General features: G+C 39.8%; 2 long non-coding RNA genes and 1 other non-coding gene across 3 annotated transcripts; 2 read left to right on the top strand and 1 right to left on the bottom strand.

The window, feature by feature from the left end:
• Positions 1 to 56,381: 56,381 nt before the first annotated feature.
• LOC135362041 (uncharacterized) lies at positions 56,382 to 276,744 on the bottom strand. The gene is made up of 3 exons (XR_010406329.1): positions 276,526 to 276,744; positions 198,461 to 198,592; positions 56,382 to 56,455 (listed from the first exon to the last, which is right to left on the bottom strand). It is a non-coding gene; the product is annotated as an uncharacterized LOC135362041 (long non-coding RNA).
• LOC123851685 (small nucleolar RNA SNORD49) lies at positions 141,279 to 141,322 on the top strand. The gene has a single exon (XR_006792674.1). It is a non-coding gene; the product is annotated as a small nucleolar RNA SNORD49 (small nucleolar RNA).
• Positions 174,657 to 180,398, top strand: LOC135362040 (uncharacterized). Its single transcript, XR_010406328.1, has 3 exons — positions 174,657 to 174,894; positions 178,949 to 179,069; positions 179,558 to 180,398. It is a non-coding gene; the product is annotated as an uncharacterized LOC135362040 (long non-coding RNA).
• Positions 276,745 to 288,358: the final 11,614 nt, after the last annotated feature.

Genomic DNA, 288,358 nt, shown 5'->3' with positions numbered 1-288,358 from the left:
TAAACCAGATGACTTTTTGATTCTCACAAACATGACATTTTTATGAACATAATAACATAAAAATATGTATCAGTGCCAACCTATCTTAAATATTTTCTATCAAACTGTGACCTTTTCTACCCAAAGTAATATCTAAATCCTTTTTCCTTGTGTTTACATAACCTGTTGAGAAATTCAAACAATGTAATCTGAAATGTAAAGGTATGTTTAGTAAAATTGGTTAAACCCAGATGTTTATTCAAGGATGTAACAGAGCTTAATAGGGCTGCTGATTGAAAAGGAAGCAGCAGGCTCATAGGTTAGCTTGAATCACCTTTCAGAGGAGTGAGGCCATAGGACAGATCAGCTGTGTTCATAAAGAGGACTATCAAGAGGAATTGGAAGAATTCCCACGAGAGGCTAGATTATAGTTCACAGGATATTTAGAGAACATTGGCTCCCTCTCATGGGAGTGGGCACTAAGTGCTAAAGGTGTCTGTAATGTCCACTCCATCCTTTTCTCTAAATCCTATAAAAGGTCTGAGCATACCTAATTCAAGCCACCGTCCCTCCCATATTTGCCCCAACTGTGGCATGAGTAGCTGCAAAATAGGAATGCTCTATCAGGACATGTGTGTCTTTCCCTCTTGCTCGCTGCAGAATCCACAGAAGTCAGATACAAAGGGACTAAATGATGCTGTTATAGTTAAGTAACTCAAGAGAAATGCCCAAGGGGTAGAAGTAAGTGGTTTCTTCCCTTAATAGGATAAGAGCTCTTCTTCCTTCTTTCTTAGCAAACTCATCCTCGTCTATGAGGGCCTCATATAGCTCAAATATTTTCCACTGTGAAAGTCTTGCTAACCTCTGGTAACAGTCATATGCTCCTCTAGGGTGCCCTCTATATGCCGGGCACTCTGTGAAGCAGAGATGGAAAAACAAGACCTTTGCTCTCAAGTATCTTACAGTACAGAAGGGAGGATAGACACATGAACATAAAGCCCAGAGTATTACCGTGAGTTGCTGCTCTAATGGAAATATCTACGTAATGTAATAATAAAAAAAGTGTCTCAGTCAGCCTGGGAAAATTATGGAAGACTTTTCGGAAGCGGTGATAGAACTAACTCTTGATCTTACTTAAGCAAACACAAATATTTTTTAAAAGATTTCAAAAGTTGTCTCAAGGACTCCAAGAACAAGAAATTGAAACCAGAAGTTAAAATACCAGAAGGATTCTTTTTTTAAAAGATTTATTTATTTTAGAGAGAGAGAGAACTCATGCAGGCAGGGGGAGGGGCTGAGGGAGAGGTAGAGAGAGAATCCCAAGCAGATTCCTCACTGAACACAGAGCCCGATGTAGAGCTCGATCTCATGACCCTGAGATCATGACCTGAGCTGAAACCAAGAGTCAGAGGCTTAACCAACTGAGCCACCCAGGTGCCCCTAGATGGATTCTTGCTTTGTGCTTCTTACCTCTATTATTTTTGAAAGGGTTGACTTCAGTCTCTCTCTCTCTCTCTCTCCCTCCTTCTCACTCAACCAGCTATCAATACTTCAACATACCCATAGTGAAATATGGCCATTTGAATTCGCGGCCTCCCTTAGAGAGTGCTTCCTGGGAAAAGAGAATCTTTAAAAAATTTTTTTTTATTTAAAGATTTTATTTATTTATTTGAGGGGAGGAGAGAGAGTGCAAGGAGGGGGAGGGGCAGAGGGCCAGGGGGAAGCAGGCTCCCCGCTGAGCAGGGAGCCCGATGCATGGTTGGATCCCAGGACGCTGAGATCATGACCTGAGCCGAAGGCACTTAACCCACTGAGCCACCCAGGCAGTCTGGGGAAAAGAGAATCTGGCCCTACTAAGGTCAGTGTGTAACCCTAAAACAAATACGCTATACCTAGGGGTCAGGGTCATGCAGCAGAAACGTAACTGCTGGGTCACCATCCCCTGGGTAGTGAGAGGGGTTCCCAGTGAAAAGTGCCGGGACTCATACCACTTGGTATTCATTATAAATACCATAAGCAAAGAAATTCCCTTAGTTCTGTGTGACTGAAACATAGGTGTTATGTGGGGAGAGGGGCAAAGAGATGAGGTAAAATGCTAGGCAGAGGCAAAAGTTTAAGGACTTTGAATTTGAACTTTGTCTTGTAAAGTGGCATGGTAAACTCTGCAAGGGGACAATAATAAATGGCACTACTACTGGTTGAGATAGAGCAAGCTGGAGAAGCTGCAGTTTGGAGCCTATTATTATATATTATTCTATCTCCAACTGTATATTATACGTCATAATACTGTATACACTGATGATAATATATATGACATCACCTATGATAGACTGTTATCTATTGTGTATTATTAGTATTACATATTATTAGTGCTATTTTTGAGCTTGAGGTATTTATTTATTTATTTTTTTTAAAGATTTTATTTATTTATTCATGAGAGACAGAGAGAGAGGCAGAGGGAGAAGCAGGCTTCCCGCGGAGCAGGGAGCCGGATGCGGGACTCGATCCCAGGACGCTGGGGTCATGACCTGAGCCCAAGGCAGACGCTTAACCATCTGAGCCACCCAGGCGCCCGAGCTTGAGGTATTTATATCAAAGTGGAGATGCTGCATAAAAGCCATAACTTATTGGGCGCCCGCTGTGTGCCAACCACTCCATTTTACATAGATTATTTTACACAACCCACACGGGGCCCCAGGAGGTAGGGTTAACTTCTGTCGCCCTTTTACAGATGGGGACTCTGAGGCACACGGGGATTGACTTGCCCAGGGTCACACACACAGTAGAGCCAGGGTGTGTCTCCACAGGGTGTGAACGCAGTCTGTCCACTTGCCCTCATCGTCTCCGGCCTCTCCGTGCTGCTGCTGACATGTGCTGGTCGGCAGCTCGGGGCCAGAAGCCATCTTTGTTCTCACACGCATTACTTTAGATGTCCCGTCCGTCTTCTCCCCTAGGCTCTGCGTTCCTTAAGATTAGGGATTGAGTCTTTCTCGTTTCTGAGCCTAATGCCTATCATGGGATTTGGCACAGAAAATGAGATGATGCATTTCGTGGGCGTAGTAGTCACACCAACATTTCTGGTTCCAGTCTCTTCCCTGCCTCTTGGAGTTAGTCATGGCCACGTGACTCTCTTTGGCCCGTAAAAAGCGAGCAGAAATTATTCGATTTATCTTCCTGTAGAAGCCTTTCAGAGTCACGGTGTGATTCTCCATGCCTTCTTCCTCTGCTGTGGCAAAGCTTGCACTCTCCTATTGAGAGGGAAGGATTAGAAGATGGCGGAGCCTCTGTCAGCTGGCTCTCTGAGTGACTACACGGAGCAAAGATGTAGTCCCTGACCCCTGCAGAAATATATTGGGCAGAGAGCTTGAAGGAGAAATCAGCTTTTATTGATCGAAGCCAGCGAGTTTCGGAGGTTGTTACTCTAGCAAAGCTTAGTCCTTTCTGCCTAGTAGACTGAGCAGTTGCTGTTGGTTGAGTACTAATATCTCTCCCTGATTTCTTCTTCCTTTTCCTCTCATTTGCCAATCTCTCCTCTTCTTACCACTCACCCCTCTGCCTCACGGGACTGGTGGGGTGAATTTCCTCAACTACTGTCCACGGCCACCTACCCCAGCTTGAAGGGTTGCCATCAACTAAAATCGGTACTTCCATTGAACCATAAAAATGCATTCGCCACTGACTGAGGCCTGAGAAGGGTTGCCTCAGAACAGTGCCTTTCAAATATGCCCAATGGCAGAAGAGAGAGATCGGAGCTGAGCCGGGAGCAACTTAAGGCAAGCATAAAATGTTTTTAAAGTCTCCTAGTTTATCTAAAAATGCTATGCAAATTTTGCATTCTTATTCATTATATATCTTTATTTTAACCTAAAATAAGGTTTTCCCTCAAGTCCTCAAGGGATATTGACTTTTTTCTCAAGAAATGTGTCATGTAGTTTGTTTACTACATATCTTAGCTAATCAGAAGAAAAAAGTATCTGGACTCTATTATCTTAGCTCCCCAAAGAAATGCCTTCACTATGATTGAATGTTATTTTGTGTATCTTTATAGAGGTCTGGCTGAGGAAAACCTATGTGAAGAAAGCACCTGTGTCTTTTATCAAAGTGTACTCACAAATACTGTCGAAAATAGTATACAGTATCCTTTATACAAGGAGCCATGCCGTACATTTTTTGTCAAGTTTTCCCTGTGTCCTCAGCGACCCCCCAGGTAGCCATATGTCTCTGTTTGAGGAGTAAGACTTCGGCACAGTGGTTCCCAAAGTGTCCGGCCTGTACCAGCATCATCAACATCACGGGGGAACTTGTTAGGAATGCATATTTTCGGACTGCACCCCAGACCTACGGAATCAAAGACTGGGGGTGGGGCACAGCACACTGTGTTTTGACAAGGCCTCCAGGGCCATCTGATGTATGCTAACGTTTAAGAACCACTGCCTTAGCAGAGGCCTCAGGCCCTAGGTAAAATGATTGAAGTGGGCACGGTCAGCATTTTGTCCTGTTCCCATTCCCTTTTCAGCTTCCTGGTGTTCTTGTGTTTACCTCTTCCCACCCCAACCCCACCGCCTCATACCACTTTCTCCTCTGCCCGACTGGTCTCTTTTCCTTTTCTAGAACACACCAAACTCCTTCCTGCCCTAGAGTCTTTACACTCGCTGTTCAGTTCTCTCTGCTTGCAGCACCCACTATGGCTCTCAAGTGACTGACATCATCTTCTCATTCATACTTCAGCGGAACGTGACACTTGCTCAGAGACACTGTGGTGAAAAGCTAATTTAAAGAAGCCAACCAGGGGGCGCCCGGGTGGCTCAGTCGTTAAGCGGCTGCCTTCGGCTCAGGTCGTGGTCCCAGGGTCCTGGGATCGAGTCCCACATCGGGCTCCAGTCTCCCTGCTCAGCGGAGAGCCTGCTTCTCCCTCTCCCTCTCTCTGCTGCTCTGCCTACTTGTGCTCTCTCTCTCTGTGTTAAACAAATAAATAAAAATCTTTAAAAAAAAATAAATAAAGTAGCCAACCAGGGGTACCTGGGTGGCTCAGTCTGTTAAGTGTCTGCCTTCAGCTCAGGTCATGATCCCAGGGTCCTGGGATCGAGCCTTGGGTCGGGCTCCCTGCTCAGCGGGGAGTCTGCTTCTCCCTCTCCCTCTGTCCCTCACCCCTGCTTGTTCCCTCTCTCTTGCTTTTGCTCGCACTCTCTCTCAAATAAATAAATAAATAAATAAATAAATAAATAAATAAATCTTAAAAAAAAATAAAGTAGCCAACCAATTACTCAATAATGTCACCATTATTTCTCTCCAGAGCCTCTCTCACCATCTTCCACACTGTAAATTTGTTTGCTTATTGTCTGTCTCCTCCACTGGAATGAAAGCTCCATGTGAATAGGGACTTTTGTCGGTTTTGTTTACATTTGTATCCCCCAAACCTAGAATACTGCCTGGCACATAGTAAACAATCAAATGTTTGGTAAATGAATAATTAGTTAAAAGAACCATAATTATGAGTCAGGAGAACTGGGTTTGATAAAGAAAAAATGTGGGGCGCCTGGGTGGCTCAGTCCTTAAGCATCTGCCTTCGGCTCAGGTCATGATCCCAGAGTCCTGGGATCGAGCCCCGCATCGGGCTCTCTGCTCTGCGGGAGGCCTGCTTCTGCCTCTCCCACTCCCCCTGCTGGTGTTCCCTGCTTGTGTTCCCTCTCTCGCTGTGTCTCTGTCAAATAAATAAATAAAATCTTTAAAAAAATAAAAAAATAAAAAAAAAATAAAGAAAAAATGTGAATGGGGCTGCCTGGGTGGCTCAGCTGGTTAAGCAGTGGACTCTCAGTTTCGGCTCAGGTCATGATCTTGGCGTCCTGATGTAGAGCCCAGCCTTGGGCTCTGCGCTCAGTGGGGAGTCTGCTGGAGGATTCTCTCTTTCCCTTCCCCCCCACTCACGCTCTCAATCTCTCTCCCTCTCTAAAGTAGATAAACAAATCTTTTTAAAAAATGTGAATAGTTTAAACAATTGTGTCCACAATTTCCAACTAATGAGGTTTTTTTTAAAAAAGATTTTATTTATTTGACAGAGAGAGAGACAGAGAGAGACCACAAGCAGGGGGAGCAGCAGGGAGAGGGAGAAGCAGGCTCTCCGCTGAGCAAGGAGCCCAATGTGGGGCTTGATCCCAGGACCCTGAGATCATGACCTGAGCTGAAGGCAGACACTTAACCAACTGAGCCACCCAGGCAACCCCTCCACCTAATGCATTTGTGCCCAGAAGTAAGTGCGAACTGGCACTCTGGACTCTTAGTTGGTCTCAGTTCCTATTCGCTGCACATGGATTGAGGATATGGCCATTCTGTATGTTAATTTTAGGCAACAAAGCCCTTACAGTCAAGCCAAACTACTGATTCTGGTGCTCAACCAAAGAAACACAGCTATGTTCCAACACTGGAGGAAGAAATTGTTGTGCTGGACTTATTGAGAGATGATGTATGTAGGTCTCCAAGATGATGCCATCTTAAAAGATTTTCAAGGGTAATTTTGACTATACTTGATTTTCACCTTAGACTGGCTTTGTAACTTTGTCCTTGAGTGATATGTGATTTCATTGTAACTGTGCTTTGTGATTCTTTCAAGGAACCTTAAAATTACATTTGTGAAATCCCTCTTTCTTCCTTCCTTTCTTTTTTTTCCACCTTCCTTCTTTGCCAAAAAGCAATTAGACAGATGTGCATGTAATGGAAAGGAGGTCTAGTGGTAGCATGAAAGCCTGTTCAGGGAGGATGTGTAAGCTGTGCAGCAGCCTGGCAGGGTTGGCAGATTTCATATGTATAAGGAGATCAAGCAAATGAGTAAATAAACTAAGTAAATATTTTGAGAAAATAAGTAAATATATTGAGAACAGTGGGAGCCAGTTGGTTTTAACTATTCAAGAAGGGATTTACAAATATGTAAAGGGATAAAGCAAGACTGAACCCTGAGATGTTGGGTAGAGATTAAAGGTATTGATGTGAACTCAGCATTCAGTAAATACAATGTAGAAATAAATATCCATGTTAATGTGTGTAATATATATTTATATGGGAGTGTGTATACATATGTGTAGACATAATTCCCTACACACATACACACATGTGTTTCCTAACTCCGTTCATTGAGCAATCCTAGAAGAGTGATACCGCGGTAGCAACAAGCACCCTTACTGTCCAGCTATTGGTTTCTAAACACTGCTCACTGTCCAATGAAAAAAACCAGAGCACCTTTGAGAAATGACTGCATCAAGGATTAGGGCAAGAAAAGAACCAGATGGACCTGGAACGTTTTATTGTTCCCACAATAAGGATGTTCCCTAAGAATGATGGGCATATGTAAAAAGGATACAAATGCCAGCTTAAAGAGGATCGCACTGGCCAAATCTAGGACAATTTGAGCATCAATATATATAATCATAGTGATGGATTATATCCCACTAAAAAAATCAGCATCTGGAAACCATCATAGAAATAATTAATTCAGGTAAGATGGGGCCCCTGGCTGGCCCAATCGGTGGAGCACGTGACTCTTGATCTTGGGGTTGTGAGTTCGAACCCCCTGTTGGGTGTAAAGTTTACTTAAAAATAAAAATTAAAAAGAAAACTTAAAAAAAGAAATAATTCGGGTAAGAAACAACAACAGATGCTAAAACTAGTGGGTGAAAATGGGGTGAAGGATGGGATTTTACATAGTTCCAAAATGTCTCCCCCCAAAACATTTATTACTTATGAAGAAAAAAAAAGTTACTGCACAGTAGAAAAACAGGGCAGATACCATATTAATTAAGTGACCAAATTTAACAACACCGTAGGCTGACAAATCAACATCATCTACTACCCGATAGGACAGAATGAGAACATAGCATCACTCTTGTGGTATTTCAGTCAAAAATTCAGAGTTTGGGTCTAATCGTGAAGAAACCTTAGACAAACTCATAATGAAGGACATTCTACAAAATTACACCTGCAATCTTTAAAAAGTCAAGGTCATGAAAATCAAGGAAAGACTGAGGAACGAGTCCAGATTAAGAGACTGGAAGGATATATCAACAGGGTGCAACTTGTGGTCCTGAATTGTATTCTCTTGTTAGAAAAGATATTGAGACAACTGGCGAAATTTGAATGGGGTCTCTGGAGAAAGGGTACATGGGAGTTCCTTGCAACTTTTTCTTGCTACTTTTATGTAGGTTTGGCATTGTTCAAAATGCAGATTTTAAAAAATATTTATTTATTTATTTATTTAGAGAAAGAGCACAAGTGGGAGGAGGGGCAGAGTGAGAGGGGGAGAGAACCTAAGGCAGACTCCCCACTGAGTGTGGAGCCTGATGCCAGGCTCGATCTCACGACCCTGAGATCGTGATCTGAGCCGAAACCAAGAGTCGGATGCTTAACCGACTGAGCCACCCAGGCACCCCCAAAATGCAGCTTTTTTTTAAAGGCACTAAAGTAATAAAGTAAATCCTTATAAGAAACTGCTTAATTTTGATTTAGATTCTGGTATTGTTTTTTGAGCATCTACTGCAGGCAAGCCATCATGCTAGCTATAATGATGACTAACATATAATGATGTTAATATTCCAGAAATATCTACCCAAGGGCTAATATGTGCCACATCAGAGTGATCATAAGGCTAAACTCCTCTGTTATCCCTTGGGATAACTCAGTTCTGGTGTTGCCTGATGTCCAATATCTGAAAACAGTTGTTTCACTTATTTGTCTAATTTACTAGTTTTTCACTGTGTGAAGACAAATATGGTACCATTTATTCCATCATGGCCACAAACAGAAATCCTGTGTAATTTTATTTTCTACAGTCATTTTGGAGAAATATTTTACAGTTTCTCATAAAGTTAAACATACACTTAACATAAGATCCAGTCATTCCACTTCTAGATTTTTAGCTTAGTGACATTAAGGCATATGCCTATACTAAGATTTGCACACAAATGTTTACAGCAGCTCTATTATAATAGCCCAAACCCGGAAACTCCCAAAGCATCCATCAACAGAGGAATGCATAAAGAAATTGTGGTATATCCATACAACGGAACTAAAAAGAATGAAGTACTGATATATGCAACAACATAGATGGATCTCAAAACTATTATCCTTGGTGAAAGAAGCCAGGCACAAAAGAGTATATATGAAATTTATATGGAATTTGAACACAGGCAAAACCAACTTACAGTGACCAAAAGCAGATCCGTAGTTGCCTGGCGCCTGGGTGGGGAATTGCAGTCCAAAGTGGAAGGAGGGAACTTTTTGGGATAATATTACGTATCTTCATTGGGGGTAAGCATATGTATGTATATATTTATCAAAACACATTGAACTGGTCACTTAGAATGAGTGTAGTTTATTTTCTGTAAATTAAACCTCAATAAAGTTGATTTAAAAAGAAAAAAAATAGCAGAGGTGCCCTTCTAATAAGATCAAATAAAATCATTCCACATAGGGAACCATCTAATTTAGAATTTAAGATTCAACTATTATTTGTTCCGCTGTTACTAAACACAAGGCACTATGATCATCACAATAGTGGCTAACAGTTCCTGACCGTTTACTGCATGCAGGTACTGTGCTAAATACTGTCCGTGGATTTGTTCTTTTAACAAATATTTATCAAGGCGCTTCTACAGGCGAGGTCCTGTTCTAGGCACTTGAGTATACAGCGGGCTCCTGCTTTGACAGAGCTTACAATCTAATGGCAAGAAACAACTCGTCGATGAAAAGACAAGATGGGAAAACTTTAGTCTGCGCTCTCAGCTTAGGACACTTTTATAGTTAATACACATGCTTGAGCATATGTCAGTACACACGTGCACACCCCCCCCCCACGCACATATACATGTGCACCAATCTGGGCAAGTTGCTTTGGTTGCACGCCCCCGTCTTCCCCGCCTGCCCCGCAGTTGCTGGCCTAAGAGGCACCTGGTTACCCCTGCCCATGCGCATGCACACTTGGCCACGCCGTCTCAATCACTAGCACATGCGCTCTCCAAAGTGTTCAGGCCAAGTATATGGTGCACGCATAGCCATTGCGCCCATCTCTTTCACTCACTTCTTTCCCTGCCTCCTGCACGAAATTGTTTTTGCTACATGGAGCCAAAGCCTGCAGGCGTTCTGTAGGACGAATATAGCCTGGCTCTTCTGACATTTGGGAAGACTCTTGATCGAATTCTATCAACATTTTATAGAGTGTCCACTGTGGCAGGCTTCAGAAGTGAATGAGACTAGGTCCTTATCCTGAAGGAGCTTGTCAAGTGGCTAGTATTTAAATGTGTACATCACAACCCTTCCCAGCTTAATTTCCAGCACACTTTTGGCATCCTTGGAGAAACACTGTTGGGCCTCCTGGTCTTCAGATTTGAATTGTCTGTGGAGGAACAGACTATTCTTACGAAGTGATGGGAGTCCGTTCGGCATTAGTATGTCCAAATCAAAAGAGCCCTCAGAGATCACGTGGGCCAGGGCTACTCAATATGTGGTCCCTGGACTGGGGCTGGGTCTCAGACGGCTATCTGTCCACAGTGTGCCCAGCGCAGAGCCTGAGAGGAAGCATTTACAGACTTTTAAAGCAATTTGGCATTGCGGTGATGTCCAAGGGCATGATTTTGTATTTTAGGGAAGCATTGGTCTATGATATATTGGGATAAAAAGGTCTCTCACTGTATAGAGTTGGAGAAACTCTCATGTTAACTCCCTCATGTCACTCCTGTGGAAACTGAAATCCAGAGCAGGAAGTGACTTTCCCAAGGGCTCCTGGCTCTCCCTTCAGGTCTGTTGCCTATCATGCTCCAAAGTTTATTTCCAACTCGTTAAACAGAATGCTGAATTGATACCCAAAAAAGGATTAATGATGGCTACCACTTGGAGAGTATGGCCTGAGTGTCAGGCCTTGAGCAAGGCAGTGTTCACACTGGATCTGTATTCCTCATGACATCTCCTGTTTGTATGTGTTATTATCATCACTTTGCAGGTGCTGAAAATGAGCCCTAGCAAGGTAAATCAACATGTCCCATCGTCACCCAGGAGTCTGTGGTCGAACACAGGTCTCTTATCCACCATACCAGACACACCTTATCTCAGGGAATCCTCCAACCATCCTAGGAGGTAGAGACGATCACGAACCCCATTTCACAGTTGGAGAAACTAAAGTTTGACAAGATGAAGTGACTTGCCTAAGACCATAGTGAGGGAGGGATAGGGCTGGATTTCATTTGTCTGCCGGCTCGAAAGCCCACACACTTTCCCACAATGCTACGCTGCCTTACAATGTTCAAATGAGAAATGTGAGCAAGAGAATAGAATATTGTTCTCTTGGTATTGAAGCATATTGGTTTCATGGGAAAGGTCACAAGGCTGGGGAAGTTCGGAAGTGTAATCTGGGACTCCTGCCAAGGTCTGAGTCCTGTCTGGTTGGCACATACTTCGACTGTGTCACCAGTGTGGGCTATAGCTCATGTTGACTGTTTAACTCCTTTTCTGTAGCCAAGTCTCAGTGGAATTCTCTAAGATTCCTCTGGACTCTCTCCGTCCAGGCAGATGCCAGTGATCTTCCCTTTGCCTGGAATGATCTTTTCTAGCTCTTTGCTTGCTCACACCTATTCATCATTCAAATACCAGCTTAGGTTTTATTTCCTCACGTAAGATTTCAGGCACCCCTAAGGGAGTCAGGTCTCCCCAGCATCCACCTTCGCAGCATACTAAAACACCCAGTGGCATTCCACATAATTGTAAAGAATTGATTATATAATTCTTATTTTCACTTTCTCTTAGTAGGATGTAAATTTTGAGAGAGCAGGGGCTTTGTCTTGCTCACTCTTGTATCTCCTAGTGCAGTGCCAGGCATGTAAGAAAGTCAATGAAAATTTGGTTTTTTGAAATGAAAGAACAGAGGCACGGATGCAAATGTGGGGTTATGTAACCATACCTGTTGTCTTCTCTGGGTTCAGTTTGACTGGTGTTTCCTAAGCTTGCCTGATCATAAAAATCACCTGGAGTGCTTGCTAAAAATATAGATAATTAGGCAGAGAAGCCCGGGGGTGGTCCACAAATCTCAGTTTTTTTTTAATTGGCAGATGGTGGTTTTTGTGGGCAGGCAAGTTTGGGAAAGACTGACTTTAAATATCTATGTCTTACTTCTGAGAGTTTTTTGACAGTTGGACCTATAGACTCTCAGGGTCTGACCCAGAACTCCTTTCCTTTTGCCCCTCTTCACATGCCCTCTGCTTTATGTGGGCTCAGCTAGTTACTACTCCTCATACGCATTCCACAGCCCAAACATTTTCACTTTAGTTGCGCTATTTCTCTGGTTCAAATGTCTTTTTCTCCATTTGTGTTATTTTCAAATGACACTTTTTGGATCCAGTTCAATGGTGCTTCCTCCATGCAGCCTTCCATGGCTTCCTCTTCTTCTGACCTCTCCTCCAATTGCATGTGTTCCTCTTTGATGGCTCTTGTCATATTCAACTTTGTATCATAGCTTCTTATGTCTCTATTCCTTTTAGCCTGTGAGCAACCTGAGGGCCAGATCCATGCCCAGGCCCAAGTTTGGGTCCCTCCTGAAGCACACAGGGAAGCTTGTACCCCAGTAGGAACCAGGTATTAGTTTAAGACTTTTCCCCACCAGCTCTCTAGCACCGTTACGAAAATGGAGATCATCAGGCAGATGCTTCCTCAACTACGCTCTTCTCTCCATCTCCAAACTTATCCAGGTCCTCATCCATTTTTTCCTTTTGTCTGAGAACAGGCATGCTTACTCTTTTCTAAGGTGATCCTCTCCACAAAACCATTTAAGGTTTTACTTATTGGCTTGAGAGCGAGAGCGAGAGAGCACAGACGGAGAGGGAGAAGCAGACTCCCGGCTGAGCAGAGAGCCCGATGCGGGGCTCGATCCCAGGACCCTGGGATCGTGACCTGAGCCGAAGGCAGACGCTTAACAACTGAGCCACCCAGGCGCCCCGAGAGAGAGAGAATCTTAAGCAGACTCCCCATTGAGCACAGAGCCCCATGTGGAGCTCGATCTCACAACCCTGAGATCATGACCTGAACTGAAATCAGGAGTCAGACGCTTAACTGACTGAGCCACACAGGTGCCCCATTTCTTGCTTTATTTTTAATTACTTTGCCCAGCTCTCTCCTGGATAGAGGGTACCTCTGTCTTTCCTTTCTTTGGCTCACTGACTATGCATACGTTTGAAAAAAGTGGGGTCCTTTATGACCCCACTTAGATGCAAGAAATTTAATTACAGACTGACTCTTGCTTTGGTAGGAATTCCAGGAAAGTTCTTCGGAGTTAAGAGACTGAGAGTCAGAGCAAGACAAGTTTGGGAAATTGTCAAACTCTGTTACTTTCGAGGACACTTAATTACCCTTAATAATTTGCAATTTACTGCTTGATGTTCCATGCTGATAACATCTGCTTCCTTGTAAAGGATATATGGGAAACAATAGCCCCAAAGATGCTTTTTGGAAGGAGGTTTTAAAGAGCATCAAGGTGTGTAGATAACTAGCCCTCCTGTTGGGGCAAGCATTTAGGTTTTGTCCTTGACTCAAGCCTGACTTATTTTTGCATGTTTGGCAACCACTTAACCTTTCTCCACATCAGCCTCCACCCCCTGCCTATAGAAAGGAGATAATAGTTGCTTAGCAACTTTGGGGCAATTTCAGAGGAAGGGTCCAGGTAGTCAGCACAGCAGTGGGAAAGAGGGTCTCTGTGGATGGTGGGCTTCAGCTAATGTATATTAACATAATCTTCACTTATGTCATTCAAAAGGGTTCATTATATAAAAGAGAGAGCACCCATTTGGAATCAGAAAGACATCGTTTTGAGTCTCATCTCTGTCACTTTCTAGCTCTGTAAACTTGGAAAAGGCATAGTCACCCCTAAAAAATGGGACGACCCTTACCTCATGGCACTGTTGTGATGAGGAAATGAGAGAAAATATACACCCCACCTACCACGGAGCCAGCATATAGTAAATTATAAATAAAATACAACTGTTAAAATGAAAGATCCATTTTTGGGAATTGAGCACTCCCCAAACATCCTTTAGCCCAGCATGCTTTTATATTAAATATGCTGTGTTAAAACATTTTACTTGTATAACTTCTTCTAAAAATCTTTTTTATAAAGATTTTATTTATTTATTTGACAGAGAGAGAGACACAGCGAAAGAGGGAACACAAGCAGGGGGAGTAGGAGAGGGAGAAGCAGGCTTCCCGCTGAGCAGGGAGCCCGATGCGGGGCTCCATCCCAGGATCCTGGGACCATGACCTGAGCCGAAGGCAGACGCTTAATGACTGAGCCACCCAGGCGCCCTAGAAATCTTTTTTTTTTTTTAAAGTAACCTCTACTCCCAACATGGGGCTTGAACTCATGACCCCAAGATCAAGAGTCACATGCCTTACCGACTGAAACAGCCAGGCGCCCCTGTATAACTTTTACTCATAATTATAATGTGCACAGATACTGAATTTCTCCCCTCTTTCTGAATTAATCATGCTTAGTTATATTGTTCTCTGAGTCAATAAAACACTTGGCTTCCAGAAGGGATATTAAGATCTTCCAGAGTTACATACATTCTAATAGAGGGAAATTATCATGTCCTTATCTTTTAATGATCAAAATCAGGACTCAATTACTCTCTGCTGTGGTATTCATTATTAATGTGTGACAGTAGATTTGGAGTTAAAGTATGAATGTGTGAGTTGCTATGGTATCACAAATTAGGGTTTTGTGTATTGAATCATCTCCTATGTTAAATATGAACTGTAGGTAGACAGATACATTTGTATGGTAAGTGTGGCAGGAAGCAAAAAATATTGATTTAGCAACCATCATGAGGCTAAAATACTTTCTCTTAAAGTGTCTTTTTTTTTAGTATCTACCATTTTATTTCCACATATTTTTCTGCTACTTCAATAATGATGAACGGTCTCAAATGAATATTTACACTAACTGCTTTTGCAGTTTTGCTTACTCAATCTGTATAGGGCATCTAATGTTTGAAATGGGTTAGTTTATTCTTTCAAAGATTTTTTTTATTTATTAGAGAGAGAGAGAGAAAGGGAACACGAGTGGTGGCAGAGGGAGAGGGAGAAGCAGACTCCCTGCTAAGCAGGGAGCCCGATGTGGGGCTGGATCCCAGGACCCCAGGATCATGACCTGAGCCAAAAGCAGACACATAACTGACCGAACCACCCAGGCGCCCCTGAAATGGGTTAGTTTAAAATGCACCTTCAAATACTTGATTGGGGAGAATTCATTTATCTATTTATTTTATTTTTTTCACGATCTTTATTTATTTGAGTGAGAGAGCACAGAGGGAGAGGGAGAGGGAGAAGCAGACTCTCCGCTGAGCATAGAGCCCGATGACATGGGGCCGTTGGGGGCTGATCCTACGACTCTGAGATCATGATCCGAGCAGAAAACAGATGCTTAACTGACTGAGCCACCTAGGCGCCCCACCCCTCTTGGTTTTTCTATTTAAATTCTCCCCAATTGGGTGCCTGGGTGGCTCAGTCAGTTAAGCATTTGCTTTCTGCTTGGGTCATGATCCCAGGGTCCTGGGATCCAGACCTGTGTGGGCCCTGTGTTGGGCTCTCTGCTCAGTGGGGAGCCTGTTTCTTCCTCTCCCTCCCCCCGCACGTTCTCTCTCTCTTTCTTTTGCTCACTCTCCCTCTCAAATAAGTAAATGAAATCTTAAGAAAAGAAAGAAAGAAAGAAAGAAAGAAAGAAAGAAAGAAAGAAAGAAAGAAAGAAAAGAAAGAAAGAACCAAGAAAAGTATACGTTCCTGCAAGATTAGAGCTGGGAGGGGCATTAAAAATAATTCCTAATCCAGTGCTGTCATCTGGCAAACTGGAGTAACTTCTATCCAGAGAGATCAAATGCCTTGTCTGGGAATAATTTCTTGAGGCAGAAGCAGGATTAGAACTCAGGCCACCAGCTGCCTCCTGTGTTCTGTTAAAAACAGGACTGCCAAGTTGGAAAAAGACAATGCTACATCTCCATAAAAGACTCTAAACCCAGTGCTTTTGACCTTCCTTGGGACACGAAGTGTAAGAGAGCTATCGTCTGTATTTTCTGTGTTTTCCTTTGAGAGGACAGGATGAGCACTCAGCTATTCCAAAGGGAACGAGTATACAGTGAGCCCTCCACAGGCAGGATGCCCCCAGCCCCTAGCAGCAGGTATGACCTGTTAAGTCCAAAGAGCAAACCATTGAGATAGGAAAGAGGATGTGGCCAGTTTAGCCCTGCCTCTCCTTCCTTCACACTTAGGTAAAACATACCTGATCTAGTCTTTGCGGCTAAGCTGAGACTCAATTTAAATCTCAGCCGTTAGGGGCGCCTAGGTGGCTCAGTCAGTTAAGGGTCTGCCTTCGGCTCAGGTCATGATCCCAGGGTCCTGGGATGGAGCCCCACGGCGGGCTCCCTGCTCAGCGGGAAGCCTGCTTCTCCCTCTCCCTGTGCTTGCTCTCTGTCTCTCTCTCAGATAAATAAATAAATCTAAGCCGTTATTGTGATTTTGTTTGACTCAAACTCCTGTGATGGTGAGTAAAGACACAGTTACAGTGTGAACACATGCATTTTCTGTCCTCAGATATACAGGGCTTTGCAAAGTGGAATTCAGTGAACATTTATGGCTGCGTTTTCCATTGGTCCTCTTACTAAAGCTCATCACTCTTTGCCGTGGCATTAAGTGATAAGCGACATGAAATAATATGAAACTTGGAAGCAGTCGTTCCAATTTATGTTATTAGCCAATGCCTTTGCCTAAACAAAGAAAAACATTACTAAAAATCAGTATGGTTATCTTGTGATCATGCTTCAATATTTTTTGAAGTTGAAAGATGAAATCTAAAGGAAAAAAGATAAATATATCCGTGTGATTTGACCAAGAGAATGACGGAAATTTAATCCCGATTCTAAGTTCACGGGGAGTTCTCGCGGGACAAGGAAGGTGACCAACACAATAGAAGTTTCTCAGACATCTGGATTTCTAGACAGTAAGGACTGTTTAATAGTGGAATGGCTGGACCACCTGCTGTCTGTGGTTCCCCCCCCCCATGTTCAGCCAAATCTTTTTTTTTTTTTTAAAGATTTTATTTATTTATTTGACACAGAGAGAGAGTGAGAGCAGGAACACAAGCAGGGGGAGTGGGAGAGGGAGAAGCAGGCTCCCCTTCGAGCACGGAGCCCGATGGGGGGCTCGATCCCAGGACCCTGGGATCATGACCTGAGCCGAAGGCAGACGCTTAACCACTGAGCCACCCAGGCGCCCCAACCAAATCTTTATTATTAGCCAATTTCCTGTATGAAAAGGACTGGTGAGGGCATCGATAACAAAGGATCTTTTATTTAGTAAAAATCCAATATGAAAGATTATCAGAGTACCAATTACAGGCTGTGTTGCTGGACTTCAAAGTAGTTTCATCTGTGGAACAAGGACTTGGTGGTAAGTACGGAACTAGGATTCCCTGAGGAGTGGGTATGCAGAAGTAAGACACAGAGGAGGACGCTGAACTCCTGCTTGCCGCAGCTGTGTTCTCCTCAGTGCGCGTGAGGCCAGGGCACCCCAAGCGTGATCCATGCCTGAGTTACACCACTTCCTCCTCGTGGTTTCGGCATCCTGGGATCCATTCATGCAGTCATCCATTCATGCAGATTTCAAGCTTTGCAAATCATCGCAGAGAGCTCTGTCCACAATGTTTGGACAAAGAATAAGAATGAACATTTTTTGAGGACTTGTGTGGACCTGGTACTCTACCAGGCTCTTTGTATACATCAGATCCTCACGTCAACCCGAGAAGGTAGATGTTGCTATGATCCTCGTTATCCTTGTGAAGAAAACTGGTGCAGGGAGTGGCCACTAAATGCCAATGTTATTATGTTTGCTTGAAAATAAATGTTTTTGGGGCGCCTGCGTGGCTCAGTTGGTTAAACGTCTGCCTTTAGCTCAGGTCTTGATCTCAGGATTCTGAGATCAAGCCCAACGTCGGGGTCCCTGCTTAGTGGGGAGTTAGCTTCTCCCTCTCCCTCTGCCTCTCCCTCTCCCTGCTTGTTCTCCCTCTCTTTCTCTGTCAAATCAATCAATCAATCAATCAGTCTTGAAAAAAAATAAAAGAAGTGTTTTTAACGAAAGGCAAAAGGGCAAGAATTTAGTTGAATTACCTTGGGTGAGTTTTAAAGAGATTTTTTTTATATGTGCTATTACAGTTCTGAGTTTCCTGGCTAGCATTCTTAATATCCAGCTCCATAGTCAGGTACTGAGGTATGCCCGGGGATTAATTATTTTTGTGCAATGATGACTATTTTCCAAATTGAACTGTTTTCATAGCTAAATTCAGGCATGCACATATGCGTGTGTGTGCACTCACACAGAGAACAGATCAAGGGACCTAATGCTATTGCAGGAAGCATCAATATTTCTGCTTGGTGAAGTGTATAAACAGAAGTTTTCAATTAAGTAAACAGAATAAAATAGGGAAACTAGAGTTGAATCTAAACTAGCTTGAGCATTTTAACAATCAATGGAGTTAACATTATAGTTAACTGAAGGGTAGAGATAAAAATCCTCTCTGCTTCACCCTGATGGGAAAACCCATCAATCCCCTTTTCTACCTTATCGAGCTGCATTTTGAGAATGGCATTACTGTGCCAGCCCGTCAGGTTCCCGTTTGTGTCTTGAAGACATGCATGCATGTAACTCGTTTAAAGCAAACTGAAGTGAAAAAGCACAGTTTGGTGGTCTTGGTTGGGCCCTTCTCACCACTGTTTCCATGTTTCTGTCTCTTATTGCCTTGAATCCCTATTTTTTTGTGATTGACTGGATCATTCCACCAAAGTCATGCTAGTAGCAGGTAACAAATCTACCACCATCCAAAGTCCATTTGTAGACAAATAGGACTTCCAAGTAGGAATCCAGGCCACCTGTCTGCATCTTGTTTTCATTACGCTTTCTCGATTATCATTCTTTGTGGACCTTCTCATCTTGACTTTTGGTATTATTGCCTGCTCTCCGCTTTGTCCCAGGGATAAGCAACGTAATTTTGAATTCTTGTAACCTGATATCGAAACCATGTTGGAGCAAGAATTTCAGTATCTGAACCTAGCTAGACTCCTGGATGCCCTGGGTGAGAGGTAATTCGTACCCCATTTAAAGCTCTGTTGGATGGACCAGCCAAACCTACCTTTTGCCGAGCCCATCTAGGAGAGGAGGTGAACAGGATCAGTTCGGACGCCTGTCTCTCACCCGATCACCTGGACCGTGGACTGTGTGTACTATTTCCTCCTTGATTACAGCAGTGACCTTGTGTGTGTCTCATGCCTTCCAGTCACTCAGGGTAATCTCAGTTAACACAATTTTCATTGTTTACCTCTATGAATGAAGAAGTCACAGATTCGCATTTATATCTCTATTCATCTCAACACATGCATACGAAGCTGCTTTTTTTTTAAAGATTTTATTTATTTATTTGACAGAGAGAGAGAGTGAGAGCAGGAACACAAGCAGGAGGAGTGGGAGAGGGAGAAGCAGGCTCCCCTTCGAGCAGGGAGCCCGATGGGGGGCTCAATCCCAGGACCCCGGGATCACGACCTGAGCCGAAGGCAGACGCTTAACCACTGAACCACCCAGGTGCCCCTGAAGCTGCTTTTTCAGATAAGTACTTCTTGTTCACTTACTTTCTCCTAAAAGCAAGACGTTAGAAAATTCTAGGGAGGTAAGGGTGTGACTCAGGCAGCTGCAGTGGAAGTGTGTACTACGGTACATTTGTAAGGGGTCCAAATGCAGTTACTCGAGAACTAGAATGAAGAAGAGGTAAAAGAAAAGGAAATAATCATTGTGGGAAATGAGTTATAATTGTTGTTAGCATTTTCTTTGTTTTCAGCTTTAAGGAAGTATCCGAAAGTTTTCTAAAATAAGATTTTGCTTCTCTTGTTTTCTCCATGTTAACTGAATCTTTAGTGTTAAGATGGAAATATATAGAAGTGGAAACCCACTAGAAATTATATCCTTGGTTGTTTTATTATCAATCACTAAGAGGATTAAAAAGGCTTAGTATCAATTACCTGACTAGACAACCAATGGAAAAAATAAAATTACATCCAAAAGTAATGGTGATAATTGGCTTGTTCAGGCTGCTGGAGACCTTATTCACATGCCCTATGATTATGCTTTCATTAGACCCCACTGAAGAGATGGCTCTCTGGGGCGCCATGATTCATAGGCTAAAGCTCAATGCAGTGGCAATATTACACAAAGGTGGAATGTGACAGGTGAAATTAGGCCAATTAAACACATACAATTCTGGGACTAGTTAAATTTGTCCATACCAGATTGCTTGGTTGGCGTAAACCATATTTTCCTAGCTCATCTGATTATGATTTCATCTTGTGTTTACTCTTACCCAAATGAAAGGAAGTTAGGCTATGGACAGAGAAATACCCACCTTATTGTCTTAGTTATTCCTGGCACTGGTTTTAAGGACTTGTTCATTAACAAGGCCATAAGTTTTACCCTTTTTCCCTGATCCAAAAATGCATCCATTTAAGCTAATGTGGCACAGACTGTCCTCCTCTGTCTTCCCTGGCTCCCTCCTACTCATCTTTTAAGGCAGAGGGGAAGGTTTCTTGTTCTGCTCCTTCCCTGCCCCACCTCAAGGTGAGGTGGCTCTCTTAGGTACACCTTTCTCATAGCCTATAAGAGACAATGATCAGATTGCACCCCAAGGACCAGAGATGTCATTCGGAGGACAACATGCTGACTTGTAAGGCATGCAGGACAACCGACAGTAGTTTAGCATGGTTCCTGTGGTCTGTCCATCCCACAGAGGTGCTCTGACTGATGGACCCAGTACATGGGTCTCACTTATCAAGACTAAAGGAACACCAGGGCGCCTGGGTGTTTCAGTCAGTTAAGCGCCTGACTCTTGATCTTGGCTTAGCTCATGACCTCAGGGTCGTGAGATTGATTTCCGTGTCAGACTCCTCGCTGGGCATGGAGCCTGCTTAAGATTCTCTCTCTCCCTCTTCTTCTGCCCCCCAATCCTCCCCCACCCGTGCACACACTCTCTCTCAAAAAAAAAAAAAAAATTAACAAAGACTAAAGAAACACCTACCAACTTTTAAAACTCTTTGTATCTACTTTTTGGTGGTGTTTTTGGTAGCTGAAACTTTGCTGTTATCTTGATCTTTAATTTATCAGGATTTATCTGTGTATACCACATTTACATAACTTGTTTAAATCCTTGGGCAGCTGCCCATATGAGTACATGGTCCAGGTATCTCTTCCACATGAACACCCCCATATTGTGTCTCTCATGGAGTCATGCGCCAGTGTGTTTACTTGTATGTTATCTACACCCGACTGTAAACTTCTCGAGGCCAGCCAAGATGTTTTGTTCCTCACTAAATCCCTCATATCTAATATGAGGCCTGGCATAGAGTAGGTGTTTAGTGTCATGAGCTTATTGAATGCATAATAGCTAGCATGTATTGGACACTTTTTGTATGTGGCAACTTTCTAGGCATTATCCCATCCAGTTATGAGGTGGTTACTCTCGTTCTTCTCATTTTACAGATTAGAAAACAGAGTCATAGAGGTAAAAATGCCTGAGGTCACAGAGCAAGTAGGTGGCTGACTGGGGATATGACCCAGGTTGGTCTGACCTCAAAGTCCTTGCCCGTAACTATTATGGCTAATGCTTTAGGATCTGAGTCACCCTTCCAAGGAAAGCAGGCACCCGGGGCGCTGTACAAAGCTTGGACCTGTTCCCACTGGAGTCTGGGAGGGGCTATCCTTTGTCCTCAGGCTATGAAATCAGGGAGGCAGGTTTCTTGGCTAAGAAACTCTACTCCCCCGGGGAGAAATGATAGCGACTGGCAGACAGTCCTACTGAACCATCAAACCGAAGGGGCTAGGCAGATGGAGACTCTAAATACAACACCATGCCAAGGGAACTGGCAAAGAGCAAGAAGGTTTCAAGTGGAGGGTTGAAGCCAGAGTCTCGAGGGATTATTGAACTGGAAAGAGGAGCTGCGGTATTGCATGGATTTTTAAGAATGCCCCTCAGCTCAGACTGCTGACTAAGCATCCGTCCATGCCAACAGTCCTCGGTTTTTGAGAACTTTCTCTGGGTCAGCCACTGAGCAAAAGATACAGAGATAAGCTGGCCATATCACCTGGAGCAAGAGAAAAGAAGATTCTACACGCTTGCACAAACTTTGGCACACAGTGGGTGTTCACATTGCCCTCCATCCGTGACTGCCTAACAAGAATTACTGTGAAGAGCATTCTTGAGTGCTCACTATAAGTCAGGCGCTGTTCTCAGTGTTTTCTATGCTTTCAAACATTCTATCCTCACAACTCTTTAACGTAGGTATGATTAACGTCATTATATTACAGATGAGGGAATAGTTAGTGGGCTTGCCCAAAGGCAAGGGTAGAGCCAGGATTGGAACCTAGGAAGTCTGGCTCCAGAGTTTGAGCTCCTAACTTCTATGCGCACTAGCTCTCTAAGCGTTAACTCATTCTCTAGGTTTCCTTTCACTCAGTAGCATTTATTCATTTACCACACCTTACCTAGAACCTTTTAGGTGTTTAGCATTGGAGTGGTTGCTGGGGATGGAACAGTAACGAAGCTAGGCGAGGTTCTAACACGGTCTGAGATAGAAGGGCTGTTGAGCGGCTCATCAGCTTAGAGAAAGCAATGACACTCCACCTGTCCCCCTCAGGACTCCAGCCATGTCCCTCCTCTATGGCTGCAAGCTGCACGTGCTTCCCAGGAAAGACAGAATCAAGACAGACTCCACTCACTCTCGTGAATCAGAACTGCTAGGATTTGGGTTTGAGTCCTTCCTGTGTTGGAATTGGCCAGTTCCTGGGGGTGATAGCAGATAATTCAGCCTTTATGTGAGAGGGAATTCTTACTGGAAATATTGCATTCCTGGAATCAAGGAATCTAATTTGACAGCAAGCATATTAATTGAGACTCCGGGGCTGCACTACTCCCCTTAGGAGAAAAACGGCCTTGCTTGTGTAAATTTGAGAGCATCCGCCTGCCCCGCCCCCAGCAGCGTGCCCCAGAGTCCACAGAGAATCAGAAGGGGCATTTTTAAATGAAAAGACATGTCCAGCTGTATTTGTCTGTTGCTACATTATTATGACAACTACTTCGTATTCGCGCATAACGTTATTAGTTAAAATAAAAGCAGAGCTGACGATAAACTTACAGAGAGAACAAGGTAGATGGATGTTTAAAATGTTCTTGCTTTCAAGCTCAATAGTGAATAACTGAAAAATCAATTTTTAAAGATCGCTACAGGAGGGAAGAAAACACTATCTTTTGAAAAACAGATTTCATCAGGACCGTGTGGGAAGCCCTTGTGCAGCGCAGGCTGTTATCTGGAAACTGTATCGTACTTATCTCGGAGTCTGGCAGACGATTCCATATTGTACCTCTACTCTGAGTCATTTTAATCCCCATCCTGCTTTTTCTAGTCTGGTTTCGATATCAATTTGGTTTTATTGGCACGGGGCTTAAGAACCACAAAGGCTAGGAAGCAGTACTTTGGATGAGCCAAAGTGAAGCACCTTTGAATTCCAATGTATAGACTTGGACAGAGAGGGCAGGACAGGGGCCCCGAGAAATTTTATGTGATCCATTCAACACACACTTACTATAGGCCAGGCTGTGTGCTCTGGGCTGGGGTATAAAGCTCAAGAAGTCTATTCCCTGGCTCAACAAGCCTGCAATCTGATGGGAGAGTGAGACATAGACAGATGAGTGCAGGACAGGGAGGGAATTCTGTGAGATCTCTGGAGCTGGGTTAATGCCAGCAGGAGGGTACATCTGCGGCCGGGGTCCCCAGAAGAGGACAAAAAACACCACCCAGGTGGGAGCCAGGGTGGCAGTTGTAGGTAAAAGCAGCGGTGGTTAAGGGGACCAGCTCTTGCATCAGCCCGATCTGGGCCAAGGCTCTATTTCAGGACCCAGGAGCCATGAGCCTTGGGCAAGTTAATCACCATCTTGAACTACCAAAGGGTTTTGCACAGAGGAAAGATAGAGTCAGCTATGTGCTTCGGGAAGATCTCTGGAACATCTGCGTGGAGAGCAGGTTGGAGGAGGCAAGGCCAGAGGCGGGAATGGAGAGGAGAGAGCTGAGCTCTGTTGAGGAAATCAATGTCTCCAAATGCAGGCTCTTTTATATGCACTGCCCAGCATCTGGCAATGCCAGGACTGACAATGATTCACCATATATAGTACTTACTTCGGGTTTGGCAAGTGGCCGGAGACCAGTGAGGAGAGCTGCCCCTCCTCTTTGCTCAGCACACAGGACCCATTCAGTATCATCCCTTTAGACCACGGCTGGGCTTCTTGCCCTCCAATCCCTGGGTTCCCCTGGTCCTGGGGAAGTGACAGGCCTTGGGAATCAGAGAGACAGTGCCCTTCCTCATCACGCTCAGCTGCCCTACTGTCTAGGAGGTCACGGATTGTCCCGGAGGTAGCAAAGCCTTTAGTGCATTTGCTGGGAGGATCTCGTGGATGTAAACTCTGCTACCTCTGCCCCCCCACCCCGCCCCCGACAGGACGTGGGCAGACAGCATCTCCGCGGGACCGGGGCCAAGATGCAAACAAGCACAGCATCTTCATGCTTCCTGGCCACAGAAGGACCTGCTCCCCGGCTCGCTGGGACGGTGCTTGCTGGCGAGGGAGATTTTAAAACGGTTTGAGGTTTTTCCCAGGGCATGGTTTACCCGCTCTGGGCGTGGTGGTACTCTTCAAGAATGGCAACGACAAAAATAAGGCCTGTGTCTTTCTGTCTATGAATGGCCCTAAGAAATGCTGTTGTAAAGAAACCCGTTTAGCTTTCTCGAAATCAGTTTTCTCAACGTGTTTGGCTTCAAACCCCTTTTCCATCCATCTGTTATCAGCTGTGTGGAAACGATGTGGGGACATGCCAGTGTCCTGAGTCTGGGAAGGGGTAGGGGGGATGCAGGGAGTGGGGTGTCACGGCGAGTGGCCATTTTGGAGTTTATTATCCATGTGACCAGGCAGGTTAGTTAGCCCCGCCCCCCAGGCCTCTGTTTCCTCATCTGTAAAACTGAGATAACACTGAACTTGGGGATTGTCCCGAGGATTACCTGAGACAAAATAGGTAAAGCTGCAGTTATTTTTTTCCGCAGTGTGGGCAATCATGAGTCGAGACTTCCAAGGACTAGTTCTCCCAGTAGAATTGTGTTAGCTCATTAAGGTATTAGCTGCGAAACCCGAAAGTGAGACACACATGATTTATCTGAAACGGAGTAACATTAGGTTGATTTTAGGACTGAGGATAGAGGCGGACTATGGAGCGACCCGCGTTTCCTTCACGAACGCCGGGGCCGTGCAAACACTCGCATCAAGGCTTCCAAACCAAATACTGACCAAGGCAGGCACGTCTTGTAAAAATGATCCCCCCCCCCCGCCCCCGCCGCCCCGCTTCAAGTCTGTGACATAAAAAGGTAACAAGCTAACAAGTTTGGTCTGTTCAGTGTTGTTTATGGTGTTTCACTCGCTTGGGAAAATCAGGTACTAGACTTGGGGTGTGAGGAGGTTCTGAATAACGGGGAAAGCAGTGTGATTTCTGGGGTTCTTTGCTGGCCTAAAACATTTCCGCACCTGCCAGCTGTTGTTTGGAATAGCTATCACAGAGCACGTGTTTCCAGAGTTGGCTGGGACAACTGCCACGCGGACGATGGGCGCATGGACGTTTGGGTGGCTAGATACAGCACAACCTTCCGCCGCTGCTACATTAATATATTGTCCTTTCGTACACGACAACCCTTTCCTTATCTGAAGACATGTATTCTGTGGCCTCCAACTTGGATCTTCTCCCAGCCACACCTCCTCAGTTTCTTCTGCTGTTGTCCATAGGTCAGTCTCAGAATCCCCACCCGCTGACCCCTGCCCGGCTCAACCAATTTAAGCAGGTCCCTTATCCCAAACAGCTCTGCCAGAGGGAAGTCTTCTCAGATGGGCTCTGCAGACGCGGGACTCTTGGCAGCCCCTGCCCCCATCGGGCCTGCCCTGTTTTTGGAGTTCAGAGCTCAGAGCACAGGAATATTCCTAGTTCTGTGAGTGGGAGGGGAGCCACAGTGGGAATGAACGTCAGCAGATGACACCCCCCTGACATTGCTTCCCCTTTCTCAGAAGTGGTGTTTTGTTGGTTGCTTTCCCACAGCTGAGCTTGTCATAAAAGGAGCTCTGTTCTCCCAGGGTTTGTTAATTGCAGCATCACTGGGTTTAAAAAAAAAAAAAAGAAGCTTCAAGAATGTAGGGAATCTTGTCTTAATTCATTTTGATATCTAGTCCCTTACTGCAGTGTCAGTTTCCAATCTTATTTTTGATACACCAAAAATTAACAATTCAAAGTCGTACTGACATACTCAAATTTCCGATATTTAAATAACCCTCTATGCTAATTAAGTGTGAATTATATTAGACGTATCAGGTTACAGTGCTGCATATCACCCAACAGTTGCATAATCTTTTGAATTCTGTCAAAACCTACCGATTTCAAATAGCGTTAGCTTTTTTAGGAGGAATCTCTGTTAATATCTAGTGAATATCTAGGCCCCTTGGTGAAATTTTTTTGACAACTAATTTTCTGGCGCAGCAAATACTGGTGATACTTGGGAGTTGGCTTTGATCCTTTGATCTGGTGATGATGTGGGTGTGAGTGTGGAGGAGGGACAAGGCTGAGTATAGTTCACTTGGTGATTTATATAGCTCCTTTCACAGGATTAGAGTGAGAATCCTAAAGGAAACAGCATTGTTGGAAGCCATGATAATTAGGAGCTCTCTCTCTGTCTAGCTGGACTAAATTCCAAAGCAATCCTAGGGGCTTGGAAGTCAGAGAGTCCATTTCATTCTGTGCTTCAGAAGCTTTCCCCTGAAGGAGTCCTGCTGATTCTGGAGATTAAGGAAGAACTTCCTGGTGGCAATTAATTAATTGAATGCAACACTTTAATTTAAAACGGGTCACTGCAGTTTGGAAATAAATAAAACCCTCTAAACTGTGAAAGCAAAATGAAAATCAATGTTGATGGCCATACTGTCAACCTTGTGTGTGCACTTGAGTGTGTTCCTTTTGGAATCTTAGCGCCGATATGCTGCGAGGACCACAGCCTGTAGAGCTGAGAAGATCATTCAGCTCAGTCTCAGGGCCCACGCCCATCTCCTTAAACCAGGCTTCCTGCCCACCATGTGGATCGCGGGGGAACCAAGTTAGAGCTGGGGTGCGGTAGTTCCATTGCCAATACTAGGGCTCATTCCGCGCCCTCTTTTTCTAAACCCGAAGACCCGGCAGCAGCATTTGCTTCTCCATCGGGTGAATTTCTTCAGGCACCTCAGGGGCTCTGAAGCCAAGAGAATCTGTGAGGAACGGACGGCACCCCAGGGAAGCTGAGAGCGCATTTTCATTCTGTTGAATCTTACCCATTCGGTATGCGAGTGCATTTGCACATTCCTATTATCTCTGTTAACTGGATGCTCCTAGAAAGCAAAACTTGTCTGGTCTATTTTCAGGCCTGCACCCGTGCGGCTTCCAAGGGGGCTTTTCCACGGACTGGCTCCGAGCCACGCGGCAGCTCGGGAAGCTTCCCCGAACCTCTCTCTCGGGGCAGAATCCAGGCCTCCATCTGAATTCGCTCACCTTTCAGTGGGGGCCAGGGGCGAACGTCACGCTCTGATTTATCTGCCCCGATCTCGGCCCGCGTTCCAGACTTGTCATCTGGGCTTTCGGCCCGTGTTAGCTGGGGACGCTTCAGTTCTGCTCGTCCACGGCGCTGTGAGCCCTCCCACACAACCTTGCTCGCACCCACAGGAGTCTTAAAAAAAGCCTCAGCAGCTGGGTACTGGTCAAGGAAGGAAATCACTTCAAGCCTCGCCTTCCTTCCTGCCGCTCGCGCTTCCCTAAGGTTTCAGAGTCAGCAGCTGCCCTGGCTTGCTTTCCCTGTTTAGACCTGACGACTGCACCTCCAGCCCCTCCTCCATGGCGACCTTGGAAAGGCCACAGGCTGTGGTGGCTCTGCAGGTGCGTCCCCACGACCCCCAAGCACCCGCTCCAGAACCCTGGTCCGCTGCACTACTATCTACGGAGAAAAGACTGGACGCTCCGTCCAACCCCCAGCGCGCCTTGGGGGTGTCTTGCGCAGGGGCCATGGGACCCTCGGTCACACTACACCCGATCCTGGGCTGAGCGGCAGCTGGCAATGGCTCGTTCCTCCTCAGCACACACAGCCCGCGCTTTGTTGGTCCTCAGGGCTGTAATTCCTGCCTGTGTCCGCGTTACAAGGCTCAATAGCTACCGCTCTCGGCAGCGCGGCCGACTCCTCAAGGGTCACCGAAGCCTTCCGCCCAGCCTCTTTTATTTATTTATTTATTTATTTATTTATTTATTTATTTATTTATTTATTTATTTATTTATTCTTATGTTAATCCCCATACATTACATCATTAGTTTTTGATGCAGTGTTCCATGATTCATTGTTTGCGTATAACACCCCGTGCTCCATGCAGAATGTGCCCTCCTCAATACCCACCACCAGGCTAACCCATCCTCCCACCCCCCTCCCCTCTAGAACCCTCAGTTTGTTTTTCAGAGTCCATCATCTCTCATGGTTCTTCTCCCCCTCCGATTTCCCCCCCTTCATTCTTCCCCTCCTGCTATCTTCTTCTTCTTCTTTTTTTTTTTCTTAACATATATTGCATTATTTGTTTCAGAGGTACAGATCTGAGATTCAACAGTCCTGCACAATTCACAGCGCTTACCAGAGCACATACCCTCCCCAGTGTCTATCACCCAGTCACCCCATCCCTCCCACCCCACCCCCCACTCCAGCAACCCTCAGTTTGTTTCCTGCGATTAAGAATTCCTCATATCAGTGAGGTCATATGATACATGTCTTTCTCTGTTTGACTTATTTCGCTCAGCATAATACCCTCCAGTTCCATCCACGTCGTTGCAAATGGCAAGATCTCATTCCTTTTGATCCGCCCAGCCTCTTAACGGATTTCGACAAACACTTTCCAGAAGGAACAGCTCGATGTGGCAGAACTCTCAGAGAGATTGAACAGCAGAGGCCAAAGGGAGAATCGATGTGGGTAGCAGGCTTAAGTTCCTGAGAGTCCATGTGTGGAAACAGCACCTTCAAATGGTCCCGGGACACGTGGCGTTTGGATTTAACATCATCTAAAGCCTCTCCTTCGAAGTCTGCCTTGGTTCACATGAGCCGCTTTGCGGAGGAGCACAATTTGCCACCACAAAATATGTCTCTTTGGCATGAGGATTATTTTAGGCTGATTATTTTTAAGAAACAAAATGCAAGAGGTTTTTCTTTTTACCTCCCCCCTAACTGCCCCTGCAAATTTAGTTGGGGGAGCTCGTGAGCACCAGGAAAAGAGCCCTCACTGAGGATGACTTTGTTTTGCATTAGAAAGAATTCTCTGCTTGGCATAGCAAACATTGGATTACCGAACCCGTTGCTCTTTCCATCTTCCTGTGAATTGTCTTCCTCCCCTTTCAAGTCCCACACCCCTACCTTCTTCTTATTTCAGGAGGGCACACAAGCCTCCCTTGCCTGACTGCTTGTGGGTGGGCCTCATAGTCTTAGGGGGCCCCTGTACGTACATAATTACCTATAGTTTTCTCCTGGTAATCTGTCTCATATCAATTTGATGATTACACCAGCCAGAAGAACCTAGCAGGGGACATGAAACTTTTTTTTTCCTTCCTGACATCTTCATTCATATTTAAAAATCTCATCCTTTTGTAGAGTGACCATTAACAAAAACTATTCTGAAACTTCCAACTTTATAAAGACATTAAGCCAGGTTTTTAAGCAGGGGACGGAGGTGAGGCATTCTTAGGGACCTAGTAGGAATTCAGATTCTGTCTGGGTACATTATCTTTTCCTCTTCAATCAAACCGCTCTCCTTAGTTGCTACACAACACTGTAGGTTTTGTTACGACACTCACTAATAACCAAATAAAGGCAACCAGCATAGTTTCATTTTCCTTGTTATTTTAAATGGAACTCTGCTCTGTGCAGATGAGAGTAACCATCAGCGGGCTCAGAGCCAGTCCTTTGGTGGAAATTCAGGACTAAAAATGTGCTCAATTATTACCTGTTCTTAGTTCATCAATAGAATTTTTTTTTTTTTCCTAAACTGAGCTCTCCATAATATCCTCAAAGAAAAACTTTTATTGGTCAGGTTAGACTGTGGTAACAAAAACCTCCCAAATTTAAGTGGCTTATATTAGCTCATTCGCTGATTGATTTCTTGCTCACGCCTCATGCCCACTGTGGGTTGGCTCCTTGACTTTCTCACCCATGCTAATAGAACAGCCCCTAGCCTGGACATTGCTCATTGCTCATCTCATGGCAGAAAGAAAAGAAAGGCAGCAGTAAAGAGCATGACGGCTCTCGAGGCTTCTGTCCTGATGGGGTATGGATCATTTTCTCTTGGCCAAACTAAGTTGCATGGCTCAGCCTGCCAGGGCAGGAATGTGTAACCTTCCCTAAGGGATGAGCAGCGAATATTTGGACCATAACATAATCTTCCACAGGCTTCCTCCTCCAGGATCTCTCTCACCACATTTCTCCCAAAAGGGCCAAGTTGATTTTGCATTTGAAACATGGTTTTTTAATTGTAAGCCATCCTCTGGTACCCAGATGGCAATTTCAGGACAAGCCCTCTGGCCTCTTGTGTCAAAGAGATTTCCTGACCTGTATCAAAAGTGCCCTGGGGATCTGTGGCATCCATGAAAGAGAAGTTGTTCAGAAGATGCCTTCTCTCCATAATAAAGCCTTTCTTTGCCTGTAGCAGAGCAAGCCAGAACAGAGTTGTTGCCTTCCAGAGGTTTCCTGAATTTATGTAGTGAGCCTGGGCATCAGCAAACTTGACATATATTTTAAACCATAGGCATTAGCATTATTATTTCTCCTCCTCCTCCTCCTCCTCCTCCTCCTCCTCCTTCTTCGTCTTCTTTCTAAGATTTGTATGCTTGATGTTGCACACACCATGTGGTATTACCCTGTTTGGTTTCTCTGTTTTATGTTCACATAACATTCTCCATTCTCCATCTCAACCATAATCTGCCTTATAATTACCTTTACAATATCTGTCTCCCCTGACTTACTCACATGCACCCACCTTGAGGCTAGTCCCTTCTATACCTACCTGTGATCATCCTACTCGTTTGCTTCAGCCCAGGTCTTGAGACATCCTTGGCCATTCCTCTTGGAGCTGGAATGTTGAGTCCCTGCTTTAGGAAACATTTCTGGGGTCCATTCTATTGTGCATTCTGCATACCAACTTCCTAGGATCCCCCTTTTTGCTCCTTTATCCTCTCTCTTATTCCTGTGGACTTCTAAATCTCTCTCTTTATGGAAGCTTGGCACACAATCTTTGGTCTCATGAAACATGGAGCCAAAGCTCAAGTGGGGGTGAGGTTGGAGAGAACCTGGAACCTCCTTCTGGACTTGACAGACCTGGTATCCCTAGAGAGTTAGATACTGCTCAACCTTCCTGGTCCCAGGGAGGGAGCTCTGTGTGTAACAAAAGAATGCCTGTTGGTCGCTGACCGGCGCCATGCCCGGTGATACCACTCATTGCCACCCCATGATGGGTTTGCCCTTTGGGGAAATAGTACTGACCTCAACCAGCCAGGCACTTTGCTGGCATGCTAATATTAAAGTCAAGCCAGGAGAAAATGCGATGATGTTTTATGTAAGAAAATGGTTATAGCACAGTGGGTGTAATGTACTCACTGATCTGTTTTTCTTACCTGTCAAAACTCCAGTTTGAGGATTCATATCAAACTTATTTTAGTTCACAAAGAAAGGCTGTTTCCATGGGGGCTGGGGGAAAAAGCATCAGTGGGTTGCTGAAGACAGACCTTTCATACACAAGACCAAATTCACAAACTAAAGGAGGGCCCAGTCAGGGACTCTTCATAAGATAATGACTAGATTTCTAGCCCACATGTGTGCTTGGAAGGCAGCTTGTTTGGTATGGAATTTCTAGGAATGGAGCTGGCAACAGAGAGACCAAAAAGCACCCTCCCTTCAGACAAGACTGCAGTTTTTTTTTCATGTGTTACTTAAGGATAATCACAGTACCTATTTGAAAGGGTTACTTTTGAGGAGACAATGTGAGAATACATGTACAGTGCAGGGCACAGAGGAAGTCATCAAAAATGCGAATTTGCATTGTTATTGTAAAGGTGTTACCTGATCAGATTTTGAAAGTGCAGTCATTGCTGAGCTTTGTATTGCCAAGGTGATGGTCTGGAGGATCCCCAGGAAAGGGTGCAATTAGCAGTGCTTTTCCAGAACTGGGACTGAGGTCCCTCACCCCAGTTCCGGATGCCTTCTTCAGGCCACTGCATACGCTAATCACTGAGCTGGCTGCCCAAGGCCAGGAAACAGAGTCAAGTTAGACTCCCATATGGCCCAAATTATAATTCTAGAACATCTTCTATGTGCTGAGTGCACTTCTATGCACCAAGTGTCATTCCTGTTTCCTGATGGACATGATCTTATGTCAGCCACAGAACAATCTAAAGGTGGGCACTGTCATGAGCACCACTGTATATGGATTAGGAAAATGAGGTGCAGAGAGAGTAAGCACTGGCCTACGGCTAGCTGGGAATCTAGTAAGTGGCAGGGCTGGGAATCGAACTTCAGTCTTGCTGGGCTCAAAGCACGAGCTCTCCAGATCTGAGACTATTGTAATATTAGCAATAACTGTAAAAGATACCCTTCTAGTCCTTATTTTATATTTCCTTAGGGGTCTTATGTCTATTATGACTTCAAAGAAAAGACTATGAAAATCTCTTTTAAAGTAAAATGATTGTAAGTAACTTTTCCTTATACACTTAAAGATTTATTAAGGCACATAATATTATTAAAATTTCTTGTTCAGGATTAAACTGTTCAATTTATAGTCCTTGATAAATTACTTTGATACACTTAGCTACCTCTTCTTTAGCATCTCTTGAAATTAAATTTTTAGTTTAAGAGCAGAGAACACTGACAAAAATGAGATTTCAAAATAAAATGACTGCATACAGAAATCTGTATTTAGCTCTAGGATTTCTGAATGTCTCAACATTTTAATTCCTATCACATGGATATAAGCTTGGACTTAAAATATCTATAATTTCACTTTGAATCATACATTTAATGATTATTTTTTATGCCTTGCTGAATTTGTTGCTACTTCCTCTCTTCATCAGAGCCCTAGTTTTGCCGATGCTGAAGTGACACTAATCTCAAGACCAGGTCTGAATTTATTTTAGTAATTTGTGAGGAAGTATTAGCTATGTACCCACGTACTCGATTTAGCAATTTTGGAAGAAAGACTGGCAGAGCTCAAATAGCATGAGATTTTCGGGTAGATAATGCTGAATATGATTACTGACCCTGCCACATACTAGCTGTGTGATTCTGAATATATCATTTAAGCTGAGTGACCCTTCATTTCCCCATCTGTAAAATGGGGCTCATAATACCTTCTTCCCGGGAGAGATGGTATGATGTACATCAAGGACATAGACCAATGCATACCACAAAATAAGCTCCCGCTTTTGTTGAAAACAGGAAAAAATGTTGATTCCAAACGATCTAGTCATCCTTTATATCAAGAGAAGTGAGAAAAATCTGGGGCTCCTGGGTGGCTCAAGTTAAGCGTCTGACTCTTGGTTTTGGCTCAGGTCATGATCTTGCGGTCGTGGGATTGACCCCGCCTCGGGCTCTGTGCTCGGTGTGGAGTCGGCTTCAGATTCTTTCTCCTTCTCTCTTTCCCTCTGCCCGTCCCTCTGCTCGTGCTCACTATCTCTCTCTCTCTAAAATAAATAAATAAATAAAATCTTAAAAAAAAAGAAGTGAGAAAAGTGGATCATTTCTAATGCATAATGTAGAAAGAACTTTTTGGCAGTTCCTAAATATATATATATATATATTTATTTTTTCTCTATACTATATATACAGACTCTGTATACTATATATATAGTATAAATATGTAGAGAAGCTGTATATATATATATATTCTATATATATTCTGCATATATATACTATATATATATACACCCAATATACTCTCTCTCTCTCTATATATAAACTTATAATCTCTCTCTCTCTCCCCCCTCCCTCTCCAGACACACACACACACACACTTGCACAGTGGGTTACTTCGTTAGCTCACCATTACGGCACATATGGAGGGAGAGTAAAATTAGGCTGCTGTAATGGCTTAAATGAGATTCTCACCCAGAACAAACAATGGCTCTCCATCCTTTAAAATGAAGTTAGAACTCCTATTTTCTTCAGTGTTGTTTGTATGTTAAAATTTTTATGTTAGTTTCTTTTAATTATTTTGTAAGGCATAACCGTGGAAGGCACAGTGCATGGCACTTTCACAAAAATGATCTTTTTAAGCCTCATAACAACCCTAGGGTGTAGGTAGCATTATCCCCATTTTTTAAAAAGTAAGTTCTTGAGACATAAGAGACATATAAACGAAGTGTAAATTTTAAGGCTTATGGTTGATACATTTTGACATACGTATACACCCGTGAAACCATGACCATAATCAATATCTTGATTGATAGTGAACCTTTCCTGGGAGCCTGGGTGGCTCAGTCGGTTGAGAGTCCGAATCTCGATTTCAGCTCAGGTCATGATCTCAGGGTGGTGGGATCGAACCCCACATCGGGCTCCGCACCCTGCAGGGAGTCTGCTTGAGATTCTCTCTCTCCCTCTGCCCCCCCCTCCTCTCTGTCCCTCAACTAAATAAATAAATCTTAAGGAAAAAAAAGATGGTGAACATTTCCATCATCCAGAGAAGTTTCCTCACATTATGCATCCCTCGGTCCCTCCTTGCCCTTGCTCCATTGCAGAATAATATTCCATTGTATGGATGTTGATGAACATTTGGGTTGTTTCCACTTTTAGCTATCATTAGTAAAATGATGTTGCTGGAAACATGAGTGTACATGTTTTTGTGTGGACATATATTTTCATTTCCGTTGAGTATATGTTCAGGCGTAGAATTTCTGGGTTATATGGTAACTTTGCGGTTAACTTTTGAGGAGCTGCCACACTGTTTTCTAATGTGGCTGCAAACTTGTCCATTCTCCAGTATGTTTAAATATATGAATATATGGAATTAGAGAATGTTAAGGATTTGCTTAAGGCCACAGCACTTGGTGTCCAGTGCAAATTTCCCAGAGTCTGCCATTTCAAAAATCCAAGCAAGGTGATGGCAAGCTCCTTCAGGATAGAGACGTTTCTCAACTTCCTTTATAGCATGGGCAGGCTCTGAACCAGGCTGCTCAGATCAAAGCTCAGTTCCACCACTTACCGGTTGGTAACACGAAGAAAGATTGTTAATCTCCGTTCTTCATCTTCTCTCTTGGGAAAACGGAGATGCTAATAATGATGGCTACCTCATAGGATCGGTGATTAAATAAATTAATGGTTATCGGTTACTTTGCTCAATCCCGGAACACCTAGAGTTCCATAAAGATTGATCGTTATTATTCACACTATTATTATTATTATTATTGCTGCCGTTACTATAATTTGCACCCAGAACAGCTCATAATAGTGGCAAAAATCAACCCTCCTAAATAAGCACACCCACAGGCTGCTCTACAATTGACATCTGGTTTCGGAAGGGATACTCGATTCATGTCTCAAAATAAGGTGGCCCTGTGCATATGGAAATGATTAAGGGCTTTTCTACTCTGGGGATTCAGTCTAACGTGGAGGGTCTTAACCTTTTGGAGCTTTGAGCATTGGATGAAAGTCACAGGCTTTCTCTCTAGGAAAGCTCACATGTATAATGCCCTTTATAACGTTCCGATCATGGCCGGTCTTTCAGAGGCAGGCATCAGAAGTAATGTTCAGTACATACCTCATCAATGACAGGCTTTCTGCTAGGCGCTGTACGTCCAGCGGCTCATTTATTTTTTTAAAAAAAGATTTTATTTATTTATTGAGAGAGAGAGAGACAGAGGGAGAGCACAAGCAGGGGGAGTGGCAGGCAGAGGGAGAAGCAGGCTCCCTGCTCAGCAGGGAGCCCGATGCGGGACTCGATGCCAGGACCTCGGGATCAGGAACTGAGATGAAGGCAGATGCTTCACTGAAGGCAGACGCTTCACCGACTGAGCCACCCAGGTGCCCCAGGGTTGTCCAGGGGCTCATTTAATCCTCATAATCGCCTTCAAGCAGAGGATCGATCACTTCCATTCGTAGAGGAGAAAACTGAAGTTCACAGACTGAAGTGCTTTCTCAAGGTCACATAGTTGGGGTGATTCCTGCAGTGTTTCCAGAGTAGTTTCTCCTCTGCCACCTTTTCCACTTCTTCCGCTTTAACTATCAACTTAAGCACCCTTCAAGGTGCAATTTCTTCACAGCCCCTTCCATGATTTGACAGTCTCCATTCAAGCATTTTAGCATAATTGGGGAAGTCAGTGGGCGGGTGATTCTAGCTTGCTGTGGTAGAAGCCAGTAAGCCATCTACTTATCATTCTGTTGGTGCGCTTTCTCTGCTTTCTTTCCTCTTGATAACACAGCAGGATGTCATTTTAAAGGATGCCAATCCCAACATGGTTCTTGCACCTAACTTGCAACATCAATTATTGACTGGTTGTGAGAAATGCCTCCATTGTGTAAATGAGCCCGTTCACTTTGACACCTAAATTGTCTTCACGTCACATCAGGCCCAAGTCACTCAACTTGAATACGAGGCAGTTTCATAATGTGCCTGTTATACAAGTTGGAGGGTGAAGAGAGTGTTTTCCAATTTCACACCCCTAATCCAATTTACTAGACACTTCGATGCATAACTTTGAAAGCAGAGGAGGATGTAGTCTAGTCTCCCACTCTCCGGAGCGGACTTTTGATCCTGCCGCTAAGTACACCTCATTGGGCGGGTTTCCTCAAAGGGGATTCTGGTGTCAAGGCACGGAGTCCAGAAAGAAAAGGGGATCTCATCAGCGGCTGTTGTTTCTCAAAGTGCCGTGGAGAGGTCTCTGGTGCCAATCTCGGTGTGATGATGTGGCAGGTGGGAAAGGAGAGCGAGGTTGGTGGGGAAGCGTGAAATCCCACCCCAACCTCCTGGACTCAGACATGACTTTCCCGTGACTCGGATGCCAAATCACTTCTTTCCGCATCCTCTAAGGTATGTGTGAATTGCGGGAGGTGGGGGTTGGGCGGGGAGATGGGAGACAGCCTATGCTTTTATTCGCTAATTATATTAAGTACAAGAGAAAATGTATTCTCAGTCCTATCTCACTGTGTTTTTAATTCTCCTTCCCAGTGTGCCACAGACATCCCATTTTTGGGACCAGCCATCCTCCTTCCTCTTCACACACAGTAAGTAAAAGGGGTAATTATCCCCCAGGAGCACCTTAATTGTTCCAATTAACCTGACCGCTTTTTGCAATCAAAGCCAGGCAGAGAAGAGGATTTAAAGTGATCAAACACCATTTTATGGGCTGTAGGTAAGTAATAGACAAGGCAGGGCATTTTCTATAAAGGATGGGCTCTGAAATGACATGGGCTTGCACTCAGGGATTTTTCTCCCACCGTTACTGAAAAGAAAAATGACATTTTAGCAGCTTTTAATTCTACCATCACCGCGCCTTTCTTTAATAACATGGCACATGACCACAGTTATCCATGCTTGTTTAAGCTGTCTGTGGAAGCATTCTGTGAGTGGGACTGTTTGACTGCTTTCTCAGGCAGGCAAGCCTAGGTTTGAGCCCCCCTTCTAAAACCAATGTGCACTACAGTATTGGACAAACCACTGAAGCTTGCTGAACCCCTCTCCCATGTCAGACCGTCCAGGTCAACTCTCCCCAGCTCTAGGAGGCGGGCACTGTCCCCATAGTTTCGATGATGGAATTGAGTTTCAGTGAACTAAAGTGACCTTCCCAAGTTCATGATTTAGCTTCGTAGTGAGCTAGAGTTCATTTTTCCTCCTCCTCCTCCTCCTTTTAATGTCCTAGCATTCACTGAGAATCTACTATGTGCCAGGTACTCCACTAAATATCAGCGACACAGTGGTGAATATAATGGACACAATCTCTGTTGTCATGGAACTTAAATAGAATTCAGCTCTGTCTGTTTGCAAAGCTCACATCCTAATCACAAGAACATAGGATTTTGCTTTCCCTGCAATATTGTTAGTCTCAGATTAGTGAACGAATGCAAAAGTGCTATATTCTTTAAGGAAGTTGGGTTATGTATGTGATACACACACACACACACACACACATCTTACAACAGACTGAGTCTCTACGAACCTGTTCAAAGCTCATTGAGGCAAGACCGAAGGAAGTAACTATAACTAAAACTGGGTCATTTGCTCAAAATCAGTTAATTTTCTAAATAAAATGTAATAGAAAATATACACGCAAATCTATAGGGACAGAAAGTAGATTAGTGGTTGCCTGGGGCTAGGAGAAGGAACAAGGTGTGACTGCAAATGGGCATGAGTTTCTTTCTGGAATGTTCTGAAATTGGATCCTGGAGATGGTTACGTGATGCTGAACATTTACTAACAATCTTGAATTGTACACTTAAAATGAGTGAATTTTCTGGTATGTAAATTAGACCTCAGAAAAGCCATTAAAAACACAAAAGAAATTAATAAAGGCTTATGAGTTAGTCCTGATGGGAAGTGTGAGTTCAAGTCTTTCTGGGCTGATCAAGGAAGAGAGAGGATCATGAGAGGCAGTAACACATGAGCTTTACTGGGCAGTACACGACAGGATCGAGTGAAAGGAGAGGTCCTTCCCAGCAGGAGACCTTCCAGAGACAGCAGCATGGGGCTATCACCCTGAAGAGGAATAGAGCAAGGGACCCCCTGGGGGAGAGGGAACCGGAGACAGGGCTTACGTGTCCAGGCAGCGTTGCTCAGCACCAAGGTGGAGAGTCTGTGGTCAGAGAGCTCTGAAGGGCAACAGTTGTGGGGTCTTCTATGGACACTGGGTTTGCCTTATCTCTGGCAAGCAGATGTTCAGTGTAGCTTCACAGAATCTATAAAGTAGGTAGCTTCTATATAGTAAAAATATGTTTATTTGGACCATGTTTAAAGCAACTGGATGTGTAAAAATTTGAGTTTGGAGCCTGCTGTGAATAAATAAATAAATAAATAAATGACCCGGGGACCATTTTAGGCCAAAGCACAGGGGCCCTCTCTGGACCATTTATATAATAGGAAGGTATCGTGGATTTGCCACATCACTTAGCTAATAGTCAGCCTCCAAAACTGTAGTGGTTATGAGCAAGAGCTCTCTAGTCTGCCTAGATGGGTCACATACCTGTTATATAACGATCCTGGGCAACTTTGTCTAGTTTCCTCATCTATAAAACGGGACAGGATGAACATTTACTACACGAGATGGTGACGATTGCCCATATTTGTACCTATACAGTAAAAACACTCATCACGGCGCCCTGCACATAGGGAGCACTCAACACTTGGTAGCTCTCATTATCTGAGAAACGTGAGTAGCAATCCGTTTTAGAAACCTCAGGAAGAAGAGTACTTTTAATTAATAAAGTCTAGTCTGGTACAGGGGGCAGGTTGGCACTGACCCACTCCCACCTGGGAGCCTTGGCCCCAACACCCAGGGAGGATTTACTCCTGGGCACACCGCCTCACTGCTCTCACCATCAGTGTCTACATCTGGTGCTCGAACATGCTCTGTTGGATCATTTTGAGGATTAGATGAACTAACACATGCCAAAGAACCCAGGTCACTTACTATGATTAGGAAACTGAGGCTCGGAGACATTCAGTAGCTTGTCCCAAATCACAAGGATAGTAAGGACTAGAGCTAAGATTTGAACCCAATCGACCCGAATCTTGGGGTTGTACTCCTGACCATTATGCTCCACAACTGACCCGCTGTGGCCCCTGGGGCGAGATGAACCTCTCATCCTCAGTATCTTCAATCTTTTAAAATGTGAGAGTTAATAGTACCTCTGCCTAGGATTGTCCTGAGAATTAGATGAGATACGTAAGGCATTGAGGATTGTAGAAGGTAGGTGCTCAGTAAGTGTTAGTGAGTGTTGAATCACTATGATTATTTTTGCCTGAGGCACTTTCACTTTAAAATTTATCTCCTGGAGTAAGGTCACAACTCATGAGAGGGAGATTGGGGCCAGGCCATGGTGGACTCCAGCCCTGGGGTCACTTGATTGTCCATCTCAGCAAATGTCAGTCCCATTCTTTTGTTGCTGTTTAAAAACCTTGGAGTCATCCTGGACTCCTTCCTTTCTCTGATACCCCACTTCCAATCAGTCAGGAAGTTCTTCTGCCTCTGCTTTCAAAACAAATCCAGCATCTGACCCTTTTCCATCACCTCCAACTCCGCCCTCCGGGCCCAGGTCACCATCACCTGTGACCTGGACTCCTGAGAGAGCCGGCTAGTTCGTCTCCCCGCTCAACGGCCCTTGCCAGCTTCGGTCTATTCTCAACACGAATGTCACGGTGACCCTGTTAAAACCCACGTCAGGTCAGGTAACTCTTCTGCTCGGCTACCATTTTTCTCCTTTTCTCCCCACGTAGCTGCATGGCTGCCTCTTTCAACTCCTGTATCAAGTCATCCACTGGTGTGTAGCAAACGACTGCCGACCCAGCAGCTTAGCCAACAGTCATGTATTATTTCACAACTTCAGTGAGTGAGAAATCAGGCCACTGCTTCGCTCTGTTCACTGCTCAGGGCCTCACCCGGCTACAGTCAAGATGTCGACCGGGCTGCGCTCTTATCTGGAGGCTCCAATAGAGAAGGGTTCACCTCCAAACCCCTCAGATCATGGGCAGAATTTGTCTCCTTGCAGCGGCAGAATTCAGGACAGTTTGCTTCCTCAAAGCCCGTAACTGAGACCCAGAGTCTCTGCCACTGCAAGTCTCTGACTTCTAGATACTTTTTGAAAAAGCTCACCTGATTAGGTCAGGGCCACCAAGGCTGATGTCCCTTTTAATTACCTCAAAGTAAACCTGATCAGGGACCTTAATTCCCTCTACAGGAGTCCCTTCTCCTTTTCCACGTTACCTAACCTGATTATAGGAGTGATGCCCATCGTGTTCGTGTGCTCTGACCCCACTCAAGAGAGTCGGTGGGAACAGTGGGCACTATCTCAGAATTCTGACTTCCATACCTCCTTTAAGCCTCTGATCACATGATGCCTATTCTGGTCACACCATGTAATATTGTAATCCACCCCTCCCCCACCCCCGCCCATGCTCCAGTGACTCTTATTTGATTCTACTCTTTAAAAAAATAAATTATATTTATTATAATTATTAACATATAATTTATTATATTATTAACATCTTATATTTTTATGGTGCATTTGTTATGATTAATGAGCCAATATGGATATAATATTATTATTAACCAAACTCCATACTTTATTCACATTTCTGTGGTTTTCCCCTCAGTCTTTTTACAGTCCAGGATCCTATCCAGAATAGTGGATTCTATTTACTGCTCAGACTGACTTAGGCTCCTCTTGGCTGTGCCCATTTCTCACACTTAAATGAGAATTGTGGCGAATTGTTGGAGGCTGAGAGTGGATGGGCTTGAGCGTCAGACCCTCACAGGGCAGCAGTCTTATCACATAAAAGAGCCAAGAAAGATTCCTTCTGGATCTGGCAGGGGAAGAGTAATCATTGAGAGATCCTCAAGACCATTCTCTACAAGAAGGCCAACTCTACAGGGAAAGACTGCCAGAACCTTATTCCATCTGTGCAAGGACATTCACTTGACTCCATCTGCCTCTAGCCTTCCTGGCTAACCTAAGAGTAGAAAATAAATGATTTAAAAAAAATTGTGAAGACCACAGTCCATGAGAGGCCAAAGCAACTGGGAGAAAAGAAAGAGAGACAGAAACATGAGGTTGGACCTACCCTTCAGCTTTCTCAGATAGTGTTAAGAAAGCACCAGAAAAAAATCAAGGTGGAGGCCTGTTTTCTGACTCAACCTGTTTCAAAGAGGCAGGAAGCAGAAGAGAGAGCTCTGCACGTGGGTATGGCTTTTCAGTTCACAGTGACCCCACACAATGGTGAACATGGCCAGATTGGTATTGTTGAAATGGACGCATTCTGGTTAGTACTCTCTCCTTTTCAGTAAGAGTAGAAAGGGATTGAAGAGAGTAACAGTAATAGAGTCCTACTTGGACACTGACTGCCATGGTAGATGTAATCTCAATATGCAGGAGGAGGGGGCACATGGGAGGATGGGCAGGCTGGGAAAGACCCACAAAAAGAAGTAATGCACCCCTGAAACAAAGAAACCATTATATGTTAATAAAAAGTAAAAAAGCGGGGCGCCTGGGTGGCTCAGTCGGTTAAGCGACTGCCTTCAGCTCAGGTCATGATCCTGGAGTCCCGGGATCGAGTCCCACATCGGGCTCCCTGCTGAGCAGGGGGTCTGCTTCTCCCTCTGCCCTCTTTCCTCTCGTGCTCTCTGTCTCTCATTCTCTCTCTCTCAAATAAATAAGTAAAATCTTTAAAAAATAAATAAATAAATAAATAAAAAGAAAAAAAGAAAGAAGTAACACCTTAGCATAATCTTCAAGCCTGAGGAGGAACTAGAAAAGAAGGGGAAGGAGGAGGAAGCCATTCTGTGCCAAGCAAGAATCGTAAGTGTAAGCCTAGAGCCAAAAGAGAAAAGGGCCTACTGGGGGGTTGTAAGAAACTGAACATGACTGGCATATTGAGTGTTATGAAGGAAGTGGAGCATGGTCAGAAAATGAAGCTGGAGAGGGAGGCGGGGGTCAGATCATACAGAGTATTGTGTGCAGGGCTGGGGAACTCATTTTTTATTCTAAGAGCAGTTAAAACCATTGAATGGTAATGGTGCCATCAGATTTTTAGGAAGATGATTCTGGTTGCTGTGTGGAGAATGAATTGTAGGTGGTGGTGGTGGGGGGGTAACAAGGAATATCAAGGACATCAAATGGGAGTCCCAGCCCCTAGCATTAATGTAGATGATAAATGGACATAAGGGTGGTAGTGAGGATGTTCAAGACTAGAGAAACATTAGAGAAATAATTAAGAGGGACAATCTGCTGGTATTGGTGGTTGATTGGATGGCACATGGAAAGGGGAGAAGAAGGACTTAAAGATGATCCCGGGAATCTGGTGGGGATATACTTTTTGTCCAGTACCAACAATGCCTTCGGAAAATACTGTCTATGTAGTTAGCGATCCTTTCAGTAGCTTCTCAAAGGTTTTATACAATGAAGGTAATTGTTTAAGGATACCATCTGTCTTAATTAGAGCATGCAGAATTTGGGTAAGCCTAAATTTCTGGTGAGGAATACCAAACACATACAATTGTAACAACTTGTGGAAATAAAAAAAAAAAAAGGAAAGCAATTTTACTAATGTCCAGTCCTGTTGTTAATCAGGAAGTTTTTAGTTGTAGCGGTAACTAGTTATAAGACTTTAACTGTAGACAGAATGATAAGCTGAGGATTCATTAATTGTCCCTTGCCAGGTTCTGGCCTTGTTATTGACAATCAATCACAGACAAACTGAGTCTGTAACTTTTCAGTTGGACAAATTTAAAAAAAAAATAGGAAGCATTTGCTGCCCTGAACTATTTACCGGATTGAGTTATTTTTAAATTGCACTGTGAGAGTATTGCCAAGGACTGAAAGCTGACACATCATCTTAGAAGGGGTGAAGTTTGATTGTGAAATTGGACATGAACTTATCTGGCAAAAACACAACTTCTGAAGTGTTCTTGCCTAAAACATTTCTTCTCATATAAACTTATGAAAATGTCAGAGATGACATTTTAAAGGTCAACCAATCCAGCCCTCTTTTAGACATAGATGAAACTAAGACCTACAGAGAAGTGGTTAAGGAACCTGCCTATGGTTACATGGCACCTTTGGAACCGAGCCGAGACTCAAAGTCATTAACTTTGAGATCACTGGGTCCAATGCTCATCAGACTGTCTTGCACTTCTATGTATGACTAGCTTCCAAATGCAGATAGGTACTGTTATTAATAAAAAATGATAAAATACAAATGCATTTGAAAGCATTACTAAACTGAGAGAAAGTTTATAAAAATCAATGTATTTTTCCCCCAATTAACAAAAACTAAGATTACAACTCCTCTCATGTAGAGATCAATATAACCGAGGAGGAAGCTGTTGATAAGGTGTTCTCACACTAAAAAAAAAAAATTGGAAACTTCTTGTTGTGGGTTGAATACTGTCCCCTAAAAAGATATGTTGATGTCCTAATCCCCAATACCCGTTAATGTGACCTTATTTGGAAATGGGGCTTTACAGGTGCAGTCAGGTGAAGATGAGCTCATACTGTATTAGGGTAGGTCCTAATCCACTAAGACTGGTGGCCTTACAGGAAGAGGAGAGAAGATACACAGGGAGAAGCTTGTGTGATGACAGAGGCAGAGCTTGGATCCATGCATCTCTCAGCCAAGAAATGCCAAGGATTGCTGGCAACACCAGAAACGAAGAGAAAGGCATGGAACAGATTCTTCCCTAAAGATTTCAGAGAAAGCATGGCCCTTCTGACACCTTGATTCCAGACCTTCAGCTTCTGGAACCATGGGACAATGAATTTCTGTTGGTTTAAGCCGCCCAGTTTGTGGTGATTTGTTACAACAGCCCTAGCAAGCTAATACACTTCTTTTCAGTTGAGGGCTGCCAACAGGCTATGGAAGACCACTGTTCAGATGGCAGGTTGTCGTTGTGGGCTATTTATTTGCCCGACTTACCTCCCTTCATCTAGATGCTACTGCTTTCAGCACAGTGTTTCTCCATCAGCTGTACTAGGCAGTGAATGGATTTGAACTCAGGTCATCTCTCCATCTGTCCTCTCCCACTCTCAACTCCTTCCCTGCTTCTGTCTGCAGGAATGAAGGTCTTCCACACGACCCTTGTAGATCAGATTTGTTGTAGAGGATGACAAGAGATGGGGTAAAGCAATGATTACTTTTATGAGCTTTTTCATTTCATCTTACTTTCATTTAAGAAAAAAACCTGGGCGCCTGGGTGGCTCAGTTGGTTAAGCGACTGCCTTCAGCTCAGGTCATGATCCTGGAGTCCCTGGATCGAGTCCCGAGTTGGGCTCCCTGCTCGGCGGGGAGTCTGCTTTGCCCTCTGACCCTATCCCCTCTCATGTGTTCTCTCTCATTCTCTCTCTCTCAAATAAATAATAAATAAAATCTTAAAAAAAAAAAAAAACAAAAAAACCCACCTCAGTTTGCTTTTATTGAAAACATTAAGGATTATTTCCTCACTGGTCCTCTGCCTCCAAATTGAGACCTACATGTATATCCTTTTATCTGCATCCTAGCTAGAAATTTGGGTCTTTTTTGCTGTACCAGGCAAGGATCAAAGCAGAAGTCAATAGCTAGGGAAGATAACAGAGAACCATGAAGTATAGTACTTCAGTGGCATGAAATAAATACAATCGTTGCCCCTGGCAATTCTGTTCCAATTAGACACACAAGTGACCTTCATACTTTCCTGTTCACTGTACTCAGGTGCAGAGCTTCTTAGGTATTAATGTGACACCAGCTTTAAATCTTGCTCTTTCAACAACATCATCCTCTGATTAAACTTTGGAGTTGGGAGGGATGTCAGAAGTCAGTGAGCTCAGTAGGGTCTGGGGAAGAGCTGAGACTTGCACAAGTTCACAAAACTAATTGATGGTAGAGTCAAGCCTGGAACACAGGCCTCCTGTGCCCCAGCCTGGTATTATTTCAGCCAAATCTCTGTTCTTTTTACATGAGATTTAGTTTTCTTTCAGGAAGTGTTATTGCCCTTCCTTTTCCAAGCAAAGGTAGTGTAGTTCAAGGTCTGACCTTTGAATGCAAAAGACAGAACTTTCCTGCAGGGCCGTCTACTTCAACGCTCTCTTATTTCAACTAGAGCTGCAACACTTTGCCCTCCTACCAACAGAATAGAATAGAGTAGAAACTTCAGATAATGAGATAGCTAATTCAAGATATAATTTCTTTTTTAAAAAAAGATTTTATTTATTTATTTGACAGAGAGAGACACAGCGAGAGAGGGAACACAAGCAAGGGGAGTGAGAGAGGGAGAAGTAGGCTTCCTGCTAGCAGGCTTCCTGCTAGCAAGAAGCCCGATGCAGGGCTCCATCCCAGGACCCTGGGATCATGACCTGAGCCAAAGGCAGATGCTTAATGACTGAGGCACCCAGGCGCCCCTCAAGATATAATTTCAAAATTAAACAACGGTAATTCCTCAGTTTTGATCATTGTACAATGGCTATGTAAGATGTTAACATGGAAATCTGGGTAAGGGATATAAAGGAACTCTATACTATTTTTGCAACTTTCCTGCGTGTCTAAATTTAGTTCAGATTAAAAAGGTTTAAAAAATTGAATAAGCGGGATTTGAAATATACTGATGGCTTTCCTACCTAACCTTATTCCTGAAAGAAAATGTGCGTGTATATTTCTCGGAAGGTTCTTTACTGCTGCAACACTGTAAGTTTGATAAGTCCCTCTTATCATCTTGTGAAAATTACATTTTGTTAATAGCCATTAACCATTATATGATAGACTATGCACTCAGTAGCTATAGCCTGCACATAGTAGAGCTTTGGGAGAGAAACAAAGAGTACTCTTGAGGGCAATGCAATGATTGGATAATCCTCTACTGGAAAAGCTATAGTGCTCCACTTCTCCCAGGGGAGAAAATGCAGTTATTATCAACTGGAATCTGAAACTGATAGCTACTTCTCTCCAAGCTCATTTCTACATTTAAAATCCATGTAATTGTTTCAGACGAAGCCTAGATGTATTTAATGTTATCTCCCGCAATTGCCCCAAATGGAACCTGCAATGCATTTATATTCATCAATTAACTGTTGAGTGCCTACTATTTGGAAAGCATCATTCTAGTTGGAAAGACAGGCAAGTAAGGAGATTATCATTATATAGTTTGATAAGTGCTATGGTAGTAGAGGGAGTCACCTGGTTCTATCAATGCACAGAAGATTGGTACTTCTAATTTGGCCTTCGGAGTGGAGGTGCCAGGGAGGACTTCCTGAAGGAGGGACTACCTGGGGCTGAATCTTTAAGGAGAGCATGAGGTAGCCAAGCACAGAAGGCAAGGTCTTTAGAGAGGCATTCTAAGCAGAGTGATGAATGGGAGCACAGTTCTAAGAAAAATTTGGCATGTTTGGGCAAATAGTCCATCACAGTTGGGTCATGAGGTGTACATGTATGTGGGAAGGGTACTGGGGCAAAGGCCTTTTGCCCTGAACCCTCTGGAGAGAGGGCAGTGGCATGGACTAGCTTTTGTTTCAGAAAAATGGCAAGTGGGTTGCAGGTAAACTCGAATGGAAACAGAATCAGGTGAGAGGGGATAGTGACTTGGAGAGGGATGGCGGCAGTGGGGGGTGAAATATACTCGTTAAAATTATATTTAGGGGGTAAATTTAAAGTTATATTTAGGGGGTAAATTTAAAAGTACTTGGTGCTTTGTTGGATGTGGGGGTTTAATGAGAGTAAAAGATGATATCCAGATTTTTGCTTTTCCATAATTAGTTAGCTACAGCTACAGCTTCAACTTCTTACCGAGCACTTCCTCCACCTCCTTGTCTTAACTGAAACCTGGCTTTCCTAAGGACACTGCTTTCCTTGGGCCCTCTCAAATGAAAAGGGCAGAATAAAGGAACACCATATGTTCCCAGATACAGTTTATGGGAATGGCAAAAAGACATAGGTCAAATAATTTTTTTTTTTTTTACCATTTTGCACTCAGTTAAAATCAATAAAATTAAAAAACTAATTCCAGTATAGTTAACATGCAATGTTATATTAGTGTCAGGGGTACAATAGAGTAATTCAACAATTCTATACATTACTCAGTGCACATCAGGGTAAGTGTACTCTCAATCCCCTTTATCTATGTCACTCATCTCCACCCCCCGACATCCCCTCTACTAACTATCAGTTTGTTCTCTATAGTCAAGAGCCTGTTTTTTTTTTTTAAATTTCAAAATTTTATTTTTCCTGCTTACACAAAGCTAATATAGAATACTGATGTGTTGCATTAACAAATATCAAACAACTTACATATTTCCTGGTCCTTTTGATGTGAAACATTTTTCATTTGGCCATATTGAGCGGACTAGTTTATATAAAATTTTTTTTAAAATTTTTTTATTGTTATGTTAATCACCATACATCACATCATTAGCTTTTGATGTAGTGTGCCATGATTCATTGTTTGCGTATAACACCCAGTGCTCCATGCAGAACGTGCCCTCTTTATTTTTTTATTTTTTTTAAAGATTTTATTTATTTATTCATGAGAGACAGAGAGAGAGGCAGAGGGAGAAGCAGGCTCCCAAGGAGCAGGGAGCCCGATGCGGCACTCGATCCCAGGACCCTGGGATCATGACCTGAGCTGAAGGCAGACGCTTAACCATCTGAGCCACCCAGGCACCCAGAACGTGCCCTCTTGAATACCCATCACCAGGCTAACCCATCCTCCCAGCCCCTCCCCTCTAGAACCCTCAGTTTGTTTTTTTTTTTTTTGTCTGTCTTTTTTTCTTTGCTCAGTTTTTCAGGTTTTTTAAAACAAATTCCAGTTAGTTAACATACAGTGTAATATCAGTTTTAGATGTAGAATTTAGTTATTCATGTTGTATATAAATACAACGCCCAGTGCTCATCACAATAAGTCATTTGTTTTGTTTCTTGTATTTCACATATGAGTGAAATCATATGGTATTTGTCTTTGACTGACTTATTTCACTTAGCGTTATACCCTCTAGATCCATCTATGTTGTTCTAAATGCCAAGATTTCATTCTTTTTTATGGCTGAATGATATTCTATTCTCTCTCTCCCTATATATATATACACATATATACACATTATACATATATATGTATATACATGTATATATATATATGTATATATATACACACAGGTGAATTCTAATAAGAATTCATGATCATGAACTTCCTGTGGGCCCTTGATTCTTCCTGAAAGAAACCTATTGTATTTCTATGGTCAATCTATCCCCTCTCTCTTCACAAAGACTATTTCAAAACTTTTCTTCAAACATGAGCCCTGTTTCAAGTCATTCTTTGTAGATGACCTTTTATCCTGTCTTACTAAGAAAAACAAAGATAGAAGAAGGGAACGTCTGCATTCCTCTTATCAAACATAGAAGGCGATCTATATCAGAATTGCACCCATTTCATCTTCCTTCCATTTTGTCATAGTATAGGACCTGTCTGTCCTTCAGTCTGAGGCTGGGCAGTCAACTAGACCTTCAGATCTCATCAGTGCCCATTTTCCCAGGACCTTTATGTTCAGGAACTTTAAATTATTGTTTACTCCTTTCTCTTTATTATTTTCAACCTCTCAAATAGACTATTTTTTTAAAAAAGATTTTATTTATTTATTTGACAGAGAGAGACACAGCGAGAGAGGGAACACAAGTAGGGGGAGTGGGAGAGGGAGAAGCAGGCCTCCCATGGAGCAGGGAGCCCGATGCGGGGCTCGATCCCAGGACCCTGGGATCATGACTTGAGCTGAAGGCAGATGCTCAACCGACTGAGCCACCCAGGCGCCCCTCAAATAGACTATTTGTATCAGCTTTTATACATGCTCAATTCTTTTTCATTGAAAACAAAATAAGCACTCATTTACTTATCACTCTTCTCCCCTGTACAACCACACTTCTAAATAGGTTGTTTATACACATTGCCTCCACTTCCTCCCCTCCTGTTCACTCCTCAGCCCAATACAATCCAACTGCCATCCCATTGTGCCACAAACTAGCTTTTGCTAAAGTCATTTGCTAAAGTCACCTCTTCTGTTGAATCACTGTTTTTGCAGGGCTCAACTGCCTTTTGGCACAATCAGAGAAGGTGGACAGTTGGATTGATACAAGGTTGGGTTTTTTTCAGGTTGACTCAATAAAAAGAAATAACGTAAAGTGTTTGGGGTATTGACAAAGATGTTATTGAAGTGATTAATCATAAAACTAGGCTGTCACCAAATCCAAAAAAACATTTTAAAATCCTTGTTTTACTTGACTTCTCAGTAACATTCAACCTGTTGACCAATTCCTCTTTTTTTTGAGAAAAAGTAAAAGCTTTTATGATACAACACTTTTTTTCTTTCTTTCTTTTTCTTTCTTTTTTTCTTTCTTTCTTCTTTCTTTCTTTCTTTCTTTCTTTCTTTCTTTCTTTCTTTCTTTCTTTCTTTCTTTCTTTCTTTCTTTCTTTCTTTCTTCTTTCCTTCCTTCTGATACAACACTTTCTTTGTTTTCCTTCTTCATCTCTTACCTCCCCCTTTGTCCACCTCCACGGAAGGTGCATCCTTTTCCTCCACCTTCATCCCAAACCTCAAGATTCCCCTGTCCTTTGCAGTTTGGGTGCTTTACATGGTAAGAGAGGATGCCATAAATAGATGGAGCATCTTGCAACACTGTAGTCTGAATTCCTTGGTGCTTTCATTGTAGGAGTCCAGCAAAAAAAAAAAAAAAAATTCTACCTCAGATTCCTTATAATCCATCCTCTAAGGTCAATAGCTTTCAAACTGTCTGCAAAGTCCTTGGCTTCTGTGAAAGTGCTGCAGGGGCCACTGTGGGGTGGATCAAGGAGAAAGCTGTGCTGATGGGATTCCAGGTCCTATGCTGGGTTTCAGTTAAGGCCAGCTCCATTATCTGATTTACATTATTAGAGTTTCATGTAATATTTCATTGGTAAAAGATGTTTTCTGCACATACCCACATTTATATGTACACACACACACACACACACACACACCTGCACACGTGTACACACAGACCTGGTCCAATGGCTGCACTGAGCCTGAGACTAAGAAACAAAGTTGGTATCATTTTGAGTTTTAGATATCTGACTGCTTCTAGTGCACAAGTCCTCTGTAGAGACAAATTAAGCGTTGTATGTAAGGCCTCAGATGGCATGCAGTAAGCTAGTTTCAGTGGTGTCTCGTTCTCACTCACAGGAAAAATATGTTCCTTTACCCCATTGCCTGAACTTGATGCATCTTGGAGTTTCCAACCCCACATCTATTTAATCTGTCATGGCATCTAAAGCCTTTTGCTGATGCCCTAAAATGAAAATTGTCAACCAGGGATGGCAACATCTAAATAAGACTAATGAGTATACTAATTATTTCAGGGGATAGATGCTCTATAAAGAGGACCGATGGGAAACGCTATCAATGTTAGCTACCAAGAAAAGGAAAGACAGCATTTTAGTAAATAGGATGCTTAATCAGCAAAAGAAGGTCTTCTAAAGATCAGTTTAAATCTTAAGCATGGAAAGCATGTTAGTGAATGTCAAGTTGAATATTCAGTCTGCTCGTTCCAATTTAAGTTTGATTCAGAGCACATTTATTGGGGCTTGGTATATGTCAAGCACTCTGTCCCATGCCATGGGGCATCCAGATGAATGAGTCATGGCTCCTACCCTTAAGGAGCTTGCAGTATATCATCTACAGATCACGTGTCTTTTGCACCAAATGATTAAACCTTAAAGTCCCTGAGCTGCTCAAGGTGAGTTGAGAATGCAGAGTACAATGGAGGCCAAACAAACAAACAATACTAGGACACTGCTCAGTATCCAGTTTCCAGAAAGACCCAGATAGGAAGTGTAGCTTTTTCCAAGGAAGGTTTAAGATACCCTCTATGTTGCCACAGTGGCTCAGAGAATACAGATAACATAGAAAGAATGTATCTGGCTGAGGAAGCATATATCATTTGGGCTAAAAAGAAAACATAACAGCATTATGAAGCCATTCTTATAAATCAGTAAAGCTGGAAACCAGTATTTTGTGTGGTTAACTGAGTCAAAGGGGCTGAGTGGTCACATGGGAGGAGAAGTAATGATGGCTTATTGGATTTATTAGTATCACGACCACCGCCATCGCTACTCCTGCTGTTGTTTATGGAGTTTTTATTCCCTGCTCCAGGCATTTTTTCTAAAAATTCTATTCATATTATACCATTCCATCTCTCCAAGCACTCTAAGTGATACACATTCATATTTTCATTTTATCATTGAAATAGCTAAAGCTTACAGGTTAACTAATTCATCCAGACTAAGTGGTGTCACCAGGACTTTACTGGCTGGATATTGGTGATTGGGACAGAAATTATTTCAGTGGATAATAGGAATGGGGGGCAGGTTGGAAGGGGTTAAGGAGTAAATCTACGTGAGAAAGGACAGCTAAGGAGGAGAGGAAACACATTTGGAGATAAGTTTTTGCATGAATTTTTTTTTAACTAAAGAAAGAAGGAGATCTCTCCTTTAACAAGAAGGAAGGAGGCAAAGACTAGTGCAGAGATAGGTCAGCTTGTGACATTTGATAGGCAAAAACTGAAGCACTTTTTGTCTGATGGCATCTATTTCCTTTGTGAAGGAAGAGGCAAGATCATCTTCTAGAAAGAAAAGAGGAGGTGGGGTCAGAGTTTTGGAAGAGGGTGATCAGGCTCGAAATAGACCTTGGAGAGAGTGGAAGAGTCAGTTGAGAAGGGAAATATAATAGAACTGCTTGGCAGTGTTGAAGATTGATTTATTTAAGGTTTGTGATCATATATTTATAGTAATATGAGCCCGCACTATTTTAGAATTTTCTCTTGCAGCCCTGGGATTCTTCATTGCAGGGAGAGAAAAGGTGGTTGTTTGAATTTTAGCTCTTGTTGGGATTTGCTAGATAAGTGCAATGAAAGACAGATGGGCGAGGGAGATTAGGATAATGACAGTAGTGTTATTGATGTGATAGAATGTGGAATCTAAGCTGGATAAAGAGGGCAGTGAAGAACGTCAAGGACTGATCAATAGGTAGAAAGTAGAGAACTTGATGGACTGAATGTCATTAGGAGTGGGGGCTAATTTAAAACTCACAACGGGGATGCTTTAAGCCAGCTTAGAGTTAGAGATAGTGTTCAAGAATGATATGTTTGAATCAATGCTTTCAGGAGCAGCATAATTTCAGGTCATAACAGAATCCATGCTATGAATGTGGAAATGGGTAGATAAGCTGGAGGAGAGAAGGCTGCTTAGTTCTTTCCGGATATGCTAAACTTGACATAAAGCCTGGGTGTTTGCATTGTTGCATTCATTATTTCTATAACCTGTATAATGAGATAATCTATGGTGTGTTGAGATACTAATTTTTGTCTTGTTCTTGCTGTAGGAAATTTGAAAAATCAAAAGGCAGAATTCCCCCCCCCGACTCAAGCCTTGTGTTCTAAGATGTAGGCCACTCGTTCTAAGCTACAGTGGTACATCATTCCCGCCCCCCCACCCCCCACGCACATGCACACCACCAGGAGGCACTTTGGAAGTGGGTTGGAGTGTTTCTGGTTGGAGATTAGGAAACACTACTGGCACTCATCTTCTTTATCCATTCATCATTTGATGGGCATTTGGGCTCTTTCTATAATTTGGCTATTGTTGATAGTGCTGCTATAAACATCGGGATGCACGTATCCCTTCGAATCACTATGTTTGTATCCTTTGGGTAAATACCCAGTCGTGCAATTGCTGGATCATAGGGTAGTTCTGTTTTTAACTTTTTGAGGAAACTCCATACTGTTTTCCAGAGTGGCTGCATCAGTTTGCATTCCTACTATTAGCTTCCTTTTCAAATATTGTCTTTCCCCCCATTGTTTACTGAAACACATGCTCTCTAAGGTCTCTTCATGTATGAGAGACTACAATATAGACCTTGGAATGTGATGGGATTTCAAATTAGGTGATGTATTTTCAATGATACTTCATCCATACCCTGTAGGGATGTACCATCTTATAATCCTTAAAAATGAGGACCAATTCATTTGTGAGAATAGCATCCTTGCTCTTTTTCTCATTGGAGTGTGTAATTTGTTTGGCATATTATTCCCATTACAATAAAAGTTGTTTCTCTTTTTTCCCTTATTGTACATGACTCTGTCTAGATCGCTATTACTTATCCTAACACGTTTTCACTCATTAATGTCTTTTATTTAATTTCCCCTTTATGATTCAGTTTTAGCATTATATTTTTTTATCTTAAGTATGTGAGTATGTAGATTTGATTATGTGTGACTTTCTTTTCAGGATAGTAAAATGGGCAATATAAAATATTTGTTAGAAAATGGAACACAAATTTGATATGGTTGATGTCTGATGTCTGGGCTTCCCTTACTACTCCCCTCCTCTGGGTTAAGATTTTGTAGGTTTCAATGTTAGATCCTTCAAAGGATCATGCTGGACTGGACCAAAAGTGAGTGACCTGCCCTGGGATACTCAGTGGATTCCCCTAGGGATGGCAAGTGGGTTTGGGGTTTAGTTTTGGTAGTGAATTCCTTGAGTGGAAGATACTTGTTCCCGGCTTCTGCGCACATCTCCAGTGGGGAGATGGCTATGTGGAATAAAGAGGGAAGCCAGGCAATAATAGATGCTTCAGTTTGGAAGCACTGTCAAGTTTCCATGCTTAGGCTTGACGTAAAGGGATTAGAGCCACTTGTGTTTGAATGAAGTAGGCTGGTCGTGAGCAAGGACCACGATGGATTGAAGACCAGAGGCTCATCATCACATTTTTTCTGGACCGAATAGCCCTTTTGTCTCCTGTTTAAACCCAAAGGGAAAAGGAGTCCCCCAAAGCACTGCTGAGATTGAATTTCCTATCAGTTGTAGCAGATGGGGGCTAAATTAGATTTATTTGGTTTAAAAAAGAAAAAAGAAAGAGTCACTAGCCCTGAAGTGCCCTGGTGAAAACTCATGCCAATTACACTTGAGCTTGATAATATTATTTTAGACATATTCTCATCAGAGACACATTGAAAAACCTTTAGTGAGGGGCGACTAGTTGCATGACTCTATTCCTGCATATTCCAAAGAACTAGTAGCTTCTGGTTGACCTTTTGTCCTGTTCCTCTGGCACCTCTGGAATGAATATCTTTTTATTTTTAAATTTCCTCATCCACTAGCATCTCTGTGTGAAGGCTCCAGGGAGTAAGTGAATGTGAGGTTCCACTCTCTGGAAAGATTCACACATCTTGCTCTGGTTTGTTACATTGCAGAGGGAATGGTAATACTTTGGCTAAAAGAAGAACTTCAAATTGTCAAATCCCAGTGCTTTTGTGAGGCCAGTGTTTGTAAGAAAGTAGACTGAATTCATCAGGGTCAGACAGTAGTTGGAATAAATCACCAGGGAAGACCGTGAGTGGCAGGGGGAGGCTATTGGGGTGCATACACTTGGGAAATGAGAAGACAGATCTTTGAGCTGTGCTTACTAAACAGAATTCTCTGGACATATCGCTTAGGAGTGATTGGATGGTGAATTAAAACGTCTGCATTCGTGTTGGCCCCTTGAATGACGGTAGCACAATGAATGCTTTTGAGGAGCGATCTATATGGCTTATTTTTTACACTCAACTGAAAGCTCTGGAGCTCAAGACAAGATATTTCTATTTTGTGGCTTCATTGTGTGAGTAGTCACAAAATGAGGTGGGGAAGAAATATTGCTCTTTAAAAGTTAGTGAACCGTGGGGATCTTACGTGGAATTGTAAAGAGTTCAAACTAGTCAAGGAAAGAAATGGCAGATAGACAACTCGAAGAGGGTTCAGGCGCTGCTTGAAAGACATGGGCATTGATTTCAAAGCCCAGGCCTTGGGGACTTCAATAGATGGTCAAAAAAAAAAAAAAAATCCATGTTATTGCTTTGGGCTTTCTGCTGAACACAGTTTCTACATCCATCCTCAAGACAAGTTTATAGCTAGCTCCACACAGCACATAAACTGCTTTGTAAAGGCCCCCAAATGGTTAAATTTCATCAAACAAGTGGTTACTTTGAAACAACTCATTAGCATCCTGTCACCAAGCAGGGCCTTGACTGAATTAAGTTGCTTGTTTTCAAACACCTGTTAGAAAATACACCCTATGCAGAGCACTCGAATCGAAGAGAATTCTCAGAAACAAAATCTTGGACATCTTTTAAAAACAAACAAGAGTTACCAAAGCATTTTGTGTCTATTTGGGGAGGACAGGCTTCTGGGTATCTTTTAGTACCCGCTTTACAACTATTGCAAGAGTAAATCATGGTCCTTATAAAACCTTCAAGCTGCCCGGCCTCTCAGCAGCATTTGACATTGTTGGCTTCCCTGTTTTGCAACTCTATCCTTCATTGTCTATTGACTTCCTGTGTTCCCACTTTAGCTCTGTGGCTATCCCCCATTGGGGTCCCTTTCTCCACACATCCCCGAAATGCTTACTTATTCCCCTGTTGTATTGTGGGCTCTCCTCTCTCCTCTGCACGAACTCTCATCTTCCACTGGCCTTCACTTTTCCTCTGCGTTTGTGCTGTCCACTCTCATAGCCACGAGCCAGGCATGGCTCTTGAAGTCTAAATTAATTACAATGAGATAAAAGAAAATTCAGTCACACTAACCATGTTTCCAAGGCTCACCAGCTACACATGGCCATAGCCAATGCAAATACAGAACATTTCTATCATTACAGAGAGCTCTATTAGAAAATGTTGCTTTGTATGCTAATGACTCGCAGACAGGTCTCTAGTCCAGGCATCTCTCTGGGGTCTTGGACTCATAAGAGCCTACCAGACATCTCCATTTGGATGTTCCATAGGCCTCACAGACAAAATATTTCCCTCAAACTGCTCCTTTCCTGGAAGTTTGATTGGGGCCTTGAATGCAGAGATAAGGAATTTCATCTATATTCTTTATGAAGAGGAGAGCCATCAAGAATTTTGACTGTTTCCAGATAATTAATTTCAAAATTGACAATTCTTTAAAATAAAGAAGACTTCCAATTTTCAAGGGTGGCGTTTGACAGTTTCTAAGTTGAATCATCCCTTTCAATGACCCTGTAATTGGCACCTGTCCCCAAATTAATTTCACATACTTTATGCAGAATGAAGCTAACAAAGCAAACTTTGTGATAGGACTTCCACAGATTGCTTAATTAACACTTCCAAATCTCTCATTTATTTGGATTTCTAAGTCAACAGAATTAGACTACAAATTAATTCATTAGTGCAAACAATAGCAAATGGGGTCAGGATTATTAGGAGAAGAATAGACAAGGAGATGAATTGATCCACAGTCAGATGTACAGGTTGATCCCTGAGACTCAGAAAAAGTAGGTCAACTTTTCCCCCTTTCTCTTAATTACATGCCCACAAGCTTTCTTCTTGTCAGGTCTGGAAATCTGTGTAATTATGTTTCCATATCTGATCGCGTCCAATTTTGAAATGAAATAAACAGTAGGAACTGGTCACATTAGCAAGTGGAGCCACGAAATTACATTCATTAAGGCATTGTTCAACTATGGAGTGCAATCCTCCAGTGACCCCAGGAAAGCAAAAATTCAGTTTACAATTAAGGACCTGTGATACTCAATAAATATATGTATTATTTTGGAAAGAATGCATTCTTTCCCCTTCTATCAAAGGGACTCTAGACCTGGAAAGGGCTTGGATAAAGAATAATTACACTTTGATGAAAAGAAGCTGAATTCACCTTGATCCAAATCAGGTCAGTAATTATCCACCCTAATGCAGTATAATGATCCTTCGGATTTATAATTATAAACCTTCAGGAGAGTCTCAGTGTAATTCTGAAGTAACAGCAAGGTAACAAGCAATGTTTCCCATTTAATTTTCCACAACACACAACGTGATTCTATACTGAATTGCCAGTATGCTTTTATTACAGTCATTTCTCATGCTTTAAAAAAAATTCCCTCCTCTCTAGGGGCGCCTGGGTGGCTCAGTCATTAAGCGTCTACCTTCAGCTCAGGTCATGATCCCAGGGTCCTGGGATCGAGCCCCGCATCGGGCTCCTTGCTCCTCGGGGAGCCTGCTTCTCCCTCTCCCACTCCCCCTGCTTGTGTTCCCTCTCTTCCTGTGTCTCTCTCTGTCAAATAAATAAATAAAATCTTTAAAAAAATAAAAAATTCCCTCCTCTCTAGACAAATATATAGCTCCCATTGTCAATCTTAGCTTGCCTTCCCAACTTTGAATATTGTTCTCCGCTGCGCTGAAGCAAGCTGCCTTTTATCAGGCAGACAAAAATGCCTCCTCCCAACGTTTTATTTTCTTCAAGACCTTTATCAGAACTTCCAGGAGTGAGGAAGGAAAGATGATTTCAGCTCAGTAACTAAAATGGCCAAAGTGGACACCGTTACCTTTGCTTGTCCTATGTTTGCCTGTCTGTCTACTACATCCCACTACATATACATGTGATATTTTATTAGATAACAGAGTGAAATTGCACACCATACAGCCTACGTGGCAATGAGAGCAAGGCACACATACTTGGACAGAAAGAGGGACAAAGAGGAAGGGAGAAAAGGAGAGAGGGAGAGAAATGAGGCACTTTTCTTTCTTTTTTTTTTTTTTAAAGATTTTATTTATTTATTTTAGAGAGAGAGAATGAGAGAGAGAGAGCACATGAGAGGGGGGAGGGCCAGAGGGAGAAGCAGACTCCCTGCCGAGCAGGGAGCCCGATGCGGGACTCGATCCAGGGACTCCAGGATCATGACCTGAGCCGAAGGCAGTCGCTTAACCAACTGAGCCACCCAGGTGCCCCGAGGCACTTTTCTATAAATAGAAAGGGCAGACTTCCACATTCATTATGTGTCCTTGAACCAAATATTTAATCTTCTGAGACTCAGAATACATATCTCATAGAGTTGTTGAGGATTCAATAAAATAAAGCTCTAAAATACCTAATATAGTGCCTGCCACAAAGTAACCATTCAATAAAGAATGGCAAGCATTCCATTAATCACCCAATAGTCACATAGACGTTTCAGTCACTTTGACAAAAATAAATAGTATAAGCATTACGTATGTATTATTAATAAATAGTATAATTACATATTTGGGCCGATGTGAAATATGGAGTAATTGAAAGAGGGCCTGGTTGGGAATCAGGAAATCAGTGTTTGAATCTTGACTACGATTGTTGTCAGCTGGATGATCTTGGGAAAGTCTCGTAACCTTTGGAGCTGGGGCTTCCATGAGTGTAGGACAGAGGCTGCAGGATCCACCCCGGACATTTGGTGTGCTAATCCATGCATAGGGGCTGTTGTATGTCAAGCTCTTTGCGTGTATGTAAACCATGAAGGGGTGAGACCCTGTTAAGGTCCTTTGCCTTTGGGGAAGCAGGCCCAGAGGCAGGCCCTCACTGTGTGTGGCTGAGAAGTCTTAGACTTGGAAGTCTGACAACAGCCTGTAGCCCTGTGTGCATGAAGCTTCTCCGTTCTGTTTTTTCGAGGGGCGACTGCCACGGTGACAGGCTGTGTCCAGGCCTATCTCACCCAGGAGTCTGGGAAAGGAGCCCCTGGGCACTGGAGATGGTGATGGGAAGGTGGTGGGGCAGACTTCTCGGGGCCTGTTAGAGGCAGCTGGGCTGAACACACCGATTTTCAGAGAAAGCAGACACAATCTCGAAATCCTGTTCTAATCATCACCATCTAGCAACCAAGTCCTCGCACACAGCAGGTGACCAGTAAATATCTGTTGAAGAAGTCCAGGCAATCTCAAGTTTCATGAGCCCAATACATCGAATGACTAAGAGTCTATTGGCTTGCCATTCGGTCACTACACACAGCGTTCAAGGGAGAGTTTATGCCTCATTCCTGGGGAAATGGTTTTTCTCATTTGTCTTTTCTCCTCCCTCAGAGACAGCCTTCCTTTGTACGCTCTTGCAACCTCACTTTCAAGTCTCTGGTGAAATCAGGTAGGAAGCATCTTGGGGATTTTTCTTTCTTTACCAACTCTCAGTTGCTGATCAGGTTGCCATTTTGGATTGCTAAATGGCCTTCTAATTCCCATTTCATGCCTGGTGCTTTGTCTCTTGTTGGCTCTACAGGACTGTCAGAACCTATTTACTAACCTTGCCCATCTCCTTCTTCAGAACTCTTCAGCCGAGCTCTTTTTCCTGCTCTGTATTCTGTTCACTGCTCAGCCACCCTCACAGGCCGCCGCTGCCACTGAAGAGCCCATGTGAAATAGGCGACTGAGCTCCATGACACATTTCGAAGAGAAATATCCACTCTTTCCCGAATCAGTGAAGTTTTAAATACCAGAAACCTGTGTCTCTATGAAAGAGTTGCCAGAAAATTACAAATGGACTTCTTTTTTTAACAGAATCTCTGTGTAACTTCAAGCTATGCAAGTCACATTTAGGTAAACCTGCTTGGGGGGAGGGGGCGGCGAACTGCCAGTCACTCTTACGTACACTTGGTTCTCTGGGGGGAAGAAAAGGTTTTTTTCAGACCAAGTAGAAAACAAAATCTATCATCTGATACAACTTTGGATCCTCCTTTTTTTTTTGGCTGAAGATTTTGCACTGAAAACATTTTTACAGCCATGTATAAATGGCCAAAAAAATACAGTGATTTCCTAAATGCTAATAAAGTTTTAACATAAAAAAACAGATTTTCTCAGATAGCAACTGGCAGTTTGGGGATAGAAATAATGTATTCAGTAAATAAATTTCACACAGCCCAGCTAAGCACTCCTACAGACTATTCAGATCAATATTTGATGAGATTGTATCAAAGCAAACTTATTGCTATGAGGGGCCACTGCTGTCTTTTGACTGAAGTTAATGAAGCAGACATATTAGTGTAAAGCACTTGCTGGATGCATTTGGAAATTTGTCCTAACCACCACTGGTGCTGCTAATGGAAGGTGGTAATTACTGTCCACATAATTCTGAAATAATTAGGAAAATGGGCACTTTTTGGAATCATCCTATTTAAAATGCAGGCCCAATAACAGAAAAGTTTCTAGATGTGTGCTGACTTGAATCAGTGAAGATAAAAGGGACAGACCTTTTTACTTTACAATTGAAATCTCTCTGCTTTCGCCCTATAGCTTTAGAAGGAATGAGGGAGCGGGAAACCTTGTTAATGCCAAGGCGTAGAGAAGAGCTCAGGAAGTCAAGGGTGGTAGCAACAGGATGGCTCACCTCCCCTTACAGTTAAAGATGCTCTAGCTGTCCTGTAACTTGAGACCCCTCCTGCCTCATTCATGTAAAAGGAAGCTCCCTGATTTGGCTGAGTCTCCAGGATGCTTCCCGAAGGCATAGATAGATCACAGCGCGGACAAGGACTCCCTAGGACTGAAGATGTTCAGAGCATTCAGCTCCGTGTCTGAATAAATCGTGGCAGAAGTGGCAGCAGCGGACAGGTGTGCCCCGCTCCCAGGATCGGGCCCGGGCCCGGCGGATTTGCAGTTGGGGCGCCCTCCTGCCTGCAACAGGAGGAATGCTAAATGCTGGGCACGGGAAAGAAAAGACAAATGGTTCCCGGAAGCATATTGTCAATTGCGAGGCAGCACTCCCCCCCCCCCCCGTGAAAGAGAAGGAGCTGCTTCGAGAAGGGAACCTGGGACACCATCAATAAAGAGGAGACAACCTGATAAGCAAATGTGGTCTCCGCAGGCCGGGGCAGGTGCATACTTTCCCAGTCGATGTAAAATGCCTTGAAAGCAATTTGTAATTGCAAACAGAAGAGCCTTACAAAGATGGAGCCGCGCAGAGCATGCAGGGGAAAGCGGTCCGCAAAGCACACCGCTGGTGATGATTCAGGAAAGCACAGATTTCCCCACGAACGATGAAATCTTAAATCACGCAGCCATCCTCACAAGCCCTCCAACAATCCTCTGCATGTGTTTGATCTCAATTCTCTGCATTGCCACCGGGTGAGGAAGGCAAGGCGGGGAAGTCGCACCCCCATTTGAGAGGGGTGCACCCTGCTGCCCATCCCCGGGCCTCAGCAGCCCTCCCCTAGGGCTCTGCTGTGTGCTTTGTGCGGGCTGGCGATTAGCATCCCCCACAAGAAAACCTGGTCTCAGAGAGAAAAAGAAAGAGAGAAGGGGGGCGGGGGAAGGAGAAAAATCTGTCACCAGAAAAAGAAAAGAAAATATGGCAAGAGACTAAGGCTCTTAAAAAATGCCACTTCCTCCGGTTGTTTTCCCAGTGGTTCTCCAGGACGTCCAGTGGCACGTCCACACCTGTGACCCTGACATCCGAGCCCCTCCATATTTGACGCAACGTTCTCCTATGCTGTTCCCTCCATTGGCTAGGCCTCTCTTCCCTCACCTGTGACTAAATCCTGCCCGGGTGTGCTGATGGCGGCTCAGCCCGCAGGCCCCGCGCAGTGACTCCTGCAGGCCCGGCCTGTGGCCCTCAGGCCCACGCGGTGTCTAATTCGCGAGAGGGATCCTGAGGGGTTGCTGACCATAGCAGTCACCGCTGATCCCATGGCAAGTGACTGACGGAAGTTCAACTTGATCTTGCTAAGGCAAAAAGAGAAATTTACTATAAGGCTCTTGAGGAATTTCATATACCAACGAAAGGTGGGAAGATCAAGGGCTGCTGGGCCTTAGGGGCATTTGGAATCAGAGGTTCAAATGCTGCCAGAACTGTGTCCCTCTCTCATCTTTGATTCCCTTGGCATGACACCTTCTTTCTCTCAGCTTCTTCCACATTCTGGAACATTCCACATTCTGGGGAACATGGGGACCAACAGTTCCTGTGCTGCACGTCTCATAGGCTTTCCACCAGAGGGCAACTTTTGTTCTCTCCTCAATTTCATTTCAAGTAATTCTAGGGGACTGCTTGAATGGGCCTGCTTGCTCCAGACACCTATTTCCAGACAAATCTGGTACGGACTGGGGCAGAAGCACTTAACAGAGATCCTGCCACAGGGGACCTTGGGCTGTGTGTCCTGTCCAGAGGAGGCAGGAAATCACTGTGATCTGGGTGGCCTCACTGGTTGGTGTCCATACATTGACCTGCGCTCTCTCAGGAATTGCCTCTTCACTCTACATGCATCACATCTCCTCTCCCAAACAATTTCCACAGCACTCTGAGGGCAGAGCCTAGGACCACATATTACCCTTCTAGAGTCCCCATGGTACTTAGTATAGTTCTACGCAATTCGATTTACTTACACAACCATTTTTTTTCCTCCAAGTTTTTATTTAAATTCCAGCTAGTTTATATACAGGGCAATACTAGTTTTGGGTGTAGAATCCAGTGATTCATCACCTACATAAAATACAACCGGTGCTCATCACAAGTGCCCTCCCCAATACCCATCCCCCATCCAACACATCCCCCTACCCACCTCCCCTCCAGCAACCATCAGTTTGTTCTCCATAGCTAAGAGTCTGCCTCATGGTTTGCCACTCTTCCCCCCTTCCATGTTCACCTGTTTTGTTTCTTCAGTTCCACATATAAGTGAAATCCCATATGATCTTTGTCTTTCTCTGACTGACTTCACTTAGCATTATACTCTCTAGCTCCATCCATGTCTTGCAAGTGGCAAGATTTCATTCTTTTTGATGGCTGAGTAATATTTCATTATATATATGATATATGGTAGGTATGATATATATATATAGTTATATATAGTTATATATATAGTTATATATATCTCTCACCTCTCACCTCTGCCTTCACACACGGTATTTCCTCCATCCATAATACCTTTCCAATTCTTCTTCCCCTGACAGAAAAGCCTGTTGGGACTCCAAGACTCAATTTTATGTTACCACTTCTGGAAAGCCTTTCCTGACCACATCCCCTTGTCCCTTCATTCCAAGGCTAGATGAAGTGTCCCTCTTATGTGCCCCTGCAGCATCCTTCATGGCACTTACTGCTTATCACTGTGCAGTGTAATCATTTACTTGTTGGTCTTATGTACTAAGTGGGTGGTTCTCAAAATGTGGTCCCCGGGGGTGCCTGGGTGGCTCAGTTGTTAAGCGTCTGCCTTCGGCTCAGGTCATGATCCCAGGGTCCTGGGATTGAGCCCCGCATCGGGCTCCCTGTTCGGCAGGAAGCCTGCTTCTCCTTCTCCCTCTGCCACTCCCCCTGCTTGTGTTCCCTCTCTCGCTGTGTCTCTCTCTGTCAAATAAATCAATAAAATCTTAAAAAAAAAAAAATGTGGTCCCTGGACCACCAGCATTACCTGGGAACTTGTAAGAAATGCATATTCCTGGGCCTCATTCCAGGCCTAAGGAACCAGGGATTCTGAGAGTATACCCAGCAATCTCTGTTTATTTTTTTAAAGATTTAATTTATTTATTTTGAGAGGGAGAGAGAGAGAGAGCACGAGCAGGGGATAGAGGCAGAGGAAGAGGGAGAGCAGACTCCCTGCTGAGCAGGGAACCCGACACGGGGCTTGATCCCAGGACCCTGAGATCATGACCTGAGCCTAAGGCAGATGCTTAACCGACTGAGCCACCCAGGCGTCCCTCAGTAAAGTTTTGCTGAATGAATGAATGAGTGAATCACTATTTCCTACTTTATGTGAGGATTTTGGGATGTGTTGTTTCTTCTTGCTTGCTTTTCAGACATTATCAACAGGTAGATGACTGATTTCCGCTCATTTGTTAGACCATCCACTTATTTATTCATGTGTTAGACTATCTAGAAAATTTGACATCCAGAGTAGAATTCATACTCTTGGCCACAACCGTGGTACATATCTCTTCCAACCACCAGGAGTCTTTTAGGAGCCTTCTTCCATGGCTATGTGCCAAAACTTATAAACGTGATCTCTTCCATTGGTACCCTTTTTAAAATAAACAAGAGTTCCAGAGAAAAGAATGTTCTTGCAGCTGCTGATGTCCTTTGAGCCTTGCATGATTCAAAAAAAAAAAAAAATGCCCTTACTTAATCCTGATGTTTTCGCATCATCTTAGCTGATAAACCCTGGGCTTCAGTTGTAAACAAATTAAAGGCTGAAAACTTCTTTGGCACATTCTTTCCCGAACTTTATTGCTGTCCGTGAGTTACTTGGTTCCTTTCAGAGGGAGCAATCTCTGTGCACTGGGCCGAGTAGGGCCGCCCTGCACCTTGGCAGAGCCTAGTGGGAGTGTGTGTGAGAGACTGAGCTGTCTCAATAGCCCAATGTTATGCTTTCAGCAAGCTTTTGAGAACAAAGTCTCTGTTTTTGTTGCTCCCCCTGCCAGTGATTGCGACTGGCTTCTTTCAGTGGGAATGCCAAAGCAGGGCATCCCCTGAGTGCTCCAAGCTCCTCACGGAGCCCTGAAATGAGGCCATTCTGGAGGCCACCTCCTCTCCCATTCTGCACGCACAAATGCACACACAATTTTCTGATAATCCTTTCCTGCATCCCAAAGAAGACAGTGAATATAAAGCCCCCAAGAGCAAAGGTACTCTTTATTATACCAACTTGTTACATTACAAAAACTATAAGTAATTAGTTTCTGGAAACTTGTTCTACATTGTAATGTCCAAAACTTATGCCACACACATACACATAAAACTGACTTAAGGGAATGAACTGCTTAAAGCTTGGAGGTTAAGGTTAAAGTCATAAAGGATAAAAGCATAAATTATGTAGAGAGGTTTCATACACGTGATGTCAGATTGAGCTATATAAAGCAATTCCAGAAGGCCAGTCTGTGGTTGCATCCCAACACCCAGAGATTCATATTTAACGTGCAGATTTGCCTGGAGTGTCTCATTCAGTAGGTTCAGTAGGTTTCCTCATCCACGAAATTGTTATTTTTATCAGCAGCCCCAAGTATTTTTGATGTTCAGCTACTGTTGGGAGTTACTGGATTAGGTGGTGTTTAACTCTCCTTCCAATGTTGTCTATCATGTTTTGTATTACCACCGCACAATTTGTGATTCTTTCTGTCTCTCACACACACAGACACACACACACACACATCCAAATAAGGGAGGTAATATCAGTTTCAACATGATATCGAGGGTCAGAAAACCTGGGTTATGGTCCCATCTCTGCCACACACTCGCTGTTGCTTTAGATAAGTTATTAGCCTCCTCTTGCTTTCAGGTTCCTTATACACAAAACAAATAGTCTGTACTACTAGATCCAACAGTGTGCTGGTGAAAAGAAAAAATAATGAAGAAGCCTTGATTTGTAGTGTTTGTAGCATTTGCCAATTTGCATGGTGTAAATAATCCCACCCGCCATGGCCATTTTCAAGCTATCAACGTGATATCACTGAACATGGAGTTGAGAGGAGATGCACACACTCTACTGTCCCAAATTAGTACAAACTGGCTCCAGCTCAGCACTGACCAGATCCCTCCCAACTTTAAATGTCTATATTCCATTTTATGCAATTAATGAATTAATAATGGTAACACCTTCTCTTTAAAAAAAAATGAAAGTCAGTCATCTGTGCTAAGGAGAGAGCCTGAACTTTGTAGTTGGACAGATTGTTAAATTCCAGCTCCACCATTTGGACCTTTGAAAGGACAATTAACTTATGGGTCCTGGCTTTCTCATTTGTAAACAAGACAAAACACCCCTTTTTAGTGAGGAGTAATGAGTGGAGGTATGTAGAGTATCCAGCAGAGTGTCTAGTATCTGTAACATGCAAATGAATTAAATAAGAAATGAAAGAGAAAAACAATAACAGTCATAGCATTAGAAACACCAGCGCTAGGCTGAGTAATATCCCATTGTATGTGTATACTGCATTTTCTTAATCCATGGAAGGGCCTGGAAGATGTTAAGTGAAGTGAGTCACAGAAGGACAAATACTGTATGATTCCACTTACATGAGATATCCAAAACAGTCAAATATATAGAAGCAAAGAATAGAATGGTGGTTGCCAGAGGCTGGGGGAGAGGAAATGAGGAATTGCTAATCAATGGGTATGACATTACACTTATACAAGGAGAATAAGTTCTAGAGATCTGTTATATAACATTGAGCCTACGGTTAACAATACTGTATTCTATGCTTAAAAAATTGTTCAGAGGATAGATCTCATGCCATGTTCTTGCCACACAAAAAAGAGCAAGGAGACACATGAAGTCTTCTAGAGGTGATGGATATGTTTATTACCTTGTTTATGGCAATGGTATGACAGGTGTACACATACGTCCAAACTCTTCAAAATGTATACGTTAAATATGGTAACTTTTTAAATATCAAATATACCCCAATTAAAAAAACACCAGCACCAGGCAGGAAAAATGTCCCAAGGGAGAATATGAAAGAGAGCTCACAATAAAACTCAAGTTTAATGATAACATTACTTACTGTTTTATTGAGAACTTTCCATGTTCTAGGCACTGTGCTAAGAGCTTTACATGGTTATCTGATTTTAAAGACACAGCTCCAAGTATTATAAACCAAACTGTCACTTTAAAAAAGTCTTTTAGATGTCTTAAAAGCTAGTTTTAGATTTGAGCTTCTGCACAGGACAATTTTTAGGAGGATGAATCTAGAGAGGAACAGAGATACGAAACCAATTTACCACAGTCCCGAGCTTTGTACTTTGTATTCAAACCAATTCATTTGTGAAGTCATTCAGTGGACATCCACTATATGCAAGATACTGAACAAGTCACTGGGGGAGGAGGAAATGTAAATGTGAATAATACAGGGTCTCTGTATTAGTGAGAGAGATAGCCTCAGGCATAAATCACATTGATTTAAAGCTGACTCAAACCCACTTTTCTCATGGTCCCTTAGATTGTCTTCGAAGTCATTCACCTGGGCCTCTTTTTTGCAGCCTTTTGTTCTAAACACAATGTGCTCTCTTTTGAAACTCCAGGAGGCATGTTTCAGTGGGTGGGTAGTGAAAAGACATCAGGGGTTGAAACCCTATCCCTATCCTATTTACTAGCTGTAGCAGCCAGGACAATTTCCATGACCAATTTTTATTTATTTTATTTTTATTTTTTAAAATTTATTTTCATTATTTAACTTTTATTTTATTTTATACTCAGGGCTCAATAAATATTAACTATTGTTTTTGGTAACTTTATGAAGTAAATTGATACTAGTTCTTGTACTATATGCCAAAATACATGATGGCTCAAACCTGCTAGAAGCTTACTCACATAAATTCTAAAACAGGTCTTTCTGATTAGCAAGCGGTTCTTTTTCATGGAGTGATTCAGGGACCTAGGATTCTTCTATCGCATGGATCCACCATATTTAATAAATGACTTTCAAGGTCATCAGGCTTGGCTACTTCCACCAGGAAAGAAAAAACCCAAAGAAACCACTGTGAAAGATTTTATGGACCAGTCCTGGAAGGAGTGCATGTGACTTCCTCTGATAATCCACTGGTTAGAACTCAGTCATATCACTACACTTAACTCCATGAGAAGCTGAGAAATGTAGAAATAAGAAAAAATGTTTTGGTGAGTAGCTGGCTAGTCTCTACCACAGAAACCAAGTAACTCTTATTCTATTCTAAAGATCTCACCCCACATAACACCATGTGATGTCAAGCTATATATTTAGTTTTTTTTTAAATTTTTTATTGAGTAAAGTCTGACATGGGGCTTGAACTCATGACCCAGAGATCAAGAGTTGCATGCTCTACTGACTGAGCCAGATGGGTGCCCCTATATATTCATTTTTCAATCAATATTAACAGTATCAGAAAATTTCTAGGTGCCATAGTTGCATATTTGGATAAAGTTGGCTTTGCCAACTTTACTCTTGTCTTTGCCCTTGGAGATTTTCTAACATTTTGTTGCTGCCTTATCTGCTGTTCATCAGCTTCTACATCATGGTACTCTAGTTTGTCTAGTCTATTGTGTGGAGCTGAAATGATAATAATAAAACAAAACTTGAGGAAAAAACCAGGCATCAAGAGCCAGAAAGAAGTCATAAATCAGTACTGCACTGGTAGAAGTACAAAGAGGGCAGGAGAAATGTCAGAAGCCTAGCTAGAAAGGGAAAATGAAGAATTTGCATGTACTGAGGGTAGAGAAAACCAGGTTCCATAACTCACAACAATTATTAGAAGTCAGGGTACTTCTGGAAACTACCCCAGTGTCTCAGAGCCAGAGCCAGAATAGAGAGTTATTTTTGTAATGCCAAAAGCAAAATGCACTAACAGAACAATTAACAGATTAGGTAGTATTCTATCTTCTTGGGGAAGATTCTTATAGCACTTTGTACATTATATGAATCAGCACAATTTGTAATTATATATATATTTTTATTATTTGTTTAATGCATATCTTTCCAACCAGACTGAAGACCATATGAGGGAAAGAACTTTATATTCATCAACGCTGAGCACAGTGCTTGACACACAGTAGTAACTGCTCAATAAATACATGTTGAATGGAAGAATGGATGGCTGGATGGATCACCATATTATTATCTTAGTTCAACTAAAAATTGGGTGACCTCCTAAAGATATCCTGCAATCTTAACATTTTTTTTCTATTTAAAACTACTGCTTTTGTTTCCTAACTTTCCTATTTCCTTTCCTATATCTGATAATTTCTATTTAGTCCCCTTCATAGGCTTCTCTTTCTCTGCTCATCTCCTAAGTATTGAGTCTCCCAGAGTTCTGCTCCTAGGCCACTCTTCTTTTGTTCTGTATACCTTCCAGAGATGGTCTCTTCCAACCCAGTCAGCTTCTTGTTGATGGCTCTGATGACCCCATACAGCTACCCAAGACCTCACCTTCAAATTTCAGATGATGTGAACTGCTGGGTGTCTTCATTTTGAGTGTCAAGTTCATCTTCATTAAAACCAAACTCATCATATCTTCTTGCGAACCTGCTTCTGTTTCTGTGCTTTCTATCTGCGTTTTTGTGTGTGGAAGTGTGTTGCCCCCCTGTGCAAATATCTATCATAGCACTTAGCACGTTCTTTAAGCAACTAACAACTTTTAGAACAGGGTCTATGTCTGATCTGTCTTTGTGCTCCCAAGACTTAGCATAGTATATGACACAGAGCTCATATTTGCTGAAATGAGTTCATATATGTATATGACACAGAGCTCGTATTTGCTGAAATGAGTTCATATATGTATATCATAATTACCCTTCCAGGTTCTTTAACTTGACCCCTTGAACTGTATTTGATTTCTCCCTGTTGTGTGATTATAACATTCAATAAACCACAAAATTCCATGGATTCTACCTTAAAATGTCTCACAGTCCCCTCCTTTCTGATCATTCTTCCCTTACCCAGAGTCCTTCACCCAAACTATTGTAATGCTTTTAGATGTTGTGATTAAATATGATTTCTTCTCGCTAATACATCCTACAAAAGCCCCCTTCCTTCCCTCATATTCAACAGATGTTCATTGAGTGACTACTATTTGCCATGCAGTTTTTTAGAGGCTGGAAATATGACAATGAACAAGACAAAACAATTTCCCGAGGAGTCTTCATTTTATTGGGAGAGACCTAAAATTAATCAACAGTCAAAAATATACTATTTTTCCAGCCTTGTTGAGATATAATTGACATATAACATTGGATAAGTTTAAGGTATACAGCATGATGATTTGACATATATATATCTATATATATATATAGTAAAATTATTACCACAAAAAGGTTAGTTAGTACAACATTCACATAGTTACCAAATATGTTCTTGTTGTTAACTATAGTCACTATGCTGCACATTAGATCCCTAGAACTTATTCATCTTATAACTGGAAGTTCATACCATTTAACCACCCTTATCCATTTCTCCTACTCTTCCACCCCTGGCGACCACCATTCTGCTTTGTTTCCACAACTACTTTTTTTCTTAGATCCACATATAAGTGAGATCATACAGTATTTATCTTTCTGTCTGACTTATTTCATTTGGCATAATGCCCCCCAGTTTCATCCATGTTGTTGCAAATGGAAGAATTTCCTTATTTTTTATGTTTGAATAAAATACCACATTTTTAGTCTATCCATCTGTCAGTGGACACTTAGATTGTTTCCATGCCTTGGCTAGTGTAAATAATGCTGCAATAACATGGGGGTGCTCATATCGCTTCAAAATAGTGATTTCATTTCCTTTGAATATATACCCAGAAGTAGGATTGCAGGATCATATGGTAGTTCTATCTTTAATTTTTTGATGAATCTCCATATTTTAAAAAATATTTTATTTATTTATTTAATTGAGGGAGAAAGAGAGAGGAGTGTGCTCATGCAGGGGGCAGGGCAGAGGGAGAGGGAGAATTGGGCTCCCTGCTGAGCAGGGAGCCCCATGCGGGACTCCATCCCAGGACCCTGGGATCATAGCTTGAGCCTAAGGCAGACGCTTAACCAACTGAGCCACCCAGGTGCCCTGAGGAACCTCCATATTGATTTTTATAGTAGCTATACCAATTTACTCTCCCACCAACAGTGCACAAGGGTTCCCTTTTCTCCACATCTTCACCAGCACTTGTTATCTCTTGTCTTTTTGACCATAGCCATTCTAACAGGTATGAGGTGATATATCATTGTAATATTGATTTATATTTCCCTGATGATTAGTGATGTTGCACACCTTCCCATGTACTTGTTGGCTGTTTGTATGTCTTTGGAAAAATTTTTATTCAGTTCTTCTGCCCAATTTTTAATCAGATTATTTGGGTTTTGCTATTGAGCCTTATATATTTTGGATACTAACCCCTTATCAGATATATGATTTGCAAATATTTTCTCCCATTCCTTAGGTTGCCTTTTTTGTTTTATTGATCATTTCCTTTGCTATGCAAAAGTTCGCTTTAGTTTTGTGTAGTCCCGTTTATTTAGTTTTGCTTTTGTTGCTTGCGTTATATATTTTATTTTATTTTATTTTATTTTTTATTTTTTTAAAGATTTTATTTATTTATTTGACAGAGAGAGAGATAGCGAGAGCAGGAACACAAGCAAGGGGAGTGGGAGAGGGAGAAGCAGGCTTCCTGCCGAGCAGGGAGCCCGATGTGGGACTCGACCCCAGGACCCTGGGATCATGACCTGAGCTGAAGGCAGACGCTTAATGACTGAGCCACCCAGGCGCCCGCGTTATATATTTAAAACAGTATTAAATGCTAGGAAGAAAAAAAAAATGAAGCAGTTTAAATGGATAGATGAATGGTTCCTTGAAGTGTGAGTTAGGAGATACTTAGATTGGGTAGTCAGATAAAGTGTGTTTGAAGAGGCAACATTTGAATAAAGTAAAAGAGTAAACCATGCAAATGTCTCTGGAAAAAGAGATCAACACTGAGGAAACTGTAACTCCTTTAGGTGGGAGCCTACTTTGTGTAAGCCATGTACCTGCCATGTAGTAAGCAAGAGGTCATCAGGAACCAGAGTCATGTAGGAGGTTGGAGATGGTGTTATTCAATGCCTATTGAATTTTATTCTAAGCATGATTGCAGTTATTATAAAATTGAGGGCAGTGGAGTGCCATAATTTGATCTAAGCATTAAAAGATGGCTATGCAGTTAACAGACTGTAAGGATGTATATCAATCAGCCACTGACACAATAATACTGTTTCTTCAGCAATAGGAAAGTAATAGAGAAGTTAATTCAACAGTATTCCTGTATATTTATTTAGAGATGGCATGTTGACTCAGAGCAAAATATGTAATCTTAAATTATTCTAAATCCATGGAAAGAAATGAATTTGTTATACCCAATAATAAAAATGTCAATAGTTATAATTTATTCACTTACTTAACAAATAACTATTAAATCATTGAACCTACTCTGTGCTAGGAACCAAGCTAGCCATTGGGGGAAACAACATTAAATTGGGGGTGCAAAATAGGCACCAGGGAGATAGCACTAAAACCTCATCACATCATAAACAACCTCTAGGTCAGCCCAGAGACACAAGAAATCTATTGCATACACACTCATATTCAATGGGATAAAGTTTATGTGCTTTCCCTAAATGAGTGCAAACGCCACAGGACTAAGCTCCAATCATGTTCCTATACATTCAAATGTCCATCTGTGGTTCACTATTGCAAGAGAGAATTCAATTTATTCTACCTTCTTCTCTGGGTGACATTTCACCATGGCAGTAAAATCTTTATCCTCAAATGTTCTGTTAATTAAAATAGCATGAACGATGTGGAGAATTTTAAATTGCCATTAAGTATATAATTTCTGAAGTCCTTTCCAGTGTCTATAAATTCCCTCTTAAATGTGCATCCATTTGTGGAGCTTTATTACTACAGAATTAAAAAATAAACAAAAAACAACAGTTACATGCAAAGCTCAAATAGACTCGGGGATTTTTTAAATCCTAAGATTTTGATGAGGAGAAGTTCATGTTTGCACGCATCAATCAGCCTATCACATCTACTTATTTCCTACAGCAAAACGTTTTCAACAAAGAAAATCTATGAAAACATAAAAGTTAAGATGTAGCTGAAAATCATGATCCGGTCAATTCATGCCCCTCTCCACATTGGACTTTGTCTTTCCGTGAGAACTCCCTATTAAATATGTCTTTTACAGAGAGCTTGAGCGATGCACATTTAGACAGGCTTCTATTGTGATGTCAGCTTCCCAAACCCCTTCCAGATAGTTCTGGGCTGTTGATGGGTCTTATGCATTCGGGCTCACTTCTGCTCCAGAGCTCCTGCCTGCAGATTTGCTGTTGCATCCAGTATGACACTGACCTAGTGATGACCACAACCTCTTGCCCAATTGCCAGAGATACCCACATACAAACTTTACTCACAGAAAATACATACTAGTATGTTAGATTTCACAAATTTGATTGGATTGGGAGGGCACAGAGGAATGGTGTACCTTTCAGCAACACAAAGGAGGTCAAATTCAATATTTAAGCATCCCTGGTTATATTAATTTCCTGTTGCTGCTGTAACAAATTGCCACAAACTTGGTGGATTTAAGAAATGATTTTCTTATCTTATACTCCTGGAGGTCAGAAATCTGAAAGCAGTCTCACTGGGCTAAAGTCAAGGTGTCAGCAGGCCTGGTCCCCTCTAGAAGCTCTAAGGGACAATCTGTTCTTTTTTTTTTTTTTTTTTTTAAGATTGTATTTATTTGCGAGAGAGAGAATGAGAGACAGAGAGCATGAGAGGGAGGAGGGTCAGAGGGAGAAGCAGACTCCCTGCCAAGCAGGGAGCCCGATGTGGGACTCAATCCCGGGACTCCAGGATCACGACCTGAGCCGAAGGCAGTAGCTTAACCAACTGAGCCACCCAGGCGCCCGGGGACAATCTGTTCTTGCCTTTTCAGCTTCTGGAGGCTGCCTGCTTTCCTTGACTCATGATCCCTTTCCCCATCTTTAAAGTGCTTCACTTCAACCTCTGCTTCCTTTGTTCCATCTCCTTTTTCTGAAGATGAATCTCTTGCCTCCCTCTTATAAGGACCCCTATGATGATATTGGGTCCACTGGATAATTCAGGATAATCTTCCATCTCAAGATCCTTGACTTAATCACAACTAAAAAGTCTCTTTTGCCATGTAAGGTAATATATTCACAGATTCCGTGGATTAGGATGTCAACATCTTTGGGTAGCCATTGTTTGCTTGACTGCAGTGATGAAATATTTTTTTAAAAAGTTCTTTTACCTTCCTATTACCAGGAAATTTTGACTGCCTGATTCAATTTATGTAGCCCCTCAGGCTCATACATCTTAATAGTTCCCCTCTCTCTTCTTCCTCCCTCCAGTCTTCCTCTTCACCCCATCTCTCCACCCAAATTTCCCTAGATAACTTCAAAATTATCTTGCTTTATTATATGTAACCATTCAACTCTGTGTTGCTATTATAAGCTAACTCCAATTCAGGCCTACCTCTGCCATCTGAAATTGTCAAAGTGTTAAGTAGAACAGTAGGGTTTTTCATTTAACTGGAACCACCCTCTAGAAACAATGATGACTGCGATGACTGTTAAAGGAAGAAAATACCCTTATATTATGTCTGAGCTCCTCTCAATTATAGTCAGCGCAGCTGGTCAGTATATGAGTTGTAAACAATTTGCCTTTTCCTTGATATCAAAAATGTTTCTTGGTCTCTTACCCTTGAGCTTAGCAAAAATGGGTTTTTCTTCCTATAGCCCAGGGAATAGCCTGCCAAAGCCAATCTGCCAGGCAACCCAGTATGTTAGAGCTTACCTTCTACTTCAAGGTCTTCCCAGAGTAGGAACAGCATCTTTCTGATGCAGAGGCTTCCCCAAGTCTATTTCACCACTTTGACTGGATAGGAAGGAAGATAGAGAGGAGAATCCAAATGGAGCTCATGGGTTGAACTGTGTCCTCAAAAATTCATATGTGTCCTAATCCCCAGTATCTCAGAATGTGCCCTTATTTGGCAATAAGAACTTTGCAGATGTAATCAAGTTTAAATGAGGTCATCAGGGGTAGACCTTAATCCAATATGACTGATGTATAAAAAGAGAAAATGGCCACGTGAAGACATGGACAGAAAGGGAGCACGCCAGGTGATGAAGTAAGTAGGGGCTGGAGTGATACAGCTGCAAGCCAAGGAATGCAAAGATTGCTGGTCACCACTACTTGAAGCCAGGAACAGTCAAAGAAGGATTCTCCTTCCACAGGTTTCAGAGGAATCACGGCCCTGCTGATACATTGATTTCTGGAAGTTCTAACTTCCAGAACTGTACAGATAATAAATGTCTATTGTTGTAAGACACCAAGTGTGTGGTACTTGTTACAGCATCTCTAGGAAACTAATACAGGAGCCAAACATAGAAAGTTGGTTTCAGCTTCTTAGCAACTCCAAATTCTAATAAATATATGGTCTGGACATATCTATGTCTTAATCTTCCTTGTAAGGGATGAAATGGGGATAAAGAATGTTGAGTTCTCCCAAAATGTTAGATCTTTACATTTTGCTGTCTTATATGTTAGCTCAATGACCTGTAAGTCAGATCTATAATCAGTCTGGTACAAGGTTGACCCTTTAAGAAGGACATTATTTATAGACTATAGGAAAAGTCCTGGGGTGCCTGGGTGGCTCAGTCAGTTAAGCATCCAACTCTTGATTTCAGCTCAGGTCATGATCTCAGGGTTGTGAGATCAAGCCCCACATCAGGCTCCACGCTGGGTATGAAGCCTGCTTAAGATTCTCTCCCCCTCCTCTCCCCACCCCCCCACCCCCCGCTTGCATGCTCTTTCACTCTCCCTCTCTCTCAAAAAAAGTCCTGCCTATCTTTGGGGGAAGCTACTTCATTTTTTAGTGTTGTTCTTGTTCTTATGAGTCTACCTCAGACCAATATGAAAAGCATTTCAGCCTCTCAAGACCATTACTTGGTGACAGGTATTTCTCCAAGAAGCCTCTGAAATATTAGACATTTTACTATTAAGTTTTCTCCTAAGGCCAAAATGCATATTAAGTAAAAAAATCAACATCTGTTCTTTCTATTCATTAATTATGCTCAGTTGGTTCATTCACTCACATTCAACATGTGAGGTTATATGCAATGTGCATTAGGTTATAATGTACCATTTTAGTAATGTTATAATATATAAAATGTAATATGAAATATATATATATATAATATAAATGTCATATATGAAATTTAACACCCTCCTCACTTATTATCAATTCCAGTGTCTGTGTTCACAGATAAATTCAAATATAAAGAAGAACATCTTCCCTTGTTTTATTTTTTCTTTGTTGTTGTTGCTATTGTTGCTGTTCTGTTCTGTCCTAAAAAGAAGAGTTTTAGCGAAAGTGGCTTGCTAGAGCCCAAGTCACTTCTTTAGTGGCTGCAGCCTGGGGAAGTTTTTCATAAACTGATATAGTGCCTTCAGTACCTGCAAGGTCTCAGGATCCAGGGTAAATTTACGAGGGTCAACTGCTTTTCTATACACAGGCATTGAACAATTGGAATTTGAAATTAAAAGACAATATTATTTGTAATAACATCAAAAAACAGAAATTCTTTTGTAAAAGTCTAAAAAGCATATATAGGATTTATATGTGGAAAACTACAAAACTGATGAAAGAAACTAAAGAAGATCTAAATAAATAGAGAGACATTTTGTGTTCATGGACTGGAAGATTCAGTATTATTAAGGTGTCAATTCTTTCCAAATTGATAGATAGATTCAACACAATCTCAATCAAATTCCTGCAAGCTATTTTGTAGATATCGACAAACTGGTTCTAAAATTTATGTGGAAATCAGAGACCCAGAATAACCAACACAATACTGAAGAATAATGTTGGAGAACTTACACTAGCTGATTTCAAGACTTACTATAAAGCTACCATAATCAAGACCACATAGTATAGTTGAAAATACAGACACATAGATCAGTGAAATACAATAGAGGGTTCAGAAATAGACTCACACAAATACAATTAACTGATTTTTATCAAAAGTGTAAGGCAATTCATGGAGAAAGAATAGTCTTTTCAACAAATGGTGCTGGAACAACTGGATATCAATATGAAAAATGAATCTAGACACACTTTACACTTTACAGCAGAAGTAACTCAAAATGGATCATAGACATAAATGTAAAATGCAGAACTATAAAACTTCTAGAAGAAAACATGGGAGAAAATCTACATGACTCTGCATTTGGTGATGAGTTTTTAGATACAACACAAAATGCATGATCCATGAAAGAATATGTTAAAAATGTGTGGTCTCTGAAAGACACTATTAAAAGAATAAAAAGACAAGACATAACTGGGGAAAATAGTTGCAAAATATATATAGATAAAGGACTTGTATGCAAAATGTACAAAGAACTCTTAAAACTCACCTACAGATCTTTCTCAACTGATAAACCCAATGTGAGTTGAAAATATCCTAAGTTTAAAATGCATTCAATACATCTAACCCACCAAACACATGAGCCTACAGTTGGGCAATATCATCTAACACAAAGCCTACTTTATAATAAAGTGTAGACTATCTCATGTAATTGATTGAATATTGTATTGGAAGTGAAAAGCAGAATGGGTGTATGGGGACAGAATGGTTGTCAGTGTATGGCTTATTGACCCTCTTGATTATATGACTGACTGGGTGTTGTGGTTTGCCGTCCCCATCCAGCATCATGAGAGGGGATCAAAATGCATATTGCTAACCTGGGAAAAGATCCAAATTCAAAATCTCAAGTACAGTTTCTGGTGAATGTATATCATCACTTCCGTGGCATTGTAAAGTCAAAAAATCATAAGTCCAATTGTAAGTCAGGTACCATCTGCATAAGGAAACAACCTAACTTAAAAATGAGCAAAAGATTGGGGTGCCTGATGGTTCAGTTAAGCGTCTGCCTTCGGCTCAGGTCATGATCCCAGGGTCCTGGGATCGAGTCCCACATCTGGCTCTCTGCTCAGTGGGGAGTCTGTGATCTCTCTCACTTTCACTCTCTCTCAAATAAATAAATAATCTTTAAAAATTTTTTTAAAAATGAGCAAAAGATAGACATCTCACCAAAGATGTACAGATTGAAAATAAGCTTTTTTCAGCAACACCTCAGGTTTCCATGGGGGAAAATCTTTTCTTAAACACTCCTGTACTCTTGCTCCACCCCTTGTTCTCCTCCATGGAAATGGAGTGAGTCACCTAAATGATGTGTTCGATAGAAGAAATGACAAAGGTAGCTTAATCTCTTTCTCTATGGCAAAGGTAGCTTAATCTTTTTCTCCATCCTTTCTTTTTTGGATCTATCTTATTGCAAAAAGAATGTTCTTTAGACTATTTTACCTGTATGCTGTATGCTTAGTGTCAAACACTTTGCTCTAGGTGTTGACGATTAGAGGGTGGTTATGGTAGTATCTGATTATTTTGTATTGCCTATAAATCTGAAAGTAAGTTCTTAATTCTGGGATTCAGTATTTAGACAATTGTTGCTTGAACACTTAAGCCACAAAGTACAGCTCAGCATTTATCATTAATGATGATGCTATTTTCATCTTCATATGTTTTCCCTATCTCAATTTGTTTTGCACTCAAACAGGAAGATGGGTGCTATTAATTTCTACTATAATGCTAACAAAGGAGTATAAACAACTCCAGAATTTTGGCCATAATGAGTAGCTGGATAAATAGATTATAGTTGGTTATTATTGGGCTCCAGAGACTTTTTTGTTACATTCAACAATTTCAGGATGGAGAGTATACTAAAGCATGTTTATAAGCTAATGAGAATCATTCAATAAAGAGGAAGAGCCTAATTTGCAGGACAAATGTAGGAGAAAATTTCAGGAAAATGAGAGGGGATGGAATCCAGAACTCTAGTGAAGAGAAGTTGGCCTTTTACAGGAGTGATACTGTCCCTACTATAACTTGAGGAGATAAATGCATAAGCAAATAAACTTCTGGATTTGTTGGTGGCTGTTGGAAGAAGCTTTGGATTTCTCAATTCACCATGTGGTGGTGTCAACAAGTAAAAATGTTAGTATAACAGAAGGTATGAAAAGTCTATAGAAAGAGAGCTTATGAAATAGTAATTTTAGGTGGTGGAAAGACAAAACCTCTAGGGCAGCCTAGTAGGCTTACTGGTCAGCTGTTTCTCATTCAGGATTCTTATTGTACAATAAAAGTAAACACAATCAGCTCAGTTGTGCAATTTTCTCCAGCAATGGTCAACTACTGAGATATAGGTATAAAGAAAGTAAGCTAATAAAGTTCATCCAGAGTCTGGTGTTTTCCATGCAAGTTTGACAGAAGTAGAGGGGTAAAAAAGATTTGAAGTTATTAGTAGGGGAATGATTATAATGATGAGCCCACATGCACTTATAGAAGTGAGTTGGAAGGTTAGGAGGTGGTGGCCAGAAAGAAGGATGCTTGATATCAAAATTTTAAAGATGGGGGCACCTGGGTGGCTCAGTTGGTTGAGCGACTGCCTTCGGCTCAGGTCATGATCCTGGAGTCCCTGGATCGAGTCCCGCATCGGGCTCCCTGCTCGGCAGGGAGTCTGCTTCTCCCTCTGACCCTCCCCCCTCTCATGTGCTCTCTCTCTCAGTCTCTCTCTCTCAAATAAATAAATAAAATCTTAAAAAAAAAAATTTTAAAGATGGGGCACCTGGCTGGCTCAGTTGGTAGAGCATGTGACTCTTCATCTAGGCATTGTGAGTTCAAGCCCCATGTTGGGTGTAGAGCTGACTAAAAAAAAATTTTTAAGCTAGTATTGTTTCTAGCAATGGCTAGGATCCAGAGTATAACTATGGAAAGATTGATTGACGAGGACTTAAAAATAAAGTTCATTTGGGATGAGTTGAACAAGGAACTTTGAGGCCAGAGTGCTATGTAGGTCAACCACACAGACATTGAAGTTACCCAGGGTAATGACAAGAGTTGAGGTAGAGAGGAAGAGAGTGAGCAAGAAGCTAAATCTTCCCTGAAAAAAAGTAGATTGACAAGGAAGTAATGGGAAATGACAGGGACAAGAAAGAAGAGTGATGTGGTTGAATGACATGTGCCTCAAAGCAGCAAAGGTAGGAGAACAAATCACCAGAAATAGCAATGGAGAGAGGCGCCTGGGTGGCTCAGTCATTAAGCATCTGCCTTCCGCTCAGGTCATGATCCCAGGGTCCTGGGATCGAGCCCCGCATCGGGCTCCCTGCTCAGCGGGAAGCCTGCTTCTCCCTCCCCCACTCCCCCTGCTTGTGTTCCTGCTCTCACTATCTCTCACTATCTCTCTCTGTCAAACAAATAAATAAAATCTTAAAAAAAAATAGCAATGGAGATCGAGGGTGCGGGCTAACCTGTGTCTTGTTCTTGAGGTGCCCAGAGTACAAGAAAAGCAGCTATAATAACAAAAAAAGACAAATAAGAAACAGCATCTGCTTGACAGAGTTAAGAGGGAAGTTATGCATTTAGATAAGACAAGGCTGAAAGACAAAGAGATAAAAAGATATTCAAAAAAGATATTCAATCCCATGCAAATGATAATCAAAAGAGAGCAGGATGGGCATAATTATAGCAGACAAAATAGACTTTAAGTTAACAACTTACAAGAGACAAAGAAGGATATCAGATCATGATAAAGTTCAATTCACCAGGAAGATATAACAAGGATGGGGCTAGGTCATATAAGACAAGGTAATATGTAGCATGGGGATAAGAGCCTAGCAATAATGGATTACCAAGGGCCTTAAAGTTCTGGGGATATATGAGATTTGGATGTGCCCTATGACAGTTTAACTTTGCCTCCTAGTGGAAAGATGAAACCAATATTAACTGAGAAACTTGTGGCAGAAGTGGCAACCAAAGAGGAGTGGGAATTTGGGTGGGAATCAGAATTTAGTTTGGAATATGTTAGTTTGGAATGTCTATTAGACATCTAATTGGAGATGCTGATTGGACATTTGGATGTATAATCTGGAGTTTAAAAGAAAAGGTGTGGGCTGGAAATGTTAATTTGGGATGCGTTACAAAATAGATGGTGATCAAATCCACGAAACTGAATGATATCATCTAGGGAGTCCATGTATGTAGAAGACAGACAATGTCCAAGGAGTTGGCCTTGTAGCATTCCAACATTTAGAGACTGGAGGAAGCTTAAGGAACCAACAAAAGAGACAAAGAACAAGTGGGTGACCAGTGTGGTAGAAGGGAAACTTAAGTGAGTGTGGGATCCGGGAAGCTATGTGAAGGAATTATTTCAAGAGAAGTGATCAGCTGTGTCAAATCCTGGTGTGAGTAACAATAACATGTGGACCAAGAAATGGCCATCAGATTTAGCAATGTGGGCACTCTGACAAGGGAAGTTTAGGTGGAGTGGTAGGGAAAAAGCCTGTTTGGAATGGCTGAAGAGAGAATGAGAGGAGAGAATTTGGAGACAGCGAGTATTAACAAACCTGTTATTTTTGTGTTTTAAGGAAAGGCCAGTAGATGGATTGGGAAATGGAGTTAAATGAGGGTTAGTTATTCTTTAATTCTCTTTTTAACATGAGAGAAGCAAAGTCCTTGAATGAGCGAGAAGGTTGGAGAGCTAATGCCCCATTGGCCTTAGCTAAGAGTCTGGGTAGCTCATTCATGGAAACCAGTGGGAATAAAGAGTACAGAGACCCAAATGTAAGTAGGTAGGTAGATGTGGTTGTGGGAGATTTTTGAAATTCTCTGATTGCTTCAATTTTCTCACCGAAGTAGGAATTAAGGTAATGGATGAAGAGTGAGGATCAGAGAAGAAATGGAGGTCTGAGTAGAGAGGAGAGCATGTTAAATTCTCATCTAGGATAGTGCAAGAAGGCATGAACTAGGGATGCATAGTATGATTGCTTGGCAGCATTAGGACCACTCCTCACCCCTTGAGGTTTATGATCAGGATTTGAAAGTGAGACCACTTGACATGGTTTGTATTTTCTCCAGTTATGTTCAGCTGTATTGGGAAAGACAAACAAATACTCTTTGGTGCTCCCTGAAATACTGATCTGGATTCTTCTCCATCTGGTGGCTAAATGCATAGTACTGGATTGCCTTGGGAAAAACTCAGAGCTGTGAACAAAAAAATTATATCCTTTAGCTTCTAAATTCAAAGAAGTATCATTTAGGGGGCTAGGTTATTTTAATCCTCACAAAGATGGAAATGAAAGGAAGCCTGTTGAACAGCTTCTAAAAAAGGGGAATAGCAAATATAATTTTGTCATTTTCCTCCATTTTGGGTGACCTCTCTCCTCCATACCAAATAATCCCCTTAGCAATCTGGGGGCTATTGCTAAATAGGGGGATTTGGCCTTCAACCTGTCTGAAATTCACACTGTGTTAGAAGTCACAAGATTACCTGACACTGCTGGCTGAAGGATAGGATAGAGCAGCATAGGGAGGAAAGAATAGCCCAAGAAATCAAGACAGGGCAAAGATTTTTCCCATTTATGCAAAGGTTGACATGAAGGGCTATAGGAAGTAGTAGCAGGGGGACACCAGCTGGCTTGCCAGATCCGTTCAAGAAGCCTTACAGTTTATAAACACCCCAGTGGGATGAAAGGATTTCAGTGAGCAGTTGTGGGGTAAAACACAAATTTGGGGTAGCAGTTATGCCTCTGTAGAATCATTGGTACCCAAAGGCTATGGAGGGGCTGCCTAGCAGATGCCTATAAGCCACTGGTTGTTCCATACACAAATAACAGCTTTGGACAAGCTTTGTTTTTTCCATCCTTGAATAGAACACACTGAGTGATACAGTCACAAACATCAACAGATGTACCACTGCTGCTTTAGACTGAGGATGTAGAGAGCTGCCATCCGTTACCACCGACTACCTCCCTTACACCCACTCCGCCCCTGCCCTGCCTACCACTTCCAGGAGGCAGGTATTGTTATGAGCTGAACTGTGTCCCTTCAAAATATGTTGAAGTCCTAATGCTCAGTACCTCAGAATGTGACTTTATTTAGAAATTGGGTCATTGCAGGTCTAATCGTTTAAGATGAGGTTGGGCCACATTCCTATATGACTAGTGTCCTTATAAAAAGGGGGGGAATTTGTACATAGACACACATACAAGGGAGAAAACCATGTTGGAGGCAGAGATGGGTGTGATATTGCTTCAAGCCTAGGGATACCAAAGATGGCCAGCAAACCACCAGAGGCTGGGAGATAGGCATAGAGCAGATCCCTCCCTCACAGCCCTTAGAAGGCATCAACCCTTCCCACACCAGGATCTCAGACTTCTGTTCTCTAGAACTGTGGGACAATACATTTCTGTTGTTTAAGCCACCCAGTCTGTGGTGCTTTGTTACGACAGACCCAGAAAACTAATACAGGCCCTTTTAATTTTTTTTTTTAAAGATTTTATTTATTCATTTGACAGAGATAGACACAGCGAGAGAGGGAACACAAGCAGGGGGAGTGGGAGAGGGAGAAGCAGGCTCCCCGAGGAGCAAGGAGCCCGATGCGGGGCTCGATCCCAGGACTCTGAGATCATGACCTGAGCCGAAGGCAGACGCTTAACGACTGAGCCACCCAGGCGCCCCTAATTTTTTTTTTAATTAAAGCAGAACCAGGGTAGATGAAGGAGAAAATACCTGCAAGAAGAAGCCCTGGGATGGTGAACTTGACAGTGACTTGAATCTGATTGCATACGTATCCAAGAGAGACTAAATTTTAAACCAGAAATATCTGAAACATTATGAGGTTGAACTGGAATGCAATAAAATGAGTTGTCTTCTCTGAGCATAGCCAGGACTCAAATCTAAGGAGAGGATATAGTTTTATGAAAAGACCAAACTTTACATTTTTTCCTCTTAGAGAAGAGCTGGCTTCTCTTATACAATAAACTATTCTTTCAAGGATGAGTGTGTGTGTGTGTGTGTGTGTGTGTGTGTGTGTGTTGGAAGGTGGGTAGTTATGAACTATCAGTCTATTCATGGCCAGTTATATCAAAACATATTAGCCAAGCTTCAATCACTGAATATTTGAAGAATAACCGAAGTGATTTTTGTAACATTCTGTAAATCCCGCTAAGTTCAGCTTAGCAAGACTTTAGTTGTTTTCTCAACTTAAGACCTGTGGCATTCATATAGCTAAAACAAACAAACAAAAAAGATTAACACTCCACACAAAGTTCATACCTACTTCATAACTCACAAAGATTCACTGGGTAGGTCATAGATGCTTATGTCAACTGCATGAAAATAGGATAGATCCACTAGATGTTTTTGTTTCTACATGATTATGTGAGCAAATTCCATTTCCCTTTAAGGAAGTAAAATTGGAACAAAATGCAACATAGACATTTTCAGCTCTGGATGAGGAAAAAATTATGGAGGAGTTATAAGTATAGCTGTCTTGCAATTCTGAAAATTCCTTCATTAAATCCTGAATACTCTAATGACCCTAACCCATCTTCATGTGCATTTCAAAGAATTCTTCATACATAGATGCTTCCTGTACACTGTTTTATAGACAGTTTTTCCAATTCATAATAACTTAACTAATTTTTTGTATCTATATACAGAAACTGTTGAAAATTTGGGATTTTTTATTTGGGGAAGTTTTGTACACATCGAGGGGGAAAATATTATATGACATTACAGCATGTATATTTGCTATAATAAACTGACTATTTGAATATTATAATGCCTGAAAACTCTACATGAATTCTATTTTAAATGTATTAGTGCTGGATAGTATTGCTGAGTGGAAAGAAGCCTTTATCTGAAGATAGTGTTCTAATGTATTTGTTCTACCAGAAGCTGGCTATGAAACTTTAGCTCCTTTGAGTCTCATTTGCTTCACTGATAAAAAAAATGGTTTGGGCTAGGTAAATTCCAAGTTTTCTTTCAGTGCCAAAATTCTAAATTCATTCAACAAGAATTCATTGCCTACTGTGTACAAAGGACTGTACTAGTAGGCACTAATAGCTGGTCAGTGAATAAAACAGATAAAGATTCTTGCCTTCGTGCAAAGAAAAAAATTGCTGGTGCCCTCCTGGACTCTAATGTCTGTCCCGACCCTTACACCCATCTCCATGTCCTGTGCCATTTGAGTCATTTTCTTAGAGCATGCTTATGAGCAAGTCCCTCTAATACTCAAAAACTTTTCAAGGTTCTCTATCAGTAGCACAATATTTGCAAATTCTTTTTTTTTTTAATTTTTTTAAAAGATTTTATTTTTCAACAGAGAGAGAGACAGTGAGAGGGAACACAAGCAGGGGGAGTGGGAGAGGGAGAAGCAGGCTTCCCACTGAGCAGGGAGCCCGATGTGGGACTCGATCCCAGGACCCTGGGATCATGACCTGAGCTGAAGGCAGACGCTTAACGACTGAGCCACCCAGGCGCCCTGCAAATTCTTTAATTAGGCATTCTTTCCCCAAGGTGACCTAGACCAGTACTATGTTAACAATCTTATTACTTCAGTGGAGGTATTGGATAATAGAAAAGAACTGACACAGGAGTCCAAAGTCCTGGATTTAGGTCCTAGTACTACCACTCATTAGCTATATAACTTTTTGGCAGAGCATATAAATTCTCGGAGCATCTATTTCCTCATTTGTAAAATAAAAAGGATAATAACCTAGCTCCATAGGGCAATATGCAAGCAATAAATCACACTTGATAAAGATATGAAAGTACCTTATAACTCTTAAGGTAAAGTGGGATAGTGAAAAGACAATCATTTAGAACTAGGTTTGAAATCTGGCTCAATACTTTATTAGCTTTGTGACTTTGAACAAGTTAATTAATGTCTCTCAACTCCTTATCTATACAATCGGGTCAAAATAGCTATTTTGCATGGTTATTATGAGTGCTAAATGAGTGTAAGGAAAATACTTGACAGTCAATAGGTAATTAGGTGACCACTGAATAGTAGCTATTATTAAAGTACTTAGTATTTATTTTAATTCTGCATACAGAATGAATTGTATAGATACTATATTCCTACTGGTTAACAAATTAGTTCAAACTTCCCTCAAGAGAAAAAAAAATATATATATATATATTTGAGAGAGAGAGGGAGGGAGATTATGAAAGATTTCTTAACCAACTGAGCCACCCAGGCATCCCCCCCCCCTTTTTTTTAAGGTTTTATTTATTTATCTGAGAGAGAGAATGGGAGACAGTATGAAAGATTTCAACTGGAACAAGAATGAATTGCAATCCCAATTCTTTTTTTAAAAAAGGTTTTATTTATTTATTTGACAGAGAGAGACACAGCGAGAGAGGGAACACAAGTAGGGGGAGTGGGAGAGGGAGAAGCAGGCCTCCCGCTGAGAAGGGAGCCCTATGTGGGGCTCGATCCCAGGACCCTGGGATCATGACCTGAGCCGAAGGCAGATGCTTAATGACTGAGCTACCCAGGTGCCCCTGCAATCCCAATTCTGAGCTTATGCTGATCTTACAGAACCATTAAATAGTATTAGAGAGTCCACACTTAGAAATGCATAAGAAATAAAAAGAGTAAGGAGATTGATTTAGCATCACCTTGTAGAATCGAAAATGCATAAACACTATGATCTAACAGATCTACTCCTAGATATGTGCCCTATGGAAATTTCTATGCATGTCCAAAGTGAGGTATGAACAGAGATGCTAACTGCAGAATTGTTTATAAAAAATGAAAGATTGGAAACAAGTTAAAAGTCCATCAGTTGGGGGCGCCTGGGTGGTTCAGTCAGTTAAGCAACTGACTCTTGATTTCAGCTCAGGTCATGATCTCAGGGTCATGAGATCAAGTCCTGCATCAGGCTCCCCACTCAGCAGGGACTCTGAGATTCTTTCTCTCTCTCCCCCTCTGTCCCTCCCCCCTCAAATAAATAAATAAATAAATAAATAAATAAATAAATAAATAAAATCTTTTTTAAAAGTCCATCAATTGAATGGTGAATAAATAATTGTGATTTACTCCATAAATAGAATATATACAGCAGCAAAATGAATGAACTATATTGTATAGCTTACCTCTCAACATGATTGACTACTTTTAAAAATATAAACCCCAAATAGCCAGAGGAATGTTGACAAAGGTACTGGCACAAAAACAGACACATAGATCAATGGAACAGAATAGAGAACCCAGAAATGGACCCTCAACTCTATGGTGAACTCATCTTCCACAAAGCAGGAAAGAATATCCAATGGAAAAAGGACAGTCTCTTCAATAAATACTGTTGGGAAGATTGGACAGCCACATGGAGAAGAATGAAACTTGACCACTCTCTAACACCATACACAAAGATAAACTCAAAATGGATGAAAGACCTAAATATGAGACAGGAATCCATCAAAATCCTAGAGGACAACACAGGCAGCAACTTCTGTGACCTTGACCACGGCAACTTCTTGCTAGACATAGCTCCAAAGGCAAGGGAAACAAAAGCAAAAATGAACTATTGGGACTTCATCAAGATAACAAGCTCCTGCATAGCCAACAGCTGACAAAACCAAAAGACAACCTACAGAATGGGAGAAGATATTTGCAAATGTCTTATCAGATAAAGGGCTAGTATCCAAGATCTATAAAGAACTTATCAAACTCAACACCCCCAAAACAAGTAATCCAGTTGAGAAATGGGCAGAAGACATGAACAGACATTTCTCCAAAGAAGATATACAAATGGCCAACAGAGACATGAAAAAATGCTCCACATCACTCAGCATCAGGGAAATCCAAATCAAAACCACAATGAGATACCATCTCATACCAGTCAAAATGGCTAAAATTAACAAGTCAGGAAAGAACAAATGTTGAAGATGTGGAGAAAGGGGAATCCTCTCACACTGTTGGTGGGAATGCAAGCTAGTACAGACACTCTGGAAAAAATATGGAGGTTCCTCAAAAAGTTAAAAATAGAACCACCCTACGATTGCCTGACTAGGTATTTACCCAAAGGATACAAACATTGTGATCCAAAGGGGCACCTGCACCCCAATGTTTATAGCAGCAATGTCCACAATAGCCAAACTATGGAAAGAGCCCAGATGTCCATTGACAGATGAATGGATAAAGAAGGTGTGATATATATATATATATACACACACACACACACACACACACACACAAATAAATATAATGGAATATAACTCAGCCATCAAAAAGGATGAAATCTTACACTTACAATGATGTGAATGGAACTGGAGGGTATTATGCCAAGCAAAATAAGTCAATCAGAGAAAGACAAATATTATATGGTTGTACTCATATGTAGAAATGAAGAAACAAAACAGAGGATCATAGGGGAAGGGAGAGAAAAATAAACTGAGATGAAATCAGAGAGGGAGACAAACCATAAGAGACTCTTAACTCTAGGAAACAAACTGAGGGTTGCTGGAGGGGAAGTGGGTGGGGTGATGGGGTAACTGGTTGATGGACATTAAAGAAGGCACGTGATGTAATGAGCAATGGGTGTTATATGCAACTGATGAATCACTGAACTCTACTTCTGAAACTAATGATACATTATATGTTAACTAATTGAATTTAAATAAGATAAAAAAGAAAAAAGAAAAAATATATAGAGTAAAAAATATTGTGCAGAAGAGTATTTACAACACAGTATTTATATAAAGTTTAAAAACTTACAAAACAATACTACATAGGGTTTGAAAAAAGAATATATATGGTAAAACTATAAAGACAGGAACAGGAATGATAATCACCAAATTCAGGATAGAGTCTAATTCTAAACAAGGTGTGTGTGTATGTGTGTGTATGCAGAAGGAGATGAGAAGCATGCTATCAGGGTGAGGTACTGAAGGAGCTTCACCTATATTTGCAATGCTCTGTTTCTTAAGCTAGATGGTGGGTACATGGCCACTTGTTACATTATTTTCTATACCTTTTATATATCTATATTATTTTGTGATATCTACTGAAAAGAGTACGATGATGAAGTGAGAGGAGAGGAGAAGAGGGATCTGGTTCTCCCATGTTAACTAATCAGGAAGTCACAATGAATTGTGAGTGCTATTAACCCAGTGAGAAGCTAAAAGTAATCATCGTACCCAGAGTGATATCAACACAATTCCAACTTAAAAAAATAACCATAAAAACTTAAGTAGATGTTTGGATCTCCCATACTCAGGCCCAGGTATCTGTCTAACCTCCTACTGGAGGCAGCTAAGTGGGATAGTACAAGCACATGAATGGATGAAAAGAAATATAAGCTTTGAAGGCAAACTGACTTGGCTTACAAATTTCCTTTCTGCCATCTGCCCATGGAAATGAGCTGTAAACTTAGGACTGTCAGTGACTTGCTATGTTACCTTAGATAATTTTTAGTTTCAGTATCCTTAAATGTCTATATCTATAGATATAGATAGGCTATAATATCTCTATCTATATATAACATCTAGCTCACAATATTTCAGGGAATATACACATGTACCCACACACGTGCCTAGAAAATAATAGGTACTGAAGGAATTTGTTTTCTTCCTTTTTATCCACTAAGAGATTTCTTATAGCCTGAATTCTAAGATCGATTATTAAATTTCACTATAATCCACTTGAGATCAATTTGTATAATCCCATTATTACAATGACCTGGAGCAGTTTTGATGTAATGCAGTTTTTCTCATTTTAGTATTTCTTTGTTCACCCTTACTTTAATTACCATAAATTCCCCCCAAAATTTGATTAAATTTCTAATCAACAGTTGGATTAGAGAAACAAATTATCTGTTCATGTTCTCTCCTGATAGGTGTTGCTAAAGCATGTGGTGACCTTAGGCAGCACTGTCTCCCTTGCCCACCAAGATGGTACGCCAATTGCAGAATGACTTTGAGCACCTAAGCTCCCACAGTGCCCTCTGCAACAGCAGCACGCATTTTCTCAGCATCATATTTTGTGGATCCTAGCTGCTGAACAAGCTGAGATCTCTCTAGTGAGCCATCTGGGAATAGAGAGGGACCAGGAAGTGCGGGAGTATCCCCATGAGAAGAAACAGTTTTGGTTATAGCACCTGAGAAAAGGGACTGGCAATTCAAATTTCAAGGAATAATAGGAATCAGAGAACTCAAGCCACCACCAACTTCTCACAAGCTTGTAGGTCCTAGAGAATCCCATAGCATCATTTTTTTGTAGAAAAATTTAGAGGGATAGAGTTGTTAAATACCATACACAGCCAAGGTAGGAACAACCTGGTTTTCTCTCCTGTGACCAAATGAACTTATACTCATCTGGGATGTCAAGCCAAGATGTCATAACTCTGTTCAAAGGCACTGACTGTCATAGGGCAGCATGCTGAAACCTTGAAAAACAACACAGGAAATGGAATATTTAGCATGGTAAGATTGCATGGAAATCCAGAAGATCTGATATTTTATCCTGTACTTCATGTTCATTTGTTATAATTACACACTTTTAACTGTGGGGCAGGGTGGGGGGGTATGTAGGTGGTAGAAATTCTACATTTTGGTATCCTCCTTTATTACTTCTCTGACTACAGTGAAATAAAGCTAGAAATTAAATTGTGTAGAGAGGTGCCTGGGTGGCTCAGTTGGTTAAGCATTGGATTCTTGGTTTTAGCTCAGGTCATGATCTCAGGGTCATGAGATTGAGCCCCGCATTGGGCTCCACACTCAGTGTGGAGTCTGCTTGAGATTCTTTCTCCCTCTCCCTCTGCCCCTGTCCCCACTTGCACTCTCTCTCTCTAAAATAAATAAGTAAATGAATGAATGAATGAATGAATAAATAAATAAATAAATAAATAAATAAATAGTGTACAGTTTAAATACATAGAAAAATCCAACCATTTGGAAATTTTAAAATATTCTCAAATAGTGCTTAGGTCAAAGTGGAACTCTAAACTGGTGACAGACTAGAATTTGATGACATGAGAACACTACATCTCAAAATATGTGGATGGTGATCAAAGATGAACTTAGAAAATTTACAGCCATATATGTTTTATTAAGAAAAAGAACAAAGATAAGAATTTAACTAAAAATAATAAAAATTAAAAGAAATAAATGTAAAAAAGCAGGAGGAATTAATTTATTCATTCAATAAATATTTATTGAATGGCTACTATGTGCCAGACACTGCTAGGTACTAAAGATGCAGCAGTAAAGGTAACCAAGTCTGTGCATTCGTGGAACTTACAGTGTAAGAGAAAAAGATAGAAAATTAACACATAAACACTTAAGTGAATAATGTATTAGGTGGTGCTTTTGAATAACAATAAGGCAGGGTAACAGAAAGTATATTTGAGGACAATGAAATGTAGACAAATGTGACATGTATTACTCCTCAGCAAAAGCTTCAAGAATCAATGTTCATGATTTGTTATATTCCCTTTTTTCCACCTCTATGATCATGGAAAATGGTGTCAAATAGGGCCTCCATCAGCCATGGTCCATGAGACCCTTTGTTGACTCATGGTGGATAGGTAGCTTGCTTGAGAAATAAACATTATTGTTTAAGCCACGGGCATTTCCATGCTTTTTGTTAGTGCCATATAACCTAAGCCATTCTTATTCTTTTTTTTCTAAAGATTTATTTTTTTATTTGAGAGAGAAAGAGAGCGTGAGCAGGGGGAGGGGCAGAGGTAGAGGGAAAGAGAGAATCCCAAGCAGCCTCCCTGCTGAGTGGGGAGCCTGATATGGGGCTCGATCCCAGGACCCCAAGATCATGACCTGAGCCGAAATCAAGAGTCAGTTGCTTAACCGAATGAGCCACCCAGGCACCCCAGTCATCCTTATTCTTAAATTCATCTATGTAGAAATGTCAAGTAGTTGGCTGTTTACACAAGATTTTGGGAGAGAAATTGGGAATTGCTAATATACAGCTGGTAGTTGAAGTCATGGAACTAGATAAGATCACTGAGGGAATGAGTCTATATAGAAGTCTGAGTATTGAACTCCAAGGCCTTGAAAAGTTAAGAAATCAATGTGAAGATAAAGATCCAGCAAAGGAAACAGAGAAAAGGTGATACACGAGAAAGGAGAAAAAAAGAACAATTATTCTTGAAGCCAAGAATAGAGAGTGTTGCAAAGGGGAAGAAATACAAATGAACCTAATGTTAATAGGTCATAGAAGAGGAGGACTGAGAATTGATCACTGTATGCAGAATATGAAGGTCACTGCTGAACTTGACAGATGTAATTTTGTTGGAATGATGGTGTCTTAGTCCATTTGGGCTGCTATAACAAAGTATCATAAACTGGGTGGCTTATAAACAACAGAAATTTATTTCTCACAGTTTTGGAGGCTGAAGCCTGAGATCAGGGCGTCAGTGTGGTTGGGTTCTGATTGAAGGACATCTTTAAAGTTGCAGACTGCTGACTTCTTGGTGTATGCTCATATGGTAAAAAGAGCATAGCAAATTCTACCTAAGGGCGCTAATCCCATTCATGAGGGCTCCATACTCAGGGCCTAATTACCTCCCAAAGGCAACACCTCCTAACACCATGATGTATGGGGTTAGGATTTCAACATAAAAATTTTGCAGGTACACAAACATTTAGTCTATGACAGATTTGAAACTGAACTTGAATGGAGTGGGTTGATGAGAGAATAGGAAGCAAGGAAGTATATAAGCAATGAGAATCATCTACTTTTTAAAGGAGTTATCCTACAAGGAGGAGCAGAGAAAGGGGTGGCAGCTGGAAAGTGATATGTAAAGTTGAGAGGTTTGTTTTATAAAATAGTAGATACTAAATTATATTTATATATTGATGGGGAGGCTACAGTAGAGAGGAAAAACTGATCAGGTAAGAAAGAGAGGAAGTTTTGGCTTTAGCTAGGAGCATGAACAGTTTATCCATGCCAACAAGAAAGAAGTAGAGTATATGGGCCCATCTGTAGGCAGATGGTCAGATGTGGTTTGGGAGTTTGTTCAAATTCTTTTCTAATTATTTCAAACTTCTCAGTGAATTAAGAGGAGGGTTCATCAGCCTAGAGTAAGGAAGGTGAGAGGATTTTGGAAGTTTGAGGGGAGAAGGTGTAAATAATCACTTTGGAAATTGGGAGAGGGAACTCTCAGGTAACTAATATAGACAAACATGGGAATTATCATATAAACAAAAGTGGGAATTAATATATTAGAACAAAGAAAAGCAATAAAGTTTATAAATACATCCAAAACTTCGTTCTTTGGAAAGATCAATAAAAAAGCAAACTTCTGATAAAAGTAATAAAGAACAAAATAGGAAAAGAGAAAATGTACATATACAATGTTTGAAATCAGGTAAGGACATAACCACTGAGTTGGAGAATATTTGAAATATTATATATAGAAATTTAGACTAATACATAAAAAAATCTTCACATAATGAGGGGCGCCTGGGTGGCTCAGTCAGTTAAGCATCTGACTCTTGATTTTGGCTCAGGTTCTGATCTCAGGGTCATGAGATCGAGCCTTGAGTTGGGCTCCACACTCAGCAGGGAGTCTGCTTCTCTCCCTTTCTCTCTCCCTCTGCTCCTCCCCCGATCGCTCTCTCTCTCTTTTTCTCTCTCTCTCTAAAATAAATAAATAAATCTTTTAAAAAAACTTCACATAATGAATAATTTTCTAGGGAAATACATACTATCACAAATATACTGAAGAAATAGAAAATTGGAATAGGACAATAATCACAGAAAAAAGTTGAAAAATTATCAAAGATCTACCAGCAAAAATAGCACTAACCTTAGAAGACGTTAAAGGCAAGTTCCTTCAAACTCCAAGGTATAAACAATTGTCATGTATCTCAACTTTTCAGAGTATGGAAAACAATGACATACTTTCCATTTCATTTTATGAGACTAGTGCGACCATAATCCTCAAATGAAAAGATAGCATACAAACCCTGAAGACCAATTCACATGGGAATATAAACAGCAAAAAGAAAGTTTACCCCACGACCCCTTTCTTTTTTTTTTTTTAAAGATTTATTTATTTATTTATTTGCGAGAGAGAGAATGAGAGACAGCACATGAGAGGGTGGAGGGTCAGAGGCAGAAGCAGACCCCCCGCCGAGCAGGGAGCCCGACGCGGGACTCGATCCCGGGACTCCAGGACCATGACCTGAGCCGAAGGCAGTCGCCCAACCAACTGAGCCACCCAGGCGCCCTAATTTTTTTTTTTAAGATTTTATTTATTTGAGAGAGAGAATGAGAGACAGAGAGCATGAGAGGGGGAGAATCAGAGGAAGAAGCAGACTCCCCGCTGAGCAGGGAGCCCGATGCGGGACTCGATCCCGGGACTCCAGGATCACGACCTGAGCCGAAGGCAGTCCCTTAACCGACTGAGCCACCCAGGCGCCCGCCACGACCCCTTTCTTTAATATTTATGTACCCTTAGGTATAGCAAGAGTTCTCTACGGAAGATTAGCATTCACTCTAACACAGTTTAGAATTATTGCTTGGGGGCGCCTGGGTGGCTCAGTTGGTTAAACGACTGCCTTCGGCTCAGGTCATGGTCCTGGAGTCCCGGGATCGAGTCCCGCATCAGGCTCCCTGCTCGGCAGGGAGTCTGCTTCTCCCTCTGACCCTCCTCCCTCTCATGCTCTCTGTCTCTCATTCTCTCTCTCTCAAATAAATAAATAAAATCTTCAATAAAAAAAAAGAATTATTGCTTGGAAGTGGCTATCCAGCTGTGGACTACATTTTGCAGTTCCCTTTGCATCTACATGGAATCAAATGACTGGTTCTTGCCAGGGGACAATGAGTGGTAGTGATGTGAAACATTTCCAGCCAAGGCACTTATGCAGATGTGCTTTCTCTAATCTCTCTTTTTTCATCTGATGGCTGGATCTAGATGACACGGAGGTCCTATGGAAAAGTGCAGTCAAAATATGGAAGTAGCCTAGATTCCTGAGTCATCGTGTGGAAGACCAGTCTGACAAACACAAACAGCAACATGGGACTGATACCTGAGTGAGAAATAAGTTTCTGTTGGTTTTATTCAATGAGACTTTGGGATTCATTTATCACAGCAATTGACATTATCCTAATTAACACATGAGATTAGTCAACTGCTTGCCCTAAGCTTCCATTTTCCCATCTCCAATATGGTCATCAAAACATTTTAGGTGGGGCGCCTGGGTGGCTTAGTTGGTTAGGCGACTGCCTTCAGCTCAGGTCATGATCCCAGGGTCCTGGGATCGAGTCACGCATCGGGCTCCCTGCTCTGCAGGGAGCCTGCTTCTCCCTCTCCCACTCCCCCTGCTTGTGTTCCCTCTCTCGCTGTGTCTCTCTCTGTCAAATTAATAAATAAAATCTTTAAAAACAAAACAAAACAAAACATTTTAGGTGGAAAAAGAATCTCTTTCCACCCACCTCATTGATTCCTATGTGCCCACTCAAGGAGTTGAGTTGGTAAGGATTGCAGTTATTCCATGACATTGATTAGGCTATATATGCTAGTGAGATGGGTCACTCAGAATCTATTTCATAGAAATAAAATCACCAGAGCATAATATATAAACAAAAGTATTTATCACAGTGTTTCTGTAGTATCAAAAGAGGAAGAAGAGAAAGGAAGAGGAATAAGAAGAAGAAGGGAGAGGAGTGGGGGTGGGGAAGGAACAGAAAGGAGGGAAAGAAGAAAGGAAGAAGGAAGGAGGGAAGGAGGGAACACTCCAAAACTCATCTTTTGTGGCCAGCATTACCCTGACACCAAAACCTGACAAGCACAATACAAAAAAGAATATTACAGGCCAATGTTCCTTATGAACATTGATGCAAAAATTCTCAACAAAATGTTAGCAAACCCAATTCAACAGCAATTTTTTTTTTTTGAGAGGAAACAGGGAGGGACAGAGGGAGAGAGAGAGAGAATATTAAGCAGGCTCCACACCCAGCATGGAGCCCAACACAGGGTTCGATCTCACAACCCTGAGATCATGACCTGAGCCAAAATCAAGAGTCAGATGCTTAACTGACTGAGCCACACAGGCACCCCCCAATTCAATAGCATTTTAAAAGAATCATACACTATGATAAAGCAAGATTTATCACTGGGATGCAAAATTTGTTCAACATACAGAAATCAATAAAAATGATATGCCATATTAACAAATTGAAAGACAGAAATCATGATCACCTCAATAAATGCAGGAAAAGCATTTGACAAAGTTCAGTATCCTTCCATTTTAATATTTCTCAACAAATTATGTATAGATGGAATGTACCTCAATATAATAAAGGCCATATATGACAAGCTAACAGCTAACATCATAACTCAATAGCAAAAAGCTAAAAATTTTTCCTCTACAATCAGGAATGAAGACAAGGGTGTCTTCTCTTACCACTTCTATTAAACATAGTACTGAAAATCCTAGCCAGAACAATTAGAAAAGAAAAAAAGTTAAAAGACATTGAAATTGGAAAGGAGGAAGTAAAATCATTTGTTTGCATTGACATGATTTTATGTATAGAAAATCCTAAAGACTCCACTAAAAAACTGTTAGAACTAATAAACAAATTCAGCAAAGTTGCAGGATACAAAATCAACCTACAAAAATCAGTTGTATTACTATACAATAACAATGAACTATCTGAAAAAGAAATTATGTAAACAATCCCATTTATAATAGCACCAAAAAGGGTAAAATACTTAGGCACAAATTTAAACAAGGAAATGAAAGATATGTACACTGAAAATTATAAAACATTGATGAAAGAAATTGAAGAAGACACAAAGAAAAGAAAACCATGTTCATAGATTGTAAGAATTAGTATTATTAAAATGTCCATGCCACCCAAAGTGATCTACAGATCCAATGTAATCCCTATCAAAATGACACTTTTCACTGAAATAGAAAAAATAATCCTAAAATTTGTATGGAACCAGAAAGACCTCAAACGGACAAAACAAACTTGAGAAAGAACAAAGCTGGAGGTATCACACTTCCTGTTTTCAAGCTATACTACAAAGCTTTAGTAATCACAAAGTATGTTATTATCATGAAAAAAGACACATAGATCAATTGAACAGAATAGAGAGTCCCAAAATAAACACAGGTATATATGGTCAACAGATCTGACAAAGATACCAAGAATACACAATGAGGAAAGGATAGTTTCTCCAATAAATGACATTGGAAACCTGGATATTCGCATGCAAAAGAATGAAATGGACACCTATCTTAAACCACATACAAAAATCAACTCAAAATAGATTAAAGACTTAAGCATAGACTTCAAACTGTAAATCTCCTAGAAGAAAACATGAGGGAAAACCTTCTCAACATTGGTCTTAGCCATGTTCTTTTTGGGATTTGACACCAAAAACACAAGCAACAAAAGCAAAAATAAACTAGTGGAACTACGTAAAACTAAAGTTTCTGCATAGCAAATGAAAGGACCAACACAATGAAAAGGCAACCTACAAAATGGGAGAATATATCTGCGAACCATATATCTGGTAAGGGGTTAATATTCAAAAAATATAGGAACTCTTTACAGCTCAATAGCAAAGCAAACACACACACACACTACCCATCCCCCCCAATAAAGCCAAAACCAAACAAATAACCCCATTAAAAATGTGCAAAGGACTTGAAAAGAGATTTTTTTTAAACACTATGTATAAGTGGCCAAAGGGTATATGAAAAGGGGCTCAATATCACTAATCATCAGAGAAATGCAAATCAAAGGCACAATGAGCTATCACTTTACACCTGTTAGGATGTCTATTGTGAAAAGGACAAGAGATAACAAATACTGGTGAGGATGTGGAGAAAAGGGAATTCTTGTACAGTGCTGATGAGAATATAAATGGAACAGCAATTTAAAAAAAACAGTTATAATAGGAATAAGTTCTAAGGATCTACTGTACAGCATGGTGACTTTTGTTAATAATACTGTATTGTATGTTTGAAATTCACTAAGAGGGTAGATGTTAAATGTTCTAAAAAAGAAGGTAACTATGTGAGGTGACAGTTGTGTTAATTAACCTGATCATGAGAATCATTTCACTATGGATACATATATTGAATCATCATGTTGTATGCTTTAAATATATTGCAATTTTATTTGTTAATTATGCCTCTATAAAGCTGAAGAAGATATAAGCAGTTGAAGCAGCTGGAAATTTGGTTCATTTTTTTTTTTCCAGTTTTCTAAGTGTTGAGCTGGTATCCTGGTAAGTCTTTAGATATTTGGGAAATTGGGACACAGGAAGGACTTAAAGTTGTATTAAACTCAATTTTGAACACATCGGTTAGGCTATATTTGCTGAAAAATGAACCCAGACCAACCAGATACCTGATACCCCACTTCTTTTTTAAAGATTTTATTTTTAAGTAACCTCTACACCCAACATAGGGCTCAAACTCACAACCCTGAGATCAAGAGTTGCATGCTCCAGCGACTGAGCCAGCCAGGCATCTGGAGATACATGAGAAGCCTCTTAACGGGCTCAATCCTGGTGATAATATGGTGAAGGGGAGGTTTAGAGGTTATTATGCCCCTCTGGAAACCAGAAGAAGAAAATCCACATTTCGGGGCGCCTGGGTGGCTCAGTTGGTTAAGCGACTGCCTTCGGCTCAGGTCATGATCCCGGAATCCTGGGATGGAGTCCCGCATCGGGCTCCCTGCTCGGCAGGGAGCCTGCTTCTGCCTCTGACCCTCCCCCCCCTCTCATGTGCTCTCTCTCTCTCTCATTCTCTCTGTCTCAAATAAATAAATAAAATCTTAAAAAAAAGAAACTTCACATTTCATTAAAAGTAGAATTATGTGTAACGTGTTATCATGATTCCTTGACACTCTCTGCAACTTTCCTGGCAACAGATGTCAGTTTTCTCTGATGGTTCATCCCTGAGGACTGATGGATGAGGGAGGAGAGATTGAGATGACCCCATTTTCCAAATGTGTATTCTCTGGGGATCCAGGGAGGGAGGCAAGCAGCGTTCCTGCTCCAAGTGTGATGATGTTGTGGCTGTGGCTCAGTGACTTTATTCACATGACCTCTGTTCTCTGTCTTGTAGTCTGGGGGTGGGGGGAAAGAGTCAACATCAAGTGCTCTCTGCCCAAGCCCCTGTCATTTCGTCTCCACTGATTGCTAAATGATTCCACACCACACATAGGGGAGGGCCTGAAGGTATAATAAGTGACAGAAACATTTGAGAAGGGGTTAAGAGGATGCTGATTTTCACCTTTGTTATCAGGGACAGATGATAATGGGATTCTTGTCACTATGGCCCATAAAGGAGAAAAAATACGACTACATCAACTGCTTCATTACCATCAGGAATGGTGGAAAGGAGAGAAAGACAACTTTAAGAATTCATCTCAATCAGCTCTTTCTTAGGTTTGGTTAACTGTCAGTTTTTGTATATCCATAGGATGGAATGATATGCTGCCAATAAAATCCTATTTTTGAAGAATACTTCAGGACAATTGACAGTCTTATGATATAATCTTAAATGTGAAAAAGAGGATGCAAAACTTTATTCACAGTATGATCCCATGCAGAAGGAAAAGCATTTAAGGAATTCTATAAAATGATGGGATCTCTGTAATTGAATATTTTTTCTTTTTTTTATGTTGCTGTATTTTCCAAATTCTCCATACTAAACTTCCTCTGCTTTTGTAATTAGAAAAATAAAAAGCATTATTTTTTAAATGTCACTTCCTTCTTTGTTGAAACTACAGGTCTCACTTTCAGGAACACCTGAAATTACAGAAGTGAACAGTAAGAAAGGGAGGATGGGGGAATGGTTTTCTCATTTTGGCAGCTCAATTGGAATTACTCAAGCTGACAGGTTTTAATTTAACTTTGTCTAATGAAGAAGTGAGAGGAATAAAGTACATGGAAGGACAAAGTATAGGGTTGGGTAGAAATTCCATTAAAATGACGAATTAGAATATGTGGGCATTGGAACAGATAGCCAAGTTTATTAATTCTCAAAAAAAAAAATCAGACGTTAAGCGCTGTGAATTGTGCAAGACTGTTGAATCTCAGATCTGTACCTCTGAAACAAATAATGCAATATATGTTAAGAAAAAAAAAAAAACAAGAAGAAGGTAGCAGGAGGGGAAGAATGAAGGGGGGGAAATCGGAGGGGTAGACGAACCATGAGAGACGATGGACTCTGAAAAACAAACTGAGGGTTCTAGAGGGGAGGGGGGGTGGGAGGATGGGTTAGCCTGGTGATGGGTAATGAGGATGGCACATTCTGCATGGAGCACTGGGTGTTATGCACAAACAATGAATCATGGAACACTACATCTAAAACTAATGATGTAATATATGGGGATTAACATAAGAATAAAAAAATTAAAAAAAAATCAGAGGTGAGGACAGTAAAAAGATTCACCTTCTTTCTCAAAAGCAAATGTTTGTCTTGGTAACCAACTCAATGCTCATAGTTAGTCTATGCCCTGTAACAACACAAGAATAAATAACAATAAACAATGCTATCACTTGTGTACTTTAGTCTTTCCAATGTTTAAACTTTACATTTCAATTATCTTAAAGTAAAAATAATAACATAGTAGAAAAGGATTTCAGAGCTCCTTTGTAGTAAATTCAGGATTACCAAACACAAAGAGTCATCTTCATGGAGTTCCTGTTCTTCTAAACAGCAAATGCTGTTCTTAAAGTCTGTAGATAAGTCTACTTTGGAGGAATTTTTTTTTTTATTTCTGTGTATCTTTATTTTTGTTTTTATTTTTTTAACTTTTATTTTATTATGTTATGTTACTCACCATACATTACATCATTAGTTTTTGATGTAGTGTTCCATGATGCATTGTTTGCATATAACACCCAGTGCTCCATTCAATATGTGCCCTCTTTAATACCCATCACCAGGCTAACCCATTCTCCCACCCCCTCCCCTCTAGAACCCTCAGTTTCTTTCTTATAGTCCATAGTCTTTCATGGTTTGTCTCCCCCTCTGACTCCCCCCCCTTCATTTTTCCCTTCCTACTATCTTCTTTATTTTTTTTAAACATATAATGTATTATTTGCTTCAGAGGTACAGATCTGTGATTCATCAGTCTTACACAATTCACAGCGCTCACCATAGCATATACCCTCCCTAATGTCTATCACCCAGCCACCCCATCCCTCCCAGCTCCCACCACTCCAGCAACGCTCAGTTTGTTTCCTGAGATTAAGAATTCCTCATATCAGTGAGGTCATATGATACATGTCTTTCTCTGACTTATTTCGCTCAGCATAATACCCTCTAGTTCCATCCACGTCAGTGCAAATGGCAAGATTTTGGGGTTTTTTGATGGCTGCATAATATTCCATTGTATATATATACCACTTCTTCTTTATCCATTCATCTGTCGATGGACATCATGGCTCTTTCCATAGTTTGGCTATTGTGGACATTGCTGCTATAAACATTGGGGTGCACATACCCCTTCGGATCACTACATTTGTATCTTTGGGGTAAATACCCAGTGGTGCAATTGCTGGGTCAGAGGGTAGCTCTATTTTCAACTTTTTGAGGAACCTCCATACTGTTGTCCAGAGTGGCTGCACCAGCTTGCGTTCCCACCAACAGTGTAGGAGGGTTCCCCTCTCTCCACATTCTCGCCAACATCTGTCGTTTCCTGACTTGTTAATTTTAGCCATTCTGACTGGTGTGAGGTGGTATCTCACTGAGGTTTTGATTTGGATCTCCCTGATGCCGAGTGATGTTGAGCACTTTTTCATGTGTCTGTTGCCCGTTTGGATGTCTTCTTTGGAAAAATGTCTGTTCATGTCTTCTGCCCATTTCTTGATTGGATTATTTGTTCTTTGGGTGAGTTTGATAAGTTCTTTATAGATTTTGGATACTAGCCCTTTATCTGATATGTCACTTGCAAATATCTTCTCCTATTCTGTTGGTTGTCTTTTGGTTTTGTTGACTGTTTCCTTTGCTGTGCAAAAGCTTTTAATCTTGATGAAGTTCCAGTAGTTCATTTTTGCCCTTGCTTCCCTTGCCTTTGGCGATGTTTCTAGGAAGAAGTTGCTGCAGCTGAGGTCAAAGAGGTTGCTGCCTGTGTTCTCCTCTAGGATTTTGATGGACTCCTGTCTCACAGGTTGCTGCCTGTGTTCTCCTCTAGGATTTTGATGGACTCCTGATGGACTCCTGTCTCACATTCATCCATTTTGAGTTTATTTTTGTGTGTGGTGTAAGGAAATGGTCCAGTTTCATTCTTCTGCATGTGGCTGTCCAATTTTCCCAACATCATTTGTTGAAGAGACTGTCTTTTTCCATTGGACATTCTTTCCTGCTTTGTCAAAGATGAGTTGACCATAGAGTTGAGGGTCCATTTCTGGGCTCTCTATTCTGTTCCATTGATCTATGTGTCTGTTTTTGTGCCAGTACCATACCATCTTGATGATTACAGCTTTGTAATAGAGCTTGAAGTCCAGAATTGTGATGCTACCAGCTTTGCTTTTCTTTTTCAACATTCCTCTGGCTATTCAGGGTCTTTCCTGGTTCCATACAAATTTGAGGATTATTTGTTCCATTTCTTTGAAAAAAGTGGATGGTATTTCGATAGGGATTGCATTAAATGTGTAGATTGCTCTAGGTAGCATTGACATCTTCACAACATTTGTTCTTCCAATCCATGAGCATGGAACGTTTTTCCATTTCTTTGTGTCTTCCTCAATTTCTTTCATGAGTATTCCATAGTTTTCTGAGTACAGATTTGTTGCCTCTTTGGTTAGATTTATTCCTAGGTATCTTATGGTTTTGGGTGCAATTGTCAATAGGATCGACTCCTTAATTTCTCTTTCTTCCGTCTTGTTGTTGGTGTATAGAAATGCCACTGACTTCTGTGCATTGATTTTATATCCTGCCACTTTACTGAATTCCTGTATGAGTTCTAGCAGTTTTGGGGTGGAGTCTTTGGGGTTTTCCACATAAAGTATCATATCATCTGCAAAGAGTGAGAGTTTGACTTCTTCTTTGCTGATTCGGATGCCTTTTCTTTCTTTTTGTTGTCTGATTGCTGTGGCTAGGACTTCTAGTACTATGTTGAATAGCAGTGGTGATAGTGGACATCCCTGCTGTGTTCCTGACCTTAGGGGGACAGCTTTCAGTTTTTCCCCATTGAGAATGGTATTTGCTGTGAGTTTTTCATAGATGGCTTTTATGATATTGAGGTTTGTACTCTCTATCCCTATACTCTGAAGAGTTTTAATCAAGAAAGGATGCTGCACTTTGTCAAATGCTTTTTCTGCATCTATTGAGGGGATCATATGGTTCTTGTTCTTTCTTTTATTAATGTATTGTATCACATTGATTGATTTGCAGATGTTGAACCAATAATAATATAATAATATCATAATATAAAAAACTGGAAACATAGTAGCAACAGACAAAAATATAAATATTAAAATATAAATTTTAAATAAACACTTGCTTAAAAGTATGTCTTTAAAATCAATAAGGGTTTATGTGGTTTAAAAAGTCACAGTGGAATTTAATATACACTTGACTATCAATTGATACTTAAAAAAAAGATTTATTTATTTTTGAGAGAGAGAAAGAGAGTGGGCGAGTGGGGGGCAGGGGGAGAGGGAGAGAGAGAATCTTAAGCAGGCTCTGTGCTCAGCACGGTGCCCGATACAGGGCTTGATCTCACAACCCTGAGATCATGACCTGAGCCAAAATGAAGAGTTGGATGCTTAACCAACTGTGCCACCCAGGTGCCCATGTAGGTGGATACTTTTAATGCCAATCAGAAACATCAGCATCTTGTACATGGAAGATCAAAGGAAGAAACCCCAGAGAAAGGAAACTCTGACTGTGTCACTAGCTTACTGTGTACTGTTAGACAGTATGTGTGTGTGTGTGTGTATATATATATATATAAAACCTCTTTGAGTCTGTTTCCTCATTTACAAATGGTGACAATAAAGGTAACCATATTTACCTAATCTTAACTGAAAGACAAAAATGATGATATGGTGAACAAGTCAGATGTGGTTCTTAAAAAGAAGTTATTACAAACCATGACTCAGTCCTGGCCATATAGAGTGCTTGGAGCAGGGTGGAGTAGAGGAGTTGATACAGAGGAAGACCCAGGAGAAGAAGGAGGAGAGATCTCCCCTCATAGAATTGGCAGTCTTCCTTTCCCTTAGGAGTCAGAGGCCAGAAGTTTTCAACAAAATGACCTCTGAGAATACTAAACTTCAGTAGAATCCTAAGCAGAGGTCAGAATTCAAAGGAATTGAAACCTTAGAGAACAATATTGGGAATAACGTTTCAAGACAGAGAATGAAGACTGCAGGGGCAGAACTGTGGGGAAAATGGACTATACAGAAGGAATGGAGAGAATCAGGTGAATTCTCTAGCAACAGAGCTAGCTAGCAGGGATGAGGCAAAAAACAGAGCTAGTTACTCTCGTGTATCAGATCACACAATAGATGAGACCTAGCTCCAGATGTCCTGGGTAAAGGGGAGCCAATCATGAAGACCACCCACTTTCAAAGGTATATGCATCCTGCTATTCCTGGGTCCTCAGGTTCTATGACTTTGATGTGTCATACAACAGCATATGCCTATCTTTGCAGGTGAATCATTCAAACATATTTTCAGGCTAGGCTTTTATTCCTGATTTTACAAAGTGGAGAAATGTCTGGGGCTAGGCCTGGGTAGAAAGTGACAGATCTAGGATGTCCTATGATCAAAAACTGATCACTTTTATTAACATATACAACAATAAGCATGGCAATAACACTCAAAAAAAAAGTAGCATAAAAACCAGATCCAAATAAATGTGTACTTGAGATTTAAGTTTTTTTTTTTTTTTTTGTATTTCCAAAATACTAAAATAATTAAATAGGGACAGTAGAGAGACTCCATAGCTCTCAAATGGCTACTCAGGTTTGTCTCTGGGAAATATCAGGTTGCTAACACTCTTGCTTTAACAATGCTAAAAATAACACCACAATCCATTTCAAGAGTAGGGAAGAAAATATGAAAAAGATTAACTAGATGATGTGTCAGCAATGATTGAAAAGAACCCAAATGAATCATTTGGAGCTGTCACTGCTGAGAGACAAGTTCTGATGTCTTGACCTGTTTCATAAAGGCCGCTAACATCTACAGCTACATACACATAGAGTTTGGGGTTATGAAGCCCACCTGAAGTAATGTGAAGTCGGCTGGTACTTCTGGTCACATCAAAGAATGAATCAATTTGTTGCAAATAGATGAAAATGTCATTTGTTTCCCAGAATGTGGCTATAAAATCCTTAACCCCCTTCATTCACAGCCCTGTGTCATTGAACGCCTGTATCACTAAATTTTCTTTTTCACTAGTGGGCTGTCTTACTATAAATACTGTGCAAACAAATGCCACAGTTAGCATTTAACCCATCTCTGTGGATGAATTCACTCATTCAGTAAGTTTTTATTGTTTACTAAGTGCTGGGTAATCCTCTAAGCCCTGGGATATGTACATATATGAACGAGACTAAGTCCTCACCGTCAAGGAAGGTAGACTCTAGCTCCCGAGGTACACCCAATTGCTTACCTCCCAACAGAGATTCCAGTGCTGACGAGAGTGAAATCGGTCCCTGCTCCTTTATCTTCCCCAGCATTCTACGCACACATCTATGGTGCCAGTTAGCATACCAGATTGAATTGTAGGCTAACTAGGATACCCTGTGAGGCTGTGAGCAACTTGGGAGGAGCCAGAGTGCTGAGTGAAGAGAATCCTTCAACTGAGATCCTAGGGAGGTAACTGCGTGTATCATCTGTTCCACACTCACTCACCAAGGATCTAAGCCAGGAGGGCAGGGGCCTTATCTTGCTCGTGGCTGTATCTCCAGTGCCTAGGACAGTGCCTGGAATATTCTAGGCACTCAATAAACATCAGTTGAGTTCATAAATTAACAAAGAAAGCAGTTTTCTGATTTCTAGGTTCTGATTCTTTGTACTACTTTGTGCACTGTGTTCTTGTTCATTTCATGGGGCATGTGGCAAAATTCCCAAGAGAGAGGGTACTGCTGTAGCTTCTGCCAGAATACTGGCACCAGTGTAGTTTGTAAACTGGATTATATGTTGGCACATTGTCTACTCCATACCCATGGCTATGACTCTAACTGATTCATGCCCTTATAGCCAGCACCCAGCAAGAGAGAGCTTCAAGCCCCTAAGCCCTATTCATGGCTTGAGTCCTTGACCATTTTTCCTTGATTTTGCTTTGTTTCCTGACTTATTCCTCTTTTTCCCTGGTTTCTTCTTTCTTGCATTACTTTTCATTTTGGACCCTGCATTCACCCCCTTGGATCTGCAATTGCTTCTCTGGCTCTGAAAGTCATAGGACTGTGCTGAAATTGCCTTGTACTATCCAGGCTGGTTTGGCTACCCTCAGTAACTCCATTTCTTGATAAGGCCATCAAATGCCATAATCCTCTTCAGAGTTGGCTCCCATGGCTGACATCCACTCATATTGGCTTAATCCAGTCACCAAGAAGAGGGATCAGACACAACAGGCATTCAATAAATGTTTGTTCATTTGAATTCACTCATAATAGTGGATACAAGATGGGGTCACTTCCTGCCTCACAGCAATCCCTTCAGTGACCATGCCTGTGTTCTTCTCCTTCCTTTGGAGGAATTCTCTTCTGCCCCCAAACACATTGTCTAAATGGAATCTCCTATTTTCTTATATCACACACCTCCCTAGTCATAGTTAGTGATCAAAGAAGGGAGAAATTGGCCAAACCCTAGCAAAGCATGTGACCTAGAATTTACCTTAACTCTCTTATCAGAACAACCTTGGAGGACTTGGAAAATGAGAGCAGAACCTGGAACCATGTGATTAGCTGATCAAATCATTCCTTCTCCACTCAAAAAGTTAGTCAACAAAGGAATGTCTTCAACTCCTTTTGCTACCACTGTCCATCAGGGTGAAGTATGTGCATACTTGTGTGCTTTCTTTTTCTCCCTTTATTGAATGGGAGTTTTTATTGATATTATATTCTGCTTCCACTATTATATATTGATTATTTTGTGGGTGGATAAATTTCTCATTTAGTCTTAGAGTATATGCATATAAAGAACCACACTTGGGGGCACCTGGGTGGCTCAGTTGGTTAAGCGTCTACCTTCGGCTCAGGTCACGGTCTCAGGGTCCTGGGATCGAGCCCCACATCAGGTTCTCTGCTCAGCAGGAAGTCTGCTTGTCCCTCTCCTTCTGTCCCTCCCCTCTGCTTGTGCATGCTTTCTCTCTCTCAAAGTAGTCCAATCAGATTATTTTTCCTGAGATTTTTCATATTCCTCTGGTAGCCATATATCCAGCTTCATAGGGAAGGATGTGAATGCTCAGAAGCAGAAGTGAGAGATGGAGAGAAACAGAATGAGAGAGAGGGAGGGAAAGAGAAGAAAGAGCAGCAGGTTCTGACAGCGGACAAGCCCCTGCTTCCAGTTCCAGGGTGTTTTGATTATTGCCTTCTGGAAGCTCCGTTCATTTCTTCATTCATTTTTATGAACACTTTGCAGCCTTCCAAAACATATTCCTTTTATCGAGGCTACTTTAAATTAGATGCCTCTTGCCTAACAACTGTAACAGTGCACACCAATATAATACACTAGTTTGTAATCCATTATTCGGTGATGAAATTAAAAATTAAAAAAATTAATGGAACAAAATTAATAGAATATTTCTGAGTGCATCACATGAAGTGTTGGTTTGACACATGCGTGCACATGTGTGTGTTGCACACACAAGCTGGATTACTAAGAACATCATGCTCAAAAATGTTTGAAAGCCATGGCATGAAAGCATTTAAATCTGTGACTCAGTGGGGCCACTTGAAGAGTGTTAAGAAATCAGTCTAGATCATTTTGTTTTTAATGAGCAACTCAGGTATGTGGGAGGTGAAAAAAGCCTCGAGAAAGGCTGAGTCATTAAAGACACTTCTCTGTACTTGAAGCGAAATATTCTCCCCAAAGTGACACTGTGGAATAATTCATGCCTATGAATTTGGTGAGGACTGGAAACCAAAAGGCCAGAAAGAAGTTCCTTTCAGTAGCTACAGCCTCACAAGCTGCAAGAGTTCCAATTACCCAGGTGATTGGCTTAGTGTGAAATCTCCATATTATGCAAAATACGAGGAAGGATCCGAGGAAGTTGATAGAATCAAGGCAGTGATGAGTGCACAATCATAGCAGGATAACGGGTGTGCAGCAAGACTCATTTTGAAAAATAAAGCGAACTATCAGGATGACTTAGTTATGAGTGGACACCTAAGCTAATTTCCTGCAGCGCTGCTGGAATATCATGTGCCTCCAATTGCCGGAATTCTGCTCCAGAGGGAAGCCTTCAGTCTCTAAATAAAAGCTGCCATGAAATAACAGACTTATTACTGAAGCGGATAACTTGGGTTGAGTGACAGTTACAGTTGCTCTATGGTGAAGGGATAGGAAATGAATCCGTGTCAAGTTGAGGCTAAAGTAGGGATATAGGGAGCAGCGTCTCACCTGAAGGAGATCCTGCCACTGATCCAATTACCTGGAGGGCAAATGCAATCTTCATAATAGAAACTCGAACTGTAGGAGGGTTTTAGGTACGCTTGAGGGTGGGGGCCAACTCTTGGTCAAGACGCTAGAGCAGCATTGCCCGATAGAGCTTTCGATGATGACAGAGGAGTTCTGTGCTGTCCTCTACAGTAGCAACGAGCCATATTTGACCACTGAACCCTGGAAATAAGCCTAGTGAGACTGAGGAATTGAATTTTTAAATTCAATTTCAGTTGAATTAATTTACACTCAAGTTTAAATGACCGCATGTGGCTACTGTCCTCCATAATGCACAGCAGAGGTTAGCCCGTGAGACGTCTGAGTGTTTAGGAGGCAGCTGCCTGGTGGTGGGTCTGAACCCCCTGCCTGGAAATGGGCGGGGAGCTAGGGGGAATGCACTTGGTTAGGTTAGAGTGGTGCACCATGGTTAGGTTCCTCAATGCACTGTTAGTCAGGCACTCCTTACTTCCTACACACTCCTATTCCTTGAATTCTCACCTGTGTCTGGAGAGGTCCTTTGCAAAATCCCTCTGATTTGGGCTCAGGGGATTCACCGGAAGGAATCTATCTACAGGATGACTTGGGTGTTAAAAGGGGACGAGGGGCGCCTGGGTGGTTCTGTCTGTGTAGCATCTGACTCTTGATTGAACCTCAGGTTTTGATCTCAGGGTTGTGATTTCAAGCCCTGCACTGGGCTCGGTGTGGAGCCTACTCTGAAGAAAAGGGGGTAGGCGGGGAGGGGAGCATTCTTGGGTTCTAGGGTTTATACTTGCAGGAGGAATCAAAATAAAAGCATTTGACCCAAAGGTATGTAAAAGTTTCAAACTTTAAGTGAAACTATTAATTTTGCCTTACAGACCGACTAAACAAAAACATTTTGTTGTATTCTATGTTTAAAGAGACATAAATTGAGCTAAAACAATGTGTCTAAGTAGACATAGCGTCTCACTGGAGTCTAATTCATATAATATTGGACCTGCTAACTGACTCCAAACAAGTTTCTTATGTTCTGTACAAAAAAAAAAAAAAAAATGGTGTCATTATCCTCCCACAAGTTATCTCTGTGAAAAACTCAAAAACAATTTTTTGTAAAATTAAAAAAAAAAACTTTTAAAAAAAGTATTGTACAGGCTTTACTTGTCCATTATAGAAAACTGATAAGATACAAGTAATCAAAAAGGAGGAAAAAATCATTGCTCCTGCCATGGAAACTATGGTTAGATTTTGTGATATGTACCGCTAGAGAATTTTTTGTGCTATATGACTAATAAAGTCCTTTCTACATGCATGCACCCACATGTATATTAAATGAGATCACCTAGCGTAATTGTAAATTTTTTTTCCATGTAAAACAGATAAAAGATTTGTTTCAAAACATACACATTTGTATACATTTTGTAATTTTTTAAGGATGCATTATATTTCATTGTGTGGATAAATCAGAACTAATTTAGCCATCCTCCTGTTGTTGTATATTTAGGTTTACTTTTTCACCCACCATCATAAAGAGTACTCCGTAGAACATTATTGTATCTATGCAAGTATTTCCTTTAAGGTATTCTTTTGACTGGATAGTTACATTTGAGAGGTAATAAAATAAAATAGGATGATCCCTGTCTTCAACATCAGTAATGATAACAGCTGAGATTATTGAGCCCTTACTATGTGCTAAATATTATTCTAATTGCTATGTGAGTTTACTTCTTGTGCACTCCTGTTCCTTGATTTCTCACCTATATTTGGGGAGGTCATTTAAAAATAATTAATTTGAATAAGTGTTATTATTATACCCATTTTACATAGGGTAAAACTGAGGCACAGGGGAATTTATTCACTTGCTCAAGACCATTTCATTACTGAGGAGAAATCTGGATTTAAATCCAAACAGTCTGACTCTAGTCTGCCCTGAACCAGAATCTCTACTCTGCTTCCTCACCATAAATTTTGCTTTGGGTGCTCACATTAGAGATTCCTTTCACCATTATTTCTCATCTACAGGGCTATCTCTTGGGCTTTTGCTACTCTAAGCACATTGGAAAATATGCCACCACTCAAATATCAAAAGGTTGCCAATGGATAAAAGGAACTCTTCAGTTTTGGGTAATCCCAGTTTCAGACGTAGGAAAAGATAAACACTCAACAACAGCAAAGAATGATGGCATCAGTAATTACAGTAGCTAGTATTTTTCTCCTATTTCTATGGTAGTGTTCTTTTAATTGGGCCTCATGGTATAATTTCACTTATCACATTCGTTTTTCCCGTTGGATTACATGGGAGGAGGGGTGATGATCCATATCCTATCGATTTCTGTTGCATAGGGCCTAGAACAGTGTGTTTTAATCTCCATGGAAATGTAAACACATGATCTTGTGACCTTATTTTGGTCATAAATTGCGTTCATAGGTTCCGTAGCTTCAACACATAAAGAAGCAACCTTGGTCTGTGATGTTGTGATACAGTAAGAAATAGGTATTTTGGGTTTGTCCCTGCTTTTTGACCCACAGCTCCTAAAAACCTTTGTAATTTCCTGACAGTTGTGATAGGAGCATCATCTGTTACAATATCTGGTCTTAGTCCCAGTTCCTGACACAAGAGCTTCCAAGACCCTTGGAATCTCAGGAGAGATGAGTGTCTTTTTTGTATGCTAATTAGATGGCTGGTAGCTGGGGCTCCTAGGTAGCATCAGGATGTGCTTCGCAGAAAGATCAAAGCAGGATTAGAGGGTTAGAACTTCCAGCTCCACCCCCCAACCTCCAGTGACAGGAGAAGGGCTAGAGATTAAGTTAATCACCCATGGCTAATGATTTAATCAATCGTGTCCATGTAATAGAAACGCCATTAAAACAACAACAACAACTCCTAAAAGATGGGGTTCAGAGAGCTTCTGGGTTGGGGAACACATTGAGGCACCAGAAGGGTGGTGGACCTGGAGAGGGCTTGGATGCTCTCCAGCCTTTCCTCCCATACCTTGCCCTGTACATCTCTTGTATAGGGCTGTTCCTGAGTTGCATCCTTTATTTAATAGTAACTAAACTGTTATTCTGCATTCTGGGAGCCATTCTAGCAAGTTATCAAACCAGAGGAGGAGGTCATAGTAATTGCTGGTCCATCAGAAGTGCGGGAGGCCCCAGAGACTAGCGACTGGTATCTGAGGTTGGGAGGCAGTCTCGTGGGACTGAGCCTTTTACCTGGAGAGTCTGATGTCTGTCTTAGTGTCTGGAGAGTTGGAGAATTGGTTGGTGTGGGGAACAAAACCTCACACATTTGCTATCAGAAGTGCTTATGAGTAGAAAAACAGACCAGCATGTCTGTTTCCTAAATGACCATTGATTTCTAAGAATCCTGGCTCCTGAGCTGTGGCAGATCCTGCAGTGGGGACCCTTTGAGGTGGTTCTCAAAAGACAATGCAATATGAACATGTAAGGTCTCATTTATGTAAAAATCCTATGAAGGGACTGGATTTTTTTTTCTCACCTTATATTATCATCTTATGCTCTCCCTGATGGCAAAAATCAAGAATCAGCCTAAAGTTACATATGACTTCACTAAATCAGAGAAGTTAGGTTTTACCAGTATGGTAAATGCTCAAAGATATTTTAATATTTAAAATATTGCAAGGGAAATTCAGAAAAATGAGTGGCCATAGGGATGTTGCATGGGCATGTCCACTTTTCAATCCCATTCCTATGTCCTGCTCATTTTAATTAGCAGTTGAACCAAATATTAAAACACATTAGAACATCAGTTGCGTTTGCCTTTTCGTTTGAAAGTGCAGGCATATCTGCTGAGAAATCTCGGGTGTGACAATGCAATCAAGACTTTAGAAAAAGCGTAGCCAAATGCAATTTATATCAGTGCTCAGAGAAAATTGATTGTGATATTATTCATTTTTCTCTGCACTCATTTCTCAATCCATGCATATAAAAATGTTACTTTCTAACTCATGGACTATAGACACTATAGATTATATGAAATTGGCCATACATTTAAGATTTTAGAATCTTAGGGAAAAAAACCATGTCCTACATAGTGCTCCATCTGAAATAAAAATATCCATATAAAGAGAATTTGTGCTTCCACTAGGCAGGAATCTGCCAACTCTATACTACATTACATTAGCATGAGTGCTTGCTGTGTACCAGCATGGCGGGTAGTCCCCACTGGCAGTGGGAGTCGTCGAGGGACTAAAGCTGCAGCGGAAACCCCCATTTATATGTGTGAACCAACCCCTCCCCTTCCTATCTCCATATTTTTAAAAGTGTGGCCAAAGGAGCCCCAGAAGACAATTGTGGCCTTTGCCTGGGAAGGGTCCCTAAAAGCAGAAAACAGTCTTGCAAGAGATTGTCAATAAAAAGGATCAGTTCTCAGGGGCACCTGGGTGGCTCAGTTGGTTAAGCAACTGCTTTCGGCTCAGGTCATGATTCTGGAGTCCTAGGATCGAGTCCCGCATCGGGCTCCCTGCTCAGCAAGGAGTTTGCTTCTCCCTCTGACCCTCCTCCCTCTCCTGCTCTCTCTCATTCTCTCTCTCTCTCAAATAAATAAATAAAATCTTTAAATAAAAAGGATCAGTTTTCGTCAATTCATAACCTCATAAATACATTCAGGTTTGTTTTTTTTTTTAAGATTTTATTTATTTCAGAGGGAGAACAAGAGTGAGAGCGAGAGCGAGAGTCGGGAGCAGAGGGACAGGGACAAGCAGACTCTGCACTGAGTGTGGAGTGTGGTGAGGGGCTAGATCCTACGACCCTGAGATCATGACCTGAGCCTGAACCAAGAGTCCGGCACTTAACGGACTGAGCCACCCAGGCACCCTGCATTCAGTTTTTATAACATGAAGTTTTTGTGGCAAAACATCTCCTCATTGCTACATAGAGAAATGGGGCATAAAAGAACCAGCTGTAATCATTAAATCTAAAAGGTTCTAGAGATTGAAACACAAACTATGATAAAATAGGACTCAAGATATGAAAGAGTCTGATCTGGTCCCTGACCTAAGGGTTCCCTAGGATGAAATGTTTCTTCTTTCTTTATAACAACTTTATAGAGATACAATTACCATACCATACAATTTACTCATTTAAAGCATACAATTCAAAGGTTCTTAGCATATTCAGAGTTATGCAACCATCACCACCATCAACCCTAGAATATTTTCATTTCCTTCAAATAAACTCTGCACTACTAAGTTGTCACCCCCAAATCTCCCCTCACCCCCTCTGGCCCTGGGCAAACACTACTCTAGTTTTTGTCTATACAGATTTTCCCATTATGTACATTTTATATAAATGTAATCATACAATATATGGTCCTTTGTGACTGGCTTTTTTCACAAGCGGGAGGAGCAGAGGCAGAGGGAGAGAGAATCTCAAGCATAATAATCATGCTGAGCACAGAGTCCCACGAGGGGCTCGATCCCAGGACCCTGAGATCATGACTTGAGCAGAAACCAAGAGTCAGATATTTAACTGACTGAGCCACCCAGTCGCCCCTAATTATGTTTTCTTGATCTTCTCTTTAGAAGCCAATTATCTACATATTATTAAAATCTCCACCCCCTATGTACATCTATTAGATTGCATACATTCTTTCTTTTTGGCTTGGAATTCACCATTTATTTTCATTTTTCTGTACTTAGTATATATATGCACTTTACAATATTGTTTGGGTAAAAGGGATGGGTTTTGTCACAGTTTTAAAGAAGCCACTAATGACAGCAGATTTGAATTCCATAAGTGTTTGTTGTGGTTTCTCCAGCTCTCAACTAGGCCTGAGATGGATCTAGTCTGCCACAAAAATCACAGTGCTTCCTTGAGTTTAATTATGTATCTTCATGTGTAACAGCTCTTTCTTGACTAAACAGAGTATCGCCAACACTAAACTGGTACAACAGTCAGGGGTCTTGATCTCTTTCATCATTGAATTCAACCAAGTGCCACAAAAATACAATTTAAGCCAATTTTCATGATTTTATTCTTGTCGATGCTGATATTTTCTGACTTCTGAGTTTCTTTGCCTGAATATCAGAGCATCAAAGAAGTTTCCATGCTTTTAAAATTTCAGTATCTCTCTCCATGTCGATGGGTGGAAAAGCCAGGACTTTTTTGTATTTCAGTTTGTACAATTCCTTTGGAGAACTATGGGACATTTTAGTTGTTTCTGGCACCTGATTTGCATATGCATTCTACACTTTTCTTTCATTCCAAATTTTTTAAGAGAATCAGAGTTTACACTTTCAGGAACCTAAATGTCTAGTGGACAGGAGAAAGGTGAAACAAAGCAGGTACTCTATATATCTTGAATGCAAAAAAACAGTTTAAAAAGTGAAAGTAAGTATGATTTATTACTACCTATGTGCCAAGAATTGCATTAAACACCTTACATGCATTTCATTTTTTTTTTGTTTTCCTAGAATATTTACTTTTGTTTTTATTGGGGAATCCATTTTAATATGCTGCTCTTTTTAAAGTGAACTATTTCCCATTCAAGTATAAAATATGTTTATCACTTAAAAAATTAAAAACAGAGAGGCAGAAAGCAGAAAAAAAAAAACCAGTTATATGCATTTCATCCTTTTTTTTTTTTTTTTAAAGATTTTATTTATTTATTTATTTTGAGAGAGAGAATGAGAGACAGAGAGCATGAGAGGGAGGAGGGTCAGAGGGAGAAGCAGACTCCCTGCCGAGCAGGGAGCCCGATGCGGGACTCGATCCTGGGACTCCAGGATCATGACCTGAGCCGAAGGCAGTCGCTTAACCAACTGAGCCACCCAGGCGCCCTATGCATTTCATCCTTAAGGCAACCACATCCGGTAGACAACCTCATCCCCATTTTAAAGATGAGTAAGTTGAAGGGTACAGGAGTTAAGAAACTTGCCTAATTAAAAGCTCAAATTTATAAATAGTGGATGTGAGATTTGAATCCATGTTTTGTCTAAATTTGAAAGCTGACTGAATTGATGCATCAATGTATAATGAAGTTATTCTGCCATGGGACAAGAAGTCCATAATAAAAGCATGAAGGGGGAGTGACTAACTTTGCTTGGGGGCATTGTGGAAGATGAGAGAACGGAGGAGGCCTCAGAGCTGGTCACTGGGCAGAAAGCAAAAGCTGGATATGTGGTTGCCTCGGGCCACTGCAGATGAAAGAAGTGCAGGACGGGAAGTTGCTATTATAGGCAGCGGGCAGCATTACTCTCAGCCTGTGTCTGCGTGGGGAACCGTTCAAGGGGCAAAGTACGTGTGTGCACTTGGGAAGCAAAGAGAGAAGAGGATGGAATAGCAGGTTGGGCTAAATAGGTTTCCAAAGGGCTGTTATGTTAGTATAGAGACTGGATGAGAAGCATGTAGACTCCCCAATTAGCTAGGGCAGGAATCCAGGTAGGGGCCGGGTGGGAGTGGGAGAGGAGATGGATCTGAGCTGTGCTGACTGGTGAGAGCAGCAGAATGTCAGGCTGGGGGGAATTTAGAGTCCACACGGTGTCTCTCAATGAAGCATCTCTGTTAGATCCCTGGCCCTCCCATGCACCCCAATGTTCATCGCAGCAATGTCCACAATAGCCAAAGTGTGGAAGGAGCCGAGATGCCCTTCAACAGATGAATGGATAAAGAAGATGTGGTCCATATATACAATGGAATATTACTCAGCCATCAGAAAGGATGAATACCCAACTTTTGCATCGGCATGGATGGAACTGGAGGGGATTATGCTAAGTGAAATAAGTCAAGCAGAGAAAGACAATTATCATATGGTTTCACCTATATGTGGAACATAAGGAATAGCATGGAGGACCACAGGGGAAGGGAGGGAAAAATGAAGGGGGTGGAAATCAGAGGGGGAGATGAACCATGAGAGACTATGGACTCTGGGAAACAAACTGAGGGTTTTAGAGGGGGGCGGGGGATGGGTGAGCATGGTGATGGGTATTAAGGAGGGCACGTACTGCATGGAGCACTGGGTATTATATGCAAACAATGAATCATGGAACACTACATCAAAAACTAATGATGTACTGTATGGTAACTAACATAACATAATAATAAAAAAAAGATCCCTGGGGTGCCTGGGTGGCTCAATTGTTGAGCGTCTGCCTTCGGCTCAGGTCATGATCCCAGGGTCCTGGGATCGAGCCCTGCGTCAGGGACCCTGCTCAGCCGGAAGACGGCTTCTCCCTCTCCCCCTCCCCCTCCTTGGGTTCCCTCTCTTGCTGTGTCTCTCTCTGTCAAACAAATAAATAAAATCTTAAAAAAAAATCCCTGACCCTCCAATCCCCTCTGCTGTGTCCTGGGATGGGGCTGTAAGTGCACAGATTCCCCTTGTCTCGGGATGACTTTTCCAATGCATTGATTCTAATCTTGCTTCTGCCACTTATTGTATAATCTTAGGTAATTATTAGTTTTCTAGGGCTGCTGTGACCAGCTGCTATGGACTGGGTGACTTAAACTCAGAAATGTGTTGTCTCCCAGTTCTGGTGGCCAGAAATCCAAAATCAAGGTGTCGGCAGGTTTGGTTCCTTCTGAGGGCTATGAGAGGGAGTCTGTTCCAGGCATTTCTCCTTGGCTTGTAGATGCCTGTCTTCCTGTGTCTTCATATTGTCTTCTTTCTATGCATACCTGTGTCCACATTTCTCCTGTTTATAAGGATACCACTCATATTGGATTAGGGTCCCTCCTAGTGACCTCATTTTAACTTAATTACCTCTGTAAAAACCTTATCTCCAATACGGTCACATTTTTAGATATTAGGGATTAGGGCTTCAACATATGAAATTGAGGAAGAGGGGACACAATTCATCCCATGACAGGCAGGTTACACCCAACCACAAGCTTTGTGAGTGCTGGGTTTAATGGTTTATGCTTGCAACTTGCTCTTGAGAATTCTTGACTAATGAGAGCTGTCTGGCCAAGAGATGCCTGTGAGGTTAACCTTCCACCTCTGGGGATGGCAAATGACTGACTTTGGGGGTGGAGGGCTACAAAAGCCCCATGGTCCTCTTGTCACAAGGTGGGATAACTCTGTGGTTATATATATTTATGCTCCTCGGCCTTCCATACATACCACCCCCAAGGGTTAATCCAAAGCTAAACTGTAACTAAGCCCACATGCTTCCTCAGCTCTTCCCTATTCCCTGCTTTGTTTCCATCCCTACCATACAGGTTCCGCATGAACTGCACATTCCAAAAAACATCCACCTGAATCTTTACGTCAAGTACGGTTTCCAAGAAACCCAATCTCAGATATTACCTAACCTTTCTGTGCTCTACTTTCCTAATCTGGCACATAGCAAGTGGCCAGTAAATGTTGCCTATCATCTCTATCACTGATATGGTGTCTACTTTGGTATTTAAACACATCATTAGATATTGTTGTATATTGCAATGTATCACAGTGAAGAGTAATAGTGATTCTTTATAATATTCTGGTAGCCCAGAGATTCTGCCTTGGGGTGGTTTGAGTCAATTATAAAGACCTTGGACTTTGAGAGGATCCTAAAGTTCCTAGCTAAAAGGATTTACCCTATGGAAAGATATTTACATGTGTAGTGAAAACTGGACACTGTGCCTTCAGAGAGCTAAGCAAAGTCTACAGCAACAACTCTTAGCCAGAGAAAACGATAGATTGTTAAAACTTGCAACCATTTGGGGTACCTGGGTGGCTCAGCTGGTTAAGTGTCCAACTCTTGATTTCAGCTCAGGTCATATCTCAGGGTTGTGAGATCAAATCCCGTCTTGGGCTCCATGCTGGGTATGGAGCCTGCTTAAGATTCTCTCTCTCACTGTGCCCCTCTGCGTGCACGCTTTCTCTCAAATAAATAAGTAAATAAAATCTTAAAAAACACACAACCATTTGGAAATCTTCAAATTAGTAGGAAGGAATATTATAGTGAGCTGGAAATACTGTGGGATCAGGTACAGGTGAGAATCAACAAAATATGGGTTATAACTGACTCCCTTTCAAGCATTATCAATATGACCTTAGGGAAACACAAGGTTTACAAACAAATAAGTTCATCAATACATTAAACAACTTATTCAGAACCGAGTAGGATTTTTCCCAAGGATGCAGGATAATGTAGTATTGAGACATCTACAATGTGATACTAAGCAGCTTTTGCCCAAGACCCAAATGGAGAAAACAAAAAAGGTTTATAGATTTTTTACCATTAAAAAATACAATTATTGACTCCATTGAAAAAAATATATTCTTGCAAGTTTATCTTGTCTTATGGAATAAAAGAATGCCAAATGAAAACATTGGCATGGCATTTTAGTTTGTGTCTAGGTAAAAATGACAAGGAGAAGCGACAGAAAGGTAGTTTAAATTGGTGTACAGATTTAAATTTTGAAGTTAGGTATGATGGCAGTAACATAACACTTAACATTAACAGTTCCAATAAGGAACTATTAACCTAACAGATGTATGAGGTCATTTTATAACATTCCATACCCACCCAACACCTACTATATTGCCTGGCACATTGTATATACTCCATAAATATTTGTTGAATTAGTGCTCAGTTGTCTCATAAGGAAAAGGAAAAAAAAACTTTTAGAAGGACATTAGTTATATTAGGCTGTTTCCACAGGTCTGAAGCTAACAGCCAACATCACATTAATTTTCAAAATATTCCAACTCTCATTATTTAGGACAGTAAATAATACCTCTCTTGCCTTCCCTTCCTTAGTTCTGAACACAGAGAGAGAAATAGACAGAGAGAGAGAGAGAGAGAGAACAGAGACAGGGGTCAGTAATCTGTTAGAGGATGTGGCTAACTGGGCTTACTCTCACTTTCTGAAGTGGACATACTCGTCTCAAATGTCAGGCTTTCTGGGAAAGGCTAATGGATGTGCAGTATAGAGACTTACACAATGGCCAAGGGTGAAGACCAAAATTCACCCTCCCTGGAGACAGGTACATCCTAAGGAAGAGACTGGAAGAGTATGGGAGTGAGCCTTGTCTGCCCAGTTAGCTCTCTTAAATTAATTAGCTAAGTCTTTTCTCCTTACCTGAGGACCAGCAAGTGAAAGAGAAGGAAGAGTGAAGGGGTGGAAAGAGGTTGAGGGTGTCACTTTAATGGAAGCATGGGGAATAGACATAGTGATCCCTCTAACACCATCATCATTATTCATCCATCAGCAAGGGTAGTTGGCTCTAGCTCCAGTATATATGTTGGATCTGATGACTTATTTCTATCTCCACCGTTTTTCTAATACAAGCCACGAATCCCCTGCCTGGGATAGTAAGATTGTTTCTAGACCGGCAGAACTTCCATACAGTTATGTAGGTTGTGCTTTGAATTACTCCATTTGTTCTATGGTATCCCCTGGTGTTGCACAGTGCACAACCAGGACAACTATATGTGATAAATTCCACATCACTAGTGCCTATTATGTGTTACTGTAGGCTAATATTAGGTGCAGGGGATACAGTGATGAGCAAACAAATACTTGCTATCATGGAGCTTACATTCCAGTGGAGAAGGAGACAAACATGTATATAAACCTACACATGGCTTTCAGACAGTGACGATTACTGTGTTAATTTTAGATAGTGGCAAAAACTATGGAAATAGCAAATACCACCCACTGGAATAAGGCTTAGTCCCCTATGGAATGGTTGAAGACCCTCTGTAGGCTGTCCTTGGAAATGAGACTGGATTTGGAATTAATTCATATTGGACAATAAGCTAAAAATGCCAGGCAAAAACAATCTGGAAGGACAAGGAAGATTAATTTCCCAGAGGTCATTGCTCCATTGAGGGAACTGCTTCTCCCTTAAGAGACAGAGGTGAATTTTTATAGTCTGGGTCCTGGGATTTAATAGGTGGATTTTAATTGTTTTATTTCCAGGAAGTGCTAAAATACAGATGCTTGCATATTAACTTGTAGAATATTTGGACAAGCGTCTCCCAAACTGAAATGCTTACAGAGGCTGAGCAGGTAATATAAATGCATGGAGCAGGCAAGTGAAGGGAGCAAGGAAGAGATAATGCATGCCCCCATTTAAAGGGCAGTTGGCAATGGCATAGCTTTCCCTAATCAATACTACATGGGAATGTTCTTCCAGCATTGCCAAATATTCTTATTTTTCAAGAGATGCAAAAAATTTGGATTTTTATGTGAAATTTCTGGATCGTTAGATGTTACTTCCTAAAACATTAGCTATGTAGGTCAAACAACACACTTTCAAGCTGAGGGCAAGGCGTTTTGACCTCTCAATCAGACTAAGAACACCAAACGAACTCTTTCATTATTGAAAACAAAACATTATTTGTTTCCTCGAGATACAGATGCATGTAATCTCACATGTCCGTTCTAAGAAGGTTGTTTGAAGAATGGTTTTTATTTTTATGCATTTTATTCTCAACAGCCTTCCATGTCCTAAGTCTATAACCCTCTGTGAAATAAAGCCCTGCCATGTATATTTCTACTTAATCTCTAGGCACTAAAAATGAAGCAGATGATCTTCAGAATCTGATTCTGAGAGAAAGAAAAAAAAAATAGAGAGGGATTAGAGTAGTTCTAGGGCTTATACTGTTAGGGTTAGCTCTTTTGCCCTTCAAAATGATTAATTTAGATGCTTTTAGCTATTGGCTGCAGAGTAGACAATTCAGATCCTAGCACTGGATTCTTACAATCTATATTTGATGTTGAAGGGACTCCATAATTGGAATCCTACAGAGAATATGCGGTGTGGATATTATATTTTCATACTGAAAATTTAATACAATTCAATATTGCTACCCCAAACCTCTTTCCATACACACACACACACACACACAGAGTTGTTAAGCTACATTTAAAAACAAACACACAAAACAGCACTGATAAATATTTATGAGATATAATTTTTTTCTGAGCATCAAATATATGGTTTTCGAACACTATTATCTATCTGAACCATTATTATTATAACACGTTTTGATAGACTGAGAATGGAAAAATACAAGATATTATTCTGAGACTTTTAAATCCCTGAAAATTCAAAGTCAAAATCTGTCATTAATGTATTCTGTTTGCCTCAGTACTAAAGGACATATGTTTCATCTGAATCATGCAGTTTCATGATGTTCCTAGAACTTGAAAAAAAATGACATTAGCTTTCTCTATATCATTCCTTTATAGAGAAACACACAGAAGTTCTTCAATTATGATTACTGTGATATTCATTGGTGTCATCTACGTTGCTTTATTTAGATAAGTTGATAAACTCTCTTGACTCTTATAGTGGAGGAAAAAAAGAAATCAATGTTTCTGTTAGGTCAGGTCCTTACTGAATTGTTTTGTCCAAAGGCTGTTGCTGAGCTTACAAAGCAGAGTCTATACAATGTGATGCAAAAACATATTTATAAATATCAAAACAGAACAAAAATGAACTTCTGTGAATAAACACATGCACTATTTCAGGAGGATTTTCAAAATTTAGAAGAATCATCTCTGTATCACCATGTCACTTTACCTGCAACTTCTATAGGAATTTGGGGATCATTACTTTAAGAAGTCAGTACAAAAGATGGGCGCCTGGGTGGCTCAGTTGGTTAAGCATCTGCCTTCAGCTCAGGTCATGATCTTGGAGTCCTGGGATTGAGCCTGCGTTGGGCTCCCTGCTCAGTGGGGAGTCTGCTTTCTCTCTCCCTCTGCCCCTCCTCCTGCTCATACTCTCTCTCTGACTCTCAAATAAATAAATAAATAAAATCTTTAAAAAAAGTCAGTTCAAAAAGAGATGTTAAAAACAGTTCAAATTATGCCTGTGTCAGACAGTAAATAACATGTCTTTCCCAGTGTTGTTCTCTAGCAGGATATGATTATATAATTTATAACTATATTTGTTTAAAATATGTGATTCTTATGAAACTTACACAATGCATAATTATAGATATCTTTTATTTTAGGATTAACAACATCCAAAGGTACCGTACTATTGATGGATCCACAAACACTGGAAAGGTATGAGGTTTGTAAATTGTAATAAGAACAACAACATAAGAAATTATTTACACACATTATCTCAAATTATCATAATTATCTCACAAAGTGGGCCATATTATGTTATTTTACAGATTAAAAAATGAGGCTTACAGAGCTATTTTGAGTGGAACATAGAACTATTTAACTTCCCGGGGCGCCTGGGTGGCTCAGTTGGTTAGGCGACTGCCTTCGGCTCAGGTCATGATCCTGGAGTCCCGGGATCGAGTCCCGCATCGGGCTCCCTGCTCAGCGGGGAGTCTGCTTCTCCCTCTGACCCTCCTCCTTCTCATGCTCTCTGTCTCTCATTCTCTCTCTCTCAAATAAATAAAATCTTAAAAAAAAAAAAAAATTTTAAAAAAAAAAAAAAAAAAAAAAAGAACTATTTAACTTCCCTTCACAAGGATGATTCATCCAGGCATATGGACTCTCAAAAAGTCAAAATATAGACACCAGGGTTCTCACAATCTCCCCTAAATTTATGTGTACAATTTTGTATATAAATGTACATTTAAAAATTGAAAATCCATAACTTCTATGATATTCTCCAAGAGATTGGTGACCCAAAAAAGATCCCCCATGCAAACTTTTAAATTTTAGATATAAATTCATTAAGGGCAAGAACCATGCATTCTTTGACTTTTTCTATTCTATGTTGGCATGCAAACCATCTGATGACATATTCATAACTTAACAGTTACAAAGATATTTGTAATTAGATTTTCTAAACTAGGAAGGATTTTTTTATGACCAGAAATAAGTGGAAAAGGGCATAAGCTAAATCTTTATGATATAGTTTCATTTTGTGGATACAGAGTTCATCCCATTTAGTTGGTAAGATGGCTGAAATAGCCTGACTTAGAGAGAATGTGGTTCAATTATCTTGGCAGAAATTGAGCTAATTGGTGGTAACAGGATATCACCTCTTAGGATATTGCAATCAGATGTCAAATTCAAACAACCCAGATGGAAGGTATCATCTGAACTCACTTCTAAGCCAACTCTCCTTCAAGACTTCCTTATTTATGAGAATAGAATCAACATTCTCCCAGTTTTTCTCTACTCTAAAGGACACTGCGGATAGAAAATGAAGCACATACAAAGGCATCGAGGGGTGAAATATCACTTCTGCTTTATCAATGCATCCATAGACAGACACATAAGTTGTTTTCATGTCTTGGTTATTATGAATAATGCTTCAGTGAACATGGGAGTTCACATGTCTGTTCGAGATCCTGACTTCATTTTCTTTGGATATATACCCAGAAGTGGGACTGCTGGATCATATAGTTGTCCTAATGTAATTTTTTGAGGAACCTCCATACTGTTTTCCATAGTGGCTGCACAAATTACATTCCCAGCAACTCTGAACAAGGGTTCTTTTTTCTCCATACCCTCAGCAATGCTTGTTGTTTCTTGTCTTTTTTTAAAAAATAACAGCCATTCTAACAGGTATGAGGTGATATTTTATTGTAGTTTTGATTTGCATTGTCCTGATGATTAGTGGTGTCAAGCACCTTTCCATGTATCTGTTGGCCATTTGGAAAAATGTCTATTCGTGTCCCCTGCCCACTTTAAGTTGATTATTAGTCATAGTAATTGCCATTGAGTTGTAAGAATTCTTTACAAATTTGGATATAAGGTCTTACCAGATATATGATTTGCAAATATTTTCTCCCATTCTGTAAGTTGTCTTTTCATTTTGTGGATCATTTCTTTTGCTATGCAGAAGCTGTTTAGTTTGACATATACCACTTATTTGTTTTGTTTTTGTTGTTTATGCTTTTGGTGTCATATCCAAAAAATTTGTTGAGTTTTTATCATGAAAAGATTATTGAAAAGACTGCACTTTTCCCATTGAGTATTCTTGGCCCTCTTGTCAAATATTAGTTAAGCATACATGTGGGAGCTTATTTCTGTGCTCTTGATTCTGTTCCTTTGGTTTATGTGTCTCTTTAAGCCAGTCATTCTGGTTATTGCCAATGAGGCCAAAGCCAAAAGGATTTTCCTGTCCAGTTTTGTCTTGTACTATCACATGTCTTTGTAATACCATTCTTTTTGTTTCCAGTGAAGCTTTAGGTGGTAGTGTTTGGAAGAAGCATTCAGGTTCCCTCTAGACAGCCTTCTACCTATGTGTTTGGGCCCTGCAGATGCATGAAAATTGGGCCCTGCCAATTTTTCTGTTTGGCTTACCTTTTAAAAAATGTTTTTTATTTGAATATAGTTGACACACAATGTTACATTAGTTTCAGGTGTACAACATAATGATTCAACTTCTCTATAGGTTATGCTATATTCACCACAAGTGTAGCTACCATCTGTCACCATACAATGCTATCACAATGTCATTGATTATATTCCCTATGCTGTGCTGTTTGGCCCATCTTAAGAACACAAACAGCAGGTGGAAAAGGTGGTTTTTCCTCCTGTATCTGTAGTTCTCAATCTATCCTCATAGCAGTCCTTGTCACAAATGCAACTAGGGGACCAGATGCCTACTTCATGGGTGTGGGGCAACGTGCAAACATTCAATGTTATGAAAACATGATTTTTAAGGTAGAACTCCCACGATATCTTCATATGTAACGTTCCCTATGGTGTTTTATTCATATATTTTTGATTCCCTATCACATGCTTTACCCTTCTCCTTTGGCATTCTCACCCCAACCCCAAGCTTTTCAAACATTTTATTTACTTCTCAACTCACATAGTTTCCTAATTGGCAAAATGCAATGCTTCCTTTTAATCCTACCCCGTGTGCCTATGGCATCTGAAACTATTAGAGATTTCACCTTTTTTGAGTTGTCTCCTCCATGGTTTTACGTTATTTTTCTTCATCTGTCATTTATATTCTCTCGTCAGAAAAGATATGTGTCAATTTGAAATACAGAGCTGCAGGTGAAAGAAGATTAGATAAAGCTAAAAAAAAAGAAATCTGAAATCATTAGATATGAGAGGGATGTATCAGCTATTTGGGATAAGGCAGGTATTCTATTTTGGCACCAAATTTTGGACTTCTAGTAATCAAGCAGAAAATGTAAACTGGCTGAGCATATTCCTAAACCACAATGCTTGACGGCAGCTCTTTCCTCTGCCAGTTCTTCTAAGTTGTGGACATTGCCCAAGGTTTGGTCTTTATCCAGAGACTCTTCTCTCCCTTTGCTTAGTTCCATCACTCTCATGTTTCCAAATGCCACCACCCAGGGTAGCTTTTCAAGTTCTACTGTCTCATAAGTTGTCTACTTCCAATTATTTTTAAAGATTTTATTTATTTATTTGACAGAGAGCGAGCGAACACGGGAGTGAGCACAAGCAGGGGGAAGAGCAGAGGGAGAGGGAGAAGCAGGCTCCCCGCTGAGCAGGGAGCCTGACGCGGGGCTCATGACCTGAGCCGAAGGCAGATGCTTAACCGACTGAGCCACCCAGGTGCCCCTACTTCCAATTATTGTATCATATGAATATGACAGCAACTCAACTGTTGATCTTCTAAAAAACAAAAACCAAAATCCCAAACAGCTCAAGCTGTCTAAAATCCTCAGTTATTTGAAATGTCTCAACATCTTCCCAGCTCCAAAAATCAGGAATTTTGTCTCATTCTTTTTCTTTGCCACCCCCACCCAATTAGTCACTAAACCTTGTTGATTCTTCCACTGCAACCTCACTCTTCTCTTCCAGTGGCCTCGGGTTGCTTTGATAACCTCAACACTGGTAAACCTGATTCTTGCCTTTCTTTTTTCCAGTCCTGCAATTGGGCTCAAATAATTTTTTTCTAATTTTCACTTTCCTCCTATTCCTTCAATCATAGGCACGAAGCTCACACTCCTTACCCTGACATGAAAGATCCTTCACAATCTCACCCTTAGATTCCATTCAGCTAAATGATTACACTTCCTATTTGCTTGTATGTTTATTCTCATATATCTCCATACTTGAAGATTCATTCTCCTCCTCTAGGCACATAGTTCTTCTTCTTCTTCTTCTTTTTTTTAAGAGAGGGAGGGTGGGGGAGAGGCAGAGGGAGAGAGAGAATCTTAAGCAGGCTCCACACCCAGCATGGAGCCCCACACAGGGCTTGATCTCAGAATGCTGAGATAATGACCTGAGCTGAAATCAAGAGTCAGATGCTTAACTGACTGCACCACCCAGGCACCCTGCCACATAGTTCTTATAAGAGCCAATTCCAGGTTCCCTGTGTGCTAGAAATATTTATCTTGTTGCTGACACTGTAGCTTCAATATTTGTTACTTACTTAAATTTCTATAAATCCTTAGATCTCTTATCTCTCTCCAACCAGATCATTAGCTCCCTAAGGGATGCCTCATACATCTATGCATTCTCAACAACACCTAGGATAGTAGATGTTTTGTAAATATTTGTTGATTTGATTTAGAGCTATTTATACAACTACTTCCTTACTCAATGATATCTATATGAAACTGTGCACACATTAAGGGAACAAAAGAAAAAAAAAGCTATTATATTGCTAAATAAAAAGTCACATTGCTCCCTAACCTTCATATCAAAATAGACCTTAGTGTTTTGCTGTTTTAATATCCACAGCAGCATATGCTCCAACCAGCAGCTGGAATCTATCAAGAAGACAGGAACTACCACAAATCTCCATTCCAGAAGTAGAAAATGCCATCACTGCCATTGTAATAACACCAGGGAAAGTCAAATTACAGAGTTAAAATGGGCCTCCCTTTCTAAGTTGAGCCTCTATGTGAACAATCATGGGCCAGAAGAATAGTGAGGGCCACAAAGACTCCTATAACCTGAGTAATTATTTGCTTATGGTGAGATATCTCCTGGAGGAAATAATACCAGTAGTGACTACCATTTATTGCATTCATATTGTGTGCCAGGCACTATACTAAATGATTACACGAATTGTGTGATTTAATCCTCACTACCATGTTATAAGATAGAGACCATTATTTCCCTGTTTTACAAATGAGGAAATCGAGACAAAGTAACTTGCACAATGTCATATAAGCTAAGAAATGAGTAGACTGGGATTAAATGGAGTTAGGCTGGCACCCCAGTTTACATGATTTACTAACCTGAACTAGTCCTTCTCTTGCTACTTCCTTGCTTTATATTAATAGCATGACTTACTCAATAATCTAGGTAGAGGTTGATCTTAATCACATACTTGCATACACAACCATACTGCTTCAGGAAAGGGGATTGCACAAAAAATTTTATTTCAAATTACTGGCAACCTTTAGAAAAAGGTTTTGGGAATTTCGATAAATTCAACTGTGTCTCAAGTTCCAAAAAAAGGCTTTTATGTGTTGATGCAAACTAAAAAATCCACTAGTTGTAACAATCCTCTAATAGATTTAGAAAATCTCAGGAATGCGGACTGGATCTATTCTGCGTATCTCAGTACGGATGGCAGATGATATCTGTGCTATTCCCGTGGCTTTTCAATGAGTGCCTCTTTTTGTTTGTCTGGCTACCACTCCAACCTATTTTCTCATGCTAAAGATGAATCACGTGCCAATCATGAAATATCAGATTCCATCCCTTAGAAAGCTAATGGAGATATTTTTAAACACTTGCAAACTAGCAATTCTATCTCATAGATAACATAAGGTCTATACACCAATGCACTCCCATGTCCTTTGGATTTAAACAGAGTTTCTTATGTCATGCCAGAAAATGATTTCATACACTGCAGTAAATATATATGAAGACATCCATTCAAAGCTCTGGAGACTGGGTAAAATATAATTAATAGGATGAATGCATGATATAAAAATAACTCTGGGGATTGATATCAGATAATATTATGTCATAGTTCGATTCATAAACTCCTTGGATACTGGGGCCATGTCTGATTCATCTTTGTATTTTACATAGGACTTGATACTAAATGGTTGTTTGTTGAGTTAATGTGGTTGCCCCCAGGAATTTTTCTATATCCTTTATGTAGACGTACGACTTGTAATCAGGCAAGAGGTATAACTTGGATGAATGTGGACAGTTCATCATTTTCACCTCATAAAACAGTTTCCTCTGTGTATGTCTCTCTAATCTTTATCAGCATTTGATTAAATACTTCCTCAAAAGATCACCCATTGAATTGCTGGGCAGCATTAATGTCTAAAACCTTTTTCCTGGTACTGAAATAAATTTTGGCTCCTCAGGGGTCTACTTATAAAAGTAATTTTAAAAAATAATGAAATTATTGTCATTCTTAATTTTCCCTCTTTCACAGCTGGATCTGCTCCTGCATCCTGGGAGTTGTAGGTGTCCTCCTGCTACAAAAAATTTACTTTAATGGAACCCCTTCCATGTTGACCAATTCATGGGATTGTTCTCCTCCTTTGGTGTCCCCATCTAGCACCTCATTTCTCTACTAAAGCCAAGACATATCATAAAATTCATCCCATCTTTCTGGACCCAAACACTCTAAATAATCATCATCATCATCATCATCATCATCATCATCATCATAAATAATTTTTGAGTACTTTCATGTGTCAGATTCCATATTTTACAAAGATATCTTAATAAATCTCTTAAAAATCATTCTTCCTGGATATCTCATCCTTAGTTCACCATTTTTTCCTCCTACAATGTCAATATACCTTTATTTCCATCTGGTGTATTTTTCATCTCTGACATTATAATTTTTCTTTATATTTCTTGTATTTACTTAACTTTTAGAACATATAGAATACACTTTTAACTTTTTAAAAATTGAGGTATAATTAATGTAATCTTATATTAGTTTCAGGTATGCAATGTAATGATTCAGTATTTGTATATATTGTGAAATGATCACCACAGTAAGTCCAGTTAACATCCATCACCATACATAGTTACAATTTTTTTCTCATGATGAGAAATTTCAAGATCCACTCTCCTACCTATTTTTAAATATGCGAGACAATATTATTAACTATAGCCACCATGCTGTACATTACATTCCTGTGACTTACTCATTTTATAACTGGAAATTTATACCTTTTTCATCTCTATTCATTTCTACCTTTCATCTCTGACATTTTAGTTTTTCTTTATATTTCATATATTTACTTGAACATACAGAACATATAGAATACAGTTATAACTGTTTTAATGTCCTCATCTGCTATTTCTAACATCAGGGTCAGTTATGCGTTGGTTTTGAATGATTGATTGTTCTCCTTATTATAAGTCATGTTTTCCTGCCTCTTTTCATGTCTAGTAATCTGTAATCAGATGCCAGACATTGTGAACTTTACCTTCTTGCACGCTGAATATTTTTGTGCTCCTGAACTATTTGTTTCTTGGAAATAGTTTGATCCATTGGGGTCTTCCTTTTATATTTTATAAACAGGACCTGAGCAGCATTTAGTCTAGAGCTAATTTTTCCTCACCCCAGAGGCAAGTCCTTTCTGAGCACTAGCAAATGCCCTGTGAATTAGGACTCTCCCAGACTGGCTGGTGGGAACTGAGTTATTCCTGATCCTGAGCGGTGAGCTGTTAATCCTTTCAAGATGCCCTGGGGTAGTTCCTTCACATGCATGTGCTGATGAGTATTCTGCTGAATGCCCGGCAGCTCCCTAGCTTTCCTCCTTCTGTGTCGCTCTGGCCTCTCCAGTCCTCTATACTCTGGACTGTAGCTGTCTTGCTCTACTTGTGATCTCAGTTTCAGCTCCTCAACCCAGAGGTTCCTCTAGGTTCCCCCTGCACTGTGGCCTGGAAATTTTCTCAAGGCAGTAAGCTGGGGCAATCATAGGACTCACTCCATTTGTTTCCTATCTCTCAGAGATCACTGTCATTGATTATCATCTTGAAAACCATTGTTTCATACAATATTTTTTGGCTTTTATTTGTTGTCTCAAATGGCAAGGTAATTCCAGTCTCTGTTATTCCATCTTGGCCAGAGAAGTACCATATTTTTTTTTAACAGATACAGTGTTATGTATATTTTTATTTCTTATCAGGTTTTGGTAAGTTGTATTCTCAAAAGAATGTTGTCCATTTAAGTTACTTAATTTAGTGGCATGAAATTGTTTATAATATTTTCTTATTTTCATTTTAACATCTCTGTGATCTGTAATAATTTTCCCTCTTTCATTCCTAATATTGGTTTCTGTTTTCCCTTTTTTATTCTGGATCAGTCTTGCCAGGAATTTATCAATTTTTAATCAGTCTTTTCAGAATTTTTAAATCAGCCTTTTCAGAGACCAAAGTTTTACTTTTTGACTTCCTCTATTTTTTGTCTATTTTTTATTTTATTGACTTTTCACTCTTTGTAGTTTCCTTCCCTCAACTTACTTTAGGATCAGTTTTTTCTTCTTTTTCTAGCTCTTCATGGTGGAAACTTAGATCACTAAAAATGAAACTTTTCTTCCTCTTTAATATGTGCATTTATAGGTACATTTTTTCCTTTAATCATTGCTTTAGCTCATTCCTAAATTCTGATGTGTTATGAATTTATTATTGTTCAAGTCCAAGTAGTTTATAATTTGCTTTGTGATTTCTTCTTTGATCTCTCTGTTATTCAGAAGTGTATTGTTGAATTTCCAAATGTTTAGGCATTCAAAAAATTTTAATTCCTGTGTAGTTAACAGAGTGTTATATTAGTTTCAGGTGTACAATACAGTGATTCAACACTTCCATACATCACCTGCTGCTCATCAGGGCACTCCTTAATTCCCATCACCTATTTCACCCATTCCCCTATCCACCTCCTCTCTGGTAACCATCAGTTTGCTCTCTATAGTTAAGAGTCTGTTTTTGTTTTGTCTTTTTTTCTTTGTTCATTTGTTTTTTCTTAAATTCCACATATGAGGGAGATCATATGGTATTTGTTTCTCTCTGATTGACTTATTTCACTTAACATTATATCCTCTAGATCCATCCATGCTGTTGAAAATGCAAGATTTCATTCTTTTTATGGCTGAGTAATATTCTACTGTATACATATACCATCTCTTCTTTTTTTTTTCAGAAGTACTGCAAGGAACATCTGGATTTATTTATTCATTCCACAGATATTGAGAATATGGTTGTGAAAAGTTCTTGATCTCATGAAGTTTATATGGTGTATACCATCTCTTCTTTATCCATTCATCATTCAGTGGACATTTGGGCTCTTTCCATAACTTGGCTATTGCTGATGATGCTGCTATAAACACTGGGACACATGGAGCCCTTTTAATTAGTGTTTTTGTATTTTGGGGGTAGATATCCAGTAGTGTGATACCTAGATCATAGCATAGTTCTATCTTTAACTCTTTGAGGAAACTCCATACTGTTTTCTACAGTGGGTGCACCAGTTTGCATTCCCACCAACAGTGCAAGAGGATTTCTTTTTTTTTCCACATCCTCGTCAACAATTGTTTCTTTTTTTTTAAATTTTATTTTATTATGTTATGTTAATCACCATACATTACATCATTAGTTTTTGATGTAGTGTTCCATGATGCATTGTTTGCGTATAACATCCAGTGCTCCATTCAATACATGTCCTCTTTAATACCCATCACCAGACTAACCCATCCCCCCACCCCCCTCCCCTCTAGAACCCTCAGTTTGTTTCTTAGAGTCCATAGTCTCTCATGGTTCGTCTCCCCCTCCGATTTCCACCCCCTTCATTTTTCCCTTCCTACTATCTTCTTCTTTTTTTTTTTTTTTAACATATAATGTATTATTTGTTTCAGAGGTACAGGTCTGTGATTCAACAGTCTTACACAATTCACAGAGCTTACCATAGTACATACCCTCCCCAATGTCTATCACCCAGTCACCCTGTCCCTCCCACCCCCCACCACTCCAGCAACCCTCAGTTTGTTTCCTGAGATTAAGAATTCCTCATATCAGTGAGATCATATGATACTTGTCTTTCTCTGATTGACTTATTTCGCTTAGCATAATACCCTCTAGTTCCATCCACATCATTGCAAATGGCAAGATTTCATGTTGGGTTTTTTTTGATGGCTGCATAATATTCCATTGTGTATATATACCACATTTTCTTTATCCATTCATCTGTTGATGGACATCTTGGCTGTTTCCATAGTTTGGCTATTGTGGACATTGCTGCTATAAACATTGGGGTGCACATACCCCTTCAGATCACTACATTTTATCTTCGGGGTAAATACCCAGTATTTCACTTGGTTTTTGCGTTTTGATTTTAGCCATCCTGACTGGTGTGAGGTTATATCTCATTGTGGTTTTGACTTGTGTTTCCCTGATGATGAGTGATGATGAGCATCTTTTCATGTGTCTCTTGGCCATCTGGATGTCTTCTTTGGAGAAATGTCTGTTCATGTCTTCTGCCATTTTTTAACTGGATTATTTGGCTTTTGGTGTCGAGTTGTATAAGGTCCTTATGTATTTTGGATACTAACCCTTTATCAGATAGGTCATTTGTAAATAAATTTGTCCATTCTGTAGGTTGCCTTTTAGTTTTGTTGGTTGTTTCCTTCGCTGTACAGAAGCTTGTTATCTTGATGAAGTCTCAATAACTTATTTTTGCTTTTGTTTCCCTTGCCTCAGGAGACATATCTAGAAAGATGTTGTTATAGCCAATGTCAGAGAAATTGCTACCTGTTCTCTCTTGGATTTTTATGGTTTCAGGTCTCATGTTTAGGTCCTTAATCCATTTTGAGTTTATTTTTGTGTATGGTATAAGAAAGTGGTCCAGTTTTATTCCTTTGCATGTTGCTGTCCAGTTTTCCCAACACCTTTTGTTGAAGAGACTTTTTCCCATTGCCTATTCTTGCTTCCTTTGTCAAAGATTAATTGACCATATAATTGTGGGCTTATTTCTGGGCTTTCTATTCTCTTCCATGATCTATATGTCTGTTTTTGTGTTAGGCATTTCTTAAATATCTTATTATTAATGATTTCTAATTCAATTCCATTGTGGTCAGAGAATATATTTTGGATGATATAAATACTTTTAAATAGATTGTAATTTATTTTATGGCCTAGAATGTATATTGCAGTTTGGGGATATACTGTTCAATAGATATTATGTCATATTGACTGTTCAATTCTCTATATAATATTTTTTTTTCTTTTTTCTGTGTTTTAGCACTTGCTAACAAAGGAGTTTTTAAATATCCAACTGTTTATGAATTCATTTATTTTTCCCTTCATCATATCTTTTTTACATACTGTGCATTGGACTCCCAGCTATGCTAATCCTCAACTCACTCCCTCTGAGTCTGGCCCCACAGCAGTGTGTTTCTCCCACGAGTAGGCATTAATGAGTCTAAGATTCTGTTTTTACCTCACTGACACAGGATGTTCCACACTGTCTCCTACTCAAGATACAACATAAGGAATTCAATGGGCCCCCCCAAATTAAAAAATTTGCCTTTAGTATAAATAGTTTCACGTTACTATAAAATTGCCACAACTGAAAACCTCTTATTAGGGTGTGTGCAATAGGTGAGGATGTGTTAAACCTATTCGGTTGGAGTTCTGACCAACATGCTATGTTATTGACAGTTGTTTGCCTGGGTCAATGGTTTCAGATTGTAGCCAAAGAACTGACTGAACTAAATGGCCCCATTTGCATTATACTCATATCTCTCAACTCACAGACCCAGACTGTGTTAGAATTCCATTTTTAATTATATGTAAATCTTCTTTTGGGGTAACAGCTATTTCCAGGAACCTCTGTTCCCAGAAGATGACTTTGTACGTAAAGAGCTGGCACCGTGACCATAAATAGATTAAAAAAAAAAAAAACCCAAAACAAAGCACAGCCTCCATTTAGCATATGCAACCTTCCATAGTGCAAGTCCAAATGAACAAATCTCCCAAACAGGTAACTTTTCTCTTGATAGAGAATGTGTTAGTAGGGAGAGGCCTTAGCAAATGTCCATGTATATTGGATAGCATTTATAGATCACATTAGTGATCTTTAATCACATAGTTGCCTTTTCATTTCCTTCCATAAAATTGAAGAGCAAGCATACTTTTTTTCTTGTCACATGGAAGAATAATGGCTTTTAACAATGGCTTTTTGATTTGCACTAAGCCTAATCTTCTTTTGAGGAGTGCAATTATCAAGGACATTGTCACTGTTGTATTGTCCTTGAGTACTCAGTGGTGAATTTGAAGATGCGAGAAAGCTTTCTTTGCATGAAATCAAGTCTCTTGAAAAGATAACAGGCAACTGGTAATGAAATGGAGACTAACGTCTTCTGCAAATGTTATATTCTTCCTTCATTACCACTTTATAATGGAATGCAAGAACACTGCTTTATAGTCTATGCTGAGAACAGCATGTATTGACCTCTTGTCAGTACTTCAGGCTAGAGTTCTCAGTTTACTGTTGAGATATAGTATAGCTATTGACAAGCAAAAGGAACTGCCAGAGATAGAGCATATATTATTAAAGCAGTTCATTTTCTCATCAACAGTTTATGTCTTGCTTTGGATAATTAGTGAGGTCTTGGAAGGAATTAGTATGGTATTTGGGAATGTGTGTGCCAAGAGAATATACATACACTGAATTAGAAAAGAAATGTACTCATTTATGAGGGGACTGAGCAATGTGAATGGCATGCACATAGAAACTGAGCTCTGAGATCATTCACATGGTTTTCCCATTGTATGCATACAATTGTCCCATTTATTTCTCTTTGTCTATAAGACTGACCCAGGGTCATTATGTTTCTAATGTTATACCACTGCATATATCCAAAACTACTTCTTCATTCACCCACCATTACCCTGCATAAACTGAAGAAAAAGACTCTATTCCCACTCAGCAGCCTGAGGATATGTCAACCAGAGGATATAATTGACCAAATGAACTCATTCCATTTACATAGCCAAAACGTGTGCAGGAACAGGTAGAACTCCAGGGACTAACCCAGATATGCTATCTCTAGATGATCTCAAGCATCTAGATATTCATATGAAACTTAGGTAGGGGGTGCCTGGGTGGCTCAGATGGTTAAGTGTCTGCCTTCGGCTCAGGTCATGATCCCAGGGTCCTGGGATCGAGCCCCACGTTGGGCTCCTGGCTCAGCAGGGAGCCTGCTTCTCCCTCTCCCTCTGTCTCCCCCCTGCTCATGCTCTCTCTCTGTGTGTCTCAAATGAATAAATAAAATCTTAAAAAAAAAAAAAACTTAGGTAGCCCAGTATTCTATCCCTGGTATTTGTTGTTCAAGGTTATGTTTCGACCTAATTCCATCTTCAAGTGTAGGTATTCACTTCAAGGTGGCTGAGAATAACACACTGTCACATTTTATATGAATGTGTTGCATTCTACGATTATGGTCTATTCCATCCCTCAGTACACTTAGGTTTCTGTCTTTTTGAAATGATTATTTCCATTGTATTTTGTATAATCACGGTTCCAGGAGGGAATAACCTTCCTCTTAGGTGGTTCAAGTGAAACCACTTTATCTTTTTTAAGATTTATTTATTTATTTATTTGTCTGTAGTGTCATTTGCAAATATCTTCTCCCATACCATGGGTTGCCTCTTTGTTTTGTTGACTGTTTTCTTTGCTGTGCAGAAGGTTTTTATCTTGATGAAGTCCCAAAAGTTCATTTCTGCTTTTGTTTCTCTTGCCTTTGGAGACATGTCTTGAAAGAAGTTGCTGTGGCCGATGTTGAAGAGGTTATAGCCTATGTTCTCCTCTAGGATTTTGATGAATTCCTGTCTCACATTGAGGTCTTTCATCCATTTTGAGTTTATCTTTGTGTATGGTGTAAGAGAATGGTCCAGTTTCATTCTTTTGCATGTGGCTGTCCAATTTTCCCAGCACCACTTATTGAAGAGACTGTCTTTTCTCCATTGGATATTCTTTCCCGCACCACTTATTTAAGAGACTGTCTTTTCTCCATTGGATATTCTTTCCTGCTTTGTCAAAGATTAGTTTACCGTAGAGTTGAGGGCCCATTTCTGGAATCTCTATTCTGTTCCATTGTTCTATGTGTCTGTTTTTGTGCCACTACCATGCTGTCTTGGTGATCACAGCTTTGTAATATAGCTTGAAGTCAGGCATCTTGATGGCCCCAGCTTTGGTTTTCTTTTTCAACATTCCCTTGGTGATTTGGGGTCTTTTCTGGTTCCATACAAATTTTAGGATTGTTTGTTCCAGTTCCCAAAAAACAAAAGTCCAGGGCCAGATGGCTTCCCAGGGGAATTCTACCAAACATTTCAAGAAGAATTAATACCTATTCTTCTGAAGCTGTTCCAAAAAATAGAAATGAAAGGAAAACTTCCAAACTCATTTTATGAGGCCAGCATTACCTTGATTCCAAAATCAGACAAAGACCCCACCAAAAAGGAGAATTACAGAGCAATATCCCTGATGAACATGGATGCAAAAATTCTCACCAAAATATTAGCCAATAGGATCCAACAGTACATTAAAAGGATTATTCACCATGACCAAGTGGTATTTATTCCAGGGAGGCAAGGGTGGTTCAACATTTGCAAATCAATCAATGTGATAGAACACATTAATAAGAGGAGAAAGAAGAACCATATGGCCCTCTTAATTGATGCAGAAAAAGCATTTGACAAAATACAGCATCCTTTCCTGATTAAAACTCTTCAAAGTATAGGGATAGAGGGAATATTCCTCAAGTTCCTAAAATCCATCTATGAAAAACCCATAGTGAATATCATCCTCAATGGGGAAAAGCTGAGAGCCTTTCCCTTAAGATCAGGAATATGACAGAGATGCCCACTCTCACCTGTATTGTTCAACATAGTACTAGAAGTCCTAGCAACAGCAATCAGACAACAAAAAGAAATACAAGGTATTCAGATTGGCAAAGAAGAAGTCAAACTCTCTCTTTTTGCAGACGACATGATACTTTATGTGGAAAACCCAAAAGACTCCACCCCCAAATTACTAGAACTCGTCCAGCAATTCAGTAATGTGGCAGGATACAAAATCAATGCACAGAAATCAGTTGCTTTCTTATACACTAACAATGCAACTGTAGAAAGAGAAATTAGAGAAACGATTCCATTTACAATAGCACCAAAACCCATAAGATACCTCAGAATAAACCTAACCAAAGAGGTAAAGGATCTATACTCTAGGAACTACAGAACACTCATGAAAGAAATTGAAGAAAACACAAAAAGATGGAAAAATATGCCATGCTCATGGATCGGAAGAATAAACATTGTTAAAATGTCTATGCTACCCAGAGCAAGCTACACTTTCAATGCCATCCCGATCAAAATACCCCTGGCATTTATCAAGGTAAGGGTGCTTCTAGACAAAGTAACTTGCACAATGTCACACAGCAAAGAAATGGCAAAGCTGGAATTTCATTGGCAGTAGACTGGCACCCAAGTTTACATGATTTACTAACCTGAAGTAGTTCTTTTGCTACTTTCTTGTTTTCTATTAATAACATGATTCACTTAATAATCTAGGTAGAGATTTATTTTAATCACATACTTGCATACACAACCATATGGCTTCAGGAAAGGGGATGGACAAAGTATTTTTTTTCAAATTCCTGGCACTTCTAAAGGCTTGGGGAGCTGAGAAGGACCTATGGAGGAGAGGTCATGTGGCAGGAGCTGTCATTCTAAAGAAGTCCAACTACTGCCAGAGGAGCGGTGCAGAGGCAGGAGTTGGGGAGAAATACTACCCTTACCTTTCTCTCCTCCCGTCCTCCAGTGTCCTGTTGGTGCCTCCAATGGGCTAAACCCGTCCAGTACACAGAAGAGGCAGAAAAAGGTGTAAGGCAGACCTGCAGAGGGTGAAGTGGAGGAATGGAGAACAAATCAGCATACATTTCAAGTTTACTGCTTTTGCATAGAAGGATGAGGTGGCACCCAAAGCATTTGAGATTATTCCATGTCACCATCATCTTTTGGTTGGACAAGTGCAATTTTATCCAAACCAGTCTCCCTACATCCACACATGTGTCTCCATCCAATCACAACACCATGGAGGCCAGAGGAATCAGTTCAAAACAAAACAGATGAAGAAGCAAACACACAACAGCAGAAACAGACCTATAAATACAGAGAACAAACTGTTGGTTGCCAGGGGGAAGGGGAGGTGGGGAGGCAAGCAAAATGGGTGAAGGGGAGGGGACGATACAGGCTTCCAGTTATAGAAGGAATAAGTCACAGGAAGAAAAGGGGCAGTGTAGGGAATATAGTCAATGGTATTGTAATAGCGTTGCATGGTGACCGATTGTAGCTATGCTTGCAGTGAACACAGCATTATGTATAGACTTGTCCAATCACTATGTTGTACCCCTGAAACCCATGTAACATGGTGTGTGTCAACTATACTTCAATTAAAAAAAGAAAAAAAAATGGCATCAGTAAAGGTAACTGCATGGGGAAAAAAAACATCTGTCTTCCCTGCCCTCTGCACTGAACCTTTCCATAGATTCCATTGCTTTTAGGACAGAAACTTGGTCCTTACCAGGGCCTGCAGTGTCCTACCTGGTCTAGTCCCAGCCTAACCCTTCCGTCTCTCCTGCATTCAGTTCCCTCCAGCATGACTGGCTTCCTTTGCTTCCTGCCTGATTCTGAATCTTTGAAATGTTGCCCCTTCCTCCTGGAATATTATTCCTGCTTTTCCCTCTTAGTCAATGCTTCTTCATCCCTCAGATTTCATCTCAAAAGGCACTTCTGAATGGAAGCCTTCACATAATTCCTAGATCCAGTTAGCTACCAAGTTTTATACATTTTGCTTATCTCATGTATATTTTCTTCATTGAATCTTCTCAGCTTAAAATTCTACTCTTAGCCATTTGATGATTCGCTTGATTTCCATCTCTTCTACTACATAATAAGCACCATGAAGCAAGGAATTTGTCTGGTTTTGTTCACCATTGGACCACAGGCCCTAACTCAGCATTTGCACGTGATAGGCTTTCAAAAGTCATAAGCAGTGTTGAAAGACACATGTGTACACCTGAAACTAACATAACACTGTATGTTAACTCTACTGGAATTAACAATTTTTTAAAAGACACACTGTGGGGGCACATGGGTGACTCAGTCCGCCAAATGCCTGACTCTTGATCTCAGCTCAGGTCTATGATCTCAGGATCGTGAGTTCAAGCCCCATGTTGGGCTCCACACTGGGTGTGGAGCTTACTTAAAAAAAAAAAAAAAAACAAAACCTACAAAAGACACACTGTGTACCTCAACTACAGTTCAGGATGTTAATACCAGATAAGATGCATGCATTAGAATGTCTGGGTACTTGATACATTGTGAATTTATTATTCAGTTCTCTGTGCAGAAAAACATACAATAATATAGCCACAGTTTATATTGGCTCTTCATGTATCTTGCAAGAAAAGCAATCTTTTTTTTATTTGTATTTTTAGGTTATGTCCTTGAAATGTCTAAGCTAAAAATCATTGGTGGCATTATTATGCATCATAGAAATTGTGTTTCTAAGAAATAAAAAATAAATGTCTCTGAAAACTATGTTTAAAAACCACCTTTTTACTATCTTGCATTTTTCTTCCTATAAAACTCACATTTTCCTGGTCATGAAAAAGAATGCAGTTGCCAGGAAAAAGGTGTGAGCGTGAATGCATAATATTTAAAATTATTCAAAGTAAATGTTCTTTCAGAGAGGAAAATTGTTATATCAGGAGAAATGCTGTCTGCTTCCTAAGAGACCATTCTAAACAAATAATTATAAACCACATTTTTGATGTGGCCTATGAAGTTCTGGATGGCAGAATATTTCTGTAATTGGCTTAGCTATGTTCAGGGAGACATGACTTCAGCCCTGTTGCCATATCCCTTATTAAGGCTGTTTCTACACAGGCAACTGGGAATATATGTGAGGGAAATACCTTATAATTTTGTTGAATTAATTTAGTCAGTGCCAGTTATTTTTAACATTCCAAGAAGCAAAGAGAAAGGCATAACTCCTTCAGTATGCCTATTGGAATGGGGAGTAAGGTGGCGCATGCAAATGAGAGAATGTGCAGGAAGTGCCTAGCTTGGTGAGAATAAATACTATGTAATATCACACAGTAGACACTTTGTAAATATAAGTTCCCTTTCTCTCCATTTATTGAGGTACTCAAATTGTCAGGGAAATACTGATTATAAAAGTTCAGTCACACAGCTGGAAGGATGTTTCATAGGGAAAGGTAGTCTATTGGCTTTATTTGTATTTCTTCTCAAGTGGGCACGAAGGAGACAGGACAGAAGGATTAAAGGTTCAAAATGAGAAGGCTCAGTGGGGTATAAGAAGCCATGGGGGAGAGAAGGAAAGGTGAGTGCAGTGAAGACCAACAGTAGCATCACTCTTATATAGGCAGGTAGTGAGAACGCAGAACTGAGCAGCTTGTAACTTTTAAAGCAGGAGTACCTGATTTTCCATTGGAATCTTAGCCAGGATGGTAATATATTAAAAAATAAAAGAGGAACTCATGGGGTTGTTGTCAGGAAGGGGAGCGGGATTAGATGCCCACCCTCTCATTCTTTCCTCCCCATGCCACCACCACCATGAAGCTTTGATATTTCTACAAATAACACGGTAGCCACATAGCCCTGAGTTCAACCACAGCACCATGGCCAGAGGGGACTTACAGCCAAGTCTCTAAGGAAAACCGAGAGGTTAGATAGTTTCCATCTGAAGTTTAGGAGGAGAAGGTACTTAATTTGGACCTGGGAATGCCTGGTTTTAAAACTGAATCTTTCTTTCTTTCTTCTTCTTTTTTTTTTTGTTTTTATGTAAAGCTTCTCTGAACCCCCCTTTTTTTTTTTACTGCTCTGATGAAATCCCTTACAGGAAGTGCCGTCAGAAGCGAACCTTTTTAAAAATTTTTTTTTAAAGATTTTATTTATTTAACAGAGAGAGACACAGCGAGAGCAGGAACACAAGCAGGGGGAGTGGGAGAGGGAGAAGCAGGCCTCCCGCAGAGCGGGAAGCCCGATGTGGGACTTGATCCCAGGACCCTGGGATCATGACCTGAGCCGAAGGCAGACGCTTAACGACTGAGCCACCCAGGCACCCTACATCATTAGTTTTTGATGTAGTGTTCCATGATTCACTGTTTGCGTATAACACCCAGTGCTCCATGCAGAACGTGCCCTCTTTAATACCCATCACCAGGCTGACCCATTCCCCCACCCCCCTCCCCTCTAGAACCCTCAGTTTGTTTCTCAGAGTCCATAGTCTCTCATGGTTTGTCTTATCTTTCATTCATCGCTGATTCCAAAGACTGAAATTTTAAATTGGCGGAAACTGCTGCTTAGGCAATGTCAGTGCTTTTTGTTAAATATTTTATTTTATAGGTAAAAGACTAGATCATTTGTTACTTTATTTATTTATTTATTTATTTATTTATTTATTTATTAAGATTTTATTTATTTATTTGAGAGAGAGAGAATGAGAGACAGAGAGCACGAGAGGGAAGAGGGCAGAGGGAGAAGCAGACCCCCTGCTGAGCAGGGAGCCCGATGTGGGGCTCGATCCCAGGACTCCAGGATCATGACCTGAGCCGAAGGCAGTCGCTTAACCAACTGAGCCACCCAGGCGCCCACATTATTTATTTTATTGAAAAAAAAATGAACAGATCCTGAAATTGCTGACTTGAGATAATTAAAGAAGGGATGGTATATAAATCTAAACCTTGGTTTTGAGATTGATGGGTTTATACTACTTTTGCTAAAGAGCAAAGTTGCTTTAAAAATATGAGAAGAAACTAAGGAAATAGTGTGTTGTGCTCACTATTTTATGTAACTTCTATTTGGATTGACAAAGGTTGTAATTTCAATTTAACTGTCAGCTGACATCACTGAATGGGACACCCCAAATATAGCATTATCAACAAAGCCCATCCCAAAAAGATAAAACCAAAACCAAAACCAAAGCAACCCACCTTTTCCAATCCCAAGGGGATGAATGCTTTGCCGGTGCAGGCTAAGTTGAGAACCTGCAGTAAATATCAGCCTATAGTTAAGAAGCAAAGATGGGAATAAAAGCTATCAGCAAAAAATGCTTTGTTTTCCCGCCACCAAATCTGCCATTCTTTTCTATGTGTACCTACATATTTTGCCTCCTACTTCCCACTAAAATGGAAGACATGACTCTGCAATGAATTAACGCTATATATCGAGTTCTGGCCGTCAGAATGTGACCAATGGGATATGGACCTAGGCAGTCAGGAATCTGTACATTCTCCATGTGCCTTCTCTCTCCAACCTCTATGTCTGTAAGTGATACACTTGTACATGGCATCGTTACAAGCTGCAAGGAGCATAGATCTTGAGTCACTGACTGGAGAGTTGTCTGATCCTGTTATGTCACTATACATGTTACTATGACATGAGTGACAAGCCTTTGTTGAGTAAGGCCACTGAGTATTCATTACCACAGCATAGGCTCTACCATTCTAGCTTATCTTAACTAATATAGATGGCAATGGGTTTTGTCAGGTTTTCAATGATTTCATAAAGTTTCACTAGATGTTGCACGCTTGGCTCTACTGTTCTGTATGTTAACTTTTCCTTCCTTTTAGCTCTGCATTTATCTCTATATTGGTCAATAGATCATATCCTTAAAAAAAAAATGTAATGGCATAGAAAATAATTTAATTTGGCTCTAATCCAGCATTTTCCAAAGTGTTTCTTTAAAAAGCATTACTTTTGGGAGCTATTAATGTGTATACCTGAACAGAATTTCCAAGCTTATATAATTTTGGAAAATGCTACATTCTATAGATCTGTCTTGGAGATGCTTGACATATATTATCATAGTAAAGGCTCTGAACAGACCTGTAATAAAGAAGCCAAAGTTACCTTTTCCCAAGAGTTTGCACATTTATTTGACCATGACTTTTTTCCTGCAAATATTTCTTAGAAGTAGTTCCTTTTGTGGGGCACCTGGCTGGCTCAGTCAGTAGAGCATGTGACTCTTGATCTCAGGGTTATGAGTTCTAGCCCCACATTGGGTGTAGAGATTACTTAAAAATAAAAAATCTTTTTAAAAAGATTTATTTATTTTAATCTAAAGAGGGGGAAGGGACAGAGGAAGAGAGGGAATGTTAAGCAGACCCCCCTCTGAGCACAGAGCCCATTGTGGGGCTCAGTCTCATGACCCTGAGATCATGACCTGAGCCAAAACCAAGAGTCGGATGGTCAACTGACTGAGCCACCCAGGAGCCCCTTAAAAATAAAAAAAAAAAATCTTAAAAAATAAAGTAGTTCCATTTGTGCAAAAGTAGTTATGGAGATAGCCTGAGGGGAAAAAAAGTCCTGTAATTTCACTTAGAAAGATAAATTTTCACCAAGAGGACATTGTATTAATCAGAAACAGAACCAGTAGTTAAATAGGTGTATTAATTTCCTAGGATTGCTGTAAAAGTGACCACAAAACAAATCGCTTAAAAAAGCAAAAACTTAGGCTTTTCACACTTCTGGAGCCTAGAGGTTGGAATCTAAGGTGTCAGCAAGGCCATGCTCCCTCTATAGGCTCTAGGGAAGGATCCTTCCTTGGCTCTTCTGGCTTCTGGTGGTTGCTGACAATCCTCGATATTCCTTGTCTTTCTTCTCTGTGTGTCTTCTGTGTCTTCAAATCTCCCTCTCCTCAAAGGGGCACTGGTCATTGAATTTAAGGCCCACCCTAATTCAGTATGACCTCATCTTAATTTAATTACATCAGTTAAGACTCTAGTTCTGAATAACTTCACATTCACAGTGTCTGGGATTGGCACTCCAACATATCATTTTGGGGACATAATTCAAGCTCCAATAGTAGGAAATATTTTTCATCTAAATATCTAGCTATCAATCAAAAAATTGGCTTATGCAATTGTAGCATCTGGCTAGGCAAGTCAGAAATATATAGGGCAGGCCAGCAGGATGGAAACTCTTGGGCAAAAGCTGAAACTGTCATCCACAGGCAGAATTTATTCTTCATGGAAACCCCAGTTTTACTCTGATAGTCTTTTAACTGATTGCATGAGGCCTCCACACACTATCGAGGGTAATTACTTTGTTGCAAGTCACCTGATTGTAGATGTTAACCACATCTGTAAAATGCCTTCACAGCAACATCCAGCTTAGTGTTTGATTGAATAACTAGGTACTATATCTTAGCCAAGTCAACACAGAAAACTAACCATCAAACATAAAATTAAATTGTAAGGTCAAGAACCTTCTGATGTTCTAGCACATTCTAAAGCTCTCAGGCACACAAAAGCTTCTTTTCTTCTTAATTAACAGAATTTTCTTGGGTTACCTTGATCAGCCACGAGGTTGTCATTATGAGTCCTGTCTCTGAATGAAAGGGAGAATTGATGTGATGCAATTTAATTGTTCAGGTATTTTTTTTTTAAAGATTTTATTTATTTATTTGAGACAGAGAGAATGAGATACAGAGAGCATGAGAGGGAGGAGGGTCAGAGGGAGAAGCAGACTCCCTGCCGAGCAGGGAGCCCGATGCGGGACTCGATCCCGGGACTCCAGGATCATGACCTGAGCCGAAGGCAGTCGCCTAACCAACTGAGCCACCCAGGCGCCCCAATTGTTCAGGTATTTTAAGAACGAAAACATAATGCCTATTTGGCTGTCTTGAAATCTTTGAAGTGATCTTAGAGAGTACCTAAGCTATTATTCTTACTTTCTCAATGGGCGAACTGGGCCCAGAGTGGGTAAGCACCTTGCACCTATTTTTAATGGCAGGTTCAGACCCAACCTGAGGTAACAACCCAGTCCAGTTCTCTTTCCACTGTGGCTCTCAAACAAACTCTCCGGCTTTCTTCTTCGAGTCATTCCACTGTGGGAACACGTGGTGCTGAGCAATCTCCTGTGCCCATCTCCCAGGACCCATAGCTCGGCTGCCAGACGCCGTCCACATTGTTAGAGAGGAAAGTATGTGGGCAGGAGGGCATGGCACCCAGCAGAATGCTTTTCTTGCCATGGACCTCTCAGGACCCTCTTTAAGTATGGGTTGTGCCTCCAATTGGCATCAATTTGTCGTCACTCCGGGTACACAAGGTTGGCTTGCCTCTGCATTTCGATGACACTGTATGTTTTGATATCCTAGGTGACATGTCTGCATAAATACATGAAGACGGGAACAGCAAAGGTCATAACTTTTCCTATTACTGAAGATAAAATTTAATGAGCTAGATCACAGGCTGCTTTAAGAACGGCTGTGCCAGGTTAATGGGGCTCTGCCACTGAAGCCAATTACACTGGGTACAATTACAGCCTATTCTAATAGCTGTAAGTCAGGGTTACACAAAGATTCTGTCTCTGGGTAATTACTAGCTAGGAAGCAGGTGAGGGGAAACTAAGCAAATTGATCAGTGGATCATACAAGAGACACACAGAAAGCACAGAGCTTGTAGCTATTCCGGGTGCGTGTGGGTCATCTGTTGCTAAGAAGGAGCTGGCTTCGCAGTCAGAAAGCCCTCTTCTTTTACCACTCACCAAAAGGATATGTGATTTCAAAGACGCTTTTAGAAAAGTAGCTGAAAAGTGAATAGTAGGAGAGGGGGAGGAAGAACTCAGAAAGCCCTTCTCTATTGAAACGGTTTCCCTGAGGATTGTGAAAGATTTAGTGCGTTGATATTATTAATTTCTTCCAACCTAAATACAGGGGAGTGTTACCAAACCCAACATGATTTTGTAAAATTTGGACAAACAGACCTCAAAGATTGACTTAGTAAAAGACCTCCTTTAAATTCTCTGCTAGCCTCACCCTGGCGGCTATTTACAGGTCCTTTCCTGCACATGGCTAAAAGGGGGTCATTGGAGAGTCTTCTGACAATTGAAGATCCATCAGAAATATAGATGAAAACACTTTGAAATTTCAAGGTAACAGAATTTTCCTATCATCTCATGGATCGATTTGCACACTATTGATTTTTGAAAAGCCTTCGAGGACCAACACACCTTCTCCAAGTGAAACACACGTGTTCAGGTTATCGCTGAATAAATATTTTAAGATCCAAGGGAGTGTGTGTGGGGGGGTAATGTTTCCTTTCTGAAAGCATCAGTGACATTTATTGGAACTGTGGGAAAGTCATTGCCGACAAAGGCAGCTGTATTTCTGTGTGCTGCCTTTTGAGTAGAATGATGTTTATAAGGGAATGAGTATTAAATAAATGACACAAGCAATGTCAATTTTTCAAAATGTTCTTTGTTTCCAAGAGGTTAAAGATTAAAAAAGTAATTCCTAATATTGGTTGTTCAGACCACAATTGGAAAGACTTCCAGAATGACTCAAGATTTTTAAAAGATCCTTTCAAAGTAATGAAGTAATCTGTGGTAGAGTAGAAACAAAGAGACGAGAGGGAGTAGGTGGTAGAATGTGGAGTCAGATGCTGTTCTCTTGCTGCTGCTTGCCCTGAGATTAAATTTTGGTGATATTGCTCTTTTTGTCATTAGAAGAGAAGGAGGAGGTTTTTCAGTAATTGTATATTCATTCTGTCCCTTTTCTCTCTTTAAACAAAACTCATTTCTCCAATTTTTTTTTTTTACAATCTCCAAAATGTCATTTGTTTTTACTCCTAATTTAAGATTGCTATCCTTTTCTTGGTTATCTTCCTCAGAGACTCTCCTTAGAGAATTAAATTGTGCAAGTATGCTTAATAATTTGGAAGAGGCTTCAGTCATTCCTATCAAGACTGCCTTGTAGAATTGCCCTTTGGTGACAAGCCCCCCGGGAGCCCTAAATAAATCAAAGGACAGAATACTCTCCCATTTTTCTTCTAGTTCTTTCACTATTCAGTTGTACATATCTAAAGAGGGAGAAAACCCCACTGAAAGTGTATTATATTTGAGAGTTACCCAAGAAATGATGCAGCCATCCTTTCTACTAAATAGATCCAATGCTGATCTGTCTTGGATAACCACAGTGTTTTGAACGTGTAGATTTTTCTATGAAGACAAACAGATATTCTTCTTTAATATTTAGATTGACTGTGGCTATTCAGAGAACGTAACGGTCAGCCCTGTCATTCACATAAGTGCTGGGCAGTAGAGAGAAAATAGGAGATCTACTTTGAGTTGAGAAGTGAAAAGGTGCATCTGATGAAGAGCAATACATCCAACACCATATATTGCATATATCCACCTAGAACTGATACAAACCAAGAGTGAGAAACCCCAAAGTTTCAAAAAAAAAAAAACCAAACCAAACCCAGATATACTGGTAGTTTGCTCTAATACCAATGGGTCCACATTAGAGACAAAACAAAACAGAGTCACATAGGAGTGATCTTGTCACTGGCAGAATTAAACTTTCTTAAAGTGGGGTTCAAGAATGACCCAGATCAACTCATATCCTGCAGTCTCTCCTTACTCAAGAGTGGTTCACAAACCAGAAGGCAAAATTTCGGGGCACCTGGGTGATACAGTCAATTAAGCGTCTGATTTCGCTCAGGTCATGATCTCAGGGTCTGATTTCGCTCAGGTCATGATCTCAGGGTCGAGGGATTGAGCCCTGCTTCGGGCTCCCCACTCAGCGGGGAGCCTGCTTCTCCCTCTTCCTCTGCCCCTCCCCCCACTCCTGCACTCCTGCACACTCTCTCTCTCAAATAAGTAAAAATCTTTAAAAAAAAAGAAAGGCAAAATTTCAAGCTTCACCTCAGACCTACTGAATCAGAATCTGCATTTTATCAAGTGATTTGTAAGTGCATTAAAGCTTAAAAAGCACTGCCCCAAACACAACAGACCATAAGGTTCTAGGGTCTACTTCCATTATAATATCTCTAAAAGAACATTTCAGATTTTCCAGATCCAATTCCAGATTGTTTCATGAATCTTCCAATAGGTCCACACTCCGGTTTGTCTCTACATTATGAGCATTGAAAGCCATTAGTGGGAAATGACCATACTAAGGACAGCATGGCCTTTAGTGGAACAAACACTAAGCTTGGCGTCAGAGAATTATGCTCAATTCCTGACTCACCACTAGCTATGTGAACTCGAACAGGATGCTTTAGCTCTTTAGTTGTCCTTTCTTCGACTTATAAAATTGGGTTAATACTACCCATGTCATGGCGCTGTTAAGAGAATGGACTGAGATGACGTAAGCAGAGGGCTTAAATAAATCTAAATTTGATCTCTTGCCTGAGGACCATCTCTACATTTCCTCCCAGAACCTCAATATGAATTTCCCCTCTCTGGTTCATTTTGTAGTTTGCTGCCTCAAAGTTATTAGGCAACTTCGCATCATTTATATTCTTACATTTGAGGCTCACATTTCCTCAAAGCAACAGCCTCTTAGGCCTCATCACAAGCGCAACATGATAATTTAGGTGAAACAATTTTTCCCAGGCCTCATTGCAATTAGAGAACCCCAGAGTCATTTTATGACCATCTGTCAAACTGTGACTTGGAGAGTGCTGAATCCTATATCACAAACTAATTGATCCAGAGGGCTCTTCTCATTTAGATTGCTGGACAATTTGTCCTTGTTTGCCCAGCACAAGCCTAGTTTACTCTTGTTTATTCAGGTGTGATCATTAATGCCCCCAATTTCACTTTAAAAGAGGTCTCCCAGCTTGTGTGAGAAATTACACAGTCAGCTATAAGCACATGACTGGCTTTCCAAAGTTAAACAGCAAGTGCAGAAGAAATGTTACACTGGTTCCCTTGCTTTGCCTGAGCAGCTCTTCAAAAAAGTTGCTTCTGATATAGAACCCTATACATTGCCTCAGGCCTCCCAATCCAATGTGGGGCCTGCTGACTCTCTGTTGGCATTCACATCCTGCTCTGAGGCCTCCCCTCTATCGCACATGGTGCAAACTTGGGACTTTCTTGCCAGACTGCCTTGCCAGCTGAGATCCACAGAGTCTTAGATACCATGCTAAGATGCATTGGCATGAGGTTTGGGAGGCAAATGAGAAGCTCAGATACATTTGCTGCTTCCTCTGCAAGTGGCAAGTGGACTCTGGGATCCAATTTGTGATCACTTTGTGATTTCAAACAGAGGGTGTTTTTTCATCGCACCCTCTGCAGCCCCCAGCCACTTAATCGGCTTTGAGGCTGAAGAAGATCTGTAAGGTTGGCAGTGACTTTCTGCAGATCCCCGACCCTGGGCAGCAGCATCTCTGTAAGCCTCTGCTTGACTTGTCCCCTCTTTTTTCCTGCCAGGGCTTTGTCATTTGCCTGCTTATTGATGTTCTAACAAATTTATTGAGCTATAATTGATCTAATTAATCGTCCCCGCTCCTTCTCCCTCAGCCCCGGGCAGCTAATGATCTGCTTTCTGTCACTATAGATTAGTTTACATTTTTAAGTTTTATATATAAATGGAATCTTACAGTATGTACTCTGTTTTGTCTGGCTTCTTTCACTCATCTTAATGTTTTTTGAGATTCACCAATGTTGCTGCAGGCATCAGATTTCATTACTTTGTATTACTGAAGAGCATTCCATTCTATGGAAATACCTTATTCACCCACGCACCCACTGATGGACATTTGTACTTGCTTCATGTCCAGTTTTGGTTATTACAAATAAAACTACTATGAAGATTCCTGCAAGTCTTTGTGGAGACATTTTTTCATTGCCCTTAAATAAATAATTAAAGAGTGCAATGGCCGGCTCTTTTTCGTGGCACCTCAAATGCGGCAGGCTGTTAGGACAAAGCTGAACATCTCTTTCCCAGTTCCTAGCTGCCAGAAAATCATTAAAGTGGATGATGAACACAAACTTTGTACCTTTTTTGAGACGTGTATGGCCACAGAAGTTGCTGTTGATGCTCTGGGAAGAATGGAAGGGTTCTGTGGTCTGAATCAGTGGTGGCAATGACAAACAAGGCTTCTGCAGGAAGCAGGGTGTCTTGACCCATGGCCATGACTGGCTGCTGCTGAGTAACAGGCATCCTGCTACAGACCAAGTAGGACTAGAGAAAGAAAGTGCAAGTCTGTCTGGGGTTGCTCTGTGGATGTCAATCTCAGTGTTTTCAATTTGGTCATTGTGAAAAAAGGGGAGAAGGACATTCCTGGACTCATGGATACTACTGTGCCTCATCACCTGGGGCCCAAAAGAGCTAGCAGAATCTGCAAACTTTTCAATGTCTTTAAAGAAGATGATGTCCACAAGTATGTTGTGAGAAAGGCCCTAAACAAAGAAGGTAAGAAACCTAGAACTAAAGCACCCAAGATTCAGCATCTTGTTACTCCACATGTCCTCCAACACAAGCATCAGTGTACTGCTCTGAAGAAACAGCATACTAAGAAAAATAAGGAAGAGGCTGCAGACTATACTAAACTTTTGGCCAAGAGAATGAAGGAGGCCAAAGAAAAATGCCAGCAACAGATTGCCAAGAGATGGAGGCAGTCCTCTCTGAGAGTTTCTACCTCTGAGTCTAGTCAAAAATGAGATTTTCTAAGAGTAACAATAGTGGTTGTACCATTGTCTATGACTTCTAGTTGCTCTGCATCTTCACCAACACTTGTAATTGTCTTTTTAATTTTATCCATTCTAATAGGAGAGAAGTAGGATGATCCACATCTCCATCAAGACTTAAAAATGGCCACATTAGCCTGGAGGGATTTTAGGTAAGATATACAAAATACTAGGTAATGGTGAAGGGTGAGAGAGAACAGAATGAATCATGGAATAGGGGTGGCCATGGGGAATGACTTAGAGAAAATGCCCTTTCCTTACCTTGTGAGCCTCCAGATTTGAATGCGGAGTGATGAGGAAAGTTAACAGGTCAGTGTGAGAATGCTCTTTAGAGGGTTAAAGAAAGCCCCTTTGTCCAACCAGAGGAACATTAGCCTCCACAAACCCCCCCCCCCCAGAGGTGTTAAGAGTGGTACTTTGTGATTTCGAAGCCACATCATGACGTCCCCGGTATCCGCCATGCTATGTTGATGTCCAAAGTGGTGCTCAGTGATGTCTAAGGCCCCCAAGCCACCATTGACTGGGTAGTGCTTAGCTGATCAATCAAACTGAAGAACTCTACTCCTCATTCCTTGGGAGGGTACATATAGGCAGGTCAGAGGCTCTGGGTTAGGCTGGTTCTTGCCTTCATCATGGCTAAGGTAACCAAGAAACCATAGGAGCCTGGAATAGTTATAACACAACCAACCCCAAGGACCAAAGGGAGGAAAACGAGAAAGACCCTCTGTCAACCGAGGTCCAGAGATGGTGTCAAGGTGAGATGACTTCAGGCAAGCTCTTCCTCTTCCCCTATTGACTTTGTCTCCCAAGTCCTTTACCCTATCCTTGCCTAGCACAAAGCTCCTCATTGATCCACACCCCTTTTCATGAAGCCCCCACCTTCCCATTTAGTTCGCATCCTCTTTCTCCAAACTAATGCCCTGGCCTCACTCTCTTGCCCTTCCAGGTGCCAAAAACAACCAGGAAGGCCAAAAGATCCCTTCAAGGGAACCTGAGAAAAGCAATCTCAAACATCTACCACTCATTCAAAAAAGCTGAAAAGAGCATGAAGCCAACAATATTCAACTGTTACCATATGCTGAATAGAAATGGCATCAAAGCAGGAGAAGAAATTAAAATAAGAGACAAGAACAAATGTCCCAGAACAAGAGACCCTGGAGAAACCCACCACTTCACATAACTTGTGCAGCCAGTAACTGAATAAAAAAGGCCAAAGACATTAGAAATACCTGTTGAGGGGCACCTGGGTGGCTCAGCCAGTTAAGCATCTGACTCTGGATTTAAGGTCAGGTCATGATCCCAGGGTCCTGAGATCAAGCCCCTAGTTGAGCTCTGTACTTGGTGGGTAGTCTGCTTCTCTCACTCACCCTCTCCCTCTGTCTCTCCCTTCTCTCTCTCTCAAATAAATCAATAAATCTTAAAAAAGAAAGAAAGAAAGAAAGAAAGAAAGAAAGAAAGAAAGAAAGAAAGAAAGAAAGAAAGAAAGATCTGTTGAGTCTTCAGAGGCCTGGTTTCTGGGAAATGGCCAACCACATAGAAGCTGAATCTCATACCAGCAGGGTAAACTGATGGCTATGATTAAAATAAAAATCAAGTTGTGAAAAGATGAAATTCTGTGTGTCTCTGAATTCTCCGTTGGTGGGGAGGGAAGCAGGAGCTGAGACAGGTGTGTGAGAAAGGAGGGACGTGGTGTCCTGGATGGTTGGGGACCAGACCCTCAGGTCCACAGTTAGCCAGACATAAGGGATAAGGACCGAGCTTTAGAACTGAGCACTGAAGATAAATTCCCCTCCTGAACACTTTATCACAGGGGCAGAGAATATACGGATGTGGTGTTACTGCATTTGTTTGGGGTAGGGAACAACATTAGGATCTAGATTGCCACAACCCAGATGTGAAGAGGGTTTAAGGTGTGGACAGTGACTGTGACTATATGATACTTTCCAAAAAAAAAAAAAAAAAAGGCAAAACAAAGAAATCACTTCCTGGTCACCTGCCTCAGAGTGAGGTTCACTGTACCCACCACCATATGCTGTAAGCTAAAGGTGTTCAGAAATGCTCACCTTACTAAAAGTCACCATCAGCATTCCCAAGGACTAGAATAATGTTGGGAGGGAACAAATCCAATACTGATTAGTTTCCTTTCTTGCTAAGAAACTGGGGGTCGGGGGGTGGGAGTAGTCCACTCCCAGGGCAGGTGATTAAGAGGATCTTTGTCTGCAGAGTTTTAATACAACTATAAAACCCAGTAAAAGCTGGTCTTTTAATTATCACCACACCTCAACATTTCTAAATAACAACAGTAGTAAAACAGTCTTCCTCAATAAAGCCTTTTGTTAGTTCAAATTCTAAACATTTTTGTGATTTAGGTTTCAGAAGCTCAGGTTTATTCTATAACTAAATAAAAAACTAAACTCGATTCAAAATGGCCAAAGGATTTTTGTATATATTTCTCCAAAGAAGATATGCAAATGGCCAATAGGTGCACAAAAAGATGCTCAACATCATTAATCATTAGAGAAATGCAAATCACAATCATGAGATACCACTTCCTACCAGGAAGGCCACTGTGGAAAAAATTAAAACTAACAAGTGTTGGTAAGAATGTGGAAAACAGTTTGGTGGTTCCTTAAAAAGTAAATATAGAATTACCATATGATCCAGCAATTCCTCTTCTATACCACTTAAAATTGAAAAGAGGTACTCAAACAAATACTTGTATGCCAGTGTTCATAGCTACATTATTCACGATAGCTAAAAGGTGAAAACAACACAAGTGTCCATCAGCAGATGACTGGCTAAATGAAACATGCTATCTATATCCATGCAATGGCATATTATTCAGCCATAGAAGGAATGAAGTCCTGATCCATGCTACAACATGGATAAACCTTGAAAACATTATGTCAAGTGAAAGAAGCCGGACACAAAAGGACAAACTATATAATTCCCCTTATATGAGGTACCCGGATGAGGCAAATTCATAGATACAGAAAGTAGAATAGAAATTACCCAGGGGTTGGGGGGAGGGCGGAGTGGGGAGTTCTTGCCCAATGGGTACAGAGCTTCTGTTTGGAATGATGAAAAAGTTCTGGAAATGCATTGTGAGTGAACTTAATGCTACTGAAGTGTACACTTAGAAATGGGTAATGGGAATTTTACTTTATGTACATTTCACTGCAATAAAAATGCAAAAAGTTTGTAATATTCAAAACAGCATATTTTTAGTATTTATCCTTTAAAAAAATCATTGTCTTTGGGGCGCCTGGGTGGCTCAGTCATTAAACGTCTGCCTTCAGCTCAGGTCATGATCCTGGAGTCCCAGGATCGAGTCCCGCATCCGGCTCCCTGCTAGGCAGGGAGTCTGCTTCTCCCTCTGATCCTCCTCCCTCTCATGCTCTCTGTCTCTCATTCTTTCTCTCTCAAATAAATAAATAAAATCTTAAAAAATAAAATAAAAAATAAAATAAAAAAATCATTGTCTTCTGCCATGGAGTTCACTTGGAGAAGGCCCTGTTGCACCGTTGGCCCCAACACAGGCTGGCAGTTACCACTGCTCCTTCCTATAGAAAGTTCCTAATGGTTTGGAACTGTTTTGAGATGACTTCCAAAGCACTTCCAGTCTGTAATCCCAGAGGTCATGTATGTAATACACACATCCTACATTTAAATGGGAGATTCTAAATACATGATGGTAATCACAAAGACTGTAAAGGTAAAGACACACTGGATTAATTTGCTTAATGAGCTGCTAGGAAACACTGCAATACTTTTGGGTGCTGTAAGCTTTGTTAGGTGGGATGAGAGTAATATTTAGTCTAGGGCTAATTTTGCCCCACCCCGGCTGCAAACCCCTCTGCGTACACTACTTTGTGTTCTACAGAATACTCTGCACACTATCCTCAGCCCTGTTTGAGCCCGAGGGATTGTTCTTCCCAAACCTCTTGGGTAGCTCTTCCCTTGGCCTAAGGTAGTTTCCTCACACACATTTGCTAATCAGTAGTATGCTGAGTACTCCGGGGGTTGGGGGGCATCTGTAGATCCCTTAAGTTCTCTCTCTCTCCTTCTCCCATTCTCCACCCCCCTATCTCATTCCCCTCTGGTGCTCTGCCCCCTGAACTCCAGCCACCTTGATCTGCCCGGACCCCCAGCTCTATCCCTTCACCTTGGGGGAACCACCAGGATCTTACCAGGTTTCTTGTTTCTGTACCACAACCTGGAAACTCAGTCCAGGCCATAAGCTGGGTCCTCTTAAGCCTCACCTTGGACATCACTGTCCTTTATTAGCCAATGTCCCATGTCTTGAAAGCTGATGGTCAATATACTTTGATTTTTTAGTTGTTGCAAACAGGAAGGTAAAGAAGTTCTTGTTACTTCGTTTTTCTCAGAAGTGGAAGTCTTATCCCTTGTAATGGTTTTGAAAAGAACTAATTTACTGTAAAAAAAAAAAAAACAAAACAAACAAAAGAAAACACACTTCCTGTCTGAATAACTTCGAATTGTTCTTATTTTACTACTGGGACATTGACTACAAGTATGCCTAGAGTTTGAAATAAACAATGTAGGGCGCCTGGGTGGCTCAGTCGTTAAGCATCTGCCTTCGGCTCAGGTCATGATCCCAGGGTCCTGGGATCGAGCCCCGCATCCAGCCCCGCATCGAACCCCGCATCGGGCTCCCTGCTCTGCGGGAAGCCTGCTTCTCCCTCTCCCACTCCCCCTGCTTGTGTTCCCTCTCTCGCTGTGTCTCTCTGTCAAATATATAAAATCTTTAAAAAAAAAAAAAAAAAGAAAGAAAATGTAATAACAGAATTGGAAGCTAACATTTATTCAGTACTTACTGTTTACTGGGAAAATTACACATTTAGTAAAATGACTCAGTGAATATTAGCAGACTCTGAATATTACCAATTTTATTTAATATTTTTAGTACATGTATATGTAATTCAATTACATTTATTTGAAACTATGCTTTATTAGTCTATAAGGAGTAGTGGTGCTAAACCAGGAGCTAAACAAGTTCTAAATGCTAGCAAATTTAAACAATGGACCTTTGACATTCAGTGGCTAAATAATTATATATGATTTCAGCGACTATTTACATAGATTGAGTCCTTACAATACTTTGCTTGCCTTATATTTCTAACACTTTCTAAAAGTAGGGTATTTTGGGACTACAGAATCTGATCACAAAAGTGGAATTTTAGTTTTAAACCTGACTTATAAAGTACAAACATAGTAAGCTTTTTGTAAAATATTTTAAAAATACAGAAGCTTAAAGAAAAATGAAAATAACCAATAATCCCTTTGCCTACTGATAAGAATTCTCATGGTCAACTTTACATCTAACTAGTATTTATCTAAATACAACTTTGAATCTTAATCTGAATGTGTGTATATGTGCACATACTTAAGTTTTTCATAAACTTATGTTGATATTGTATTTGTAATGTGCTTTTCAAAACCATAAGGTTTTATATTTTATACTTCTTGTACCATTTTACAAAGACTGTTTTTGAGAAAATATAGACTTGTTATTCATGTACTCACTTCAATTTTCAAATAGAAATCCTTTTACTATTCCACACCATAATCATTTTGGTATATCCTAAAATAATCTCTCTCTTTTGTTTAGAAGTTGCTTATAAAAGACATCACTTTGAAAAAAAAAATGATGGTACAGCCAGTGGTGTGCTGGCATTCTGTCATACTGCTTTGCTTGAATTCAGCCAATTTACAACACAGAAGTATCTACAACACAGAAAAGGGGAAAATGGTACAAATTAGGGCCTTTTTATCCTGGAGAACCAGTTATTAGATATTTACTAGTGTACCTCTGGGTATAGCCATGCCATAGAATACAAGGTTATTAAATGAAGATATAAATAGATAAGGAAAAAATCAAATCATTGAAAATATATGGATTATGTTCCTATTTCTGTTAATAACAAATTTATATGCATATGCAATGAAAGAGGTCTTTAAGAACTAAAGTTACCTCTGAGAAACGTGACTGGGGAATGATCTGATTTTTTTTTATTAAAAAAATTTTTTTTAAGATTTTATTTATTTATTTATTTATTTGAGAGCGAGAGGGAGAGAGAGAGAGCAAGCGGGGGGAGGGACAGAGGGAGTGGGAGAAGCAGACTCCCTGCTGATCAGGGAGCCAAAGAAGGACAGACGCTTTACCAACTGAGCTACCCAGGTGTCCCATGATTTTTTTTTAAAAAAAATGTGTACACATTTGTATTCATTTTGACTTTTATAATAAATATGCTTTACATATATTAAAATTAATGCATATTTATTTAAGGAAAATAAACTTATTGTGCCGATACTATCTTGAAGGTATTGAGATAATAACAAACACGGGTGCCTGGGTGGCTCAGTCAGTGAAGCGTCTGCCTTCGGCTCAGGTCATGATCCCAGGGTCCTGGGATCCAGCCCCCTGTCTGACTCCCTGCTCAGTGGGGAGTCTGCTTCTCCCTCTCCCTCTGCCCCCCCTTCTCATGCTCTCTCTCTCACTCTCTCACACTCTCTCTTGCTCAAGTAAATAAAATCTTTAAAAAAAGATAGTAACAAACACATTGTAAACCACTTATTTACTGTTTACAGTATGTCAGATGTGATTTGTGCTAGGGTAGTTTTAATTTATGATTACTCATCTAATCCCCCCACATTCTGTGTGACTTGGATTTTATTGTCCTCATTTGGCAGAAGGATCAATTGAGATGCATAGATGTTATTTACTCATAATCAAACAGCCAACATATGTGTGAATGCTTGGTTTTAAAGCCAGTTTTTTGCCCCCCCCCCGCCTCTGCTGAATGGAGAACTCCACTTGGTTGTTTGGAACAACTCATTTGCAAGTTCCACCCTGGAATGGATGAGACGATCTTAAGCATATTAGAAGAATGACAACTGCATGAATACAGAACTTATAGGCTATTAACTACAGAAGAACTGGAGTGGTAGTCTGTGTAACACAATTCTCCACAGAAGGAAATTCTTTGAAGAGGTCACCCGGACTCCAAGTGAGATAAGCAAACCAATTCTATTAGCAGACAGCACACATCTAGCTGTGTGGATTGGGGCAAATGTCTTCATCTTTCTATGCCTAGCTTTCCTGTGTGTAAACCAGGGCATCTCAAATACTTCCATAAATTGATATGAAAATGAAATAACAGTGCACTTATTATTGGACTGGCAAAAATCAGAAAGCTGGATACTATTAAAACCTGGTTGACTTGTTGGGACATTGCACTGTTGATAGGAAGGCATATGGACTGGTACAGCCATTATCGAGAGTGATCCAACTCTAGTCAATTAAATACATGCAAACCTTACAACTCCATCATTCTCTGTGTGGGGATCTCTCCCAGAGAAATTTTCACACAGCTCCATAAATTCTATGTAATGTCTACATTATAGATGAAAAATATAACAGCATGGTAAGAACCACACACATTGCTGAGGCTTCTATCTGAAATCATTCCCTGGTGACATCAGAAACTCCTTCCAGTTTCACATTCTAATTGCTTAATATAGCAAGATACTTAAGATATTTATATGCTTTTGGACAGACATTTTATAAATTGTTTTAGAGTGTGGAATATTTAATTTGATGTTAACTTTCGTTTTGAAAAAAATTTTTTTTTAAAGAGTAAAAGACCTTTCAATCAAATCAACTGAAAACTCTTCCAGAGTACCCACTTAATACCAGGGCCTCGCCTAAGCTTTACAGATATGGAGATACATAAGGTAGAGTCCCTGACCTCAAGAAGCCTGCATGACCTCAGAAAACACTTTAGAAAAAAACTAAAACATGGAGTTTTTTCACCCATCAGCATAAAAAGAGAAGCTCAGTTCAGATTTTAAGTCAATGATATGGTATCTTTTATCTAGACTGTGGCTCTCTAATTAAATCTTTCTGGCACTTTAACTCCAGGGAAACCCAGTTGATAATTCAAAGTCAGTCATTGAATGTGATTTAAAATCAATAAGAGTGAAAGACATCCTGGGTGTGCTGTCCTTTCAAAGGAAGTGGGAGCACTTTCATGCCTTGTTTGTAGAAAATCGATTATCTCAAGCAGCTAGCAGGCTGATATGGACAGAGAGAGCTTATGTCTAGGGATAGGCCAGTGTTATTATTCCTGATCTGCATATATTATAACCATTTGACACCATCGCACTTTAATGCTCTGTTGTAGGACTTGCTGAAATGCTTGCTGTTGTAGTGGAAGGTTATAGATTTCTATGCCTCATGAGCTGAGGCTGACCAAAAGCAAATGTTAAGAGTGCCTTGTTTCCCAAAAGAACTCGAGTATATACTTAAATACTCATTGGGATACTTTGTCATATTCCACAAAGAAATGACGATACTTGGAGTTAAAAAAGGATCCAAGGATATGTAGGGATAAAAAAGAAAAAAAAAAAACATAAATAAGAAGCCATGAACAGAGAGAGAATATATCCAAATAGAACAACAATAACAAAAAAGATCAGTATCAAATGGGTGTAATTCCCCTTGAAAAGGAGAGCATATTTGACATGTCATTTCCTATTGCAAAAGCTGTTTTTGCTCCTTAGCATTTACAAAGTATAGTGCAAACTCTTTAGACTTAACAGGAAAGATCCCCTATGAACAGGCTTCAACTTCTCTTTCTAGCCATATCCATAACAACCAATATTCAAGCAACCTATGCTCCAGAAAAGTTGACTAATGCAATGATTTCCCTAAGACCCCCCTGTTTTCCCTCTTCATCTATATCCATGCTATCCTCTGTGACCACAAATCTAACATTCTTTAAAGTCCAGACTAACAGCTAGCCCCCCCGAGTCCTTTTCTCAATTACCCCATTATTAGTTTTTTTTTTTAATTCTCTCTACTCATTTATTTTACTATTTACTACATGCTGCCTATATGATAGTTATTTGAATATGTGGCTAATCAGAAAAACATGCCAGAGGGGTAGATTTATTAAAAATCAACACTGTGATGTAAATTATTATCGGAAGTAGAGTTATCTAGGAGTATAAGGGGGAGAGAGAATCACTCTATTCTGCAAACTACATTTAAGAGTCTGTTTTGAGGGGCACTTGGGTGGCTCAGTTGGTTAAGTGACTGCCTTCGGCTCAGGTCATGATCCTGGAGTCCTAGGATTGAGTCCTGCATCAGGCTCCCTGCTCAGCGGGGAGTCTGCTTCTCCCTCTGACCCTCCCCCCTCTCATGTGCTCTCTCTCTCAAATAAATAAATAAGATCTTTAAAAAAAAGAAATCTGTTTTGAAAATATAATAAAAAAAACATAGACAAACTGCTGTGGGGGTAGGAGTTGAAGTTATTAATTAATTTAATTAATATTGAAATATAGTTGACATAGAAGAGGTTGAAGCTATTTAAATCAGAGGTTTCTTTTACCAGAAGTCAGGAAGAACTCCATGTCCTTGTATTAACACCACTCCTTTGCAGAAACCAAGGGCAGAAGCCAACAAAGTGCTCATGGACTCACAATGAGAGCGCCATACTGCTGGCTCTGAGGCTTTTTTCAGCAGAGGTCAAGAGGAGCTTGTGTGCTGAGAGTGATAACACCTCTCTGAAGGACTCCATCCAACCATCATCAGGGATCAAGTGGGAGCCCCAGAATTCTATCTGTACCTGGCAAGGCCCCTCACCCCAGTGCCTTTCCTACAGGCTTGTCACCTCTTCCTGCCTGTGATTATCATGATTAAATTTCATCCTACCTTCTCTTCAACTAAGGGTGTTGGGAAACTGGATATCCACATGCAAAAGAATAAAATTAGACCCTTATCTTATACCACACACGGCAAGAAACTCAAAATTGACTAAAGATTTAAATGGAAGACATGAAACTATAAAACTCCTAGAAGAAAGCATAGGAGAAAAACTTCATAACGTTGGTCTTGGCAAAGATTTTTTTGTATGTGACACCAAAAGCAAAGAAACAACAAAATGAAAAGGCAACCTGCAGAATGGGAGAAAATATTTGCAAGTCATATATCTCAGGAGGGGTTAATATCCAAAATATATAAATAACTCATATAACTCAATAGCAAAAAAACAAAAACAAGAAAAAAAATCCAATTTTAAAATGAGCAAAGGACCTGAGTAAACATTTTCCAAAGGAGACATACAAATGGCCAACAGGTACATGAAAAGATGTTCAATATGACTAGTCATCTGGAAAATGCAAATCAAAACCACAATGAGATATCACATCACACTTGTTAGAATGGCTGTTATTAAAAGGACAACAGCTAACAAATGTTAGTGAGAATGTGGAGAAAAAGTAACCCTTGTGTGCTGTTGGTGAGAATGTAAATTGTTACAGCCATTGTGGGAAACAATATGGAGGTTCCTCAAGAATTAAAAATAGAACTACCGTATGATCCAGCAATTCCACTTCTGGGTATGTATCTGAAGGAAATGAAATCCTGATCTTGAAGAGATATCTGAACTCCCATGTTTATTGCAACATTATTCACAATAGCCAAGATACGGAAATACCCTATGTTTGTCAACAGATGAATAAAGATGTTCTATATATAAATATATTTATATATGTTATATATTATATGTATTAATTATATATGTTATATATATTCTATATGTGATATATATTTATATATATGTTTATACATGTATACATGCACATATAATGGGATATCATTCAGCCATCAGAAAGAAGGAAATCCTGCCATTTGCAACAACATGGGTGGAACTTGAGGGCATTATTCTAAGTAAAATAAGTCAGAGAAAGACAAATACTGTATGATATCACTTATATGTGGAATCTAAAAATCCAAAACTCGTGGAAACAGAGAGTGGAGTGGTGGTTGCCAGGGGTTAGGGGTGTGGGAAATGGGGAGATGTTGGTCAAAGGGTATAAACTTCAGGTGTAAGATAAACAAATTCTGGAAATCCAATGTACAGTATGGTGATTATACTTAATAGTATTGCATTATATACTTGAAAGCTGCTAAGAGACTAGATCTTACAACATGGGTGAACTTCAAGGGCATTATGCTAAATGAAATAAGACAGAGAAAGACAAATACTGTATGATCTGTCTTACATGTAGAATCTAAACAAACAAACCAAGCTCATCGATACAGAGAAAAGGTTGGTGTTGCCAGAGGCATGGCATGGGGGATAAGAGAAATAGATGAAGGGGGCCAAAAGGTATAAATAAATAAATAAATAAATAGTTCTTAGCAACAAAAAGAAATGGGTAATTATGTAACATGATGTAGGTGCTAGCTAAGACTATAGTGGTAATAATTTTGCAATATATACTTATATCAAATTAATACTATCTATACCTTAAATTTACACAGTGCTATATATCAATTATATCTCAATAAAGCTGGAAAAAAATTTAAAAACTGACCAAAAGATGTAGGAAACGATGCTCAATGTCACTAATTATGAGAGAAATGAGAATCAAAACCACAATGAAGTATCACCTCATACCTGCAAGGATGGCCATCTTAGATAGATAGTTATATAAATATATAAATACACATCTCAAACAGAAAATAAAAGATGTTGGTAAGGATGTGGGAAAATTGGAACCCTTGTGTACAGTTGGTGGGAGTGTAAGTTGGTGCAGCCACTATGGAAAACAGGAGAACAATATGGAGGTTACCCCCAAAATTAAAAATAGAACTATCATATGATTCAGCAGTCCAACTTCTGGGTATTTAACCAAAATAATTGAAATCAGGATCTCAAAAAGACATTTGCATTCCCATGTTCCTTGTAACATTATTCCCAATAGAACAGAGGTGGAAACAATCTGAAGGTCCATGGATGAATGGCCAACAGACACATGAAAAAGTGCTCAACATCACTCGGTATCAGGGAAATACAAATCAAAACCTCAATGAGATACCACCTCACACCAGTCAGAATGGCTAAAATGAACAAGTCAGGAAACAACAGATGTTGGCGAGGATGCGAAGAAAGGGGAACCCTCCTACACTGTTGGTGGGAATGCAAGCTGGTGCAGCCGCTCTGGAAAACAGTATGGAGATTCCTCAAAAAGTTGAAAATAGAGCTACTCTATGACCCAGCAATTGCACTACTGGGTTTTTACCCCAAAGATACAAATGTAGTGATCCGAAGGGGTACGTGCACCCCAATGTTTATAACAGCAATGTCCACAATAGCCAAACTATGGAAAGAGTCAAGATGTCCATCAACAGATGAATGGATAAAGAAAATGTGGTGTATATATACAATAGAATATTATGCAGTCATCAAAAAACGAAACCTTGCCATTTGCAACAAGGTGGATGGAACTAGAGGGTATTATGCTAAGTGAAATAAGTCAATCAGGGAAAGACAAGTATCATGATCTCACTGATATGAGGAATTCTTCATCTCAGGAAACAAACTGAGGGTTGCTGGAGTGGTGGGGGGTGGGAGGGATGGGGTAGCTGGGTGATGGACATTGGGGAGGGTATGTGCTATGATGAGCTCTGTGAATTGTGTAAGCCTGATGAATCACAGACCTGTACCTCTGAAACAAATAATACATTATATGTTAAAAAAAAAAAAAAAGAAGATAGCAGGAAGGGAACAATGAAAGGGGGGGAATCAGAGGGGGAGACAAACCATGAGAGACTATGGACTCTGAGAAACAAAATGAGGGTTTTAGAGGGGAGGGGGCTGGGGGGGGATGGGTTAGCCCGGTGTTGGGTATTAAGGAGGGCACGTATTGAATGGAGCACTGGGTGTTATACACAAACAATGAATCATGGAACACTACATCAAAAACTAATGATGTAATGTATGGTGAGTAACATAACATAATAAAATAAAATTAAAAAAAATAAAGGACAAGATAGCTTGAAAAAAAAATAAAGGTCCATGGATGGATGACTGGGTGAAGAAAGTGTGGTATATGCATACACTGGAATATAATTCAGCTTTTAAAAAGAAGGAAATCCTGTCATATGCTACAATATGGATGAGGACATTATACTAAGTGAAATAAGCCAGTCACAGAAGGACAAATACCTCATATAAGTGGAATCATATAGTAATTCAAGTAGTCAAACTCATAGAAGAAAGTAAGAATGGTGGTCACCGGGGACTGGGGGTATTTGTGAAATGGGAAGTTGATGCTCAAGAAGTATAGAGTTTCACAATGAACACTGGGTGTTATACGCAAACAATGAATCATGGAACACTATATCAAAAACTAATGAAGTACTGTATGGTGACTAACATAATAAAAAAAATTCCCCCCCCAAAAAATTAAAAGAAAATGGGTGAAGGGAAAAGAAAAAAAGAAGTATAGAGTTGCAGCCATGCAAGATGAAAAAGTTCTCAAAGTCTGTTGTACAACAAGGGGCAAATAGTAAACAAGACTGTATAGAACACTTAAAATTTTGTTAAGAGGTTAGATTTCATGTTCTATATTTTTACCACAATAAAAAATAGATTTCATCTTGTTTTTATATATGATTTATATTTGCTGCCAGTTCCCATTAGAACCCGAGTCCTGAGTCATTCATTCTTTCTCTCCTGGACTCTAAAATCCATATTACATCTTTCTTTTCTATTTCTCCTACCTCCCCTCAACTCCTGAAACTCATTTGCTGGATTCTCTGGAAATTATCATCAACAATATACATCCCATCATTTGAAAAAGATCTCATCTTTTCACAACATGGACCCCATCGTCCCTCTTTTACAGACTCCTGACTCCCTGCAACTCTCTCCGACTCTACTCCTGCCCTAATTCTGGACAATTTCAACATTAACACAGATGGTCCTACCAGTCATCTGTCTTCTCAGCTCCTTTTCCTTTCCTCCAGTGAACTTGTTTTTCACTTCCTTATAATCAGTCACTCCCATGGCCACATCCTAGACTTTATCATTTCCAGTAACCACAACTCCTCCAGGATCCCATTCCTTGACCATAGCCTTCTCACTTTCCAACTCGCTCTCTTTAGTACCACAACATTTTTGACCACCTTCTAGCATCTCTAATACATTGAACTTACATCCTTTTGATTTCTGTCACCCACTTATACCCTCAGATTCCTCCTTATCCAGATTATATTACATAGTCAATTATCAGAATCATTAATTGCATGCATGCCTCTTTCTAGCTGCACTGTTGTACTTATTTGGGTTAATCATAACCATGATATGTTAATATTTCAGAATTTTGGCTATTAGATCAGTAGTACATGAACTAAAGCATTGTGAATGTATTAGAGGGGGCACCCTTGAGTTATTGGAATGGAATTGACAGGACCTGTTGACAATGGGTGATTAGAGAGGGCAAGGAACTAAGAATGGCTTCTATATCTCTCCAGGGAGATGGAGTATAGCTAGTGGAGATATTAACTGGTTTAGGCTAATACAAGGAGGGACACGTGTATGGGAGAAGATAATTAAGTTGCTTCCAGTCCTACCCGAGTTTTCATTGCCACTGTGTCACCCAAGTGGAGATGTCCAGGTAGTAGTAGAAAAATGTGGTCTCAGAATTCAGAAGAAAACTCAGAATAGGAGTTATTGAAGTATGGTAAGAAGTTAAGTCCATGTGAGTGAAAGTAATCATTCAAGGGGAACCACATAAAACAAAACAGAACGTAAAAAGAAACTGCATCAAGAACAAAATAAAACCTGCTTTGGGAATGTTTGGTTTATTTTTGTTTTTACTATTTTTTGGTGTCCATCACAGTGTGTAATCAACATACTATTATCTAACTCTCCCCCCAAAGAAGGAAATTATAGAAAAAGAGATACATTTATCTCTATAATAACAAGTTATATAATTCTTCTAAAATACATTTTGCATAGTTCCAAAGGGATGCATTATTAGAAAAAAATGTTTTCTGATGAGAATCTGACCTATTATGATAAGAAAATACATAGCTTTATTTTATTCTCATATATTTTGGTCCTAAGGACTTTTCCCCCTACAATTTAAGATCCATTGTAAACATTCAACTATTTATGTTAGGCTCTCTGTAAACAAAGCCCCTTCCCAAATATTGGGTCAAAATGCTTGAACTATTCTGATTCTCATATAAACCCAGCATCAGAAGAGGTTATGTCTCTACTGGAAGAAAGGGAGATTTATCAGAAATCAGCAAATGCTCATTAAATCCTAAAAGATTAAACATGCAGGCTGGGGCTCAGTAGCTGTGCTTGGTCATTTTCCCGTTTGCTTTCAGAAACATTCTTCATTCAAATATAGCATCATCATTCCTGTAACAAGAACAATGCCATTTCCTGAAGTTATCCTGAAAGTCAAAGGCAAAATTGGGTTATAAACTTGGCCCAGCTTTTTCTTAGCCATGTGATGTTCACAAGTCACTTGACCTCTCTAGGACTCAGTTTCCTTATATAAAATATTTTAAAATACCTAATATAATTATCAAGAGGATAATTATAAATAATATAAAAGACTGTTGAATAACATGTAAGGTATTAATTCTCTCCAATGTAGTTCCTTGAAAACAGGAGTTTTTCTTTCTTGTGCTTGCTGATGTAAATGCCCAAAGGAGGTATTCAACAAATATTTCTTGGACCAATTGATTAATTTGACTTTATTTTATCTGACTTTAAAATCCTTCAAACTGCATGCTAAATAAAAAGCAAAAAATAAGACATATGGAAAAACATTTACATCAAGAAAAATGGGCAAAAATACTTCATAGAGGCCACAAGATCACAATAAGGTAGTTGTTTGAATGGGAAACATCAAATCAGAACAAGTAGAAAGAAAATCTTGAAATACAAATGAGGTGAAACTCCCCATGCCATAAATTCTAGTCATCTCGATTTTAAAATGAGCTTACAGTAAGAAACAAAAATAAAATATTTTCCCGGGAGGCAGGATTTTTTAACAATTCTTTTTAATGCGTTCTTAGGTGTATTTTCCAAGTTCTGTACTTTCTTCAGTTGCTTTCACAAGCTAAGAAACTGGTTTTGCCATTATCAAGTATTTCTTACCTCTCAACTATACCACCTGTGATTGCTGTGCAGCAGATGGTTTTTAATTTGGGAGGCTTAGGTATTGGGGAATTTTTTCATTAGTGAATGTTGCAAATAGGCCTATTTTTAAATTATCTGTGTATCAGACTGGAGATAATCAACATCATTTTATAAAGATCTTTTACTTTCCATAAATTTGTTTTCCCCTTGCTTTTGTTTAAATGTTAACTGCCTGTCCTTTTTAACAGGTTTATCTGTTTTAGTGGTTCAGATATGTTTCCCCTGAGTTCATTTTAATTTTTCCTCTTCCCTTGAAGTATACTACACTTTCTCGGTGTTACTTTTTTTATAGACAACATATAGCTGGGTCTTTTTTTTTTATCCACTATGTTGGTATCTGTCTTTTAATTGGTGTATTTAGACTATTTATATTTAAAGTGATTATTGTTATATTTGATTAATACCTACCATGTTTGTAACTGTTTTCATTAGTTGCACTTGTTTTTTCCCCCCTTCCCATCTTGTTCTTCCTTCTCTGGTTTAGTGGAACATTTTATATGATTCCATTTTCTTTCCTCTCTTACCATATCAATTATACTTTTAAAAATTGTTTTAGTTTTTACCCAAGAGTTTACAATATAAATTTACAACTGATCCAAGTCAACTTTCAAATAACATTCTATCACTTCATGGATATGAAGGTCACATAATAGAATGTTCTCAATTCCTCCCTCCTGTCCCTTATAACATTGCAGCCTTTTATTTCACTTATCCATATGCTGTAATGACCTAATATGTTGTTGGATTATTACTTTGGACAGTTATAAAATAGATCAATTAAGAATAAGTAGAATAAAAAATTTATTTTACCTTCATATATTCTTAAACTGCCTTAAAATACTTCTAGAAAATTCTATTTTATCAGTTTGAGTAGGCATCTGGTATGGTTATAACAGAGCTCTGGATCTCATTGTCTGTGTTTCTCTTGATTCCATACTCCTTCTAGTTCTGGCTTCATCCTCAGGTTGGCTTTCTTCATACTCATGAGATAGTTGTGACTTGCAGCTTGGGCTATATAATTTTTTGTGAATTGCAAGGAGAGAAGATGTCCTACTTCCCGTAATACAAAACGTGTCTTAAGTTTATTTCTGATTACTCTTAAACTCAATCACTCTGTTCAGGGAGTATTTCCATCACCTGATCCAGTTGAGCTTGGACTAGTGCCTATCCCTGTGGAATGTAGGGTGTAATTTCTCAATTGTCTTAGTTTAGTATTCCTCCATGGGAGTGCTACTACTGGCCACCTCTGAACTAATCGCTGATTGGCCTAGGCCTGAATTAGGGGCCAGCACCTGAATTAATCACCAAGGACAGAAGGTAGAATTATCCTCTAAACTGTAGACCAATCAGAGTCTACTCCTGGAGAAAGGGGTTAATCCATTCCAAACCGTGTGAATGCTATACAATTGGGAACAGGTAAAATTAATGTTACAGAAGCAACTACAACATTCAATGCCTAGACAAGGTGCCAAAAGCTTTTTATATGCAAAAAGTTATAAATATGAAAAAGACAAACACAAAATGAGAAACAGCAACAGACGTAATCAAGAAATTCACCAAAGAAGAAATACCAGTGATCAACATCAATAAAATATGAAAAAATATTTTCTCACTAGAAATCAAATATACATATATGTTTTAAAGTGAGATTACTTTTTCACATATATTTGCAAACATGAATACTACTGTTCCAATAAAGGGTTGGCAAGTACGTGAGGAAAATGGCATTCTCATCCATTTTCAGTCGGACTATGAATTGGCATTAAAAACTCTTCTGAAGGGCAGTTGCCAGTTGATATAAAAAGCCTTAAAAAGAACGTACATTTTTTACTTAGCATTTCAACTTTTAGGCATGTAATCTAAAAACATTACCAAAGAGTTTGCAATCATATATGCATATATTTCTCCACAGCAGCATTGTTTATAATAGCAATGATTGTAAAGACACCTAAAAATCCACAATTAAGCACATTAAGGTTTTTTTATGTTCTAGATGCTGCTAGATGTTAGGGACGCTACAATGAACAAGACACGCATGGTCCCTATCTTCATGAAACTTGCATCCAATATGAAGTTATTCAAGAATCTGAAGGCTATAGCAATCATTAGAAAAGATTACAGATATATATTTGTTGACATGGAAATATTTTCCCAAAATATTGTGTTGAAAGGAAGACTACAATACAGCATGTAGAGTTTGATTCAATTTCTACAAAATAAAAAAAATGTATATTCATTTACGTATATGTACCCATCTAATTATATATATTGTCTACATTATAAACATTTAAGGTAGAACAATAAGCTCCAAAATATTAACAGTATATATTTCTGAGATGGCATTATCAGCACTTTCTAATTTTATTATTTTATAGCTTTTCTTGCATTTCCAGATTATTTCGCACTGAGTATATATTTATAATTAGAAAACAATAAAGCTATTTCCAAGCAGCGTAATACAGCCATTAAATTAACATATTCCCAGGTGTCCCTTCAAGTTCTGACCTCTTTATATCTGCAGGGCCATCTTTCCTCCCAATTCCCCCAACCTACCTTAAATTGTAGTCATATTCTACACATGTACTCCCGAAGAACCAGTGTTTTCTTGGGACTCAGTGCCTTTGCGAATTCTCCCCCCTCGCTTTGTCTGGAAAACACTTTCCCACCCTCTCACTTGTTTACCTACTTCTGGCGGTTGAGGATTCACCTCAGGTGTCTTTACGTAAAAGCACCCTTCCCTATCTCCTTGCCTTCAGACTATGACAAATGCCTCTTCTCTTTACTATCACAGCACAGTACAGTTTGTGTACTGTGAACCAATTCATCATGTAAATGGAAAATAAATTTAATATTACTTTCCTCCCTTTCCTGCCGGCTGTCTCTCACCAGCAGCTCATCTCGTTCTACTCTCCTCCTCGCTCACCTGGATCCATTTGCACCAGCCTCATTGCTTTTTCAGAAGCACACAGACAATACCAATTTAGGGCTTTTGTCCTGGCTGTTTCTTCTGCCTAGAATTTATTCCCAAGATACCAGCAAAGTCATTCCCTCACTTTTTAAAGTCTTTGCTTAAATGCCCTAGATTAATAAGTCCTTCCCTTACTGCCCTCTGGGCGGGGGTGGAATTCCCCATTTCTCATCACCCGTAACTTTCTCTGTATGTGGTATTGAACTATTTGGTTGTTTCTGTTTCCTTTCTATCTTCCTTGACTAGAGGATAAGCCCCGTGAGGATAGGGGTCTATGTCTTTTGGTTTCGGATGTGTCCCTTGCACCCACAACTGTGCCTGAAACACAATAGGGGTTTAATTAATATCTGTTAAATAGGAATAAACATTAAACAGCAGAATTTCTGTTCATTTTTACCGTCAAGTAAAAACATCTAGATTTATGTTAGAAGGAGCTTTATTCGAAAAGACCACAGCAATAGGGAGAATGCTCGGCCACAAGTTCTGCAAGTGTCTCAAAATTGAACAGAGAAAGGTGTTTTTTTTACTTTGAATACAAAGTTGTTCTTGTATGCTATTATAGCTACCAGTAGAAATTCACTCACATATATTGATTACAACATTCATCCACAGTAACTTTTATTTTAGAGAAAACTGGGAGGTGGATAATTGTGAACTTTCTGTCATACACCAGTATTTTGTAGCAGATCACCAGAGCTTATGAATATACATCTTACAATTTTTATAGCCGTAACTATCTCTTATAGTACAACTTTTCAGTGAGGCAAAAATGAACACATTCATTAATAGGCCCAAATACATATAGCTTTAAAAGTATGCTTAGTAATTAACATTTCAATATTTATCTTATTTAAAAATGATCTAATTATTTAATAAATATTCATTAATTAATTTAGCATAACTCTGAGATTTTAATTTACCAGAAGATTTTGAAAACTGTTTTCAAGTTGACATATTACAAAACATAATTAGTGTTAAAATAAAGTTTGTCAGGATAATGATTTAATTTGGTTAAATACACATTTCCATTTTTTATAATCTTAAATATTTAATAGATGTAGTGTTAGTTTATTCAATCAGTAAACCTGTATAAGTTTAGGAAGAATATTACAAATAGAATAAAAAAGTCTGCTTATATTTTATCTAAACTTGATAACTCAGAAGACATACCTGATTTTATTAAACTAATAATATTAAATTAGTCTTGTTTGTCAAGATTTATTTGTGTGAACTTGAGTTTTAAAAATATTTGGGTTGGGGCGCCTGGATGGCTCAGTTGGTTGGGCAACTGCCTTCAGCTCAGGTCATGATCCCGGAGTCCCGGGATCGAGTCCCGCATCGGGCTCCCTGCTCGGCAGGGAGTCTGCTTCTCCCTCTGACCCTCCCCCCTCTCGTGTGCTCTCTCTCTCTCTCTCTCTCTCTCACTCTCTCAAATAAATGAATAAATAAAATCTTTAAAAAAAAATATTTGGGTGGAAGCCACCTGGCTGGCTCAGTCAGTTAAGCTTCTGACTCTTGATTTCGGCTCAGGTCATGATCTCAGGGTGGTGAGATTGAGACCTGCGGAGGGCTCCAGAGTGGCTGTGGAGCCTGCTTAGGATTCTCTCTCTCTCTCTCTCTCTGCCTCTCCCTCACCCCCCACCCCACGCATGTGCATGTGTGTTTTCTCTCTCTCTCTTAAACAAACAAATAATAATAAAAATATTTGGGTTAGCACCTAGTATTGTATGGAAGTGTTGAATCACTATCTTGTACAGCTGAAACTAATATTACTATATGTTAACTGGAATTTAAATAAAAACTTTAAAAAATATTTGGGTTAGTTTCCATAAGAATATTTTTAAAAATCCTAGATGTTAAATTTCTTTAATTTTTGTGAATTTTGGGAATATTTAATTTAGAGAAGTGCTTATTTATCTTTAAGCCAATTAAAATAGAGTTAAGACATTTTATAATCTAATATGTTAATACTATCTGGGGGTAGGAAAAGAACATACATAAATACATATACAGCCAGACACAAATAGAGAACTAACAGCTTTAATTTAAAATGTTTAACTCATTGGTTAAAAAGAGTTGGCTCTTGCTCTTGGACACCTTTACATTTTTATAAAAATCAGGACTGCATTTCTGGTTAGATGGGGCAAGTGGAAGTTATCTACTCATAATGAGAGCTGAAGCATCCCCAACAATATTAGTGGAGGAGACCCTTAAAATTTTCTTTGCCCTGATATGTAATCTTATGGAGGCTGTGGATTAAATCTTCGGCAGGGACTGAGGAGATACCAAGTGACCATCTGGGGGTCTAAAGCTCATCTGAGTTGATAAAACATCCAGCCTGTTTCCAGTTAGCTTTTTCAGCATTAGGTATTTGCTCTTGGGGTCCCTGAGCCCCTCAAGAACTCCTAAAAGGGAGAGGGGGGCCTAGAGCTTAAGTGACTATAAGATGTTGAAGGGCGCAAGGGGGATGGAAAAAGTTCGGCAGAAGTGGATAGAGGGATAGAGGGATAGAGGAGGTAGGAGTGTTAATGGGGGACAGACAGATCAAAGGATTTAAGGGAGCTGAAGGGAAGTTTGAAGGTCATGAAAAGGAGGAAGGAGGATGGGGGGGCAGGTGATAGGAAGGGATAGGTAATTGGTGATCCAGTATGGGGAGATCCCATGTTTCCCAGAGAGGCCACTGAAATTCTAAATTGTCTGTAGTAAAATTTTGCCATTTTTGAAGATGAACTGAATTAATGCCATAATGGTGGGGCAGATAGTCAGCAGGGAATGTAGAGTGAGAGTTACCCATGGCATTAGTCAATGAAATCAGAGATAAGACCTTAAAGAAGCCAGGAAATAGTCCTGCTTGATTATTCACCTGGTACAGTTCTTGTCTGAAGGGCCAAGGAAATTGGGAACCCCCAGTTCCCAAAGGAAAAGGAAGGAGTCCTCACACAGAAGAGTAGGGAAGGTTTCTTCTCATGAGTTAGGGAATGAGACCTCAAAATGCCAAAGAAAAAATTCTTTACCCAAACAAAGTAATTCCTTACTGTGCATAGACATGATGCCCAGAGCGCACTGGTTTGAGAATTGAATTTACCAAAGGATTCCCAAATTCATGAACAAGAGAGGAGTTCAAAGAATTTGCAAGGTGCCAATTAGATATTGGGCAGGTATGACAGGGTTCTGTAAGTGAGGTCCAGTCTTGTGTTGAGTCATAGCTCTATAAAGCTGTCAAATAATAAAACAAATCCAGAGTTAGGTAAAGAAAGAATTTATTTGAAAAGACTGTTGTAATAGGGAGAATGCTCTGACCACAAGATCCACCGGCACCTCAAAATTGAGCAGAAAAAGGCTTTTTTTTTTTTTTTTTTAAATAGGGAAGGGTAAGCAGGGCTAGCAGGAACTTTGCCAGGGATGGGAAGCTGTGGGGGTGAGTGGCCTGCATGATTTGGTGGGGATGGGAGTGCAGGGTTAACAGGAAATGTGTCTCTTGAGGACAGCCAGGAATGCGCTGCATCACAGTGCCTGCTTAAGCTTGAGAGTGAGACAAAATTTAGGGATCTGTGGAGAGAAGGTAAGTTATCAAACCAATGGGTTACTTACGAGTAATTGTGTGAGTACTTGGTTATTACCATTCTGAAAACTCCCTGAATTCCCACTTCGCCTCTCTTCAAGTTGGTATTGCTCAGTATTCTCAAGAATGATTTAAAATATCACACATTAGGGATGCCTGTGTGACCCATTTGGTTAAGCGACCCGCTCTTGGGTTAGGCTCAGGTAGTGATCTCAAGGGTGGTGAGATGGAGTCCCGCCTTGGGCTCTGTAATCAGAGCAGAGTCTGGTTGAGTTTCTCTCTCTCTCTCCTTCTGCCCCTTCCTGCCCCCCCCCCCCCGCTCTCTCTCTCTCTCTCAAGTAAATAAATAAAATCTTAAAAATATATATATCATACTTCAGAAAGTCAAAGCCTCAGAGTAGCCAGGTTTCCAGTGTAACCATGTCCTCAGCTTCTCAGACTTCTGTGTTCCCTGGTCAAACTAAATGAGATCCTAGCCTTTTCATATGTCACAGATACGTTTATCCAGAGCTATTTCTGCCACTCTCATAGCATAATCATTATTAGTAGCTTTAATTAAGTAGATATTTCACAACTGTTTTTCTGGGATAGTTTCAACTCCCTTGCAGACCCTGTCACTGAGATTTCAGGTGAAATTATAACCACTTCCCAGCAAGACGATGAAATCATGTTGTCCCAAACTTTTACTCAGGGTTCAGATGGCCCCTTTTCCACAGACGCTGACTGTGACCATGGCAGCCACTATCCCCCCAGAAAATGGCTCTTGGTGAATCATTTTTTTTCCCCAGGTAGATCTCCTATGTGTCAAATGAATTGGATATAGAGTAAGACATATCTGGATAAAACGGTGTTGCTAGCTACTTTGGAACACAATTTCTAACTATACAGGCAGGGGAGATTTGTTTCCCTGAGGGAACCAGAGGCAGGACACACCCTTGCCTATCGGCTTCAGGAACCCTTTGCATGCCTCCTCCGTCTTCGCAACCAGGGTCCTGTCTGAGACTACTGTATTGAACGAGTTCATGTTTATTAGCTCCCAGACCCTTGGCCTTTGCCTGGCGCTGGGGAACTACAACACCCAGAAGGCTGTCCTCCATGAGCAGCGTTGTTGCTGGCCAATGAAGAGGCTGGAGAGGGACGTGCCGGTGCACTACGCGCCACGTCGGGGCGGGACTTCTGGCACTGTCCTCGCGGCGGTTATTTTATCTGTTCCAGGCGCCGGAGCACTGTGTCACACCCGAGGTGACGGAAGGGAAAGTGTTGTCCTCACTGCACAGAGCCGAGTTTGAGGCTCGGCAGTGTCGCTGCCCGGTGTCACCCGCCGCGGGGGCCGGGCTGGGGACCACGGAGTTCGGGTCCACCCCCCCACCCCACCCCCGTGTCTCCCGGCCTAACTCCGCCAGCAGGCTCTGATGGCGGCGGCTGCGCTGTTGGACCCGGCGCAGGTGGGTGCTGCCATTCCCGGGTGGTCACCCGCCCGACGCCACCTCCCGATCCTAAAGCTCCCAATGAGGGCGCCGGCTGAGGTCCGGTTTCTGACAGCCAGTGGGAGAAGGTGTGGGGGCATTGCAGCTGAAGGACGAGCATGTACAAAGGCTTGGCTGTGCGACTGGGTAGGGAGCACTTGGGAAACCTTGAGGGAAGCCGAGCATCCGTGCGGTGTCTGCATGGAATAGAGCCTGAGGGGCGGAAAGGCACCCGAACAGCTGGACCTTTCTTCCTAGGGCGCTACAAGCCATGGAGAGTTGTGAACACAACAGGGACACGATCTGCGTTAGGATTTTAAGTTTCCCCAAAGGTTGCTCAGGGGAGATTGGGGGTGGGGGGAGAGTGGCGATGAAGGTGGAGGCAGGGAGACCAATGAGGAGACTGCAGTAGTAGAGTCCAGGAGCGTCAGGATGGAGTCCAGACCAGTGATGGCAGTAGAGGAGGGCAAAGTACCCTGAGGAGAGATAGAGAGCTTAGGGATAGAGCCCACTTACTGCTGCATCAGAGGCTGTGAAGGAAAGTAGGGAGTGAAGGACCACCCCAAGTGTTTTTTTGTTGTTTCTTTTTTTTTTTTTTTTTCTGAACATCTGGGAGAATGGAGAGGAAGAAGTTGGGTGGAGGGAGCAGGTTGCAGAGGGGAAGACCAGAGGTTGCATTTTGGACTTGGTGATTCTGAGATGTTCCAGAAGAGTGGGGGGGGGGGGGCGGGGGGAGAAAGAAAGAGATGGACAGATGGACAAGCAAGTCTGAAGTTCCAGGAGGGGTCTACACTGGGGATGTCCAAGGGAGTTTTAGATCTGGACCAGGATATAGCTTGGGGAGTGGATTTAGGAGAGGGAACCTTAAGGTTGTTATTTGAAATGGGTCTGAAGTGAGAGATGGAAATGCTGGAGGGTAGGCACAAGGTTGGACATCCCTGAGGCTGCCTCCAGAGAGGAGGGGGCCTTCAGTCCCATCGGGTTCTGGCTGTTAATTGGGGGAGGGTAGGCCAGGGACAAGGAGTAGTGGGTGAAGAGCCAGGCAGGGGTAGAGACGGGGCTGTGGGTGGTGTATATTCACTGCCCTGTGGGCTTAGCAGGACCTTGTGTCTAATCCCTGTGAGCAAGGGAAGAGTTAGCTAGGTCAGTGGAACAGCCTAGGCCAGACCAGGGCAAGGGTGCATCAGCTTCTCCAGCTCTTCCAGCAGGAGGGTTGGTCCAGTATTCTAATGGACATTTATTTGAGCAGGTTCTCTTTCAGGGGACCATGGAGTACATACAGGCTGCATTGCTGAAAGAACCAGTATCTCACTGGCCTGCTTAGACCCCCTCCCACCCCACCCCCCGCCAAGAATTTATTTACTTATTTAGGAAATGATTGCTTCTTTAAACATTTCTCTAAATAGAAACACACAATAGAAATTTAAATTTACAGATTTAGCTAGTTAAATTCACACAAATTCTTACTAATTGTTTGAAAAGTTACCTCTAAACATTTGATTAAAATCAAGTATTTTTTTTTTTAAAGATTTTATTTATTTATCTGAGAGAGTGAGAGAGCGCAAGAGGGGGTAGGGTTAGAGGGAGAAGCAGACTCCCTGCCGAGCAGGGAGCCCGATGTGGGACTCGATCCCGGGACTCCGGGATCATGACCTGAGCCGAAGGCAGTCGCCCAACCAACTGAGCCACCCAGGTGCCCATGAAAATCAAGTATTAACGATCACATCCACTTAAATGCTTAAAAGCAGGAAAGCCACCCACATTTTCAAAGGCTCATCACCTCATTTCACCAAGGTGTTAATCCTGTAGACAGTAAAAGCTGATACTCCACACTTGACATGTACTAAAGTGTTTGATATCAACAATAGCCCTATGGGATGGGTACCATTGTGCCCATTTGACAGATCAGGACATTGAGGCACAGGGAGGTTGAGTCCTGTAAGTTTGTGCAGCTGGTATGAGGCAGTGCTATAGTTTGAACCCAGTTTCAGTTTATAGTTTGGATGTAAACATACACCAGGCCCATTCAGTTCTCTAGCAGCCATCCCGTTTACTCTCATCACAGCCCTGATGGCTGTCAGGTCTTGCCTTATTTTTATCTTTGCTGTCACATGGCTCAATCCAGTCCCTCACTTCATTGCAGGCTTGATCCAGTGTCCCCTCCTCTGAGATGCCTTTCTTGGTTGCCTCATGGAAAGTTGCCCCCAGTCTCTTGTTTCCTTACTCTTATTTTGTTGTCTTTAGGATTCTCCTGATCTTTTGTTTAGTTCCTTGTAGATGATCTGTCTCCAACCCTGGAATGTAAGCTTCTCTCTGTGCTCTATCACAGGCCTAGAGCAGTGCTGGTTTGTAACAGGTGCTCAGTTATTGAGTGCAAAGTGCTACCCTTCATGGACTCCCTACCATGCCTTGGAAAGTCCCATCCTTGGAGACCATCTCCGACCTTGTCCCCTTCTATTCTTCCCTTGCTCACTGCCATCCAGCCAGGCCAACCTGAATGTGTCAAACTCTTTCCCACTTCCTCCCAGCTTTGGCCTTTGGAGTTGCCTCTGATGGGGACACTGTTGCCAGATCTCTCCTTGGCTGCCCTTTCATATCCTTCCAGGCTCTGCTCAAATATCACCTCTTTGATGAGGCCTTTCCTGGCAGTTCTAGCTAAAATAGCCCCTGTCCCAGCCTGCTCTCATTTTGGCATTTTTGTGCAGGGAATTTGGCACAATTACAAAAGCAAAGATGCAGGCTAGATTGAGCTTTTCCAGGTTGTGCTGTTGGAGTAAATAGGAAAAATAGTAGTAACAAAACAACCATAAAGTATTGGCCTTCATCGTGAGCCCTTGATATGCACTGAGGGACAGTTATTCTGTACCACCACATTTAACTCTCACCTCCTTAAAATTTGATTCTGTTCTTATCCTTCACAGAAGAGAAACTTGAGGCTCAGAGAAGTCAAGTTACCAGCCCAAGGTCACACAGCTCTTAAATAGCTGAAACTCCAACTGAATATGCCAAACACCAGAGCCTCCACTCCTAACCATGATAGTACCCATAGTGGGCTGGGGAGGCCTGGGGATGGCACCTGATGTCAACTTTGCAGAATGGGTTTAGGCATCCTAATGAGGAAGGCATAGGGAGCATTTCAGGCAGAGGGAACCGCATGGGCAAAGGTAGGGACATAGGTTGTTCAAGGAGGCATGAGAGGGCTGGTGTGGTTGCTGAGGGCCCCTTCCAGCTGCTGAGACATGTCCCAGTGGGCAAGACTGTACTATTGTTATCGTTTGCTGCATGTTCATCTCACCCTTATTGTAGTGATGGAGGGGCATGGGGGTTATACACATAGACCCTGAGCCAGAGGGACCTAGGTTCAGATCTCCACTTATTAGATATGTGATTCTGCTTGACTTGCTAGATCTCCCTGAGCCTCGGAACACTGGCTGTGACATGGACATGATCATGGTGTTGACCTTGGCTGTGGGAAGATTAATACAAGTAGTAAAAACATAGTGAGCATAGACATGGGCCAGGCATTCCAGTGTCTGCCTTATGAACATTTTCTCTTGCATTCTGACAACAGCCTGCCGAAGTGCGAATGATTAGTATTATCGATACAGAATTCACTGCTCAGAGAAATGAAGTGACTTCCCCAAGGTCACACAGCAGGCAAGTGGGCACTCAGCACAGTCAGGTGCACAGCGAGGACCAATGAGCCTCAGCAGCAGCTGCTGTTACCATCATTGGTGTGATAATTACTGTTATTATTTCCTCCTTTGACGTCCTCGAGTGCATACTATCTGTGCCTCTCAGGACACTGAGGCGTGTTATCGTCTTTTGTCATTCTCCACTGGCTTCCCCCATAGCAGACTTTTTACTCTAACACAATTGCATTCTGTGCAAAGGCAGCATCCACCGCTCCCTTGAGCCCAGCACAGAGCAAGGCCCTCAGGAGGTGCACAGTGATTCGGACCTTGGGTACCCCTGGATCTTTTCCAGCAACGGAGTGACAGACTCTAATCCTTGCCTCTCTTTGACTTCCTAGGGATCAGCGACCATTGAGGATGTGGCCATGACCTTCCCTTGGAGGTCCTGGCCCAAAAGACTGAGCCCAAAGGTCCCTGTACCAGGAGGTGATGCTGCAGACCTAGATAACCTCTCACTGGGTAGGTTTTCACTTAAGGTGCCCCCTGGGGGGAGCCTGCAGTCTCTTTCTTTCTGCCCTCACACTTCAGGCCTGGCTAGGCCAGACAATATGAGAACCTTCCCTCTCTCCTTCCCACAGTTCCTGCCTTGTTTGCGTCTTATATCCTGCCTGGTCTCCCTGTGTGTCTAGCAAGGATAGGTGGGACCAGGATCACAGTCCCCTTCAAAATGGTTCAAAACAAAGGGAGAATTTATTGGAAGGGCATGGGGAGATACTGCAGAAGCCAAGAGCAGAATGTCCAGCTGGGCTCCGTGAGAGACTGAAATCAGGAACTGAAAGGAACCACGATACACCTTGGCCTCCGTGTCTCTTGTCATGGCTTCTGTGTGTCTTCTCTATGCAGCTGATTGGCTCTTTCTGCTGCAGATCACTCTCTGAGGCCCCCAGATTCCTTGCCTCTACTTTTCTCTGCGAGTTCTACATCCTTATTCTCGTCTCTCTCTGCAGTCCGGCTTTCCTGCATGGGCATCCTGGAGGCAGGAAAGGACCACCTGAGCCTCTCTTTCCCTCACCTTCTCACCCCAGTGCCCATCATAGGCTGGCCTCAATCTGAGATCCTTATCCCAGATTTCCACAAGAAGGAAGCTGGCTGGCCCAGGGGTCAGAGGGTCCTCAGAGCCCCCACAGCAGGGGCCCTTGGTGATGAACTATTTTCCAAGAAGAAAGGTGAGCCTGGCGTCCAGAAGGCATTTACCGTTACTGCCCCTTGGTATCCTTTAGCGGAAAACACAGTCTCAGTTAAAGGTTTAAAGCTCGGGGGCGCCTGGGTGGCTCAGTCATTAAGCGTCTGCCTTCGGCTCAGGTCGTGATCCCGGGGTCCTGGGATCGAGTCCCTCATCGGGCTCCCTGCTCCGTGGGAAGCCTGCTTCTCCCTCTCCCACTCCTCTTGCTTGTGTTCCCTCTCTTGCTGTGTCTCTCTCTGTCAAATAAATAAAATCTTAAAAAAAAAAAAAAAAAAAAGGTTTAAAGCTTGGTTGTTCCCAGAGGCCTACCTCCCAGGGCTGTTCTTCATTTCCTATGGTATGGACCAAGATCCTCCAGTTACACGAGATGACTGTAGAGGATGCACAGACCACTCATCAAATGGCACTGGCATCTGGAAAAAACTGTTCCTTTCTCCCCCTTTTCTTGTGGGTTCAGTGTCAAGAGAAGAAGCTACCATTCCGCGAGTGTAGCTCACGTGTCACACCTGCCCCACTCATTTCATTATCCCAGCCTCTCAGGGTTTGGTAAGGAAGGAAAAGTCGGCCAGTATAGTGAGTCTCAATTTAGAAGATGGCCCTTGACTTTGAAATGATATCCACTCATCCCCAATCTGCACTTCAAGGAGCAGTTTTCACTCTAGTCCCTCTGTCCCCTGCCTGAACCTATCTTCCTGAATTTCCCTTTAAAGATGTCAGAAATCCAAGGATCAGAAAAGAAAGAAATTGCAAACGGAGGCTTCAGAAATGTCAAAACACAGCAGGCACAGAGACACTATTTTCATCTTCATTTCCCCCTGAAGTGGTAATTTTGCTTCTTCTCTGTCTCCTAATAGCCACCTTTTATATACAAGATTCCCTTTAGGCAACCAAGCAAAACCTGACACCACAGAGCTGACCACTCAGGAGCCTTGCTCCAAGGACACCTGACTCCAGGAGCCTCAGGGGGTTCCAGAGTGGGATGAGCCAGAGATCAGCAAGGAAGGGCCTTCAGAAATGCAGGAAAGGTGCTTGAGAGCATGGCCAATCCTCCAGAAGACATTCCCTGGAATATGAGCCTCGAATGCCACAGTCTGGGGACAGATGATAGCATGCTCTCAAGGGTTTTATGACAGCAGTTCTCTCCAGGAGATTCTGCCTATGAACAGGGTTCATCCTGACCAAGTAAAGACCCCATGCTTCATCCAGGGAAGAATTCCTACCAATGCAAGGACTTCGGGGAAGGGGATAAGAGGTATTTCCTCCTTGTTCAACATCAGCAGACTGACTCTGGAAAGAAATCCTGTGAGCACCACAAGTGTCACAAAGAGTTTCTCGACAGAGCACACCTCATTTGACGCTCTCCATGCTGAGAAGCCCAATGAGGGGAGTGAATGTGGAGAGGCCTTCACATGCCACTCTGCTTTTGTCCAGCATAAAATAATGCACGCTAGAGAAAAACCCTTTGGGTACAGGGAATGCAGGAAAGCCTTTTGTGACAGCTCTTCCTTAGCTTATTACACAAGGAGGACACCAAGAAGCCCTCTGAGAGCATTGAGTGTGGCGCGGCCTCTATCCATGGGTCACATCTCATGTGATACCAGCACATTCACACTGGAGAAAAGCCCTATGGCTGCCAGGACAGATCCCCCATCCAACACGATACCGTCCACCCTGGGGAAAAGCCATATAGGTATCAGGTGTGAAAAGGCCTTCGAGGACAGATCACACCTCATGCAGCACCAGTGGATTGGGATAAACCTGCAGATAAACCCTGTGAGCACAAAGAATGTAGGGAGGCCTTCACCCACTGCTTCAATTTTCTCTTGCATACCAACTCATACTGGAGAAAAACCCTTTGAGGGCAGAGAAGGCAGGAGAGCCACAAGGAACCACACTGGCGAAGAGCCTGAGGAGCACATGGTATTGGAAAGCATTTGCCCTCAGCTCATTCCTCAGCACCGGAGCGTTTGCGCTAGGGAGGGTGAGGGGAAGAGATGTGGGAAGGCCTTGTGCTAGTGAGCCCTCCCCGCTTGACATTAGATAACTCACACTAGGGAAAGAATTTTGGCATGTAACTACCATGGAAAGTCTTTTGGCCTGAGGAATCCTCTTGCTTGACATCTGGAAATTCATGCTGAAGGGAAATCCCCTTAAAGTATCATTGTTGTGAGACAACTTCTTGTGACAGATCATTGCTTACTCTTAAAGAGTTTTATTAGAAAAGGACCCAGGGGCACCTGGGTGGCTCAGTCAGTTAAGCGGCTGCCTTCGGCTCAGGTCATGATCCCAGGGTCCTGGGATCGAGCCCCGCGTTGGACTCCTGGCTCAGCGGGGAGCCTGCTTCTCCCTCTCCCTCTGCCTCTCTCCCTGCTCATGCTCTCTGTATCTCTGTGTCTCAAATGAATAAATAAAATCTTAAAAAAAAAAAAAAAAAGAAAAAAAGAAAAGGACCCAGCCTAAAGCCTTTCTCTATACCTAAGAATTCATCCAGGAGAGAAACTTAGTGGTTATTGTGAACTTGGGAAAAACCTTCATAGTTTGATCTTTAGTTTGCCCTGGAAAGCTCTCTTTAGAATATTAAACAACAAAGGACGAAGAGAGATTGACAGTAAAGAAAAAGAAATGCATATATGACTTCTTCCTGTCATTGCTGCCATGCCTTTGATGATTTATCATTGGTTATTTTTTTGAGAGGGTGTGCTAGGCAAATAATGGCCACCCGATGTGTGTGTGTGTGTGTGTGTGTGTGTGTCTTAATCCCTGGAACCTGTGAATAGGTTCCCTTACATGGCAAAGGAGGATCAAGGTTGCTGATGGAATTACGGCTGACCATCAAATAGGGAAGTTGTCCCGGATAATGTAGGTAGGTCTGATATAATCACAAGGGACCTTAAAAATGGAGCCAGAAGAGCAAATGTCAGAGTGACGTCATGTGGGAAAGACTCAACAGGCTATTGCTGGCTCTGAATATGGAGGAAGGAGAATATGAGCCAAGGAATGCAGCTTCCAGAAGCCAGAAATGGCAAGAAAACAAGTTGTTCCTTACAGCCTTCAGAAAGGAACCTAGCCCTGCTGACAGCTTGGTTTCAACCCTGTGATACCCGTGTTGTACTTCTGACCCACAGAAGTATATGATAATAAATTTGTATTGTTTTAAGCCACTAAAGGTGTGATAATTCGTTAGAGCAGCAATAGGAAACAAATATTGAGGGTGGGGGTGGGGGTGGTTGGGAGGTGAAAAGGGCCTTTTTCCCTTTGTCTTTTATAAATGTTTACTGCCATCCAGTGTCAGGTGTGGTACTTGACGGCAGCTCTACAAACATTTATTGAAAGCCTTCTTTCTTCCAAAACATTGTCTCTACTCTTGAGGAGCATAACTCTTTGTAAGAAATATGAAGTACTGACTTTTGAAATATTTGAAACTTATAAGAAATCAGAATACTAAGTATAGTGTTTTATGAAGTTAAGTTATTGTAGTTATGGAGATAAGGATCCATATACAAATCAGCACTTTGTACTACACCACTGAAAGCGGTTGAGGACTTTCTTTTTTTTTTTTAAATTTTTAAAATTTTATTATGTTATGTTAGTCACCGTACATCATTAATTTTTGATGTGGTGATCCAAGATCCATTGTTTTCGTATAATACCCAGTGCTCCATGCAGTACGTTCATTAAAAAAAAATCAACAGTAACTTCATGTGGTTTGGAATGCCTGTCACTCACTTTCTTTTGCTCCTGGTCCACTTGCTTGATTATTCTTCATCTTCTGTGTGGAATGGGGATGATTGTGTCACTGTGTGGGCTTCCCTGTTGAGTCCTAATTCTTTCTGCTGACAGGTGTTGCTCAGCTTCTTTAATCCTCTGTAGAGGGGCTTCTCATGCCCAACTCAGCAGTTATTTAGGGGTGGAATTAGAACTAAAACAAAATACTACAATCAAGTTGAACTTATGATCAACTCAGAGAAAAAAACACAGAGAAGAAATCTAATTATTTGATCTGGTAAAGAACTGTGTCACTGTAAAGTGACTAGAATTTTTTTTTTATCATTTTTTGAAGTTTTTATTTTAATTCTAGTTAGGGAGCATACAGTATTGTATTAGTTTCAGGTGTACAATATAGAAATTCAATACTTCCATGCATCACCCAGTGCTCATCAGGACAAGTGCACTCCTTAATCCCCATCACCTCTTTCACCCATCCCACCACCCACCTCCCCTATGCTGACCATCAGTTTGTTCTCTATAGTTACATATCTGTTTCTTGGTTTGCCCCTCTTTCTCTTTTTCCTTTGCTCATTTTTTTTGTTTCTTTTTTTTTTTTAAGAGTTTATTTATTTATTTAATTGAAAGAGAGAGAGAGAGACAGCGTGAGGGGGAACACAAGTAGGGGGAGTGGGAGAGGGAGAAGCAGGCCTCCCGCTGAGCAGGAAGCCGGATGCGGGGCTCGATCCCGGGACCCCAGGATCATGACCTGAGCCGAAGGCAGTTGCTTAACCAACTGAGCCACCCAGGCGCCCCATTTTTTTTGTTTCTTAAAATCTACATATGAGTGAAGTCATATGGTATTTGTCTTTCTCTGACTGACTTATTTCGCTTAGCATTATACTCTCTAGGTCCATCCACGTTGTTGCAAATGGCAAGATTTCATTCTTTTTTGTGGCTGAATAATATTCCTTGTGTGTATTTGTGTGTGTGTGTATATATGTATCACATCTTCTTTATCCATTCATCAGTTGATGGGCATTTGAGCTGTTTCCATATCTTGGCTATTGTAAATAATGCTGCTGTAAACATCGGGGTGCATGTATCCCTTTGCAATAGTGTTTTTGTATTCTTTGGGTAAATACCTAGTAGTGCAATTACTGGATTGTAGGGCTAGTTCTTTTTTTTAACTTTTTGAGGAACCTCCATACTCTTTTCCACAGTAGCTGCACCAGTTTGCATTCCCACCAACAGTGCACTAATGTTCCTTTTTCTCCACATCCTTGCCAACACTTGTTTCTTTTGTTGTTGATTTTGGCCATTCTGACAGGTGTGAGGTGATATCTCATCGTAATTTTGATTTGCATTTCCCTGATGATGAGTGATGATGAGCATCTTTTCATGTGTCTGTTGGCTATCTGGCTGTCTTCTTTGGAGAAATGTCTGTTCATGTCTTCTGCCCATTTTTTAATTGGAGTATTTGTCTTTTGCATGTTGAGTTTTATGAGTTCTTTATGTATTTTGGATACTAACCCTTTATTGGATACGTATTTACAAATATCTTCTCCCATTCCATAGGTTGCCTTTTAGTTTTGTTGATTGTTTCCTTCACTGTGCAGAGCTTTTTATTTTGATGAAGTCCCAATAGTTTATTTTTGCTTGTTTCCCTTGCCTCTGGAAACATATCTAGAAAAAGGTTGTTAGAGCCAATGTCAGATAAGTTACTGCCTGTGTTCTCTAGGATTTTATGGTTTCAGGTCTCACATTTAGGTCTTTCATCCATTTTGAATTTATTTTAGTGTATGGTGTAAGAAAGTGGTCACGTTTCACTCTTTTGCATGTTGCTGTCCAGTTCCCAACACCGGTTTCTGAAGAGACTATCTTTTTCCCATTGCGTATTCTTTCCTGCTTTGTTGAAGGTTAATTGACCATACGATCGCAGGTTTACTTCTGGGTTTTCCATTCTGTTCATTAGTCTATGTGTCTATTTTTGTACCAGTACCATGTTTTGATTACTACAGCTTTGTATTATAACCTGAAGTCCAGAATTGTGATGCCTCCAGCTTTGTTTTTCTTTTTCAAGATTGCTTTGGGTTGGGGGGGGGGGGGCGCCTGGGTGACACAGTCGATTGAGCATCTGACTCTTGGTTTCGGCTCAGGTCATGATCTCAGGGTTGTGGGATCAAGCCCCGCATCTGGCTTTGCACTCAGCAGGGAATCTGCTTGAGATTCTCTTTCTCCCTCTCCCTCTGCCCCTCCTGCTCGTGTTCTCTCTCTCTCTCTCTCTCTCTCAAATAAATAAATCTTAACAAAATATTGCTTTGGCTATTTGGGGTCTTTTGTGGTTCCATACAAGTTTTAGGGTTGTTTGTTCTAGCTCTGCAAAGAATGCTGGTGGTATTTTGATAGGGATTGCTTTGAATGTATAGATTGCTTTGGGTAGCATAGACATTATAACAACATTTTTTCTTCCAATCCATGAGCATGGAATGTCTTTCCATTTCTTTGTGTTGAAGTGACTAGAATGTTCAGAGGTGGACCAGAATGAATACATGCGAGTATATGTGGGCTTCATAGTTATCACCATGGGTTTTTTCTGATGCTGCTGTCACTGGTCAGGGTGCTTTGGAATTCCTTTTTGTGATTAACTTGAGGCTAATTTTCAGACTATATGAGATACTCAGTGTTACCTCAGGTTAACAGATTTAGTGTGTAGAAAGGTATAAAAATAGCCATGTCCTTCCATTGAGCTCTCTTCAGAGCTGGTTCAAGGATCACATACCAGTTGGATTACATTACCAGAGTGGGCACATGCCGTTCCTGCGTACTGTATCCACCTATCATTTTGTCTGTACATGTATAATTTTGTACAAATGAGGTGCAAAGTTTTCTCTTCGTGGAAGATCAGTGCCTCTTCAGGACCCTGCCCCTGCCCATCTTCCCCAGGAGCGCCTCTGTGCTGTGGCTGTGGCTGCGCCTGTAGTAGACCGCCTGGGCGGGGCGGCAGGGGGGAGAATTGAAGGCTGTCTCTCTCCTGAAACACTTCATTCTCAGCAGAGGATCTCTTCCAACCAGGAGCCTGTCCAGAGCTTCCTGGGGCCTTGCAGCTCTCTACTCAATTGAGGCTGGGGAGGAAGAACCTTTCTGGCTATGAGCCCTCTGCTCAGCACTCACTGCTGTATCCTATTCTAGAAAAACAAAACAAAACAAAGCAAAAAACCAAAACATCATGCCAGAGTCTGGACTACCTACTCCTCGGAAATGATTGCAGGAGAAACGCTGGGAGGAGACAGATCTGGCATGCAGGTGCTGTGGTGGGAGCTCCTGGTGGGAAAGCTGCCCTTCAAGAATGCCTCACACAGTGAGACCCACAGACATGTCCTCTGAGAGCACAGACACACCTGAAGCATTTATGGGGGAGGTGCTCTAGGATGGTTGCCGGGCTTGAACTATCTGGATGCGACCAGAGGGAGCCTACACGGTCATGAGCAGAGGTCTGAATGGATTCAGGGAACAGGGAGGCCCCGATAGAAGGAAACTATCAGACTTGCCTGCTTCTTCCTGAGGCCTCACCGGTAGCTCTTTCATTGCCTCGGGCCAGATTCTGGCCTCAAGATTGCTCAGAGCCAAGGCCTCAGAGCAGCTGCCCCTGGCTGGGAGCTAGGACATCCCTGAGTCCAGGCTTACTTCAGGAGGGTGCTGGCCCCTGGACTCAAATGGCTTTCTGAGCCCTATGTGTCCTGTTCTTTGTGTTTCTGTAGGGAGCTGCCCTGGTTCTGCTACTTCATCTGTTAGGTCCTCGTTTATTGAAAACTATTTCATGAAAGTGTTTGCATTTTGTATTGGTGCATGTGGGTGTGTGTTTGTGTCCCCAAGTAGAGTCACTGCTTATATAGGAAGCCCTTTCCTGTGAAGATTAGAGATGGTTGTTCACTCTGGTTCCCAGGCCAGCTCCCTTTATGGCTCTCCTTGACTCCAAGGCTAATATTCAGCAGGGAGATTGTACTGTTCATTAGTTATTGGCCTTACTGTGCCAACTGAGAGATATGCTGCTATCAACCACTTTACAGACCCTTCCTAGTCTCTGTTTCCATTTTCCCAAGTCAACATTCATCCCTGGAACAATGCAACTGTATTTTATTTAATCTTTTGTCTCTTCTTCCTACCAGGTGTTTCCTAAGGCCCAAGGGGTTTGCTGGCCAAGGTCATATCTGGCTTGTCACTCTGCACTCAACTGTGACAAAAGTCTTAGGCTGGAAATTGTCCTTTCTGATGTCATCCTTAAAATTTTTCTCTCTCTTTCCTTTCCTATTTGCTCTCCCACTGCATCTCCTGACATTTTCAAACTCCATTTAATTCCCGCCTCCATTTAATGCCCAACATCCTTGTAGCTCATGTAACCCTTGTAGTCTATGCCACAAGCCCATACAAGGCTATAACTCCAGCTACCACTTCTTCAGTCATTACTGACGTCTTGCTCAAATTTCCTTCTTCATTGGAGGCCTGGACTCTTGGCTCATGGCCTTTCCCTTCTCCCCTATTCCTGTTACCACCTGCCATGACTTAAGCATCTATGGTGGGTGACCCAAGCAAAGCCCCATAATCTCAGTTCCTCACCCTCTTTACTTCTAATGATCTTTTTTCCCATTCCCATTCCACTGTAGCCAAGACTTCTGTGGTTCTATTCTGGATGTTGTCATTATGATATGTTGTCAGTATGAACCTCCAAAGCATGCCTCCTTCTCTCATTACTCCCACTTAGTTGTTCATGCTCTTAGCTTTGTGCCTCCACACTTTCAGATATTTTATCATCTAAACTTCTTAAATTTTTAAAAAGTTTTATTTAAGTCATCTCTACACCCAACGTGGGGCTCAAACTCACAACCCCAAGATCAAGATTTGCACGTTTTTCTGACTGAGCCAGCCAGGTGCCCCTATAATCTAAACTTCTAATCCATTATATCCTTATTCTCAGTGACTTCCCTCCCTCTATAGAAATCTTAGATTGCATGTTTTGTTATTATTGTAAATCCTTTGAAAACATGATGGAATACTGCATTGTCCTAAATGGTAGACGCATGTTGCTACTGAGCAATTGAAATGAGGCCAGTATGACTGAAAAACTTAATTTTTTTTTGACAAATAAAAAAATATGTATTTTGATTTCCATTTCCCTGATCATTAGTGATGTTGAGCACCTTTTCATGTGTGTGTGTGTGTGTGTATCTAAGGTATACAAAGTGATGCTTTGATATATGTACACATTGTGAAATGACTTTCACAATCAAGTTAATGAACACATCCATCACAAAACGTAGTTGCCTTTTTCTTGGTGTGGTGAGAACACTTAGTATATACTCTTTTAACAAATTTCAAGTATACAATACAATATAAATTAAATATAGTCACCCTATTACACATCACATCTCCAGAACTTATTCATCTTATAGCTAAAAGTTTGTTTTATTTGACTAATATCTCACCATTTCCCCCAACCCCCAGTCCCTGGTAAATACTCTTCAACTCTCTGATTCTATGATCTTGACTTTTTAAATTCCAGCATATAACTGAGATCACATAGTATTTGTCTTTCTCTGTGTGGTTTATTTCACTTATCATGATGTCCTTCAGGTTTACCCATGTTATTGCAAATGGCATGATTTCCTTCATTTTTTTATGGCTGAGAAACATTTCTTTGTGTGCCTGTGTATGTATCACATTTTCTTTATCCATTCATCTGTTGACAGACAAGTTGTTTCCATATCTGTGCTATTGTGAATAGTGCTGCAATGAATAGGGGAGTGTAGATATCTCCTTGAGATCCTGTACCAATGTACATTTCCACCAATAGTGGTACAAGGGTTTCCCTTTTCTCCACATACTCACCAACACTTGTTCTCTCTTGTCTTTTTTATACTAGCCATTATAACAGGTATGAAGAGATTTCACATTATGGTTTTGATTTCCATTTCCCTGATGATTAGTGATGTTGAACACTTTTCCATGTACTTTTTGGCCATTTGTAGGTCTTTGATAAAATGTCTATTCAGGTCCTTTGTCCATTTTTTAGTTGGGTTATTTATTTTTTTTTGGTTTTTTGCTGAGTTGTATGATTTTCTTATGTATTTTGGATAATAAACTGTTTTCAGAGATATGGTTTGCAAATATATTCTCTGATTCTGTATGTTGCCTTTTCATTTAGTTGAATCTTTCCTTTGCTGTTCAGAAACTTTTTAGTTTGATGTAGTCCCACTTGTTTATTTTTTGCTTTTACCGTCTGCACTTTGGTGTCAAATCCAAAAAAAATTGCCAGGACCAATGTCAAGGAGCTTTTTCTCTGTCTCCCCCCGCCCCACACTGCCATGGGAGTTTTAAGTTTCAAGTCATATATTTAAGTCTTTAATCCATTTTAATTTCTGTGGATGGTGTAAGAGAAGGGTCCAATATCATTCTTTTTTATGTGATTATATAGTTTTCCCAACACCGTTTATTGACGAGACTATTGTTTCTCCATTGTGTATTCTCCATTGTCATAGAATAGTTGACCACATATGTGTGGGTTTATTTTCAGTCTCTCTCTTCTGCTCTATTGGTCTATGTGTCTGTTTTTATGCCCAGTACTATACTGTTTTGATTATTATAGTTTTGTAATATGGTTTGAAATCAGGAAGTGTGAGGCCTCCAGCTTTGTCTTCCTTCTCAAGATTGCTTTGCCTACTTCAGTCTTTTGTGGTTCTATATGAATTTTAGGATTATTTTTTTCTATTTCTATAAAAAATGCCATTGGAATTTTGATAGGGATTACACTGAGTCTGTAGATCACTTAGGGTACTATGGACATTTTAATAATGTTAATTCCTCCAATCCATGAACACAAATATCTTTCCATTTACTTGTGTCTTCTTCAGTTTCTTTCATCAACGTCTTATAGTTTTCAGTGTATAGACCTTTTACCTCAGTTAAATTTATTCTTATGGATTTTATTCTTTTTCATGCTATTGTAAATGGGATTGCATTCTTTATTTCTTTTTCATAGAGTTCATTGTTAGTGTATAGAAGCACAACGGATTGTAATACACTGATTTTGTGTCTTGCACATTTACTGAATTCATTTATTCTAAGAATTTCTTTGTAGAGTCTTTGGGGTTTATTATATATAAGATCATGTCATCTTCAACCAGAGACAATTTAACTTGTTCGTTTTCGGTTTGGATCCCTTTTATTTCTTTTGCTTAGACGATATTTAGATTATGCTTTATGATAAATAGGAGTGCCTTGGTAATGGCTTCAAGCTCTAAGCAACTAGTTTCTTCACAGGCAAAATAAAATGAATGAAAGATTAAAAAACATAGTGTAATATAGGCAGTGGGATGAAAACCTGGGAACCTGGACTCTGATTAACTGCCAATCTGTTGCTAAGCAAGAAATTTTATGGTTTTGCCTCTCTCTTTCCCTAGTTACTTAAATGGGTAAAATGTATTACATATATTTGGTATACTTTCAAACTCAGTTTTGCTTTCTATTTTTCTGAAAATATCCAAATGCTTCTTTATTAAAATTGCTCATTAATAAATACTATTGACCTAATAGGTTATGATCTAAAGCAAGATTAAAAGAATCGACATACCTAAGGCCAATTTAATATTTTACTTGCTAATCCTTCATATCAACCACTACTTAATATAACCACTGTCTTTCCTAAATAGAACGTTTATTCTAACTCTACCACTTTCCTTAAAATAGTTTAAACTTTTTGCAAGAATGGTTTTAGTCCTGACATATTTGGCTAATTTTCTGTGAAAAGTTTTTGTAGTTCAAAAATAGATGTCAAGAGGTCCTAAGAACTGGCCCTGCTGAGGGATGCTACACTTGGGAAATTGTTATTTCATTCACCTAGACTCTGAGTAAATAGGAGGGGGCAGGGAGAGAGAGAGAGAGAGAGAGATTGTGTGTGTATGTGTGTGTGTTTTTTGTTAGTTGCTGGTACCTAGTGAATGGGCAGGGGTGACTTGTGTTCAATCTTCAGAATACTTGGTAAGAATTGGGAGTTTAGGGCGCCTGGGTGGCTCAGATGGTTAAGCGTCTGCCTTCGGCTCAGGTCATGATCCCAGGGTCCTGGGATCAAGCCCTGCATCGGGCTCCCTGCTCAGCGGGAGGCCTGCTTCTCCCTCTCCCACTCCCCCTGCTTGTGTTCCCTCTCTCGCTGTGTCTCTCTCTGTTAAATAAATAAATAAAATCTTTAAAAAAAAAAAAAGAATTGGGAGTTTATATAGAGTCTCTCTGAGATCAGGATGGGGCAAGACTCTTCTGCCAGTGGAAACTTCCTTATGTATAAGAAATATCATTGCCTCCTGCACATCCCAATCCCCTCAGAGATGTTTCTTGGCCTCCTTCTCTCAATTATATGACTGTTCTCAGCTGTTGCCTGTGCAGGAGGAATCTTCCCTCTATTGATAAAGACCTCAGTTCCTCAAACAATCAGTAACAGGATGCTGAGTTTCTTTCCCAAAGTTCAAAATTAGTTAGCTGAATGCCAAGCATACCTGATTCTTTATTTCAATTTGTCAAGAGAGGGGAAAAAAAACCACTCATTAACACTATGCCTCTGTACTCAACCCTGTGATCATCCTTTTACATTCAGGAGAACATATCCCAGCTGCCTGATTGTATCTCTTAACCTTAACTCTTTGTCAATTGAAGGTACAGCTTTGATAGTTCAAACATGCATTGAATAGTCCCTTAGCAACCACTGAACTCACTGGGTTAGGTACTAAACTATAATGTGGTAGAGAATGTCTCCTGAAAAAGAAAAACTTTGAATTACACAGTCTAAACTTATTGGAAGCTAAATCAAAATATGCCACATTTAATTGGTTTAAGAAGGCTTTTCAAACCGATGGAATATAGTGTCATCACTACAGCCTCCAGTAAACTTAAAGTGGAAAATCCCTCCCTTTCTTCACCTAAACTAAACCAGATTTGTCGTTCAATGTCTCTGTGCTCTGCTTGAAATCGCCTTGCTTGTTTCCGCTCTGCTAGGGAAGTGCACAGAACAGGCACTCCACCACTTAAGAATTCATTATTAAGGCAAGCAGAATCAGAAAGTCAACAATGCTCTGAAATTCAGGTAAAAAGCACAATTACTCTAGCATTTTGAGGATTTCCCCTTACATTTGTGAGACTGAGGATTTATACATATGGAAATCCAGTGAAGAAAGCTATAAAATTGGCATTCTACTCCCAGGAAGGCTTTGGTTGTCTTTTCTGTCCTAGAGCACTAATTTGGAAATCTCAGAAAGGTGGCTGCTAAACGTTAATGTGCAAAGGTGCTGTGTTTTCATTTAAAATGCAGATTTCTCAGAGTCATATCTATTTTAGTTGGTCTGGCCTAGGGTGTCCAGGAATAGGCCTTTTTAAACAAGCATCCCAGGTGACTTGGTACAAGTCATACTTAGATTACAACATTAGGAAAACTGACCTAGACGACTTCCTGGAGTTTGGAGAAATGAGCTGATGCCAATAGGCCCTATCCTGCTACAAACACAGAAATGCTGGATAAGATTTAACAGAAATTATTTAATATGTAGCTAAGTTTAAAAGAAGGAAAAGTGCCCTTGTGTCAGAAAGGGAGACATAAAAGCCAGAGAAATTATAAGTACTTTCCAACAAGATTTTCTTAATTCTCACAACAATTCTTCAAGGGACAACCAGTATGAAGATACATGCTAGGGCTAACTACCATGATGAAATTGAGATCCAGAGATATGAGATAACTTAAGATTATTCCATACATTTCGTAGCTATAACTGAAACCAGGAAAGGAAGTTAGCTACAAATTCAGTACTTCTTTTTTTTTTTTTTTTTTTTAAGATTTTATTTATTTATTTGAGACGGAGAGAATGAGAGAGACAGAGCATGAGAGGGGGGAGGGTCAGAGGGAGAAGCAGACTCCCTGCCGAGCAGGGAGCCCGATGCGGGACTCGATCCTGGGACTCCAGGATCATGACCTGAGCCGAAGGCAGTCACTTAACTAACTGAGTCACCCAGGCGCCCCACAAATTCAGTACTTCTAACCAGTCTACAATCTCAGGGAAGAAGCAGCAGTAAGGTGTGTATTGTTTAGAAAGGAAGAAAGTTATCTCTAGATGATATGACTGTCTACATGGAAAATACAAAAACATCTACAAAATAAATTTTAAGGGGGCGCCTGGGTGGCTCAGTTGGTTAAGCCTCTGCCTTTGGCTCAGGTCATGATCCCGGAGTCCTGGGATCCAGCCCACATCAGGCTCCCTGCTCTGCGGGGAGTCTGCTTCTCCCTCTGACCTTCCCCCTCTCATGTTCTCTCTCACTCTCAAATAAATAAATAAATAAATCCTTAAAAAAATAAATTTTAGGAAGAAGATTTTGTCAGCAATTTATACACACAAGATCAAGGCACCAAAAATGTTTCTATATTATATAGCCACCACAGCCAATTAAACAAGGTAATAATGATTTAAAAATTCACAGGAAGGGAATGAAAGGGGGGAAATCGGAGGGAGAGATGAACCATGAGAGACTATGGACTCTGAGAAACAAACAGGGTTTAAGAGGGGAGGGGGGGAGGGGGGATTGGTTAGCCCGGTGATGGGTATTAAGGAGGGCACGTACTGCATGGAGCACTGGGTGTTATACGAAAACAATGGATCGTGGATCACCACATCAAAAACTAATGATGTATTGCATGGTGACTAACATAACATAATAAAATTAAAAAAAAAAATTCACAGTAGCAACCAAAACTATGGATGGATGATGCTTAATTTTACATCTCACTCTCCCTGGGCCACAAGGTGCCCAGATATTTGGCCAAACATAATTCTGGGTATGTCTCTGAGGGTGTTCCTTGATTAGATGAACATTTGAACTGGTAGACTGAATAGAGCAACTTGCCCTCCATAATGTGGTTAGGCCTCATTCAATCACTTGAAGACTATAATAGAACAAAAAAGGCCCAGTAAAAGGAAACTCCTCCTGCCTGATTATTCAGCTGGGACACTGGTCTTTACTGGTCTTCAGACTCAGACTGAAACCAGCTCTTCTTGGGTCTCCAGCCTGCTGGCTTTTTGCATGGAACTTACACCATTGGCTCTCCTGGTTCTCAGGCCTTTGGACTCAGACTGGAAACTGCATCAGCTTACCTGTGTCTCCAGCTTACTGACTGCAGATCTTGGGACTTCTTAGCTTCCATAATTGTCTTAGCCAATTCTTGATGAATGTCTTTCTCTCTCTTTCTCCAGATGGATATATACACACATATACACACATCCTATTGGGTCTGTTTCTCTGGAGAACCCTTGACTAGTACAGGGTGTCCAGGAATTACTAAAATAATGTACAAGGCCTGCTCATGTATAGGAAGAAATTATATTGCTAGCTCTTCAAGGCTGAACCAACTGATAATCTCCACCTGCAGGCTCAAGCCCATTTCATCTTCTGTTTGAATCTTGAATAAGGTAGAAAGTATATCTACACCCTCTATCTTGCTCTCTCCAGCCCCCGTATATGAGGGCAGTGGTTCTCAAAGTACAGTGCATGGACCAGCAGTGTAAGGATCAGCATCATATGAGAACTTACTAGAAATACTTCACCTCAGATGTATTAAATTATAAGCACTGATGTTAGATGTCCAAAATCTGTTTTTTTAATATATTAAAATGCAGATGCTGATTCAATAGGTCTGGGGTAAGCCTGAGAATCTGCATTTCTGATAAGCTCCCCTGTGATGCTGCTGCTCCAGGCCTTGAGTAAAATAGGTCTGGTATTCACAATTAAATCATCCTCCCATATCCAGGGTTCCAGTTAAGCTGGTTAGATTCTTGTATTGCTTCCTCAGTGTTGACAACCAGACTTACACTAGGGCATCATTCCTCAGAAACATTCCTAATCCCTTCTCCTCCTCTTATCCCCAAAGTTACATTTCTTCCTCCCTATAATCAAAATACTTCTCTTTTTTTAAAAAAAGATTTTATTTATTTATTTAGAGAGAGAGCATGCACGAGCTGGGGGAGGAGCAGAGGGAGAGGGAGAGAGAGAATCTCAAGCAGGCTCCACCACCAGTGTGGAGACAGAGGCCACAACTCTGAGATCACTACCTGAGCCAAAATCAAGTTGAACACTTAACCAACTGAGCTACCCAGGCACCCCTCAAAATACTTCTTGGTACAAGTGTGTGTGCAGGTGTGCATATGCACATCCTCACTCACTCTTTCACCCAGGCACCCCCGGTTGCCAGAGGTGGTGATTGTATATCCCTACCTCATACTTCTGACCAAAGTACCTATCCTGTGTACCATGCCCACAGGATACTGTAAGTCTACTCTGAATTTAAGTCTGGTACATAATGTCCCATTTTTATGATTTATTTATAATAGTCCTTCATCCTAGGCCAGGTGAGTGTTTTATAAACTTGGCAAGTTAGCTTAATTCCCAAGAGTCTGTGGATCATAATTTGAGAAAAAGTGCAATAGAATATAAAGGATGTTACTTTAGGTGGTCATTTAGTGCCCTTTAACACAAATGGAAATGCAGGGACACTGGTACATGGGCAGAACTCTTTCAAAGGTAATAATCCAAACAATTCATAATATGCTTTTGTTAATATTTTTAAATTATTAAAATGGAAATAAAACAATCCTCATAGAGATCTCAGTATTTAAAAAAGACAAGACAAAACATTGGCCTAGAGCAGTGCCTATAGTCCCAGCATGGTGGGTCAGTACATCCAGAGCATGGCTACTCTAATGTCTGTGTCATGAGATACACCATAGTATAATGGTTAGATTGTAGACTGTTATTTTTCACAGAACTACAAAAAAAAAATTCTAAAATTTATATGGAACCACAAAAGAACCCAAATAGCCAAAGCAGTTCTGAAAAAGAAAAGCAAAGCTGGAAGTATCACAATTTCTGACTTAAAGCTATATTACAAAGCGGTAGTAATCAAAACAGTATGGTCCTGGCACAAAAATAGACACATAGACTAATAGCCTGCTCATGAATGGAATGGAAAATCCAGAAGTCAACCCACAATTATGTGGTCAATCAATCTTCAACAAAGCAGGGAAGAATATGCAATGTGAAAAAGATAGTCTCTTCAAAAACCAGTGTTGGGAAAACTAGACAGCTACATGCAAAAGAAACGACCACTTTCTTTCACCATGCACAAAAATAAACCCAAAATGGATTAAAGACCTAAATATGAGGCCTGAAGCCATAAAAATCCTAAAAGAGAGCACAGGCAGTAGTTTCTCTGACATTGGCTATAGCAACTTTTTTTCTGGATCTGTCTCCTGAGGCAAGGGAAACAGAAGCAAAAGTAAACTATTGGAACTACAGCAAAACAAAAAGCTTTTGCACAGTGAAGGAAACAATCAACAAAACTAAAAGGCAACCTATGGAATGGGAGAAGATATTTGCAAATGACCTATCCAATAAAGGGTTTGTATCCAAAACATATAAAAAACTTATAAAACTCAACACATAAAAGACAAATAATCCAATTTAAAAAATGGGCAGAAGACATGAACAGACATTTCTCCAAAGAAGACATCCCAGTGGCCAACAGACATATGAAAAGATGCTCAACATCACTCATCATCAGGGAAATACAAATCAAAACCACAACGAACTATCACCTCACACCTGTCAGAACGGCTAAAATCAACAACAAAAGAAACAAGTGTTGGCAAGGATGTGGAGAAAAAGGAACATTAGTGCACTGTTGGTGGGAATGCAAACTGGTGCAGCTACTGTGGAAAAGAGTATGGAGGTTCCTCAAAAAGTTAAAAATAGAACTACCCAATGATCCAGTAATTGCACTACTAGGTATTTACCCAAAGAATACAAAAACACTATTGCAAAGGGATACATGCACCCCGATGTTTACAGCAGCATTATTTATAATAGCCAAGATATGGAAATAGCTCAAATGCCCATCAATTGATGAATGGATGAATGGATAAAGACGATGTGAGTCTTACATAATGTAACAATCACAGTTGTGACATCCCATCACCTTTGCCATAATCTATTGGTTAGAAGTAAGTCACAGGTTCTGCCCACCCTCAAGGGATTATAGAAAGGCATGAATACCAGGAGGTGGGAATCATCAGAAGTATCGCAGGATTACATTTAATATAAAAGACTCTTGTACCCCGCCCCTGCATAGTGTGCCACTTAGACCTTAAGAATCAGTCGTTGTATCCAGACCACCCAACCTTGGTGAACTGATGTCCAAGCAGGTCTCAACTCCATTTTCTTCCAGGTCTATACATGTTTCAGGATGTTAGGCATATATTCTAGTATTCAAAAATTCATACCCAATATCTAACAGGAAAAACTACATGAATCCTATAAAACCAATGCCCCTTCCCATTTTCCTAGGCTTAACTTCTCTTCTCTTTTCCTAATGGAAGTTGGAGTTCCTAATTTCGTAAACAGGAATGGAAAAAGGAAAGTCTGACACCTGCTTCTTCCTTCATTCACTGTTTTTGTTTTTGTTTTGTTTTGTTTTGAACCTCCCCTACCCTGAATTTTTTCCTGGCCCCAATAGTTTGACACTCCAAATATGGATTAGCCAGATTGCTCATTGTCTTAAACTGTGTACATTGATTTTTTCATGTCCTAAGGTGTTTACAATAAAGGACACCCACATGATGCTTGTAAAAGCATCTTGAAAGATGTGTCTAGGAAAACGGAAATTGATTTCTTCATAACATTTTATACAATATGACATTCTAAAAGTACCCATTTTCAAAAAAGTCCTGCTGTTCTTCACAAAAGGAAAAACTGTGGTTTGTACAAATAAAACATTCAGTTTCTCATTTAGTCTTCCTTTTTAATCATCTAGTCTTGAATAGCTTTCCCATATGTCAAATTATTTTTAATGTTCAATGTATTAGTAAAATGGCTCAGTACTAACCACTTGGGTATTTTCAGATAGGAGAAGTATGGTTGAATCTCCCAAATTGCATTTACAGTGAAAGATGCTTCATGCCAGTGACTCAGATCTTGACAAACGAGGCACGACGTTCATTAGTTTAATGTTTTCCCCCTATTGTGATAGAAATACATAATGACACAGCCTAAGTAATGTGAAATTATTCAGCAATGTAAGAAAAATTTCAATAAGCACTGCCTACCAGTTACAGTTCTTAAGCTCATCTTCAGATTTCTTCAGTAGAAAATTACTTAGGAGATTCTGGAGAACTCACTACCTTTTCTGTTATAATCTTAGCTAAAATCATTATCCCTTATTTATTTTTCTCAATTTTTCTCAAAACAGTCAAATTAATACAGTGAATTCTTAGTTTCCATGAGACTTTAGGATAAAGGATACAAAGAGTCATGAGGAGGCTAAGATAAATTACTGTGGTAAGCATTTCACAATGTATACAGATATCAAATCATCACATTATACACCTTAAATATATAAAATTTTTTATCATTTACACCTCAATAAATCTGAGAAAAAAGAGGCTAAGATAATAGTGTTACTTAGATATTATAGTGTGTATAATCTTGTGGCAGGTATTTTAGAAGCAGGGAATATATCTTAAAAGAATAAAGGCAATGTCAGGAGGTCATCTGTCCTATCATCTTGGCATTAGGCAGGACTACATCTAAACCCTCTGAAATTGCATGGTGTTATGTAAAGAATGATAGCTTAGATATCATGAAACCTTTGCTCTAGTTCAGGTGGTGCTTTATAGTTTCTAGATCTCAGCCTCTTCATTTACAAAATTAAGTGATTGGACTCCTCTAGTCACTCAATGATAACAAAGCACCTTTTAAATAAATTTGCCTTACCTGGATAGACCCATCAGGGAGTTGTTTTAGTTTATTTTATATCATTCACGTATTTTTCCATTTAAATACTATTTTCTCCTTAATTGTGAAGTCAGTTGATTACTATTGTGTAGAGTTGTACATCTACTTCCCTGATACATAGGTGTTATTTGATCCATCAAATTGTGTTGTTCAGCTCTGACTTAAAGCAAGGATTCTCTGTGCTACAATATAATAAGCACAGAAATTGTCATCAGGTGACCTGGGTTTAACCCCTGGCTCCACACATTTGTAGGTTCATGACATTGGATGTATCCTTGACCTTCTATGATACTATTTATTCATCTGTAAAGTGGTCAGTCATTATAATCACTCCCATGCACACACTCACAATTGCCTTGTTCCTCTCTCACTTTATTATACTTCTTTAGCAAAGCACCCCTGGTTGAATAAAACTCTCAGGCTCTTCCATGTGTGTATGGTGGAACTGAACGTGGCTAGAAACAGAACAAATTTGTTAGCTGATCTCACTTGAAATTCCTAATTGCAAACCTCAAGTGGGCCTTCAATGCCATCTAAAGCCATACATTTTTCCCCATTCAGTTTTACTTTCCCACTCTTTTTTTTTTAAAGATTTATTTATTTGACAGAGAGAGACACAGCGAGAGGGAGCACAAGCAGGGGGAGTGGGAGAGGGAGAAGTAGGCTTCCCCACTGAGCAGGGAGCCCAATGCGGGACTCGATCCCAGGACTCTGGGATCATGACCTGAGCCGAAGGCAGATGCTTAACTGACTGAGTCACCCAGGTGCCCCTCTTTCCCACTCTTTTAAGTGACTATATTTTGCCTTCTTTTTCCTAATGCCCTTCCAGCTCCCTTGCCTTAACTCTTAGATGATGAGTGTTCAGGTAGGAGAGGCCATGTGACTAATGTTGACTTTTTGGAATGGAGATGGAAGTCATGTGCTTGATTTCTGGATCATCTCAAAGAAAACAAACTTCCATGGCCATTTTTTTCTACCCATGAACTAGAACATGGACATAGCAGCAACCTTGCTTTGACCATGCAGTTGAAGGCAACTTTAGGGAATGTCAGAGCAGAAAGAACATATGAATGTTGTTCCCTGAGTGATTACTTTGAGCAGAGTACCTCCTCCAGTTCAGAACAACTGAACTGTTAAATGAGAGAAAAATAAACTTTGGCTTTATGTAAGCCACTATATGTTGGTATTTCTTTGTTATATAGCCTCAACTATAAGAATATATATTTAATGATTGAGGTTTAAATTACATACAATAACATGCATAGATCTTAAGTGTCCAATTCTTGTTAAAGTTTATAATCACATATAATCCCACCCCCAAAATATATATAGAGAATATTTCTTTCATCCCAGAAAGTTCCCTTGTCTTTTTTCCCATCAATCCCCATAGGCAACCATTTTCTAATTTCTATCAGTATAGATTAGAGTTGTCTCTTAGGGACTTGATACAAATGGGAAAACAGTATGTACTGTTTGGTGTCTGCCTTAACTAAGCATGTTTTTGAGATTCATCCATGTTACATGGAACAGTTCATTCTTATTTATTTTGGTTGTAATTTTAAATATTAATATACCACAATTTGTTTATACATTTCCCAACTGATTGACATTTGGGTTGTTCTCTATTTTTGATGGTTATGAATATTGATGCTATGATCATTCTTATGGAAGTCTCTCTTCATACTGAACAATTTCTTGTACTGTGTCCAGTCTGTTATTAATCCCATGGGATAAGTTCTCCACTTCTGATTTTATATTTTCTAATCCTAGCATTTTCATTTTGAAGGTTTTTATAATACTTTCCATCTCTTTGGTGAAATTCTTTATCTGTTATCATATGTTCACCTTTTCAAATAAATATTCTATGCATTTATCATAGACATTGTAAAGCTCCTACTTGATAACTCCAACCTATAACCATCTCTGAGTATGCTCCCTTTGACTATTTCCTCTCTTGATCATGGGTTATAACTTACTGCTTTTAACATTTCTCATAATTTATTGTGTTCTGGATATTGCATATAAAGGAACACAGTAGAAGAGTGCCTGGGTGGCTCAATTGGTTAAGTGTCTGACTCTTTTTTTTTTTTTAATGATTTTATTTATTTGGCAGAGAGAGAGAGAGAGAGCACAAACAGGTGGAGTGGCAGACAGAGGGAGAGGGAAAAGCTCCCCCCACTCAGCGGGGAGCCCGATGCGGGGCTCGATCCCAGGACCCTGGGATCATGACCTGAACCGAAGGCAGATGATTAACCGACTGAGCCACCCAGGTGCCCCAGCATCTGACTTGATCTCAGCTCACGTCTTGATCTCAGGGTCATGAGTTCTAGCCCCATGTTGGGGTCCACAGTGGGTGTGGAGCCTACACTAAAAAAAAAAAAAAAAGAGAGAATATAAAAGACTCTAAAGTAAATATTTTTCCCAGGAAGAGATATCTCTTCTGTTGAGTCACTAAATGCATTAGAGGTGGGGAATTAAATCTTTCGAATCTATAGTTGACATGAGTATGAGCTTTTTCTTCAATTTCAGTTAGATTTATTTCACCATTAATTTCAAATATTTCAAAGGTAGGGTCAGAACTTCCCCTTCAAAGGATATGAAAGTATCAGCAAGATACTAGAGAATACTTTATGCTTAATACTGCAGTCACCAGCTTTCTAGTCCATGGTGGGAAATCACTCTGCCTTACAGAGTGGCTTGGCCAACAATGACTAGGTTGCCTTGAATTCTCTTTGTTCTTCAATCTTGTCTCTGGATTTCTGGTCCTTGGGTGATCTCTTCTGAGTTGCCTTGCCCTAAGCTTTTGGAGGGCCACTGCACTGACCTTGACGAAGAGCCAGCTCTCCTGTCATATCTTCAGGCTTTGGCTTTTCACTGAATGCTCAATGTGTGCCTTAGTGGGGGATCTTTCTCAGCTCTCCTGCCTCCACTCAGTCTTTGCTGAAATACCCCTGTGGTCTTGTTGAAGACCCATAGGAAAGAGTTGGCAGGCAGATACAGACTTGCTTGGATGTGGGAGCTCTTAAGAAATCTATTCTGGGGGCGCCTGAGTGGCTTAGTCTGTTAAGCATCCAACTCTCGATTCAACTCAGGTCATGATCTCAGGGTCAAGAGATTGAGCCCCGCGTCAGGTCCTGTGCTGAGTGTGGAGCCAGCTTAAGATTCTCTTTCCCTCTCTCTCTGCCCCTCCCCCTCCACTCATGCACACTCTCTAAAAAAAAAAAACAAATAAATAAAAAAGAATTCTATTCTGTAACTCCAGGCCACCTGTGGCCATTAAATGTCTATTAAAAGTTTTGCTCTTTTCTCCTAACCCCCATATCTAAGGAATTTTTCTACCTCTTCCCACTTTGTCAAGGATGGAAGCAGCAGCAGTTCTCGTATCACCTAGAAAGGGATTGAAATCTATGTGTTTTGTTCACTGAGACATTCCCAGCTCTCTGGTGGGTTTTTAAAATTTATAACTTTACATATTATCTAGGTTTTTCTCATTGATAGAGTGAGAAGGATGATTTATTTTGACTTCCTATAACTTAACTGGAATTGAATAATCAAAATATTTTTTAAAGATTTTATTTATTTGTTTCAGAGGTACAGGCCTATGATTCAACAGTCTTACCCATATATTAAAAAAAAAAGAAGATAGCAGGAAGGGAAGAATGAAGGGGGGAAATTGGAGGGGGAGACGAACCATGGACTATGGACTCAGAAACAAACTGAGGGTTCTAGAAGGGAGGGGGGTAGGGGATTGGTTAGCCTGGTGATGGGTATTAAAGAGGGCACGTTCTGCATGGAGCACTGGGTGTTATATGCAAACAATGAATCATGGAACACTACGTCAAAAACTAATGATGTAATGTGTGGTGATTAACATAACATAATAATAAAAAAGATTTTATTTATTTATTTGACAGAGACAGTGAGAGAGGAAACACAAGCAGGGGGAGTGGGAGAGGGAGAAGCAGGCTTCCTGCTGAGCAGGTAGCTTGATGCAGGGCTCGATCCCAGGACCCTGGGATCATGACCTGAGCCGAAGGCAGACACTTAATGACTGAGCCACCCAGGTGCCCCTGAACTAATAAAATTTTTATTCATTATTGAATAGATTAGAACACAGAACACATTAAAGTTCTTTTTAAAAAAGATTTATTTATTTTAGAGAGAGAGAGAGAGAGAGCATGCGGGGGGAGGGGCAGAGGGAGAGAGAATCCTGAAGCAGACTCCCTGTTGAGCGTGAAGCCCAATGAGGGGCTCGATCTCATGACTCCAAGATCACGACCTGAGCCAAAACCAAGAGTCAGATGCTTAACTGACTGTACCATCCAGGCGCCCCAGAACACATTAAAGTTCTGAGTATCTTAGCTAATACTATAAAATAAAAAAATGAGTGATAAACAGGAAAGGAAGGTATAAAGTTATCATCATTATAGGTAATATTGTCATCTACATGGAAAATCAATGAGAATATACTAACAAACCATTAGAGCTAGTAGGAGAGATCAATAAAATGACATTCAAGGTAGCAGCAAGAAAAACACAAAAAATAAGAGCTTTTCTGTATACCTGCAACATTATCTCTTCCACAAAAACCTTATCTAACCATCCTACACAACATTAGAGCTAGGTGTTTCTTTCTGCACTGACAAAATTTCTTATACATTTAATGGCAAAATAATCTATTTTGAGTACTTTATGTGTATCTCTGTCCCCAAATAGACTTTGAAAGCTTGAGGACATGGATAGTCCTATTAATATCTGCATCATGAGCATTTAGCACAAATCCAGCAAGTAGAAGGAGCTCAATAAGTAATGAACATTTGAATGAGTGAAAGACATTGAACTAAAAGATGCCTAAGGTCTCTTCCAAGTATGAAGATAATACTTTTATAAATTATCTTTTTAAGGGTCTTAAAAAACGTATGAAATATTCACCCCTAAAATAATACTGCACATACTTAAATGTTTTGGTATGCTGTGGTTTTTGCAATTACAATACTTAAAAGTAATAGATGGTAAATCATTAGGTTAGTCAATGTTTCAGAGAAAGGTGGAACAAATGAGTAATGTGATCAAGCTTTGTACATTGAGTGACCCTAAGAACTGACACTTCATTTGGTTGTTTGCTGTTTCTTTAATGAACCGGAGCAGTTTTCTTAATTAGCAGGGGCCCATCTGTTTCAAGAACAAATGGGGCATTTAGTATAACAAAGGCTGAAACAACAAGACAGCTTAATTTTGGAATGCAAACAGCAATACCAAGTGATATAATTACTAGTTTGTGTTTTCCAGATATGGTTTAGTAGGTCTTCTAGAATGGAGGCCAATCTGGCCATCTTGTCCTCTAAATAATTCATAATGCTCTGATAGTTATTTCTTTATAGAGGAGCAATACTAGCTGTTAAAGGACAAAATTAGATATGTATGAAATAGCAAGTTTCTTCTTTAGGTTTATAATTTGACATATACAATAAGGCTATTAGTTTTGAGGCAAATATATTGCTTATAAATTGTTTTCAATATTAGAGGTTTTCATAGGAGGAAGAGCTATATTTTTATTTCTGTAAAATTTTCATTACATTTACTATATAATGAATATTTTATAGTCCTTTACAAGCTTATAGCTCTTTTATGCACTCACCAAATTCAAAGGTGACGCCCTTCTTTGGTTAGACCTAATTCTGGTCCCTTCAAAATAAGCAATGAGATAGAAATTTCAGGACCCCAAACCTTCTGTGTCTACCACCCATCTCTCCACTCTTTGAAGGAGGCATAGAACTGTATAGACAATAGGAAAATAGAAAAATCTCAGGAGAGGGCCCCAACTATCCAAATAATATTTACATAACATATGAATGCTGTTTAATATTATTTAAAGTAGAAGATAGAGAGGAAAAAATATTTAATGGATTTATAGGTCTTAATTTCTGTAATTTCTGTTTCATTGCTTATTTTGAAGGGACCCATAAAATGAGACACCCTCAGGCTGAAATGATTGGCTACAGTAACAGCCAATCATAATTCAATTGTCTGGTTTGCCTCTTTTCTACTAACACTAGTAAAATAGCAAACAAAAGAATGAGCAAATTGTGTTTCTTGCAGAAACTATAAGAGTATTTCATGTGATATGATTCAGTTAATTCCACTAAAATTTATTCAAAATCTGTGAGCCAAGCATTGTGCTACACAATGGAACTATAACAGTGAAAGAAGTAGAAAAAATCCCTGCCCTCAGGGGGCTTACATTCTAGTGAGGGGAGACAAACAATAAACAGAATAAATAAGTAATGATATGAGATTTCACGTAATACTAAGTGTTCTGAATTAACAAAGTAGGGTAAGGGAAGAGAAAATGACAGCAACAGGGCTGCCCTTAGCAGATGCTAATTAGTGGAGGAAATGAGTGGTGTGTCTATATGGAGATAAGCGTGTCTCAGGCAGAACAACCAGCTAAAGCAAAAATGATGATATTGAATCAGAAATAATGTGTTTGAGGAACAACAATTTAGCACATGTAGTTGGAGTTCAATGAATGAATTGGAAAGTGGTGGAGTATGAGGTTGAAGAGGTAGGATAGATCAGGCAGCTGGAAGGTCCAGTAAGACGACAACTAAAAAATGACAACTGGATTTGGCAACTCAAAATTCATTGGCAACCTTGATAAATGTGTTTATAGTGTAGTGTTACAGTACAGTGTTGATGATGAGAGTGACTATTCTGTGTTCAAGAGAGAATGAGAGATGAAGAGGTGAAGACAAGTAAACCATCTATTCCAATAAAGTTTGTTGTAAAAAGAAGCAAAAACATAATGTTAATTCATCATTTTTGGATAAAAGAAACAGCAAAATGTGATGGATAGGTACTATGCAATATTATGGAGCAGTGAGAAGCAATGCACTAGGTAAACATATCAATGTGGATATTTTTAAAAATTGTATAGTTGAGTGAAAGAATTAGAGAAGATAATGGAATCTATGCACAATGCCATTTACATGAATTAAAAATTTCTTTTGGAGACAGAAGGTATGGGAGGGGCAGAGGAAGAGGGAGAGAGAGAATCTCAAGCAGACTCCACACTCAGCGTGGAGCCTGACGCAGGGCTCAATCTCACAACCTCATGTTGTGACGCAGGGCTCAATCTCACAACCTCATGGCTCAGATCATGACCTGAGCCAAAATCAAGAGTCGGACGATTAACCAACTGAGCCACCCAGGCGCCCCTACATGAATTAAAATATTGATAGAGAAAAGATGTTACAGGGGTGCCTGGCTGGCTCAGTTGGTGGAATATGTGACTCTTGATCCTGGGATTGTGAGTTCAAGCCCCATGTTGGGTGTAGAGATTACCTAAAAATAAAATCTTTGAAAAAAAGTAAAGAAAAGATGTTATATATTTCAGAAGCAAACATATGTTTTAGGACCTCTAGCAACCACAGTATCAAGTTAATGAGTAAGAGCTGATGCTCTTGCTGAGGTGAGTGATGATTACTGCTGCAGTGGTAGTAATCATTATAGTAGCAGTAGTAAATTTACAAAAACACAATAAATACATCCACAATTTAATACAGTTTTCAGAGAGAACAGACAAAAGATATGGACAATGATTTCTGAGAGTTACCATAAATAAATAAATGAGAAAAGTCCAAATTGTCAGGGTCAGGTCAATAATGGTAGAGAGGACAAAAAGAAAGATGATATTACTGGGAGCAATTGTGAAAGTAATTTAAGAGGATAATTGAGAGAAAAGTTTGGGGTGGGTTTACAAAGGGATAATGATCAACTTCCCAAGGCTCCAACTGTGGTGTCTTTGGTCTGTAATGGACTCATTAATACTTTTTTTTTTCAATTGCCCAGAAACACGTTGAGTGAAAGGCTCCAATATTGGCAAGCCAGCCCAGCCAGAGCTCAGTAGCAGGCCAAGGAAGTGTATCAGTTTGAGACATTCATCCCAGCTTGACAATAAGCTATTAGATCCAAGTTGTTGAGGCACAGGGGTCTGAGTGTAATGAATTCAATGCTGAATTAGACTAACTTTTGAGGATAAAAAAGTACTAACATGGCTAAGAGAGATGACATAGGGTACATTAGCCAAGTATTTCACTATGAAGTGAACAACACCAAACTGTATCAAACCAGACTTCCCTCCTCCTATACCTGTGTACAACTGGCTTTTTAAATGGAAATGCAAACCATCCCTGTTAAAAATTTCTCTAGTTTGTTAGATACTATTATTTGCCCTCTTTGAAATACTGGAGTATAATTTTTGACAGTGAGCTCACACAGATATGTATCTATCTCAATGACTCTGCTTCCTGTACATACCCTTTCAATATAACTGTGGCTCATGGTTGTTGCTTCCATTTTCATAATTTCATGCATGGCTTCTGGGTGATATTATCAGCATCTGTGTCTGAAACCACCATGTATTATTGATGCTTCTGTAAGAACCATCTCAATCCCAGAATTCTCTCCTGAGTTCCAGAATCATTTCCAATTGCTTACTAACTCTTCTTGACTTTCCCACAAGTTCAACAAACAGCAAATTTCTTTTTTTTTAAGATTTTATTTATTTATTTGACAGAGAGAGACATAGCGAGAGAGGGAACACAAGCAGGGGGAGTAGGAGAGGGAGAAGCAGGCTTCCCTGCGGAGCAGGGAGCCCGATGTGGGGCTCGATCCCAGGACCCTGGGATCATGACCTGAGCCGAAGGCAGACACTTAACGACTGAGCCACCCAGGCACCCCAACAAACTGCAAATTTCAAACTGAACTCATATAACCTGTAGAGTGAGAATGAAGGCAGAGGGTAACAGTGGTTTCCCAGCACAGACTACAGTACTTGGGTCAAGGAGAGCTGCTAATAGAAGCCAGAGTTGTAGAGTAGCTATGGCTGAGTGTAGGACTTAGGCCAATGTACCTGAGCTTGCCTCACATACTTATCTGAAAACACTCAAGGTCCCAGGGTGGATCCCAAGGGTTCAGTGATTAGAGATCATGGCAGGACCACAACCATCAGCAATAAATTACAATGAAGTTGACAGAAGAATATGAGGTATATCTCAGAGGAAGCCAGTGTAGACTTCTGATTATTGTGGACCAGATGGCCCAGCCCCCTCTGATTTCAAGACAATCCTCCTAGGGAGAAGGGAAGGGGAAAGGGAAAGGGGAAACTCCTGAATTGATTATGCAAAGCAACAACAACAACAACAAAAAACTAAGGTATAAGGTGGAAGTGACAAAGTTTATTTTGAATCACCTTAATAGTTTCACCACCATTGAATCCCAATGGAAGCTTCAGTTACAGTTTTACTTTTTGTACATCAGAGGACATGTCTGTAAAATGTAACTACATTAATTCAAATACATTCAGTAAGGAAAATAGAATTTAATGTTTATATATTTTGCAGTCACAATCTTAGAAAATTTCTTTAATAAAGATGTAAAGAGTATTCAGCAAGAAGAATAAAGATGTGCTAGCTTTATAATAGGAAATCTGGACACATGCAAAAATAAACAAAGGGAGTATCCACCATTGATTGAGCTGGGACATGCTATACTAGTAATAGTTAAGAGCATTTGCTTTAGAATTGGGCAGATGTAGTTTCTGTGCTTGGCTACACAACTCAATTGCTTTCTGATGTGGGCAAGATATTTTACCTCTCTAAACCTTAGTTTCTTTATTTGAATTTGAGGATAATTATGTCACTAAAGTAAGAAAGTTGTATATGTTAAATGAGATATTCCCCATAAAGCACTTAGGGTCTGACAGATAATAATTCAATAAATATTAGACATTGAAAAAATTGAACCCATTGTTTCCCCTCCCACAATGTTCTGTGTCTTGGTTAATATTTTATCATCCATCTAGCTGCCCAAGTAAGAAGTTTGGCAGTGATCCTAGAGTTTTCTCCCTCTTGTCCCAACCACAACTATGACATTTTTGCCATATGTCTTAAACCTGACCCTTTGTCTCCATCCCTACAGCCATACCTTAGTTCAGACCCTTATCACATCTGTCCTAGAAATATTACAAGAGTCACCTAATTAGTCTCCTGCAAGTCTTTTTTAGATTCCATATTTCCTATCAGAGGATCTGATAGTAGACCCTTTTCTGTAAATATCTGAATATCCTTTCCCTAAAACTCAGACTACGGGTCTCACTACCAAATATATGCCATTGTTTCAATTTTATAGATGATAAAAGAGGTTTACAGGAGACTAAGTTAACTTACCCAAGGTCATACAGTTATTAAGTAGCAAAGGAAGTATCATTAAGACACTGTAGAAAATAAAAAAATTAAAGCAAAGTAGAGGTATTATTTAGAGGAAATGTAATTTTGGAAAACAAATTTCTAAAGAGGAATTCAAAGAATGACAGCACCCATTTGTTTGTATAAGTTACAGGGTTTCAGTACAAAACTATCACTCATATTTCAATAATCATGCTTTCATTTTACTTATTTTTTTAAAGGAACAATTTTTTAAAAGATTTTATTTATTTATTTGACAGAGAGAGAGAGCGCGCGCGCACAAGCAGGGGGAGGGCAGAGGGAGAAGCAGGCTCCCCGCAGAGCAGGGAGCCCGATGCGGGACTCGATCCCAGGACCCTGGGATCATGACCTGAGCCGAAGGCAGGCACTTAACCTACCGAGCCACCCAGGTGTCCCAATAATCATGCTTTTAAATTATATAGAACAGCTAAGACAGGGGTCACAAGGCTGGCAGTAATATCAACCCAGAGACACATGATACAAGTTCCTTTAATATAAGTAAAAGTAACAACAAGTGAATTGACCTAAAATGGCTATGTACAGAAAGAGATGCAGTAGCATTTTCCCAGTTGGAGGTGCAGCTCTTCTGGCCCCACACAAGGCCACATGATTGTCAGTGTTATTGTGTGATGAGGATATGGATTCCATCAAGTCTTTCAAGAAGATAAGCCTAAGCATCCTCCCCCTCATCTTTTTGTTGTTGTTTGGGAGAGGTATTATTCCCCTGTGGCAACCTCTAATTGTTCTGAGAGGCATGAAGAAATTCTGATTCCATGCCAGCCTGCTGGCTTGATGCAACCATGTATAAATCAATTGCATTAGGGTATCAATGCACCTTATCCTTGAATGTTCATATCCACTCACTTGCCTTATAAGTAAGAGAGCTAGTATAAGACACGGGGGCCTAGATGAAATCAGAGGCCAGTTCCAGGCATCCACCTCATTAGACATAGGCTTCAGACCTACCTGAACTTTCAGCCTCATGTTGGTAAAGAGAAGAAAACAGAAGAATAAGAACATAAAAGATGAAATATGAATTAATTAGATTTCTATGGAACTAATGTGTGGCAATTTTATTCTCTATGAAACAAAAATAAACGATGTCAAGTAGAATTTTAAGCATGTTTAATTTAATTCAACACTTATTGAACACCAAAAAAAGAAAGAAAGAAAGAAAGAAAGGCTAGACACCATGGAAGATTAAAGATAAGAAGAGCAGGTTTGCTGCCACCAAGAACTGAGAGGCTAATATAGAGATAAGGGATAGGGAGAGTATTTTGGTAACTGATAAAAGGAATCTATATGCCAGTTAGGCTAGAGTGCTTCATTAGTGGGAAATGAAGCTATGGGATGCTTTGTGTTAGATAACTTCAGTAAAATTAAATTGACCTTTTGCATCGCCTAACGACACACTTGAGAACATTAAGTAAGATACATGAGGTTGTCACTGTCATTTTAAAAATTCAATAAATTGGAAATAATAGATAATTCTATGGTGACTTCTTTCAAGTCAGCATAGTAAAGAACACATTTTATGAAGGAGAAACTCTGGATATTTGTTTAAGGTCTCTAAACCACATATTACACACCATATCCAAGGATAAAAGCTCCAGAATTGTTCTATTTTGCTGAAGTCTTAAAATGACTTTTTGTTTCCTTAATATCACTCCACACAGGACTCTGTCAGGTCAAAAAGGAGAGGCAATTTCTTGTTTTATACTCATAAACTACAGCTCAACCGGCTGTCACTCTATCAACACACCAATGTGAGAAGAGACGCTGGGAAGATACAGAGCACACATGAGACAACTGTGGGCTCCCTGGATGAGACAGGGAAATATAGAAAGAAATTATTGAATTGTATTTGCTCCAGAGGCGATTCATTCAGCTAGGTAACTTAGACTCAAATAATCAAAGAAAAAAATGAGTGAAAATGTAACTCCAGGGTTGTTATTAGCACAGGCGAATTCTCCTTGTTTTGGTAACTCTGAGAGGGCTTCTTCAAATAAACAAGACATATCACACCATAAACATCAGAAAACTGTCCTTGACACCAGTTTAAAGGTTAAGCCTGTGTTTACATCCACATCCTGGGCAGGACGTTTTGATATTTATTACCTCTGATGCAATCTCCATATGCTGAGGGGGAGAGCGGGTTTGGTTACCTGTCAAGTCTTTGGTTTTCTTAACTGTGACTGAGTTTATTGTTCATTTTCTGGTCCAAATGACAAAGTAATTTGATTCACAGTCATAGCATTGAAAATCCCAATTGGTTTATGTTTCTAGCTATGCCAGAGCCAGGAACTGCACATAATATATGACAAAATCTAGAAAATATCAGGAAAGCAGGAAATAGATCAGACGTGAATTACCGAGCATCATATGGTTATGCATAGAAAAATGCTGGTTGTTTTCTCAATTGGTTCCAACATCTATCTTTAAATTTCCATTTTAGAATCTTAATGATATGTATTTTAAAGTGTTGTATGCTTTTATAATTAGAAAGATCATATCTGCTAAATAATCTTTAGTGAAGCATTATATCTACCAATTTAGGTTTGAAGGAAATAAGGTAGATGGATTTATATGAGTGAATAAAAGAGAGTACAGACTTCAAGTTCCAGCAATATGGCAGACCCTAGATATTCTGAAAACCCTTCAGCTAAACAGAAATCCACCCCCAAACCCACCAAGAAATGCTGGATAAAATAAAACATCATTTTAAATTAATATCTGAACTCACAATAAAAGTAGGGAATTCCTCAGGGAACAAAATGAAGGGAGAGAACAGAAATTCACAGCAATTAAGTTATTTTGGGGCAATTTTCTTGTCTTAATAAGGAAAAAGTTTGTATGTGAAAGGTCATATGACAACAGGAAAACTGGAACTCATAGAAAATGGAGATTTATATATGAAATGCTTTTTAAAATTTGTTAACCCATGAGTTAGTTGGTAATATATATTTTATTGTCTAAATATGGTGAATGTATTTTTAATTAACTTCTAATGTAATTGAAGTAAAATCTGAGATCACAGTTTGTTTGGCACCCAGTCTTTGAAATTTACTGAGGCTTTCTGTATGGCATGGCTTGGTACAAGTTTAATGTTTTATGTTCCATGCGTGCTTGAGAAAATGTGGATTTTCTAACTACTGGAAGACTATCATCTATTATCTATCTATCTACCTATACACATACATACAGATATCCTAATTTCCACTATGCAGTATCCTAATATCCATTATACAGTATCTGAATATTCATTAGGTGAAGCTTGTTAATTGTATCATTCATCTATTATATACCCTTTTTCCTGATTCACCTATGAATTGAGAGCTGTGTTGGAATTTTCAAAAGTAAGATGGTTTCATCAACTTTTTGGAGTTCTACAAATTCTACTTCATGAATTTTAAGGCTAATTTAGTAGGTACATACACATTTAACCATGTTTGATCTTCTTCTTGAATATAGACATTTATAATATGGTGACCTTTACCATCCCTAAATAATGCTTTTGTGCATGTGTGTTAATGTCTGTTTTCTCTGATATTAATATAGCTACATATTAATATGTATATAAATATAGCTACATATTAATATATCTAAGCAAGCTATAACTTTCTTAGGATTTATAGCTGTCTCATAGGTCTTTTTTCATCACTTTACTTTGAATCTTTGCGTATATTTAGATGTACTTCTAGTAAACTGCATATATTTGCATTTCCCCAATTAGTCCATCTGTTTTTAGTAGCCAGTTTAATCCATTTGCATTTATCCTAATTACTGATATATTTAGACCTATTTCTATCATACTAATTTATTACTTCCGTTTGTCCCATAATTTTTGTTTTATCTTTATCCTTTGCTACTTTTTTTCAAAGATGCTATTTTGCAGGGGGAGGGGGGAAAGATGGTGGAGGAGTAGTGGACCCTATTTCAACTGGTCCCCAGAATTGAGCTGGATATATACCAGACCACTCTGAACACCCATGAAACCAGCCTGAGATGTAAGAAGATCTGGATCTCTACAAACAGAATATCGCAGGTGGTTGGTTTTGAGGTACAAAGCGGGGAGCCGTGATTCTGTGGGCAGATATTGGAGGATAAATGGCAGCGGGAGGGTGCCTGGCCGTGGGGATCCTATACCGCCGGTGAGCGACAGCCTCCCGCGCTGTGGACAGGACGCAGACTCGCAGACCTGTAGCAGCAGGGAAAGGACTTTAGGGCAGCCCCCAGGGCGGAAACCCGGAGCGTAGGGGTCGCGCGTGCATGAACTGGGAGCAGCTGGCAGTTTTAGAAGCACAAAGGGCAGAGACGTGCCCCAACCTGGAGGCAGGACTGGGAGCGCTGCGGAGGGGCGCACAACCCAGGACGCTGCAGTTTATAGCAGGACGGACAGAAACGGAGACGGTGTGGCCTGGAGAGCTCACTGAAGAACAGATTGCGATCTCTCTGCTCTGAGGCAGAGGGTTGGAAATGGTCTCTTCTGCTCTGACTCTCAGAAGAGACGTGGAAAGCCACCACCAGGGAAAGCTGCCAGAGAACAAAAGCCCCAAAGACTGATTCCTGCTGAGCCCATCCCCCGCCACAGGGGGGCAGGGCAACTCCGCCCAAACAGGGTTGCCTGAGTAACAGCGTGGCAGGCCCCTCCCGCAGAAGACAGGCTGGAAAAACAAGAGGCCAGCAACCCTAAGGTCCCAAGAAAACAGGTGCATCTTGCTTGGGTTCTGGTCAATAATTTGGACTCTATACATTCCCTCAAACACCCATCAACAGAATGACTAGGAGGAGGAGCCCCCAAAATAGAAAAGACTCAGAGATTATGACTTATGCTGCAGATTTATAAATGGATGCAGATATAACCAAGATGTCGGAGATGGAATTCAGGCTAGCAATTGTGAAGACAAAGGCTAGAATGGAGAAATCAATTAATAGCAACATAGAGTCTCTAAGGGCAGAAATAAAAGGTGAACTGGCAGAACTTAAAAATGCTATCAATGAGATCCAATCCAATCTAGATACTCTAACAGCTAGGGTAACTGAGGCAGAAGAACGAATAAGCGACCTGGAAGACAATTTAATAGATAAAAAGGGAAAAGAGGGGGCCAGGGAAAAACAACTCAGAATCCATGAAAATAGAAACAGAGAAATAAGTGACACCATGAGGCGTTCCAATGTCAGAATAATTGGAATCCTGGAGGGAGTGGAGAGAGAGAGAGGACTAGAAGATGTATTTGAGCAAATCGTAGCTGAGAACTACCCTAATCTGGGCAATGAAACAAACATTCGAGTCCTAGAGGCAGAGAGGACCCCTCCCAAGATCAAGGAAAACAGGTCAACACCCCAGCATGTAATAGTAAAACTTCAAATCTTAGAACCAAAGAAACCATCTTAGGGGCCGTTAGGGGGAAGAGATTCCTTACGTACAGAGGGAGGAACATCAGAATAACGTCAGACCTATCCACAGATACCTGGCAAGCCAGAAAGGCCTGGCAAGACATATTCAGGGTACTAAACGAGAAGAACATGCAGCCAAGAATACTTTATCTGGCAAGGCTGTCATTTAGAATGGATAGAAAGATGCAGAGCTTCCAAGACCGGCAGAAACTGAAAGACTATGTGACCACTAAGCTGGTCCTGCAAGAAATATTAAGGGGGGTTCTATAAAAGGAGAAAGACCCCAAGAGTGATCTACAACAGAAATTTACAGGGACAATCTATAAAAACAATGTCTTCACAGGCAACATGATGACAATTAATTCATATCTTTCAATAATCACTCTCAACGTGAATGGCCTAAATGCTCCCATAAAACGGCACAGGGTTGCAGATTGTATAAAAAGACAGGACCCATCCATATGCTGTCTACAAGAGACTCATTTTGAACCTAAAGATACATCCAGACTGAAAGTGAAGGAATGGAGATCCATCTGCCATGCCAGCGGACCTCAAAAGAAAGCTGGGGTAGCAATTCTTACATCAAACAAATTAGATTTTAAACTAAAGTCTGTAGTTAGAGACACAGAAGGACACAATATCATTCTTAAAGGGTCTATCCAACAAGAAGATCTAACAATTGTAAATATCTGTGCCCCCAACATAGGAGCAGCCATCTACATAAGCCACCTGTTAACCAAAATAAAGAGTCATGTTGATAACACTATGTTGATTGTCATATTGATAACACTATGTCAATACTCCACTCTCAGCAATGGACAGATCATCTAAGCAGAAAATCAACAAGGAAACAAGAGCTTTGAATGATACATTGGACCAGGTGGACCTCATAGATATATACAGAACATTCCACCCTAAAACAACAGAATACTCATTCTTCTTGAGCGCACATGGAACTTTCGCCAGAATAGACCATATACTGGGTCACAAATCAGGTCTCAACTGATATCAAAAGATTGAGATTATTCCCTGCATATTCTCAGACCACAATGCTCTAAACCTGGAACTCAATCACAAGAAAAAATTTGGCAGAAATTCAAACACTTGGAAGCTAAAGACCACTCTGCTCAAGAATGTTTGGGTCAACCAGGAAATCAAAGAAGAACTTAAACAATTCATGGAAATCAATGAGAACGAAAACACATTGGTCCAAAACCTATGGGATACTGCAAATGTGGTCCTAAGGGGGAAATACATAGACATCCAAGCCTCACTCAAAAAAATAGAAAAATCCTGAATTCACCAACTAACTCTTCACCTTAAAGAACTAGAGAAAAAGCAACAAATGATGCCTAAGCCACGCATTAGAAGAGAAATAATTAAGATTAGAGCAGAGATCAATGAATTAGAAACCAGAAACACAGTAGGTCAGATCAACAAAACTAGAAGCTGATTCTTTGAAAGAATTAATAAGATCGATAGACCACTGGCCAGACTTATCCAAAAGAAAAGAGAAAGGACCCAAATTAACAAAATTATGAATGAAAGGGGAGAGATCATGACTAACACCAAGGAAATAGAAACAATTATTAGAAATTATTATCAACAACTATATGCCAATAAACTGAGCAATCTGGATGAAATGGATGCCTTCCTGGAAACCTATAAGCTGCCAAGACTGAAACAGGAAGAAACTGACAACCTGAATAGGCCAATAACCAGCAACGAGATTGAAGCAGTGATCCAAAACCTCCCAAAAGTCAAGAGTCCAGGGCCTGATGGATTCCCTGGGGAATTCTACCAAACATTCAAAGAAGAAATAATACCTATTGTACTGAAGCTGTTTCAAAAAATAGAAACAGAAGGAAAACTTCCAAACTCATTCTATGAGGCCAGCATTACCTTAATCCCCAAACCAGGCAAAGACCCCATCAAAAAGGAGAATTTCAGGCCGATACCCCTGATGAATATGGATTCCAAAGTCCGCAACAAAATCCTAGCTAATAGGATCCAACAATACATTAAAAGGATCATCCACCACAACCAAGTGGGATTTATCCCCGGGATGCAAGGGTGGTTCAACATTCGCAAATCAATCAATGTGACAGAACACAAGAGGAGGGAGAAGAACCATATGGTCCTCTCAATTGATGCAGAAAAAGCATTTGACAAAATACAACATCCTTTCCTGATTAAAACTCTTCAGAGTATAGGGATAGAGGGAACATTCCTCAAGTTCATAAGATCCATTTATGAAAAACCCACAGCGAATATCATCCTCAACGGGGAAAAGCTGAGAGCCTTTCCCTTAAGATCAGGAACACGTCAAGGATGCCCACTCTCGCCACTATTGTTCAACATAGTACTAGAAGTCCTAGTGACAGCAATCAGACAACAAAAAGAAATAAAAGGTATTCAAATTGACAAAGAAGAAGTCAAACTCTCTCTTTTCGCAGACGACATGATACTTTATGTGGAAAACCCAAAAGACCACCCCCAAATTACTAGAACTCATCCAGCAATTCAGTAATGTGGCAGGATACAAAATCAATGCACAGAAATCAGTTGCTTTCTTATACACTAACAACGCAAGTGTAGAAAGAGAAATTAGAGAAACGATTCCATTTACAATAGCACCAAAACCCATAAGATACCTTGGAATAAACCTAACCAAAGAGGTAAAGGATCTATACTCTAGGAACTACAGAACAGTTGTGAAAGAAATTGAAGACAAAAAAAGATGGAAAAATATTCCATGCTCATGGATCAGAAGAATAAACACTGTTAAAATGTCTATGCTACCCAGAGCAATGTATACCTTCAATGCCATCCTGATCAAAATTCCAATGACATTTTTCAAAGTGCTGGAACAAACAATCCTAAAATTTGTATGGAATCAGAAAAGACCCCGAATCGCCAAGGAAAGGTTGAAAAAGAAAAACAAAGCTGGGGGCATCACGTTGCCTGATTTCAAGCTATATTACAAAGCTGTGATCACCAAGACAGCATGGTACTGGCACAAAAACAGACATATAGACCAATGGAACAGAATAGAGAACCCAGATATGGACCCTCAACTCTATGGTCAAATAATCTTTGACAAAGCAGGAAAGAATGTCCAATGGAAAAAAGACAGTCTCTTCAATAAATGGTGCTGGGAAAATTGGACAGCCACATGCAGAAGAATGAAACTCGACCATTCTCTAATACCATACACAAAGATAAACTCAAAGTGGATGAAAGACCTCAATGTGAGACAGGAATCCCTCAAAATCCTAGAGGAGAACATAGGCAGTAACCTCTATGACATTGGCCACAGCAACTTCTTTCAAGATACATCTCCAAAAGCTAGTGAAACAAAAGCAAAACTCAACTTTTGGGACTTCATCAAGATAAAAAGTTTCTGCACAGCAAAGGAAACAGTCAACAAAACAAAGAGGCAACCCACAGAATGGGAGAAGATATTTGCAAATGACTACAGATAAAGGGCTGGTATCCAAGATCTATAAAGAACTTCTCAAACTCAACACCCAAAAAACAAACAACCAAGTCAAAAAGTGGGCAGAAGATATGAAAAGACACTTCTCTGAAGAAGACATAGAAATGGCTAACAGACACATGAAAAAATGTTCATCATCATTAGCCATCAGGGAAATCCAAATCAAAACCACATTGAGATACCACCTTACACAGTTAGAATGGCCAAAATGGACAGGGAAAGAAACAACAAATGTTGGAGAGGTTGTGGAGAAAGGGGAACCCTCTTACACTGTTGATGGGAATGCAAGTTGGTACAGCTACTTTGGAAAACAGTGTGGAGGTTCCTCAAAAATTTAAAAATAGAGCTACCCTATGACCCAGCAATTGCACTGCTGGGTATTGATCCCAAAGACACAGATGTAGTGAAAAGAAGGGCCCTAGGCACCCCAATGTTCATAGCAGCAATGTCCGCAATAGCCAAACTGTGGAAAGAGCCGAGATGCCCTTCAACAGATGAATGGGTAAAGAAGATGTGGTCCATATATACAATGGAATATTACTCAGCCATCAGAAAGGATGAATAACCAACTTTGACATCAATATGGATGGGACTGGAGGAGATCATGCTAAGTGAAATAAGTCAAGCAGAGAAAGTCAATTATCATATGGTTTCACTTATTTGTGGAACATAAGGAATAGCATGGAGGACATTAGGAGAAAGAAGGGAAAAATGAAGGGGGGAGGGAATTGGAGGGAGAGATGAACCATAAGAGACTATGGACTCTGAGAAACAGGGTTTTAGAGGGGAGGGGGGAGGGGGGATTGGTTAGCCCGGTGATGGGTATTAAGGAGGGCACGTACTGCATGGAGCACTGGGTGTTAAACGAAAACAATAGATCGTGGATCACCGCATCAAAAACTAATGATGTATTGTATGGTGACTAACATAACATAATAAAATTAAAAAAAAATGGTGGTTAACAGAGGCTGGGGAGGGGGTTGGGGAAAAGGGGAGATATTGATCAAATGGTACAAACTTTAAGCAATAAGATGAATAAGTTCTAGAAACCTAATTCACAGCATGTAACCATAGGTAATAGTAACTGTAGTTAATAATATATACTTGAAATTTGCTGAGAGATGAATGGATAGCGAACATCAAGTGTTCTCACTATACACCCACACACAAATGGTAACTATAAGAGGTGATGGATCTGTTCATTAGTTTGATTGTGGTAATTATTTCAGTGTATACATATATCAAAATATCATGCTGTATACCTTAAATATATGCAATTTTTACTTGCTCAAAATAAATAAAAAAGAATAAAGCATTACAAATGCAAGTCCGCTGAGCTTTCTTCAGATTACAGTCTTCCACCTTCCTCGTGCTGACCACTATCTTGAATTTGGTATTTATCTTTCATATACATGTCTTAATTAGTTTACTAATATGTAAGATTCCTAAATAATAGATATATAACATATCATGTAAAATGTAACCTTATGCAACTTGTTTTCACTATGGAATATGTTTTTAAGATGTATACACATTGATTCTTATCTAATTCATTTACTTCTCTTGATGAAAATATTCCATTGTATGAATATATCATAGCTCATATATTATTATAATTACTTGCTTTCTCATTAGACTCTAAGATTCATGAGAGTATGGTGTGTCTTATTTATATCCATTACTAAATCCCAAATTCCTAGCACAGGTAAATATTAGGCATTCAATAAACACTTGTTAATGAAAAGATTGCGTTCATAAATGTCGACTCTGCTCTTTTAGCTCATCTTTCCTAGAGGCGCAGTTATGTATAGCTATGCGATTGAATTCTAACCAAGGGAATGTGAGCCAAAATGAGTTGTGCACCTTAAAAAAAAAAAAAGAGCCCCCTATCCATTCCTCTCTGCTCTTCTGCCCTTGTAGGTGGATGAGATGTAGATGACACCTAGGGAAACCTTGAAAGCCAGAAATTCAATATAGCAGGACCTCTATTAGCCAGAGACTCCAGATGACTATATGGAGGAGGACAGCCCTATGAGCTGTTCACCAGTGCTGTACTGTACTTTTATGGAAGAGATGCATACACTTCTGTTGTGTTTGGGCCATTATACGTGTGCACCATTGTTATAGCCTTCAGCCTATCCGACCTTAAAATATTTCTATATGAATTTACCTCTGAGCTCTGATTGAGCTGGATCTTAAAGTTTCCTATATATAACATTTTCATTGTTATTTCCTGAGATTCCAACATCTTAGTTGTGATTTGCTCTATGAATCAAGTTGTTTCATAAAGGATTTAATTTTTTTATTTCATTTAATTTTCCAGGGGGGGTAAATATTTACTTTTTTAGTTTGGTAATCAGTAAGTATTATTGTTCAGTTATAATGATCAGAAAATGTTCCCTGGCCTGCTTCTATATGTAATGTATTAATTTTTATTTATGGTTAATGTTTCAAATGTTTTATGTGTACTCAAATAGAGCGTAGGGTTTAAGTTTTCGGGTTATAGAGTTTAACATACACCATTTAGCTCTATTTTATGTTATGTAATTCAGTCTTTTACCCTTATTATGGAAGACAGTATTTTTCAAAGATGGCAATAATAATGACTCTCATCCCCCATGCTCTCCTGCAATGAGACTTGCCACGCTCCCTTCAAAAGAGCCTGCTTCTCGAAATAAGTCAGAGAAAGACAAATACCATAGGATTTCACTTATAGATGGAATTTAAGAAACAAAACAAATGAGAAAAGGGAAAAAAAGAGAGAGAGACAAACTAAGAAACAGACTCAACTCTAGAGAACAAACTGCTGGTTACCAGAGGGGAGGGGGGTGGGAGGATGAGTGAATAGGTGATGGGGATTAAGGAGCGCACCTGTTGTGATGAGCATCGGGTGATGCATGGAAGTGTTGAACCACTATATTTTACACCTGAAACTAATATTACACTGTATGTTTACTAACTGGAATTTAAATAAAAACTTAAAAAAAGAGCCTGCCTCTCCAACCCCTTGAAACTGGGCAAGCCCTGTGACCGTTTTGACCAATAAAATATTGCAGAAATGGCACTGTGCCAGTTCCAGGCACAGCACAGAACAGACCTGGCAGCTTCTACCTCCTGCTTCTTGGAAGCCAGACACCAGTAAGAAGTGTGACTAACTTGAGAATGGCTTGCTGTGAGGAAGCCCTAAACCATGTAGAGAGATTGACGGCTTGCAGCTTTTCCAACTGCCCCAGCCCATGAGCCAGACATGTGAGTGAAGAAGACTTCAGTAGATTCTATCCATGGCATTTGATGGAAACCTAGTGAGAACAACTCATCTGTGCTCAGTCAGCGCTAAGAACTGTGAGAAATCATAAATTATTTTTCCAACTTGAGGTAATGAGGTGTTTTGTCATGCAGCAAAAGTAAAAAGCTCTTATTTGTTTATGTGACATTTCAAGGGCAAAAGAGGCAAATTAAAGGATATCTCTATGAGCTCTTTCTGTTTATTGCATGCCCTGTTTTAAGTAGTCACTCCACAGAAATGGGATGGACCCTCTCACCCAGAATTTGGTCCAAACAACATGACACATGCACCAAAAGTGTTTGAAATTATTTACCACTCACATAACAAGGCTTTCCAGAGAGAGATGGGTGGCTTCCAAGGAGGTCTACAAATGGCTTGATAGGGCCGTGGAAGGAGACTGGCTGGGGATTTTCATCATGGTTAAGGGCTGGGCCTAGAGTGGGGGTTCTCCCTTGTGTGGGCCAGGGCTTGTATGGTTTGAACTTCCCACCAGCACCAAGGGTGGTGGCACCCAGACTTTCTCATCACCTTGCTCAGATGTAAGGCCAGAGAAGGAGGAGGACTACTGGGGCCTGAAAGCTGCAGCAGGTAAACAGCAACAATAGAGTCAGACCCTTTATGATACCTCTGGTAGGACCCTGTACATTTTGATGCTATATGATTGGGCACATAAAACTCATAACCTAAAATCTACATTGCTAATTGCTCATTTCTCATCATGAAATACTCTTTGTTGTATTATTTAATACTTTTGTCTCTGAATTCAACATGTCTAATACCAATAACATAACCTATTGTTTTTAGAATTTTGTTTTTATTCAGTTAAAATTTATGTAGACTGAAGTGCACAGATAGTAAATGTCAATGTGGTGAATTTTAATCAATATATCTGTCCATGTAACCACTACCACATAGAGCATTTCCCTCACACCAGAATATTTCCTTTTACTCCTTTCAGTCAATTCCCATCCCTACTGTCAGTCACTATTCTCATTTTTCTCCCCATACTTTTCGCTGTTCTTGATCATCACAGAAATGGAATCTTATAGTATGTACCCTTCTGTGTCTGTATTCTTTGACACAGCATGATTTTTTAAATACTGTATTAAGAAGCATTTCAAACATATTAAAAAGTTACAAGAGTTTGAACGTGAAAATCCACATACTCACCAACTAGAGTCTACCACTAACCTTTTACCATACCGCTAACATTTTACCATATTTGCTTTCTCACATATCTGTCTATTCATCAATACATATTAGATTTTGATGCATACCAAAGTCAGTTCACATATATTAGTATGATGTTTTCTAAATACTTCAACATGCATATTTTTATAGTTGAACATGTTCCTATAGTTCCTTTTTTTTTCTTTTAGTGGTAAATTTCACATATAATGCAATGTACAGATATTAGGAGTATTCTTTGTTGAATTTTGACAAACACATATATCTGTGTTGCCTAAAGTTTTAAGGTATAGAATATTGCCATCATTCCAGAAGGCTTCATCATGCCTGTTTTTAGTCAAACCTCACCTTTAGATTTCAAAGTACTGCTTTAGCTATACCCAACAAAATTTTGATAAACTATTTTAGAATAGCTTTAGAGTTATAGAGTCATACAACAAATTTTGATAGGTTATATTTTATTACTGTTCATTTAAAAACATATTTTAGTGTTACTTTTGATCACAAAAGGCTTTGTGTGCTATGCTTCATGGATGCACATTGTTTTTCTTCTACTTTGGTATTTTACAGTGTGAAGGTTCACATCATTTGTAGGTCATAGAATAAATTCAGTGGCCTGTAGGGGGCTAGCATTTAAAAAATTAAATAATAGGTACCAAAGAGAACGCAAGCATATAAAAAAGTTAATTGTTGTTTTGTTACATTTTTGTTTCAATTGTGTATGTGTGTGTGCCCGTGTGTGCATGCACACCTGTGTGCACACAGATGTGTCCAGCAGGTTCATGTGCATACATGTATGTGTACATACATGAAGTATCTTTTCTTATAAAGTTGCAGTGAAAAAGACAGTAAAGCACTGCTATAGAAAATTGGGTCTCATGTAGGGGAATAATATGATTACATTTGCATTTTAGAAATACAACTCTGGCAGCAGTTTGTTGAATCGATTACAGGTGGGCAAAAGTGCATGTGAGGAGAACAGTTAGAAGCTTATTACAATAGTCCAGACAACAGATGGTTAGAGCCCAACTAAAACATTAGCTTAAGGTTTAGAAAGAAAAGGGGAGATGTACCAGAGAAAGCCTTCATAATTGATTGAAATTGGAGTTGAATGAGAAGGCTAGGATGACTCACATATTTCTTGGATGGCTGCATAATGCCATTAATCAGATTAGAAAATAACAAAGAAGGAGCACATTTGCAAGGGAAAACATATTAGGTTTTTGCTGTATTTAGTGCAAGACTTCGGTCTTAGTCTGTTTGGGCCGCTATAACAAAAATACCCTAGACTGGATGACTTATAAACAACAGAAGTTTATGTCTCACAGTTCTGGAGGCTGAAAAATTCAAGATCAAAGTGCCAGCAGATTTGGTGTCTGGTAGGGAGCCTCCTGGTTCATAGATGGCGTTCTTGCTGTGTCCTCACAGGGTAGAGAGAATGAGGGAGCTCTCTGGGATTTCTTTTATGAGGGTACTAATGCCCTTATGATGGCTCCACTCTCATGACCTCATCATCTCCCAGAGGCCCCCCCCAATACCATCACATTGGGGATTATGTTTTTTTTTTTTAAGTATTTATTTATTTATTTGAGAGAGAGTGAGAGAGAGAGCGCAAGAGGGGGTAGGGTTAGAGGGAGAAGCAGACTCCCCGCCGAGCAGGGAGCCCGATGTGGGACTCGATCCCAGGACTCCGGGATCATGACCTGAGCCGAAGACAGTCGCTTAACCAACTGAGCCACCCAGGCGCCCAGGGATTATGTTTCAATATGAATTTGGGGCGACACAAGCATTCAGTTTATGGCAGTTCGTAAAAGATATCCACTTAAGGATATTTACACATTTGCCTATATAATGCTAAGAGAGATACCTAGGCCAGAAATACAGATTTGCAAGTTATCAAACCATAAGTCGTTAAACCTCACTAGCAGTTGAGATTAGTCAAAGAGTGAATATTATAAGAATAGAAGCCTTAGAATAGAACTCCTTGGAATACCAATATTTTGGGTGTAGGAAATAGAAGAGACATCAAAATGAGGGATTTAGATTGAACTATGATAAAAGCAAAGGAGTAGGTTCTGGAAGCTAAGAATACTTCACACACAAAAAGAGTTGTTGAAGTGCCAAATGCTGCAAAGAATCAAAAAAGAATTGAATTTAGCGACTAGGAGTTGGTGACTTTGGCAAAAGCACTCTCATTCAATGTTGACAATATCATGACATTGAAAGTTCTGGTGTTCTGGGAAATGCTTAACCAGCTCTCTGAAAAAAAGTGTGTGGTATACATATATTCTTAATGAATTTCAATGATATTAAAGATTGCACAGCATGCAATTTACAAATACTAATATAATATATAACACTCTATATTGTAAATTGTCAATTCTATTTAGTCAAGTTATCCTCACAGAATACTTTCGTTGATGTTTGCCTAACTCCTATATTCTGGCTACAACCGATGAATGAATGTAGTTCTGACATCAATGTTGGTTGATATTTTCATTTATGTTAAGAAGATGAAAGTGAAACATCAAAGGTCAGTGTCAAAACTTCACTCATTATGCCTAGAACATGAGTGAATTTTTGCTAAACCGGATGATAGTTTTTTAACATTGGAAGGTTATGTTATTTATTTCTGCTATTCACAACATAATGGTTACAAGTGTGGAACACTTTTACATTTAATCTGTATTATTAACATTTTTTCTATCACTTTATTAAATCTAGAAAAGCACCAGAAGAATAATCCAAGCTCTGGTTTATAGCATTTGCTGATTTCCATGATCAAAATACTCTCACCATGACTGATTTCAAGCTACCAACATGTCACTTAATAGGGAGCTAGAAAGAGATACACAGCAGTGCACCACTGTGTATTATCTACCATACAGATACAATAGATATAATAACCTCAAGAATTCAGGTAATAAAGTGTAAGAAAATAATTAGGAAGTTATGAGTTTTGAGTATAAAAATATAAAAATATAATTTATTTGCCTGTAGGTTTATATAATTTATTTTTTCATAATGGCTTGAAACATCCCCCCAAATTTAACAATTATCCTTTGCACTCTGGCAAGCCACTGGTTGGAAGAAAAGGATGGTCCCAGACATGAATCTGGTGACTGTGGTCTACCACTAGATCCAGCAAGTATGATTTTGATGAAGTAACTTTACAATTTGGAGTCTCAATTTCCTCATCTTCAAATTAAGGATCCTAACATCTATTGTGTATGTTATTAGGATCCTTAGAGATAATGAATCTAATTCACACATGTTAGACCATCAGTATATGGAAATCATTATCATTCTTTTCATTACTGCTAAAGACTGGTGATCAGAGTCCCATGGGAATTTGTTGTTGTTAAATTGTTTTTTACATTTTCCATCTGATCTCCCTTGACTTAGAAGAGCCCAGTTGATTTTGAGAATACCTTCTTTCTTTTTAACTGAATTGCCCATTAAAGTTTCTAATACTGTAAGAGTCTTTTCAAAATTAACTGTAATTCCCATGCTGCCTGACTAGTTAGGCATTTCCTTCTTTGAATTCCTAGTAGAAGAGTAAATGGGGAAGTATGATGCAATTTCAGGAAGATCCTAGAAGTGCCATCTTATTAGGTGATGACTGATGTGAAGTAATATACCCAGCAATTATTCACATAGGCCTGGGGCATGGGGAAAGGGAGGAGATTCAACTATTCTAAGTCTCTAAACAAAAGCGAGTCTGTTTTCTAAAATAATCATCTTTCCCCTTTTCAGTTCTTTTTATTCTTTCCCACAGATGTGATACCCTTGACATCATCCAGAAATGGTTATATATACTGAGCATTTGAATGTCAGATGAATGGCCTTGAATACTGCTTTTGAGTCTTGTATTTCATTTAATCTATTTATAAGTTCTATTTTGCAAAGGAAAAATCTATTACCTTCTGAGGTCATATTAATAACTATTTATCTGTGTGTTTGCATGACATTATGACTAACAGTTTAAGATTACTTCATTCCCCTTAGTATTCGTGATATCAAAATCAAGCTAGATAGCAATCTAGATTACTTCATAAATAAAAGAGAAACATTTGTTTCTCAAGCCCAAGTTTTTAATTTAATATCACAAAATGGCTATATTTTACCTTTTAAAATTAAATAATTTCACAAAGAAAAAATATTTAAAGTGTTCAATTTGCTACATATCATTTCTGTTTTCAACACACAATTTAATGTGGTTAATGGGAATAAAAGATGAGTACAGATGCTTTATATTAGAAATCATTTTATATCATTAAAAAGACCTTAGACCTATAAAAATAATCATGAGTTTCCAAATAAGATCATTCATTATAATGATATTTTAGCTAGGTTTAAAGACCACACTCATGTAAGAAAATTAATGTGAATGAAAATACTGGTAAAATGTGACCACGCTAAGAAAATGATTGCCCAGTGGAAGAACTTATATAGTAAATTATCAGTGTCATTATACAATTTCCTTTTTTTTTTTTTTAATTCTCTCTTTCCAGTCCCATGGGAGGCACTGTACTTCACGGCCCCCTTGTGGTTAGGTGAGGTCACGTGGCTAGTTTGGACTAATGAGTTGTGAGCAAAAGTAACATGGCAGAGTTGGGCCAGGGCATTTAAACACCAGTGTGAGCCCATCCAGAGCCCCCTCTCCCCCTCTTCTCCTTCCCTTCCCCCTTTTCTCCCCATCCCTAGTTCTAACCCTCTCTCCCTCTCCGCCTGTCCCTCTCTCCTCCTCTCTCTCCACCTGGGAGGTAGCCTCTAAAGCCTTGGTCTTTTTCAGTGATAGAAGTGGCTTTGTTATACATGTTGGGTCCCACATACCACACTTGATAGTTTATGCTAATAAGGTGACTTGCATTGAGCCTCTAGATAAATTTTACTAAGGAAATAATTTATGATGGGGCTGGCCATGTCAGAAAGACCAATCATGTGATTAAAGAGTTGATGACGGCCAACCTCTAGGGAGGGGAGGTTGAATTCAACCTCTTAACTAATGATTCAATCAATCATGCCTATGTAACGAAACCCCAATAAAAAACCCCAGTAAAAGTCTTGACACCAAAGCCTGGGTGAGCTTCCTGGGTTAGCAATACTCTGTGCTAGGAGGGTGACCCGTCCTAACTCCACAGGGAAGAGGCTCCCGAACCCTCTCATTTGGGACACTCCCAGACCTTGCACTGTGTCTCTTCTTTTGGCTGATTCTGATTTGTTTCTATCTAAGTCTTTCAAAACCGTGGGAGCAAAGCTTCTTTTTCATTGACTTTTATTCTTTGTGTCAATTTCTAACTCTACACACAAATATCGTTTTTTGCCAGCCTTCTTCCAACATCTACTGTTTTAGTAGAATCAGAACCACTTTGGATACTTTTTCTGTCTCCTCTGTTGCTTCATCAACATCCTACACCCAAATGTAGCAATCTTCCAAATGCGCATTCTAGGTTTTCTCTGCTTCTGTTCTTATGCTCTATTCTGGGACTTTATTGCCTCTAAGCTTATTTGCCTTGCATTTTTTTGATAGCTCTCCTTTTCTATTAGGATCCAAATTTCCATTTCCAACTGCCTATCCCATAAGGATGACTCACAAGTCCATCAAACCCATAGTCTAGAGCGGTGTCCAAAGTTGACCTCAGCTTTCTCCTGGTCCTCCTCCTCTTTCTGCATTCCCTATTGCAGTGATTGGCCATTATGACAATTCTGTCATTATGTCTCACTGGGACACTTAAACTTAGGACACTTCCTAAACCGTGAGAATTCTGTTTATACTTCCTTCTTAAAATTTTTTCAGACTCTCAGTTGCTAACATGATAAAATTTAAACTCCTTAGCCTGGTACTTTAGACTTTCAAGAATTCCATCTTAAACCACCCTTCCAACCTTATGTTCTATTTCCTTCACACACTCAATGTTCCAGCCCAACTGCTTTAGTTATTCTCCATTAACTTCCTCCATATTCTCCTCTCCAGTTTTGCTAATATAGGAACAAATAACAAAGGTTCTTCTCACATCCAAGTCTGTATATCCACAGTCTCAGCACTCTTCCAGGCCCAACTCAAATCTTAAGCACCCATGTTGGATTCATGCCGACTACAGCCACAGACGTAGGTTAAGAGGTGTTCTTGCTGCTGCCCTGGCCCAAGGCGACCCCTAGTGGTTAGACCTGCCCAGATCACTTAACTTCAAATCAGCGAAACACAAAATGAAATCAGAGGATACTTTTCCCACTTGTGTAGTAAGAAATTATATATGAAAATATAAAGTCAAGTAAGGTAACATATTCATTGAGACCTTACATTATGGTTTTCTAAGGGATACAAATAAACTGTGAGTTATTTGGTACATAAAGACTCCTATAGCCATGAAAATTATTTTCCTGGATAGAGCAGCCCCTAAAGAAACTAAAAAACTTGTTTTGGATTGTAGTAATTTGTATTGGCTTCCTTAACTACATAAGCTTTCTCTTTTATCATCTCTCTTAGCCCTTTGCATCTCCTGTGTCAGAGTTACAGAATTATAGTTAAATAAAAAATGTGTCCATTGTTTTACTGTCTGACTCACTCCTCTAACCTATGAGCTCCATGAAGGTTGGGATTTGACCTGTTGACTTAGTGTAGTGCCTGCTACATAGTAGCGACTCACATATTTATGGAATGAATGACCTCTCCCCCACATAAGTAGGAACTCATATATTTGTTAAATGAACAAACTTTCCCTGCAAAGATTTTGCTCACATTTCTCAGTGTTAGAAAGAAAATTCATGTTTGTATTCTATATTCTCTAATCCGGTTCTACCTTACTATGCAACTCCACTCCTTTTGCCTGGGCCTCAGTTTCCCCCGCCTGGGCCATCTGAGAAGGCTTGCAGCCAATTGTAACTCCTATTGTAGAAGTAAATAGGATTTACAGAAAACCTCACATCTTCTAGTCTGTCACTTTTCTTCAAATAATACAGCTTAGATTTTTGTGAGTGATGCTGGCAACTTTTGAACAAATTCCATCACTTAGGTGTAAGCTGACTGTCCACAACATGCCTTTCTAATAATGAAAACACTAGCTGCAATAGGATGCAATGTCATTGAAATGCTAAATCATTCCTTTGAAAAATGACAATGTTTTGAGGCCTGCAGAATGTAATTAAATCAATCTAAATTTGCAGAATAAAGAAGTACTTTCTCATAATTTTCCATTAGCTTATTTTGTTTTGTTTTCATTCACATGAAAAATTAGAGAAATCTTCAATGACTCCCCATCATCTATGGAATAAAGTATGGGGGTTTCTTATTCTGGTATTAAGATTGACCACAATTGTTGCAATGGTTTGAATAATTACTCTGAATGGATCAAATTGGCACACACAAGCATTGGCCCCAAGATGATAATCACATATAGCTATTACTTACTGAGAGCTAAGATTAGGCATTTTAACTTATTCTGAATTCTTATAGTGATCCTGAGGTAGGTATTATTTATACCCTTTTCAAATATTAGGAAACAGACTCATAAATGAAGAATAATATCAAAGAGATCACAGGAAGTGTCTGAGCTAGAATTCTACCCCAGCTGTGTCTGACTCCAAAGCCTGTATTTTTTTCATTGAGGTATGCTTCTCCAAAATTACATTGTTTAATAAAAAAAATCAGACTCTAGGGTGCCTGGGTGGCTCAGTCGGTTAAGTGTCTGCCTTTGGTTCAGGTCATGATCCCAGGGTCTTGGGATCGAGTCCCACATCTGGCTCCCTGCTCAGTGGGGAATCTGCTTCTCCCTCTGCCCCTCCCCACTGCTCGGGTGCTCTCTCTCACGCCCTCTCTCTCTCTCAAATAAAAAAATCTTTTTTAAAAATCAGAGTCTATACTCCATGAGGACTGAGGCAGATTACAAGTCTATTGTGTGTCTTAGGCCACATGTACACACTGGCTCTGCCACAACCATCCCTCTGTAAGCTATATAGCCAAGAATCTTCAAATGTATTTCAAGGCTTCGTTTACTGTCACCATAGTTTCTTTTTCCTAGTTGGCTGATATTAATTTTGCCTATCCTAAAAAAAGGGTAGGGGCACATTTCAAACTCCTATTTCTCCTCTAACCACTTCCTGCTATCCTGTATACATGGGCTTATCAACACAGGATACCCTAGGTAATTATGTCTCACTTAGGGATTCAGCCTCAGCCATGTAACCCCAGTCACTGGGGAGCTGGGATAAGCCCATTGAAAGCAAGCAAGATAACGTGACTAAACTAGAGGACACATCCAGTGGCCTTATATCCATCTATTTTCCAGGCCTCACCCTAGTCTTTTGTATCAGGATATTGCTGTTCTAGGTTCATTTATGCTGAAAGCCTAACCCTCTGTCTCCACAGTCCAGTTTATCACAATGCATTCTATGATAAGATTCTTCTGTGTGGGGTAAAGTGAGGGAAAAGAGCTTGAACTCTGCTTGAGCACAAGTCTTAGAACTGAAATCTGGACAGTATGTGAAATTTTTATGTGAGTCATAGCATATACGTATTCAAAAACACTTGAGGGGGAAGGATCTGCTGCTTTCATCAGATTCTCAATGTGATTTTTGGACCCTCCCCCCAAATTGAGAACCACTGCCCTAAAATTGAAGGTGTAGCCAACACTTCCCTGACTTTTAGTCTTCTCTTACCAACTCAGTGAGTTTGGCAGGCAGGCTGGTGGTCAAACAAGTATATAGCTATCAATCTGGGTGGGGGTGGTGTTAATGGAGTCCTAATAGGAAATATGCACTTTAGAACAGCTCATAAGGTTGAAAAAGCACATAGAAATGTGTGAATAAGTCCTAGGAAGTAACAAAGTGTTGGGGTATATATCTTGGGCACCTAGTAAATTCTGCAGAGCAACAGATGAAGAATTAAGAAAACTTGGTCTTGGTTGGATCCTCACAAATGGTAGATGGACTGTCATCAGGGAAAGAAACATCCCCAGGAGAATTAACCCTCTTTTTGAAGACTTAACTCTCTTCTCTGAAGCACAATAATCTCATCCAAACATCTGAAGACCCCCTCCTTTATCATGTGCCAGAAGTTCTTCTAAACAATAGCAATTGTATGAATTTCAATTGAGCACAAAATCATGCTTCCTCACTCACCCATTGCATCCCATTTATCACATGAATATGCTTTTATAATATTACTGCCAAGATAAAAGAAAGTTACAGGATGAGAAGGTCTACGTTCTTTTCTTCTCTTTAGTGTGTAGTGTTCTACAAATACTGCACTGCATTTTGCTATTGTTTAGAAGCATGATTCCCTGCAATTGTATGAATGTACCAGGAGGATAGAGTTAACCCTCGTCTACTCCTTAACAATACTGTGTACACTCAAATTCCTATCACAAAGCTCTTAGCACTCTTATGTCTTATTGTGCTATTACTAGTTTCCACTTCACTTCATACCATAATATGTTTCATTTAAATCCTAGTCTATCAAATTCATCTTCACATTTATAATGCCACTTACTGTCTCAGAAGTTGCTTTTGTGCTGCATACTATAGTGCTGTAATCTCATAGATGACATTTGGAATGTGGAATGCTCAATTGAAATTCACTAGCTTGCTTTCACACACACATACAATTTATTAAAAAAAAACAGTGGGTTTAGTAATATCCATGGTAAATTCAATCATTATTTTTTTGACTTTTCTGTTATTATAAGAAAGACAATGAGATTTCAGTAAAGGTTCTTTTCTATATTTTGGACCACAACAATGAGGTGAAGGCAAGGAAACAGATGGTAGATGGTCATGAGCATTTGTAATAATTTCCATTTCTGATTGTAAAGGACATTCTCTCATGGTGGATAATTCGGAAAAATATACATAAATATATATACATGTACATGCACATACCCACAGCCCACATGTGTATATCTATATAAGGAAAAGGAAATGACGCATAAAGTATATTTTTTTAACATTTTGGTGCATTTCATTCTAGTTATCTTTCCCACATATTACATGCATACACACATGAATTCATGAACCATGGCCCTACTATTATTGGTTGTATGATAACAATCAAATCATGCAACCTCAATGAGTCTCAGATTCCTCATTTTTAAAATGGGGAAAAGGGGTGCCTGGGTGGCTCAGTCATTGAGTGTCTGCCTTCATCTCAGGTCATGATCTCAGGTTCCTGGGATCGAGCCCCACGTCAGGCTCCCTGCTCAGCTAGGAGCCTGCTTCTCCCTCCCCCACTCCCCCTACTTGTGTTCCCTCTCTCGCTGTGTCTCTCTCTGTCAAATAAATAAAATCTTAAAAAATAAAAAAATAAAATGGGGAAAATAATTTTCCCAACCTCAGAGGGGAGTTGTGAGATTTAAATAATTAAATGTAAAGCACTTGGCACAGTCCCTGGCACATAGTAAGTGCTCAATAAATGTCAGTTGTGATTACTGTTATTGTTATTATAATTGCCCTTTACATACAATATCCTAATAGACTTTCTAAGTGTATCTTTTGTTTAGAACTCAAAAATACTCTACTCAAGTATGCATTGTGATTTATCTGTCCCCTCTTTTGAGTCATTTAGATGGTTTGTAAATCTTTATACCTGACGCTGTGATGAATATCTTTTTACAAACACTTTTTTGCTACATTTCCATTTACTTAGAACAGATACATAGAGGTGGAATTCTTGTGTCTTAGATGGTTACAAATCTTGGTTACTGTATTGGTTACTGTATTTATTTTCCTCTTATCTGATTTGTTGCTATTTTTCTGGAAAGTTTTCTTTTATGAATAAACCCTTCTTGGGAGTGATCAACTTGTTATCTTTGAATGTCATTTAATATACACAGTGTGAAAATCATACCAGGATGACAAATAACAGCTCTCCCTTACATTACTCTCCCTGGTACTCTCTATTAATTATTACTGAATGTATTATTACTTCCCTACTCTTTTCTTTTAAAAAAAAATATTTATTTATTTATTTTGGAGAGAGAGCAAGAGAGAGTACACAAGCAGGGGGAGGGGCAGAGGGAGAGGGAGAGAGAATCTCAAGCAGACTCCCCTGCTGAGCGTGGAGCCTAATGTGGGGTTTGATCTCATGACCCTGAGATCATGACCTGAGCTGAAACCAAGAGTTGGACACTTAACCAACTGAGCCACCCAGGCACCCCCCGCCACTCCTTTCTTAAGTCCATAATTCTCCATATGTACTAAAGGCATTAGTAATATTAAATGCATTTGTACCCATAGCTTAGTCTAAAAGACACTTACTCCTGGGATAAATAATTACTATTTTAACAGAAGGAAACCCTAATGGTTGGTCATGGTTTCCTGATCTTTAACCAAAATTGTAAAAAAGTATTTTTTTTAAAAAAGGAAATGTCTATATTAAACTTCTGGTCAATATGTCTCAGTGAGTTTGTTTTCACATTCAAACATATTTTCCAATAATATAGCAGTAACAGGTTAAAACAAAAAATAGTCATGTCCATTCTCAAAAATATGGTACATATGTCTGAAGGCCAGAAACACAATAGAATCACAAAGCCATAAGCTTCTAGTGTTCTAAAACCAAAGACAGGATTGGAGGCTTGATAGAAGTTTGGAAGCGTAAGGGAAAATAAGTATTCCACTTTGTAGAAAACAATACCAAGAGAACAAGACAAACAAAACCCCAAATAAAACCCAAATAGGCCTCAATAGTTTTAGTAATGATATGTACTGAATAGGTGAAGAGAAAGTCCAAATCTATATGATCTTTTTCACAGGATAGAAAAAGAGGGGAAGAGAAGGGAGAGATGGAAAATTTATCAATGATGGCAGTAATGACAACAAAAGAGTAATAGAGAGACATATTCTAAAAGATATCAGGATATATTATTCAAAATTGTTATTTTCAGGGGCACCTGGGTAGCTTGGTTGGTTGAGCATCTCACTTTTGCTTTCCTTGGGTAGTGATCTTAGAGTTGTGGGATAGAGCCCCTGTGTCAGGCTCCATGCTCAGCAGGGAGTCTGCTTGGGATGCTCTTCCTGTCCCTCTGCACCCCCTCCCCACTCCACACTTGCACTCTCTCTCAAATAAATAAATCTTTAAAATGTTGTTATTTTTGTAGACAGATAAGCCATTAGAATAGAATTGGGAACCCAAAAAAGACACAAAAACACATGAAAATGATATATAAAAGAAAGGCCAGCAAATAAGTGGAGGAAAAAATGGGCTATTTAATAAATGGTTCTGAACAACTGGTTATCCAAAATCTAAAATTAGATTTTCTCACTAATACAGAAATTAATTATATATCGATTAGGGATGTAAATGATAAAAACATATTTTCAAAATTATTAAATATTCAAGACAATGAAATGATCTTGAGGTAAAGAATGATTTCTTAAAGAAGATAAAGAAGATATAAAAAAGATACAAAGAAACATATGAATAGATGATAATAGTAATAAATTCATCTACAATGAATTAACATTTTTATATGACAAAAAGCATAAAAATAGAGACAAAGAGCGATGTCAGAATCTTGATGAAATAAAATGTTCCTTGTTTTTGTCCTCTCCCCCAACAAAAATAATTTGGCATCCATCCACAGACAAAAGTGATTTTGTGGGAACTATGGGATCCAGCAACTTATACCAAGGGATTCTGGAGGAGTTTCACCCACCTGTGCATCACATAATAGGCATAAAGACCTTGGTCCTGGCTGTCAACCCTGCAGTGGTTTGTGAACCAGCTCCAGTCTCTCTCAGCCAGTCTGGAAAATCCTGTCTTAGACAATCACCCACAATAGGAGAGCCCTTGTGGAAGTTTAGATTTACAGAGGAAAACTTGCAGCACGCCACTGGAGCAAAAAATAGGAGTTTGGACATATTGAAGAGGGTGAAAGGAACAGCTTGACTTTATTCCATCACCCTTCCTCCAAGGCAGCACAGCTTAGGGCCAAGAGAGACATACTTGACCTAGGATTTCTCTCCCAGGGAAAAGTGAGGGTGTGAATACCCAGCATCCCCAGCTATAAAGGATGCTAACAAGGAGTTTGATTACTCTCTCATCCCATCCAGAATACAGAATTGGAGCTGCATAAGTAGAGAGCAGGAAGAGGCTGGGACTCTTGAGGACATTAAAGAGATGCAGATCCTGGGGTGCCTGGGGGCTCAGTCCTTTAAGTGTCCAACTCTTGGTTTTGGCTCAGGTAGTGATCTCAGGGTCATGAGATCAAGCCCCACATGGAGCCCGCATCAGGCTCCGTGCTCAGCAGGGAGTCTGCTTGAGATTCTCTCTTCTCTCCCTCTTCCTCTGCCTCTCCCCCACTTGCACTCTCTCTCTCTAAAATAAATAATTTTTTACAAAAATAAAAGAGGGACAGATGCAGATCCTACTAGCTACATCACAGACTCCATCAAGAAGCCTGCCCAGGAGATTAAGGAGTGCACTTGTCGTAACAAGCACTGGGTGAGGTATGGAATTATTCAATCACTGTATTATATACCTGAAACTAATGTAACACTGTATGTTAACCAACTGGAATTAAAATAAAAACTTAAAAAAAAAGAAGCCTGCCTAGGAGTTGTTGGGAACACCTCACCCACAGACCCCTCCAGTAGGTCCATGGGCACCCCTAGTGCTCAGAGTGCCTCACCCACAAACACCCTTACCCTGTGGCTAGCTCCCTGTACACATTCCCAACTGTGGTAGTGACAGAGTGCTTTGGCAGATGACTAGTGTGCTTGTGTAGAAAGCTGGCCCAAATCTGCAGGCCAATGAGAAACCACAAGCTTCAGCTTTAGCACCACTTTTAGTAAAACAAAAATGATGCTGTCAGCATCCAGCTTGGTGCATTGCAGGATCTAGAGAAAGCATATGAACTTAAGATTTCTACCTCAAAAGGTAGCAAGAAGCATGGAACAGGTCTGAGAAGAAGAAACTCTGAGAAAGCCTCCAAATCACAAGCAAGGCTGACAGAAGGTATTTCTTTCCTGGAGGCAGTAAAAACTGGAAGAGATGACTGCAACTTCAAATGTAGAGACAGCAACACAAAACTTCAAGGAATAAGAAATCAAGGAATCTTACACCACCAAAGGATCACAGTAATCTTCCAGTAGCCAATCCCAAAGACATGAAGATCTGTGATTAACCTGATAAAGAAGTTAAAATAGCTGTTTTAAGGAAATTCAGTGAGCTATAAGAAAACATAGGAAGTTCAAAGAAATAAAGAAAACAATTCATGAACAAAATGAGAACTTTAACAAAGGAACAGAAATCATAAAAAGAACCAAACAGAAATTCTGCAATAGAGAGCAACAACAGGAGAACTGATCTAAAGAAAAAAGAATCTGAGATAGAAGTAGGGAACTTTGAAATTATCCAGCAGAGTAGGACAAAGAAAAAAGAATGGAAAAAAGTAAAGAAAGCCTAATTCATGTATGGAATACCATCATAATAACCAATTTGTGAGTTACTGGAGTTTCAAAAGGAGAGAAGAGGGAGAATGAGTCAGAAAGCTTACTTAAAGAAATAATGGCTGAGGACACCCAAATATGCAGAGAAATTTGGATATCCAAGTTAATGAATCTCATAGGTCACAAACAAACTCAACATAAAAAGATCCTCTCTAAGACACATTATAATAAAATAATAATAAAATAAAAATCAAAAACAAAGAGAAATTTTAAGAGGCAAGAGAAAAGAAGCTTAAAACTTACAAGGGAACCCCATGAGATTGAGAGCAGATTTCTTAGCAGAAACCTTGCAGGCCAGGAAAGAGTAGGTTGATATAGTAGAGCTGAAAGAAAAAATTGCCAAGCAAGAATACTCTATCTGCGAGGCGCCTGGGTGGCTCAGATGGTTAAGCGTCTGCCTTCGGCTCAGGTCATGATCCCAGGGTCCTGGGATCGAGTCCCGCATCGGGATCTCTGCTCCTTGGGAGCCTGCTTCTCCCTCTGCCTCTCTCTCTCTCTGTCTCTCATGAATAAATAAATAAAAATCTTTAAAAAAAAAAAAGAATACTCTATCTGGCAAAGTTATCATGCATAAATGAAGGCAAGATAAGGACTTTCCCAGACAAACAAAAGCTGAGGCAATCTATCACAACTGGACCTGCTTCACAAGAAATGTTGAAAGGGGTTATTCAAATTGAAATGAAAGGATGCTAGTTAGTAACATGAAAATACATGAAAATATACAACACACTGGTAAAGGTAAGTATATAGTCAAATTCAGAATACTCTAATACTGCAATGTGGTGGTATATTAACCACTTAACTCTAGTATAAAGATTAAAGGACAGCAGTATTAAATTTAACTATATCTACAGTTATTTGTTAATGAATATACAATTTAAAAAGAGATAAATTGTGAAATCAAAAACATAAAAAGGGAAAGAATTTTAAAAGGGCATAGTTTTGCATCAATTGAAATTAAGTTGTTATCAGCATAAAATAGATTGCTGCATATATATTTCAGGTAAGCCTTATGGTACCCACAAAGCAAAAACCTATGGTAGATTCAAAGAAGATAGAAGAAAGGAATCTAGACATAACAGTAGGGAAAATCATCAACTAAAAAAAAAAGGAAGATAGCAAGGAATGAAGAAATGAATAAAGGAACTACAAAACATCCAGAAAAAAATTAATGTAATGGCATTAGTAAATCTTTACCTATCATTAATTACCCAGATGAAAATGCATTAAATTCTCCTATTCAATAGATAGTGTGGCTGTATGAAAAAAAAGAAAGAAAACCCAACTATATGCTTCCTATAAGAGACTCAATTCAGGTTTAGGGACACAAATAGGCTCCAAATGAAGGGATGGAAAAAGATATTCCATGTAAGTAGAAACCAAAAGAGAGAAGACAAAACAAACTTTAAGCCCAAAACAGAAACAAGAGACAAAGAAGATTATTATATAATGATAACAGAATCAGTTTATCAAGAAGATGTAATAATCATAAATGTATCTGCATACAAATTGGAGCACCTAAATATATTAAGCAAACACTAACAGGTCTGAAGGGAGACACAGAGAGCACTACAATAACAAGAATGGATAGGTCAGGGGCGCCTGGGTGGCTCAGTCGTTAAGCGTCTGCCTTCGGCTCAGGTCATGATCTCAGAGTCCTGGGATAGAGCCCCGCATCAGGCTCCCTGCTCAGCGGGAAGCCTGCTTCTCCCTCTCCCACTCCCCCTGCTTGTGTTCCCTCTCTTGCTGTGTCTCTCTCTGTCAAATAAATAAATAAAATCTTTAAAAAAAAAAAAAGAATGGATTGGTCATTCAGACAACACTACAATAATAGCAATGGGTAGGTCATCCAAACAGAACATCAACAAGGAAACTTTTGAACTATACTTTGGACTATAGGGACCTAACAGACTTATACAGTCCATTCCATCCAATAGCTTCAGAATACATTCTTCTCAAGCACACATGGAACATTCTCCAATATATATCTGAGGTCACAAAACAAGTTTAGCAAATTTCAGAAGGTTAAAATTATACCAACTATCTTTGTAGACTACAATGGTATGAAACTAGAAATCAGTAACATGAGAAAAGCAGGAAAATTCACAAATATGTGGAAATAAAACAATACAATCCTGAACAATTATTGGGTCAAAGAAGAAATCAAAAGACAAATAAAAAATATCTTGATACAAGTTAAATTGGAAATACAATATACCTAAACCTATGGGATGCAGCAAAACCAGTTCTAAGGGGGACATTTAGAGTGATGAATGCCTGTATCAAAACAAAACAAAACAAAACACAAAAACCAAAACCAAAACCAAAGAAAGATCTCAAATAAACAACCTAACTTTAAACCTCAATGAACTAAGAAAGCCAAGAACAAACTAAGCCCAAAGTGAGCATAAGGAAAGAAATAACAAAGATCAGAGCATAAATAAATAAAATAGCCAGAAAAACAATAGAAAATATCAATAAAACTAAGAGCTGGTTTTTTAAAAAGATAAAAATTTGACAAATCAATAGCTAGACTAAGAAAACCAAGACTAAAATAAATAAAATCAGAAATAAAAGAGAAGGGGCTCCTGGGTGGCTCAGTAGGTGAAGCGTCTGCCTTCAGCTCAGGTCATGATCCCAGGGTCCTGGGATCAAGCCCTGCATCAGGCTCCCTGCTCAGCCAGGGAGCCTGCTTCTCCCTCTCCCTCTGCCTGCCATTCCCCTGCTGTGCTCTCTCTCTCTCAAATAAATAAATAAATAAAATCTTTAAAAAAAAGAAAAGAGAAGACAAAATACATCCTTTCAAGAAAAAAACTCTCAGCAAATTGTATATAGAGGGAATATACCTTAACATAATAAAAGCCATATATGACAAACACAGAGCTGATACCATACTAAATGGGGAAAGACTGAAAGCTTTCCCTCTGAGATCAGGAACAAGACAAGGGTTCCAACTCTCACCACTCATATTCAACATAGTACTGGGAGTCGTAGCTAGATCAATCAGGCAAGAAAAAGGAGTAAAAGACATCCAAATTAGAAAGGAAGAATTAAAATAGTCTCTGTTTGCAGATGTTATGATCCTATAGAGAAGAAATCCTAATGAACTCACCAAAAAAGTAATCAACAAATTTAGTAAAGTTGTAGGATAGAAAACCACCAGATAAAATTTGGTTGTTTCTATACACTAACAACAAAACACCTGAAATAAAAATTTTTAAAAATCCCATTTGCAATAGTATCAGAAAAAAATAAAATACTTAGGAATGAATTTAACCAAGGAAATGAAAGATCTGTACACAGAAAATGACAAGACTTTGGCAAAAGAAATTGAAGAGGCCACAAATGGAAAGATATTGCATGTTCATAGACTGGAAGAATTAATTTGTTAAGGTGTCCATACTACAAAAAGTCATCTATAGATTCAGTGAAATCCCTTTCAAAAGTCCAGTGGTATTTTTCATTGATTTCACTGATTTGTGAATTCACATATTTGTGAATTTTCCTGCTTTTCTCATTTCACTGATTTCTAGTTTCAATAAGAAGAAAACTATCCTAAACTTTGTATATAACCCCAAAAGATCCTGAATAGCCAAAGCAATCCTGAGAAAGAACAAAGCTGGAGACCTCACACTTCTTGATTTCAAACTATACTACAAAACCAAAGTCATCAAAACAGTATGGTTCTGGCATAAAGGTAGACACATAGACCAATAGAACAGAATCAAGAGCCTAGAATGAAACCCTTACATTATACAGCCAACTAATATTTTACAAGAGAGTTAAGAATACTTAATGGGGAGGGGTGCCTGGGCTCAGTTGGTTAAGCATCTGCCTTCAGCTCAGGTCATGATCCCAGGGTCCTGGGATTGATCCCTGAATTGGACTCTGTGCTCAGTGAGGAGTCTGCTTCTCCCTCTGTCCCTCCCCCACCCCACTTGTGCTCTCTCTTGCTCACTCTCTCTCAAATAAATAAAATCTTTTAAAAAACAATACTTAATGGGGAGAGAATATTCTCTTCAATAAATGATATTGAAAAACTGGATAACCATTTGCAGAAGAATGAAACTGGACCCCTATCTTATACCGCTCATGAAAATTAAATAGAAATAACCTAAAGACTTAAACATAAGACCTGAAATCATACAACTTCTAGAAGAAAGCTTGGGAGAAAGCTTTCTTGACATTGGTCTTAGGCAATGATTTTTTTGAGTATGAGACCAAAAACAGAAGCAACAAAAGCAAAAATTAGTATTAGACTACAACAAAATAAAAAGCTTTTGCACAGCAAAAGAAAAATCAACAAAATGAAAAGGCGACCTACTTAATTGAAGAATGTATTTGTGAACCATATATCTGATAAGGGGTTAATATTTAAAAAATATAAAGAACTCAATAGCCAAAAAACCCCCACAATCTGATTTAAAAATGGGCAAAGGATGTGAATACACATTTTTTCAAAGGAGACATACAAATGGCCAAAAGGTTCATGAAGAGGTGCTTGATGTTACTAATCATCAGGGAAATGTTAGAATGGCAATCATCAAAAAGAAAAGGTAACAGGTGCTCACTGGTGAGGATGTGGAGAAAAGGGAACCCTTGTGCACTGTTGGTGGGAATTAAAATTGGTGTAGCCACTATGGAAAACACTATGGAAATTCTTCAAAAAATTTTTAAAAACCTATACTATAATCCAGAAATCCTACTTCTGGGTTTATATCCAAAGGAAACAAAATCAGGACCTCAAAGAGACAGCTGCATCCCATGTTTACTGCAGCATTACTCATAATAGCCAAGACATGGAAACAACCTATGTGTCCATCTATGGATGAATGGATAAAGAAGATGTGATATGTGTATACATGGAATATTATTCAACCACAAGAGAAAATCCTAGCTTTTATGACAACACAGATGGATCTAGAGGACATTATATGAAGTAAAGTAACTCAGAGAAAGGTAAATACTGTATGATCTCAGTTATATGCGGAATCTAGAAAAGCCTAACTCTTAAGGGAGTTCCCAGGGTAGGAGGATCCTAAGCTCAGCTCACCTCAAGCATACACCTAGAAAATACCCACATCAGTGTAAATAACCCAGAAAATGAGACGAAGGCTGTCAGAACAGATTCTCCACAGCTAAATGTAAAGAGGCCACAACAAAAAGGATAGGAAAGGTGGAGACACAGTTGGCAACCAAACTAATCTGCAAGACTGTCCACAGGAGGGAGGCATACCACAGGCATGAAGAAAGGAAAGGAGCAGACTGCACCCCAGGCACCCAAGGCATGGGGGACCCACACCAGCAAGACAAATCCCCATAATATTTGGCTTTGAAAACCAGAAAGGCTTCACTTCACGAGTTTTTACCATCATTGGGGCTTCTTCACCTGGAAATTTAAAAATCAGCGCTTAGCTCAGGGAGAGCTCTAGGGCTATAAGAAACTAAGTTCCCACACTTAAAACTGAGTTCCCACAGCATAACAAAGCCCCACAGAAATACAGCATAGAGGCAAAAGTATACACTTTGAAAAATGCCTGGGGTATACAGGAGGATTTATTTACTAAACTCAGAATGTGTACTGAAAGGGCAGGGATCCTTAGGAGACTTCTCCAAGAACAAAAGAGCTGGTAGGAACCATTTTCCTCCCCACCCTCTAGCCTAGATACACAGATACCTGCAGGAACCAGAGCAGCTTGAACACTCTCCATTGAGCTTGCTAACAACACTCCTGCCCCCCATACTCTTCTGTGGACCTGCCCCCCTCAAACAGCCCTCAGCAGTTCCCCAAAGCTGCTACAGATCTCTTCCATAACAGACCTGCACAAACCTTGCTAACACCACATGCCCCACTTCCATGTTCTCCTGTGGACCTGCCCCATCCAACACACCCTTAGCAGGGGACTCTCCAAAGCAGTGCCATAAACATGGGAGGGTGCAAGCAGCCCTGACGGGGGCCAGCACCACTCCAAAGTTGACTCCTACCCTGGGGAGGGGAAAGATGATCACACACACCAGTTAGATTGCAGCTCCAGCAGTGGGCTGGGGGCAGACATCTGGTCAGACTGCAGGCCCTGTCCACCAATGAAAGCCTCCCAGGGGACAACACAAGGAGAGCACCCTGTAGTTCAGTTCTACTACAGCTATGGTAAATGCCTGGTCTGACCCAACTCCAGCCCAAGGTGGCCCTAGAATGGCTTATTAACTACATAGGGACCAAACCTTGCCCATAACAGGCAAAGAGAGCCACTGTCATCAACTGGACTGAAGGCAAACATGGCTCAGTCACAACAGTAGGGCACACATGACACACATAGGCAACACCCCTGAAGGTTCTGCTGAACAGGGGATGTTGCACTGCAGGGCATTACAAGACCTCTTCATAAGGCCACAACTTTCAAGAGCAGGAGATGTAGCTAACCTTCCTAACACAAAGAAATATACACAGAGAGTTACACAAAAAGTGGACACAGAGGAGTATGTTACAAATGAAAGAAGAAGACGAAATCACAGCAAGAGAGCTAAACAAAATGGACATAAATAATATGCTTGATAGAGAACTTAAAGTAATGATCATAAATATACTAACTGGACTTGCAAAAGGAGTGGAGGACATCACTGAGACCCTCAAAAAAGGGAGAGAAAACATTAAAAAAAAAAAAGAACCAATAAGAGATGAAGAACTCAATAACTGAAATTAAAAATACACTAGAGGGAGTATATAGTAGACTAGAGGAAGCAGAATAGACCTGTGACCTGGAGGACAGAGTAATGGAAAGCAATCAAGCTGAATAGAAGAGAGAAAAATAATAATAAAAAATGAGAATAGATTAAGGGAAATCAGCTACACCATCAAGCATAATAATTTTTGTAGTACAGGGACCCCAGAAGGAGAAGAGAGAGAAAAGGTGGAAGAAAATTTATTTAAAGAAATAATAGCTGAAAACTTCACAAATCTGGAGAAGAAAACAGATATCCAGATCTAAGAGGTACAGAGAGCCCCCAACAAAATCAACCCAAGGATTCCACACCAAAATACATTGTAATTAAAATTGTAAAAAGTAGAGTTAAAGAGAGAATTTTAAAAGCATCAAGAGAAAAGAAAACAGTTATATACAAGGGAAACTCCATAAGGCATTCAGCTGATTTTTCAGTAGAACCTTTGCAGGCCAGAAGGGAGTAGCATTATACATTCAAAGTGCTGAAAGAAAAAAACCTGCAACCAAGAATACTTGACCCAGCAAGGCTATCATTCAGAATAAGAGAGAGAAAGAATTCCCTAGACAAACAAAAGTTAAAGGAATTTATCACCACTAAACCAGCCTTACCAAACATGTTAAAGTGGATTTTTGGAGTGGAAAGGGAAGACCATAAACAGGAGTAAGAAAAGTAGGAAGCACAAAGCAGTAAAATTAAGTATATCTATAAAAATCAGTTAAGGGATTCACAAAACAAAATGATGTAAAGTATGATACTATATACCTAAAATGTGTGTGTAGGGGGAGAGGAGTAAAAATCTAGTGCTTTTAGAATGGGTTCAAACTTAAGCGACCATCAACTTAATGTAGACTGTTACATGCACAAAATGTTACTATAAGCTTAATAGTAACAAGTCAAAAGACTGGTAATAGATACGCAAAAATAAGAAAAAGGGATCCAAGTATATCAGTAAAGAGGGCCAGCAAACTACAAGAGAAGAGGAGAAACAGAGAAGAACTTCAAAAACAACCATAAAACAAGTAACAAAATGGAAATAAGTACATAGCTATCAATAATTACTTTGAATGTAAATGCACTAAACCCTCCAATCAAAAGACATAGGGTTGACAGAATGGATAAAAAAACCAAGACCCATCTATATGCTGAGACTCATTTCAGACCTAAAAACACATGCAGGTTGAAAGTGAAGAGATGGGAAAAAAAAGAAAGTGAATAGATGGAAAAACATTTATCATGCAAATGGACATGAAAAGAAGGCTGGGGTAGCAATACTTATATTGGATAAAATAGACTTAAAAAAAAGTCTTACAAGAGACAAAAAAGGACATTACATAATCATAAAGGGAACAATCGGACAAGAAAATATAACAATTGTAAACTTTCTGCACCTAATATGGGAACACCCAAATACATAAAGCATCCATTAACAAATATAAGGAAAGTAATAGATAGTAATACAACAATAGTAGGGGACTTCAACACCCCACTTGCAACAATGGAGAGATCATCCAAACAAAATCAACAAGGAAACAGTGGCTTTGAATAACACATTGGACTGGATGGATCTAACAGATATATTCAGAACATTCCATCCTAAAACAGTGGACTATACATACTTTTCAGGTACACATGGAACATTCTGCAGAATAGATCACATATTAGGCCATGAAACAAGTCTCAACAAATTCAGAAAGATTGAAGTCATACCATGCATCTTTTCTTACCACAATGCTATAAAACTAGAAATCAACCACAAGAAAAAAATCTGGAAAGACCAAAATTACATGGAGATTAAATAACCTGTTACTAAACAATGAATGGGTCAATCAAGAAATCAAAAAGGAAATCCAAAAAATACATGGAGACAAATGAAAATGAAAACATAATGATCCAAAATCTTTGGGATGCAGCAAAAGCTGTTCTAAAAGGGAACTTTGTAGTAATACAGGCCTACCTCAAGAAGCAAGACAAATCTCAAACAACCTAACTTTACATCTAAAGGAGCTACAAAAACAAGAGCAAATAAAACTGAAAACCAATAGAAGGAAGGAAATCAGAATAATTCGAGCAGAAATTAAAAAATGGAAACTAAAAAAACAATAGAGCAGATCAATGAAACCAAGAGCTGGTTCTTTAAAAAGATAAACAAAATTGATAAACCTTTAGCCAGAGTCATTAAAAAAAAGAGAAGACTCAAATAAACAAAATCAGAAATGAAAGAGGAGAAATAACAACCAACACCATAGAAATACAAAGGATTATGAGAATACTATGAAAAACTATATGCCAACAAACTGGACAACCTAGAAAAAAATGGATAAATTCCTAGAAACATATAAACTACCAAAACCGGAAAAAGAAAAAATAGAAAATTTGAACACACCAATAACCAGCAAAAAAATTTGAATCAGTAATCAGAGTCCAGAGTGCTAACCATTACACAATGGAACCTTAAATCAGTAATCAAAAAACTCCCAACAAACAAAAGTCCCAGACCAGATGACTTCACAGGTGAATTCTTGCAGAACATTTAAAGAAGAGTTAATACTTATTCTTCCCAAGCTATTCCAGAAAATAGAAAAGGAAGGAAAGCTTCTATTCATTCTATAAACCCAGCATTACCCTGATACCAAAACCGGATAAAGACACCACAAAAAAAAGAGAACTACAGGCCAATATCCTTGATGAACATAAATGCAAAAATCCTCAACAAAATACTAGGAAACTGAATTCAACAATACATTAAAAAAATCATTCACCACAATCAAGTGGGATTTATTCCTGGGTTGCGAAGATGGTTCAATATTTGCAAATCAATCAATGTGATATGCTACATTAATAAAAGAAAGAATAAGAACTATATGATCCTCTCAAGAGATGCAGAAAAAACATTTGACAAAGTACAATATCCATTCATGATAACAGCCCTCAACAAAGTAGGTTTAGGGGAACACACCTCAACATAATAAAGCCATATATGAAAAACCCACAGTTAATATAATCCACCATGTGGAAAAACTGTGAGCCTTTCCCTAAGGTCAGGAACAAGACAAGGTTGCCCACTCTCACCCCTTCTATTCAAAGTAGTACTGGAAGTCCAAACAACAGCAGTCAGACAACAAAAAGAAATAAAAGGCATCCCAACTGGTAAGGAAAAAGTAAAACTTTCACTATTTGCAGGTGACATGATACTATATATGGAAAATCCCCTGAAAGACTTTACCAAAAAAACTGCTAGAACTGATAAACGAATTCAGTAAAGTACAAAAACCCATTGAAATTTTATACACCAATAAAGAAAGAAAAATTAAGAAAACAATCCCATTGGGGTGCCTGGGTGGCTCAGTCATTAAGCATCTGCCTTCAGCTCAGGTCATGATCCCAGGGTCCTGGGATCGAGCCCCGCATTGGCTCCCTGCTCGGCGGGAAGCCTGCTTCTCCCTCTCCCACTTCCCCTGCTTGTGTTCCCTTTCTCGCTGCATCTCTCTCTCTGTCAAATAAATAAATAAAAATATTAAAAAAAAAGAAAACAATCCCATTTACAATTCCACCAAAAATAATAAGATACCTAGGAATAAACCTAATGAAAGAGGTGAAAGACCTGTAGCTGAAAACTATAAAACACTGATGAAGGAAATTGAAGCTGACACAAACAAATAGAAAGATATTCCATGCTCATGGATTGGGAGAACAAATATTGTTAAAATGACTATACTACCCCAAACAATCTACACATTTAATGCACCCCCTATCAAAATGCCAACAACATTTTTCACAGGCCTAGAACAAACAATTTTAAAATTTGTATGGAACCACAAAAGACCCTGAATAGTCAAAGCGATCTTGAAAAAGAAAAGCAAAGCATCACAATTCCAGACTTCAAGTTGTATTACAAAGCTGTAGTAATCAAAACAGTATGGTACTGGCACAAAAATATAGACATACAGATCAATAGAACAGAATAGAAAATGCAGAAATAAACCCACAACTATATGGTCAATTAATATTCAACAAAGCAGGAAAGAATATGCAATGGGAAAAAACAGTCCCTTCAACAAGCAGTGTTGGGAAAACTGGACAGCTACATGCAAAAGAATGAAACAGGACCACTTCCACCATACACAAAAACAAATTCAAAATGGATGAAAAACCTAAATGTGAGACAGGAAATCGTCAAAATTCTAGAGGAGAACACAGACAGTAACTTCTTTGACACTGCCATAGCAACTTCCTTCTAGATGTGTCTCCTGAGGCAAGGGAAACAAAAGCAAAAGTAGACTTGGGACTATATCAAAATAAAAAGTTTCTCACAATCAACAAATCTAAAAGGTAACCTACAGAATGGAGAAGATATTTGCAAATGATGTATCTGATAAAGGGTTAGTATCCAAAATATATAAAGAAATTACCAAACTCAACACCCCCAAAACAAATGATCCAATTAAAAAATGGACAGAAGACATGAACAGACATTGCTCCAAAGAAGACATCCAGATGGCCAACAGAAACATGAAAAGATGGTCATCATCACTCATTATCAGGGAAATGCAAATCAAAACCACGATGAGATATCACCTCACACCTGTCAGAATGGCTAAAGTCAACAACACAAGAAACAACAGGTGTTGGCGAGGATGTGGAGAAAAAGGAACACTAATGCACTGTTGGTGAGAATGTAAACTGGTGCAGCCACTGTAGAAAACAGTATGGAGGTTCCTCAAAAAGTTAAAAATAGAACTACCTTTGATCCAGGAATCGCACTACTGGGTATTTATTCAAAGCGTACAAGAACACTAATTCAAAGGGGATACATGCGCCCCTATATTTATAGCAGTATTATTTACAATAGCTAAGATATGGAAGCAGCCCAAGTATGTGTGTGTACACACACACACACACACACACAAAATGGAATATTTTTAGCCATAAAAAATAATGAAATCTTGCCATTTGCAACAAAATGGATGGAGCTAGAGAGTATAATGCCAAGTGAAAACGTCAGTCAGAGAAAGACAAATACCATATGATTTCACACATATGTGGAATTTAAGAAACAAAACAAATGAGCAAAGGGGAGAAAAAGAGAGTGACAAACCTAAACAGATTCTTAACTATAGAGAACAAACTGATGGTTACCAGAGGGGAGGGGGATGGGGGATGGGTGAAATAGATAAAAGGGATTAAGGAGTGCACTTGTCCTGAAAAGCACTGGGTGTTATATGGAAGTGTTGAACAACTATATTGTACACCTGAAACTAATAGAACACTGTATGTTAACTAACTGGAATTAAAATTAAAACTTTAAAAAATGCTCAGATGGTGCTGTGGGGATAGGAAAGCATTTGGATGTCCTAGGGGTCAAGCAAGTGTTAATATTCTCACACTCTATCACATCATATCGTATTTTATCATGTGTTGTTCCACATTATGTTATACTATGATATGCTATTTAGTTGTATGTCAGAATGAGATATGACAACATTTGAGAGATTTGGCTACCTTAAAATTTAAAACTTCTATTATATCAAAAGATGGGAGAAATATTAACATTGCATAAAATAGGAAAAGGGCAACATTTCCAGTATACAAAGAAGATTCAATCAAGAGTAAGAAAAAGACCAAAAGCAGTAGAAAAAAATTTTAATATGTGAATGATTAATTCATAAAGAGAGATAAAGCTATTATTTAATAAACCTAAGTATTCTACCCTATGAAAAGGGATCTTTGTCATCTTGTTTTTGTCATGTCACTCAAATATTTCTTGCATGAATGAACAAATAAATGAAAAGATGCTTGGTGTCACTAGCAGTCAGGACCATGCAAATTAAATAACAATGAAATACAATTATCCTCAGTAGTACTGCACAGGTGAAGAGATGAATGAAATCCAATATAATAGGATAAGGATAATGGGTGCTCTGATACACGGCTCATGGGAATCTGAACTCATTGATGCTGTGTCAAAAACCAATGGAGAAAGGAAAGTTTATTCAAGAAAGGAAACTGAAAACATTAATTGGCAACTTGGGATATAGTAAAATCATACTCATATCAATATAAATTCTTACATGGAGTCTAATATAAAATAATTACAAAATAAAAGAAAACAGAAATAAATGGTTTTCAAATCTATGGAGTGAGAAACAAAAATCACTAAAAAATTAAATCCCTATATTTAACTAATTAAAAAGTAAAAGCAAACAATAAACAGAATACCACATGTAACATTAAATATTGAAGTAATTAATATTAATCCATAATAATATTCCATCTCCATTAGGATATGAATCAGTAGAAAGGAAAAATACCTCATTAACAAAGCAATGGGGAAAATCATATCATTACTAATAAAAAATACATATGAAAGTAACAATTTTATCTTTCAAAATACTTATGATTACTGTTGATGATAGTGAAAGTTGGTAACAGAACATGGGTTATAGTGTGAACTTTTACAGACCTTTGGAAAATAATCTGATGCTACATTATAGCTTGAAATATCCATTTCTTTTTTTTAATTTTATTATGTTATGTTAGTCACCATACATTGCATCATTAGTTTTTGATGTAGTGTTCCATGATTCAGTTTGAGTATAACACCCAGTGCTCCATTCAGTACGTGCCCTCTTTAATACCCATCACCAGGCTAACCCATCCCCCCAACCCCCTCCCCTCTAGAACCCTCAGTTTGTTTCTCAGAGTCCATAGTCTCTCACGGTTCGTCTCCCCCTCCAATTTCCCCCCCTTCATTCTTCCCCTCCTGCTGTCTTCTTCTTCTTCTTCTTTTTTTTTTTTAACATATAATGTATTATTTGTTTCAGAGGTACAGGTCTGTGATTCAACAGTTTTACACAATTCACAGCATTCACCATAGCAATCAGAGAAAGACATGTATCATATGATCTCAGTGCTATGGTGAAATATCCATTTCTATTGGGGAATTCACAGAGCATCCAGAAAGAAGTTGCAATTCAGTGGAAGGAATAAGATTAGTTGACAGCCTTTTGCTGCAGCACCTTCATGATCTGCTGCAATGTTTGATCCAAGGCCATGCTCTTCCCTGGCAGTTGATGGCATATGGTAGGGTACCAGGCTTGGCCATTTCTGCCTAACATTTCTATGAACAATCACCACAATTTCTCTTTTGGGCCAGGAAAGACTTTCTCAGAGTTGCACCACAGTCTGAGAATTTCCCCAAACCAGTCTTCTTTCCCTCTATCCTTTCACAGGTGTCTGATCTATATTGTGACCTGAGGCTCTCCTTGCCTACTCCTATGCCCTCTACTGTGTATCTTTCACAGGTTTTCCCTCAATAAATCTCTTGCACTTCTAACTCCCTCTTGGCATCTGATATCCACAAGATCTAAACTAACAGAACCATTGATTTTACTTTGGGGAATTTATACCAAGGAAGCATCCCCAAATATGAAACAAAGCTCTATAGATAAATATCCTCATCTAGCATTATAATATCAAAAAATATGAGGAAAAACCCAATAATTTCAACAACTGGAAAATGGTTAAGGAAAAAATTCAGGACATTTTGTTCCTGATAAATTCATACATATGGACTATTTGTAACAATATGGAGAGTGTTTGTTATGTGAAATGGATAGGAAATACAATTGCACATATACTTTTATCACAATTATAGAAGCAATTAAACCAAAAAAGAATTAAAACAAAATCTCATTGAAAATTGACCCAACATCAGGAGCCTGGGAGGCCCAGTCATTTTAAGTGTCTGCCTTCAGCTCAGGTCATGATCTAGGGTCCTGGGATCAAGTCCTGCATTGGGCTCCCTGCTGAGCAGAGAGTCTGCTTCTCCCTTGCCCTCTGCCTGCTCTTCCCCCTGTTTGTGCTCTCTGTCTGTCAAATAAATAAATAAAATCTTTAAAAAAGGAAAAAAAAAAAGAAAATTGACCCAACATAAGTTATGATGTTCTAGATCAGAATAGTTAAGAATAAAGTTATAGTATTTTAGGTATTTATTGATAAACTGTATTTTAAAGATAGTCAACAATATTACCTTTTTAAGAGCTAAAACTTAGTGACTCCAGTGTTTGAATTTAGTGACAATTAATATCCTATAGTCCCTGTGAATAAATATAGCATACAGATGTCAAGAATCTATCCCTGAGACCAACTGATGATTATTGAAAAAGAAATAGGAAATTCTTTTGAAAATGAAAGAAGTGGGTGTTATATGCAACTGATGAATCATTGAACACTACATCTGAAATTTATGGTGTACTATATGTTGGGTAATTGAATATAAATTAAAAAATGAAAGGCAAATTTGTATCACGTGGTATGGGAGACATACACTGATTGAGACCAGTAGGTGAACTTATCACAGTGCTCATAGTTGTAATACACATTTCCTGTCCACTGAGCATCCATAGCTTTTTGATTATGTGTATCCAGTGCTTCTATTTGATGAGTCTTGGGACATTTCATATGTCTCCTTTCCAACTGCCCTCTCTCTTCATTGCACTTTCCTCGTTTTTGGTATCATCTCAAAACTTTACTTTGGCCTTCTAGTATATTTAACTTCTTCTAATATCATACTATCATCATTTCTTCAACAATATCTCAGAGCAGTACACAACATTGGCCATTGGAATTTTAAGTCTTTTAGTAATTAAAAAAATGTTCAAAAAAGATAAAGTTATCTGATTAAAGATAAAGGCAGGAATTCATGCCATTCTTATGAAGGTGTTTATGCACCAGAATCCATTCAAAGTAACTGAAATATTTTTAAAGTTACATTTTTTAGATGTTTATACATTCTTGATATAATAATCCCTTGATGCCCTTTTAAAACTCAACCTGTAGAACAAAGGGTACACATACATAACATAACATGACATAACATAACATAACAAGGCATACATTAGAATCACCTGGAGGACTTGTTAAACTATGGATTTCTGGACACTGCCCCCAGAGTTAATGATCTGGGATGGGGGGAGCAGAGAATTTGCACTTTTAACAAGCTCCCATGTGTTGCTGATGTTGCTACTCTGGGAACCACACTTGAAGACCAGTGCTCTAGAATCTTATTTTCCACCCCTATTGCTTCACTGAAATTGCAGTTGCTAAGGTCAAGCAGCCCATCCCCATGTAGCCGAATCTAATGAGCACCTCTATTAACATCTAACTTTCTCAGCTTGACTTCTTGAAATAGTCTCCTCCGTTGATCTTCACATACTACCCTTCTCTATTGGTTTTTATTCTTCCCCACTGGCCCATTTTCCCCCTCATTTTCTTTCAAAGATACTCCATCTCTAAATGGAAATGTTTGGAGTTTCTCAAGTTTTGGTTCTAGGCCTTCCTTTCTTCTCTACACTGTATTCCTAGGTGGGCTCATCTAGACCGATATATTTAAATGCAATGGTTATGGTGATGATCGTGAATTAATATCTCTACCCTTTGCTCTGAGTTTAAGACTCATTTTCCTCAACTACCTATTTGTTTCCATTTGGAGATTTCATAAACATCACAAGCTTAACTTGTCTGTTATAGAACATTTTCTCTCCCAAACCTGTTTCCTATAGTATTCCCTATGTCAGTAAATGGGATCCAAATTGATCAAATCCTCAAGCTAGAAACTGAGTCATCTTTGAGTCTTCCTTCTTCTTCTCTCTCCCTTCCCTATCACTTTGTACTCCACATCCAATCAATAAGAATAGTTGCTTCAACCTCCAAAATATATCTCCAATATTTTCTCTTCATCATCACTGCCATCACTTTGTTCCAAGCTCAACACCTGTTGACTGTATTACTGTAGCAATCTCCTAACAAAAACTTATATCATCCCCCACTAAACATTTTCTTCACTATAATTGGATCACATCAGCCCCCTTGCTTAAAGTTCACAATGGCCTCTAATTATAATTAGAATAAATGTCAACTCCTTTCCATGCCCAGTGAAATCCTTGATATGCTGTCCTCAGCCTACTTCTTCAGTCTTATTTGATACCACTCTCCCCTGTATTTCCTAAGTTCCAGCCAGGCTAATGTTCTTTCAGTTTCTTTGCAAAGCACAGTAAGTACTTTCCCATGTTAGAGTCTTTGCAGATTTTTTTTCCCTTTTGCCTGGAATGCTTTCCCCCAACTTTGTATGGTTTTATTTCAAATATTCCCTATTCAGAGAGGCCTTTCCTGACTATTCTACCTAAAGGAGGATCACCTCTGTTATTCACCATATCAAGTCCATTATTATTGCCCTCAGAGCACAATATATACTCCCTGTATGTTTCTATTTACTTGGTTACTGTCCATTTCTCTTCTAGAATGTCTATGAGAGAAGAAACTTTGTCCATTTCATTCCTTATCATATCCCTAGAGTCTAGTTCAGTGCCTGGAAATAGTAAGCATTCAACAGTTATTTTATTGACTTTATAAATAATTTTTAAGTAAGTAATTAAACACTTATAAATGTATCTTATAAAATTACTACCTAGCCATCCCAATGTATACTTATTTGTAGATTAATAAACATGGTTTTCCCATGATCACTCAGTATTCATTGGTTACAGTAGTGAAGTGAAATCCTCTCCAAGATGATGAAATTTTAAGAGTTCATACCTGAAATACACACACACACACACACACACACACTACACATATACACATGGGCACACACACAGAAGTTGACCTTGCATATTGAGAGTATGGGTGATTTTTCCCATTATTTTCTGTATGCTCTAAATATTCATATACGATAATGGCTAACACGTTGCTATGTACCAGGTATTTTGCAAAGTGTTTTATGTACATTACCTTATTTAACCATCCCCTTAAACTCACGAGGTTGCTAACATTACTTTTGTTATTTTAAAGATTTATTTATTTATTTGAGAGAGAGAGAGAGCATGAGTGGCAGAGGTAGAGAGAATCTTAAGCAGACTCCGCGCTGAGTGCAGAGACGAACGTGGGCCTGGATCTCATGGCCCTGAGATCACAACCTGAGCTGAAACCAAGAATCTGATGTTCAGTGGACTGCACCATCCAGGTGCCCTTATTTCTGTTATTTTATACATCAATGAAACTCAGGCACAGAGAGGTAATTAATATTCCAAAGGTCATACAACCATCATATGCCAGAGATGAGGCTGACCTGCCTTCGAAATCCATGCTCTCAAATTTTACACTATACTTTCTTTATAAAGAACACACATTAAAAAAAACCTGCTACAACAACTATTAAGCTTACAATGCTTACATTTTATACATTGTTAGAATCTCATTTACATTTCTGGGTATCGATCAGAGAATACAGCTTTGATTGGACTTCTCTACAGAGATGAAATCATTTACATTTTATAAACAATGTAAAAAAGGGCTGTTTATTTGTGTCCAATGAATGTCTCTATGACAAATGAGAGGAAAATTGAAGCACAGATGGGTCTGGGAGAAATAGTCTAAAGTAGGACACAAAAAAGAAAGAGGTTTCTTTTATGTCTTTTATTTTAACATTCATGCACATTTTTTATTATTTTAAGTTTTTATTTTAATTCCAATGAGTTAACCTTCAGTGTAATATTAGTTTCAGGTACACATTATGGTGATTCAACAATTCCATATATCACCCGGTGCTCATCACAATCATGTGCATTTTTTATTCCACAAAAAGCTACACCTTTTGAAATCTAAATATATTTTAAATTACCCATGAAATTGCTTTAAAACACCTCCCCCCGGAAATATGCAAGCAAACTGACTGAAAGAATGACATCGTGTATCCTGTTGCTTTGCAATCTATCTAGTACACAGCACAAATTTGAAAAAAAAAAAAAGTGGTTGAAAAGATTCCTAAACTTTCCATTCTTTTATGCTAAGTAAAATGATTATCTGCTTTCAGGGCAACCTGCTCAGGGAAGGGGCAGAAGTGGTAACAGCAAACCGTCACGCTCAATGATGAGCAACCCTATAAAACTTCTTGATTTTACAATAAAGAAAATGCTTGCCTTGTGGAAAAACTCCATGTTACACTATGATGTGGTCTTTTTTTCTGTTTTTAACCTTTGTTGTTAAAGTTGTCACTTTTCCTGTTGGGAAGTACGATTAAATTTTCACTTTGTTGATAATTACATCTTCAGATCATTTTTTTCATTTATCCCAGACAACTGTCTCTCCTTTTTCTCTCTATAATCTCTAAGCTCTCATCTGATGTTTATCCTAAGTTATCTGTTGTCTATGTGTATTTTTAAAATAGAATATCTCCCCTTTGATATTCCTTGGAAGTGCCTAGATTACAATAATGAGACAAAACAAACACTTTAGAGCTATTTTAAAAACCTGAATGCATATCATGTAGTTCTATAAATCGCTGGTAAACTCTGGGACCACAGAGGGAGTAAACTCAACTAGTGCCTGGATCATTTTCATTTGGGAAATCCTCACTTCAATTTCAAGCTAGTTTTGCTTCTAATGGTTTTCTATATGAATGAAAAAGTAGTGTTTCTACTCCAAGAAGTTCACTGCATTTGGAATCATTACATACGGCAAGCTTCAGAATTGAGAAGGATTTTTTATTTTGAACTTTCTGGGCATGTGTATAGATTGGTTTTATGAGTTGTTCTTGAAGAGCTCACAATCTGGAACCTATGTGCCTATGTGCCTAATTTTAAACCAGACTCATATAAAAACAAAAATTTCCATTGAGTTTGAAGATTTTCAAGTCATACTGCATTGTTTTTCCAGGTTTACTGTTCCTGAAAGGGTGACCATGTAGAACAAATTAAGAGAGTAGATGAACGTTTGTTGATTAGCAGTTCTGTTTTTCTCTCTGCATGGTGTAGAAAAGAAGAGCAAAGATACTGGAACTTGACACAGTTCTTAGCATCTGACAATAAAAACTCTGTATCAGTCAACAGACAGAATATACTTGTCTACCCCATTGAACCCCTACCACTAAGAGGCTAGTTTGATTCTGACAATATCAGACATCTCCTCTTGTTTGTAGAGAAAGTTCATTTTACTATTAACAAGGATATTCAGTGGGGCCATTCTTTTATGTTGCTAGTGCATTTAATACAGAGCTCTGCATTTTAACAACTTCTACCTTAGGAAGATCAATTGAATGGTATAGGTAATAGTCTACAGTAAGACAACACATGAACAAATATGTGAATTGTAGTTGATAGCCTCTCTATTAAGTATTTTGATTTCTCTAAAACTATAAAGTTATTAAAGTTGTTTTTATAATAAGAATCTAAGTTTTTCTGATCACCGTTTCCCTTTGCTAAAGCACAATAAGACATTGAATTAAAGCACTGATTCTCCATGGTTTTCCATTTACCATAGTTTTGTCAGTAAGCATAGCCCAGTAAAAGGTCCCTCTAGGATTCCACTATACCTCCATTCCTTTACCCACCCCACTCCCATCCCCAGCCATGTTGCTTACATGTTGAAAAAGCTGTGTTTGCTTACTTGTGACTATTTCCAATTGATGGGTTGAGGCTATACACTTTTTCTTCTTTTGTGTTACTTTGAAGAACATATCACTAGATGTATAAATGAATTATGCTATAGGTAAGAAGTAAGGATAGCAGCATTGTCAGGTAGGTTATCTGGTTAGATTTACTTCTTTGTTTTTTAAGAAAATGTATATGGTAAAATAAAATCATGAGTCACTTCAACTTTCTATTTAAAATTTTTCCTGTCTTATTTATATGTACCAAAAATGCCAAAAATAGCTTGGACTAAATGTTTCTATTATGCTACACACCAGTCAGTGTTCTAAGTGCTGGGGAGACAGCTGTAAATAAACACATAAAAATCTTTGTATTTGTGGGAAGCTTACATTGTAGTAGAAGATATAGAAAATGGAGGATATAAATAAATAAAATATATAGTATACTAGATAATGATAAATAATCAGAAGGGAAAAATGGAAAAAGGGATATGAATGAGTGGGCACATTTTAATTAGGTTGGCCAGAGATATCCTCACTGAAAAGGTGAAATGTGAGTAAAGACTTGAAAGAAGTGAGGGATTAAGCCATGCACATATTTAAGGGAAGATCATCTCAGGCAGAAGAAACAGTAAGTACAAACACTGACACATGATTATGGCATTTTCCAGGAAAAACCAACCAGTAGGGCAGTGTGTCTATAGCAAAGTGAATGAGGGGTATAGTAGGAATTCAAGTCAGTGAGAAAATGGGGGAAGAATCTGGGCCTTGAGGGACAGTGTATGGATTTGTACTATACTCTGAATGATATCAGAAGTCATTATAAGGGTTTGAACAGGGTAATTATATGATCTGACCTATATTCTCACAGAATTACTCAAATGTTATATTGATAATAGACTTAAGAGGCTAGGGAAGAAGTTTTTGAAATCAATTAGGAGACCATGGCAATAATCCAGGTGAGAGATGATGGCTGTCTGAAACCAAGCTACAGGAGGGGGAGTAGTGAGAAGTGATAGGATTTTGGATATATTTTGACAAGAATTACTGATGATATGGTATATGAGAGGAAGAGAGGAGCCAAGAATGACCCCCATATATATATCCTGAGGTACTGAAAGAATGGAGCTGCCATTTGTTGAGACATGAAAGACTATAGGAATGGTAGGTTCAAGGGATAGAAATCAAGATTTGGGTACTGAGACATGTTAAGTTCAAGCTGTCTATGAGACACCTGAGTAAAGATATTGAATAGGTAGTTGAGTATGAGTTTGGAGTTTCTGAGAATGGTCTGGATTAGAAAAATGAATTTTATGATTGTAAACATAAAGATAGTATTTAGATCCATGAGACTGGAAGAGATCAACAAACTAATGAGTGAGTAATGAAGATGGAGGACTAAGCGCTGAGGTACTGTTTCATTAAAGGTCTGAACAGAAGTGGAAGATCCAACATAGGAGACTATGAAAGAGCATCATTTATCATTATCTAGCACCCAGTTATATAAGAGGAAGACCAAGTGTATGGCATATTGGAACCCAAGTGAAGATAGTGTATCAAAAAAGGAGAGAGTGATAAACTGAGTCAAACACTAGTAATGGACCAATTAAGGTGAAGACTGAGACATGATCAGTGCTTTTAGAAATGTTAAGATCATTAGGGTTGTTGGGCGCCTGGGTGGCTCAGTTGGTTAAGCCACTGCCTTTGGCTCAGGTCATGATCCTGGAGTCCCTGGATCGAGTCCCGCATCGGGCTCCCTGCTCAGCGGGGAGCCTGCTTCTCCCTCTGACCCTCCCCCCTCTTGTGTTCTCTCTCTCTCTCATTCTCTCTGTCTCAAATAAATAAATAAAATCTTTAAAAAAAAAGATCATTAGGGTTGTTGATGAGAGTCATTTTGGTGAAGTGGTTCTATGAGAGAATGGGGAATGGGAGTTGGAAACAGTGAATATAGACTCTGATTAGATATGAAGCCATTGGAGGATACTGATCATAGAAGTGACAGAATTTGGCTCATATGCTTTTTGGCTCATATTTTAATATGAAGATAACTATGGTTGCTATGTAGAAAGTGGGCTAAAGAGAAGCAAAGAGGAAATAGGAAGCCAAGTTTAGAGGCTTACTAAGAATTCAGGTGAGAGAAGATGGTGGTTCCAACCAGGATGGTAGCAGTGGAAGTGGTAAGAAGTGGTTGGATTCTGGATGTATTTTGAAAGTAGAAACCCCACAATTTGCTGATGGATTGGATGAAGAGTATGAGAGAAACAGAGGAGTCAATGGGAATTATGGAGTTACTGTTCGCCGAGAGAAGATTTAGGCAAAGGGTTGTGGGGAAGGGTCAATACAAGTGTAAACACAATAAGCTGAGGTACGAATGTGAGAAAGTACAAAGACTGTAGAGGGAATTATAAGTACTAGTGGTAGTATAGGGTAGTAACAAATAATGGTTTTTCAGAGTGACAAGACAAAACTAGATTCAAATCCCAGCTTGGTAATGTTCTGTTTAATTATTTGAGGTACATTCCAGAGAAAGAAAAGAGCAGCGACTGTAAAGACCTGAGGCAAGAGTGTGCCTGCAGTGTACCACACAGTGCCTGGTGTCTTAGTGGAAAAGCCTAGAAGCCTGTGTTGCTGGAGCAAAGTGAGCAAGAGGAAAAGGAGTAGGAGATGCAATCAAAGAGGTAATAAGAAATCTTTCCAAGAAAATACAAGCTTCAAGTTGGCTGGTACAGCTGCAGTATAAGAAAGGTCTAGGGAAGGGTATGGTGATATTCAGAAATCTATACCTAATTAAAGCTACCAGAAATCTTCAGAGGAACAACAAAATCAAGTTTGCTGTTTTAAGATGATCATTCTGACATCACTGGAAAGGATAAGATAGGGATGAGAATAAATTCCAGGGTCCATACCTAGATACGACAAGTATTGATATATATGACAGTATTTTCCTATAATCATTTAATCTTTGCACTATATCTTCAACCTATTTCCCTTTCATGTACCGAATGGTAAAACTATATTTTGGTAAAAATCACTACATCTTATGCCCTATTTTGTCAGTCAAAGTCTTTCTTAACTCCTTCTCAACCAAATTCATCACTTGTTCCTTACCCTGCCTGCCACAATTCCAGATTCCAGCTATTCAATGAACATACCATGCAAAGTTATGCCTCTTTGCTTTAACTTATGCTATTGATATTTAAAAATGTACCTGAGATTTGTTTTAGTCAGGTATGATAAGACACACAGACATGGAAATGACTGTCATGAAGGGAGAATTTACTCATAGTTCCCTAGGAACAGGAGGTATGGTATATATACCATGTAGTGCCATATGGGGAAGCATCAGGGCCAATCAGGAATTAGAGTAGGGAAAACATAGACAAGAACCTTTATTGTTGTTTCTGTGGAAAAGGCAAGACAAAGCAGGGTAAGAAGTTTAGAATTGGCTAGTTTGAATAATTTTAGTGGGCTCTGGGGTATAGGGGTTGTCCCTATTTGTCTGGTACCTAGCCCTGGAGTGAGTAGGGCAAATAGACAGTGACCTAGAGTTCAAGAACTAGATAAAGGAGGTAGTTGGGGAGTTTAGGCTCAGGCCTGGTTGATTTGCATATAAAGTGTGAGCTGTTTGCTAGCTGTAGGAATTAGCTAATGCAAAACCGGCAGTCCCTCCCCAGCGGTGAGCAAGGCCTCAGATACCACAGTGTAAAGAATACAGAAAAGAAGGAAATAGAGTTAATGCAATTTCCCTGTCCACTCTTTCTTTACTGTGAATAAATTAACTAATGATTCAAGGTTCAATTCAAATGTGTCTGCTTCCACCAAGTTCTTCCCAATCCCTGCAGTCAAAATTAATCGTGCTCCCCTCTTCACTGCCAAAGTCTTTTGAGTTCTTTTTAGTACATACAACAGTTCTGATCTAATAATAAAGGTGTGTATGGGTTACTCTTCCCCATTTAAAAAAATAGAAGAGGTATTTTGGGTAACAAATATTTATAGTAAGGACCTCAACAACATAATGTGACATTATGAAGTCCACAAAAATTATTCAAGTAGCCTCAGAATGAGGAAGAATTACTGCCAGTTTCTTATCAATAAAACAAGATACTGAGTTTATGCGTAGAGAAGGAATTGAGTTTCTTTATATCTGTAAGTAGTAAATGGGAAAATATAAGCAAATAATGGTAGAGTCAAGAAAATGTCTGATTGAAAATACAGGGACACCTGGGTGGCTCAGTTGGTTAAGTGTCTGCCTTTGGCTCAGCTCAGGATCCCAGGACCCTGGGATTGAGCCCCACATCAGACTACCTGCTCAGCGGGGAGCCTGCTTCTCCTGCTGCTCCCCCTCCTTGTGTTCTCTCCCTGTCTCTGTCAAATAAATAAATAAAAACTTTTTTAAAAAAGAAAGTACAATGCCTATTTAGAAGTAAAAATTTAACTAAATAAATTTTTCCAGTACTTATGACATCTAACTACTGGCTTGACTGTTCTATTTGTTTGCTTGTTAATTACTGAACTGAGCGATTTTGGCATTACAGGCACAATCTTACCTGTGGACCACACTACACTTGAGATGTGCTCAACTCTTAAAGCAATGAATTGAACACCCTAGTAAATTCTATTTAAAGAATTCTAAAAGGGGGCACCTAGGTGGCTCAGTCAGTTAAGCGTCTGACTCTTGGTTTTGGCTCAGGTCATGATCTCAGGGTCCTAGAATCAAGCCTTGTGTTAGGCTTGAGCTCAACAGGGAGTCAATTTGAGGATTTTCTCTCTCTCTCTCCCTCTGCCCCTCCCCCACCTCTCTCAAAATAAATAAATAAATCTTTAAAAAAAAGAACTCTAATAGTATTTACTAGGTGTGATTCTGGTCAAGGATTATAGCTATTTGTATACTACTGAATAAAAAACATTCCTTCATCATATGGGAAACCTGTCCTCTTTGATAACAAGGCTTCAGAAGGGATGTACATAGAATAAAGCTCACTAGTGTGACACATAAGGAAGACATCTCCCTACCCAGAATTTGACCAGTGCTTTCTAATGAACCAATATATGACACTAAAATAAAATAGTAATAATAAGTCCCACATACATCAATCTAGTCAGTTGTAATGATAGAAACATTCTGTAAATAAATATTTATTGCATGTTAAGTCAAACTGTATATCTTTTATATATGATCTAAAAATTAATACCAGCAGTTTATATTTATAATGCAGTTTTTAACTTTTATAATCATTTTCATTATCTATTATTTTCCTTTTCAGTTGGCTACACATAACAGTTTAGGATTTATGCCAATTAGCCATGGTCCATATGGATGTCTTGGTGCGCCGTGTTTGTAAGTAGGGATCATGCATAATACACTGCAAGACATTTAATGCTAAATATGACCTGTCATTATAGAAATGGTTTCTTCTTGGTCAGAAGACAGGTAGGTGGATTCTTTGTTCTTTCCTAATTCAAGGTGGTACAAAGGAGGCTATTGCCAAGGGACAGACTTAGCATGAGAACATGTGCTAGAGAAAGAAGAATCTATATGATATGATTGGGTTTTTTTTTTTCATGGATTAAAAACACAAGTGATTCTTGGCCTGAAGGTGAGTCACAGATGGACAGGGCTCAGATGGCACATGAGGATACAGAAGTGAGTAAGATTCCCTAGTGAGAATTGAAAGTGCATCTTGGCAAGAGATGAATTTGTCCCCTATATAGTGGGGTCATTACACACAACCCTTGCCCATCCTTCCATCTGGTTTTTATGTCAAATAGCATTAATCCAGTTTTTAGTAATCTGATTCTCAATCAGTTCAAACACAGCAAATATCCCAGACATATACTGAAATGTAAGTGTATATGGTTCCATTCATATGTAATTGTTTGAGAGTGTGTAAAGGGTAATGCTCATATCAATGAAAAGAATGAATATGTGTAAAAAGAAATTTCATTCTTTAGAACTTTTTCCAATATCCTTATTATTTTATCTTGAACACTGAACTCTTGTAATTGAAAGAATCACCTATTTTAGTGAAATAATGCCTGCATAAGAAGGAGAAATTAAGAAGTGATTCAGTGTTGAAAAAAAAATATGACTGATGAATCACTCCTTAAAGGAACAATAGTTTACTTCCCTCCAAGGGAAAAACCACCCAGAATTTAATAGTGACCATACTTTCTGTCGTCTAGATTGAGAGTTGATGTATAGCCATACTTAACCAAGTAATAATATCAAGGTAATGTTACCATTATTACTCCTAGATCATTAAAAAAATAGAAGGTGATTAACCCAAAGGGATGTACTTTATTGAGTTGTTTTCAGTCTCTGCTTATCTTTATGCTTCACTGTTGGATCAATTTAGAATGAGGCACAAATCCACTGAAAGTCTCCTTGGACATGGGTTTGTCCCAAAGAAATAAGCAGCTACCAACCTGAAGGGGAAAATCAGCCCAAGATTTTGTATGTTTTATTAGTCAATTAGAAATTTTGGAGACAACCTAATAATTGCAAACTATTATTGAGGTATCAATTGATAGACTATAGAATGTTGTTCTTTGATAGCATCTCAGCGACCTAAGCAAATTGTCCCCCTCTCCTCGCAAACTGTATCAGTTGCACTCGGAAGCTAATATGCTGGAGAAAATTGGCTGACAGAATGCATTATTTCACATTGTGTGAATATACATGTGCTGCCAGGCATGAGCATTTGTTGAGTTCCTATTATATGGAAAGCCTTGTGTGAGTTGCTTTGGGGTGATACATGAAGTAGAAAACGTACTTCCTCTTCTTGACACGTTCAGTCTCATTGAGTTTCATAAGAGCTCATATGCATGAGAAAATAGACTTTGGAATTAATATCAAACAAAATATTAATGAGCAGGAAAGAAATGGTCCTCAATGAGAAGGAAAATGGCAAGACATAAAGTAAGGAATGATCAAGAGTGACTCAGCTTTTATTGAAAATCTTCGTTACCTGTACAGGAACTAAACCCTAAGTGGAGTATACTATAGTTCCATCAATACTTTTGAGCAAATGGAAAGGAACAGCAGAAAGCTATGCTGGCAGTCCTTCAAATGAAAATATGCTCACTGATGACATGGTCCACCTCATATCTAATGTGAACAGATTGTGGAAGGTCAGAGGAAAATAAAAAGGATACACAGAGATAGAACCAGCTAGAGACCTTAATTAAAGCAATTCCACTTGGCTTTCTGTTAAAAAGAAAAAAAAAAAAAAGAGAGAAGCTGCCTAAAAGAAAAAAAAATGCTTCTATAATAAGGATTCCTTTAAAAAATAACAACTTTACCAAGAATGTAATCTAACATTAGCCTAATGGCATAGAATTTTGTCATACAACAGTATATCCTTAACAGCAGTTTTACTGAGAAACATGCTGATTTTTTGCTAACCAAATACAAATAATCACAAGCATAATGTTCTTCTAGAGTTGGTACTGTGTTAAATAAATGCACTTGGTCAGTCATTTTCCCTTGTTAGCGTCATACTTCTGAACATCGGCAATTGAGAATGGATGTAATTACAAACTATTCACATAGACTAGCTCTACAGAACTATTTTTAATCATTCATATTTCAGTCAATAGTGCAGAAGGGAACTATGGTTGAAATATTTTCTATTCTGACTATATTTGCATATTTGTGTCAGTTGCTTGATTCAAACCAATTAGAGTACAGTTATCTATGAAAACCATATGGTGCACAAATAAAGCATACAAGACCAGTTAAACATCAAAAGTGTATCATTTGCATAGTTAGAAAGGAACACTAACAAGGAATATATTTATTATTCAAGGACTATACTACCTAATAGAAAGTACAATCTTTATATTTTAAATCTGTATGTACTGAAGCAAATGATTACTCTTCAAATATTTGTCAGTGTTGTACTAACCTGGGGCAAAGAGCATAGAAAATGAGTGATGTAAGGAAGACAATTCAAACAACTGTTTAAATAAGCTTGTGCAAATGGTGTTTTTCATAAGTAAGTCAATGACAGAATGACCTTCTAACATTCTATTGGAATTTCTAATTTAAACTTTTCTAGTAGGACTATTCTTATCAACACATAAGGATATAATCATCACTAATTTATTTAATTATTTTCATGACATTTTACTTCCTAAAAAGTTTGACCTAAAATAAACATATAGAACATCTTATAACTTTCTTTACTTTGGTGGACTGTTTTTTTTTTTAAAACACACACACACACACACACACACACACACACACACACACCCCTACTATGTTTAGGTCATCTTGGGCTAATGGAGACTGTGGTAGAATAATAGTCCCCAAAGATGTCTATGTCCTAATCCTCAAAACTTGTGACTATGTTAATTTACATGGTAAAAGAGACTGCAGATGTGATTAAGGTTCAGGATCTCAAAATGGGGAAATTAACCTGGATTATGTGGGTGGGCCCAACATAATCACTAGGGTCCTTTTAAGAGAGAGACTGGAGTCTCTGGAGTCCAGAGTAGGATATGGAATGAAGAGAAGCAGAGGGGTGTGTGTGTGTGTGTGTGTGTGTGTATGGGGTGGAGGGAGAGATGGAGGGAGAAAGAAGAGGGAAGAGTTGTGCGGGGAGAGATTTAAGGATGTTATCCTGATGTCTTTGAATATAGAGGAAGGGGCCATGAGTCAAGGAATGTGGGCAGCCTCTAGTAGCTGGAAAAGGCAAGGAAATGGATTCTCTCCTCAAACTCCCAGAAAGAACACAGCCCTGTTGACTCATTTTAAATTTCTGACCTCCTTAACTGTAGGATAATAAATTTGTGTTATTTTAAGCCAGTACATTTGCATCAATAGAAACTAATACAGAATCTCTTCCCATGAAAGTTCTAAACTGCCACTTAAAACTTTTCTTGCCTCTTTAAATTGTGCCCCTTTTGACAGACATATCATCAAGGGAGTGACTTGGTCACTTACACAACTCTTTTACCTTGGGGTATCCAGTACATCTATATGTCCTCTGGTCCTACTGAGATAGTCATGCATATTTTGCAAAATAACTCTTCTTAATTTGTAATGTGTGCCACAATATACTGGACACACAAATATCATGCAAGACATGGTTGTTTTCAAATATTTCAAAATTTTGTCTTGCTTATGCCGTAGTATGAGACAGATCATTTTATATGCATCTGGTTCAAGTAATGTTCATTAAAATATGTGTGATAATCAGACTTGTAAATTTGAATGTGATCTAGCTTTGAGTGGAGTTATATTTGGAGTTAAATTAATCCTTTAAAATATGGTTCCTCAATAACCAATGATAAATGTTCAAACAGTATTCTCCATCTCCCACAGTCTGGAGCACATAGCAGAACTCATTAAATATTGGTTATAAATAATCAATGAAGTAATCTTGGAAACACAAATGGAAGAATTTTAAAAATCAAGGCATAGCCTCTTTGGAATCATTTGGTGATCAAACTGCTTGTAAAATGTAAACAATACATAAAAACCTAACAGACATCATTTTTATCTTTAATTATACTATATTAATTTATAAAAAGTTCTTCCATTGTTCCCAAATTCATGTAAACATTAATCTTTCAATGTACTATTTGTGTAAATGATGCTCACTAACATTCTTGATGGATTTAGCTTTGGGGATTGAGTTCTGTCTTTATAAGATTAGTTAGTGTGGACCTTCTTCTAATATTATTATGGGATGTCCAGTGCCTCACGAAGAATTAAGTCAGTGAGCTCTCTTATCACTGAAAGGGGTGAAGCAAAGCCTGGATACCAACCTGTCAACCATTTCGAAAAGGGATTTCTGAATTAGAAAGGAGACTGACAAAAAGAGAAAGACATGTATCATATGATCTCACTGATATGAGGAATTCTTAATCGCAGGAAACAAACTGAGTGTTGTTGGAGTGGGGGGTGGGGTGGGAGGGATGGGGGGACTGGGTGATAGACACTGGGGAGGGTATGTGCTCTGGTAAGCGCTGTGAATTGTGCAAGACTGTTGAATCTCAGATCTGTACCTCTGAAACAAATAATGCAATATATGTTAAGAAAAAAAAAGAAGAAGAAGAAGAAGAAGAAGGTAGCGGGAGGGGAAGAATGAAGCGGGGGAAATCGGAGGGGTAGACAAACCATGAGAGACGATGGATTCTGAAAAACAAACAGGGTTCTAGAGGGGAGGGGGGTGGGAGGATGGGTTAGCCTGGTGGTGGGTATTGAGGAGGGCACATTCTGCATGGAGCACTGGGTGTTGTGCACAAACAATGAATCATGGAACACTTCATTTAAAACTAATGATGTAATGTATGGGGATTAACATAAGAATAATAAAAAAAAAACTAAAAAAAAAAAGGAGACTGAACTAGAAATGGCCTCGTAGGTCCCTTCTAAACTTGAAGAGTGTTTGATTTTATTCTCTAACTTAAGGATGGCTATCCACCTGTATCACAGCATAGTCAGCTTAGATTGCTTAGCTGTTGTCACTAATTACCATGGCTGAGCTATTTCTCTACCATCTTATCATCATATTCATGTAGGCCTGGCCTTGCAGGAGAAATACTCTCATCATGAGTATATTCATCTCAGAAGGGATTCCCTTCAATTTGCTCTCTAACTTTTGTAAGACAGTTTCAGAATTATGAAATTACATCAAGTGCTAGCAACAGAATATTTTCTTGGGCAGAATGAAGAAAATGCGAGATCTCTGTCTTAGAGTGGGAACTCAAATTCAGCATTACAAAACACTATGGAGTATGTAAATTAGGCTGTCATTCCCCTCTGGCCTCTATTCTTGCTCACAAGTACATTCCTTAAAGAACATGTCATTTCATAGAAAAAAACATTCTATAATCACTGAATCAGAGAAAGTTAATGAACATTATCTTGGATCAAAACAATACAGCATTTCTGTCTTTTGTGGTGGAAGTTCTCAGTAGAAAAACTATTCACAAAGGGGGGGTAGTCTGAATTCAAGGAAAAGAAAGATATTATTGTACAAAGTATCCTCGTTTGTGGTCAAGTCGGGAGGGCATTTTAGGAAAAAGCTATAACCAAAGGTTGTCCTGTGTCTGAAACCAAAACAGTTTCAGATGTCTTTGTGTTTTACAATCTTTATATAATTTATTTTTCTCCAGTACAGAACTATCAAAAATGTTTGAATAAATTGATGTACCAAACCCTAAGTATTTCTCAGTTTAATTACATTGATACAGCAAAAACCTGGGTTTTGTTAATACCCCATTATTTTCCCCCAAAGTTGTCCAGGTTTTTGCCTCATGAAAGGTTATATTTCTCACTGGAAAGCAAATAAAAACATATTTAAAACAATAAACATAACTGAAACCTCTTTAGGATTATTTGAACACTGAGACAGTATTAACTAAAACCCTTCTAACTTCTACCTATGTGTGTGGGGAAGCTATCATTTAAATGTTGGGTTTGCTCTAATATATTATTTTCATCATATCATATCATATTAATTATTATTATAATTATCAGGGTGCCCAAGTGCTCTGTCATTTTATATTGTTAGTGCAGCTTCATTTTACCTTTCATTGCTGACACCAACTTACATATATAAACCAGATATTAATATTAAATGTACTTAGCTTTGTAATGGGGGCTTTTCCCATGCAAATTCAAATTGAAAAGGCCACTCTGGGATAAAGAAGGAATGAGAGTCTATTAGGTGCTTAATCCATTAGCCATTTCTCTACTAGGCTAAAGAAGGTCCGAGAACCCATATTCTGCCAGTACTGTATAATTGGCAGAGATGGAAGCTAGCAGGTTTGGCCAGGTCTGATTGAGAAAGGCATGGTTGAGGAAAAAAATTAGTGACTTCATGAACTAACAACTATTTTACATATGAATATATGCGTATGTTTTTTCAATTTACTTCCATTTCAATAATTTATTATCCATATTCTCATATAATCAGGTACACAAACTGGTGAGTAGCAGAATTCATATTTGAACAGAAGACTTTCCAATTTAAAATCTCCTGCTGTACTCAAAACAGCACACCACCCATCTAGGGCCAGTTCAAGTTTTTAGTTATCTTTGAATTTTCATTGAGTAGGAGTCACCTTTTGGTGTGTGAATTTTGACAAATGCATAGAGCCATGTCAGCACCACCACAAACATAGGGAACAGCTCTACAACTCCCCTCAAATCCCCTCAAGGTGCCTCTTTGGAGAGAAACCTTTCTCCCATCCTAATCATTGCAAAAAGAAAGAGAGAAACAGACAAAGGAAGGAAGAAGGGAAGGAAGGAAGAAAGGAGGGAAGGAAGGAAGATTTTACTCCATTCCCCGGTTCTCAGGTGAATCTTTTTCTTGATCCTCTGGCTACAAAGAGATTTCTCTAGGAGCTTTCTCTCTGTGGATTTTTACGACTTGGGTCAAAGCCAGGAGATCAAGGAGGAAAACAGCAAACTATCAAAAAACAAAACAAAGAAAACAAAAAACAAAAACAGGAAACAGCCCATGGTGTTTGTCCTTCACATTTTGGCTTCCCTCTCTGGACAGCCTGTTATTCATACTTTACAAAGTCCTCAACTAGTTGCTTTAAATATTCAGTCCCTACTTTTTGAGTAGTAATCAGTGGGAGAGAGGGGCTGTAATGGGCTTACTCATAGTTGACCAGCATGAGAAGTTCAGTTTGAATTTAAGAAGGGGACATGGATTCTTTGGTGGAATAGTTCAACTGCAAAGGGCAAAATAAGTTCTACTACCATTTTGCCTAGAATAGCACAAAGAGATGCTCTGTTAGTGATACTTAAGGTAACACGGATATAAGCCTGAGCAGGTTAACCTTTATCCTGCAGATGACTTTTAACAAGGACTATAAAGCTAAGATTAGTTTTGACATATCTTGCCAGTAATGAATGAAAGATATCTTGGATTTGTCACTTCTTCTGAGGTAGAAATTTCAATGAATAAAAAACCAGGTTTCTAGCATATGCATGGGAGGTAGGATATCCTCCGGATGCCTAAGACCCCTGTTGTTCCATACTTAACCCCCAAGTTTTGGTCTACTCAATTATTTTTGACGATTAATTTGTTAATCTGTATAACCATATCTTTTTAATATCATATTAAAAAGAAAACTGAACTTCAGAGGGTATGATTGCCCTCTAGTGGGGGCCACCCAAACTACAGACCACAAAGATGTGTCTCCAGGAGGCTCTGAGGAAGAAGAACCTGGCAAAATCAACTACAGTGCTAATGTCGACAACTCTAATTGTGTTCATCCTAATAACACAGAATTTTCCTGGATGTTTCATTTTCAATGGTCCATTCTTTATGCTACAAATATAATAGTGACTTTCTTCAGAGTTCCTAGTTCCAAATAGCAAGCACAGGATATTTACAACAAGAAAATAGGGGTTGACAGAGGCAGCAGGAGGCAGAGGGGTGGCTGGGCCGGGCTAGGCTGGGCTGGGTAGGGGGCTGGCCATTAGCCATGCACCACTGGGGTGCAGGCCCGAAGCTTCCGAGCCAAGAAGGAATTCCTAGCTAGCTTTGGAGCATGGGCCTCTGGAGCCAGTGCGGTGGCCATGGACAAGATCGAACCATAGATCTAATCAGAGTCTCCAGTCCTGTCTGAGCCCTGAAGAGCCAATTCTCGAAAGCCCACAAGCGCCTGGGGCCCCCGGGGTTTGATGGTGTAAGTGGCTCTGTCCTCAGGGTGGGCAGAGCCACTAAACTTGCTCTACCTATTTCTTTCCAGTTTGTTTTTTGTTCCTCAAGCATCATCTCATGTGGAGAACTTTACACCGAGCATAGCTGGTGCCAAGAGATGTCCTGAGGACATGGCCACCTGGGTCCACTCCAGCAACAGACCCCTGACAAAGAGGTCTCTGGAGGCTGTGTTGCATGGGGCCTCGTCACCACCCCACCCCACCCCACCCCCGCCAGGGAGCCTCTCATGCCACTGTGCCCTGGGGACTCCCAGGGCCTGGGCAACTTAGCTGCAACTGGAAAAAAAGAAAGGTAGTGTGAGATGTGATGCCAGTTTACTCCAGAAAGTATAAGAGGTCTGTTTTTCATTTCCATGGACATCTTCTGCAGCTTCACCTGACAATGACTGTTCCTATGAAGAAGCCACTTGTGTTTTGCGTAGAGGCAACTTCTCTCTCCTCCACTCCCTGGCCAAGGCAGGGCCACAGATCGGAGAGATACAGCAAAGTGAGCCTTCTGCTGGTTAGTATAGTCTAATGCATGGCTTTTTGCATAGCCCAGTGTGGGATTACAGCTTTGGGATGACCACTTACAATGTTCTGTTTGGTTAGTATTGGCATAGATTTTCTATATAGCCATACATACATATACAAACCCATAGGGCTAGATCTATATCTTAGTGTAGCGATGGATACATATACACATACACCTATGTGTTGAAGGGCCTAACCGGCTTTAGGAGTATCGACTGGTCACTTATCCCTTAAGGCTAATTCTTTGTGTTCATTAACCAAGTTGATCCAGTTTATCCTTTATGTTAAGTAAGACGAAAGAGTAAAGGCAGGGAGGGGGCCAGGCTCTGAATGTGGCCACAGATGCCTTGCTGCTGCAGCCCTTGCCTCATCTGTCCCCTGAAGACACATGAGGTCCTCTTTGGAATGTCAAACCCACCATTCACTGGTGCTGACTACAAAGAGTGGGGTTGAGCTGGGATTTCACATTGTCATTCAAAAACTTTTGTTTTTATGCTGATGGAAAACTTTCAGGTGAACAGAATGATTGGCTTGCTGGTGTACCCTTATGGATAAGGGATGGGCAAGCGATGGTTTTGACCTAACGGTGCGTGGGTGATGTGCTCAGGGAGCATGTCTCTAGGGGGTTCTTTGGCAGTGAACACTTTCCACTTTCTGACACCTTATCATAATGTATGTCTCCAGGATTTAGATTTGGATTTTTCAAATGTAGCTTGAAATTTCAATAAAATTTGCTCTTTTTTTCTAAAAATAAAACCAAAAGAAAACAGAAACAACAACAACAAAAAAATAGGGATCTAAAGAATTCAGAAAGTATTCTGAAAGTTTCTCCCAAAGGTTGGAGTTCTGGTTAGTGTCTTTACTTCCCAAAACATCAAGATATATTACTTTACTTCGTATTTATGTTGAACTTAATAATTTGCTGTATTTTGCTATTGAAACTAACTCAACAAATATTTATTGAGAGCCTATAATATTCCATAAAAATGAAAGGAATGATGCATCAATTATATGTGTAACAATTATAAAGTATTAAGTATTATAAAGTAACAATTATATATGTGAATGAGCCTAATAACAGAGCTTTGAAAAACATGGAGGAAAAAAAAACAACAAAATTAAAAAGAGAAACAGACAAATTCACAAAGATAGAGAGTTTAAGATTCTTCACTAAGTAATTGTTAGAACAGTTGGAAAAAGAAAGAGCTGGAGTTGTAACTGAAGTACTTGCTCACAGACAATATGCTTTAAGGATGGGACACCATCCTCGAGGCCAAAGTATATAAACTGAATCAGGAACCTTTAACACTGTGTCCCTGTGGTCAGCTGAATAATACCTCTCACAACATGTCCATGCCCTAATCCCCAGAACCTGTGTTATGTTATATGGCAAAAGGGGTATTGCAGATATGATTAAAGATCTTAAGATGGGGACATTATGTTAAATTATCCAGGTGGGCCCTAAATGTAATCCCAAGTGTCCTTATAAGAGGAAGGCAGAGGGAAATTTAACTACAGAAGCAATAAAGCTGATGCGATGACAGTAGCAGAGATTGGGGTGATGTACATTGACAATGGAGGAAGAAGCCACAAGCCAATGAACAAAGGAGGCCCTAGAAGCTGAAAAAAGCAAGGAAATGGAGCCTCCATAAGGAAACAGCTCTGTCAACACCTTGACTTTTGCCAAGTGAAGTCGATATTAGACTTATGATTCCCAGTACTGTATAAGAGAATAAATTTGTGTTCTTTTAAGCTTCTGAGTATGGTAATTTGTTACAAGAGTAGTAGGGCACTTATATAATCTACAACAGTAAGAAGATATGGGTCTGGGAAAAGGGGGTGGTATTTGGGGTAACAATAATGACCATCACTCCTAATAGCTAACTAAAGGAGACTAAAGAGATATGTCAACTTAATGCAATGCCTAATTCTTTTTTTCTTAATATTTATTTATTTATTTGAGAGAGAGAAAGAGAGAGGGCACCAGCAGGAGGGGCAGAGGGAGAGGGAGAGGGAATCCCAAGCAGACTCTGCACTGAGTGCAGAGCCCCACTAGGGACTAGATCCTATGACCCCGGGATCACAACCTGAGCCGAAACCAAGAGTCAGATGCCCAACTGACTGCACCACCCATTCTTTTTAAAATATCATTAGTTTATTTTATTGTTTTCCAGCTTTATTGAGATCTAACTGACCTATAACATTGTGTAAGTTTACAATATATAATGTAATGATTTGATATTTTTTATATTGTTAAATGATTACTACAGTAAGGTTAGTTAACATCTCCTTAACCATGCATAATTACCATTTCTTTTTTGGCGTGAGAACATTTAAAATCTACTCTCTTAGCAACTTTCAAGTATATAGTACAGTACTCTTAACTATAGTCACCATGTTGTTCATTACATTCCCAGAACTTACTCATCTTATAACTAGAAGTTTGTACCCTTTGACTGACATCTTCCCATTTTCCCAACCTCCTGCAACCACTACTCTAACTCTGTTTTGATGAATTAGATATTTTTAGATTCCATATATGAGATCATACACTATTTTTCTTTCTCTGATTTATCACACAGCATAATACCCTCTAGCTCCAGCTACATTGTCACAAAAGCCAGAATTCCCTTCTTTCCCATGGCTGAATAACATTCCAATGTACATACGTATGTATGTATATATGTGCATGTGTGTGTGTATCACATCTTCTTCAGCTATTCCTCCAGACATGGACACTTAGGCTGTTTCAATATCTTGGCTATTGTGAATAATGTTACAATGAACATGGGAGTGCAGATAGCTCTTTGAGATCCTGATTTAATTTCCTTTGGATATATACACCCAAAAGTGGAATTCCTAGATCATATGGTAGTTCCATTTTTAATTTTTTTGAAAATTAAATTCAATTAATTAACATATAGTATATTATTAGTTTCAGGGGTAAAGTTTAGTGACTCATCACTTGCATATAACACCCTCTACTCATTATATCAAGTGACTTCCTTAATGCCCATCACCCTATTATCCCATCTTCCCACCCACCTCCCCTCCAGCAACCCTCAATTTGTTTCCTAGAGTGAAGAGACTCTAATGGTTTGTCTTCCTGATTTTAGAGGAAACATTTTCCATCTTTCACTACTATGATGTTGGCTGTTGCCTTCTCATATATGGCTTTTATTATGTTGAGGTTAATTTCTTCTATATCCAATTTATTGAAGTTTTTATCATGAAAGGATATTCTATTTTGTGAAATACTTTCTCTGCATATATTGAGATGATCATGATTTTTATCTTTCATTCTATTAGTGTGGTTTCATTAATTTCTATATGTTAAAACATCCCTGCTTGCCAGAAATAAATCCCACTCAATCCTGAGGTATGATCTTTTAATGTAGTATAGAATTTAGTGTGCTATTATTTTGTTAAAATTTTTTACTTATATTCATCAGCAATATTGGCCTGTAGTTTTTAATGTAGTGTCCTTCAGTGGCTTTGGTGGCAGGGTAATTCTGGCCCTGTAAAATGAGTTTGGACGTGTTCCCTCCTCTTCCGTATTTTGGAAAAGTATGAGAAGGATTGGTATTAATTATTTTTACATGTTTGGTACAATTCACCAGGGAAACCATCTGATCCTGGGCTCTCTTTGTTGGGACATTTTTGATTACTGATTCAATCTCCTTACTCATGATTGGTCTGCCTCAGAGTTTCTATTTCTTCATGATTCAGTCTTGGTAGATGCTATGTTTTTAGGAATTTTTCATTCTTCTAAGTTATCCAACTTGTTGGGTGTATTATTGTTCATAGTAGTCCCTTATTTTTTTTTAAGATTTTATTTATTTGACAGAGAGAGAGAGACAGTGAGGGAACACAAGCAGGGAGAGTGGGAGAGGGAGAAGCAGACTTCCCACAGAGCAAGGAGCCCGATGTGGGGCTCGATCCCAGGACCCTGGGATCATGACCTGAGCTGAAGGCAGACGCTTAACACCTGAGCCACCCAGGCATCCCCATAGTAGTCCCTTATGATCCTATGTATTTCTATATATTCATTTGTAATGCCTCCTCTTTCATTTCTTATTTTGAGTCCTTTCTCTTTTTCTTCTTAGTTAGTTTACCTAAAGGCTTGTCAATTTTGTTTATATTTTTTAAAAACCGGGGGGAGGAGCAAGATGGCAGAGGAGTAGGAGACCTAAATTTCATCTGGTCCCAGGAATTCAGCTAGATAGGGATCAAACCATTCTGAACACCTATGAACTCAACAGGAGATCAAAGAAAAGAATAGCAGCAACTCTCTGAACAGAAAAGCGACCACTTTCTGGAAGGTAGGATGTGCAGAGAAGTGAATCTGAGGTGATATTTGGGAAGATAGACCGTGGGGGAGGGAGCCTCTGTCAGCTGCTACCGGCAAGTGATAGAGCCACCAAGCACAAAATCTGAACTTGTAGAAGTCTGCTCCGCTGAGGGACGTTGCTCCAGTGGCTAAGCAGGGGGTGGAACCCTCGCTGGGACAGTGTGGTCTCAGGACCCTCAGGGTCACAGAAAGACCAGGGGTGCCTGAGTGCAGCAGAGCTCCCAGGTATCGGAGCAGGGAAGCCGGCTGCAGAGACCGAGCCAGGGAGTGGGCTCTCAGCTCGGGGTTGCCATAAACTGTGATCTGTGGCACAGTTGGACCACTGCTCCTCCAGCAGGGACCCAACAAGCGGCAGATCCGGGGAGACTCACCTTCCTCCCTGGGAGGAGCAGCGCGGGAGCGCACTGCAGGAATCTGCTGGGTTTGGAGACTCCACATGGGGTCAGTCACAGGCTGGGTGAGCAAGGAGTGCAGCCGCAGACTGGGGAGATGGGAGTGATTGACTGCTTTTCTCTGGGGATGCACTGAGGAGGGGGGCCCCAAGTTCTTGGCTCCTCTGGTGTGGAGATTGGGAGGCCGCCATTTTCACTCTCATCCGAAGAAGCTGTATGGAAAGCTTGCAGGGAACAAAAGCTCCCGAGGGCAAACCCAAGCAGATTACTTAGCCCTGACAGGCAAGGGTGGGGCAATTCTGCCTCTGGCAAAGACATTTGGGAACCATGGCAACAGGCCCCTCCCCCAGAAGATCAGCAAGAACAGCGAGCCAAGACCAAGTTTACCAATCACTGAGAATGGCAGAACTCCAGCACTAGGGGAATACTGCACATAGAATTCATGGCTTTTTTTCACATAATTCTTTAGTCTTTCAAAGTTAATTTTTTTTAAGCTTTCGTTTTCTTTTCTTTCTTCATAAATTTTTCTTTTTCCCTTTTTCAACCAACATTTTACCATCGCTTTTTTAAAAAATATTTTCTATTTTTCACTTTTAGAGCCATATTCTATCCCTTCATAGTAGTTAACCTTATTTTTGGTATATATATATATAAGTTGTTCTCTCTTTAAAACTTTGGGATACAGTTTCTTCTAAAAGACCAAAATATACCCTAAATCTCTAGTGTATGGCTTTGTTCTAGTCTCCTGCCTGATCACATTCTCTCCCCCCTCTTTTTTAAATCCTCTTCTTTCTTTCTTCAACCAACTTCTTATCTTATCAATTCCTTTTATAAAATCTTTTATAATTTTCATCTTTACAGTCATATTCCATCCCTCCATCATATTTACCCTTACTTTTCTACATATATAAGTTTTTCTTTCTTAAAATTTTGAGAAGCACTTTCTTCTAACAGACCAAAATATGCCCAAAATCTAGTGTGTGGCACTGATCTATGCACCAGCTTGATCATATTTGATCATATTCTGTTTTTTGTTTGTTTGTTTGTTTTTATCTTTATCTTTTTTTTTCTTTTTTCTTTCTTTCCCTTTCTTTTCACCCGGTTTCAGGTCTCTTCTGATTTGTTTAGTGTATATTTTTCTGGGATCATTGTTACCCTGTTAGCATTTTGTTCTCTCATTCATCTATTCTCCTCTGGACAAAATGACAAGATGGAAAAAATCACCTCAAAAAAAAAAAAAAAAGAAAAAGAGGCAGTACCGACGGCCAGGAACCTAATCAATACGGACATTAGTAAGATGTCAGAACTAGAGTTCAGAATGATGATTTTAAAGATACTAGCTGGGCTTGAAAAAAGCATGGAAGATATTAGAGAAACCCTCTCCGGAGAAATAAAAGAACTAAAATCTAACCAAGTTGGAATCAAAAAGGCTATTAATGAGGTGCAATAAAAAATGGAGGCTCTAACTGCTAGGATAAATGAGGCAGAAGAGAGAATCAGTGATATAGAAGACCAAATGATGGAAAATAAAGAAGCTGAGAAAAAGAGAGATAAACAACTACTGGATCATGAGGGCAGAATTCGAGAGACAAGTGATACCATAAGACAAAACAATATTAGAATAATTGGGATCCCAGAAGAAGAAGAAAGAGAGAGAGGCAGAAGGTATATTGGAGCAAATTATAGCAGAGAACTTCCCTAATTTGGGGAAGGAAACAGACATCAAAATCCAGGAGGCACAGAGAACACCCCTCAAAATCAATAAAAATAGGTCAACACCCCGACATCTAATAGTAAAACTTATGAGTCTCAGCAACAAAGAGAAAATCCTGAAAGCAGCCCAGGACAACAGATCTGTAACCTACAATGGTAGAAACATTAAATTGACAACAGACCTATCCACAGAGACCTGGCAGGCCAGAAAGGACTGGCATGATATATTCAGAGCACTAAATGAGAAAAATATGCAGCCAAGAATGTTATATCCAGCTAAGCTGTGATTGAAAATAGAAGGAGGGATAAAAAGCTTCCAGGACAAACAAAAACTAAAGGAATTTGCAAATACGAAACCAGCCCTACAAGAAATCTTGAAAGGGGTCCTCTAAGCAAAGAGGGAGCCTAAAAATAACACAGACCAGAAAGGAACAGAGACAATATACAGTAACAGTCACCTTACAGGCAATACAATGGCACTAAATTCATATCTTTCAGTAGTTACCCTGAATGTAAAATGGGCTAAATGCCCCAATCGAAAGTCACAGGGTATCAGATTGGATAAAAAAACAAGACCCATCAATATGCTGTCTGCAAGAGACTCATTGGAGACCCAAAGACACTCCCAGATTGAAAGTGAGAGGGTGGAAAACCCCATTTACCATGCTAAGGGACACGAAAAGAAAGCTGGGGTGGCAATCCTTATATCAGACAAATTAGATTTTAAACCAAAGACTATAATAAGAGATGAGGAAGGACATTATATCATACTTAAAGGGTCTATCCAACAAGAAGATCTAAGAATTGTAAATATCTATGCCCCTAATATGGGAGCAGCCAATTATATAAGGCAACTAATAACAAAAGCAAAGAAACACATCGACAACAATACAATAATAGTGGGGGACTTTAACACTCCCCTCACTGAAATGGACAGATCGTCTAAGCAAAAGATCAACAAGGAAATAAAGACATTAAATGACACACTGGACCAAATGGACTTCACAGATTTATTCAGAACATTCCATCCCAAAGCAACAGAATACACATTCTTCTCTAGTGCCCATGGAACATTCTCCAGAATAGATCATATCCTAGGTCACAAATCAGGCCTCAACCAGTATCAAAAGATTGGGATCATTCCCTACGTATTTTCAGACCACAGTGCTTTGAAACTAGAACTCAATCACAAGAGGAAAGTCGGAAAGAACTCAAATACATGGAGGCTAAAGAGCATCCTACTAAAGAATGAATGGGTCAACCAGGAAATTAAAGAAGAATTAAAAAATTGATGGAAACAAAGGAAAATGAAAACACAACTGTTCAAAATCTTTGGGACGCAGCAAAGGCAGTCCTAAGAGGAAAGTATATAGCAATACAAGCCTTTCTCAAGAAACAAGAAAGGTCTCAAATACACAACCTAACCCTACACCTAAAAGAGCTGGAGAAAGAACAGCATATAAAGCCTAAACCCAGCAGGAGAAGAGAAATAATAAAGATCAGAGCAGAAATCAATGAAATAGAAACCAAAAGAACAGTAGAACAGATCAACAAAACTAGGAGATGGTTCTTTGAAAGAATTAACAAGATTGATAAACCCCTGGCCAGACTTATCAAAAAGAAAAGAGAAATGACCCAAATAAATAAAATCATGAATGAAAGAGGAGAGATCACAACCAACACCCAAGAAATACAATTATAAGAACATATTATGAGCAACTATATAGCAGAAAACTAGATAATCTGGAAGAAATAGATGCCTTTCTAGAGATGTATAAACTACCAAAACTGAACCAGGAAGAAATAGAAAACCTGAACAGACCTATAACTACTAAGGAAATTGAAGCAGTCATCAAAAATCTCCCAACAAACAAAAGCCCAGGACCAGATGGCTTCCCAGGGAAATTCTACCAAACATTTCAAGAAGAATTAATACCTATTCTGAAACTGTTCCAAAGAATAGAAATGGAAGGAAAACTTCCAAACTCACTTTATGAGGCCACCATTACCTTGATCCCCAAACCAGACAAAGACCCTATCAAAAAGGAGAATTAACAACCAATATCCTTGATGAACATGGATGCAAAAATTCTCACCAAAATACTAGCCAATAGGATCCAACAGTACATTAAAAAGATTATTCACCACGACCAAGTGGGATTTATCCCTGGGCTGCAAGGTTGGTTCAACATCCACAAATCAATCAATGTGATACAGTACATTAATCAAAGAAAGAACAAGAACCATATGATCCTCTCAATAGATGCAGAAAAAGCATTTGACAAAGTACAGCATCCTTTCTTGATCAAAACTCTTCAGAGTATAGGGATAGAGGGTACATACCTCAATATCATAAAAGCCATCTATGAAAAACCTACAGCGAATATCATTCTCAATGGGGAAAAACTGAGAGCTTTCTCCCTAAGGTCAGGAACACGGCAGGGATGTTCACTATCACCACTGCTATTCAACATAGTATTAGAAGTCCTAGCCACAGCAATCAGACAACAAAAAGAAATAAAAGGCATCCAAATCAGCAAAGAAGAAGTCAAACTCTCGCTCTTTGCAGATGATATAAGACTTTATGTGGAAAACCCAAGACTCCACCACAAAACTGCTAGAACTCATACAGGAAGTCAGTAAAGAGGCGGGATATAAAATCAGTGGCATTCCTATACACCAACAACAAGACAGAAGAAAAAGAAATTAAGGAGTTGATCCCATTTACAATTGCACCCCAAACCATAAGATACCTAGGAATAAATCTAACCAAAGAGGCAAAGAATCTGTACTCAGAAAACTATAGAATACTCATGAGAGAAATTGAGGAAGACAAAGAAATGGAAAAACGTCCCATGCTCATGGATTGGAAGAACAAATATTGTGAAGATGTCAATGCTACCTAGAGCAATCTACACATTCAATGCAATCCCTATCAAAATACCATCCACTTTTTTTCAAAGAAATGGAACAAATAATCCTAAAATTTGTATGGAACCAGAAAAGACCCCGAATAGCCAGAGGAATGTTGAAAAAGAAAAGCAAAGCTGGTGGCATCTCAATTCCGGACTTCAAGCTCTATTACAAAGCTATAATCATCAAGACAGTATGGTACTGGCACAAAACAGACACATAGATCAGTGGAACAAAATAGAGAGCCCAAAAATGGACCCTCAACTCTATGGTCAACTCATCTTCGACAAAGCAGGAAAGAATGTCCAATGGAAAAAAGACAGTCTCTTCAACAAATGATGTTGGGAAAATTGGACAGCCACATGCAGAAGAATGAAACTGGACCATTTCCTTATACCACATACAAAAAGAGACTCAAAATGGTTGAAAGACCTAAATGTGAGACGGGAGCCCATCAAAATCCTAAAGGTGGGGTGCCTGGGTGGCTCAGCCGTTAAGCGTCTGCCTTCGGCTCAGGTCATGATCCCAGGGTCCTGGGATCAAGCCCCACATTGGGCTGCCTGCTCGGCGGGAAGCCTGCTTCTCCCTCTCCCACTCCCCCTGCTTGTGTTCCCTCTCTCGCTGTGTCTCTCTCTGTCAAATAAATAAATAAAATCTTTTAAAAAAAAAATCCTAAAGGAGAACACAGGCAATAACCTCTTCGACCTTAGCTGCAGCAACTTCTTCCTAGAAACATCACCAAAGACAAGGGAAGCAAGGACAAAATTGAACTATTGGGACTTCATCAAGATAAAAAGCTTTTGCAGGGCGCCTGGGTGGCTCAGATGGTTAAGCGTCTGCCTTCGGCTCAGGTCATGATCCCAGGGTCCTGGGATCGAGCCCTGCATCGGGCTCCCTGCTTTGCAGGGAGCCTGCTTCTCCCTCTGACCCTCTCCCCTCTCATGCTGTTTCTCTCTCGCTCGCTCTCTAAAAAATAAATAAAAATCTTAAAAAAAAAAAAAGATAAAAAGCTTTTGCAAAGCAAAAGAAAGTCAGCAAAACCAAAAGACAACCAACAGAATGGGAGAAGATATTTGCAAATGACATATCAGATAAAGGGCTAGTATCCAAAATCTATAAAGAACTTATTAAAACTCAACACCCAAAGAACAAATGATCCAATCAAGAAATGGGCAGAAGACATGAACAGACATTTTTCCAAAGAAGACATCCAAATGGCCAACAGACACATGAAAAAGTGCTCAACATTGCTCAGTATCAGGGAAATCCAAATCAAAACCTCAGTGAGATATCACCTCACACCAGTCAGAATGGCTACAATTAACAAGTCAGGAAACGACAGATGTTGGCAGGGATGCGGAGAAAGGGGAACCCTCCTACACTGTTTGTGGTAATGCAAGCTGGTGCAGCCACTCTGGAAAACAGTATGGAGGTTCCTCAAAAAGTTGAAAATAGAGCTACCCTATGACCCAGCAATTGCATCACTGGATATTTACCCCAAAGATACAAATGTAGGGATCCGAAGGGGTACGTGCACCCCAATGTTTCTAGCAGCAATGTCCACAATAGCCAAACTATGGAAAGAGCCAAGATGTCCATCGACAGATGAATGGATAAAGAAGAAGTGGTATATATATACAATGGAATATTATGCAGCCATCAAAAGGAATGAAGTCTTGCCATTTGCAATGACGTGGATGGAACTGGAGGGTATTATGCTGAATGAAATAAGTCAATCAGAGAAAGACATGTATCATATGACCTCACTGATATGAGGAATTCTTAATCTCAGGAAACAAACTGAGGGTTGCTGGAGTGGTGGGGGGTGGGAGGGATGGGGTGGCTGGTTGATAGACATTGGGGAGGGTATGTGCTATGGTGACCACTGTGAATTGTGTAAGACTGTTGAATCACAGACCTGTACCTCTGAAACAAATAATACATTATATGTTAAAAAAAAAAAAGAAGAAGAAGAAATAGCAGGAAGGGAAAAATGAAGGGGGGCAATTGGAGGGGGAGATGAACCATGAGAGGCTATGGACTCTGAGAAACAAACTGAAGGTTCTAGAGGGGAGGGGGGTGGGGGGATGGGTTAGCCTGGTGATGGGTATTAAAGAGGGCACGTTCTGCATGGAGCACTGGGTGTTATATGCAAACAATGAATCATGGAACACTACATCAAAAATTAATGATGTATGGTGATTAACATAACATAATAAAAAACCCCTGCTTTTTGTTATCTTTTCTATTGATTTTCTAAGTATCTATTTCATTCATTTCTGCTCTGATCTTTGTGATCTTTATTTTGTGACCTAATGTGGTCTCTCTTGGAGAATGCTCTGCATGTGCTTGAGAATAATGTGTATTCTGCAGGCGTTGGATAGAATATTCTTTATATGTCTGTTACGTCCATTTGGTCTAAACTGTAGTTCAAATCCAAAGCTTTCCTGTTGATTTTCTGTCTGATCTATCCACTGCTGCAAGTGGGATATTGAAACCCCCACTATTACTGCTTTGTTTTCTATTTCTCCCTTCAGATCTGTTAGTATTTACTTAATATAGTTAGGTGTTCTGGGGCGCCTGGGTGGCTCAGTCATTAAGCGTCTGCCTTCGGCTCGGGTCATGATCCCACGGTCCTGGTATCGAGCCCTGCATCCGGCTCCCTGCTCGGCGGGAAGCCTGCTTCTCCCTCTCTCACTCCCCCTGCTTGTGTTCCCTCTCTCGCTGTGTATCTCTCTCTGTCAAATAAATAAAATCTTTAAAAAATATATATAGTTAGGTGCTCTGATTTGGGGTGCATATGTATTTATGATTGTTGTATCTTCTTGATGAATTAATGGATTTATCATTATAATGACCGTCTTTGTCTCTTGTTACAGCTTTTGGCTTAAAATCTAGTTGTCTGATATAAGTATAGCTACCTCTACTCTCTTTTGGTTCCCACTTTCATGGAATATCTTTTTCCATCCCTTCAATTTGAGTTATGTATGTCCGTAAAGCTGAAGTGATTCTCTTGAAGGTAACATATAATTTTGTCTTCTCTTTTTCTACATCTATCCACTCTAAGTCTTCTAAGTGGAGAATCTAATCAATGTATATTGAGGGCAATTACTGATAGGTATGGACTTACTAATGTCATCTTATTGTGTTCTGGTTTATTTGTAGTCGCCTTGTTCCTTTCTCTCTCTGTTGCTGCCTTTCCTTTGTGTATTGATAATTTTCTGTAGTGCAATGCTTTGATTCCCTTCTCTTTACCTATTGTGTACCTATTGCAGATTTTCGCTTTGTTGTTTCCATGAGGCTTGCATAAAACATCTTATACACATAACAGTTTATTTTAAGATGATAACAACTAAACTTTGATCTCATATGAAAATTCTACTTTTTTTACTCCTTCCTACCTCTTTGTTTAGATGTCACAATTTACATTTTATATGGTGCATTTATTAACAAGTTATTGTAGCTATCATTATTTTTTTTAAAAGATTTTATTTATTTATTTGACAGAGAGAGACACAGCGAGAGAGGGAACACAAGCAGGGGGAGTGGGAGAGGGAGAAGCAGGCTTCCCGCGGAGCAGGGAGCCGGATGCAGGGCTCGATCCCAGGACCCTGTGATCATGACCTGAGCCGAAGGCAGACGCTTAACGACTGAGCCACCCAGGTGCCCCGCTATCATTATTTTTTAACACTTTCATCCTCTACCTTTTATACTAGAGTTAAGTGATAAATACACCATCATATTACAGTATTATTCTAAATTTGACAATATACTTACTTTCATCAGTGAGTTGTATATTTTTATATACTTACATGTTATCAGCATCCCTTAATTTCTGCCACATAGAATTATATTCAGCCTTGTTTTTGTAAGGTAGGTATAGTGTTGATAAACTCCCTCAGGTTTTGTTTGGGAAGTCTTTATCTCTCCTCCATTTCTAAAAGTCAACTTTGTCAGAGTATTCTTGGGTAGCAGTTTTTTTCTTTCATCACATTGTACATATCATCCCTCTCTCTCCTGGTCTGTACAATTTCTACTAAGTAGTCTGCTGATAGCCTATTGGGGATTCCTTTTTAAGTTATAAATATTTTCTTTTGCTTCTTTCAGATTCTCCTTTTGTCTTTGATTTTTGACCGTTTTCTTATAATGCATCTTGGAGAATTTTTTTGAGCTTGGTGACTTACGAGGTTTATGAACTTGGATATCCAAATCTCTCCCTGGATTAGGGATGTTCCCAGACATTATTTCTTTAAATTAACTTTCTGATCATTTCTCCATCTTTCTCCTTCTGAAAGTCCAATAATTCACAAACTGGTTATTTTGATGGTATCCCACAAATCAAGTAGGATTTCTTCCCTTTTTCCAATTTTTAAATTTTGTTCTCCTCTATTGGATTGTCTCAAAGAGCCTATCTTTTTACTTACATGTTCTTTTTTTCTGTGGATCTATTCTGATGTTGATCCTCTCTAGTACATTTTTTTTTCATTGAATTCGTTGAATTCTTCAGCTCCAGAACTTCTGTGTGGTTATTTTTTTATGATATTTATCTCTTTTTTAAACTTCTCAGTTTGTCTTGTATTGTTTTTGTCCTGTCTCACTGAAATGACATTCTTTATTTTCTTGTAGTTCACTGACCTTCATTAAAACAGGAATTTTGAATTCTTTTTAAGATAAATACCTGGCCTTTGGGGTTGGCTACTAGAAGATTATTGTGATCCTTTGGTTGTGTTATGTTTCCTTGATTTTTCATGTTCATAGTAAGCTTTCACATTTGAAGTAGCAGCCATCTTCTTCAGTCTTTACTAACTGCCTTCAGGAGAGGAAAAACCCTCATTTCTATACACCAGTAATGAAGCATCAGAAAAAGAAATGAAGGAATCAATCCTATTTACAAATGTACCAAAAACCATAAGATACCTAGGAATAAACCTAACCAAAGAGGTAAAAAGATCTGTACTCTGAAACTATAGAACACTTATGAAAGAAATTGAGGAAGACACAAAGAAATGGAAAAATATTCCATGCCCATGGATTGGAAGAACAAATATTGTTAAAATGTCTATGCTACCAAAAATCTACACATTTAATGCAATCCCTATTAAAATAACACCAGCATTTGTCACAGAACTAGAACAAACAATCCTAAAATTTGTATGGAACCAAAAAAGACCCTGAATAGCCAAAGCAATCCTGAAAAAGAAAAGCAAAGCTGGAGGCATCACAATTCTGGACTTCAAATTATAATACAAAGCTGTAGTGATCGAGACAGTATGGTACTGGCACAAAAACAGACATGTAGATCAATAGGACCAAATAGAAAATCCAGAAATGAACCTGCAACTATAAGATCAACTAATCATCAACAAAGCAGGAAAGAATATCCAATGGGAAAAGAAAGTCTCTTCAACAAATGGTGTTGGAAAAACTTGATAGCAACATGCAGAAGAATTAAACTGGACCACTTTTTAAAAAATATTTTATTTATTCATGAGAGAGAGAGAGAGCAAGAGAGAGAGCAAGAGTGAGATAGCACAAGTAGAGGGAGGGGCAGAGGGAGAGAGAGAAACAGACTCCCTGCTTAGGGACATGGGGCTTGATCCCAGGATCCTGGGGTCATGATCAAAACTGAAGGCAGACACTTAACTAACTGAGTCACCCAGGCGTCCCTGGACCACTTTCTTACACCATACACAAAAATAAATACAAAATGAATGAAATGCCTAAAGGTGAGATAGGAAACCATCAAAATCCTAGAGGAGAATACGGGTGGCAACCTTTTTGACCTTGGCTGTAGAACCTTCTTACTAGACACATCTCCAGAGGCAAGGGCAACAAAAGCAAAAATGAACAATTGGGACTTCGTCAAGATAAAAACCTTCTGCACAGCAAAGGAAACAATCAAAACTAAAAGGCAACTGATGGAATGGGAGAAAATATTTGCAAATGACGTATCCAAAATCTATAAAGAACTTACCAAACTCAACACCCAAAGAACATATAATCCAGTTAAGAAATGGGCAGAAGGTATGAATAGACACTTTTCAAAGAAGACAGCCAGATGGCTAACAGACACGAAAAGATACTCAACATCACTTGGCATCAGGGAAATACAAATCAAAACTACAATGAGATACCACCTCACACCAGTCAGAATGGCTAAAATTAAGAACAGAAGAAACAACAGGTGTTGGTGAGAATGAGGGAAAAGGGGAACCCTCTTGCACTGTTGGTGGGCATGCAAACATGCAGCCACTCTGGAAAACAGTATGAAAATTCCTCAAAAAGTTAAAAATAGAACTACTCTATGATCCAGAAATTACACTATTAGTAATTTACCCAAAGGATACAAAAATACAGATTCAAAGGGATATATGCACCCAATGTTTATAGCAGCATTGTCAACAATAGCCAAACTATGGAAAGAGCCCAATGTCCATCGACTGATGAATGGATAGAGATGTGGTGTTTGTGTGTGTACATATATATATACAATGGAATATTACTCAGCCATCAAAAAGAATGAACTCTTACCATTTGCAATGATGTGGATAGAGGTAGGGTGTATTATGCTAAGCAAAATAAATCAGTCAGAGAAAGACAAGTACCATATGATTTCACTCATGTGGAATTTAAGAAACAAAACAGATGAACATATGTGAGGGGGAATAAGAGAGGGAAACAAACCATAAGAGACTTAACAATAGAGAACAAACTAAGGGTTGCTGGAGGGAGGTGGGTGGGGGAGATGGGCTAAATGGGTGATAAGTATTAAGAAGGGCACTTGTTATGATGAGCACTGGATGTCATATGTAAGTGATGAACCACTGAATTCTACTCCTGAAGCCAATATTGTACTGTATGTTAACTAAATATAATTTAAATAAAAATAAATAGAGAGGGGGCGCCTGGGTGGCTCAGTTGGTTAAGCGACTGCCTTCGGCTCAGGTCATGATCCTGGAGTCCCAGGATCGAGTCCCACATCAGGCTCCCTGCTCGGCAGGGAGTCTGCTTCTCCCTCTGACTCTCCTCCCTCTTATGCTCTCTGTCTCTCATTCTCTCTCTCTCAAATAAATAAAATCTTTAAAAAAAAATAAATAAAGAGAGAGAGAGAGAGAGAGAAACCCTCTGTCAGCCCTGCTAGAGATTCTGAGGCTTTCTCAGGCCTTTGGATACATCTGATCCATAC

The sequence above is a fragment of the Mirounga angustirostris genome, unplaced genomic scaffold (assembly GCF_029215605.1).
Source record: "Mirounga angustirostris isolate CCGP_5_RB_7025 unplaced genomic scaffold, mMirAng1.0.hap1 SCAF_11, whole genome shotgun sequence".
NCBI classification, from domain to species: Eukaryota; Metazoa; Chordata; class Mammalia; order Carnivora; family Phocidae; genus Mirounga; species Mirounga angustirostris.
The sequence above is the reverse complement of the archived record's forward strand: the minus strand, read 5'-3'. Positions and strand labels throughout refer to the sequence as shown.